The sequence below is a fragment of the Cucumis sativus genome, chromosome 4 (assembly GCF_000004075.3).
Source record: "Cucumis sativus cultivar 9930 chromosome 4, Cucumber_9930_V3, whole genome shotgun sequence".
NCBI classification, from domain to species: domain Eukaryota; kingdom Viridiplantae; phylum Streptophyta; class Magnoliopsida; order Cucurbitales; family Cucurbitaceae; genus Cucumis; species Cucumis sativus.
The window spans coordinates 13,947,413-14,218,917 of record NC_026658.2 but is presented as its reverse complement, the minus strand read 5'-3'; the positions used below and the strand labels follow the sequence as shown (position 1 = coordinate 14,218,917).

The following is a 271,505-nucleotide window of genomic DNA, read 5'->3' as shown; positions in this document are numbered from 1 at the left end:
TACATGATTTAACGGAACTTTTATTGAATTTCTAAAATGTTATATATTAGTAAATTGTTATATTTTAAAAAATCATTTATTGTTCTTGTTATTATTAGGTGAGTACATAATTGTGATATTTGTCGACTTCCATACTTATAAATCGATAATTACCATCAATCTTTCTATATTTCGATAATTATATTTTCATTATTAAAATTTTAACTTAGTTCTATTTTGTCAAGACAATAATTGATTAAGATCGTTAGGTTTCTAAAAATATAGAATTGAAAATTGAAAATAGATGTTCGATCATTAATTGACTTAAATTATAATTAATTTTGTTTAAAAGAGACTTAAATTATAATAATTTAGGTTTAGACTTTGGTTAGATATTTTTGAAGTTTCTACATCAAAATTTAACGATCATAATTGATTTTGACTAAAATAAAATTATATTATTTTTAGAAAAAATTAAAATTTAGTTGGACCAAAAAAATAGAGAACGGAATATTTAAGATTTGATTTTCTAACCAATAAGTTGTTTTAGTATACAAGTCATAAGAGTGTAATAAATAATTAATATGCGAATAGTGGCACATTATTCTAGTAAATATATAACAAAATAATGTTATTAGATACAATATATATAAAAAAAAAACAAATATATTTTTTTTGCTTGCAAGTATATGATTAAATGTTTGAAAAAATGACAAAAATGATTAATTGGTTTTTTTTTGTTAAGAAATATAAATAGTTTGTATTTTACTATTTTTAAACAAAACCTCTACAAGATTTCTTAATTTTTTTTTTTAATTTAGCGTTTTGCTTAGTAGAACTTAGTAAAGTTCATTTTCATGTCCAATTATTATTGTACTTAAAATTAGCATTTTTTTTTCTTTTTTTTTTTTTTACTTTTTAACTTTAGTGTGTTAATTTATGACAAGATTTTAAAATAATGTAAATTAGTGAAAGACAGTTTTGTGAGATTTGAAGAAGAGGTTGAATTTCCTTATAATTTTGCAAGGAAAAAAATATGAAATCTTGAAAGAGAAGAATAGGATTTTAGTAGTTGAGAAAATGTTATTAATGTCGTCATGTTATGGGTAATGTCCATTCATATACAAAGCATTTAATTTGAGCTTATCCAATTAATCATAGTTTTTCCTTTCATAATCATTGACAAAGTGATTTATGTTTTTTTCCTTTTAATTTGATAAAGAAACAAACGGTGGTAAAGTAATATGATTAGAATTTTGAAAATTAAATTGAAAATAATAATAATTTAGATATAACAAAGTATGTTAAAGTATATTAGTTATAGAAGCGGATGATATTAATATTATACATGTTGTAAATGTTGGTTCATGAAGAATAGGAAAGGAAGGCAAATGGCAGTTCCCAAATTGGCCGCCTCGTGACGGTTAATTATTGTCCCACACCACACCCACTCTCTTCCCAACCCCTTCCACGCGCTTTCCCTTCTCCTTTTCTTCTTTCTCTTTTATATATTAACATTTTGTTATATATATATATAATATGCATTTGAAGCTCGAATTGAATAAACAATATACAAACAATAAAACCGTATTTCATACAATACCTTCCTTAGCTACCTTATAATCGAAAATTTGAGTTAATTCATCTACTTCATTTGATGTAGTAATTACTAAAAAGAATAATGGGTAGGTTTGAATAATTAAAAGGCTTATAGTTACATAATTTAAGGAAATATTGGACATATATATATATATATAAAAGAGTTGGCATTGGCATGGCATTGGATGCCTTATTCTTCCCTATAATGTTTTGATATTATTAATTTGATCACACACCCACCAAACATGCATCCCATTAATCCACTACTTCCAATTTCAATGTTTTCTATTTAATGATCTTCAATGGATTCCTTCAGTTCCAATCTATTGGACAATGTGATTTTCTTTGTTTCTTTTACATACATCACTTATATTATTGTTTTGACATCACCCTCTTCATTATTTTTCCCTTATTTCATTCAATTTTTGATATAGACCATGACTATGCAAATTTTTTTAACAAAAGTTGTAATCAAATTAATTTGATTTCTATTCCTCCCTCCATGTGTCAAAATATTAAAATTTACTCTATTCAAATATATATATATATATATATCTTTCAAAATGTCGTATATAGTTAATCTTATAGATTAGTTGGTTTTATCCGGTAGTGTGATAAACTCTTTTTCCTTTTACATTTTAAAATATTATTTTTGAAATTTTTTTCGTTGGGTTGATTTTTTTTCTCTCTAAAAACTAAAGAAATGAAAACTAAAAAAGTTAGCCGTGTTTGTCCTTCTTGTATACGACTAATGCTTTGAAGCACTATCTAATATTAATTTACTAGCAAGATCGTTTACAGTCACATTTTAAGAACATTCAATAATATATCAAAAGTTCTTAAAAGTTTATCACCGCTACAAGATTGAAAAATAGTTTAACATCCTCATTTGGTGCAAGAGAGCAAAAAAGTGACAATCTCACTTATTTAAAACTAGCTCAAATTTTGTAACGTAATTGGTCGTTCAATTAATATATTTTAAAATCAAGTATTTTAAATCCACTTATTCATCAATCTAAGTTCATTCTACTTAATAGAACACAGAATTCTCAACAATAGTACATGGTTTGTAGGTTGGTAGGTGAAGGAAGCTAAGGTTCATTATATTTGATGTGCATATAATTTGGTTTGGAACATATCATAGTATGTTAGTATATATGTAGTGTGTTTATTAATTGACTCATAACCACCAATATAATTGAAGAGTTGTTGTTGTGTCATATATGTGATAATAATTAACAAGCAAATTATTATCTATAGGAAATAAAACCATATGATCAATTGGCCAAATAATTAAATTTGTAGTTGATAGATTTTATGTAATTGCGTGCATCTGCATGCTTTGCCTTCCAATAATTTATATATCCATAAAACAATTGTAATTATGATTCAATAAAGTTATATGTATGTATGAATACATTTGATTGAGTCTAATATACGAAAAAAAAAAAACAGAGTTTGAACAATAATTTTGAAAATAACTAACAATTAAAAAGACAGGTTAAATTTTCTATTTTGTATCTCTTCTTAAACTTTGATTAAATACTTTTGAATTTGAGAATTGCTTTTGTTGATTTTCTTTATTAATGAAAATGTATGGAGTATATCATGCCATATGTTTCTTGGTTGATTTTAGTGTGGTGTGATCTAATTGATGATTTTACTCTTTCATCAAATAGAGAGGTTGTCTTAACTTTTAAGTTTATAATGAATTAGTTCAATGCCTATAATAATCTTAATTGTTTTCTACAACTTCTTTAATTTCCAGAACTATTGTATTGTCTTTTTTAAATAAAAATCTCATACAAGCTTCGAGAAGCTTCTAGTTTTTATTTTTGTCAAATTTTCTCTTGAAATCAAAGAATTAGTTGATTTGATAAATTTTCTTTAGTTTAGTTGATGGTCCATGACGAAACTAAATAAGAAAAAAACATAACAAAACTTTTAATTATGTAAATATGTTCTTCCTGAGCTTTTCAAATGTATGATTAATGAATCTTTTTTTCATTACTTATTTAATTATGTCTTAGAAAATTTCAAAAGAAAGAGAAAAAAAAAAAGTCGAACAATTCTTCCCATATTTTCCAAAAACATATTGAAAACTTATACAACATAATAAATTGGACCAAGACGCCAGGGTTGATCGTGATGCATCAAATGGGTTGGGCCGAGGCCCAACATGGTTTGAAATAGTTTTCGTTTTACGGTAATTATAATGAAAATTTTAGAAATAATAATAAAGTATATATATAAGTAAATATAACAAATATTATTATATATATATATTTTTAAAATGTTGTTATATACTTAATTATTTTGAATCTAATTGTTATATATGCAATCATTTTTTATTTTATTTCGATGCAAATGCACGTTGAGATATGCTCATTCTGTTTATTGTCAGTAGAAATAATTAAAATAAAATATTATATTTAGTTGAATGTAAATTATCGCTAACTATATATATATAGATTAATTTAGCGATGATGTTGGCAATTTATAAACATGGTTTATGTCATATATTTTGTATAATTCTAATTTTATAGTATTGCACTCTCCCTATATTATTAATTAATTAATTACCTATATTTTTCATTTTTCATTAATGCTATTCTTGAAACCTTGACCTACAACAGATTCTTGAGAATTGAGATGAGCATCCCTCAATCATTTACTAACCATGGTTTAATTTATCGTCACAATTACTAAAATTAACCCAGAGGTGAGTGTCGGTAAGTTAGACTCAATTTTTCAATCAAACCAATATTGAACTTATGATGATCAGTAATGTTGTAACTGAAACTATCGTGAGTTAGTCTAATGATAACAAGAAAACATAGTTTCAATATCTAACTAAGAGGTTATGAGTTCAATATATGGTAGCTATATATGAGTTTTTTTGACATTCAAATGTTGTAGAGTCCAGTAATAATTAGTCGAGATGCATGTAAGTTGACTCAAACACTCATATATATATATATATAAGTTAGCATGTTAAAAGGATTTTAAATTTGTACTATAGTTTTATATTATATTAATTAGAATTTAGTAAATTAAATATTTTGATTTTCCACTTTGGTACATTAGGTAACTGATGAGATTTCTAATTATAATAATAATGTATAACCTAAATTAAAACATTTAATATTGATATAGATGGTGATTAGTGGGGAGAAATATATATATATATATTATTAGTTGTACTAACTAAGATTATAATTAGTAATTGGATGTAAGTGAAGATGGCATCATTTGAGTGGCTCAAAGTTTATTGGGGAGTTCAGATAAGCATGCATTGGTGTACTTAAATACCATGATTGGCTTAAACAATATCATGCTTAATTATTATATTCTGACTAATATAATCATAGGGCGAACTAACAATTTACTTTTTTTTTTATTCATTTGTTTACTTGTTTTTGTTATTAACTAAAAAAAATTGAATCTGGAAGATCGTGTCAAGCTACTATAAGATAAAGTTAAGATCATGTCAATATGCTATAAGGTTGTTCGATTGGTTATCTTAGATTCACTTCCCACAACCCATTACGTCCATTATTACCAGCCAAGTTATGAGCCACACAGTTAGCATATATGGAAAAATATATAGTTAATACGATCTATATATAATAAGCTTGCTTCAACGCCATGTCAGTGGAGGAGAACGAGAAGCTCAACGACGTATCGTTAATGGTGAGCACCAAACGTGAGAGCATCGCTTTCCGCTTCCACCTGAGTCACCCACCCCATAGTCCATCACCATTCTACTGGGCCGGCCCAATTGAAATGTAAGCTTTCAAGGGCTTTTATATGGCTCGGGCCCAATTTTTTTCTCTTCTTTTCTTATGGTTTTGACAGTTCATACTTTGATGCTACTAACCAGTTGTCTTTATTTTCTTTCTTTTTCTTAAAGGAAGAAACTTCCCTTAATTTGAATTTGCTTATAAAGGAAGAAAATTTGAGAGACAGAAAATAAAGAAATTTGAGTCAAAGAAAGGAAGATGATCAATCCATTAATTTTCACACTACTTTTCTTTTAAAGAAAGAAATGCATCACAGAAAGAAAAAAAATTAAAGATTACATTAATACCAATTTTGTCTTTTAACTATCTCAAGACAATACCACTCGTAAAAGGAAAATCTCTCCATCATACATAACAACAAGTCTAATTCAACACCCAACTAGCAATATATACAACCTTTTCAACGATCAAATTGCTTGATATGACAAAAGGTTTGAATTTTAATCCAGACAATTTGATCATATGATATCGTCTTAGCTATGGGTAAATTTTTTTCGTCCTACTTAAACCAATCTAATATCTCAATGACTATATGATTCAATGACCAATTGAAATTAAAGAGAAAAGCGTGAAGCAATCGATCTTAATTACCCCTCTTCAATCATTCACAACTCAAAACACGCAAAAGATTAAAAGTACCCATGAATATCACTTTACATTCAACCATATAGCAACATTAATTCCTCGTATAATCTATCAAAACTCAACCAAGACAACCGTTTCTCTCAACTCACCCAAGATACATCACAAAATAGGAGGAGAGAAAAGAGACTACTTCACAAACTAATTTGTTTAACCGATTAACATTACAAATAACGTAACATATCAAATACATTCATGCAGTAGCAAACTTAATCTTTTGGGTTTAGCAATCATTTAAACATCATTTTCCTAATAAACTAAAGCTTTTGAAGGATTCTGAACTATTTTACTTGGTAATACTAAAAAAAAGATTAAAATTTTGGATATAATAATGAGTTTAATTAAGTATATGGAAATGGGAGTGAGAAAGTGGGATTTATTGCAAGAGAAAAGGGAGAAGGGTAAAAATGATTAAGATGGTCAAAAGAAGGTGGGAAAAGCAAATAGAGAAATTATAAGGTATTATAATTTATAATAAGGGAATCCCATTGATTCATATTTCCATTTGTCATTCCATCAATATCCATCATAATCAAAAGTTTTGGGGAGCAAAGAGTTGGACTCTCCCATATTGCTTTGCTTTCTGCAAAAACTAAAGCCCCAAACAAAAGTTAACACAAAAAGCTGGCACAGATTTTTCTACACAAAACCCTAAAAGCTGCCCACTCATGTCTCTAACACACACACACATTTCACATAGGGCACGACGACTACTCTTATTATTCCATTCCTCCAATAACATTCAATCCAACTTAAATGACAGTTCATATATATTGACCATCACAGTATGACTCAACTTACAAAAGTGATGTCGGTTGTTTTTTCTATAAGTGCATGCAGTAGTTGATTATTTGAATTCCCACTGCTCTATGTGTCAACTATTTGAAGTATTAACACAACAAGGATCTGGAGTATTTCCGACCCCGTATTGCGTTAACCAAAATGAAAAAACACGTTGTCAAAAGTACTACATCAGAGAAAAGCTTTGTTTGACCCGCTAAAGGACAACATCGGAATTGCTTCATCCCGACGCAGTTCATGCCGACGTGTGGCTGAGTCGGCAATGGAATAATCTCGACATCACCTCCATGTGTCGGAGATAAGGAAGTCCAGACACGATATCAGGAAAACCCCTTATCCCAATGTCATGAAAAGGACGTCGGGAAAAACCCCTTATCCCAACCTAAGTTACGCGTCGGGATAAATTTTTTTATAATAAACAGTGATAAATGTACAATTATTTGAACTTCTAATGTTAAATGAGACGGTATTCTTATTAATTACCGTTAAGTTATACTCATTTGACATGTTCAAAAGTATTTTAGCTTATTTTTTATTTTTTTTGTCAATATTTATAAATCTATTAAGATTTATGTCTAAAATGATTAATAATAATTTTTCAATTAGTCACTGATATATTACACTGTAACGTGAAACTAAATATAACTCAACTAACAATTTATTCACTCGTAAATTAAATAATCAAATAATCAAAATAGAAAAGTACTCTTTAATTAAGGTTTGATTGCAATTATTGAGACTCAAGAAAAGAAAAGGAAGATCTTAAATTTCTTTTCCTAAAAATATCCCTTTGGAACATCCTTGGATTCTTCAAAAGTTCAAATATGATCATATAAATATATAAATATATATATATATATATATATATATATATATATATATATAATATATTATAAATTGATTAAGAAGATTAATATGAAACATTAAAGTATAAAGTACATATATAATTCCAATAATTTCCTCGGAATAAAACAAAAGAAAAACTATCAATTCATTCCACCAAATGTTTCATAAGATTCCCTCATATTGCTAAGTTATAGATTTTGTTTTCTATTTTTGGCCTCTTAAATTGTCGTGTTCATGTGCACAATATTTTCATTAAACACTAATAATTAAAAAAAGAAAAAAATTGAGTTTACAATAGGAATTTTGAGAGTTTTAAAGGCTAAAATAATGGAAAAATTCAAATTCCCCAAATAATTTTTTCTCTTCAAATTTAATATTGCAAGATAAGTAGTATTAAACTCAATCACTTTGATAACTAGTTGTATTACATAAATGAAAATATAAAATCAAGTTTTTAAAACTAATATATACATATCCATACATACATATATATATATTTTAATTTAAGAAACATTTTGTTCTTAGAATTTGAATAAATCAAGTGATTACAAAATGAAAGCCATAACAATAAGGGCAAGAGATTATATAGATATTTATTAGTAAATATATAGCATGTCATTATAAGAATTTCATAACTAATATTAGAACCAAATAAAATTTAATTAGTATGATAAAATCTATAAAACTAAAGTATCATAATATAAGAAGTATATATTAAGCTTATAATTAATTTATAAAACATTACACTAATATATATATATATATATATAATTATAATTATAAAACGTACGAGAAAATTAGCTTTTGAAAAAGATGGTATGATTAAAGAAAGAGTTTGGGATGGCCAACTACTCTCTAATCTCTAATTATAATGTCTCCATTATTGTTATTATTAATGAAAAATTTGCAAAAAGAGATGCATAGATTAAAGGCTCAAACTCACAATTAACTTAACTTAATTAATTAATTATTGTCCAATAATCTATATCTTATCCTTGCAATTAATATATATATATAATTAGACTTTGGTAGGTTAAATAGAAGGCATTTCCCAATGCAATCACATGTGCATATATTCTTAGGAGTTTTATGGATAAATAAAATAAGTTTGTTAATTAATGAGTAGTTAATTGATAATTAAGAATAATATTATTATTGTTTTGTATGGTTGGCCCCTAGGAAGCTGCTTAGATTATTCATTTAAATTAAGAAATTAATGTTTTTTCTTCTTTTATTATTTTAGACTTTTTTTTTATATATAAAAAAGACATTTGTATATATGTAGATTCACTTCACATGGTTGCAAAACAAATGTAACAAATGTATGAACTAAAAAAGGGACACTCCATATAATTATATTTTTGTTTCTTTGTTTAATATGGGTCATATATATATATATATATTGACTACTACCATTGTTCAAATTGTTATATATATATTCATTTTGACTTTGTATAACATGATTGATATGTATGTGAGGATGAAAGGACCAACATTTGACCTACCCTATTTTGGTTTGAAAATTTTCAATATTTTTACTTCTTTAAAACTATAATAAAAATAATAGACAATTACATTTTTAGTCCTTAATTTGAAGGAATAAGTGCGTTTGATTCCTAAGTTTTAAAAACGTAACTTTCTGGTCCTTAGATTCATAAGAACAGACTCATTAGATCTCCGAGTTTTCAAAATGTACTTTTTTAGTCTTGGTATTTGAAAAAATGTTTATAACGTCGCTCAGATAACTTTATACGACATTTTAATTTAGAAGGATTATATAAATTATAAAAAATAAACCCGTTTACTATCAATTTTGAGGTTGACTTTTGGTGGATCGCAACAAAGAAGAAAGATGATTAGGGTATGAGTTAATTTAATTTAAAGGAGCATTTTTATACACACCAAAATAAATTAAAATATTTACAAATTATAACACAATTTTGGATTCTATCAAGGATAGGAACTGAAATCTAAAATTTTTTATTTACATGGTATTTTTTATAATTTTTCTAATTTAAAATTACTTAATTAATTATTAAATGTGGAATTCCTTCATCAAACAAAAACTCTCCTTCTCTTTCACTCATTTTGTTTTTTTAATATTCCTTAAAGCTCCAACAGATTTGATATGTTCAAAGCCATTTCTCAACTCTATATGCTTTATTAATAACAACAACAATAATAATGATATCTCTTTGTATTCTATATAATGTGTTTGTGATTCTAAAAGATTGTGCCACAAACACATGTGGGGCTTCCATAGTTTCATCAGTTTATTGTTTAGTTTTGTTTTCTTTCTTTTTTTGAATGAATATGAAAACAAAAACAAAATTTGAAAAGAAAAAGAAATGATGAGATTCCATTTGGTAAAACGTTATTGTTATTATTATTATTATTATTGAGAGAGTTATTCTGAAGCCGCACGAGTTGGTTTCATTGGATTCTCTATGCATTCTTTTGTTTTCGGATGAGGTTTGTTTCTTCTCACAAACTTCATATCTAAATAATAATAATAATAAATCCTTTTTTTCTTTTGAAGAAGCAAAATTAAATTCATTATTACCATTCTCTCTTTCAATTATTATTCTAATTATTTTGATCATTCTCTAATAATTTCACTTAATTACTTCTAATCTAATCCTTAATCATTTATATGTTTTTAATTAGAAACAACTTGAAAATAACGTAGACTAACCATCTCACTAGATAAGGCCAAAGAAAATTACTTCCAAGATAAGGAGTAGAAAATGTTTAACGCACTGAATCCTCTAAAGCTTTATGTGCAACACGGTGCGTCAAACTGTTATGGCTGTAGTGAACATTATAAAATGAGGCAATGCCTAACTTTCTACCTCTATTCTTAATCTCCTCGGCAATAGAAATTAAAATAGACTTCAGAAAGATTGACAATGACATTATTTAGCAGATTAATGACCTTCAAACAATTAAATTCCACTGGAATATTTGAAACTGATGATTATGTGATTTGAAGCATGCTTGTAAACATATATGTAATTTCTTTGTTGTAGTTTGTCAAATTGTAATTAAAATATATGCCAAAATGTATATATTCAACTTTTTTGAATGAAAGTATTTTCTTTTTTTTTTTTTGAAGAAAAAAATGAATCTTTTTTTTCTCTCTAAGTTTGATGGTTAAAACTTAATTGAAAATTTGAATTTTTCCTAATACTTTTTTAGAAACTATATTCTTAAAGAGAGTTTTTATTAGGGGAAACTATATGTTTTGCTAAAAAGTAAAGGAATTTAATATATATTAAAGAAACCATTACTCATAAACATGGTTTATAATATTCGTCAAAAATCTTTCGTGGTGCTCGAAATTTTCGTAACGAAGGAAAATTTCAATTTTTCTCCTCTTAAACGAAAATTTTGTGAAATAACAGTTTTAGAGTACGTGACATAATTGAAATTGACACAATTTCAAAGCTCAAAATAATTTGTCTTGCTTCCTGAAAATTAAGATACTTGTCCTTTTGTTTACATTATCGTTCGTCAAAGTTACAAATTTTTTTAATTTTTTTTCTTCCTTTCTCGTTCTTGATTTTTTTTCCTTCTCTCTAACCATTCCACCCATTTCCTAATTTTCTTCTTTCCATTATTCTCGTCTTCAACCATTTACAAACATTGTAAAAATGTCGTCTCTAACCATTAGAACATTACACAAAACATAAATCAGATTCAGTGGGATAACAGAGAAGAACGCACGAGAGAGAGAAAATCACGAACAAGTGAAGGAGAAGCGACTGCAAAAAGTGTAAATGAGAGAACAAAAGCAAGAAGAAGAGACCCATCAACATGCCCACAATTTCGTTTAGGTTAGTTCACCATGTTAAAAAAAAAAACTTAAAATTTGTTGAAAAGTGCAACATTTTCTTTCATGTTTCTATCCCAATTATTACACATCAATATCTATACAATTTAGAGAAAAAAAAAGAATTATATATTTGTGTGGATGACATATACTTAAATTTCAAAATAATTATATCAACAAACAAACAAAAACCCAAAATTTTAATTTTTGTGAAAAAAGTTTTTAAATTAAAAAAGAAAAAGAAAGGAAAGGAAAGGCCACGTGGAAAATGTAAGAAAGTGTGTGAAGAAGTGGAAATGTATGGAGGAAAGGGAAACAGAGTTCTTGCTTCTTAAAACGACGGCGTTTCACTTTCTCCTCCTCCTCATCATCGTCTTCTTCATCTTCTTCTTGGAATCTGCTCCCACCAATGAACTGTCATAAAACCCTAAAGTCTGAAGCTTTCAAAACGAAAATAGCAGCCACCATTGACCCATTCCCATTACACTTCAAAATAAAGTAACCCATCAATTACCTTCAAAAATTATCACGAGGGAAACTTTCTGGGACGACGACAAATAAACTAACCCTACAATACAATACAATACAATACAATACGATACGATACACTGTTGAAATTCCCAAAATCAAAATTATATTATAATATTAATATTACACAGCAAACCTAATTTCAAAATCTCACACCAAAAGAAAATACAAACTTATTCAAACTAATATCTAACAAAAAAAAAAAGAAAAAAGATGAGAAAAATTAACAACTTGATGGTTGATTCATTCATATGTCCGTAAAAATTTGTATAAACACACGATTTTTTTTTTTTTTTTTGAGCTTCAGACTGAAATGTCCGGCACCGGCAAGGCAACAAAGAAGAAGAGTTCTAATTCTGGAGGGGCAAAAAAGGCAATGGGTGATCGTCGTAATGAGCAATCGGAAACAGCTCTTGGTTTCTTCGGCGCCGGTGGACACGTCAAAATCTCTGGGATTCTATGTCTCTCTGCTTTTGGAGTACTGCAACCACCGTCGGAACACTCGTCGCCAAATTCAACGATGTCGTTTTGCGTGACGGGAACTGGAATCTCTATCTTCTGCGGCGGTTGTTTCTTGTTCGTCGTTTTCTTGATTTTCTTCGTTAGCTTCAAGTTGGGTAAAGCTCTTCTTGTAGTTCTTGTAGCCATTCTTGCTCCTGAAGGCGCCATTTTTGAAGGAAAAACAGAGGAATTTCGAGTAAGAAGAAAAACAAAGGGGTTTACGCGAAAGATTTAAGCTTTAGAAAGGATTGGTTCTAAAAAGAAAAGGGTATCAAAGAATTTGGGAAGATAACCATTAAAGAGAAGGATTGAAGTTCAAAAACCCACAAAACCCTAGAGAGAGAGAAACAGAGAGAAGAGGGATTGGCATTTCCCTGCCCATCTTGAGCTGATTATAAGCAGGGGTAGGCTGCCCGCTGCCCGAGGTAGTAATCAGTGAGAGAGAGAAAGGAGGGAGATAGAGTTCAAATTTTTAGGCAACTCTTCTTGGGATTAATGCTTATTTTTCATGAGTTTAATTTAGGGCAGGTGGCTGCCCCCTGCCCCCTGCCCGTATGAGAATCAATTTCATAACTCACAAACTTTTTTTTTTTAATATTAATTATTTCTTGCTATGATCGAAGTAAATTAAGAAAGAAATTCAAATGTGTACTTTGTAGAATCTGTTTTTGATGATATTTTGGTTATGAGGATATATAGTTATGAATTTAATATAAATGTGGTGGAGTTTGTAATTGATGAGGTAGTACTACTAATTAGTTATTTATGAAGATTCCTTTCATTTGTTTCTTTAAAGTTTGGCATAATTATAGAAACTTCTCATAATTATATATATATATATATATATATAAGGAAATTCTCATGATCATACTATATATTATATGCTTATTATAATGTAGGCTATTCAATTAGTTCTCAAATGAGAAAAAAAAAAAAGGGTCTTATGATGAGAAAAGTTTTAGAAACTAAAAGATTGAATGAATCAATTTGGTATATATGATTGATTTGATTTGTTATACAAAATGTATGAATTGAGAATATTCTAGCCTTTCTTGTATCATGTATGTTTGTTCATTTTAATTAAAAGGCAGTTGATTTTTCCATTTTCCTTTCAATTCTTACGATGGGTATGTTTAAACGGAATGAAAATGGGTGTCTAAATACCCTCTTGAGAAAATTTGTAAATAGTTTTAATTTTTTTTTTTTGCTACGTTTAAAAACGGACCATAGTATAATAATTTTAATTTTATGTACCCCACCATAATGTATTTACAACAAACAGTCAAATTATTAATAATGAAAAATGATAACACAAAATATTATATTTGACATGAAGAGTTATTCTTTTAATACAACAATTTATTTAAAATTTATATTAATCCACGTTCCCATGTCCTTTTCCTTTACCAATTTCATCTTTTCAACTTTATCCTAAGAAAATCTGTCTAGGTTTCAGTTTTGAAAAAAAAAACATCTCAATTGTTGCCTACACATACAGTTTCCAATTTTCAATCTTTCTCCCTCACCTTTCAACTTTAATTTAAAGAAGGAAATGTCAGAGGTTATAAAACAAAACTGAAGTACAGCATTTACCTGAAATAAGGATCTAACTTGTAAATTTTGAAAATTTTGTGCGAGCAAATGCTGTAGTACACAAGGGTGGAGATATTTTAAGCATCAGCACAGAGAAACGGTTAATACATCATATAGAGAGAGGCCTACTAAACCAAATTCTTTTCACAAATTCATGCAGTCGAGTGCGAAACAACCTGCTCGACTGGCAAATAATGGTCCTGGAAAGTACAGAGAATGTATGGTTACCATAAGCACACAAAACAAACTTAGCTCTCCTATTCACTTCTAACTCCATAAATCTCATTGGCTCCAAAAGCAAAACAACATAGTAGTTGAAGAAGAACAGTGAATAGAATTATAGGTGGTGTCACCGTCCTCTAGAGATTGCTTCGTCCAATTCTTCATGTGATGATGGGAACAACTCAATGTAGCGGCTACCTAGTGTCATTCTATCCTTGGACATTGCTGCTTTTGAGTCTTGTTCGTTTGAGAATTCAACAAATGCTTCCCCACTTGGTCTCCCCTCTGAATTCAGTGTCAAATGAATTGAGTCTTCTGATAAGTTGAAACCTTTGAAGAAGTCCAGTATGTCATCTTTGCCTGCAGAATATGGCAGTCCTCTCAAGCGTAATACACCGGTGTGCTCAGCAGAGTCTTTCACCTCATCGTTTAACTTGGACCTTGGGGCACTTCTTCTCGGTGACCCACCCCGGGCATCAAAAACTTCATTAGCTACAGCCTTGTAGTATTCTTGACGATTACTCCTGAAAATCTCAACATATCTTCTGCCCATGTTTTGCCTATTCCTCTGAAGGGCAAAATCAACCTGGAGAGGATAACCCAAGACACAAAAACCTTCCCCTGTGAATTTGCCGTTCTTGTGGACGAAAAGAATGTCAACTATGTCCAGACCATGAAAGAACTCAACGACATCAGTTTCCATGCAATCGAAAGGCAAACCCCGTAGTCTGACAACAGGAAATGGTGGAGGCTGATTAACATACGCATACGGACTTGTATTATACATAAACCCAGAACCCGGAGAAGTCCCATAATAAGAAGATCCCTGATCGACTATCCTTTGACGCTTTGCACCCATTTCACGACCATCACCACCATCAGCGTATGAACTTTAGTCCAAACAGAAACAAGAAATCCACAAAAAACAGGAACCTTGTCAATATCCCATCCTGGGAGATAATAACATATTTTGAAATTCAAACAAAAGCATTTCTCAAATTAATTGCTCCAGTAACAAATAGATGGCTCCTATACACATCTAATGTTTTCTTGGCCACAAAAATATTAATCTGCAATTTCAAGTTTCCCATATTAAACGAATGTGGGAAACTTCACTGTTTCCCAAAACACAGAAGATATCTATGTGTGTATAAATATACATACATACATACATACATTTATATATATAAGGCAGACGCTTCTAAATCAACTGCAAATATGCATTGCCAAATACCAATACCCTCAGTTATTCCACAACCACCAACCCCGATAATGGACTACATTAAACTTCACCATGGTTATAGACAAGAGCAGATAAACTGACACAGATTATTTCATCCTCTTTTGTAGAGGCTAATCAAGAGAGTGAGGGTTTCTCCAGAGGTTAGATACATAATTGAAGCATAGGAAGAGATGACTCTGCATATTATTGGAGACTAAAAGAAGAGGGATGCAATCATGCGAGCAACTCCTTAAAGGTGTTTAGTACAACTCTCCTAAAAGGTATCAATCTTGCGAACATATTTGTCCAGACCCCAAATTTCTTCTTCCTAGCAGATTGGTCAGTGTCCTAAATGAGCTAGTTCCTGCAAGAGCTCTCGAATATTTGGGAGTTCCTCATCCTTGAGATGTCTTCAGTATTAAATTAGAAGTTTAACTCTCCAATCCTGATAGTCAGCTCTCTTACTACATTTGTTTTTCATAGTAAAATAGTATAGGGGTTATGGCCATATGAGATTAATCAGTGAGAAAGGTCTCATGAATGACCTAGCGATAGAGCAAATTTGTTCATTTGAGAATCTCTACGACCATTTAAAAACGAGGGCCGGAATCCAGATTATGATTGATTACATTGCCAATACTAACCCCTAGAGGAAGATCATGAATGTTACATGACACAAGGTGGCAGCCTGTTGACATGGAATCGTCATGGCAGTAGAAATAGGAATTTCAAAGAGAGGTGTATCTTCAAATTCTAGGTAAAACATATTGAATAAGAGTTAGTTTGGGTCCCTATGAGAGTTTGTTAGTCCTCTTGCTATTGTCCACCTGAGTGACCTCCTCAGGGTAGGGAATAGGACAAAATTTCAGTAAACTGAGAGTCTCGCCCCCTTGAAGCTTTAATTCTACCCTAAGATTTTGCGTTAAACAATAGAAAATTGCAGGCCAAAGTCCTTTTTCTCCAATAGCATATTGATTCAATAAATTTCAATCAACCATATCAAAGGCCTCCTCCAATTCCATTGTAAAGAGCCAATTGAAGTTTTATTCTTAGCAAACAATTGATACACTGTTCCTAACACTTTTCGTTCAGTGGTGACTTTCTTCCTCCAAATAATTTCTGTTTCTAGTATATAGTAGAGTTTCAATTTAAAGCTTCTTTGGTGGTTGAACTAATTCGGTCGTCTTGTCTGTTCCATATTTTTCAATCTATCGCAGACTCGCAAAGGGAATCAAGCGTCTTCTTCCCATTTAAAACATTATCGTGTACTATAAATACAGTCAACATTAAAACCCCAGAGTTACCAACATCAGTAGTTAATTGATGACAATCAATCCAATAAATCAATTTTCTAAATCATATAAACATGCCCACCAATCATCCTACAGGACTCACAAAAACAAACAAAAAACACTAAATTTTCAAGTTAAAACCTCGGTCTTATTCTAATTTCCTAGTTGAATCATACACCATATTTAAATTGTTTCTCCCCATCCTATTGTACAGAGCTTGCAGAAAGATATAAAAACCCAAAAAAAAAAACAAACTCCACCAGAACAACATTCACCCACACGATCACACCCACAAAAAATCCCAATCCGAGAAAAGAAAGCAGAAAATTCTTGAAGTGAAAGATGAGGAAACCGATAATTGTTCGCAATAATAATCAGTAAATAATAACAACTAAGAATTCCCAATTAGTCAATATATTACATGAAATATAGAGCAAAAAAAGAGAACCCAGAGCCCAAAACCGACGTAAAATTGTGAGAATTAACAGGGAACGAAACAGAGCAAGAAGAAAAAGATGAGAATAGAGATCGGGGAAAGTTACCCTCGGTAGAACATGTTCATGCTGATAGGGGATAACCCAGTTGGTTATTGTTGTTGAAGGGGTCGCAGCTTGAGTTGGATTGTGAAATCTGAATCGAAATTCCAAAATCCAAATACGGTGAAGGAAGGAAGGAAAGGAACTGAAAGAGACCTCCGGTTAAGCCTCAATGGATCCCTACCCTTCCGATTTCGTTCCGGGCTGGCCCATGAATTTTGAGGAAGAAGCTCAACAAATATCTAACAGGAAAAATTCACTTTGGCACTTTCAACAATTTATTAGGGTTTCCTTTCCATTGTTACTTCTAATTTTGCATAATTTTTTTCCCTTCAATTTTAACTTAAAATTGGTATCTAATAATAATTGATAAATAGTTCGTGTTAGCGGCAAGAGATTTAAGATATCAATTTACTTATATTGTACTAAATTTAAAAAATATAACGATCGTATAGTTTTCACAACGTTAAGCTACTATCTATTCTAATTGTTCGATTATATGTAAGAGTGTTAAAAGAACCTAATAACTCAAACAAGTAAGTTACATTTTTAGTTTAGATTGTATTGAGTTGCAAATTTTTAAAACAATATATATTTCGACCTGAATCTCGGATTATATGATTTAGTAACCAAATTAAATTAAACTGTTATTTATTTATTATTATTATCATTATCTATATCATTATCTATATACACATAGTTACTTTTGAATGCTTTTTATTTTCTATTTTGAATGATTTTGATTATATATTTAAATTTTACATGACCTCGAGTTTGATGTATTTGAAGATAAAAACTTTTACTTTATATATAATATTTGTTGTTTGTTTGATTATAAATTTTTTAAAAAAATTGATTTAACATATTTAGATCATTTACATAAATATGACATTTTTTCACTTCGAAAATTCAACTTTTAGTGAAGAAAAAGAATGAAAAATAGTCTAAAAACCGACGAAGCAATCCAAAAATTATGAATTGAGTTTGATTAGATTGACCCTCGAACATAGAAGCGACAAGAGTTCAATTTTTGGCCGTCCAAGGACTTTTAATTGATCCATAATTTGTCGTCAACCTAATCGAACACCACTTATATACTTCCCTATAACATATGGGTGAGAGATTAAAGGTGTTAACCTCTCGTTCTTAAGTGAATTAATAACTATGCACGGATACAAAAAATATAAGAACGTTGTTGTTCTAAAGCTTTGTTTGCAAAGGGAAATGAGAAATAGTATTAAAGCGACAACTACTTAATTAGCATGAATGAATGATACGTTGCCACGATTTTTAGCCAAAAATTTCATTTCAGCAACAAAAGAAAAAAAATAATTACTACCTAAAAAAAGTTTCCGATTACCAATTCATCCGATTTCAAAATAATATGGTGATTCAACAACGAAGTAAAACTTTACGAAAATGTATATTTTAACGAATGATTTTTTCAATCTCTCAAGCAAAATAACCGAATGCAACAAAAAAAATTAAAAAATAAAAACTATAGATTTAACAAAATTGAATCCAAGCTATAGATAAGTGTATCAACAATAATCTATCCCTAATAAAAGATTTATATATACACACATTATTATCAATTGGAATTGCCATAAACCAATAAACAAATAGAGTGTACAATAAAACGGGAAAATGGGCCAAAGGCCCATGGATCTAAGATGATAGGGTGAGTTCACTTGGGCCATACGGACGGAGTTGGGTCTGCCACGTGGAGATGATTGACGGTAAGATTTTTGGTTGTAGAAAACAAAATTCCTTCGTTAAAGCTATTCTCATCAGAGCATTCTCCAAATATAAAGCTTTAGTTAAAAAAGAAGAAAAATGAGAAGAAAAATTGGTGCTTAATGATGGGAGTGGGAGTGGGAGAGGGAGGGGAAGAAAGAAAGAAAAGTAAAAGATGCACAAAAACATTCACATTTGAAGGTTGGCTAGGAATCCGCCAGATTCCACGCTAACCGTCCACCTCGAATGCTCTAGATTTTCTATTTTCTACCATCACTTTTCTTTTGTTTCTCTCTCGTTATTTTCATCTATTCATTTTTCTCTTTCCAACAAAATCTAATCCTAACTTAACATGATTAGGAGAACATAGACAGGCATCTATCCTACATAATTATTCCATTAATTTGATGTTTGGTATGCAATTATTAAAGTAGAAGAAAAGTAATATTAAGCAGTAAGAATATTTAATTTAAATATGGAAAAAACAACCACAATTGGTTTTGAGAGTTGGGGAATGTTGCATGGATGATTTAAGACCTCAGAAAAATGTTTGGTTTACGTTGGCAGTTGACATGCATTTTCTTTTTGTACCAAAGAAAAAAGGAAATTAACGACAAACTTCCAACAATATGAAACCTTTCTTTCATCCTCTTTCTTGTACAATTCTAAATTGAATTCTCAAAGTTTGATCAGTTTCTTACGATAGCTGAATCTTTGACCCAATCTCCTATTCTCTCCCACTTTTCCTTTATATTCACTTCTTTCTCTTTCAATTCCTTTATTCCCACTTCATATATCCTCCTTCTCTCAACGGTTGGCTTGTGATCTTGGAATCTTTTTTTCCAAAATGGTGGGAGCTTTGTTTGTTGTTGGTGCACCTGTGGTCGACTCCCTGCCGCCGTGTTTGTCTTTCGACTCGTCGCCGGTTACCAATATGAGTCTTAGAAGTGGTGGGGATTTGGTTTTGCAAAGGAAATCCAAGGCTAAGAGTTATTTGACCGTGTCTAAATCGGTGGACTTGAGAAGTTCGTTTGTCAATCTTGGTGACGAGTGGCAGCTCTCGGCCGGTGGTGGCCGTCAGAGTAAGAGGAACCAACGAAGGAATCGGAGGCTTGTTGTTGTCAATGAATTTGCAGGGCAGTATGAGGATAGTTTTGATGATGTGAAAATGGTAGGGATATTATATCACTCTCTTCTTCAATGCAAAATGCTTTGATCTGTCTTCTAATTTTTGGTTTAATTTAAAAAAAAAATAAACGAAATGGTTACCAAACGGCATGAATTGTTATCAACTACTTGTCTCTTCTCCTGCTTCCTGAATGATCAATGTTCTTGGCACTTGGATTCTGCATTTAAAAAGGGAAGAAAAAACTGTTTTAAGCTTACCAGAGGCTTTCTATTTGCAGCAAATACAGAATTATTTCACATACAAAGCTGTGAAGACAGTTTTGAATCAGCTTTATGAGATGAACCCAACACAGTACAGATGGTTTTATAAGTAAGTGAAGCCTTTTGCTTTAGTTTTTAAGAACTCATTATGACTGCCAATGTAAATGCTTATTCTGTGGAAATCAAAATAGTGTTTTTAGAACATTATTTCATTTCCCCATCTAATCTTGCATTTCACCTTTTTCTACATCAACAGCTTTGTTGTAAATCACAAGCCTGGGGAAGGGAAGCGTTTCATTCGAACTCTTGTAAAGGTAATATACCAATCTCTAAAAGATTGTAAACCTAAACCTAAACCTAAACATAACTCACTTGATTAAGACACAGTATCATCAACCAGCACATTAGGGGTTCAAATCCCTATGCATTCACGTGTTGAACTCAAAAGGGAAGGAAAAAGAAGTCTAAAGAGTCTATTTGAATTACATGAACGATATGTAAATGATTGAGTACTGAAACAAATTGGATGATTACCAGGAGAAGCAAGATTTGGCTGAGAGGGTGATGATAACAAGGCTTCATCTCTATAACAAATGGGTTAAGGTAAGAACAAACTTGGTATTTTGAGGGGTTTTTTTTATTATTATTATTATATTGAATTGTGATTTGGTGTTGTTGGATAGAAATGTGATCATGCTGAAATATACAAAGGGATATCTGATGAGAACTTGGAGTTGATGCGAGAGAGGCTAATGGAGACTGTGATATGGCCTTCCGACGACTAGAGCTTTTAGGAGATTGGCAGACTAGGAGTTAGAAGATTTTTTTATCTTATTTATTTTCCTTTAGTGTCGACCAATCTGGTCCTGTTCCTAATTAGTTGTCATTCACATTCATATTATTTTCCCCCAACTAATAACAATTCTTACATCCACTACTACAAAAAAAATCAATGTAAATACTTTCAACATCTTATACCATGTTAAAAGTATCAATGTCATTGAATATGTTTCTATAAACAAAAGGCATTTTGGAGATTAGTCCAACCGTTTCATATCTGTTGTAATTGCAGTAATCAAACCTCACAGGATATCTCATTTTGTGCTAATCTAGGTACGATTCTATTGGTTTAGGCCTAAACCTTTGACTAAAAGGTCATAGGTTCGAAAATCACGAATCCCATATGTTGTTGAACTCAAAAACATATAATAATGTTTCACTTTCTGTGTCAACACCTTTCCAGTTGAAAGAGTAATAATTTCTCAATTTCTAAAGCGAAATCACGAAGGTGACATTTACTATCTTCAAGAGAAATTTATGCAGATCCACATCCACCACCATCATGAAGATGATAAAGGCGGTAATCTTTAGTAAAAGGTGTTGGTTCATGGTTGTGATTTACAGCTCTTTCAGTAAAATAACATGAGAAATACATATTTGAAATGCACGTCATATATCTAATCATAATTTGTACCAGCAAGTAGAATGGTTTGTTTATGCATGATAAACCAACGCACTCATACATTAGAAAGGATAATGAGAAAATCAGTACAAAGTATACGTACTGATTCGGTTCTCGGAGGAATCTAGATCAAGTTGGGGGAACCAGGCAATTGACCAAAAGACCGCTGCAGATCACAAAGAAGAATGCTGCAAGAAGTGGATCTCTTGTAAGATATATCGGACAAGAACAGAGAATATCGATCTGGGCTTCATCCCTTTCATTTTACAATTCTCTCACAAAGCACATCTCAATTCAGTTTTGAATAGCAGGATTGAATCATGAGCATAATGCAAGGAGTGAACAATGGCTTAATTTTTTTCAAGAAAAGCTCTTTTCATAACACGCACAAAATCACGTCTGGCTGGATGACAGAAAAATCCTTAATGTCAGCCCAAATCTCGGATCAATGATGTCAAAGAATTCAAATTTTCGTAAATTCTTTCTGATTGAGGGTGTAATACATCAGTAGCAGTGAAATGGTGAACCTGATTGCCAATTACAATCCAGCTAGTTCCTGGAGGCTTTCCTAGACCTCTTTCTCGAAGCCACTTTCTTATCTGTACAACTTCTGACCAAAGGCCTGCTGCTGCATAAATATTGGAAAGCAAAATAAAATTGCCTGGATTGCTTGGTTCTAATTCAACAAGCTTTCCAAAGATGGTCTCCAATAGCTTGTTATTGCTTTTAATCTGACATGAACTGAGCAAAGCTCTCCAAATTGATGCATCAGGTTCAATGGGCATTGAGTTGATGAAAGCTATAGCTTCAGAAAAATGGCCCCCACGACCAAGCAGATCAACCATACAACCATAGTGAGTAAGTTGAGGAGCAATACCAAAATCCCGCACCATGGAATGGAAAAGTTGCAAACCTGTCACGGTCAAACCAGAATGGCTGCAGGCAGATAAAACAGATGCAAAAGATACATTGTTAGGCTTGAAACCATCATCCAACATCTGTGCAAATGCTAGAGTGGCATCGCGTCCACGACCGTGCATGCCATATCCTGTTATCATGGCATTCCATGAGACAATACTTCTTGTCTGCAGGGTGCAAAAAATCTTTTCTGCATATTGCAATTTACCGCATCGTGCATACATAGTTATAAAAGCATTTGCCAGAGAAGCATCCATTTCAAGAGATACTTCCCTTCTGGTTGTGTAAGCATGCAAGCACTGTCCTAGTGGTAGATGAGCAAGCTGCGTACAAGATGTGAGGATATTTATGATTGTCACAGAGTTCGGCTCCAGCTCAGAAATCATATGGTTAAAAAGTAATAGAGCTTTTCCTGCATTGTCATTCTTTATATAACTTGAAATTAGGGAATTCCATGAGACTAAATCTCTTTGAGGACATCTAGTAAACATATTTGTAGCTGCTCTTTCATCACCACAATTGATGTACATTTCAGTTAGTGAAGTGTTCAAAGAAGTATTTATTTCGAGACCATTTTTTATTGCAAAACCATGGATCGATCTCCCAAACACTAAATCACTTCCATCTTTACAGAATGCGAGGAGAGATACTATCGTGTAAGAATTAAACTTGATTTCTGATTCACACATCATCAAAAAGAGTTCAAATGCTTTGGCTCGAAACATACTCTGAGCAAATGCTGATATCATTGTGTTCCAGGAGATGACATCCAAACCTCTCATCTTCTCAAAAACATACTGTGCAGCAGTTATTTGATTGTGCTTGACATACATGCTTAATAACGCATTGCCCAGATATGCATCTAGTTCTATTCCACTTTTCATGGCATGAGCATGTAAGCCTCTGCCCCATATTGAACCATCATTTAGATCATTGCATAAAGATAACATAATCGCAATGGTTCTAACATCTTCTTTTATGCGTTCTAAACGCATTTTAATAAACAAAGCTATAGCTTCTGCATGAAATCCAAAACCAATGTAAGAAGATATCATGGAATTCCATAAAGCAGCATCAGAGGTGGGAACAGCATTAAACAACGCCCATGATGATTCCAAACTTCCATTATCACTATACATATTCAATAGTGCATTTAATATAAACAAGTCATTAATCAAATTGAACTTGATAGCCAACTGGTGCAGTTGCATGCCTAATCGAAGACATCCATATTCTGCGCATGCTTGAATTACCACCAACATGGTAACAGCATCAAACTTTATACCTTCTATCAGCATACTACTATAAAGCTTCAAAGCTTTTGCGCAATCTCCAACATTAAGAAATCCGGTTATTATTGCATTCCAACTCACTATATTTCTCACCAACATCAAGCTAAAAACACGGTGTGAAAGTACTGCATCAAATCTCATATAAAATCCTACCAAAGCAGTACCAACATAAGCATCCATATCAAACAACCCATTTCTCAAACAATAACCATGAATCTCTTGTCCTAATCTCAACTCCAACATCTCACCACATGCCAAAAGTAGAGCCACAACAGTACGAGAATTGGGTGTGAGACCCGCCTTTTTCATCTCCACAAACAATAACACTGCTTCTTTATAGCACAAACACCCCACATATCCGGAAATCAAAGCATTCCACGACACCAAATCTCTTTCAGGCATTTCAACGAACACTTTGCTAGCCTCTGCAACAAGCCCACATTTACAATAGAAATCGACCAAAGCAGTCCCAACCCGAACATCATTGATCAAATCCAAACCCCTAATAAAAGAATGAATCCTTACCCCATTACCAATGGCGTTGAGCCTCCCACAAGCCTTTAGAACAAGAGGCATTGTAGCAGAATCGGGTGTAATGCCAAGAGATTCCATCTGGGTATATGTAGACAGAATGGCATGGTCATTCTTAAGCTTGGTATGATGCTTTATGATTGAGTTCCAATCCTTTGAGACATTGACCAAATGGGTTTGTTCAGGAGTTGAAGAGAGTCCGTGAAAGCTTAGATTGACTGCAATTTCCATTGACAAAGACCCAACATCATTTGGCGGGTGAAGGAGAAAGGAAGTTAAGGGATAGAGTAATGGATTAACCGATCGCAGCTTTTGAATTGAAGTTGACCCTTTAACCGTTAGAGATAGGAAATTATTTCATTCTTTAATTACAGCTTAAATTACAATTTCAATTACCTTTTAATTTGCATTATCAATAAGTTCTCAAATTTTAATTTAGAAATATAATATTTTATAATTTTGTATTTTATATAATAGGTCTATAATATATATAATATTTATTGCATTTAAACTTCTAAATTTTACGATTAACAAAATAATCGAGTATCTAATTATAATTTAGAGACTCATTCGAAGCAAACTTGTACTAAACTTACAATTTAATGAACGAAAAAACATTACAACCTAATTACAAGATTTCAATCTAGCTTGAATTTTTTCTTTAAAAATTAATTAATAATTTTTAAAATATAAGAAAATTGTAAAACACAAATATTTACTAAATTTTGTACGTTTATTTTCTTTTTAAACCCCTAAAATATTTTAAACCCCTAAAATATATCTGATGTCGGTCGGTTAGAAAACAAAAGGGGTCCGTCGAGATCGATTTCAAAAAGTTTCAAATAAGAATTTTTAAAAAAATATTTTTAAGTGTTAAATCAACCGATCCAACTCAACATCGGTTTGAACATTTATCAAAAACCGACCGACTATATCGGTTTTGTCAAAAAAAGATCAAGGTACTCGAACATCTTCCATTCCTCTTTGGTTGCCATCTATGTTAGATAGTTTAAAATACAGCATTTAATAATTATATAAGGAAACAGAATTTAGAACAATTTTTTTAAAAAAATCATTTGAATCTAATATAATTTAATTTTTATGATACGAGGGAACAAAAGCCTTTAATAAATATTATTATTCATTCAAGAATAATAAAATATAACATTTACAAACAGCTCCTCATGCTTACAAGACCCTTGAAATAATAATTTCAAAGTAAAAGGATTCAATATAACAATTTTAACATAAAATTGGAAACTATATTTATTGTTGTTACACTGATGATCTTATTCTCAACATTGTCATTTACAAGCTACAAAACACTCAATACATCTTCTATTTTCTTCTTGTATACATGCTGCCTTTCTTTACTGTACATACAATGATATGAAATGTACTTTCTTGGAGATTAATGGAGAATTTTGTAAAAGAAACATCACCAAACAGCTTATCGATGTATATGAACAACTCGAAAAACTCGAACCTAGATCCGAAGGAAATACCAAGGGCCTGTTCCAGTGCCTATCCTGTTGATGAATGCAGGTAGAATTAAAAAACGTTAGCCTTTCTAGTGACTGTCGTAAAAAGTGTGATATTGTCAAAGATGCTAATTAATTTTGGAGTGTTCATTATCAAATGTTGGATGGGACGAGATCTGTTAGATGAGAAAGGAAATTTTAAGTGTACCTCCCAAATCCAGCTAGTGTTCGTAGGCTCATGTAGATGGTTAAGGCGACCCAGATACCGATAAATCCTTGAGTTGAGGAAAGAATGAACAAACAGAAAATGCTGATAATTGCCACCAGAACCTGGAGAAAGAATATTGAGTTTGAAAGGTTGGATGATGAGAGCAGTTCATCATTTAGCTCATCTACAATTCTCTCTTTTGGCCCAAATAGTTTATATGTTTCACTAATTATATGTAATCTTGTTCATTTTTTGCCTGAGTTACTATTCATGTCGTCATTAGATTCCACCCCCGCCTAACAAATATTGAGGATGGAAATTCTTAAGAGAGCGAGGGGACTGTAGACTCACCATGGAGCAAGCTGAGTATGCAAAATCAGAGGCTCCAAAGTTGATGCCATCAAAAACAAATGCCAAGGCGTTGATTGGTTGAGTTGCAGCAACAAACTGCATCAAGTAAAAGAAAAGTTGGTTTCGGTTTCGGTTCAATATTGAAGTGAGCAGTTTTTTCTATAGTTTGCTTTAGCAGGTAGACAAGATGCCATACTGGTATTCCTATGCCAATAAGGCGGAGGACGTCGACGTCACTTGTAAATAACCTTGCTCCAAAAGTCATTCCGACTCCAAGGAAGACTGCAAGCATCAGTCCGAGAAACAAACCTAGCTGCAGTATAATTTACTAAGTAATATTAGAGAAAATGCCTTTATAGTAAGTGATTAGATATGTAGAAAAGATTATTAAGAACCTGTAATACTCGCGATGCTGCAGCTGTTGCCTTATCATGGTCGTTTTGAGCAAAGGCAGTGGCTAGTATCGCCTGAAGACCATTACAAACAGTAAACTTGAGAGCAAGTTTACTAAAATGAAGGGAACTTAGGAAGATGAAAAGCCTGTAATTCTGAATCCTTTGCTAGTAAGAACAAAATGCAAACCTGCCCAGCAACAGCCAGTCCATCAGCCAGCAAAGACGTTGTCAACCAAACCTGCAAACAGACCTGAAATGCAGCCATTGAAGTCGATCCCTGACGAGCAGACAATGATGCAGCAAGCGTCACACAGAACGTCACAGCAATGACTCTCATTAATAATAGAAAGCCTGTAGAAAAATGGACATTGTTTAGTACATATACCAGACTTTTAGATTGAAGATATCATGGTATAATTCTAAAAGTTAATGTCAGCTAATAAAGCGGAACCAATGGTATTTATCATAGTCCACCATTATTTGCCTTTGGCATTGGGACTCCCAGATAATTGTTAGTGGTGAATACAGAGAGGTAATGAAAAAGAATTCAGATTTTACATTTTGGACTAGTCAAGATTCTTTTTTTCCCTGTTAAGCATAGATGATAGATCTATACAGAGGTAATCTGATGGCACAATCTTTTGTGGCTAAGATATTGATTGAAGAAATAATTATTTACAAGCTGATTCACATTAGGCAAGAAACTTGCGATTTTTCAGTATGTGACATGAATCTCACTTACCATTTTTCAGAAACCGACTAAATTGCAGATGTTTGATACTAGGAGGTAAGAGATCAACTTGTCCCATTAATCTCCAAAAAAGTATCAGTGCAATTAGATATCTACAAAATAAAAGATAAATGTAAGAACAATATGAAGAAAAATCTCCAAATGTCATGTAACTTAATAAGCAAATAAATAGAACTTACTGCGATATAACATGTGCAATGGCCGCACCACTAACGCCTAAACGAAAAACGAATATGAATATTGGATCTAGAATAATGTTTGTTGCATCTCCTGCCACTGAAGCAGAACAAGAGGGAAAATGTGAACACAGGTAGTTCAAAGGCGTTTAGAAAACTCATTCACTTTTTGCCTCCGGTTAGGTAAACAGAAGCAGAAACTAGGATTCGTATTCGTGTATACCAGTTGCATATAGAGGTGTTTTAGTATCCTTAAATCCACGAAAGACCCCTTGGATGGCTAAGGAGAGAAGAACTGCCGGGGCACCGAGTGACCTCAGTGTCAAGTATTGCTGTGCAGGAGTCATCATCAGTGAATCCTACATTCATGTTATGCAGCTAAAATCATAAGAAAGTCTTAAGACATTAATTTAAACAGCAGAGAGACATTCTGATTGTTTTACAACAAGGAACACTTACAGACTTCACTCCCATAAAGTTTAATAGAGGTCTTGCCCCAGAAATCAAGAAGATGGCTTGTATGAGGCCAAGAACACCACCAATAACCAAAGCCGACGAGGCTGATGGGATATATCTTCTTCCATTCTCAACTTTACTATTTTCAAATTTCTTTTCTAATGGTTTTCTTGAATGATGTGCATCTTCACCTTTCCCTATCAATTATAACAAATGAAATCACATGAGGTCTAGGACTAAGAAGAAAATACTTTCATGAACTTTGATTTTCAAAATAGGGGAAGGTTGAATAGTGGATGAGGGAAAAGGAAAGCATACCATTCTGTGGGATCATCGAACTTTTTTCATCATTTGTAAAGAAACCTGACTCCATATCGTTATTATCCTCTGCTTCAATAGAAACACTTCCAATAGTATCTTCCTCAGCAACAAAAGATGTGGTGACACTTACAAGAGGAAAAATCGCAATTCTTGAAACTTGATTAAATAAAGCAATAGCAACCCCAACAGCGGCAAGCTCCACAGAACCTGAGACCATGATGTAGCAATATGAACATACTACAAAGTTAAAGAGAAAGCAATGGAGACACTATACAAAGGAAACTAAAACTGTACAAGGGAATAAGAGAAATTAGGAGACACCTTCCACCTAAAAGGTGTTCGTGGAAACTTTAAGAGAAAAGCAGAGTTACCTATCTGGCCAATGAATGCCGTGTCAACCAGAGAAGCTACAGGATCAGCCGCCAAAGCCAGTGCAGCAGGCAAAGCAATCTGCGCTATTTCCCGACCAAGTTCATCCAACTTAAAAACATGTCTGTCCACAAAAAAAAAAAAAAAAACCACGATTGAAAATAAGGGTCCTTATCAAAGCATTATGATCACAATCCAGGAACCTGGAAGCTAAGATACGGTCCCCCATTTGATATGCCGTTAGAAAGCCTAATGAACAATCCGGCAAAACAGGGGGGAAGAGAAAAAGAAAAGTTCAGCAGCTTCTTTACCTTGCATTCTTGAAGAAAATACGAATAGGTGTTTTTGTTTTATCCCAAGATGGGTAAGGATCATCTTCCTCAGACATGATCGAGAAGGCCATTCACTGAACTGTTTATAAAATAATCAAGTTGCTATGTTCTTAAATAGCCCAAATGAGGGTGAAAAGAAGTTCAAGGTCGATTCCCAGAACCTGCAGAATGAACACAAACGTCGATACTTTAATTGCTTCAAGACCCAACACAGGGAATTGAAGTGGAGAAGGAAAAACTCAAAAATTTGCTGGCTGAATGACCATATATATAATATTGAAACGAAGCCCATTTCATTTACCGTTCTGTCAAGAAAGTTGGACACAGGAAAAGTAACTCCAAGAAAAAGACGCTAAAATAACTTTTAACCCCAAAAAGCAACTCTAAGGAATTGGGCCAGGGATTCCACATACAAAAAGCCAAAACCATTCAAATCACAAGGCTAAAACTTCCTAATTTGTAGACTTCACGACCATAAACCGTTCACCAAGAATAAATTTCAAACCAAAGTCTAAACAGAAGAAATTTCCCAAAAGGTTCAAACAGTGCCACAAAGACATTTCGAGTCTCGGATACCTCAACTCCAACGGCGTGTAGAAAAAAAAACCCACTTCAAATTCAAAGGGTAGAAGAAAAAGGAGAAGAGGGTCTCATTCTTTGAACCAAAATTTCGAGTTGGAGAAGAATTACATACAGAAAACAGTGATGATCATGTCGTTTGAGATGCTGGAAAACTCGGAGAAATGGAGTTGATTAGAAGTCTCGGGTGCAGAGAAGAAGATTGTTGGCCAGATGATGAAGAGAAGCAATTGAAAGTGAGGCATCTTCTAGGGAAAAATTTACTAGGCCACTCATTCACATGCTTTGTGGACATTGCCATTGGCGGGCAAAAGCCGAGCGGCAAACAGAAGGGGCTTCGTTGTCTTTTCCTCTAAGGAAAGAAGGGCGGCCAGGGTCAATTACGTAATTTTACATTTTCTACTTTGGAATAATTTCCTCGCATTTAATAAATAAATAAATGGAATGTGAAATATATTGTTTGGAATTTGCCTAAAAAAGGATTCTTCTTTCTTTTTTCCTTTTTTAATAAAATAAAATTTTAGTAAAGTAAATTTATATTTATATTTAAATTTGGAAAATTGTAAAAAAAAAAATAGAGAATTTGGCAAAAATACTTAAACGAAAAAAAAGTAAAGAATTTTGTTTGAGTAACTTTATTCTATTAAATTTTATATTTAAAAAAATACTAGGTGGTTATGATATTTTAAACTTGGTTGAACTTTAAAATCTTGCTCTAATTTTAATAATTATTAGTTTAATGCTAGTCAAACTTTTGAAAATATATTAACTTCCTTACATTCAAATAATAATAATAATTTGATCGATTTAAGTAAAAATTAACTTTTACCTACCATATATTTAAGATCAATTAAGAGTATAAAAATTAACACTAAACAACCTTTAAATATTAGGAATAAAATGATATTTTAACGTTGGGTAATTAAGGTAAATTTGTAGATTTACATGTTTTATTAGTTTTTTTTACACGGAATAAATAGTTTTTTTTTTAAAGACCTCTATTTTTTTCCGTACAACAAATATATATGCATTATAATGATAATTAGAATCTTAAAAGACATTTAAGGTCATAGTTGATTTTTAATTTTACGTATCAAATTGAATAGCTAAGTTTAAGTTTGTATCAAGTTTTTATGTAAGAAACTAATCAAAATTGAACATATAACCAATACATAATGCAAATACAAAATTTCAAGGTGGTGGTCATCTATCTAATAATTAACTTTTTACAGATTTTATTGACACTCAGATATTGTAAATATTAATCAAGCCGATGGTATACTGTAGTACACAGTTCCATAACTATAAATAAAATTCATGAAAACTATGAAAACATCCCCATAAGAGCTCCTCCTACCTAAGCCTCCAAGAAAACTACGGAATCAAATTCCTCCATCTCCATCTTCTTTATACCATTTTATTCCATTCGAAGCACTTGTTTATGGTAGGTTTTTCTGTGTATAGTAATCCCCAAGTTTCTTCTTGTTATGTGACTTGTTTATGATCTTATTTTAATGTATATTTTTAGAAACAAAAGGCGCAAATATCAATTAAATTTGGGTCTTAAACTTTTAAAAAAATTAGGACGAGACACGTGTCAAATCAACTATGTTACTAGGGGACAAGTGGCAGCACCACATTCAAAGATCTATTATGCATTGAGAATTGGTTCGAAGTAGAAAGACTATAATACCCCTACAACCTACATTTTCAAAAATTTTGAAATTATTTTTTTATATTAGAGAAAATAAATAAATGCTTTTTTCAAAAAATAATTTACTTTCTTATTCCCATAGTAACTTTTTTTTCTCAATTTTTATTTTCATTACTATTTTGAGAATTCATGGATACTATTTTTAAGTGTAGATATAATAGTGGAAAAAAGGAATAATTCTAAATAGAGATTCGTCTTTTTTTTTTTCACGCAATAGGAAACTTATCAATCTAATATATATTCTCAAGCACTAATTTTCGAATAATAATATTACAAAGGATTATAAGCATTGAGTTTTTTTTTTTTTTTTTTTTTTTTTTTTTGCAAAAATAGCAGAAAAAAATGATAATAAAACTCATTTTACAATATTTTTTAAATTAGCTAAAATAGTAAATTTGAAAGTAATGACTGTCTGATAGCTCTCTGATAATATTATGATTACCGTTTGATATCACTAATTTGATCATATTCATGATATGCAAAAAAATTGATGTCAAGTGTTGTTTTTTGTTAAATATTTTTGTCGTTTATCTATAAGAAATTTAATATTAAAGTAGTTAGACTCAATATAGTAATATTTTATTTTAAATTTTAGAGAGTTTAATTTAACTTCTCACAAAATGTTTACAACAAGTTGTATATTTTTTAATAACAAAAACAAGACGAGAAAGAGGTGGAATAAGTATTTATAAACTTAATTTTTTAAAATTGGAAAAAGATATCATGATTATCAAATAGCTTTTTCCATTTAATTTTTAAATTTTGACTAGGTATTTTAATATATTGAAAAAGAATAAATGTCGAATGTAAAAAATTTAGAGGTATAAATGAGATAGAAATGATGTTTATAGGGTTAGTTTTTAAAAAAATATAAAAAGATTTACCTAACGACGCTAAATTTGAAAAAATAATTTATCACCGAGTAAGAATTGAATTAAAATTTCTATTTATGATCGATATTAAATTGATGGTTTTTTTTAATATTTTTATCAAATTGTTCAAGAAAATTTATAGTTAACCATAAATTTATTAATAATATTTATAAAATATAACAAAATTACAGATTGACAGTCATAAATACAAATAGACTTCTATCTCAATATTTATAAAAGAGCATAACTTTTTGCTGGGACATTTTTTAAAATTTCTAAATTAGATTAGAAAGATTGTAGAAGTTAGTAAAGAAGGTTGAGAATGGAAATGGCATTGGTGAAAGATAATGCTTTTTGAGTGGCCAATCAAACTCAAATCTCTAAAAGCAAATATGAATCATTAATATAATTATTATTGGCACACCAAAATCAATCTCTCATTATTATAATTATGCAATCAATAATATTTGCAACTTCAATTAAGTATTGTTTTATACCAATGTTTTTTTTTTTGTCACAATTATAAAACATTCACTTTCTTAATTGTATTTTAAATTACTTGTACCAAAAATAATTTAATGCAAATTCTTTCAATCTTTTAATATATATATCATCGTTAAAAAATGAAAATATGAATTAAGTTATATTCATGTTTGTCATAAATAACTTGGTTACTCTGACGTAAGTTTCATCAAACTCAATAAAGTTAAAGTGTGAGTTTCTATTTAGAATGTGTAATATATGAATGAAAGCAATGTATGTATAGCTTTTGAAAAATTTAAAAGATAGGATAGAAATTTGCATATGAGTGTGTTAAGACGAAAGATGTTAGTAACATGACTCAACTTTATTTTTCTTGACATAAAGTTTTAAATGTTTTTTTTTTCTTATCATGAAGTGTTCGGGTTAATTTACGCACACGTCGACTAATTTTCATGGGATAACTTATTTGATCCAACAAAATTTAGGTGTCAAGAAAACTGATAAGATATCAATTCTTAGATAAGTGGATATTATGAATTGGATTTGTGGTCTCTTTTTCTCGTTTATGATTAAGTTTTTCAACTTTTACTTTAAATTATTTGAATCAATAAAGTTTGCTTTACACATATTCTCAACTCTTTGTTAGAAATATAGAAAATGATTATTCAATTATGGTTATGAATGCATTTATTAGGTGATTTTCTACTATATCTTAAAAAGTGAAAGGGAGATCTTTGCACATATTGGATTGTTTTAAAATTGGGCAATTAAAGTTTGTGTTAATTATTATATGATTTCATACAAAATTAGCTCTTCATGACCACAAAACACAACTTCAAAATTCTCACCAAATACTCTTGACAAAATAAGAAATTAATTGCCATTATTTTCTTTTATGAGAAATTTTAGGCCAAGATTAAAATGTTGATATGGAGAGGGACCCTTATAAAACTAGCAAAAAAAAAAAAAGTTTTAGGATAATAAGATCTCTCTCACTGTATTTTCTAAATTGCAAAAGTAGCAAATTTAAAAGTTGATAGTCCACTGATAGCTCTATGATTAGTGTCTGATAGCACTAATTTTGCCCTATTCCTATTCGCAGTACGTAAAAAACAGGTGTCATGAACTGTTTTTTCTAAATATTTTTGTCATTTAATGTAATTTCTCATATCAAAATTTCAATTTCATAACTAAATTACGAATATTGTTATTAGTATTTATGTCCATATTGAGTTCAATAGAATAGGATTGAAATGAACATAACTCGTTGACATGGTGTTTGTACCATCAACATCAAGGTCAGAGATTTGATTCTTCCATCATACACATTAATCCAATACCTTTGCAAAATATTTTCAACTCTTGATTTTTCAAATATATATCGATATGTCGGTAGATGTTTTTATCCTCGGTTTTAGCCATCGTGATAGACATGCGATTTCTCAACTCTTTTAGGTAGCCTCCTTGTGTGGAAGTCTTTAACCATCACTTGTATTTTCAAGTTTTAGCCTACTTAGTTGATTCACGATGAAGCTTAATTATCTTCGTCTCTTCTCAAACAATTATTTAATTTTCATTGACGTGCCTTCTATTTTCAAGTTTCAACATATTTTTGTGAAAATGAAGCTTAATTATCTTCCTCTCTTAATTGACACTCAAACGTTGTAGAGTCAAATAAGTTGTCCTATAATATTAGTTGAGGTGTACGTAAACTGATCGAATACTCGCGGATATAAAAAACAAACTTCATCTTATAAAGCAATTATTTAATTTTCATTGAAAGAACTAAGTAGGAAAGAACTATAGATACCTCTCTAGTGGATCATCAATTTAATATTTCTAAAAAGTCTAAAGAAGTTAGCAAATGGTATTATTGCATTATATCTATACCATAATAATTCATTTGATTAAAAGCTTAAGAAGTACCATTCCCATATTTATACGTTGAAATTTGTTCAAATTTAGTTTATATATTTTTTATTTTAGTTCTATGTACTTTCAATATATTTTATATTTAATCCTTCAAATTTTAATTTTTAATAAAAGTAGTTAAATTGATTAAAAATACATAGACTAAAATGAGGCACGAGAATATAAGTAAGAAAAAAGGTGAAAGCATGAGAGCAAAAAGGTATGTTACCCTAAATTAAAAGGGAGGTACTCGAATATTTAAACGTTAATAATACATGGTAACCTACTTTATTCTTATAACTAAGTAAATGAGTGAACCAGAAAATAGTATGTAACATAAAATTGAAAAGGAAAACATTTAAAAGCTTTTAAAGAATTAATATAAACTCAAAGTGTATACGTTAACATTTAATTATTATTTATACAAAAGTTGAGAATGCACTAAGAAACCATAAAGAGTTTTGTCCACACATCATCTTTACATGATTCCAATTTGGAGGGTTATGTTATGGTCCACCTCATTTTCCAATTCCAAAACGCAACTTCTTCTTCTTTCATTTCTTTTTCTTTTTACGTGGCACAAAATACTTCCATTTAAAATCAACTATAAAATATATGTTGAGTTGTTCATATATAAAAGTTACCTTATCATCATTTAGTTAAAAAGACAATAAAAGAAGTTACACAGTTTAGAGAGTAAAATAAGATTCAAGTCGTGGAACTTCTTCTACCTAACATGCTTCTCTGTTTTGCTTGTTTATCTCAGTTATCTCTATCTTTCAAATGAAAGGTTGAGAAAGAAAGTCAGAAGATCTACCAAGTAGAACCATTCAATTCATGGACAAATATAGGGATGGGTAGCTACCAACATCAACCTCTATTGATATTCCTTCACAACAAGTTGAAATAAGCATCCTTCGCTCCGTCCGAGCAAGTTTCCGAAGCTTCTTACCCTTTAGATTATGGGTAGTGGGGAGGGGGAGGGGGAATGGGAATGAATAAGTAATCAAATATGTCAGAAATTGCAAGTAATGAATCAGGGAATCAAATTTTCTGGTACATGTAAACTCTTATCATGAGTAACATCTTACTGTTGTTTTCAGATTACAATCTCATTGATGTCACACTAATTGATTCATTTGTGATGTGAAAATAATAGATATAAGAACAAAAAAGAGAAACTACAACCAAATGCCTCAAAGGCCTAGGAAGAAAATTGCACCTTGAGGCATTAACAAATTCAAGTTGGTTTAATGTTGGTTTTTAGATTCAGTTGCTTCACCACAAACCAATGGCCTTCCACCAAATTCCTCCAATGCCGAGCCAGATAATGATGTTGACGACAGATACGAGGAATCCGTAGCCCCACCATTGAGCGAGAGGAACATAGTTGGCACCATAGAAAACAGGTGCTGAGCCGATGCCGTAGTGAGTTAGGCCACCCATCAGATTAGATAAGAAGGAAAGCACAATTGCTCCAAAGTAGGGGGGAGTCCCCAAAGCACTAGCAACAGATAAGAAGGCTGTAAACATCGCGCCTATATGAGCAGCTCCACTCGCAAAGAAGTAATGAGAGTAGAAATAGAGAAGAACTAAAATGCCGAATGAGAGCTGCCATGAAAGACCTAGGCCGCCAACAAACTGTCGAAAGAACACATTTTTGTGAGTTGTTAGGAGAGGAACTTATCCAAAGGAGCACAGTAATAATCATAGGTTGCCAATTGAGACGGCAGCATTCAGAATGCATAGAAAGATTTTAGTAATGTGTGCAAAGATTAGAATCCGAGACTCAAATGCAAGATCTGGCTAGTTTTATACAGTATTGATTAATACAGCCAATCTTGAAGGAGCCACCGAGCAGATGTTGGAGCTCAGCTATGAAAAGTTAGTTGATGATATTAGATTTCATTACCTCAGGGAGCTAGTTGTAGCATGTATAATGTCCTAGCAGATCCAAAAGTAAACAACTTATGCCCCCATTCAATAATCATTTAATTTTTAGTTTTTGGCTTTGAAAGGTTAAGCCTATAAATACTATGTCCACCTATAATTGTTATTTACTTTCTAAAAATGTTTTCAGAATCCAATCAACAAGCCAAAGGCCTTGAAAATGAACATAAAGATATCTTAGAGTAAGTTTGGGGTGAATTTTGATACTAGTACTTTTTTTTTTCTGGTACCTTGTAGAAAAATGCAAATTAATATTGGGCTCTTAGGTACTCCTAGAATGATGAAAGAAACCTTTGGTTGTCTAGATGGATCTAAGAAGCACATTTAATTACAATTATAAGCATTTTCCCTAGTCTAAGTGTCATGCTAAACGGGCATTCCTAATCATGCATCCACACAGTCGTATTCTCAGATTATCAATCTCCCGACCAAGGCACAGGGTATGTGAAAAAAGAGAATTTAAGACAAACCTTCACTACAGTTTGGCTGAACCAGGAGATGAGACCATATTTGTTGAGATACCCTGCCATTGCAATGAGTGCAGCAAACCATGTTAGAGTGTCCCAGGCAACAGCTTCTCCCAAGCACTCTTTCCATGTCACAACCCCAGTCACAAGAAGAACAGACAATCCCAAAATAGCAGCAGTAACAGCATCCACATTAAGAACCCCTCCAAAAACCCAAAGACCCACCTGATCCAAAGAATAAGGAAGGCCGCTGTTAGCATGTCCACTGTGCAACTTAGAGCAATATAACATTGAGAACTAGGCAACTCACATTGAGAGCTCCACAAAGAAATAAATTTTGTACACTAAACAAAAACTCACTAAAAGCTTCAGCACTAGAGTTTCCAACATCTCGACAATGTAACACAATTTGAACTAACTAATCAGCAATCCACATTAAGAGAACCACAAAGTAACAACGTCTATATTCTATAATACATGTTTCAGCAGAATTGATGGTGTTATAGACTTCAAGATGAGTAGTTTTCAGGTAGCTATTACGATGAAGCAAATGTAAAAGCAAATCATTAATTAGTCATAGTCTTAGAGTAGAACAAGAGCCAAATAGCTGCTTAAGGATTAGGAAATGAAATTCCTAGAATTCAATCAATTCAAAAGGCAAAAGGAAAAAGTTTCGAACTGATACGAGAAAAAAAAAGTAGGGACAGGGTCATATAGATGTTCATTACCGTGAGAAGCAGAGTTCCAGCCATTATAATCTCATTCTTGGTCATTGGCCCCATCTTTTCCAATTTCTCTCTTGCAAGCTTCGGTGCATCTGGGCTGCTCTTCACTGTGGGCGGATAAACGACATACAAAAGCAATGGCACCACAATCAAGGAGATCAATCCTGGAACAATGGCTGCTTTAGCCCAGTCAGTCCATCCAATCGTCTGCTTAATTGTGTTATACGTTAGAGTTGCACTCAGGGGATTAGCAGCCATGGCTGTCAAAAACATAGATGATGAAATCACCGAAGTTTGAAAGCAAGTGAGCATCAACCAAGCTCCCAACCTATTCTCCGTCCCATCACCAACATTGCTACCACAAGCAACACAGAGGGATTTTACCAGTGGAAGGAATATCCCTCCTGCTCTGGCCGATACCGAAGGAATTGCTGGCGCCAACAAGGCCTCACTAAATACTAAACTATACCCTAAACCTAACGACGAACTACCGAATAGAGAAACAAATTGATAAGCAATTCGATTACCAAGTCCGGTCTTAATGAACCCTCGAGCAAAGAAGAAGGCAAGAGCTATGAGCCATGGAATGGGATCACCAAACGCAGAGAATGCAGCAGAGAAAGTTAGGGTTTTAGTCAGAACAGAGGCGCCAAGTCCCAGCAAAGCAACAGCACCAAGAGGCAAGGGCTGAGTAATAATCCCAACGATAGTAGCAAGGAAAATCGCAAGCAATTGCCACGCGTTTCGAGAAACACCAGACGGCACCGGAACAAACCATAGAATGATACCCGTAGCAATCGATGCAATCAATGGCTTAATCGCCGCACCTTGCCATGGCTGAGGAGCTGGAGCCGGAACAGCAGCAGCAGCAGAAGAAGAAGAAGAAGACGCCCGGACAGTAAAACCACCAAGATTCCGACCAGAACTTCCGAAATTTAGACCTGGTTTAACGAATTTAGCTTCATTAGATAGAGAAGACGGAATGTGAAAGCTAGTTCTAACGCCACTACCGAAAATGGCAGATTTGGGAATACTGGAACGAAGAGATGAGCAACGAATTCGAGCATTAGATTCAGAGTTCGGAAGACGCGACCGAAGAGAAGGAAGATACAAGGAAGTAAGCGCCAGAGACGCCATTAACCGGTCCTGATCTAAAAAAGACGGCAACAACGGTGGAAAAAGAAGATTCCGATGACCGTCAAGATTAAAGAAAGCGAAAACCAACTAGTGGACAGAAATCCGACGGCGGATAATTCGATTGAAGAACAGCGATTCGACCGAAGATGAAAAGAAAAAAAGTGAAAAAATTAGCTTAGAAGGATCCGCCGGAGTTGGTTAATACGGCGGAGATTTCGAACAAGGGAGATGGAACCACGTGGTGAATCTAAATAGAATCAAATGGATGACGTGGACAAGAGTTCCAGCCAATGAGAGAGACGGAAGTCCACGTGGCAGCAGGTAAGTGGTGGATGCTTCTTTCAATGGGAAGCAGAGAAGGAATGAGGATCCGATCTGACATGTGAGGTCAGAAAGGGAAGTGATGCAAAATGACGGAGTTGCCCTTATGACAGTGAAATGTAGAGGCACGTGCACCACCCGTGGTAGAGGAAATGAGATTGAGACGGAGGAGAAACGGTGGAATTAAATTAAAGAAATGAAGTGGGTGAGTTGAGAAAAAAAAAAAAAGGAAAGTGGGTGTAATGACTCAAGGGAGTACCGAAGGGGCGTGAGGCGCGTGACTATTTTGTAAGGGTCTAGCTGTCACTTTCTGCCAGCTCAGCTAAGAACGTTAAGTCTAATTCTATATATAATATAACCTTATTGACATTAAATAACTTTCTAAACTTTACAAATTAAATTTAGTTTTTGTAATTTGATAAAAATCTTACTCTCTTATTCTTAAGAAAAGGTATTAATAATTAAGTATTAATAATTTATAGTTTACCGAATAATTGATAACATCAAAAAGTCGCTTTGGCCGAGTGGTTAAGGCGTGCGCCTGCTAAGTGCATGGGGTTTCCCCGCGAGAGTTCGAATCTCTCAGGCGACGTTATTTTTTTCCTCATTTCCAAATGTTCAATAAACGACTTCTCGGGTTTATTGGGCCGGAAACCACAGCCCAGTTACAGATGCTGCTATAATCCAACCAAAATGCAATTAAGCACGAGTTCGATAGATTCTTCAATAAATTTCTTCTTTTGGTTTGTCTTTATCATTTAATATAATTTATATTGTTCATAATCATTTTGTAAAGGTTTTAGCATAATTGAATTTTTAACAATGATTACATGTTGGTTTAACTTTTCAAGTGTTTTATAGTACTCGACAACTACTCAAATACGTATATAAGAACAATTAAGTATTTCTTTTAGATACGACTATTCAAATTAAAGTAGCATGTCCGGTACGTAGGTAGTCAAACATAGTCGACATTTAAAACATCATGACCTAGTGATGATAGAGACGTATTTGAATATACAATTAATCACGTTTCGTTTTCTATTAATATTCATATATATAACTTTTTTACAATGTGAAAAATGCACTAAGTGTTAGTTAGTGGATTGGTGATTTTAGGTTGGAGGATTCTTTTTACTTTTGAATTTAAAGGAAAACAATATATATACAAAACCCTAAGCAAAGAGAATAATGTAAAAGTTTGTTCTAATTTCTTCCCCCAATCACTCTATATATCCAACTAATCCAAGACATGATCAAGTGTGTACTTTGTTTGTTCTTCAAGTAATCAAAATCTTTAGGGTGGTTTTTGTATTTTTTTTCTAAATAAAATAATTCATAGGCACACATGTTAGTCATGGACTTAGGCCTCCAAAGTCCTAAAGAAAATGATTGGAGAAATAAAAAAGAGACATTCTCTTTTTATCATTCATCCTCAAGTGGAAAAACCAAAGGGTATGTGATCACTTTCTATGTCTATCCCTATGAAGGCTATTCTCTTTGTGTAAAATATTTCAATTGGGTCATTTTCTAAGCTTAGCTTTAATGAGAGAATTTGGGGGAAGAATGCAATCATCTCTCTCACATTTTCTCCCTATGTGTGTGTCTCACCCTATATATATATATTATACTTCGTTTTGTCTTTATGTTTATATATATATCATTTAATCCTTTTTAAGTTATTGTATTTTCTTTTATTCTTTTGCATTTACAATTATTTTTAATAACAATGGTTTCAAATATTTATAAATATAGTAAAATAATAGATATATTACTGTTCGTGTCATAATAGACACAAAGAGTCAAAGAGTCCATCATGATCCTTCACGTATAAAATGTGATATTTTCCTATATTTGTAAAAAAGAGTTCGTTCATTTTGCTATATTTGAGAACTTTTTTTAGAAATGGTAAAATATGTCAAAGTGAGCAACATATTTATACTTCACGATAAAACTAAGTGTATTGCGTTTTTTTTTTCATTTAGTGCGGTTTTTTCGATGAAGTGTAATTAGTTTGTTATTATTATTATTATTATTATTAAAAAAGTCTTTTATATATAACAAAATAAATTAAAATATTTATATGCTATAATAAAATTTTTGGATTCTATCAATAATAGTCGGTGATATTTTAATGACATTAATAGCCAGTGATAGAAGAAAATATCACTTACTATCAAATCTGAATCTGAAATTTTGCTATAACTTATAAATATTCGGTCAAATTTACTTGTTTAAGCATTATCATATGAAAAGTAGTTTTATAAATTAAATTTATCTCCTAATTTATATAGAAAGATTTGTTTGTCATACTAAACTTTTCTCCTTTTGAATATAGCAAAATGTCAAATTGCAGAGAATAACTCTCGATTTTGTAGACCACACGAGGGGAGCTAATGTCAAATTGCACTTTCAATATTCACGTACAAACCCGAAAATAAAAATTGTACTTTTAAAACCCTAAAAATGAATTAAATTGAATAAAATGACAATCTATACGTACATACACACATATATATATGTATATATATGTATTTCACAACACACACAATATATCCCAAAGTGTGATTACTTTTATATAAGGTAAAACTTAAAAGAAAGAGAGAGAGATAGTTAGTGTGTTACATAATGGGATTTAGAATTGAAACCAAGCATGTGCATAACTAATCTCTAATTGACATAATTAGTTATGAAAATATAATGGAAAAGTCACAAACAAAAGAGACCAAAAAGGTTATAGAGATTAAAAAAAAAAGAATGATAAAATATCTCTACTACTTTGTTTAATTCCCCTTAGTGGAAGAGAGGAATATATTCAACACCTCTCAACTTAGTTATCATTAAAACCCATTCATCCTAAGAAATAATCATATAACCTTTCTCTTATCCCAACCTCCATTTTTACCCTCCGGTTCAATCTAAACTCGTTACTTGTAAACATAATTCAACTAACGTAAATTAAGTTTTCATGCACCAATCTCTCAAATCTAAAAGATCAGAAGTTTTCGAATCCCCACTCAACGTATAACTATAATAATCCTAAACATCTCAAGTAGGTTGATATATACATCGATTAGAGATCAATCATCGTAAAATGGAAAACTTTATTCTTCGATATTTTAACCCAATTACTTTCACTCACTTACTCCACAATCTATCATTGTCATGTATGATCATATCATGAACAATAATATTAAGAAAGAAGAGAAAGAATAACAAACTTCCATTAATTTCACCTACTAACATATATTCATATATCCTTTTTTGTACATGCATGTTTACAAATAATAATAAACTACATATACACTGTATACAATAATATTGTTAATTTCTCTTTCCTTCTTTCTCTAGCTTAAAGCATAGCCCTCTCTAATGGAGTGCCTTCCAAGGGTCTTCAATGTTCATACCACAACCCTAGACTCTTTTTTTTTAATACTACTTCACATAATATATGAACAGCTTTTCAAAATTAAGAAAAAAAAAGTTTATATATATAAAGCAAAGAAAGTGAAGACATCTAGAAAAGATAGAAGATGTGAAGAATAATCTAGCCAAACCCTAAATATATCCTGTGAAAGTGTTAATATACATCTCGAAAAATTATTTAATGTTGACCGTCTCGATATACCTCATTTTTTTCTTCTCTATTTTCTTTGAGGATAAAATTATCCGTCGATATTATTGTGTTGGGATCTTTTCGAATAATTTCTCAATTTTAGTACTATTGGACTTGAAAATTGAGACATGGGAAAGAAGGAACATCTTTCATCAAATCCTCCAAGTCCCATTCCCCAATTGAGAATTCCTCATGAAGAAAATTTGCTCCAACCCCACCACCATTAATGTTGTTATCAGTAGTCTTTGGATTATTATTGTTGCTAAAATTATTATGATTAGCAAGGCAGTTGATGTTGTTAATTAAGTAATTACTATGGTTAGCTTCTTTAACTATGGTTTCACTTTTTAAGCTTCTCTCGACGACAGCGGTGGCAGTGACGGTGGTGGTGGTGTTAACACTCTGCAAAAGAGGAAGATTGCCAAAGAAACTCTCATGGTCTTCATGGAAAAAACTCGGTTCGACCCCGGTGGTGAAGGTCGGGGTGGTGGTGGAGAAGAATGGTCCACCGTGGGCGGAGACGAAAGGGAAGGGATCGAGACCGATAATAGGATCCGAAGCATAGATGGGGAACTCATCCATTAAGCCTTGTGATTGTTGTTGTTGGTCTTGACTTGATAAGAGACCACCAAAAAGGTTAGGTTTTGAGTCAGTAGAGGGGGAGCCAGTGGAGCTGGTGTTGGGCGATGGTGTAGAGGACAAATTCTTGAGCCTCTTTTTAATGGTTGAGTTCCAAAAATTCTTGATTTCGTTATCGGTTCTTCCCGGTAATCGTGCCGCAATTTGAGACCATCTGTATTCACATAGTCACATACAAGTATTAATACACATTCTACCCATTAGAGAAATAATGCAGTACTGACTTTTATAACAATCAATTAAAATACAATTTCAAGTTCAAATTATCAAAACCATTGTGTAACTTTTATAATTTTTAAATGGTTGTTAAATTTGTTGACATATTTCATATGTGTGTATATAATAAACTCATCTACTAGCTAGTTAATTACATTCTAATATATACATATATATAATTGACTTTTTTCAAACCTAATATATCATAATAATGCAACTCATTATAACTCATACTCTCTGTCTTGTTTCAATTGGTCTACAGTATTTAACTTAATAATAATGAAATAAATTATAATAGAAATTAAAGTATAGTGTAAAATGAAGTTGAAATATCTCTATAATTATAAATAAATATATAATGAGTAATGTGACATGGACATGGACATGATTAATCACTATCAAATGTAAACTGATTTTACACTCTAACTCTCATTTTCTTTTAATCAAACTCTCCTTTTTACCAACAGATTAAGTTTTAATTACCAAAAATAATTAGCTATTGCCAACTTAACTAACAATTTACCATTAATCATTTCGAATATAAAAAATATCTTTATGAATGAATGAAGAAAGAAAAAAAAACAAACAAACAAACAAACCTGTTTCCAAGAAGAGAATGCAAATGTATAATAAGGTGTTCTTCTTGGGGAGAGAAAGCGCCGCGTTTGAGATCGGGGCGTAAGTAATTGATCCAACGTAGACGACAGCTCTTACCGCAACGTTGAAGACCTGCATTACGAGCAACATCGCTCCAACAGCCTTGGCCATTGTTAAGCATATAGCTCATCAACTTATCGTCTTCTTCAGGAGACCAGAGTCCTTTTCGGAGCTTGGTTGTGGTGGACGTGCCACTGGCACCCGTTGCCTCTGGTTTCCTCATTATTGTTGAACGACTAAAGAAAGAGGTAGAGAAGGAAGAAGAAGAAGGATATTGTAGTGGGGGAAATATGTTGTTGTTGTTGGAACTGGGTTGATGTGGATCTGTGTGGAATTTATAAAGAAGGGGGTGAAAAAAAAGAAGAAAAGAAAAGGGAGATGGAGTATGAAAGATAAAATTATGATGATCGTGATGGTTGTGGGGTTTGCTTACAATATTGGGAAGAGAGAGAGAAAAAGAGAAGGTTGTTGATGGGTCTTTTGGTAGAAACGGTTTGGAGGGGGACCTTAATATTATATTTATTTCAATATATAATTAAATAAAGTTGGAGAAAGAGATAAACGGTGTCGTCTTGTCTTTGACTCTAGACTCTCTCTCTACCCCTTTCTTTATTTCATTTTTATTCTTTCTTATTTCCAAAATATTAAAAATAATATTACCTTCTACCATATTTTCTTTTATTTTACTCCCATCAATTTAAACTTTAAACTTAATTATCTTTGTAAAAAACTTTAAGGTTTGTGTTGATGCAAACCCTAATTAAAATTTCATAAATACATTTATTTAAATCTTATTCTGTTTTTTTACCATTTTTCTTGATTTAAACCATTAACTTTGATAAACATATCTAAATTAAACTAAACATAATGGAGAATAATTAAGGTATGTTATTAGAATTAATTTGGAGGGTTAAATTGAAAAATGATATTTCTTCACTCACAAGGTAATCATCATCCATGAAACTGAATGTGAGAAAGAGAGAGAGAGGGTTTGTTTTCCAACGAAGCCAAGATATTTGCTTCCATTTCACATAACCTATATTTCTCTCTCTTCTCCCACACGTGTAGTTTAAGATATATACTTCCCTTTTTCCTTTTTTCTTCTTTCTTTGTTTTTTTCTCTTCGTTATATTTATATATATAAATAAACCTTTAAATAATTCTATCAATTCTTTCCCCCCAACTCTTTCATTTTTAATCATCATTCACTTTATAATTAAATTACCCTAAATACCCACCTAATAACTTTCTATTAATTTAAATCCTAAACTTTCCTAACTATACTGATTTAAATCTTAAATTTTAATAAATGTGTCAAAGTCTATTACAGTTAAATTAATGATAAAATCCTATTATTTGTAATTTTGTTATATTTATAATTTTTTAAAAAAAATTGTAAAATTGTACATAGTTGGTTATAATTAGCCAATTTTCATCTATTGTTTAAGACTTTAAAAGTATACTAGTAATAATGTAGGTTTATGATGATATTTTATTTTCATGTTCTATGAATTCATAAATTTTTTTAAAAGAAAATATTGTTAAATAGATGAAACTTCTTTTATCTATTTTTTTTTTAGATTTTAAAGAGAAGTTTTTAAAAATATTAAAATAAATTAAAATATTTATAATTCTTTTATTACTGTTTATCAATGTCACTGATATAAGCATATCATAGCTATCAATGTTTATTATTGTTATAATCTGAAAATTTTAATATACGTTGTAAATTTTTTGTCAAATTTTATATTTTCGACAATTCTCCTTTTTAAAATATATATAGATATAAAAGTTTTAGTTTAAGAAGTTGATGAATATATTGAAAATTAATTATTAATTAGAGAGTTGAAAAAAAGGTTTAGAATTGAATTTGTTATTTAAGTCTTTTAGGAAAAAGAATAGATTGAAAATTAATGATGATTAGACGTAATGTGGTGAAATGCTTTGGTCTAATTTTTGTTTAATCCAACTCATTAAAATGAATCAATCTCCATTCTACAAATTCTCCCAACATCTCTTAGTTCTTTCCATTTGCAAATAATTCAACTTTCATCCTCTCAATCCCCGCTTGCCATCTGGGCACGTATACTCAATTTGAACGTTAAAATGAACATAACTCAATTGGTATATTAGAAATTTTTTATTCTTTTAATTTTTTTTCGACTGCGGTTAAAATTCAAGTATTTAAATTAAAGTTGGATTATCGCTCTTTAGATCTAAATGAAAATTTGTAAAAGTTTGTATTTTACTATTTTATTGTTAATCTTTTTCTCTTAAACATCAAGTCTTATTTGGGTAAAATTTTAAAAATTTAATATTCTCACTATTTTTTTGGAACGATGAGGTGGGTAAGTTTATGGTTAGAATAGGGTTGTTTTGAGGAGCATTTTTAAATATAACAAAATGAACAAAAATATTTACAAACAGTTATAGCATTTCGATAGAGTTTGAACTTTTGTTATATATTTTGTAAATAATTTCAACAGTTTTTCCTTTATAATAGTTCCTCATGTTTTCAATATTTGATTTTGTATGTTTAATTAATATTAATCTCGATACAAACAACAAATTAATCTCGATAAGAATAAAAAACGGCATTCGTCTAAATACTAACATTAGTTTAATTAATATCAATCTTGCAAGACGTTTTGGACTATTGAAGGAAACATAATTCATTAATTCTAGTTATATAGTGAGCTTAACTCAATAATAGTTGACATTATCTTTCTCTCTTGACGTTTGAGATTTCATCTCCCTAACATAGGATATACTAAAAAAAGTTGGTAACTAGAGATGTAAAATCCTTTATACACTAAAATATCTCACAAAAGTCATAGCATCTTATAAATTATTTCGTTTAATATTATATCACGAAGAAATCTTTACAAAAAAGTCATTATGCAGTGGCAAATTTTTAGTGGCGCAAGTCATTTTTTTCAGTAAAAGTTCGTACGTTTATAGCGACGTGAAAAAAAAAGTGTCACCAACTTACACTCTGGAGTCGATCGATATCTTCGTTAAATTATATAAAAATGATTTGCATGAAAAAAATATCCAACAAAATATCACTAGCTACTTGCACCTAAAGTTGAATAATAAAAAAATGTGAAATGTTTCATTAGTCAATCAAATTATTTTTAATTAAGTTTTTTATATTTATAGTGTGTATTATTCATAATTATTTATAGATATATATATTGACATTTTATCAATGTTTTCCATTACCATTTTTTTCAATCAAGGTCTCTCCTCTTAATCTACAAATTAAAACAACCTTATGTCATGTGTATATTTCTCCATTTGTCAATGTTTCATATATATTATATATATATATGTCATTTTTTCAAACAAAAAAATGATGTAAATGAAAAAACTAATTTTCATGTGTAATAATAGTATAATTCATATTAAATATATATCTATAGCAAAACATTATATTATATTCCACTATATAAAAAGTTAATATATTTTTAATCGTACCTAAAACCCTTTGCTATTTGTGAACTATTGTTTTTTTTTTTTTATAACATATATTACAAATATGGAAAATAATTAGTTAGGTATTTAATTAATTATAAGTTTTCTATATTTTTTTAAAGGCTAATTATATTATCAGCATGATGGGTTGATATGAATCACAATCAAGAATTAGGGATTTGAATATCAAATTAATTGTAATGTAATTAACAAAGACACTTATTTTGTTTATTTAAATTTAAAATTTTAATTTTGTAAAGAAAAAGACATATTTTTAGGAGTCCAAAAAGGCGTACGGAATATTTGAAAATTTTGAGATGAAAGAATGGAAAATTGTGTTTGAAGTTACTATTAAATTGTATATATATAAAAAAAGTTAATTATTATTTCTTTTGCCTTAGAAATTAGGTTTTCCTTTTAACGTATTTTATATGCAATCAACCTAAAAAGTCGAAAATGGGCTAAAACTAAACAAGAGAATGCTTCAGTAATCTTTCTTTTTTGTTTTTAAGCCTTAGTTTTCTAAATGGATGTTATTGGAAATGACAAAATTATTTAAAATATAACAAACGATGATGATAGATACTACTAATATCTGAACTCAACTGATCTTTTTAGTGGGACGCCATAGCCTGAAAAATCTTTTTGTGCGTTATTTAATTCATGTGTAGGAAGGAGTTTTTTTCTTCTGGAACTCCAATTTATACGGACACTTTCAAAAAAACTCAGTATGATTCCTACATGAAAATAATTTGGTTGAGCTTCCTATGATCGAACTTCTCTCCCTTCGTACACGACTTCAAATAAGAGTTATTAATACCTATTCATTCCCTATGGTCGTGTGATATACCATCTGATAAGAGTCCAAACGGAAGTACTTTTTCGATCTCGAGAAGCAGTCTCATTCATCAAGATCTTTTGGAGTTTAGCCAGATGTTTAAGAAGAAAAGAGAAAATCAAGAGTCATTCTAAGAATCAATCACACGGGTGTCTCATAGTCTTTCTTATGTGCCAATTAGGATAGAACATGCTCCGATAGATTTGAGATTTTGTTATATTTTTTTTTGTAAATTATTTGGTTCATTTTATTGTATTTGAATTTTTTTTTAATATAAAAAACTAGTACTAGTTGCTTTCTTTTAAAAAAAAAAATTCATTCTCGACACAAAGTAGAAAATAAAATAGAGTTTTGTTAATCCTTTAACGACAATGAAAATCTCTTCAAATAAAATTTGAAAAATTACAACTCATATCTTTTAAACTATATTGTCTTATATTGAATTAGACGTGACAATTTATGAATATGTAAGTATGGTATTATTAATTAATGTTGATATGAGATATAATATTTGTTGAAAATAGAGGTATTCACAAGTCCATATAGTACGTATATTTTTGTGTAAAGGTACAATCCAAGTACAACTAATTAAAACAGGTCGTCAACATTTTCTTAAGGATGCTTAAATTCATAGGTTTATGAAGAATATAGAAAATAGGAGTAAAGATGAGATAGCTCTCCAATTTAAAGAAATATAATATATGTCACGTACAACCATTTCCATAATATAATGACTCATTTTTCTTGCCATGTATAAATTGAATCAATATCAATTTTAGAAGTTAAGACTATCATAAAATTGTCTCTAAATTTATGGATCTGTCCCTCCTTTTAAGTTATCAATTTGATCTAACTTCGTATAGTATGTGTGCTATATAATTATTTGCTTTTACTTTAGTTTTTTCTTCAAAATGACGAAATTAAATCATTAATATTAATTTCAAACGGATAATATATTTCCAATAAAGTAGTAGAAAATAGAACCTTTGTGTTTAAGTGGTTTTGGTGAAGGGTAAATAATTTGTTAATTTTTTTCTATTTTTGAATTTTTTTTTTGTATATTATTAGTAAATTAGGAGAAAAAGATACAATATCAATTTCAAGTAGATTGGTGCAATAATTTTTGTGAATAATGAAAATTAAAGTACAAATGAGAATTTTTATCCATATTTATTCATGAAACTCTAATATATAAATAACCCTTTAATTATCACTTAATGTTGAAACCCAATTAAACAGATTTTTGTTTCTATAAAAAGAAAATCAATATATAATAATTAATGTACCTAACTTAATAATAATAATAATAATAATTTTTCCTTCTCTAAACCCAAACCCTTTGAGCTCTTGAATCTTAGCTTATGGGGGTTTTTGGAATTGGAAACTTGCTAAATTCTGCTTTAATTACCTATTATTAATCATCTAATTCAACTTTGTTAATTAGTGCATAATTGTATGAGAATCTTGAGATGGAAATGGAATATATGCTAAATTTAGATATGATTATATGAAGATTTGTGTATGAAAAAAAGTATATTAAAAAGGTTAAATATGCTTAATTAAATAAAAAGAGGATCGCCTTAACCATTAGCTTGTTATGATCCTCGAAATGAACAACAAACACATACTTTGATCATTTCCCAAAAAAGAACTTCTCCTAATTATAACTACGAAAAAGTACATAGTCCGGCCGAGAATCACTTTGGATAAAATGATCAAGAAATCACATTCCTTCAAAAGGAACACCAAACCCTAGTTTACTAATTAAATCCAGTCTCGAGTTTAATTTTTCATTCTTTGTCAACTGATTTTGATATGCAACTACACGTAAAATTTGAGAGCTAATACATATGAACAAGTAAATTATTTAAGGATGTCGATCGGCTACGATAACCCCGGTCATGGTTAGGATTATTGAAATATACCTAACGAGTTTTTTTCTTTAATTCTTAAAAAATCAAACTATTTACCTTCTCCATTTTATTTGTCTAGAAAGCGTAAATATTTTGTCATTTTTTTTATTTTTGACAATTTCTATAATTAACTAATTAACGTGAATATACTTATGAATAAAATGTAATTATAAAGAAAAAAATTATTAAAAAATATTTTTAAATATAACAAAAAAATTTAATTACATTTATTAGCTAGTGACATTAATTAAAAGAAAAATGGTAAAAAATATAACATTTCAAAAAATATTTACACTTGATAAAAAAAATCAATTATTAGAAAAATCTCCTAATAAAATCTAATTTAGTTTCGTTATATTTATAAATTTTTAAAAAAAACTTTCAAAAAAAAAAAAAAATTCAAAGTCAAAGCAGAAAAAAGAAATTAAAAGTGCCAAATTATGTGTATGATAGTATTTGCATTATTTGGCCTTGATATTTTTGACATTATCATTACCCAATATTTCAAATGCCCACATTTGCAATATCTCCAATGGGGCCAATGAATTATACATACAAGACAAAAGAAAACAAAAATCAATCCCAAATTTTTATTTTCCTTTTAAGAAAAAGAAATCCGTCGATGTGGCACGTCAAGATTCGTGGTCGAATATTATTGGCTTTCAAATGAAAAAGAAACAAATATATATAGTTCAAAACCCTAATGATGTAAATACCAATATGAGTCGTAGTGATTAATGTTGGAGAAATTATTTGGTTTATGACAATATTATCTTTGCTTATTGACTCAAAATTAATTATCATCATTAATTAACAGTAATCACTTGAAAAAAAAATGTTTAGCCCAATCTTTAATCAAATATGATATTTAGTGTCTAATTGGGCCATGTCGGCAGTATTAATTAAATGCATAATTTAATTTGTTTCAATATTTATCCTTAATTAATTACGTGTGTTGTTATACAAAAAAATGATATATTATAATTAATATGAACTTAATTAATTAATTAATTTCTATCTTATGAAAATCTTTGTTTCTTTTGGTCCAAAGTTAAATAGTGAGCATGTCGGCAGTTAGAGAAAAAATGATCATAATAATAATATTTCAAATCAATATGGAAATTTTTAAGGAAACTTAGGGTTAATCATTTCATTTCTGTCAACCACTTTTTGTGTTAGCAAAAATCTCCCCTCCTTATAGTTTGCTTAGAAATAAGGCTTTCTCTTTCTTCACCGGGCGTTGGGAGAATATATATCGTTCTAGAAATAATGTTAATGAGAAGTAGTGATAGATTTTACGCGTTCTAGATTTGGCCCACGTTATGACAATCTGTCTCTCATTAAATAATGTTTTTTATTTAAGATAATGTTAATTAATTATCGGGAAGAAAAATCTAATGACCGGACTTTGTAAGACCTAATCTCGAATTGTGATAGGGTATGGATTTGTATAAAATGGTTTTTAGGGTTCACGTTGATACAATTCAAAAAAATTATATATAGGAGACACTATATAACAAAAACTAATAATTGTAGTAGGCAAGGATCGAATCCAAAACTTTATGATTTTGCAAGAGCAAATCCATTATACGATAGACATAATTTAATAACAACAAAACCTTATTTAATATATATTGTAATCTAACTCTTCAAAATTAATATTTAAATACAAAATCCGAGAATGTGAGGGGAATACGTGTCCTCTAACCCTTTAATAAATCTGCTCCCGATAACATTCAAAAAGTATATATTTTGCTATTGTACTTGCTGTCCAACATCTTCTTCTTTAGTGGATGTAAAAGTATAAACATATGTGTGGACAAAATCAAGAATGTGATTTTTTTAAAAATAAAATATAAATAATCAAGAATGTGATTTTTCAATAAAAAAATTATAATAATAATTTCAATCAATAATACCATAATAAAATAATTGCATGTGTAACACAAAAAAATAGTAAAATACTAAAACAATATAGATATATAGTCGCTATTTTCAGTGTTTTATTATATTTTATTTAATAAATTAAAAGTTACCACTAATAGCAACTATTATTAATATATGTTATTAACTAGTTGTTACCGTTGATAATGAAGTATTATCAATAGTAACTTTTTACTTTTATCAATGGTATAAAGATATATATATATATTGCTTTTTTTTTTCTCATATGTTAGAACTTAAATTTCTATTCAATATGTATGTTTAAATTCAAGGGTAACTATAAAGAATAACGATGATAGGAATAACAGTAGTTTTAAAAAAGTTATAAATATAAGCAAAGCATTTATGAGTAATAATAAACTTCTAATATTGTTTATAAACTCTTATGATCTATCATTATTTTAATAAACAATTTTACTATATTTGTAATTTTTTTTTAAATGTTGCTATATATATATATGTTAATATTTTGAATCTAAATGCTATATTTGTATTTGGGATATGAACATCACCCATGTAGATTAGAACTAGAAAAAGTCTTAACATGTAGAATGTGTCGAATTCGAATTAAGGAAAACAAAACGTATACTTAGCCTTGTGAATAATATAATTACTTCCACATGAGCAAGATCACATTGGTTTGGTTACAATGTCAAACATAAGTACCATGATTGTAACTCAGTGAGACATATCACATAGCAAACGAGTCTTTAACGAGCGAAAATGATAAACTAAAGATATATAATTATAGTTATTGATGTCGAGACATAACTTAATTGGCATTGAACGTATACATTATTAATATCAACCTCAAGGTTTATGAAGTTGGAGGTCTAATGAGTAGATAACTATAAAAATCAATTTTATAATTTAACAAATATATATTTTAAGAAGCATAAATACGGAAAGAATCTATATTTCAAATTAAAATAAATTAAACTCATATTTTTAGTAATTGGTTGAGGACATTGAAAGTGATTCTTTATATATAAATTGAATTCCATGATTATGATTATAATTGTGACTTTCTGTTTGTCCCTAGAAATTATAATAATAAAGTGGCTCATAGTTTAATTCAAAATTTGCTTTCTTTCTGGTTCTCAAGTTTATAAGAACATATTTGTTTGATTCGAGTACGCCCAAAAATAGATCAACTCATGGGTCGACTCGATTATCAAAAGGTTGGTGATCCATATCAAATATAATGAAAAAATTGATTGGATTGGACTGGAGTGATCGAACTTAGAACCAAGCTCAAATTAGACTTGAGCCTGCATATTCTCGAGTAAGATCTACCTAGAATGATTGATGACCCAATTTTCAAGAGAAAAAGAAAAAAAAATCATCAAAATCAATATATCTCAAACCTTACTACCTAAATAATAAGAGCATGTGGGGTTGATTTGAACTCTAGTTCTTGGTATATATTGGTGTCAATTGAGCTATATTTGATAAACACTAAATAAAACTTCATATCATCAATATTTTTATCCAAAAAGTAATAAAAATATAAAATACATTAAATAAAAATAAAATAAAATAAAATTTAATAATGTTCCGTCATGAAAAGTTGAATATATACGTATATATTTAAGAGATAGTTGCAAAATTAACAATTAGATTCAAAATAGTTAATTAATTATATAGCAACATTTAAAAAAAATTGCAAATATATTAAAATAATTCAAAATCTATTAATGATAAGAATCTATCATAGATAGACAGGTAGCAAATATTAAACTTGGTTATGTTTACAATTTTTTTAAAATTATTACTACATACTTCATAATTATTCTAAAAACTACTCCTTATTATAATTACTCTATATATATTTAACTAATTAAGTAACTAACATTCAATGGATTAATCTAATAGGTCAACTAGAACTGAGTTTGATCGGTCCAATAGATTAAACCAATGGGTCAGCGAGAACCCAACTCAAGTTCCAACCAAACTTTGATCAAGAGTTGAGGCCAAAGAGTTGGGTCATAGGCTTAACTACAGAAGGTTGCTTGGCTCGATCCAAACCCAAATCATATCTAGGCTCTTTAGTTAAGCTTGAGTCAAACTTCTGGATTGATCAATTGAGTCAAAACCTATCACAACATACTAAAAACGACGTTGCATATTTTTGGATGACATAACACTTGATTGATATACCATATACATACTAGCAATCATACATAACTAAGTACAATAGTTGAATCTATAATAAATACTAGAGATTTGCAAACATCTTGAAGTTTTTTTTTTTCACTCACCCCAATTCCTCAACATGTAGTTGAGTGAAAAGGATTCAATAATAAAGCTAAATAACATAGTCATCCATGCAAAACCAACAAAAGAGAGGAGATCATCAAAGAAAATAAGTTTTTCTTTTTCTTCCTTTTGGGCCATGTCTCTAAAAGGCTAAAATTAACTATGAAGAGAAGGTTCTGTCATGGTCCAAGTTCTTGAGATTGTTCAACTCTGTAATCTTTTCCATATGGATTTGAAGACTCCAATATCATTTGTTCTGCCCAATTATTAGATGGAAGTGAATCAAGAAGATCATCTGTGTGAATGAAAATTTTTATAATTCTCAAGCAAATATTATTATTATTTCATACTATATATATACTCTTATTATTATTATTAATAAAATTCTAAGCTTATTGAGATGGAACCATGCATTATCCTAAAGCACTGCATGCTTAAACACACCAGACACTAAAAGCCATGCTTTTATGTAATGATCTTTATTATCATTTTTGCATCTTATTATCAGGGCTTCTCTCTTTGTCGCCTCTCTGTCCTTTGCCATTAGTTTTTGCTAGCTCTTGTGGTGATCTATGACTATGACTATGACTATGTAGTACCTATTGTTTTATCAAAGAAATGAGAGTGTGATATAAATAGGATGTCATGGTGTTACCCTAGATATAAGATATTCTGGTGTTACTACTGTACTTTCTAACCCACTATACATACCCCTGTCTTAAATTTTTTTTATTGTTTTGGAAGTTTGGCTAAGAACTCAACCCATTTACTCAAAAGAAATGTACAAATCATGGTAAAAAATCAAGAGGAAAGAGGAAAGAAGAAAGATAATTAAATATAACCATACGATCGAAGATAAAACGACATGAAGCTCAAACGATAAATTATAAAACCATAACAAAACACAACGAAAATTATTACAAGCTAAGTGAACAAGAGATCAGTGTAGTAAAAAGAAAAAAGAAAGAAGAGCAAAAGCCCACCCAGAAATTGGAAGGGGAGATGAGCTCCTGCCGCAACTTCGTCTCTTTAAGCCACGACGATCTTCAACCAGCTCCAGTAAAGATTCATCAGCAGCGCCTCGCTTTTTTGTACTGGAACTACTCGGATCCGTTGACACATCTCGACTTTTAGCAACGGAGATGATTCATGAATTAGGGTTTAGGTTGAACTCATAGTCCATAGCGTTAACTAAGAGAAAGTTTGAGAAAAAATTGTAGAGAAATTTCTGTGCTGTAGTGTTTGTGTTCATACTACTAACTTAATGGTGTCCCTTTTAATTAAGCCCTTCACTGTTCTAAGCAGTCAATGGAGATATTATGAAACCATGTGTATGTGTTTGTATTATAATAATTTTCACCATACCCTAAATCACTTTTTCATCAATCCAAGATATAGAAAACAGTCCCCCAAGCATATGTTTAATGATAAATTAAACATGAAAGTGTTCCTTTAGCTTTTCATTCAAAAAAATTTGTAAATATATTCTTGTACTACAATTGCTTTTTTTCATTTTCCTTGCAAGTTGGGTTAACTAAGATCTTTGATGGATAACAAATTTTGTTAATTGGTTTCTGAATTTGTAATACTCCTAATTCACGAATGCATATTTTATAGAGCAATGATTCAACGCTCCAACCACATCAAGGATAACATCGTGATAAAGACAATGTACTCAAAGGTTTAATAATCGATTTACAATAAACGGGTGAGTATCGCAAATAAATTGTATAGTAATTTTTTTTGGTTGGATGAGTTGTGAAGTAAATAAGTTGTTGGGGTGTGGTGACTTTCAATTGAACTTCTCCAATTAGAAACTAACAAAAGGGTTAGAAGAGTTTTACAAATTAAAATATAAATTTTCAGGTTTTTTATAATTATTTTGTTTTCTATTTATGATATTTTTAAACATCAAACCACTTTTTTTACAATCATCTGTATCTTTCTTGTCTATATTATAACATAAGTGGTACGAAGGTAGATTCCAAAAACGAAATATATTTTTAAACATCACGAGTTTGATAACTATTTGGTGTTTAATTTTGTTGTAAAAAGGTTTTTAAAATCAGAAGAACAAAAACGGTTGATTTCATGCCTTAAAAAATAATAATATTTAAAACTTTGTAAAACACAATTACTTAATTAAAGCACCCCACCAACATATTTCAATCGTAAAAATCTCAAAATTCAAATTTATTAATTTACCAATTCTTTTTCATCTTAAGATAAAAAAGTTCTTAAATTTCGACCGAGTAATTTATTAGTTAAATAATAATATTTGATGTCAAAATTTATCGGAAGATAACATATTTGATTTTCATGTGATACCAACAAATTTATAATATGAAAAATAGAAGAATTTCAAAATAATGAAAAATACTTGGATATAATGTTAGATCGTGAATTTGGTGGTTAGAGAAAATTTCATAAATATAATCGAGAAATAGTTGCAAATTTAACAATTAGATTCAAAATAATTAAGTATATAGTAACATTTTAAACTTTTTGCAAATATAGCAAAAATATTTGTCAAATTCTAGACCGATAGACCATGTTGTAAATATTGGTCTATTACTGATAGACCATAATGAGTTTATCAGCGATACAAGTCTATCATCGATAGTTTTGCTATATTTGTAATATTTTTAAATGTTGCTACATCCTTAATTATTATTCATCAAATCACTATCTATTACCATTACCCTATAATTCAATACCAAAATATTCATGGCCCATGTAATTACAAAATCAAAAAGTCCATGAAATCGATCAATTTTTTTATATTTTAGATTTGTCATTCATTTCGTCTTTATTCTGTAATTTTTCTTTTTCTTTCCATCGTATTTTTTATTTGTAATTCTTTTTTTCAAATTGTTATTGGGTGGTTCAAGACCATGTATCAAATATAAAAGATATATTTTTGTTATTTGGTTGTTCAAGTCTTCAAGATCGTGTATTTGGTACACGATTTTGAACGATATACAATCGTCTACAAAAAATGTTATCAAATCTAAATAATGATATAATCAAATAATCTAGCGAAACTCTAGAATTAAAAAACTCCAAAATATTACTTAGGTAAATAATTTTTTGATTTTGAAATTGTTACGTGTAAATATCTTGCACTTTTTCTTTTTTTTTTTTTTTTGTTGAAAAACCTCCCAAATATTACTTAGGCAAGTGAATGTTAAAAAGATTATTGTAAAAATGTGAAGGAAAGAGTAAAAATTTTATTACAATATTTTGAGAAAATGTGTAATGAAATTAAATTGGATAATATGTTTTTAGCTTATCGGGTTCGTCTTCCGTCCGGAGATGCGACGGCGGTGGATTGAATGATGCTGAGACTGAGAGTGAATCCCGCCGTTTGGTGCTCTGTTCCGATCTCCCATTTCACCTCTCTTCCCCTTACCCCTTCAATTCTCAGACCTCTTCTTCGCCGCCACAACCCTCGTCTCTTCCTCACCCGATTCTCCGCTTCCTCTGCCGTGCATAATACCTCCCTATCTTCTTCATCCAAACCCCTCTCCGATGCCGACTTCCTCCCTTTCCTCTCATGTTCGATGCCTACTTATCCTCTCAAAGTCGCCGTTCTTCTCAGCGGCGGCGTCGATAGTAGCGTCGCACTCCGCCTTCTCCACGCTGCTGGCCACTCCTGCACTGCCTTCTACCTCAAAATCTGGTTCCAGGTGTGTTATGTTATATGGTTCTTGTGTTTTCTTGCAAATTATGGTAGCTGATAGAGTGAATGCTGGCGCAATTGTGAGTAATCAAATGGACATTTCAGCTCGAAGGTAATAACCTTTTTGTGTGAACGCACTTTAATGGGTTCTGTTTTCGTAGGAAGACTTCGAGAATTTTTGGTCAGAATGTCCATGGGACGATGATTTGAAGTATGCTAAAGCTGTTTGTGATCAGGTTTGTTACTATTTTAGCCTCTAAGTCCATCTAGAGTTACAAAGGTTAATTTTTCCAACGAATATTCAAATGAAATAAAGGATTTGTTGGGAAAGTTGAATATAATTCAAGATACCCACCAGTAATGTCTTTCTTCTGTAGTTTGTGCTCAAGAGAGATCTTTGAGCTGAAAATGTTATGTAAATTGGTTTTCAGGTTGATGTACCGTTGGAAGTAGTTCATTTGACAGAGGAATATTGGAGGAATGTGGTAAGTGCATTTACAACTACAATTTTATCCTATAGCTTTGTTGGATATGTTAACTATATATTAATACATCCAATCAATTTACTTGTAGCTGTTCCGGCTGACCATCTTCCTCATTCATTCTTTTCTAGCATGACAAACTGGTATTGGGTTCTCATATATGTCTACTGAATATTGTTTATTTCATGCTTTTAGGTTTCTTATATAATTGAAGAATATCGATGTGGCCGTACTCCAAACCCTGATGTTCTTTGCAACACAAGAATAAAGTTTGGTATGTTCATTAGATTGACATGAAAATTTGGTTATATTGTCAAGCTTTCTATTTATGTTTATGATTTCGTTTGTATTAATCTGAAATATGGCAAGCCCTGCTTTTTCCAGGAGCATTCATGGATGCAATAAGCAATATGGAGTTTGATTATGTTGCTTCAGGGCATTATGCGAATGTTATTCACCCATCTGCTGATCAAATGGATAAACCTTCTGTTTTAGAACTGTCCAAGGACATGGTATCTGGAAACGATTGCATGGACCTTTCTTTTAATCTAACCTGTCCTATAGGGAGTATCGGTTATTCCTTGCTTAACTTCAATATTTTGTGGTAGGGAAAGGGATCGTAGTGAGGTTTGGTCTTTCATTAGATTTCATGTGTCTATTTGGGCTTCGATTTCAAAGTCCTTTTGTAATTATTCCATAGGTAATATCCTTCTAAGTTGGTCCCCCTTCCTTGAGTTGGGGTTGCTCTCTGTGGGCTGGTTTTTTTTGTATGCCCTTTAGGTAGGACACTATTTTGCTATTTTCATGACTTTTGTCTATATTCTACACTACTCATGGCAGTTAGTAATGCCTTTAATAATTTAACTTGAAGTTTCATGTATAAACTCAGTGGAATAGATATGACTAATATTGCATTATACGGCCAATATTTGTTGCAATCCTTCAGGAAACAACATCATTAATACGCTTTATGATTTATGTATCACTTACCTAGTTCAAGGTTTATCATCAAACCCATTTATCCCTTCCTTGTTCCTTCTTGCTCCAAAATAAAGATTTCTTATTTTACTTTGAATATTGTTGTTCTTAGGTCAAGGATCAAACGTATTTTTTATCACATCTCTCACAGAATCAACTTAAACGGCTTTTATTCCCTCTTGGTTGTATCCCAAAGGTTTGTTCAAGCTAAATTTGTAGTATTTGTTATCATGTATTTTTTTTTAGGTATCTCTTACGTTTCAGACTAGTGTAAATTTGTATGATTTGGTACTGGTCTTCTAAGCTTGTACAGACATAAACACCTAGTGGCTAACATTGGTTGCATTCAGTTGAGAAATTTGTGTATTTAATAAAAGTTAAAAATTGTATTAGAGACTTTGGCACGCCAGTTGATGTAGATAACATTTTAGTGATTTGTGGATGTTATATTGCAGTATTGCAGTTTGAACCTATTAAGTTTTTACTATTCTCGTGTGCAAAACTTATATAAGTGCCTCAATTTATTAGTTAATATCATGCTAACTCCTTTCCCAACTAGCTACATTCTTTCAACTTATGCTCTATCTTTTCTGAAGGAAAAAGGAATACTTGTGTGCTTGTTATGTTGTTAATATGTTTTCTAGGGTTGTGACTTCAGCAATATTTTTCTTCTCTCAGCCTTATATTCCCTCAACAATCATCTGCAGGATGAGGTTCGCAAGCTTGCTGCAAAATTCAACCTACCAAACAAAGACAGAAAGGATTCACAAGGAATATGTTTCCTTGGGAAGGTACTTTGGATGTGGTGATTCATACATTTCTTTTGTTTGTCTTTTTTTTTCGGGAGGCTAATGCCTTTCTCAAAATTCTTTGTTTCAATACTTATCTATTTCTAATATTTTGGTGTTGCTATTTTATATTTTAGAATATTCTTTACTACTTTTTAGAACTATTTATAGTAATAAAGGCTGGCCTAAAGGATTTAGTAAAAGATTTGCCAACACAAGTTGAAATTTTCTGATGGCTATACTTTCACTGAGCAAGTGTTTTATTTCCTTATTCTTCCTGACAGCAACTATTTTCATTTATCCTGTTTCTGAAGATGGGTCCTGTTTAAGTTATCTTGTGGTAGAATTCATGTAGAACCTGTTTCTTTGACGTGTAGATAAAATTTAGTGAATTTGTAGCAAGACATATTGGGGAGGATGAAGGTGTGATATTGGAGGCAGAGTCGGGAGATTTTCTTGGCAAACATCGAGGATTTTGGTTCTACACAATTGGCCAACGCCAAGGTCTAAGACTTCCTGGAGGACCTTGGTATGCCTTTTCAGTTTCTTTTCTTTAAGAACAAATTTGATGATCTCTAGCTGTTGTATGACCATTTTACCAAAACTTCAAGAACATCTTCAACCGAGAGATTTGAGCATTCCGTTGTGCCAGTTTAGGATTTAGTGACGTGATTACATTGAGATTATTTCCAATCTGGTGCTTCGCAAGCTCACATTCTTTACTTACGTCTCTTGCTGAGCTATATTACAATGACGATTTCAGCTTTTTTGCCTTCATCTAATGCAGGTATGTCGTGGAAAAAGATATAAAGAACAATGTAGTATTTGTGTCGAGAAACTATTTCTCATTTGACAAAAGGAGGAGGGTGTTTCGTGTTGGATCTCTAAAATGGCTTAGTGGTTTTCCTCCAGACCAATTTACTGAGCTTCAATGTAAGGTATAGTTTCAGCTTCCATCTCCCATATTTCTTGTTAGTTTCAGTACTTCAAGTTGGCCTGGCCGTAACAGTTTAACATAAAAGAAAATTTTCTTAACTTTTTTACAAACCTTTCCAGAGAACCCATCAGTTTATTCCTGCAAGCTTGTGTTGGAAGTTTGACAAGCATGCTTGGTAATATTGATAATCCGGAAATGTTGACTGTTACATGAAAAAAAGAAAAATTGTCTTCCATGATTATTTAATAGAACAAGCATCTCGACATAATCTGTTTTTCTTTCAAACAAAGGATTTAAGTTTAGAATTCAATTCTATCTGTTAGGGGACTGTGGCCTTTCTCTTTGAGAAGGGAAAATGTAGTAAGATTAAGTAGATGATCTAGAAATGTTATGGGGAGGCTATGCCCGTTATATTCCGCCCATTTGCTTTGAGATTGTGTTATTGGACTCTAGTTCTCATCATGTCATTTCGACTTCATTGTTTCATAATTTTATACAATTCAATTTCTAGGTCCGACATGGCCCGAGTTTCTATAGTTGCAATTTGACAATGGAACACAGTGAGGATGGACATGAAGACGTTGCAGTCGTCCACCTAAGCGAAGACGACCAAGGCCTCGCAGCAGGCCAGTTTGCAGCCTTTTACAAGGGAAGGAGCTGCATTGGGTCAGGTGTGATTTTAGAATCATGGGATGACCAAGGGTTTCCTGTATGTCAAAAGGCTATTGAAAATGCACAAATGGAAGATAAATCGAAACTTGGCAAACCAATAAAGATAAAAGTGAAACCAGAGAGTGGTATGAAAGAATCTAAAGCCAAAGACGATACAGAAATACACGACAAGTTAAGGAATGAAGAAGCCACTGTGGTTGAGCAAATAAGAGAAGTATCTCCAGATGAAGCAATGGCCACACCCTCAATGAAATGGCTTGGAAGTCTTAAGAAGAAGTTGCTGCAGATATTTTAGGAGAAGTTTCTTTTAAAATTAGAGTGTTATATTGAAATCATGATTCATGCAATGGTAATGAGATTTTATTGACGGATGTAACGTGTAAACAACAAATGAGGTTTGCTTTTTAGATTACCGTTGTATCAACTCTATACGTTTTTTAAATGACACAATTTAGCGTTTGATGTATTATGATAAGCTTTGTTGGCTTCCCCTGCTTTAAATATCAACGGGTCTAAAAAAATAAAGTTTCTAAAAAATGGTCCAATTTTCCAAACATAAAATTAAAGAGGTTCATTTTTGCTAATTTCTCGATAATTTTACGTTACCTATCAAAATTCGGAGTGTCCTAAAAAACTAATTAATTGAAAATGAATCTAAAATTCCAAAGTAAAACTAAGGTCAAGTTTTAAAATTGCACTAAAACCCATTGCTACGGCCAGCGGATAAAGATAAACCTTTCAGTTTTGCTATAAACCACCAAAAGTTCTTCTTCCCAACTTCGTCTTCCCGGCGCCAATCCGGAGCTCCGGCCATGGCAGCTTTGAAGCTCTGGTACACTTCAACTCTCTTCTCTTTCACTCCATCTAAATCTCTCTCTAGGCCTTCTTCATATGCTTCTACTCCTTCAATTTCTTCCTTTTTCCCTCTTCCATCTTCTTCACTTTCCTCGTCGAACTTATTCGGTTGCTACAAATCTTCCTCGCTCTCATTTCGAACGCTTTGTGAATGCACTGCGGTTACTGGCGATGCTGGATTCCCTGAAAATTATGTAGATGCTGAAGGAGAGGATCCGGGAGAGTTCGATGACGAATTTGACGATGAGGATTACACCATTGATGTCGAGGCTTTCGAAGAAGAAGCTAAAGACGTTCTTCGAGAGTATTCTAGCTCTTTATCTCGCGAACTAATAATTGGTGGGTGTTCAAGTATTCTCACTGTCGTTTTTTTCTCTCTCTTGCATGAGTTACATGTCTGTAATCGTAAACGAGAAATTTGCTAATTCATTTGTAAGGCAGACTGTCAATTCGGTATAGGTTATGGTCGGATTACCTAAATTCCGTAATTATAGTGTGGAAGTATCTCCTCCTAGGTCCATAGCTTTTCCAGTTGTTCTATTGATCATGTTTGAATATGTTGCATGTGATATATGTGATTATTGCTAACTCCGTTCATTTTTCTGGTCTTCTTAGATGATGAATTAAGTGATCAATCAGAAACTGGTCGGAAGAAAAAGAAGCGTAAGACTACACCTAGAAATGTTGTAAGTTTCTAGTTGTTAATATCGATCTTCAGTTCATTGGGGGCTATGTTATGCTGATATCATTGTATGTTTATGCGTGAAATAGTTTCAATTATAGAACTACTTTAACTAACTGACTAATAATTAAAAAAAAAATGACATCCATTTGTTTTTTTTTGTTAAAAAGGAAATTGTGCTTATTTTCTCACAATTTCTTTAGAATCGGGCTCTATCTTTTTTGAGGAAATGTTTTAATTATTAGTCAAATTTCAATCACAAAAAAAAAAGCGATTATTTTAGAAGTTTTGATAACATAGGAAAAAAACTCATAGGCGGAAGTAGTCTTTATAAGCAAGTTTCAAAATTCAAAAAATCAAACATGGCCTAAGTTACCTTATAGCAAAATTCTCAAGTAAATTTCAGTTAAAATATGATTCTAATTTGAAGGGGAAAAACCATAGTTCGATTGAGGATTTGGAGAATCATTTGTGATTGTAATTGAGACGTGTTTATAATAAATTTAAATGCTAAAATTCATTGAATGGTTGTAACCTGTTAGTTGCCAATTTCATTACCTTATCAGTGACCATGCCCTTTGCTTGTATTAGGACATTCTGGAAATTTATTAAGTATGCGATTCTATTTATTTTTTGTATTTTGTATTCTTGTAACAATCCTTGTGCAAATTTATTGGGAGGTTCTGTTATTGCAAAACACGGGAGAATGGAACTAACTTATTCAATGGTGGTCTTATTTCCTATGCCACTATGTACATGTTCTTTCTCCTATTCATATAATCTTATTTTCAGATCCCAGACCATCTTCTTCCAAGAGTGGCAATCGTTGGAAGGCCAAATGTTGGTAAATCTGCAATGTTTAATAGACTTGTTGGGGTAATAATCTTGTTTCTTGATAGTCCAATTGCCTTTTGTACTATTTAGTTCCCTGGAAATGCGATTTAAAGCTTCCGGTACTACTATTACCCAGACAATGTTGTTCCTTCTAAATTAGCCTTTCTATTGATACCCTAGGGGAACAGGGCTATTGTTGTGGATGAACCTGGCGTTACTAGGGATCGGTTATATGGTAGATCCTTTTGGGGGGACAATGAATTTATGGTTGTGGATACAGGAGGGGTTCTTTCTGTCTCAAAAACACAAAATGATGTTATAGAGGAATTGGCTATCTCGACAACCATAGGCATGGATGGCATTCCCCTTGCTTCCAGGGAAGCAGCTGTTGCAAGGATGCCGTCAATGATCGAGAGGCAAGCCACAGCAGCTGTGGAAGAAGCATCTGTTGTCATATTTCTTGTGGATGGTCAGGTAGTCCCAATTTATGATTATCCAAGTGTACCTCCTTTATATTTATTCTCCAAGCTTTATTATTCAATGCGTTGGAGCATAAGATATTTTGTCAAAATTCAATTAGAAATTGTTTTGGACAAAGGATACTTGCATATAATCTTTTTTTTTTTTTTTTTTTTTTGCTCTCTAATAAAAGTGGCATTGTCTCTTCTATAGCAATATTGGATACATATCGAGTTAAAATATGAAGTTTTTGTTTTATGTCATCAATGATGTGTATGTGTTCAAATCTGAAAAGAAGATACGGATAGATTTACTTCCTCTTCATTTCCATTATATGATTTCATTTTCTGTTGCTAAATACTACTAGCAGTCTGATTAAGAACAAAGATACTCCTACCAGGCAGGTCTAACTGCAGCTGATGAAGAGATTGCTGATTGGCTCCGTAGAAACTACTCAGATAAATTTACAATTCTTGCAGTTAACAAATGTGAGTCTCCACGTAAAGGAATGATGCAGGCATCGGAGTTTTGGTCTTTGGGGTATGTTGTTATTGGTGATTTTCCTTTTAATTTAATTTTTATTTGCATTATGTAGTTCAAAAGTTAACAATGTCCATATTCCTTCGGCTTCAACTCATACTCTTGCCATTTAGTAACATATATCATTGAGAATATTATTGAATTAAAAGTCTGCTTAAGTTAGAATTTTTAGGAGTGTGAGGACATGGTTGAACTTGAAAGTTTTCTGGTAGGAACTACTTGTCATGTTTACACTTTGCACTCCCGGACCCCACAAAGTCCAATATAATTGGCTTTGATCATTTGACCACTAACAGGTTTACACCTCTTCCCGTATCTGCACTATCTGGAACTGGGACTGGAGAGCTTCTTGATCTTTTATGTTCCAGGCTACAAAAAGTTGAGGTGAGGTTTGAATGCTTAAACTTGTGTCTTTACAAGTAGATATGGACGTAGTCTAATCAACCTTACCTTTTGGTTGATCAAGTTCCTGCTTATTTGGCGTTCCCACTTGTTTAAGTATCTACAGTTGCCAACTTTGATACACTATCTTTTGGTCTTCTATTTATTTATTTAAAATATACCTTTTGGTCTTTTATCTCACTAGAATGTCATCCAGATTGGAACTATCTTAAACACTTGTCATTTTTTGTCCCTGTTAAAACGCTTTAGACACTGACGGACCATAAGAAGTATATGTCCAGGTTATCAAAATCGGAAAGGTTCTATGTCCATATTTATTGTATCAAACAAAATTTCCTACCAAAGTGAGCTTAACTCAACAATAATTGGGATGTACTCCCTCCATTGAGGTCATGTGTGTTATCTATCATTTCGGTAATTGTTGTACTAAAAGAGATAACAAAAGAACAAAATTTTCTTGATCAGAATATCAATCAACATCGATAGATCCATGCATTTGCATCTCTGTTTCTTACCATTTTCCTGTTCTGTTGAATTGACATTAATACATGGTGTTGCTATCAGAGTTCCGAGGATCTTCATGAAGAAGAAGATTACATTCCAGCTGTAGCAATTGTTGGTCGACCTAATGTTGGTAAAAGTAGTATTTTGAATGCTTTGGTCGGAGAGGACAGAACGATCGTCAGCCCAATCAGTGGAACTACTCGTGATGCTATTGATACTGAATTTACAGGACAAGATGGTCAGGTTTGAGATGCTGCAACTTTTCTCTTCTCCTTATAAGCAGGCATAAGATGTGATCTCAAGAACTTAAAAGTATGCTTTTTGGTTTTTTTTTTAAACAGAGACAAACTTCTTTATTAATAATAGAAACTCAAAGTACAAGAGATATATACAATGAGCGTAATAAAGAAGCCTAAAGAGCAAAAAGTAGGTGGGATTAGGAGGTGCACCCGGGCTGGGAAGCTTTAATTTTAGTGCCCGTTCTTAACTTCTTAGTTCTGAGAAGTTTCAATTTTAGTGCCTGTTCTTTCATGAATCTAATCTTGATTGGTTCTTATTAAACCACTGATTCATCCAAAAGCTTAAGCTAGTGGTTAAAGACAAATTTAATTATATATCACCAACACTCCCCGTCACTTGTGGGCTTGAAATATTTGAAAGGTCCAACAAGTGGAAATTGATTTTAATTGGGGAGGAAACGACAATGCAAGGGTTTGAACACAGGACCTCCCTGGACCACCTGCTTTGATACCATATTAAACCACCGATTCATCCAAAAGCTTAAGCTAGTGATTAAAAGCAAATTTAATTATATATCACCAACAATTCTAATGCTAAATTGTGATCTTTCTTACAGAAATTTCGATTAATTGACACTGCTGGAATTAGAAGAAGGGCTGCTGTAGCATCATCTGGTAGCATGACTGAGTCTCTCTCTGTCAATCGAGCATTTCGCGCTATTCGTCGTTCTGATGTAGTGGCTCTTGTCATTGAAGCCCTGGCTTGTATCACTGAACAGGTAGTTCTTGGGGCTCTTTATTGAAACATATTTTGTGATAGTATGATCAATACCCAGTGAGTATTCTTACATTTCATTCTTTTAAGCTTCTGTATGATAACTTCAATTCAAATGAAACCACGGTGGGGCATTGCATTATTTTGTTTTCTTGCGTTCAAGCTAAATGGTATCGGTGGTTAAATTTTAATTTCACCTCAAATTTAAGCTTGAAATTATTGCAAGGAATGTGATATTAAAATGCTTAGAAATAATAATAATATATTAGGGAGGTACTGAATTGGATTCAGGCTCTGTTAATCACATTCTGATTTCCTCCTCTTTGTTTTACTTATTTAAGGAGACCTAGTAAGAGGGTAAAAAGGGAATGCAAGGACCTTTAGAAGAGTGAGTTGGTAAGGACTGAACTGGATCATCAGAGAACTTCTAAACCACCAATTTGCTTTTGTACTTAAGCTAGGAAGAAGAAAGATAAGGATAGCAAGGACGGGTGAATTTTGTTGTAAGAGGGTTGCTATACACTAATGCAGAGGTAGGAGAGTCATATATGATACATTGTCAAACGGAAGGTTATTAGGATTTGTTAGCTTTAAGACAGAAAACAGGAGGGGAGAGCGAGGCTGGTGTCTAGATTGTATGTCTAGTAATTTGTATATTATCCGGAGTTAATAAGCTGTTCTTGAACAAAATGTTAATAGCCAGCCTTGTTAAGCATCATTTTGTTTTCCCGAAGAGGTCCATAGGGGCTCTGTTAATTCTACGTTCAAAAGCAATGATTCACTTCTAGTTTTTGCTGGATATTGTATATTTATTAACTTCTTTATCATTTTTGCCTTTTCCTTCGATTCTGCTTTAACTTTTTACTAATTATACAATCATCATATTACACCTGAATGGCGTAGGATTGCAAAATAGCCGAAAGAATTGAGAAAGAAGGAAAAGGTTGCCTGATAGTTGTCAACAAGTGGGATACTATCCCAAATAAAAACCAGCAGACGGCAATGTATTATGAGCAAGATGTTAGGGAGAAGCTACGTTGTCTTGATTGGGCACCTATTGTATACTCTACGGCGATAGCAGGTCACAGTGTCGACAAGTATGTTCGAACACAACTCTCATGTTATTCATACTTGTGACTTTTTCCAAATTGTGCCTACATGCTCATAAGACACTGAAAGGAAATATAATTTATATAAGCGATATTTCTCTTGCATCATGCTTATGGTCATTCTTATCATGTTGGGTTCAGGATTATAACTGCTGCTAGTGCAGTTGAAAAGGAAAGATCTAGAAGGCTTACTACTTCCATACTAAATCAAGTAGTACAGGAAGCCTTAGCTTTTAAGGCACCTCCAAGGACCAGGGGTGGCAAAAGAGGACGTGTTTACTACTGCACACAGGTATTCATTACGAAAGCCAATCCCTTTATTGGGTTGTCGATCTACAAACTTTGGTTTAGGATGAAGCTTGAAATTTTGTTTTGTTTGTTTTACAAATGGCAATACTTTCTTCCATTTTAAAGGCAGCACGTTTTTGGTTGAACTTTAAGGCACTTAAATTCATCAAGTAATCTCGTTAATTTGATTGTCTTATATTACTTCGTCCTCTGCAGGCTGCAATAAGGCCACCCACGTTTATTTTCTTTGTAAATGATGCAAAGCTTTTCCCTGAGACATATCGGCGGTATATGGAGAAGCAACTGCGTGCCAATGCAGGTTTTCCTGGAACACCAATTCGACTTCTTTGGCGAAGTAGAAGAAAAATGGAGAAGGGTGAAGGTAAAAATTACTTGATGGGGTAAAATAATCCTAAATACCTGAGTAACTAAAATTATTTTTTCCTATTGGTTACAGCTAAAGGTCCAACAAAGACACAAGTTAAGCTAACACAACAAGATAGAGAAGTTTCTTTAGCTGTGTGAGTAGATGGGTAAAGATATAAGCTCCTTGTTCCTCCTTGCAAGAGTAACTTCAGAGTTGGAGACAACTTTTAGGAGTGATTTTGAAGTGTCTAAATTCACTTTTCTTTACGTTTAAAACCACTCCAAACACAAAATCAATTTAAATGTTTAATTCCACCAATTTTAAAATGATTTAAAGCATGTGTTTGAAGCGGTTTTAAAAATGATAAAAGTGATTTAAACCATTTTAGAATCACTCTCACTTATGCGCTCTTATTTAAATGGTTCGTTGGAAAGATAAGAAAGGAAATCCAGAAGAAATAATTCAGATGGCTGAAAAGTCGCTGTCTAGGCTGTGTAAACCTGAAGCAGGAAGGACAAACAATTCAATCGTGGTCGTTGAGGAGCAAATATGTAAAGTCCACCAACCAACTATGGTAATTTTTCTTCCCATTACTTTTAAAAGCTTTAATTTTATCAATTTGGATATATGGATGTAAATTGCCTTGTAGTAGTAATTGCACGGTAGTTATTTCAAGTTTTAGCCATTGGAAAAGCTGCTCAAGTAGCAAATGAATGAACTATAAATGCATCAATGGAAGTGAAACTATGTGTCGGATGTAGGCCCTCTATTGGGATAAACATGGGAGAAATAACTCCTTATCTTACAAAGATTGTGAAGTTTCCTTCTATTTGAAAAAAGTTTTAGACCAAATGTCAACTTTTGGCTTGGGCCACGTAGATTGTTACTAATGTAATTGTAAGGGATAGTTATTAGATTTAAAATAATTAGGTATATATCGACATTTAATTTTTTTATAAATATAGTAAAATTTATCAAATTATATCAACGATAGAAGTCTTCACTGATAGACCATGTTGTAAATATTGGTCTATCACTGATAGACCATACGAGTCTATCAACGATAGTTTGGTCATATTTGCAATTTTTTAAAGAATGTTATATTCTTAATTATTATTTTTAAAATGACTCAATTACAATTGCCTTAATTGGTAATGTATGGTAACATTTTTAAAGCTGATAAAATAGTGTAGGGTAACATTTTTAGATAATTGTAAATATAACAAAGGAACATTTTTTTAAAATAGCAAAAAAAAAAAAAAATGTTTACAAACTATACCAAAATTTTGGATTTTATCAATTTAACTTATATTACTATCTATCAATGTCACTATTTAGAAGCATATCAGTGTATCAATTGACCTCTTGTATACCAGTTTGTGAAATTTGTTATTTTTTTATCGTTTTTCTATAACAAAATATATTAGTGATAAACTAGCTTGTGTATATACTCAAGGGAAAATCTGGTATACGAGGTCAATTCTATCATTGATATCGTTCGATTATCAATATAGTATATCACTCTCAGAAAGTTTGTTTTGAATTTTGTTATATTTACAAAATACTTTTGCATTGCATTACATACATTAATATTTTTATTTTCATTCTTATATTTGGAACAACCCTTGTACTAAATTATTTAGTTAAATTTGTGGTTTCACTTTCATTTCAAAATCAATCGGAAACGGTTAGCTCTTCTTATATTTTGAACGTGGAATTCATTGGTAGGTCATATGTATATATTTTGGCTTAATATCTTTTTTGAACTTGATAAACTTTGATATCATACGGTTACGAGGCTTCATTCAAATCAATTGCCAACTCATGTATCCTACTTCGATTAAAAAGCTATGTTTTATTTTCTCAACGTGGAATCTCAATGGTCTCAACGAGGCAAACGTGACGAAATTAGTAGGTGGTTGTTTGTTACACTCAATTCATTTTGTTAATATTTGTCATATGCTTACAACTTGCAACTTAGTTTCCTGTTCAAATAATCTGTGGTCCTCTTCACTCTTCTTTTCAATTTCATTGAATGACCCATTTTTATAGATGCAAGTGATTGGTTTATCACTTTATATCCCATTTAATCTTTAATTGAAGAAAAATAACTCAACAATTGACTATAGAGAAAGTTGGAAAAGCATCTCAGATAGCTCGTGAATCGAAGTCTATGATTTTACTATCTTCGTATCATTTATAATGAAGTCAATGGTTTTACTTATATTCCCTCAAAATATAAATAACACCCAATTTTTGTGTTCAATAATATAATAATTATATCGTCTATTTTCAAACATAAGAAAATAAACTTAAATATTATACTCTCAAAAATATGTTTTATGTTTTTGTTATATTTGTAAATAATTTAAAAAAATTTATCATTTAAAATAATTTCAAGTTTGTTCGTTCCCTATTCAAATCGATAATAAGAAATATATATATATATATGCAATAATGGATTACTTATGGATTAGGATAGATTACAAGAAATTAATCATATTCTTAATCTATGGTCTTACAAATAATTTAATTTATACTACCATTTACTTGAAAGAATATTTTTTTTTGTTGTAAATTAATACTTAATGACAATTTCTTTTTGATTAATAGAGAATTTTATGATATTTTTTTATGAATTTAACTGATATTTGTAAAACAGTAATATTAGAACAAATATATATTTTAGAATTTTCTTTTTTAAATAAAAAGTGATTGGTAGATAAATAGCAAATCTTTTTGAAGGAAACTTTTAATTGACGTTTAATTATTGAGAAACCAATCACACTGTTATAGCAATAAATTCGAACCATCCTCCTTAAAAACAATAATAATAAAAAAATTGAATAAATGTGAACCATTTAATTTAATTACCACGTGGGATTAACAAATATTTAAAGCCTTACATCTTAATATACAATTCCTCTTTAATATAAAAATTTTAAAGTTTAGAAAAGTTGAATGGTGGAAGTGTAAATGAATTGGGTTGGATTGAGTTGGAGAGATTTTTCGGACCGAATCGAATTTCCAGATTGGTTAAATTGACAGCTCAAATAAGATCTTCAACTCAACCTAATCGTTAAAATTCAGGTTCAGTTGAGTTGAGTTGTCGGTTGTTTGTTTATACATTGCATTTTAATAACTAAAATTTCATAAAACTCAAACAAAATTCAAACGTTAAATATAAAAAATCAATATATCTATGAAAATGAGTTATTTTTTAAAATATCTTATTAGAATATTTATTAGTTGTAATATATATTTTAATAATATCATAAATTTGGGTTGGGTAGGATTGGGTCAATCCAGTTTCTAAAAAATGTAGTCGAAACTCAATCCACTTTGAAATAAACATTAAAAAATTTAACACAATCCAACTCAATTCAAATTAAAAATTAATTGAATGGTAATTAGTATGACCTTTCGTTATAGAAGCAGAAGGTTTAAGTCTCTCAATCTTTGATTTTCGTTCTAAAAAAATACTTTACAATTTGTTTAGTTTTAGTTTTAAATGTCTAACTTTCGTCTCTATATCTTTTTAAAAAAAAACGTTTGGTTGTCTATTACATTTTGATATTATATTTTTTTTTGTATGAAAATTATGATTATTATTTATCTAACTTCGAAAATTTTTATCTAATAATGTAAATATAAAGATAATATTCGACGTTTGAAAATATAATGATATTTTGAGAGGAGTGAGCAAACGACTATTTTATAACCTAAATTAAACCTAGTAAATACTATGTCAAAACCACTCTTTTCTAAAATTATTTACTATTTGTTGTTGTATTTATTATTTTCATTACTTGTCTCTTTTTCCTTTGTTACTATGCTTTCAATTTTTTACTTCATTTTTTTCATAATAACTAACTCAACGTTCCGTAAATTTTAAAATATATGACTAAATCCGTGTACGAACCTAAAAGTAACAATAGATAAAACGTTAAAGATTTAGAGGACATACTTTAGAATAGTAACAACTATTGTAAATTATTGAAGGCCCTGTTCTTCTTCTTTTTCGTACTTGGACTCTTATCTCTCATTGAATTTTTGAGTCCCAAATGAAATTTGTTCCAACTTAAAAAAAATAAATTAATTTGGTTCTTTTATATATTTATTTATTTGAGGTGCTTGAAAAATAACAAATTTTCTTTTATGATGATAGAGTTCATGTCGCAAATTTAAAAGTCGATAACCTTTTGATAGTTTTTTATACGATATCACTAATTATTTGTCATATTTACAATATGCAAAAAAAAGATGTCATGAGCTATTTTTTTTCTAAATGTTTTTGTCATCTAATGCAATTTTCCTATATATTAATAAATATTTAACCATATGATGAGACCATCGTATGTGCTTCTTAGGGTTTGTTACGACAAACTTAGACTATATGATGAGACTAGCATAATATATATTAAACTATACGATATCACTAATTGTATGTATGTATGGTTAAGTTGTCGAAACAACTCTGAGAAGCACATACGGTGTTCTCAATGCTCAATACTCACTTTTGACTCCCGTCCTTCTCCTATACACTACTATAATTAAGCGTATTGATTGATGCGTTGCTGTGGTTACAACCTCCAAAATTTCGAGGTATTAATGAGTATCTTTTTTAAAAGAAAAAAAAAAGCCCTAAATAAGTGAGAAGAAACAATGCATTAATGTTATGTATTGAATAACATCTATTATTCCCAACTTGGTATTGTTGGGATTTGTCTTTCCAATAATGCAACTACCATTAAAAGGAGAGGTGCATATTGCAATGTTATACCAATTTGTCCATTTTATTGTTTGCCCTAATATTAAAAACTTTATGCCCCATCATCTTTCTCTCTTTGTACAATACAACTTAATTTCATCTACATCAAATTATTATATGATTTAACCCATGATTTTCCCTTTTCTAAATGCAAACTTATATAGCCACACAATTGTGGTTGATAAAGGAGTTATATGATTGGAATAACGGGTAGGGTAGCAATTTTAGAGATAATAATTCAGTTTAATATTTTTAAAAATTCGTAAATATAAGAAAACTTTTATGGTTTATTAATGATATACCGTGGCAAATTTTGTTATTTGTAATTTTTTTGGATCTAATTTCTATATTTGCAACTATTAGTAAAGAAATACTATTTGTTAGAATTTTGTAAATTATAACGATCTAGTTTTTGTTGTGAAAAATATTATTAAGATTTAATGAAAATTTTCACCTAAATAAGTTGAGGAGTAATTATAATTGGTGGCAATTTTATGAATAATAATTAAGTATATATCAACATTTAAAAAAAATTACAAATATAACAAAATATATCTGTGATAAACTTCTACTTACTATAAACTCTTATGATCTATAATTGATAACCAATATTTACAACATAGTTTATCGGTAATAGACTTTGACGGATTTTCCTATATTTGCAAATTTTTTAAAATGTTCTTGCAAAAATAGCAAAAAAAAAGAAAAATGATAATATGGCTCGTGTCATTACATTTTCTAAATTGCAAAAGTGGCAAATTTAAAAGTCGATAGCCCTACGATGACCCTGATAGTCGTCTGATATCACTGATTACTTGCCATATTTATCATATTCGCGATATAAAAAAAAGTGTCATGAACTGTTTTTTTTTCTAAATGTTTTTGTCACATTTGATGCAATTTTTCATATACTTAATTATTTGGGATAGTTGCAAATTTAGCAATTAAATTCAAATTAATTAAGTATATAGCACAATTAATTTTTTTTTTGCAAATATAGCAAAATTTGTCAAATTCTATCAATGATATAAGTTTATCACTGATAGACCATGTTGCAAATATCGGTCTATCACTAATATACTATATGAAGTCTATCAGTGATAGTTTTGCTATATTTGCAATTTTTTAAAAATGTTGTTATATCCTTAATTATTATTGCTAAAATAGTCATCAATTCCAATTTCCCTAATTATTTTGAATATAATTATTATATTTGCAACTATCCCTAAATTGAGATCAATTTATCAAAAATAATTTTTTTTGTACATTATAAAAAAGCTAAGTTAATAAATGGAGCTTTTGCAAAAATAGCAAAAAAAATTATGATAACAGAGCTTATGTCACAAAATTTTCTAAGTTTTCGGTATGATAGCAATCAAAATAATTAAAAGTAGTAAATTTAAAAGCGATGAACTCTGATAGTTCCATGATTATCGTTTAATAGCGGTAGCAATAATTTTACCATATTGGCAGTAAAAATTAACACTCAATTTGATTCTAATAGAATGAAGTTCCATTTAAAAAAACTTTATGAAATTTAACCAACTTTTAAAAAATATTATAATATATATACACTTATATTTAAATTAAGTAGTTCATTTGAGTGGAAATTTGAGTTAGTTGGGATGTAATTGAGCATTTAATCTGCCCTACGGACTAGAAAACTCTTCAATTATAAACATCAAAACTAAAACATAACAAACAATTTAATACATATAACCTAACTCAATTTTATAAATTAAAGTTCATTCAACTATATGAGTGTTCAATACAACTACAAATTAATCAAACAGTCAAATCATATTTATTAACAACCAAAACAAAAGTGAGTATGCAATTTGGGAGTTTTATGAGTATAAATAGAGAATCGAAACAAAAAGTTTGATGCAAACAGAAAGAAGATTGAAAGTTTCTTAGAAGCATATATACAATAATAACATCAAAGCTAAGGTTGCTGTGATATATGGAGAATTTGGAGGTGAAGTTAGAGGAAACAAGAGAGTATTTCAAAAGTGGAAAAACAAAGGAAGCATCATGGAGATTTTCTCAACTTAAAGGTTTACACAAATTTCTTAACCAAAATCAGCAACAAATTTACAATGCCCTTTTCCAAGATTTGGGGAAACACCATGTTGAAGCTTTTAGAGATGAGGTGATTTCGTTTTCCTTTTAATATATAGCTTTTTTCTTTCCCTCTTCTTCTTCTTCTCTCTAATTTAATGCCTCAATTGCTTTTGAGTTTTTTTTTTTTTTTTTTTTTTTTGGTTAGATTGGTAATCTACAAATGTCCCTCAACTTTGCTTTGGAAAATTTGAAACACTGGATGTCCCCCAGAAAGGTAAGTAATGTTGTTTTTATGAAACGATTATCAGTTTAGTTATGAACATCATGTAATTAAACTTGTGGGTCTCGATTTTGTTTAGGCAAAGTTGCCGGCGATTGCTGTGTTGAATTCAGCAGAAGTGGTTCCGGAGCCTTTGGGGGTTGTTCTTGTGATCTCATCTTGGAACTTTCCGTTTGGTGAGTGGGAGTTTGATTGATTTTGATTTTCTCATCTTGAGAAGTTAGTGTTATGATGAGGAATTAACTGTGATGTGTGGGTGGGTGGGGGGGGGAGAAGGGTTGTCGTTGGAGCCATTGATAGGGGCAATAGCAGCTGGGAATTGTGTGTTTTTGAAGACGTCGGAGTTTGCTCCGGCGAGTTCAGCTTTTTTGGCGAAAGTGATCGGAGATTACGTTGATGATAAAGCAGTGAGAGTGGTTGAAGGAGGGGCGGCGACCGGAGAGCGGCTGCTGCAGCTGCGGTGGCAGAAGATTTTCTTTACAGGTGAGGAGTAATTAATGGTTTTTGTTATGTGTTGGTTGGTGGATTCTTATTTATTTATTATGGTGGGCTTTTTCTTTTCCTTTTCCTTTTTCTCTCAAAGATTCATAATTTGTTGAGATAAATTTTGATTTTGATTTTGGATTTGGGAATGTAAAAAACAAACAATCAAATGAAGGAAGTGAAAGAGTGGGGAGGATTGTTATGGCGGCCGCCGTGAAACACCTAACGCCGGTGACTTTGGAGCTCGGAGGTAAATGCCCCGCCATTGTTGACTCACTTTCATGTTCATGGGATATCGAGGTTTGTTTCCCTTTCCATATTCCCTTTGTATTGATGAATACTAACTACTAAGATAAAGACAAGTCTTCAGATTTCATAATTTTCTTTTTAACATATAATAAAAAAAAAAATATCAAATTCATGTCCGAGAAGATTCGGCAGATTTTATTGTACTGTCAATTCGATCAGTAAAATTGTCGGTGATAAGTAAATGTCGATGGATGGGTATCGAAATGTTGTTGTACTTGTAAATAATTTGGCTCATTTTGATATATTAAAAACAACCATTTTTCTTTTTTTAAATTATACACTTTTTATATATTATTTTTAGAGTTGGTAGTACACATGTTACGACACCCAAAAAGTTTGATTTGTAAAGATGTTTTAAGAATTTAATTATTAGCCAAGAGTTCAATGCAAAAAAGATATCCAAAATTAAATTAAAGTTTTGAACAAGATTTGGAGTTTAATTTAAATAAATGAAAGGAACATTTTTAAACATAGTAAAATAAAGTAAAATATTTACCAACTATAACAAGTTTATTTTTAATAGAAATTGATAAACTTCTATCGATGTATATCGATGTCACTAATAGAAGGATATCAATATCTATCAATTATATAATTTGAAATTTTGTTATATGTTGTAAATATTTTGTTCAAATTTAGTGTGTTTGAGGATGTTTTTAAAATTAAAATGTGTGAGTATTTTTTTTTTTTTTTGAATGAGAATTGATAATATTTGATATGGCACATGGAGAAGAGCAATAAATTGAAGAAGGGTAGAAAGAAAGAGAAGGAATAGAGAATAGAGAGGTAAAATGTGTGGATGTGGTTGAGGTGTGTTAGGAACTACTTTGGTCTCTCACATCGCCATTCCCTTAAATCTTAATTATGAACTTCAAACAACCTAAGTTTAGATATTAATCACTCAAATACTATATTTTATAACTAAATTAAAAAATTACTTACTCTCCCGGTGTCGATTTTTATTACCAACTAAGCGTACCGAAAGTCGATCACATCACCGTTCAATTATTATCAAATTAGTGTGTTAATCTCGACGTTAGAAGTTCAAATCATCCATTTCTTTCAGCTTTCTAAAAAACAAAGGATTTTGTTGACGTAGATAGTTTGTAATTTTTTTTTTAAATGTCTTTTTCTTTTACGTTAATTTTGAGTTTAATTTATTTTCAAAATTAAAAAAATGGCTAAAAGTTGCATTGGAAATAATTTGATTTTGACTTGCAAGTCTACTGCTCAACGGATCGTTATCGGAAAATTTGGAGCCTGCGCCGGTCAAGCTTGCGTAGCTATCGATTATGTCCTTGTTGAACACAAATTTATATCCACCTTGGTACCATTTCTCTGATTAATAGCTCCCATCTTTCCCTTATAATTTTCATGAATCATGTGTATTGTGTTGGAGATGGCATAATGATGATTCTAATTTATAGGTCGAATTGCTGAAGAAGTACATCAAGAAATTCTTCGATAAAGGTTCGAACCAAGCGAAAACCATGGCGAGAATCGTAAACAAACAAAATTTATTGAGATTGAAGAATATGGTGGATGAACCTGCTGTCCAAGCTACAATCATCTATGGAGGATCCATGGACGAGGAAAAATTGTAAGTGATTAAACGGAAATGTGACGTACATATTGTTTAATTCCATCCTTTTCCTTACTCTGGAGTCGAGTTAATCAATTTTTTTTCTGGGGAACAGTAAATTAACTTGTTGTAGTTTAGCAAAACGAAGATGATATAGTTCTTATAGCTGGGGATTACCTATTTTTTGAAAATTGAAATTTTACACAAGATTCTTATATCTTTTTTCGCAGTTTATTCTTTAAAATTACAAAATTGAAAGTTTGTATTTGGAACTTTTGGTTTTCTGACGTTTGAGATATAATTTATGAACTACAAAGATGGAAAGTTTTGTTGTTTTAGAGTTTTACTTCTTGAAAACAACTTCAAAGTCCCATCTGATCATAATTTTTTAAAAATCTTTTTTAGAAATATCTTTTTCATATGGATTAAGATGAAATAAATGGTGGGAAAATGCAGTGATTTTTTAAGCTCCATCTAATAACCATTTTGTTCTTTTTTCTCCCAATTTCTTTACCATTGTTTTTTTACTTTATTTGAAGAAACATGTAGATTCTTATTAAAAATATAAAAACGAAAACCAGCCCCAAAAACTACTTTTTTTAGACAACATAGAATAGAAATTTGGGATGAACCTAGAGTAATAAAGTTTGGAGAATTAATTTTCATAAAACCAAAGTCAAAAAGTTATGTGTACCAAATGGGCCAAATGTATAAACTTTATTCTGAAAATAAAAATCAGAAACATAAGTTATTTATTTTAACTAAATTTACATAACTAGTAAACTGCTTATAGTTTAGAAGTTGAAAATGAGCATATAGACATTTTGGAATGAATAATGTCACCCCCTCCAAAAGAAAAAGGAAAAAAAAAAAAACTATATTGAACGTCAATCTTTATGCAGGTTTGTTGAGCCGACTATTCTGTTGAACCCACCAATTGATGCAGAAATTATGAGAGAAGAAATATTTGGACCAATCCTTCCCATAATTGGAGTGAGTTTTACCTTCCTCATTTATAGCTACATACTTATGTGCCTTCATTTTAGTCGATTACAAAAAGTGGATGGATCATGTACTCATTCTTCACTTTCTTTCTTGGTAGATGGACAAGATTGAAGACAGTATAGATTTCATCAATTCAAGGCCTAAGCCTCTTGCCATTTATGCCTTCACAAAAGACAAAGCTTTCCAAAGAAGACTCGTCTCAGAAACTACGTCCGGCAGCTTGACATTTAATGATGCAATTATTCAGGTTCGTACTTCATCACTTTCCCTTTAATTTTTTCAAATCCCATTTCCATTGTAACACAACTTAGTCAAGTCTGAGCTTAAATGGTAATTTGAATCTGAAGTAATATGGTCTCTATCTAGATTATGTAGCATCATTACCCTTTTAAAAAACTTGCATTTACCTCGATATGTGTATTTGGTTTGCAAAAGTATGTATTCCGTAAGATGCTTACATTTTTTACAAGCAGGTAGGATTAGGTGTAGAAAACTAATGGATTAAAATTAACAAAATCAATAGGAAAATTTTAAGGTTGACCTCATAACTTGAGGCCATAGTCTCATTTGGAGAAAATGACTTACATTTTAAGCTGCTGCTAGCCTACTGCTGCTGCTGCTTCAAAAAGGCTTATTGTCATGTTTGTTGTCAATTCAGTATGCAGTGGATACACTCCCGTTTGGAGGGGTTGGTGAAAGTGGGATTGGCAGATACCATGGAAAATTCTCATTCGACACCTTTAGTCATGAAAAGGCAATTGTGAAAAGGAGCTTATTGATCGACTTCTGGTTCAGATATCCGCCCTGGAACAATCACAAGCTTCAGCTGCTTAGACATGCTTATAATTTTAACTATTTTCAGTTAGTCCTCACTGTTTTGGGTCTGAAAAGGTCTTAATCACTAGAAGATTCCTCCCTTAGCTTCTTTTCAGATCCTCGTTCTCGTTCTACTCTTACAAATAAACAATCTCTACTTTTGTAGTGACAAAAATGTATCAAATTTCAACGAGGTCAATCCCATCTTAATTTTTGTCATTTATCATTACTCTCTTAAATGTTACATGGGGCAGGGCACCAGTTTAACTCCAGCCAGTATGATTCCAACTGTAAAATATCAATCCTCTTTGTCATCTTTGTTTATTTATTTCAAGGACCTCCTATTAGATGAACAAAGGATTAATGATTTTTAGTTCAGGATGTCAATCTATCCGTCTGCAGATGCTATATCGAACCAAATATGAACATTAGGTCCAATCTTTGATCATTATGTATTAGACGTTACCAATTCAAAACAAAACTCCTTTGAGAAGTTTTATAAGCAGGGGTAATTATTGGTTTCTCCACGGTCTAACTTCAAGAAATTATTAGTTTTATCTTAGACATTCGAACATCTGATCATGCCAATTTCCGCTGAACTAAGCTTGCTTTGGCTAATTTTAACTTTCAATCTTCTTTCAAATTAAAATTCCAAAAAAAAAAAAAGAAAATTCATTACATCATCAAGCCCTTCTGATCTCTGGTTAGAAAAATACTCTTAGCCTATGATATAAATCTTCCAAATAACACAGCACGTGACTTTGTTGTACTAGTGAACAATTTATTTCAGAGTAAATGGCACTGACATTAGGAACCTGAAAAAGTACAAAGCTATTAAGACATATTTGAAGATTCATAATCTTCTCCTATTATTTTTTCATTTATTGTAAATTATTTCTATTATAATTTCTTACATATTCATTTATTTGTAATTCGTATAAAGGTTGATTATTATCAAATGAGAAAAGCAAGCAATACACAATTATTTCAAACCTGTTCAAAAGCCAAATGTTCCAAGGCCAAAGTTGTATCTTAACTTTATATATATAAGTTCAAACTTTCTATTAAAATACATTTGTTTTTAAGTAGTAGATTATCAGAATGGCCAAAAGAATTTTATCGAGAATTTTGAGATAATTTTTTAAAACAAGTTTCCACTTGAAAAATTGCATTCATGACGTTATCTTATTGAGTGACATCACTGTATAATAGATAATGGATAAACATATATACAATTTAAAAGAATCCTTAATCATGTATGATGATTTGAACGTTAGAATGAAAATATCATAGAACTATTAGATTGTTTAAGTGGATAGGTTAGGACTTAAACATCTCAATAACTAAGGTATGATGAAGATAATTGGAAATTGTTGGAAATGGGGGACTGGTTGAGTGTTTCAAGTCCGAGGGAATTTTCGTAATTTATTGTACCCTAGTTTTAGTTTTATTTCCTTATTTGTCAGGGTTTATTGTAACCTTTATATATATTCTTCCCATTGTATTCTTTTGATTTTTAGAAAATGATATCATGCTTTTTTCTTTGTAGACTAGAATTTTTCACATACTTTGTGTTGTCTTCTTCTTTTTTTCAATAGAAATTATATTGTAAAAGTTTTATAACGAGTCTTCCATCAAGATACCATGAAACTCAAAAGAATAGGTTTATAATATATTCAATTTTTATCAACATTTTTCTTGACTGTATATAAATATAAAGTTGTTTCTCCTTCTTTCAAATGTAGTTTTTTAAAAAACAAATAATTTTCTTTATTTCGCACACTTTTGTTGAACTGAATTTGCTTCAAACTCACCCGCAAAACCAACGGTAAGTTTAGCCTTTGGATTTGGATTGATGAGAGAAAGCGTACAAATCTATTTCATAACTTGAACAGTAAATGCATCATTTTTGTAAATTTTACAACAATCAATAGAAATTAAATCAAATCTTTAGCATCCAGATCTTGGATGCCAAAAGATAATACAACTCTTTCGGAAAGATTTGCTCAAAAGGGATCTAGCGACAATCAAATCATTAAATAACTTGATCAACTCGAACTTCACCTTATGCATGGGAAGTTGGCTAATGTTATTCGTGTAATTCAATATAATTTAAATGCCATCACTTAGTGGACTTGGGGATGAACTAGTATGGGTTACGCTTGTACGGTGGAGGGGGTGATTTGTAGTAATAAGTAGGTGGTGGAGATTTCAAGGGAGGAGGAGGGGACTTGTAAAAGTAAGGAGGTGGCGGTGATGGGGAGGGGGGTGGAGGTGACTTATAATAATAAGGTGGAGGAGGTGATGGGGATGGTGGAGGTGGAGATTTGTAAATATACGGCGGAGGTGGTGATGGAGATGGTGGAGGTGGCGATTTATAGATATAAGGAGGAGGAGGAGACGGGGATGGTGGTGGTGGTGATTTATAGACATAGGGAGGTGGTGGAGAGGGGGATGGTGGAGGAGGTGATTTGTAGATATATGGTGGCGGTGGAGAGGGAGATGGTGGTGGAGGAGACTTGTAGACGTAAGGTGGAGGTGGTGATGGTGATGGAGGTGGTGGTGATTTATAGACATATGGAGGTGGTGGAGAGGGAGATGGTGGTGGAGGTGATTTGTAAACATAAGGAGGTGGTGGTGATGGAGATGGTGGCGGAGGAGACTTGTAAACATAAGGTGGAGGAGGTGACGGTGACGGAGGTGGTGGTGATTTATAGACATAGGGGGGTGGTGGAGATGGAGATGGGGGTGGGGGAGACTTGTACACGTAAGGTGGCGGTGGAGAGGGAGATGGTGGTGGAGGTGACTTATAGACATAAGGAGGAGGTGGTGAAGGAGATGGTGGTGGGGGAGACTTGTACACGTAAGGTGGTGGTGGAGGTGACTTATAGACATAAGGAGGAGGTGGTGATGGTGATGGAGGTGGTGGTGATTTATAGACATAGGGAGGTGGTGGAGAGGGGGATGGTGGAGGAGGTGATTTGTAAACATAGGGAGGTGGTGGTGATGGAGATGGTGGTGGAGGAGACTTGTAAACATAAGGTGGAGGAGGTGATGGTGAAGGAGGTGGTGGAGACTTATAAATGTAAGGAGGTGGTGGAGATGGAGATGGAGGTGGGGGAGACTTGTAGATGTAAGGAGGTGGTGGTGATGGAGATGGTGGTGGAGGTGACTTATAGACATAAGGAGGAGGTGGTGAAGGAGATGGTGGTGGGGGAGACTTGTACACATAAGGTGGTGGTGGAGAGGGAGATGGTGGTGGAGGTGACTTATAGACATAAGGAGGAGGTGGTGATGGTGATGGAGGAGGTGGTGATTTATAGACATAGGGAGGTGGTGGAGATGGGGATGGTGGAGGAGGAGATTTGTAAACATAAGGAGGTGGTGGTGATCGAGATGGTGGCGGAGGAGACTTGTAAACATAAGGTGGAGGTGGTGATGGTGAAGGAGGTGGTGGAGACTTATAAATGTAGGGGGGTGGTGGTGATGGAGATGGTGGTGGTGGAGACTTATAAATGTAAGGGGGTGGTGGAGATGGAGATGGAGGTGGGGGAGACTTGTAAATGTAAGGAGGTGGTGGTGATGGAGATGGTGGCGGAGGAGACTTGTACACGTAAGGTGGTGGTGGAGGTGACTTATAGATATAAGGTGGAGGTGGTGATGGTGATGGAGGTGGTGGTGATTTATAGACATAAGGAGGTGGTGGAGAGGGAGACGGTGGAGGAGGTGATTTGTAAACATATGGAGGTGGTGGTGATGGAGATGGTGGTGGGGGTGACTTGTAGACGTAAGGAGGTGGTGGAGATGGAGACGGCGGTGGAGGAGATTTATAGACATAAGGTGGGGGTGGTGATGGAGATGGTGGTGGGGGAGACTTGTAGACATAAGGTGGTGGAGGTGAAGGGGATGGTGGTGGAGGAGAGCTATAGACATATGGAGGAGGTGGCGAAGGAGATGGTGGTGGTGGAGAGCTATAGACGTAAGGAGGGGGTGGGGAAGGAGATGGTGGTGGAGGAGAGCTATAGACATATGGAGGAGGTGGCGAAGGAGATGGTGGTGGTGGAGAGCTATAGACGTAAGGAGGGGGTGGGGAAGGAGATGGTGGTGGAGGAGAGCTATAGACGTAAGGAGGGGGTGGGAAGGAGATGGTGGTGGAGGAGAGCTATAGACGTAAGGAGGGGGTGGGGAAGGAGATGGTGGTGGAGGAGAGCTATAGACGTAAGGAGGGGGTGGAGATGGAGATGGTGGTGGTGGAGAGCTATAGACATAAGGAGGCGGTGGCGATGGAGATGGTGGTGGAGGAGAGCTATAGACATATGGAGGTGGTGGGGATGGAGATGGCGGTGGAGGAGAGCTATAAACGTATGGAGGGGGTGGTGATGGAGATGGTGGTGGGGGAGAGCTATAGACATAAGGAGGCGGTGGAGAGGGAGATGGTGGTGGAGGAGAGCTATAGACGTAGGGAGGGGGTGGTGATGGAAATGGTGGTGGTGGGGACTTGTAGACGTAAGGAGGTGGTGGTGGGGACTTGTAGACGTAAGGAGGTGGTGGCGGCGACTTGTAGACGTAAGGAGGTGGTGGCGGCGACTTGTAGACGTAAGGAGGTGGTGGGGGCGACTTGTAGACGTAAGGAGGTGGCGGCGGCGACTTGTAGACGTAAGGAGGTGGTGGGGGCGACTTGTAGACGTAAGGAGGTGGTGGTGGGGACTTGTAGACGTAAGGAGGTGGTGGCGGCGACTTGTAGACGTAAGGAGGTGGTGGGGGCGACTTGTAGACGTAAGGAGGTGGTGGTGGCGACTTGTAGACGTAAGGAGGTGGTGGCGGCGACTTGTAGACGTAAGGAGGTGGTGGCGGCGACTTGTAGACGTAAGGAGGTGGTGGCGGCGACTTGTAGACGTAAGGAGGTGGTGGTGGCGATTTATAAATGTAAGGAGAAGGTGGTGGTGGAGACTTATAAACATATGATGGCGGAGATTTGTGATGCTTGTATTTTGGTGGAGGTGGCTTGTGGTGGTGATATTTTACCGGCGGGGGAGGTGTGTGGCGGTGATGATACTTTGGAGGAAATTTTGAGTGATGTTGATGCTTCGGTAAATCAAAACCGAGTTCAGGTTTTTTGATAGGTAGCAAAGCATCGTTGAATTGAGCAGCAACGACGGAGGCAGTAATGAGGCACATTGCCACCGCTGAGAGCAACTGAGGCCAATGCCTCAAAGGTTTCATAGTCCCCATCTTCCGGCGATGGGCACTTCTTGCCGGATAGCTATTTTCTTCTAACACACAACACTAAATTGTTGTTGAGTTTGCATTGCATTACAAGGTATGCTTTCAATCCTTTATATATTACTCACCAACGCCTTCTTGATTGACAAACATTATGATTATTTATTCCACGTAGAGAAGAGTATCACATCTGACTCCTTCAATTCAATATCTTTATATTTCTTTTTTGTTTTAAACTTTTTTCTTCACTCCTATTTAATTTAAATGTTCAACTTAATTTTATCAATGCCGATACCTTTATAAGCTTTTATACTTTGAAATCAAGATCTTCATCCAAAATTATAAGAGATTTCATGATTAAGTTTCCATTTTATATCAAAATTTATATGTTGTATTGATTAAGTAGAAGTTTTTTAATTATTACATAATAATTCTAGAAAAATTGTGCATTTAAATCAATACTTAGATATCCAAACGTAAAAACTTTTTGAGACAAATTATCAATTGCATTTGATCAAGTCATCAACAAATATAGCAAACACGTACCAAAATATAACAAAACATTGGTAAATATATAGATGTTTTGCTTTTTCACTTGAATATTTTACTCTTTGTATCCGTTTGATCAGTTACAAATATAACAATCAAACTTAAAATATTAGTCAATATAACACAATGCAAAACATATCGTTAACTATTTTGCTCATACGAATCTACCGGTCCATAAAGTTGATTGATAAATTTTGTCGAATCGTACACAGAAGAGTTTTTAATTCATTGCTGCATAAACAAAGATATGACTTTTTGCAAAACTTAATTGAATATTGAATTTGAAACTTTATGGTAACCATTACCAACCACTAAGTTTATAGATTGAGATGCAATGGGGTGAGGCTTAATTAATTCATAAGAGAGAAGAAGTAATGCACGTTCGTACCTTATCTTTGTTCTCTAAATAGAATGAACCAAAAGGTCATTCGGTTCAAAATTAATTACATAAAATCACAAATATAATTTATGCTTTAATTCTTTTTTTCCCATGTCGGTGATATATATATATATATATATAATATATATATATAAGTTATGATTTCTGTTTTAAATTGTGTTTCTTCTTGACTTTTCGTACTTTCTTTTTAATTACGTTTTATTTAGATTACAATTTCTTTTCTTTTCTTTTCTTTTTTTTAATTTTGTTGACTTTTTTTATAAAAAAAATTGGATTTTTTAAAATTATTTTTATATTTAGTTTGTTATACATTTAAAGTCTTATATGGATAATTAATTAAAGGTGAAATATTTATAACCTATATTTATACGTGATAGTCATTAATAATTTTATTTTACTATTTTTTAAAAATACTCCATTAATTAACTATAACATTTCTTAAATTATATTAACTCAAAGAGCTGATTAACTATTTTCTCTATAATTCATTAAAAAAAATTTATAAAAAATAGAACAATTGACACAATATTTATCTGAAAAGTCAAGAATAACTAATTCTGTGTGAATTTTTTCTATTTTTGAAAATACATTTTTTTCCTCAAATACTTGTTTAGAATTATAATGAAAGAGTGGTAAAAGATTATGGAAACATAGTTCATATGGATATTTGTTGCATGAACTCATGGTGGTCACCAATGCTTTTAATACATACATACACATATTAGTAGTAATAATGTTACTCATTTTAATTTGACAAGTAAGATTAATAATTTCTTCTTTTTTTTTAATAAAATAAAATAAAATTCAGCAACCCAATTTTTGAAAATTGGATTCAGATAGGTATACAAATTTTTAATTCAAAGGTATATACATATATAGATCATGAATTATGTTGTGGATGTTTAATAGTAACATGGGTTTCTCTATAGTATATTTGTATGAAAATAGTTGACCTAAAAATTAGTAACATGATGGCCTTACTGCTCATTATTGAACTTAGCTCGTCTTTTACTTTGTATTTTTTTTTTTCCTTTTTTGTATTTTTTCAAAAGCAAAACAAAAACTCCAAAGAATATTTCTCTTTCATATTTTATTCCATTTGAGTTCAAAAAACAAAACAAAATTGGAGTCAAACTATTATTAAAATATCTCATTTCTCAATATTATGCTTAATACACTGTTCTGAAAGTAAAAGCATTCCCATTTACAGATTCCAAATTATATAAATGGAGAACAGACAATTTAACAAAAAAAAAAAGTATGAACAAATTTCCACTAAATTATTATAAAATTTACAATGTGATTTTGGAGGTTTTATTTTATATTTGTCAGTCAAAACTTGTTCGTCCTCTACAAGAATAATGGTTTGGTTATATCTAAACGAGCAACGAAAAACGTATATAGTAAAGTAACATTATGAAAGGTTTCCATAAGCAAACATGTTGATTTGTTGAATATTAATTCCTTTTTTTGATCATTTTGAATTTGATAGTGTTTTCATATTGTGTGGGAGTCTACGGCGGGACAAATGTACGTCTCGAATTGAAAAAGTTTAAGAAAGTGATGAACTACAACACTATTCTAAAGTTTTGGTTCGAATTATCTCGATTATGTGAATGGTCTAATGCTTTGAAAAAGTTTTTCTTTGTAATTAGAGTTGTGGAAAGAGTTTTTATCGATTGTAATAAATTGTATCGTCTATGAAAGTTAGATATTCGATCTCTTCTTAATACAAATCAAGAACATATGTAATGCATGTAAAATTTGGTACTTCTAATTATTGGTTTAAACCGTCAGAGTCATTTTTACCATATAATAATTAATATTCGAGAATAGATTTCTATCGTATTTTAATAGATTTTGCTATATTTACAATTTTTTAAAAATATTTTTATATATTTAATTATTTTGAATCTAATTGATATATTTATAAATTTGTAACTATCTCTTATTATTACTATTATGTCAAACATATCTACAGGATTTTTGTATCAAAATTTATAAATCTCAACGTTGCATTGTAATTTTAAAATGTTGGATATATATTGTATTTTAATTGCCTTTTTTCAATCGATCACATCATTTCTCAAATTATAAAAACTATATCATATTATATAAAAACTATATCATATTATTGGTTTGTAATTTTAAATTTCGAAAAATAAAGTCAATTGACTCCAAAGAGTACTGACAAATCACACGTTAGGTTCTTCATTGGACGCACATAAAATTAAAAATTCCAAACAAATTTCACTCTACATTTGAGAAGACTAATATCCAACATCTATCCATTACATATTTTTATAATATCTACATTGTTATTTTCAAATATACCACGAAATCGTGTAAACATATAGTAGTCCAATATATCACGAACTATCACAAATAGATGGCGATATTTTGCTATATTTTTTTTAAGTTTGTAATTTAAAATAATTTTTCAAAAAAATGTCACAATTCCAAAACAAAACAAAAAAAACTTGGTTATTTGTTGTAGTGAAATTGATTTCAAATCTATGGTTAGTTTTTGTGAAATAAACATAGATTCATATCAATAGTAGTGTTTCTAGAAGATCGTTTTAAAAATTAAGAATCCAGCTAAGTAGCAAAAAGATTAGTTCAATCTCTCTCTCTCTCAAACATATATGCTGTTTCCTACGATTTTCTTAGAAGATAATTCCAAGGTGTGAAATGGTGATTTTCTATATAATTAAAAGCTATGGTGTATAACTCAACTTGCTTATATAAAATGGAAAAAAAAAAAAAACAAAGAAGAAAAAAGAAGAAGAAGAAGAAGACTATTTCCCCCATAGCTTCAACTAGGAAGCACGTTGAGGCAAAAAAATGAACTGGATTTGAGTTTTGAGTTTGACCATTTTTGTCCATCAAATTCTGCCCCCTCCAGGCTCCAACTAATAAGAAATATTTATAATCGGTAGAGCCAAAAACCAAGTCGTCGTGGTTCAATATGAGCCAAGTTGAAAAAATAACAAAAACAAACAAAAACAAAACCAAACAAACAAACAAATTGATTTCTGATTTTGATATCAATCAAATTCTACTATCTGGCTCTATCATCCTCTGTATTGAAATCAAAGATTTCTCCTAATCTTTAACATCAAACGACGATTGTGTAAAGTTGTAAATGAGAAAGGAAACGAAATAAGTATACTCCAAACCTTTTTAAGGGTTCCCTTTCTCATGACAATTAATCAAAGCCTTTTTTTTCTTTTCCTTCTTTTCTTTATCGTTTAGAAGTGTCACCAAAAACCTCAGTGTAGCAAATGGGACATGCCTGGAGGAGAGAGATTATGCAATATTGAGTAAAATTGCTGATTGTATGTTTTACTAAAAGAGGGATAAAAGATATCAGAAAGTCACCTTCTTGATACTAAGCCACTTGGTCCCGCAACTTGTATGGTACTTGTGTTTGCATGGTAGAGTAATTATTTTATCCCCACGTTTGTATTCCATTTGGCATATCACACACCTGTATACAAATCAAGATGTGTCTTCATATATATAATGTTAAAAAAATTAATGCAAGAAATATATCATTGTCAATCGGTAATTCCTCAAAAAAGTTAATGAGGAAGGCTTGTGCACCAATTTGAATCTATTGATCGTTTTCCTTCTTCCCCATTGAATAAAGGGTGGCGTTGCAAGTAGCAGGCAGGCTAGTCGGCCAAACCACTTGTTTTCTCTCTTTATTGAGATGATTTTGAGTAAATGAGATAATATTGAGAAAGATCATTCATCGTAACTGTATATTGTTCTTAACAATAATAATGAAAATGAAAATATGAGGTACACAAGTCAAAATAAACATAGCTTGGCAATAATTATTATGTGTTGCTTATCAAACCCCCCGATACCCCACTTGTTATAGGCGTTACTAAGTATAAGGGCATTGGTGAGAATTACTACATCTTGATAGCTGGAACAATTCTAAAAAACAACCGAAAAATAATACAAAGTTTAAAATATTTCGAGATAAGATGATCAATCAATCTAGTGTTACCTTTCATTTCGTGATTTCTTCCTTGAGAAAAATCCCCATCTGTACCTCGATACTGGAAGCAATGCAATTAGTTCTTGTGTAAGGCCTCTACTTTGAGTTCCTACTGTCTCACCTAAATCTACTAATTCCTGAAATAAGTTTCTTTAAACCGTCACTTTATTGAAGAGAGTAATCGACATAATTCAGGAGGCATATAGTTGACTTTACATATAACAGTTAGCCAGACAAATTTTACGTTTATTAAACATGGAACTTGATTTCAGAATGTATTGAGTGGGTTTACAGCTGATTACTTATGCAGCTATGCTCCTATCTAATCAATTTTAGCTTCTTAAAAAGCAGCGTCAACAGGCAGAGCGCTCCAAAGAAGCAAGCTTTCTTTGGTATATATGTAAGGCCCTCCAAGAAACCAAGTTCAAGGATAGAAAATTACGTCGAAGTGTACCAACAACCAAAACGCAGAATAAACAATTAGGTTAACTTCTGCCATCATTTCTATCCTTTCTACCTTAACAAGAAAGCGTCCAACACCTAGCCTATTAGCTGTAATGGCTACTGGTTTTGCTACACAGCAGCAAGACTTCTTACTGACTGGCCGTAATATAACATTTCAATTAGCAATATCCATCATAATAAATAGCCATTGAAGTAAATATAGCTTCAATAAGAACATATAAAGTTACAGGAGAAAACATTTTGTTCAGTAATATACAAAAGTAAATAGGAAAGAAAATCAGCTGCTCTAACCTCATAAGTCATGTTATCAGGATCAACAATCTCTTGCCAAATAGTCTGCACATTTCAAGATGGAACAGATTAGGAATCATGCATTTATAGTTGTCTTCTGAAGCATTGGAACTGTAAATTCCAGGTATATTTGGCGCGGAATAGAAAATCTGGAATAATAGATGTTAAGGGAGTTGAACCCCCACCAAGTTTGTCACCACTGGATTAGAAATGAATTTGTATTCTAATATCCTCTATCTTTTCCTTTATTCTGTGATTTCAGATAAGCCAGTTTTATATCTTACAGGAATAATTTTATTTTATGTATTAACACAAGCATATGACTGGTTGCCAGCATGAACCACAGAATACAGGACACTAACCAAAAATGTACTCCACCGAAAACAACCTTAACACTACAACTGAAACTTAGTGGCATAACATGTTTATGAATCGATAAGCTGCAGACCTGATACTCATGATAATTTGAATGCCTCCGAGGGCCTGAAAAAGTAATAAAGAAAAACGGAGTTTAGGAACTGGTATTTAAATTTCCATAAACATTATAATTGAATCAGAAAGAAGAAAAGGAGCAAACAATCATGAGTAATAAAATGATATAAAATAGGATTTTTCTGTATTATGATTTTGCTGTTAGATTTTGTGCATATCTTTGGTACTATACCTAGCAGGATAGTTAATACTACAACAGAACAGTACTTGGTAAAATGAGATGCACCAAGTAATTACAAGTTAAGGTTGAAATATGATAGAAGATATGTGTATAAATGGATGGTGCGATTGTATCTCATTTACAGGATACTCATTAAATCACCCCAAATTCAATTGTTGCATCAAATAAGCTTCCCACTTTACAGCATGACTACTACGTCTAAAGCCATTTTCCTATGTGTAGCATAAGAAAACAAATGAACATATTTTACATTATCGTTTATGAACTGAGAAAGATTGTATCTCATCTACAAGATACTCGTTAAGTCACCCTAAATTTGATTTCGTGCATTGAATAAGTTACCCATCTTACAACATGACTAATATGGCACAAGCCAATTTTTCTACATGTAGCATAAGAAAACCCTCAGAACCATATTGCACTATCATTTATGAACTGAGAGAAATAATAAACAGCCTAAAAATGAAGTTTGTCGATTGACCAGAAATGGATGACATCAACTGCTTTCTCTTACAAATGCCTCCATTCATGAACTGAGAAAAATAATCTAAATAAAGAGTCAATAAGTATCTCTTCTTTGCAGCGTGTGATTTTATAGAACCGTAACATTCAATATCTGAATGTTTGTTCCATTACCTTAACTTGACAACTTCTGTTTAACAAACAATCATACTATTTGAAAACTTCTGTTTAACAAACAATCATACTATAGTGTTCATTCAAAAGCTTGGAACAAAACAGGCATTAACCCTTACATTCCATGCTGTTACCGGACATATTAGGATTGGCATTTTCTTCCCACACGCTATTTCCTGAACTCTGTTCATTCTGGACTGTCGAGAGCGGCCTCCTGTGTTCATCAATAGTGGATTCATGATCTTGAACCTCAAACGATTGAGCATCGAAGTATGATGCGCTCCATAAATCAGAATGCCCAAACTTGTAACTTGAGTTAGTTGATGGACAAACAGTCTCCTGAATGAAATTAAAATATTATACTTCCATGTCGGGAAAATAAGTTTATTAATTTGGAATCATGAAAATCAGATATAAAGACCCTTTGATCTTGAGACTAAATGTCAAATCAAGCATGCATCAGGAAGTTAAAGCAAAATGAAAAGGCCATAGTTGAGAAGCCAAAAGTAGTTAGAAGATGAAATGTCACATGATTTCCCCTTTTTTACTTGAGACAATTGTCAAAAAATCTACAGAACAGAGAAGCAAGTCTATAAGGTAGAGATAAAGCAGCATTTAAATGCCACAAGTTCTATAAGTCTAGCTTCCAGACAAGACATTCATGGAGAGCATCTAAAATAAAAAAGATTTATAGTACCTGAGAATGTGAGGCACCCGAAAAAATGAAATTCACATGATCATACGTAAGACCTTCAAAGTATTCCATAAAAGAAGCAGTACTATAAGGATAACCGTTATTCATGCAATGAACCTCGATGTTTGAGTTCCAGCTCATTTTAGACAATTCTGTTTCAATAAGTATTTGCTTCAGGCACAAGTAACGTAGCAAAAATAAAAATCAGAGCCCAAAGGGGAAATACACTAGCAGTAACAAACCTAAGCGTCCTGAAAGTTCTCCAAACCTATTCTTGACATAACTTCAAGCAGTTAATTTATTCCTAATTATCCTCAATAAAGTAGCTGAACGTCCTTGAGCCACTCCTGCAAACATGAACAAGAAAGATAAAGCAATTGAAATGGTAATTAAATCACAGGACTACGGAGTATTATATGTTATATCATATTCCATAGAAACAAGTGGATACGGAAACGAAACAAGCAAGAGGAGATACACTTGTAATTTAATTCCCGCAGCACCAATCTATTAAACAAAAAGAGCCATTTTCTACAGGGTCATATTGTCATCGAATGTCGACATTTCATAAACAGCATCAGAAATCTCAAGGAGAAAGAGAAAATCGAATGTTCTACACTACAACTCATCGCCTCCAAGTAGAAATCCGCAGAAAACATGAATGTAGATAAATCGACATCAGATTAAACAAATTGAGCCTATATATTCCTACTCCAGCAGACTACTTGACACAAAACTAAACAATTCGTTCCTATACTCCACATTCCATCTACAAATTTAAGCTCGATCGAGAAATCAACAGTACAAAAAAGAACTATTCCATTGTAGTACCTAGTTTTTCTCACCGGCAAGGCGGAGATCACAGAGTTTGGGCAATCTCAAAGCCAAATTTACAGTGAGAAGATCACTGATCAAAAAAGAGAATTAAGAAAAGAGATATAGATATAGAATGAATGAATGCATGGAAAGTGTGAAGAGATTAATTAGTGAAGAAACTGACAATGGCGGGTTGAGCAGTTCTAGTTTCGTCTTTGTGGTTTGGGATTGTGTGTGATGAGTGAAAATGGAAACCGATTAGGAAGAAGGTTTGGATGCTTATTAGTTATAACTGAAAACGTTGTTCTCGTCTCTTCTCTTTCTCTCTCTTTTTACAAGCTGTCTGTCATTGAAACCTTTAACCAAAGCATGTGCAATGACGTGGCTCAAAAGGTAACGTTGGAGTTTGGTACTTTTTAGATCAACCACATTACCCTCCACATTACTACAGAACCTCATTTTTTACATTTTTAAATACGATTGATTTTCATCCATTAAAAATATATATTTTTAAACGTATGAAAATAAATTAAATTATTTACAAATTATAGTAAGGTTTTTTAATTCTATTAATGATAGTTACGGATGTCCTAGTAGTTAGCTATCAAAAGTTTATTGTTGATAGAATCTAAAATTTTGCTTGTAAATATTTAAAAAATTTACAAAAATAGCAAAAAAGAAAAATTATGATAATAGAGTCCATGTTACTTATATTTTCAAAATTGTAAAAATGACAAATTTTAAAGTTGATTATCGTCTCACTATAGTCATATTTGTCAAATTTGCAATTTGAAAAAGAAAATGTGTTATGGACTATTATTTTAGTTTTTTTGTCATCTAATACAATTTTTCCTAAATATTTTGTCAATTTGCTATTTTTGACAATTTTTATTATAAAATCCCTTTTTAAGTGTAGTTAGCTATTAGTGATAGAAATTGAATTTTTGTTATGTTTTTTTGTAAATATTTTTCACCAATTTTGTTATTTACAACAATTTTTTCATTTCTTTTACAATAAGAATGGAAGATTAAATTTTTAAATAATGTCATGTTAAATATTAAAAAAGAAAATTTTTAAAAAAATAGAGCCTAACCTGTTTATAATTTGAATTTAGTATCCGTGATTTATTGTAATCTTTAAAAAAATTCTAATGATAAAGATTATTAGGAATATTAGGAACATTTATCAAACCAAACTAAATTATAAGTTATAAAGCGTCAAATGACTAAATTAACTAAATCTAAGTTTCTTCCAACCAATTTATAATTTAAATAAAAATCTTCTATATTTTCTCAATATTACTCGTTGAACTAAAAAAATAAATAAGAAGAATAAATAAGTTTTTATTTTTATTTTTTATGTTTATGCAAGATCAAAATAAAATAAAATCATTATTGGGGAAAAAGGGCAAACAAATCTCTCAAGGAATTTGGTTGTTTTAGCTACCAAAACCACTCTTACATCTGAAAAGAAAGTGGGTGTGGGAGTGTCAATGGGGACTGACATGGCTTGGATCTTTTCGGCAGAGCATCAAAGTTTGTATCTTTCGTATAAAATATTAAAAAATCATAATTCACCTAAAAAATTGAAGAAAGAAACCAAAATTCAGCTCATCAGTATGTTTCTCAGAATGGCATAATATTGGAAAATTCGGGTCAAAAGTTAATAATAATAAAACTTAAAAGTTCATAATCTGAGAGCTTTATTCTGATAACATAGCAGATGAGCATCCAAGAAAGACAGGAAAATTTTCTAGCATTAGTATGAAAATACTACCTCTATTCATTATTTGCCACAAAGATAATATTTAAGAACTGTATGGGGTCCATGAAATACAGTTAACTGAAGGAGAGGCAGAACTAGATGTTTTTCTCAGCAAAACCGGTACCACTGAAAGAAGAGTGGAGAGTTTATCCATAGCCATGATTTTGTCGTCCAAGCACTTTTCAAAGGGAGTCTTCTCTTGTAGATAGCTTTAATAAGGTCTGTGATCTGTCCACAAAATGGCCAAAAGTAAAAAAACATGAGTGAGAGATCATAGAACTAGAAAACATGGCGTGCAAGGAAAGAAACTATGAATCATATTCTCCATTCGTCTTATCTGTCTACAAAAGTTACAACAGCAAACACCATGTTCAGCCATTATAGCCTACCCAATTCTCTGCAGTATATAGTAAATGTTTCTATAATAACACTTTTACTTTTAATTCAGTGCTTGCATCTTTAGCAAATCTTCTACACTACACCCTACCGGGATAGCATGAGTCAATCTAAATTATTTTCAAATTTTCCAAGTACAAGTAGCCTAGAATGTAATAAGATTGACGGCTACACTTTTTGTCGTTCCATTTTTTTTCTTTTGTGGTTCTTGTGCTCGATTTTATAAGTCTTAATCAAACAAACTCAGTCAGTCAGGACCAAAAAATGGATCAGTTCTAAGTTGTGGTCATCCCATACAACAGGACAATGTAAATATGTGGCAAACTATCATCAAGTCAATAAGAAATCAAACAAATTAGTCAAGAAATATTTCTTGAGTATCTGCATTGAATACAAGACTTCAAAAGTACGGGGAAGTTACACATGGAGTTGGACATTCAATCACTAAAAAATAGGTGGGTGCATACTCATGAGAGTGACTCTGGCAATGAAAAGAAGGAACAGAGTAGAAACCATACTTCTAGTTCTAAGCAATTCCGGGCATACTCCACCAAAGAGAGAAACGAATGGGAAATACAAGTACCATTAGAGGTGATGAAATTCTAAAGATGATGACAAAGATGTGCCCGATCAACAAGAGACGAAAACAATAGTGAAGAAAATCAAATGCAGGCAGCCCTCATATCCTCTTTCACAAATACAATTATCATAAAACCCAAGTTGAGCATTTAATTAATGTCTAAACCTTGAGGAATTGAATTAATGCGGTTCTGCAGCACGCACAGGAAGCAGGGATTTGATCCTCTTGAAACATTTTCTTTGTCATGGATTATATGGGATGATCAAGATAGAGATATGAGAAATGTTCACATTCTCAAATCTCAAAAGCAAAAACGTGGAGAGCCAAAATGCAGAATGTCAAGAAAACAACACATTTGAACTAACATTTATCATTGATTACCTCCGAAACTGAGAATCTAGGATATCCATGAAGGGTGAAGAGATTTGATGTTGTTCTCAGAACAAGCAGTTCACCAGACTCGCATGTTAACATAAATCCATATAGTCACACAAATTTATATCCTTGAAAAAGAAAAGGACAAATTTCTAGAAAATGGAAACCAAGGCATTTAAACATTAATCATTGAGCTTTACAGCAGAAAGTTCCAAGGGCCAACAAGAAGGGTCAGCCTAAAGTGAAAGCAAGTATACACATGCTTACAAGCTTAGCATGATAACATGCATTTGGCTTAAAGGATTTGTTCCACAATGATCGGCAAAATCTCGTGCAAACCAACAGCTCTGAAATATAGATGGTTTTCTCAGTTCTTCGTGTGCTGTCAATGCATACCCAAATCAAGTTGCTCTCTCCCTTGAATTCTATCAATGGCAAGGAGTGGGCCAACGGCTAAATCAGACCTTTTTAATTCTAGTTCCATTTCCTTCCGCTTCAGTTGCAGTACTCTCTGCTCATTATCTAGTTTCATCCTCTCATTTTCAAGCCTCGCTCTTTCCAAATCCCTATTTTTCTTACTGCAATATCTTAACCATTTGAAACGTTGTTTCTCAAGTTCAACAGATTGAGCCTGGAAGCTGTTGCATTGCTCCTGAAGTTGTAGCATCTGTTTTTTAATCCACACTTTGCGCTCCCAATGGGACTTGGTTGGATCTGAAAGAAAGACATCAATTTGACCTTCAAATTCATTTTTTCCAACAGAGTTTGACCAAAGAGGACCATCATCTGCACTCACTTTATCCCTGCCACGAGATTCAGACGACCATAATCTATTTTCCACCGGAGAGTGATCATCTTCGTTATCTGATTCACCACTGTCACTGTCACTGTCACTATCCTCCGACTCATTATTACCTTTGGAGAAATTTGCAACAGGCAAAATTTTACCTTGGAAATCAACATCCTGGCAACCAGGAATTGTTTGTCCATTATGGTAAGCACACATTTCCTTATAAAACAAGTGTTTTGAGCTCAATATTTTTCTTACATCATCCTTGGCTTTACTTGAGAGGTGAGGCATTGAGTCCATGAGTGCAGGGTTCTCCACAACCCTACAACTGGTTCCCTTCCCAAGGATATCGTTCAATCTCTTGTATCTTTTGTTTAAGTCATTGAACTTGTCCTCACACTGCTGAGGAGAAACATGACACCCCTTACTTTGCATAATCTTTGACACTGTTTTCCATTTTCCCTTCTTATGCAAAATCCCAGATTTTCTCTTCGATCCCATTCCAGCCTCGCCATCGTCACCTACACAAGCAACCACTGCTATGAGAAGCCTCACAATCTCATCTGTCCACTTCATTCTCTGCCATGGAGAGCCCTTTTTGCCCTTTAAAAACTCAGAGCACTCACCATCCTCAGTATAACTTGGCTCATCTTCTTCACTTGTGTAATTGTTTGTAATGCAACCAGAGGCAATAGCTTTCCCTCTATTAAACGCCATCAATAAATCCTTCTGTCCCAGGCTTTTCGAGTCCAAAATCCCAATGGACTGGTGATCACCTTCAAAATTATTCATCATGTTCAATTGATGGCGTTGTGTCAACGAGGGATTAACCAATTGGGTTTTTTGAGGTCGTCGTATAGGAGACTCCAAATCTAATAACCCCCCATTTCCTGACAGAAACCCACCTCCCAAACCTGAACTATCCATTTTCGTGCCTCTAAACCCTAGAAACCCTCAAGTTTGCTGTAGCAGCTAAAAGAAAACCGAGATTCAACTCGGACTCACGAGAATGAATAAGAACTCTGCTTCATTAAGCTTGATCAAATCGTTCTAAATAGTAATAGTTACAGATTTGGCATCAGCAACGACCATTGAACCAGTTTAAACGAAAACCCAATTTCCATTTTCCATCATTGTACTTCACTTTCTTATTCCACACATAAAGTGCATCATCAGAATCTCCAAAATGCTGATTTAACTGACCGGAACCAAATAGAAAAAAACAAAAACTACACAGCCTTTGCGTCGAATATAGGAAAAAAATATCCTTGTAACTAAGTTAGACCTTTAAAAATCGCTGTAATAAATTATACTTGCAACTTGGCCCATGCTAATGAACAAAAAATTCAAGAAAGAAAACCTATGCAGACGAAAATTAGCTCCCCCATGACCTACCTCTCAATGACCTTCAATAAAAATCGGTACAGGAAGAATTCCCCACCTTTTGCTCTTGAGAGAGGTACACACAAGACCAATTGACTAACAAGTGGAAGGGGTCGGCCTATGCAATGAAGGCTTCTTCTTTCCCTTCCTTTTCCTTGATCATATTGACAGATTTAGCCTTAAGCTTTGGATGGAGTGTTGAGTTACTAATTATTAACCGAGGATGTTGGTGTGAATGATGAGGTAAAAAAATGCGAATAATAAAGTAACAAGCCTGATCGATAGAGGCCAACCGTTCTTTCTAGTATGGTGTTTGGACAATAGATTGAACCACATGCTCAGCTTCGATTCTTTCACTCGAGTATCAGACTAATAATAAATAAGTAAAAAATGTAAAATATTAACATTTTGTATACCTCCAAAAATATAACAAGATTTTATTTTCGAGAATAATATTGCTGTTAACTTTTCCAATTGAATTTAAAGCATTATCTATTTTCAAGGTAAGTAGTATGTAACTACCGCTGAATCAATTTCACAATTGATATCTAGTTGATCGAGTCGTGCAATCCATAAGTAATAGCACCTCATCAATGTTCAAAAAAGTTTAACTTGATAACTGTAACCATTTAAATTTACACTATGGTTGTTGAATTTGTTTTTTCTAAAAAAAAACATAGAATATGTTATTACATATTTTAGTATTATTAAGTTGCCAAAGACTGGATTGGGTTAGTTTATAATGTCGTTTTTATTTCAGAAAATCTAAACTAAACAATGGTCGCATTTCATGTAGTTAATTTATAATTAAAATACAATTAGTCAATTTTGTTTGTTTTATATTAAATAATATTAAGAATAAGTTTGAGAAATGGATAAAGAATTTCATTTGTTCAGTATCTTTGAAATTAAAATTTTACAATTACTATGATCTTCGAGATACTTTTTTGTACAAAACTTCTCGTTAGCTTTTTAGGTTCGTTGGATTAGTAACATGCAAGTTTTAAAAGTTTCAATTTTATGGAACAGTCCATTTGAATGTTTAATATTTAGTTAAAAAGAAAACTCATACGATCTTAAATCTAAGGTGTATGGTCACCATGGATTGAACTAATAATTTATTAGTTGTTTATCAAGGTCATTCTTCTTATTTATTACTAACTAAGATTTAAGGTTGGAGATGAAACGCATAAATCTAAGGTATATGGTCACCATAGATTGAAGTCATAATTTCTTTGTTTATCAAAGTCATTCTTCTTATTTATTACTAACTAACTGTCAAAATTGATGATTAAACTTATCGTTATAACGAGACAACACAAAACTTAAGAAGTCCGACCTTTAGTAGAGTACTAATATTTTGATAGAAAGATATAGAAGTGGCTATTGAATCTTTTAAATTCACGTTGTGATGTTTAATGTTTATCCAAATTATCTTTGGTGTTTTTATTTACTATACATATATATATATGTACATATGTATGTGTCGATCTTCATATATAGATATGATTTATATTTAGAATACTTTCAACATCATAATTCAATTGTTTGAACGTGGTTTAGGTCATGTTAAGGTTGATTTTATGTTGAAAGTGGATGTTTAGAAGGCGTATGACTATGTGTTCATTGCAATCTAATTTTAGGGTCCTTTCTTACTATTGTCACATTTTGTAAATTTGTAGGCTATGTTAAGACATGCATATCACCACTCCTATGTACTTGGTTTCAATTGACGAGATTCTTGAAGAGTTTTTCATGGAAGTACAATCCTTCAACAAGGGGATCCTCTTACTATAACTTTTCGTGATTGTAATAGAAATATTTTCTTGTTTGTTGAATTTTTCGTCTCTTTATTTTCAATTTCATTATCCTTGTTTGTTGATGATTTGACCATCTTTAGTTCCAGGGATCGTGAATCTTTGACCTTTTGTGAATAATGTTTTAAGGAGGTTTTATGCGATGTTTGGCCTTTTGGCTAATGATGGTTGTTTACCTTAGTGGAAAGTGTCATTACTCTTGTGAAAACATCAAAGTTTTCGTTTTGGTGTGTTAGTGGCCATCATTTGTAGTAGGGATAGTTTGAGCCTCGTTATTCTATTTTCTACTTGAGAAATCATTTTTCATTTGGTTTGACCTTTAGCTGGAGATGGACCTATATAGTCTATTATTCTAAACACTATAAAGATTTTGGAGTCAAATAGTTTCCTTCATGCACTTTGATGAGTTTGTGACTGACCTTCTAATTCTAAAGAACTTGTTGGTATTATATTTGACCGCGTAACCTAGCTTCCTTATCTTTTTATGTGTTTTTGATCGCTTGCTCAAGTAGTTCCTAGATCATATCCATTATGTGGTGTCTTGGGCTAGTCTCACTTAGCTTGAAGTTAATATTCTCATACATTCATTTGTTTTTTCTTGGTTTACTCTTCGTAAAAGAACACAACACAAGATAATTGTCTTTGCAAAATGTGGATTTGAGTACATATATCATTTATTGTTTGGGTATCCTTTTAGTAAGCCTTTGTTTAGAAATATGTTTTTTTAGGGAATGTGTCCTCATAAAATCTTACGTTGCGAAATAAAGCTCAATTGAACTTGTCACTTTAAACAAATAATCGATTAAGGCGTGAATACGATCTAAAAGCAATATATGTTTTTTTAGGGAATGTGTCCTCATAAAATCTTACATTGCGAAATAAAGCTCAATTGAACTTGTCACTTTAAACAAATAATCGATTAAGGCGTGAATACGATCTAAAAAATTGCTTGTGTATCGTTATTTTTTATATTTGGTGCATGCTTAATAAACGTATCCACAATGCTACTTTTAGCTTCCTCTGGATATTAGTTTGGTTGTTTAACATAAGATTCTTTTTATTATTCTAAGTGGGTCGATGAGGGATGTAACCTTCTACTAGGGTTAGGGTTTATATTTTCAACTAATTACATTGTGGACGGAGAGTTAGGGTACTTTCGTCATTTCGATTTGTCAGGGGTATTAGTGCGATTTCCAAGAAAACGGTGTTATTATCCCAATTTTCCTTTCTTCTTTCTTTTATCCCAAATTGGCGGGGTTTTTTCTTTCAGGGTTTATGCTGCTGTCTCCCTCTTCTTCCAAAACCCTATTCAATTCTACAAATTCACTACGATTTGACACAAGGAGCTTCCATTGTGCGAAATTCAGACCTTGTTTCTCGTCCTTCGTCCACCAACATGCCACCCAACGATGACATTGTTTTTACTTCCCGTTCTACGCTTAGAATTCCACACTTCCCTCCCTCTAGCTCGCATTCTAGTTTCAGATTTTGCTTCAGAAATTTGGCTTCACAGTTTGATCAATCCTGTAAGTCAATATCCCATTTCATTGATTCGGTAAAGAGAGGGTCGAAATTGAGTCATTTCAACCACAGTTTTCCCCATTTGTGGCCACCAACTCTCCCCTTTTGTTCTTCAAAGAAGGTAACTCAGCAAGAGAGTTCGATCAGTCGACGAGCGAGCTGGAATTGGGGGTCAGTTTTTGTTGAGAAATATCCTCTAATTTGTTCGGCGTCAATGTCGCTTATTCAGTCAGACATGTCGAGTAAGTCTGAGTCTGAGGATTCAGGAAAGCGACAGGGGATGGAGGACATGAGTACGGGATTGGTTGGAAAATCATCTCTTCTTTGTTCAGCCTCATTGGCTTTGACGCGTTCTGACGAGTCGAATCAGTCCGGTGGTTCGGAGAGTAAGGAATTGCCTCAAAAGGGGTATTCAGCAGCTCGGGTGGATGAGGAGAGGGTTCTAATCAGTGAGGTTCTCGTGAGAAATAAGGACGGTGAGGAGCTAGAGAGGAAGGACCTCGAGCTGGAGGTTTTCACCGCCTTGAAGGCGAGTCGACCTAACTCTGCGCTTACTGTACGCGAGGTTCAAGAAGATGTGCACAGGATCATCAATAGTGGATATTTCTACTCGTGCATACCTGTTGCAGTTGATACCAGAGATGGAATAAGATTAATATTTCAGGTATAATTGTTGAATCAGTTCTCTGTGTGTGTATGGGTGTGTGTATAAGGAAAGATTTTACGTCTGGAATGGTTTGTGTTAAGTGTAAGGGGAGCTTGCTTGAAATTTCAAACAACTTATAAGTTGTAATGCAAGTTGCGATGACAAATTATGTACATATGAGAATGAAAAATAAATAATCTCTTGAGAACCTTCTTTTGAAGCTTCAGAGAGAGAGAATTTAAGTCCCGTTTGGTGAGAATTTTCCTTTGCATTTTTTTGGTTTTAAAATTTATGTTTGTTTTCTCAAACTATGGTTCTCAAATTTATTGAAGAAACACTTGAATTATTTGTCAAATTCTTAAAACAAAAACTAGTTTTTAAAAACTACTTTATTTTCAAAAACGAAATGGTTATCAAATGGGCCTAAGTGATTAGCGCTCTTTTCATGGGGAAAATCATAATTATGAACAAGTTTCTTTTTACATTTTAAAAGAATATTTATCAATGTTTTTTTTTCCTATGGCACAAGGTAGAACCAAATCAAGAGTTTCAGGGATTGGTCTGTGAAGGCGCTAATGTCCTTCCAGCGAAGTTTCTGGAGGAAGCTTTTCGTGATGGCTATGGTTGGATTTCCTACATAATTGTAGATTATTGCAATCCATGAACCAATATAAAATATGCTCACAGATGACCGTTATTTTGGTTTCTTTGGCGTCAAGCTGTGCAGGAAAAGTTGTCAATCTCAGGCATTTAGATGAAGTAATATCGTCCATCAATGGCTGGTATGGGGAACGTGGCCTTTTTGGCAGGGTTAGTTGTTTATCTTTATTCTTTTACAATTCCATCTGTTAGTTAAGTTGAAAGTTAGATGGTTGTTTCCTTGTAGGGATTAACACACTGCAGACTTTAGGTGTGCTTGTTTTATAATCACTATTGTTCTCATATATTGATCCTTTGACTATATAACACAGGTATCAGCTGTAGATATTCTATCGGGGGGCATTCTTAGTTTACAAGTTTCTGAAGCCGAAGTAAATAACATTTCCATCCGATTTCTTGACAAAAAGACGTAAGAATATGTCTTTTATATGATTTAATTTTAAATTTGCATGCTAACAGCCATGATGCGCTAATGCGTACGGCAGCAGAACCACATATATGCCATGTGGCATGGGCTTTATATCTTTTGGAAGTTTGGATATCATAGATTTCTGACCGGTGGTTATATTCAGTGGCGAGCCAATTCCAGGAAACACCAGACCTGAGACAATACTCCGGCAGCTTACTACCAAGAAAGGACAGGTATTTGGTGCATGCTTAACGTGTCTTAACTTTTATTGATCTATTTCTTCACCTTTTAAATTGGTGAAAGCCATATCATGATGGTAGGTGTTGGGAAATAGTCAAGTTTTTGTGGGCAAAAATTAAATTTTCTCTTAGTTTAGCATTTCGGTTAGCTTGGTGTGTCTGTTGTCTGCCTCGGTTGTTCTTCTTTAGTCCCCCACCCACCCACCCACACACAAGAGAGAGAGAGATAAATGGAGGCACATGTATGTGTGTACTCTTTAGCTTTCAGATGTTTATTTTTTATATTATCATAATGACACATTAATGGATTATTCATTTGGCAATCTCCAAGCTCAAATGAGCTGGTTTCTCAATCATGTGTAGTCTTCAGGTGGAGATATTTAATACGGATTCAAAGTTCACACTAGGAGTTATTCACTGCAGGTCTACAGTATGCTTCAAGGAAAAAGAGATGCAGAGACTGTCTTAACCATGGGGATCATGGAAGACGTCAGCATTATTCCCCAACCTGCAGCTGGTGACAAAATCTTTTTCATTTTTATATGAACGATTGATATATATTGTTTCTTTATTTCATAAGTTGGCCCTCAGAGTTCCTGGCTGATTGTTAACTTTTTCTTGGTTTTGGATTAGATTGGCCCAACTTAAAGTTCTAATTTCATGGGAAATATTTATGCATAAGGTCCAGTGCATAAAATCAACTTAAACTTTTATGGGAAAACTCTTTTATATTGTAGTACCTATTTGCTCGATTGCAGTATCCTTTTGCTTTTTGTGGGCTTTTTTTTTTTTTTTTGGTACATCCATGTATTCTTTTATTTTTCTTTTCAATGAAAGTGGAATTCTTTTACCGGAAATAAGAATGCAATTGAAGTTGACAATCACTGATTCATATGTAAATTTCATTTTTATTGGACTTCGATTATTTGTTGTGGTTTAGGTGGCATCGTGTTTGAAGTTGATTATGGAGAAAATATTTACTTGTGGAATTAATATCAAAATAAAGAAAGACAAAGTGGTCACCCCGGTTACTACTTGGGTTGTTCCTCAAATGATTTAACCAACCATCATGTATTTGTTGGGCATACTGTTGGAGGCAATCTGATATGAGTTTAGGGTTTTGTACTTTAGTTGTTTTCATAAAAAGGTAAAAAATAAAAATCTTATTTGAGTTGCATTTTGGATAAAGTTGACAAAGGGTTATTGAGGATATTGGAGAAATGGAAGAACCAAACTCTTTCAAAACTCAAGGAGAGGATGCTTGACATTAGCACAAGAGTAAGAGGGGGGGAATCTAAGGTCGTGGATTTCGGTTGTCAGATTCAAAGTTGTGTCTTTATGATCTATTGTGCGGTGCGGACTTATTCATATTTTCACAACATATATCCTATTCTCCTAATTCTTCTCTTATTTGGAATTGTCTAGATGCTGGAAAGGTTGACATACTGATGAATGTGGTTGAGCGTCCAGGTGGAGGTTTTTCTGCTGGTGGTGGTCTATCATGTGGGTAAGAATCAAATGAACAATTTTTCATCTTTGCTGACAGTTTCTCACAGTTAGCTGTATTCAGTATTTTCCATTATCTTTATTTAATGTTGACCTTTGTTACGCTTTTAAAATACAGGAGTACTGGTGGTGCTGGCCTTCTTTCTACCCTTATTGGAAGGTAAGTTCAAAGCTAAATATCCTGTTTTGGAACCCCCAACTTAAATCCATGCATATAAACTCTTTTCTGGAGAGACTATAATCGACATGTTTCTCTTTTCTTCATGTACCTCTGTTTTATCTCTCTATCATAGGTCACAACTACTTAGTTTTCTTTTGTCATGAATGCAGTAAGCTCTACTGCTTTCAAGTGCTTAGCATTTAAGCTTGGTAACAATATTATATTCTTGTTGCAGTTTGGCATATTCCCACAGAAATCTTTTTGGGAGGAACCAGAAGCTCCATGTCTCCTTGGAGAAGGGACAAGTTGATTCCACTTTTCGCATAAATTACACAGACCCATGGATTGAAGGAGATGATAAGAGGACATCACGAACAATGATGGTTCAGGTAATCTTTGATTTGGTGTGTAGGTCTATTAATGATATTTTCCAGTGAGAACCTGATCAAGATTCTTTGGTTTTTTTCTTCAGAACTCAAGGACTCCAGGTACACTCGTCCATGGTGGTAGCAACCTGACTATTGTTCGGGTTACAGCTGGTTTGGAATTCAACCGCCCTATCAGGCCAACGTGGAGTGGTACAGCAGGACTTTATTTCCAGGTACTTTAGTAGAACTGTATCATGCTTTTGGATATTTTCGCTTATGCACTGCAGGAAAGTGATTACCCCCCTAAAATCTTCCAATCACTTCCTTATGATCACAACCTATGACTATAATTACTCACTCCTTGCCCAAACACCCCCTTAAAAGCTTAAAATGGTGCTTATATTTGCATCAGTACAAAGTAGTAGACATAACCAAGTCCATAAATAACTCGAAACTAGGTCATCCCATGGTGGTTAATATACCCTTACCCATAATGCTCTAATAACTCCAAGACCATTTCTATCACTTTCTAGTTAAGAAGTACTAGGCTTCTTATGCCCAATGTTTTAAAGGCCCTCCTAAGCGCTAGGTGTGCCCAACCCAATGTTTTAAAGGCTTCAAGCGAGGCACACAAAAGAAGGCACATTAGCGCATGTCTCTTGTGAAGTTCTAAGCCTAGGGTCTTGGGGCTTTTTCATATCTAAAAAGATCACAATTATCAAGGTATTTACTAACCTTGAATGCAAAATGCAAAATTCCTTGTATTTAGGGTTATTTTTCTTTTTTTTCCATTCCCACCTCAACTATGCTTTCTCTTCTTTACGTAGTACTTTTATATAGTGTGCATCCCAAGGAAATGTCCACGTTTATGGGGATTGAGAGGGTGAGTGGGTACTTGTGGGCTCATGTCTGTCATGTCTCTTATTGGGCTTCAATTTCTAAGGCTTTTTTAGCTACCCTATAAACTTGATTTTGTACAGTTGGAGTCCCTTGTAGTGGGATTCATTATTTCTCACCGTCTTCATGTTTATTTCCACCTTGCCAAGACTATTGTACTTTTTACGGGCATATCAAAAGAATTGCTTTAACTTTGCAAAATTAGCCTAGATATTTGTGGTTTCCGCCATTCTTTTCCTCTATTTTAATATTTTAGGAAGATTTCACATATTTTTGTCTATTCATATGCTAATACAGCGTGCTGGTGCTCAAGATGAAAAAGGAGAACCTATCTTAAAGGATAACATCAAATGTCCTCTCACTGCAAGGTCTGTTCCTTTGCAATTTACAATTACACATCATTTTTAAAGAATTTGATGCCCGGTGCAAGTTGATTGTGTTAAACATTGTCTCTTATTGATGTTAGTGGCAATGCTGTCGACAATATGTTACTGGCTAAACTTGAGGGTGTCTACACTGGTTCTGGGGACCATGGATCTTCCATGGTTAGTTACTTTCACCATCTCAACTTATTATCCAGCTATGATAATCCCTCATAACTTTTCTCTATGCAGTTTGTTCTTAGTATGGAACAAGGGCTTCCCTTTTTGCCTGAATGGCTATGTTTTAATAGAGTGAATGCTCGTGCCAGAACTGGCATGGAAATTGGTTTCTCTCAGCTTCTTTTGAGGTATGGTGCCTAGTTATGAAAGATATTGGCAAGATTGCTTTGAATGCTGCCCTTAATTCTTTTCTTCTTTTTGGTTTGAAATGAATTATGGGATATGATCGTGCTGGAAATATTTTGGATTGGTTTTTTTAGACTTTTATTGGGCATTAAGGTGATAGTAAAATGCTCTGACTTGCCTTTAACCGCTCCTTCTTTGGTCAGTTTGGTGTGAAAGCAATGGATGAATCTTTTCATGATAGACACTTAATATTTGATGATTGTAGGCATAAGGTTATTTTTAGTGCTGTCTTGGTGTAAATGCTCATACCTTTTTAACGATTATATTCTTTTCTTCAATTTATAATTGGGAAATTTTTTTCTTGTCAACCATCATTTAGTGGTTATTTCATTTATCAATGAAATTCTAGTTTCTTTATAAATAAATAAATAATAGAGAAGAAAAGGGGAAATTATCGGATTGATTACGATAATAGGGCCCATGTCACTACATTTTCTAAATTGCAAAAGTAGCAAATTTTAAACTGGATAGCGCTCTGATGTATCTAATTACTTGTCAAATTTGTCATATTTGCACTATGCAAAAAAGAGGTATTATAGGCTGTTTTTTTCTAATTTTTTTGTCATACAATGCAATTTCCCTTGATTTTATTTTCCTGATGTTTTTTGGTCCTTTTTTCTAGTTTGTCTGGAGGTCATGTAGTTGGGAACTTCTGCCCACATGAAGCATTTGCCATTGGGGGAACAAACAGCGTTAGAGGATATGAAGAAGGCGCTGTAGGCTCTGGTCGATCTTATGCTGTTGGATGTGGAGAGCTCTCTTTCCCCTTGGTATGCAGGGAAATTGCACTTGGTTACACTGTTTTTTACTGGATATTTGTTATGGTCTTTCCATTTAGTTCATTTTAAATGACACGTTTGATGCTATAAATGTCTGATACATGACAGCTGCATTACATTGTGAAGGATCCTGTATGTGTTATGGGGCCAGTTAAGCTATTTAAATTGGATAATATCAAAACTGAATGGTGACTACAAATCATAGAAGCTTTAATCTATCTCGCTTTCATGCTCTTTCGAAGGAGAAAATTTGGATGGATTTTTTAATTAGGAATTTATATGAAAAAATTAGTATTTGAACGGAGAAATTCAAAGTGGATGATTGATTTGAACAATCCAAGTTGGGTTGATGATAATTACTAATTCCATTTTTGCGCTTTACCTTAAGATCAAAGTTATGCATTTAGTTGTCCGGAAAACCCTCCTGCTTTGTAAGATAGTCGAGCAATGAAGATAGATCCATGGTATAAAAGAAATGTACCTGATTGGGCAGAAAGTGAGACCACACCATGCTATAATTAACCCTTATAGATTGGTTCAGTAGTTATGATTTCTTTAGGCTTTAGTTTCAGGGTCTAATATCGAATCTTTCAATCCTTGTAGAATCAAGGGACGCTGGATTGAAGGGGTATAAAGCCCTTGATGTAAGATTTGAGAATGTTTGAAAGAGTAAAGTTAATGAAATGAAATTTCTTTTTTAGTAAGAACTTTATGAAAGAAGGCTTGAAAAGTTAGTCAGCTTCTTGGTTTTCTTGCTGATCAAATACCTAAAATTTTCTTGCTAATCTCCGCTCCTGAATTATGATTGTGGATTTATGTCTTGAGCATACATGTTGAAGTCGGTGGGCATGGGTAATTATTTTAATCCTTTTATTTACCCTCGTTTTCTTTTCCCCATTTGCAGTTTGGCCCTGTGGAAGGAGTCTTTTTTGCTGACTATGGAACTGATCTTGGATCGGGCGCATCTGTTCTAGGTTGGTCTGCTAAACTTCTTCCGCTATGTTGGATTTTTTCTATGTTTTATTCATTTTCTTTGGTAACATTATAGGCTCCAAGTCACCATATTTTATACGTGTAGGAAAGATACATATAAGAAATGAGTGGGGAGTTGGGGGACGTTTTATATAAGCAGTGAGCATGTAATTGCTGTAATATTTTGGGCATGCGGTGCTGTGATTTGTGGACTCAATTACAGTCGTCTTAGAGTTTTTTTGTGCTTAACTGCTGCTTGGGAGGTTCTTAAGAGTGTTTACGATGGGTAGGGGAAGTATGTTTTTGGGTATCCATTGTAAACTCGTATTTTCAGTGATTTGGGAGACAGGAGCTCTCTCGAATATCACTGAGCTGTTGCCATAATCGGTCATAAATAAATTGAGATTTACCATAATACTGGAATTGATTGCCTTAAGGAACTAGAGCTTCGTGCCCAGGCACAACAGCAAATATGCATGTGGTGTATTCATGTTGTTATCGTAGGAAAAATTACCTTGAATTGAATATTTAGCAGTTCAGACTTGATGTTCTTGATGCGCTGGCTTATTAGTTGAACTGTTATTGATGGAGCAATGCATGTAGCTTTGGTGCTGTCAGCAGCCTATTCTCTTGATGGAAGTAGAATGTCTATGCAGTAGCTTGAATGAAAAGTTTGTGTTTTCCTTGATCAGGTGATCCCGCGGGGGCTAGGATGAAAACCGGAAGTGGATTTGGGTATGGGTTTGGCATCCGTCTGGAATCCCCTTTGGGTCCTCTTCGTCTTGAATATGCATTCAACGACAAAAGTGAAAAAAGGTTTCATTTTGGCGTTGGCCACCGGAATTAATTCCCTTTTTCCTACAACTAGACATTGGATCGTTTCTGTAGTAATCTCTTCTTTTTTCTTTTTCTTTTTCTTTTTTTTTTTTTTGGGGGGGGGAGGTGTACATGAATCTTGTTGGCAACTTAAAATCGATTAATTTTTAACGTATGTTTCTGGGAAGTAAGATCTTTTTTATTATCCTGTTTTTATTACCTCGAACTTTGATTAGTAGTGTTGAAGCCCCCTTTTTCCGGCTTTGAGGACCTTCCTTCTATGGAAAAAGAGCGAACTTGTCTCTGTATGGAAATCACTAAAAAAAGAGGGTTAACCATTGGTGTTCATTGGATTCCGACCCTGATGGATCCAGTGCATGATCCGTAGGGGGTCTTGATTATCAACAAAATTTATTTATTTATTTTCTTCTTTAATATACTTTAAGATGGAGTTAAAGGTATTTGGACTGTTAAGTAGACTCAACCCGAAACCATATTCAGTGGTATGTTTGATTCTATTTGGAACGATAAATTTTCTTTGAGAGAAGGCAATAACTTTTCTCGATTTCATTGATCTAGGTAGATTAGGAATGTTTCTCTTTTAGATCTTGTCTCCGTCCTTTTGGCTTTTTTCTTTTGTATCATATACTATTACTCTCTTTTTCTTTCTAATTTCAATATACTTAATTAAACAGTATAGATAGATGTTTACTGATACAACAGTAGGACAATTCTTTATCTATATTTTTGTTTAAACCCTATATTTATGTTTCAAATTTTCTAACAGTTGATTATTTTATATGTACATACAAGATCAAATAGGGAGCAATCTTTTTGAGGAATTTGTTTCTGTCTGTAGTATGACATTTATATTCATGACCACTAGCTTGACTTTAGATGGGGAGTAGGACAGGACAAGAGCAAGAATAAAAAATGGTATTAAAACCTAGTTGTTTTAAATAAGTTGAAATTGTAAACTGCATTTGAATCTTAGTGGCATTGCATGAAGAAGAAACATAGCGTATTTCACAGGTGACACTCTACAATTCAGTGTAAAAGCTGCCGACTGCAGCTTCGAACTAGGGATACATTTTCATTGAATGAAAGCTGAGGATGTCATCATTTTAAGGTACAATCCTTCCTATGCTTACAGTTTGTTGTCTCAGGTAAATACCCTTGTTCTAAAATTTGCATATTAATTGAATTATTAAATTTATCAAAGTCCTAAGCTAAGCTCTTTTTTTTTTAAGAAAAAATTCTTTGGTTTCTTTTACATAAACCTTATTCTTATCCTCTCTCTCTTGCCTTTTATAGTAGTGGGGTTGGGCTAGATTTTTGGCCATGGTGGAAAGTATGAATAAGAGAAGTCGGGAGTTTCAGTTACTTTGTTGTTTGATATGAAGCTGGACAAAGTGAATATACAATATATTGCTATGGAGAAAAAGTATTGAGGTTGTAATATTGGAAAAAGGATCTTATCTCATTGTTATGATTATCTAGGACCCAAATAAAATAATGGAGCATCTTGAAAGAAGAAAAGCACTTTTTCTTATTTTTTGGCTTTTTAACTTTGCTAATTATTTTAGGAAAATATGAGTCAGCCAACCCCATTTCCCTAAATCTTTTTTTTTTTTTTTTTTTTTTTATACACAAGTAATTTCTGTAAGAGGATTTTAATTATAGCATTTCTTTTCTCTATAAAAAAAAGGAAAAGTATTTTCGTCAATCATTGACTGAATTCATAATGCTATAAGTTGCTTTACATGATGATTAATTTGAATAACGATCTAAAAATTATGATTCTCTAATTATTTTACATTTTATAATTAACTGCTTTGAATGTATAAGTAATAGACTAGATTTTTTTAACCTTTTTCCATCACATTTTATTTACTGATGTTACTAATTGAATATATTTTGATCCTCATACAATTCAGTAAGACCAAAAATGGGTGATTAGAAACCAAAATATTTCCAATTAAGTTGTGGAAAACAGTTCAATTTAAACTATGGAAATAGACTCCACAAATAATAGTTATAGGCTAACAAGAGATCTTTTAAGAATTTGAAAAAGTAAGAATTTAACTTATTGCCTAAAGTCTTATCAAACCTTATCTTAAAACTTGTGTACGGAATAACATAAATCATTTCACTTTGGTTGGAAAGCTGATATTAAAATTGGGTATCTATGTTTATTTTTATTATTGCTAATACTATTATTATTGTTATTGGTTGGACCTAAATTACAAAAAACACCCTTGAATTAATAGGATATTTTAAAATAATTGGTGAACTTGAGAAGGGTTCATTATTATTTTTTAAAAAATTTATTACCAGGAAAAACCACACATTTGTGTCCAATTTCTAGTGTATATAATTTAAAATTTGGGAAAATATTGATATATACTTCGAAATAAATGTTTTATCAATTTAAACTAATTATGTGTATCAATGTACACCATTCCATTACGTTTTATTTGAAAAATTTGTGCGTAAAATTTATAATAATTTAACAAACTTTCTTAAATAAATCAATTTCAACTAAACTTTGTTAAATAAATTAATTTCAACTTTTAATTATAATGGTAAGAATGATCAATCTATTTATCTTCGACATATGTTTTGTATAATTGACTTTCGAACAAGTCTACACATGTATCAAAGAGAAGTGACAACATGAATCATAATTGGTGATCTAAAATTAATTGTCTTATGAAAATTTGTGATCTAAAATTAATTGAGTTAGGAAAATTTATTAGTTTAATTAGTTCAAATCATAAATTTCATGTGAAGAAATGTATAAATTGCTAAAAAGATAGTTAAAATTAATTGTCTTATGAAAATTTGTGATCTAAAATTAATTGAGTTAGGAAAATTTATTAGTTTAATTAGTTCAAATCATAAATTTCATGTGAAGAAATGTATAAATTGCTAAAAAGATAGTCAATGATATTGGGTGTCATTTCAACTTTATTATTGTTATTAAGATTGAGATGTTGGTATCTACGAAACATGACATTGAGGAGTTAGGTAGAAATTTAAATGAAGAATTAAGGATGGAGGCAGCAATTAGAAAAGAAAGAATGAAAATAGAGAAACAAAGAGAAGAAATAGAGCAATTAGTTTTCACATTAAAACTGAACAGTATCAATAAACAATCACTTATTTTCTTTTACATAGACTTTGATTAATTTCACAAAACAATTTAGATGACCAATTTTTTTAACACCCATAAGTATTTTGGTCAACTTGCATACACTTTATTGTATCTAATTGTACAACATTTAGACGCAGAGCTTAATAGAATAGAATATATATACAGTATGTTCGTGTGTGGAATTGTGTGTATTATGGAGGAGTAGGGACAATGGTGAGTGTTGGCAAATTAAAAAAACAAAAAAGAAAAGAAGAGAGAGTAGTGGAATTAGGCGACAAGGAAACCAAGACGTGACCACCAAAGCAAATGTTGGCCTTTCCACACTTTTCATTTGATCATTTCCAAAGAACTATCAAAATTAGTTTTCTTATCTTCTCTTTTGGCAAATTTGGCAAATACCTACGGAATTACCATTACGGTCTCCTAATACATTCTCCAATGTTAATCACTTCCTTTGCCCATTTCTCTTCCCCTTTTTCTCAACACCTCTCTTCTTCTCTCTTTCACACTTCCACACAGCTTACTTCTACTTTGTTCTCATCTCCTTGTGCACGTGAATTTCAATCTAACAAATGTGTTGGGACTCGGAAGTTAAACCGAACTAGTGTATCATTTAGTGAATAAAACGTTTTAAAGTTTGGATTTGCATCAACATGCGTAGACTACTTGAAAAAGTTTTAAGAATGATAAGTCAAACTTCATTAGAACAAAGTTAATCGCATTCTATTAGGATAAACATCTTTCCAACATGGAAGAACTCAGGAGTAAAAGAAATTAACAGTACACAACCACATGAAAAAAAAAAAGTTACAAAATTACAATCAGAACAGTAGATGAATTTGTTTTTATCTACGTGGGAAGAGGGTTATGGTGTTTTTTTTTTTATTATATATAGTCTTCTTCTTCACACTATTCAATGAGTCATTTGTTCTTTCAAATCCCAAAAACTGTGATGTCTCTCTCACCACACACACACCCTTTGTTTCCCTCTCTCTTTTCTTTCCCCTTCTCATTCTTTAGTCATTATAGCAAGTGATCTTATTCTAGGCCTTGTCCTTTATTTTAGGAGTTTCTCTTTAACTATTTTATTATTTGTTTTTATTTCTCCAATCTCTCTCTATTTCTCCCTATATTATAAGGGTGTTGTAAACAGTCCTCCCCCATCAAAAGAAAAAAAAAGATGGGTGATCTTAATTTCTCCATCAATAATAATAACAATAATACTTGTTTTAGTTTATCCCCTTTTCAACATTACTCTTCTTCTTCTTCTTCTTCTTCTTATAACTCTCATTATCATCATGATCATCTCTTCTCACTTTCTTACTCCAATGATAACAACAGCAATACCCTAAAAAACATGACTACTTCTCATTATAATCCTTCTTCTTCTTCTTCTTCTTCTTCTCAAGTTCTTCTTCCTCTTTTGAGTTTAAGCCCTGCAAGAGTTGAACAAGATCATCATCATCCTCATAATAATATTATTGATCATGATCATAATGTTATTGATTATGATCAAAGTGATGTTACTGTTGCTTTGCATTTAGGGCTTCCAACTCCTTCTTCTTCTTCTAATAACTCTGATTTGATTTTGAGGCTTTCTTCAACTGAGATCTCAGATCAAGAAGATCACACCCATCAATTGCAAGAACTTTCATCTAATAATTCTATTACTAGTAATAGTAATGGAGTTAATAAGGGTCAATATTGGATTCCAACTCCTACTCAGATTCTCATTGGTCCAACTCAATTCTCTTGCCCTCTTTGTTTCAAGACTTTCAATAGATACAACAACATGCAGGTACTTTTTTTTTTCTTTTTTTTTTTTCAATTTTAATGTGTTTATTTTTTTCACTTTTTTACTCTTTTTCTTTTCTTTCATGATATAATTTTGCTGAAAAAGTGGAAAAAAAATTTCACGATAATTTTGGTTAATTTATTTTTTTAGTACCGTAGATTTGAACCACTGATTTCATAGTCATTGACACATACAAATGTGATTTGAGCTATATATACTCTCTTTTGTTATTTTAGGTTTTTGGTTGTTCTTTATACGTATATATGGTCATCAACACGTACAAATGTCAATGTCAATGTCTTTTTTTTTCATGATGATATTATATATTTTTGGTGCATGGATTAAAATTATTGTAGTTTTGGGGATTTTCAAAAGATCAGAACAAATCTTCATCCCTGGTGTGTGTATTTCAGAATGTAAAATCCCTTTCTTTATGTGATTGAACAACACACAGCAGCCAGTTTGCTGTATATTTGACACATTTTGAACTTCGTGTGTTATTTAATAGTCTTTGGCATTCGTGTGAAACGAAATCTAAATCTAACTTTAATTAACTCAAACACATATATACATATATATTTAAAAAAAGATACATAACCAGTCAGTAGCTGCACCTGATGAAATTTCATTATATATTATTTCTGTTAATTACATATTCATGTGTATTTCTATCAAGTCAATTTAATGCAATTTTGGGGATTTATATTCTTGGTATATTTGTACTTCAACACTAAAAGGAATCCCAAGTTTTTGAGAACAACAAAAGCTTTTTTTTTTTTTTTTTTGTGAACCCTTTGCTTTTGACCACCATAATAATTATTGACTCAGGAGGGTTTGATATCATTTATTAAGTTGAAAACTCCTGAATCTTTTGCCTAAAAAGAACTGATGTAGAAATGTGATGATATATCTACAAGAAAATTTTGAAACAAAGTAACTCAACTTCATCAGAATTTCCCCCTCATATTGTTAAAAACTTTATTATAATATAATATGCTTAATTTCAAACCCTTCACTAATTCATACAAATGTTTAAATTAATTAGGATCATTATATAGTATTATGGATCTGTATGAAAAACCAAGAATGTGGTTGATAGTGATTGCACACCACCGTTTAGGGTGGTTTCTTTTTTAAGCGTACTTGTAATTTTGTCGTTCACTTCCTGGTGTATGTTGCTGTAGATTCTTTTAATCCATAGGTTCACTTTCTGGTGCATATCTAAGACTAACTCTCATGTGTCATTAAAAAATACTTAAGGATATGAGGGTTAGTTGTGTTGCCTATTGGAAGGTTGATTATACCCTTGTTGGATATCCCTTGGTCTTATGGAGGATTGCATTGTGTTGTTGTTTCAAAAGATGCTTTTCATTATTATAAATATTCAAAATTCAATTGAAAATCGAACTTTTAACTTGGAGTGAAAAGTTTTAATTGTATTTAAAAAAATATTTAAGAACATGCATGAGGGTTAGTCATCTGAAAATTTCAACTAAATGGACATATTGTTCATTGGTATACTCTCATCATTCTTCAACACTAGATTAGAATGTTGACCTATATTCGTGTTAGCATGTGTTCAACATTGCCCACATGAACACATTAAAATGGTAGTCTAAGTTTTTTTATTGTTACGGTTTTATTAATTTCATAATTAATTAACTGTTGAGTTATATTTATGCTGACGTGTTCGGCATTCGGAACAACAGATGCATATGTGGGGACATGGATCACAATACAGGAAAGGGCCACAATCACTAAGAGGAACACAACCAACAGCAATGTTGAGGCTGCCATGTTACTGTTGTGCAATAGGATGCAGAAACAACATAGACCATCCAAGATCAAAGCCATTAAAAGACTTTAGAACACTTCAGACACATTACAAAAGAAAACATGGGATGAAGCCATTTACATGTAGAAAATGTGGGAAAGCTTTTGCTGTTAAAGGAGATTGGAGAACACATGAGAAGAATTGTGGGAAACTTTGGCATTGCACATGTGGCTCTGATTTTAAGCATAAAAGGTCTCTTAAAGATCATATCAAAGCCTTTGGACTTGGCCATGCTGCTTATGGGATTGATGATCATCATAATCATCATCATTCTTTTGATAATGAAGATGATGACCCAGCTTCTGATATTGAAACATGACTATCATAATATATAATATAATTAAATGTTCTTTTTTCTTTCTTTTTTTTAAAACAAATTTCATACTTTATTTTAGCTGTTTGTACTGTTAAATTGGAGTTGTTTTCAATCATTACTGTTCTTTTTTTTTTAACGACTCCACTTATTATAGCGAATTTAATATTACGCTATATACTCAAATTAAAATTGACATTCATTGTACATCCACGCTTAGATTTATTTGATAGGATCAGTTCTATATTGACGTTTTTTTGTCTATCAACAAAGGTCTTTATTGACGTTTTTTGTGTTAACAAAGATGTAAACCACAATCATGGTTGTGATGAAGTTGGAATATGACGAGAGTGTTAAAATTACGTCAACTTCATTGGAATATGTTTAGCGATGAAGTTGGAATATGACGAGTTCATTATCAACTTTCTAAACATTGAATTGCATTAGGGTATGAATAATTTTCCATTCAAACCCATAATTTTGAATCTCTTCTCTACCATGGGCGAGGAATGTAGTTTATTATTTCCATATAACTAATTACAAAATTCCAATACAATTATATAGTTTAATTATAGTAGCCTATATGTATCATTAAGGAATAAGAAATACAATTCAGATGCATGTGTAATATAATTCCAATTGGTTATAGCTAAAACGTAGCTTAATTACAAGATTATTTGATTTGAAATCAAACTATTTGGTTGAATGATAATTTGGAAAGTGTTTTGTTAAGATATATCATAAAAAAAATGGTGTCCAACTTAAAATAAAAAGGCAAAGCTTAAGCTTAATTAACGTACAACTGAAACGATTTTACACAATAACACACAACCCCTCCATCTTAAATTCTATACTTGTTGAGATGTCCCATCATGAGCCTCATCATGATTCAAAACTACAGCCAAAATGCTTATATTCTTGTACTTGTATCAATTAATAAACAAATAACATACATATATAATATAAATATATAATCCATATCAAAATGTCTAACTCATTCCAACCCTCATTTATGGAAGGCTAGGAGAGATACACCAAAAAAAAAAAAAAAAAACATCATCTATCATACCCAAGATTTCAAAAGCGAATATGTATTCATATCAAATGATAAAAAGTCATGTACAAATTAAACACAGCAACAAAGAAGCTCAAAAAGACCAAAAGAAAGTGATAAAAGGAGCAACAAGGAGGAGTTCTCAATCTCATGATTGAACATATACTAATAGGAAAATTAGGGTTTTTTAATTTACCACAACTCCTATATATTAATACAAAAATGAAAAAGGATGAATGGGATGATTGAATATATTAACTAGAAGAGAGGGTTTGAAATGAGATGTGTAAAAGAAGGGTGTAGGGATTTTTACTGAGATGTCATCTCAAAGGAAGGGGTTTTTAGGTCCAGAAAGAGGACTGTTACAATAGAAAAAAAGGAACAGTTATAGTAGTTATTAGGGGGAAGAAAAGGTATTTTTGAAAAGAAGGTACTCCAAATGAATGGCTTTGATTTAACACAACACTAAAAATAACCAATAAATAAATAATGCAATTATTTTCTTTTGTTGTTAAATCTGTAATATATATAACTCTTACAGTTTCCAGTGTTCTGTCTTGCAGCACTAATAACAATCTGTCTGCCATTCAGACATGATGGATCCATGTAATTTCACCTCTTTTTCTTTTTCTTCTTTTTCTTCTTTCCCTTTTCTTTTCTTTTATTTTCAAGGTTTGATATATATTTATATATATATATTTGGAAATGATGCAATTGGGAAATGTAGTAGTTCTGTTGTAGTTGTTCTATATTATCGAATATCCAAAACCCTTCTACAACATTGTTTCATATTCCTACACCAATTTGTAACCCTATTTCACTACATAAATTGTTTATTTCAATCTTATATAATCCATGAATAACTGACTTAGTTGTATATATATAACTTTTATTGGATTAGATTGTGTAGGTTTGTGATTTATTTGTCTCTATAAACTGATGTTTTTTGTATAGATCAGACAAACTATATCATCTATATAAACATTTATTGTTTATTTATTGGAGAAAGTAAGTTTGGATGTTCATTTCCCCTTGTCTTTATATGGATTATTCTATCTATATATATAGATAGAATTATACTAGATAGACCCTAGTACTCCTTCACTGGGTTAAAAACTTAAAAAGATTTCTAAGACTGTAGTCCAATATAATTTTGGGTTGATTATAATTTTCCATGAAATTATAAGTCAAGTAGTAAAATTCCACCTAAATATATACCTATTATTTTCACCTATGAAATAATTGGTTTAAGTGAAAAAATCTCATTTGTATCAGTATTTTTTGAACTAATTCTTATAAACAGTACTAAGTAATGATTATGTGTAACCAAAAACTTAATTCAAAAATGTATTTAATTAACTAAAAACAAGCACTTTTGACTGTTCTAAAAGTTGGAATGTTTCATCCAAATTTCACCTTTATCCCATTTGATCCATGTTGGGTTGATGTCCTTTGGATGGAACTTAATGGATTTAGTTCCCCACATTGATTTTCATTCCTCACTACTCCATTATTCTAAGCTTACCTTTTGCTTTCCCTTCTTTGATTCACTCTTTTTCTTCTTTAAGGGATGAGGGGCAGAATTTTGCTCTAAAGAACAACATAACCCTTTTACATTGTCCTAAGAGAGGGAAAAGAGAAATTTTCTAGGAAGTATACTTGTTGAAGTTGTAATTTAATTTAATAAAAAAAAGACTTATCTTTTCCTTGAGCGTTTTGAGTCCGATCGTCAATCTAACCCTATTTTTTATTAATCTCATCATGTTTTCGATCTCCTTTTCAATAATCTTGATTACATTGTATCTCTTCAAACATTTCTTAGATTCAATCCAAATGATATTCATCAAATTTTATTATTGTTCACATAGTGTATATATATATATATATAAAGCTTATAAGGAAATAAAAATTTAAAAATTTAAGCATGCCCACTTCATGTATGTTGAATAATTTTGTTAAATGTTTGGAAAGTCTTACATTGGTTAAAAGAGAAAAATACAAAAGTATATATATATATATATATATATATATATATATATATATATATATATATATTTTGTTAAGCATTATACATCAACTTTTTGATTAAGGAAAAAGATAACCTTTTTTCCAAAGCAGATTTTGATGGCTTTAAAAGTTTTTAAGATACATTATTGGAAAGAATCTATATATAATTATTAATTCCTATTCAACTACTCTCTTTTTCTCCTAAATTGAAATCATTCATCAACCATGTATATAGATGGATATGAAATTTTATATATTTTGATTCACTTTTGCTATATTTAAAAATATCCTTCATAAACACAAAAAAGTTCCAACATTAAAAATTTAATAAACATTATGTAGAGTTAAATAACATATTAAACGTAAAAGTAAAAGTTCGAAATGAGATATAGACACAAACATAAAAGTTTGTGAACTAAACTTTGAAATGTTTTCAAAGTTGAAACATTGACTACAAACATGCAAGTTTCCAACATGGGTCAAGATGAACTCAATAACTAAGTGGTAATTAGTGTATGGGGTTTTAATTTGGTTTGAATATCTGTTAATAGTTGGGTCCTATGAATTGAAATCAGTCCACACTGTTGAAACATTGTTGAATCTAAAAAGTTTTCTTTTCTTTTCTTATCTTTTCTTTCTTTCTTTTTTTCTCTTCCCAATAAAGTTTTGGTTTTACAAGAAAAAAAAAAGGATTGGGTTTTGGTTTTGCTTTCAATATCTTTTTTTGGATGAGAAAACACTGTCTCTCTCTTTCTTAGGTTATGATTTTATTATAAGTTACTTTAGTTTCTTTATTCCCAACTTTAAACAAAATACAATCAAATGAACCACAAGAAAGTTATATGGGGAATAGACAGCTTCAATATCCCATGAATCTCTTCATACTTCCCTTTATTATATGATTTACTTTGTTTCCAAGGAGATGTAAAAACCATCAACAAAAAAAATTCATCAGAATCAAAACCAATGTTGGATATTTTAGTGTTCGAGAATCTAGGTGTATGTTGATTTTCATTTTGTATAATATAAGTTTTTTGTGTTGTAGTTACGTAGAATTCATCATATTTCATTAGCTATTTTAGAATATAGATGACTTTTATCCATTGTAGAATTTTGTTATTTATGTAAATATTTTTAACCACTTTTCGTTTTAAACAATTATTCTATTTTATCTATAATTTTGCAGTCTAAAATCAATAAAATTTTATGTTGAACAATAATTTTAAAATTGTTAATGACAATCACTTTTATCATGTTCAAACTGTTATGTATAAATAAAGTCTTGCATTTGCTAAAAAATGAAGGAATCTATTTTATATAAGCAAAAACACAACCTCCCTTGTATGAAATTTCTTTCATGGTTCCAACAAAAACAAAGTTTTGAAGGGTAAAAGAAAAAAACTTCATGAAAGATTAAGTAGTTTTTTCTTTCCAAGAATTGCCTTTATTTCACTCAATGGGGGAAAAAAAGGATAAAATAAAATAAAGTTGACAAGAGAGGAATCCCTTCATAAGGTTTGCAGTTTGCACATCTTTCAATTTGCACTTACTTTCCTTTGTAATGCAAAGTACAGAGGCCATCTCAGCTCAAACTAGGAAGGCCCTTCACAGAAGGAATTTTAAAGAAATTGATCATCTCTTCTTCATAAACAAACATATCAAAATGTAAAAAAATAAATGATGGGGCCATCAAATCAAACCATAGATATGAGAATGAACCAATAATTGAGACCATTGATTCATTTAAATGAGGTCAATAGTTCGAATGTGTATTATACACAGAATTAGAATTAGATTGTTGAGGCAAATGTCAGGTGACATAGAAATGGTAATGCTTTATTCCCCTATATGTTCTTCTTTCCCAGGAAATTTACAGCATAGAAATGGCAAGGAACAGAAGAGACAGGTACACTATAAGCTCAAATCCTCCGGCAAGCTGATTTCCAGAAAATAAAGACTGCAAAAACCAATGGGTGATTGTGACATTAGATGGAAACATATCATATACAAAGAGATGCGCAAATTGTTGAAAGAACTAAATTCATGTCAAACCATCTATTTCTCATTCATTTTCATGTTATCTGTTAATGACTGAACGAGATTCAAGATCCCAACAAATGGAAGCTCGTAATTACTTTAAGTACGTTTTGTCATAAAACTATTAACTTCAGACAATACCTTAGGTGATCTGATATCCATTGGTAAAAAGCTCTTTCGTTTTTTTATACTTTACTTCCATTTTCCTTTTTCCCCGGAGGAAGGATGCTAAAAAAGTTAGGACACTGAATTTGGCATGTCACAGCGTGTCCGAGCAAATCCGTTTCCAACAAATGTCCGACACCCATACGTCTTAGATTGAAGGTGTTGGGAGAAGTAATGAAGTTGAAATTAATTCACCTTCATTTCAGCAAGGGGGATAATGTTAAGTTGTTTTCATCGTATAAAATTTTAATGCGTTGATTATTTCTTTTCTTGTATTATATTTTATTGAATCCCTTGATTATTTCTTTTCTTGTATATTTTCTTGTATTGGTTGTGTATTATATTTGCCAATTTTATTCTCTCATTCTTTGTAATGGGTTTTCTTCTATTTAAGAAAACTCTTCTCTCTTTGTAGATATACACAAAATTACATTTTTTGGCATGGTATCAAAGAAGGTTTGTGAAAGCCTACAAAACCCTAATATTTTAGAACCTAAGAAAGTGTAAAACTCTTACAGCCCATGTGCTCCGCCCTCTCGAGGTTTCGGTCGTTCTATTTCGACCGATCACCGCCATCAGTAGTGATTTTTGGCTGTAAGTTGGTTTTTTTTTCTTTTGGTCTTTTGTGATTGTTCGTCGTGGTTCGTCGGTCACCCTTTTCTAAGTCTTCCACTGGCCGATTCCACCATTGTCTGCTGTCGGTGGCGAGTTTGGTTTGTGTTTTCAGATCTGGTCTCTCGGTTCTTTTACCTTTGTTGCTTCAGCCATGTCAAATACTAAGTTACCTATGGCTAAAGTTGACAATCTTATCCATTCCAATAGCCCCAACATCCAAATTACTACGATTCGATTTACTCGAGACAACTTTCTTTGTTGGTTAAAGTGTTAGACTGTATATTCGTGGACAATGAAAAATTGGCTCCATTATCGGAGAGAAAACTGCCCCAAAACCAAACGACCCTTTGTTTGCTGCATGGGGCGCTAAAAACTCCATGGTTAAGACTAGGCTTGTAAACTCCATGGTTGAAGACATCAATTGTTTTTGGTGATATATAATTAAATTTGTGCCTTCAACCACTAGCTTAAGCTTTTGGATTAATTGGTGGTTTAATAGTTGTAATCACATGTGTTACTCTACTGCCAAGGAATTGTGGGACAGTGTGACACAGATGTACTCTGATTTAGGCAATCAATCATAGGTATTTGAGTTAAATCTCAAATTAGGAGATATACGCCAAGGAGTAACTCGGTGGCGCAATGCTTTCACTCCCTAAAAAAGATTCGGCAAGACCTGGATGATCTCTTTGATTCATACAAGTGGAAGTCTATAGAAGACAATCGTGTTTACAAGTTTTCCTTGTTGGCCTCAATGTTGAATTTGATGAGATTAGAGGTCAAATATGGAAGTTAAAGAGATCATTATACGGTCTCAAACAGTCTCCTAGAGCCTGGTTTGAATGCTTTGAAAAAACAGTCATGAGCTATAAATTCAGTCAAAGTCAAGTTGATCATATGATTATGACTTTAGTAGTTTATGTTGATATCATTCTTATAGGCAATGAATAGACAGAGCTGGCTTTCGTGAGGTAAAAGTTAGATCATGATTTCCAAATCAAAAGACCTAGGAACCTTAAAGTACTTCCGCATGGAGTTTCTCAGGTCCAAAAGCGGCATTATTCTTGATCTACTAAAGGAGACAGGTTTACTTGGTAGCAAGGTTGCAGAAACTACCATTGAGCATGCACTCAAATTGGAAGATGCAATAAAAAAATGATATAAAGAAAAGAGAAGAGTACCAGAGACTTGTGCGGAGACTTGTATATCTTTCTCATACACGTCTTCACATCGTTTTGCAGTTAGAACAACAAGTCAATTCTTACATGCTCCTAGACCAACTCACTTTGATGCAATTTATAGGATACTATGATATTTGAAAGGTACTTCAGGAAAAGGCATATTGTTTAAAAGGCATGATCATCCCAATCATCTCACAAAAGCTAATTGGGCAGGTGTGACAGAAGATCCACTTTTGGTTACTACTCCTTTGCTGGAGGAAATTTTGTTACTTAGCAAAGTAAAAAACAGAGGGTGATTGCAAGAAGTAGTGCAAAAGCATACTTTAGAGCTTTAGCTCATGTTATTTGTGAGGGTATATGGATAAGAAGACTATTGGAAGAATTGAGATTAACTCAAACAATGCAGTCCTTCATTGCAAAGGAAAAGGCAGCAATTTACTGTGATAACAAGGCAGCAATTTCCATTGCTCATAATCCAGTCCTTCATGACAGGACGAAACATATTGAAGTTGATAAACACTTTGTAAAGGAAAAGATCAAAGCAAGAGTAATATGCATATCCTACCTTCCAACAACAGAACAAATTGCAGATGTGTTAAATAAAGGCCTTCCAAAGTGGCATTCAACAACAGCTTAGGAGGGAATGTTGATTATTTCCTTTTGGTATTATATTTTATTGTATTGGTTGTATTATATTATATTTACCAAACTTATTTTTTCTTTATTTGTAATGGGTAGTTCTTCTAGTTAAGAAAACCAATCTCTCTTTCTGAAATATACAATACATTCTTTGGCAGATACCATAGCAGGTCTCGAATATAAACTACATAAAAATCTGTGAGTTTTGATGGAAAATTCAGTTTAAGATGCAGCAAAAGAAAGAGGGTAACGCATCAAAAGATAGTTGGCTTATTTTTTCCATGTTTTTTCTTACCTTGCCGACATACAAGCCATTCCTAAGAAGACTACCTTCACAGCTTGCTTCTGTCCAGCATAATCAAAAGCCAAAGGCAGCATTTCATGCAGAGTTAGAAACGCCATTACTCCACCAACTGAAACGTCAAATGCAAAGAATAAAACAATGTCTAAAAGAATTAAAAATGTGTTCCTTCAATTTCTAATTCAAGTTTTCTATTTTTCCATACCAGATCCTAGTAGACCTTCAAGAATCTCAGGACTCAAGCTGCTTGGAAATAAGTAGGCTGCAGACAAAATGCATTTAAATATCAACTGTTTACACGTCTGCAAAGGATTGGTTAAACACTTATAAGCCTCTAATTAAACTCTCCATATCACAAACCCATCTTTTTTGTGATGGCTAAAATGGCAGTTAATCCCACAAATCTGCCAGTATTATCAATGCATTTGGTTGTAATATTACATACTTTAAGGCAGAAATGATACTGCTATCTAAAACTGATTGAATATGGCAATACATGAATAACACTTAGAAAATCCAGCGTGTATTTCAGATCAAGAACATCTAGATTCAGTGTTCGTTTAATGTAGTTAGACTTACGCTTACCTACGATTACAACACCAAGGGGCTCAGCAAAGCCAGAGAGCGTAGCCAACTTGAATGCCTGCCATTTGCTAAGCACAAAAAGAAAAAAAGAACAATAAATTTACCATATTCAATCCTTTAAATTGGATAAGATGAAAATCTGAAAGATGTGAAAACAATAAAGCTTGAGCTAAAAATATTTGGAGCAAAAATTTCATAGAACCAACAAGAAAACTTGAACCCATCATCTAATAAGTGTCTAAAACTATAGTTTGACCGAGGGGAATTAATTGGAAAACTAGTCAGTCGACAACACATTTCATACGAGAGAGAATGATTAACTAAAGCATCATACACTGACTTTACCCCATTTCATAACATAAACTGAAATGATCCACTAACCTCTGTGTAGCAAAATAAACAGGAAGTGCAACAGCTACACCCTGCATAATAATACAAGAGTCAAGATCTAACATCGATAAGTTACATGTAGTATTTCCCATGGTTGTTCATTTTTATTCCACTGGCATCAAGTAGTCTGCTGTTGATTTCCTATTAACATAACTCATCAACTTAAGCTTTTAGGTTGACTGGTAACTTAACATGGTATTAAGTAAAGTCATTTCCTCCCAATCTAAAATGGAATTTTACTTATTGAGCCTTCAATAAATTTTCAAACCAACAAGTGAGAGGAACGTTAGATTCTTGATTTCTCATTACCATAAGATAATATTTATAATTATGACACCTAAAACAAACATTTCTACACACCTATCGAGCTCTTATTTGTTTAAGGGGATAGAAGGTCCAAAACTGAGAACGAAAGATTTGGAACAAAAGAGAAAAAGGTAGAAGTACAACATTTGCTGTTAAGACCAATAAATTTCATATTAATCGTCACAAATATGCTAGGGAACAATCACCAACCAGTGATGCAATATTCAAAGTTAAGGAAAAATAAAAATAAATAGATATATAAATAAAATAACAAACTTTTAGGTTTGGTTTTAAAATTTATTGACGTCTTTACAGAGTTTTACATCTCTCTCTCTAGCCCTTTCCCTTTCCCCTCTCCAAGAGCAAGTGCAACCTGACTTCACACTTTTGGAACCAGATAATCTTAGATCTACATCTACTCCACTCCATGTATGCCATATCATTTATTCAAAGACTATCTGGTTACATACCATTGCTTTATCAATCCATACAATCCAATGAAGAAAAATGCTAAATATGACAAGGACACCAACTTCCAGAGAAAAGGATAAACGTTGACTACATAACAAGAGAATAAATACCTCTGGTATGTTGTGCAAGGCAATGGCTAGGGCTAAGTTCAGACCAACACGAAGACCCTATACAACATTAAAAAGAAACTTGATTGGTGTCAGCAAATATAGGCAATATGGCTCAGAAGAACCAAAATTTAAAGATTGCCAATGATTTCCCAGTGGTTCTTCCTTCTCAAATTTCCAAATCAATGAAGAATGGAAGTTGTAAAAATAATAAACATCGATAACTAAGTTTACCATAATTTCATTGGCTATTAAATAAATGATTGAAAATATTGCTTTCAACAACACTGTTTGGATGAAAAGTGAAAATTAATATATATTGATAACTATGGATTAATGTTGTCAAGGTCCTGCTTTCTGAGATTTGGATGTTAAGAAGTCGTTGCATTTTTCAGCATTCTACTCAAACTTTGTATTCCCATATTGACTTGGCTCCGCTTCTTATTAAAAAAAGACTTGACTCAGCTCAAGTCTTCTTCAAAGTGTTCTCTCCAAAAAGTTTGAAAGGGCCTGCTTTAATTACACCTTTATAATTTTATATCTTTAAGTTTCTTCTTTTTCTTCATCACTGTTGTGATTTGGTTTATGTATTTAGTTGTATAAGAGCATTAGAGTCTCTTCTCATTTCCTTAATAAAAAGTCATGTATCCTTTTCTAGGGGAAAAAAGAGAGGAGAAAGTAACAGTATTTTTTGGAGTGTTTGTAGGAAAATGATAGGGGATAGGGATAGTATGAATATATTAGAAGCATATATATATAGTAGGAGTTGGTTAGTGAAGGCTTATTAATAGGATGATTTAGATGGTTTGGGGATCGGTAGAATTTGTGAGCGTTGTTTTGAGAGAGTCCAGGTCTCTCCGAATGCTTGGGTATTGAAACCTCACAGATAAGAATATAGGCTCCTTGTCCATGTCATATGCTTCTGATACAAATGAATAAGCAACACTCCAACATTAAAACATTTATAGTTTTCTGAAGCAGGAAATAATACCTTTTCTGGAGTTTATTATTTGAGTATCTTTAAACTGGATATCAAACTACATAATCCAATAAGAATTAATGAAGGGATATGCTGAGGTATACCTTAACTGATCCAAGAAAAACAGCCATCCCTTCTGGAAAGTTATGTAAGCTTATTCCTGCATTTCATTAGACTAAATTAACGATGTTCTTAATTTTCAGGATGTGTGGTTCAATGGTGAAAGTAAATTATTCAACATTAGTGTTTCTCTAAGCATTCATGACTCAACTAGCTTGACCATCGGGTTTAAAGAAACCTATGCATATCTTGGACAAATTGATAGAGAACATAAAGTAATACCATTTGAACACGACAGTTGTATGCGTACCTATTGCTGTTATTATCCCACTGTACAGAACCTGACGACGATGCTTTTTCATAATATCCTTGCCACCTTCGTCCTTGTCCTATTATCCAATATAGAGTTAAACTCTAGAGATAAAATTAATGTTACTCATTTTTAGAAAGCCTTATCAGAAAGTGATTTTAGATTAGAATGAATACCAACCTTCCTACGTTTGGTATCTGAAACAGGACCAAGTGAGGGTTCTGGAATAAAGTGAGCAATAAAGGCAAAGAAGATTACACCAGCAAAAAACTGCAGCACGGATAACAAGACACTTCATAAATATAATAGTTGAAATCATTCAATAAGGGCTAATAACACATATCAGATGAAATGCTGAATAATTATTTACCCAAAGATTTCCTTTTAAGAATCCAATTGAGTTAATAGCATTATGAGCTAAATCCAGGAACGAAATGCTCAACATTAAACCTGCAGCAAATCCCTGCATATCAGACTTGGTAATTTAGACTAATCCATGGAGTATAACCAACTTTAACAATAAGTTAATGGCTACATGGTAAGAAACTATTGTATTTAACAGCACTCCTTATTGCAGGAATTATGGCTATTTTAAAGTTAAAAAGATAATACTATACTGTAGTAACCCATAATATAAACTTTAGCTACTTAAATTCATGCTAAATTACTACAATTAGAAAGAGTTGGACTGTTGGAGTTTAAGTTGGATTCAATCCTGGACATTATTCCATTCCTTCAAAGATGGATAAAAGGAACAGGAAAGAAGAAGAAAAAGCACAGCTTCCACCTTTTTTAAAAGATAAGGTAGTCCCTTTCATCTTCTTCTTCCTTTTTTAAGTTTAGTTCTATGCTTTCTTTCTTTCCTTTCTCTCTTATCTTTTTCTTTTTTTTCAATTTTAGCATTTTCTAAAGATATTGAGGAAGAATCCACATGATCCTCACATAAGCAAAGCAAGGTGTAAGGCATGACAAAACTGTATAGTAACCATAAGAATGAAATTTGTTTTCAATTTTCATTGATCACAAAGTAGAAATGACAGAAAACGATTAGCCTTTTATGGCCACTAATGAACAATATTCTTTTTTGGATAAGAACCAATGAACAATATTCTAGCATTGAATTTATGCTACAAAGCCCCCCCTCTCCAAAAGAACCAAAAAAGAAAACCTCCAAGCATCACCTGTAAAAGACCAAGCATCTTCAAATTTGGAGCCCCGCTGAGAACCACAAAAAGTGCACCTGTTCCAAATGTTATGAACAGAAATGAGTCTAATGCATTAAAATTTTTATGGAGCATCAGTGATAAGCAGGTGCCAAAGCTCAATAGCTGTGCCACTAAAAATTGAAAATAACCAAGTTCCAAACCCCACCCCAGAGAGAGAGGATAGGAGACCATCCTGATTCTTCTTTGTCAAAATTAAGCATGGATGATGGAAAGTTAAAGTAGAATGGTTTGTGTACAATAGGACTCATAAAACTTGTTTCACAGAATGAAACGAGGGAAGTTCTGGAGAAAAAAAATGGGACCAGTGAAATAATAAAAACACGTGAAGTCATATGACTTTAAAGTGTTCTCCACGTGAATGAGCACAGTAGCCAAACGGGGGAACTCAGTTATCGGCAATTGAGAAAATGGTTTTCAAGAAGTCAAAACAAGAAAATTATCGTCAAGAAAAGCATCGGCAGTAACAATTTCCCATGATTCTCACAAGCTGATCCACTTCAAAGCCTCGTGACCAGATAGATACATCCTAACAATATAGCATCCACAATTTTGAGACTGAAAATACTAGATGAAGCACAATCATAACTAATTTGCCAAACATCAATTTACTTCTTGACATATGATTAAAGAAACATTTCACTACCCAGTTAACAAATACTTCAAAACATAATCAAAGATGATCAAGAATGAAGAACAAACGGTAGAAACAAAAAAGAAATGAAAAAAGAAACCAAGCAAATACCCAACGAACTCTACAAAGAATCCCATTACGTATTACTGAAATGAAAGCAGACCCACATAACAAATTACACGAATAAACTTGACAAACCTAGAGAAGTACTGAATCCACCCACAAGCGAAAGTGCCAAAGCTACCAACACCTGAGAAGCCATGTAAGTTTAGTAGAGTTGTATCCTGGATTCAAAGGCGTCTGTAATCACAGCAATAAAAACCCCCGAAACGATTCGAGGGCTTTTAAACCTTAGAAATTCAGAAACAAATGTTGAAGGAGCTGACTATATTCTGCAAGCAGCGAGAAACTTGCCGCTGCTATTGAACCAAATATAAAAATATTTTCTTCTACTTTAGAGGAAAGTGGATTAAAGGGGTTTCGGAGAGAATCTTTATGGCGAAAGAAAGAGATGGTTTAGCAAAGTAGTCCAAGAAAGTCGGGCACTTTTTGCTTTGGTTTTGGTTACCTTCTTCTTGTTGTATCCATCATTCCTGTTTATCTTACACACTGGTTTATCCTTTACTTAATTCTTCCCATTTCTTCTCTCTTCACTCCTTCCTTAAAACTTCAATTTTTTTTGTTTTTTATATCTTCTTATTTACCCTTTAAACTTACCAATTCCCTCTTTCTTTATTGAATTGCTTTTTACATCAGTAAAAATTTAGAGTTCAGTGAATGAATGAAACATTTTATGGACTTGATAATAAGTCGATGACTTGAGGAAGGTTCAAAGTGTACATAGACATAAGCTTGAACAAGCCCTAAAGTGATATATAGTGCATCGTATTCTTCGTAAGTGTTGTAGTCTCAAAATTAATGTATAGAATGTACTAAATTGAAGAGTAAACCAAGTCTCATATTATTTTAATTTGTTTGTTTGTTTTTGTAAAGAGAAAAAATGGTTACTACGTAAAATATTTGATACAAGAAATGAAGCAGATTATTGAATTAAGAATTATAAAAGGGAAGGGAAGAAGACAAAGGAACGAATAGAAAGATGGCACGTGTAAAGAGGGGTTCACTTCAAGGGATAATCTTCTTTTTATTTACTTTCTCCATCCTAAGCCTAAAGGAGCAGAGCAGAGAGAAGAAACCCTCTCTCCTTTTTCTCTCTCTCCTCACTCATTCAAAAAGGAACTCTTCAGGTTAGGTTTCTTTTTTTTAATATATATATATATATGTTTGTGTGTATATATATGAATTCTTGCTATTTTTGCGCCAATTTATTTGGATTAAATCTTTATTTGATTGTTTAAGCGATCATGTATGAGTAATTCCATTTCCTCCCTGATTTTCTGTTTGTTATAATTGTTTACATTTTGAAGCTGGGGTTTTACTTTTCCATGGGATTCTGAGTTCTTCCATCCACATCCAGAAGCAAGATTCCTCTCTCGGAGATATCTTTCCTCAGGTTAGGGCTTATGTTCTTCCCTTCTCTCAACACTTTTTCCCCTGTTCAAATTTTTTTAACCTCTGTTCTTCTGTTGTTAGCGTATGAATTAAAAGAGTGGGGGTTCTGGGTAATGCTTGCAAGCTTCTATATTGGGGTTTTTTTATATATATAATCGTTTCTGTTATTTGATCCACGGAGGCACATGGGGTTTTTTTTTGTTTTTTTTGTTTTTTCTATCTGCCAATGAAACGTATTGAAATTTCATTTGATTCTATATGGTGATTGAATTACAGTTCTTTTTTACAATTGGGTTGCTAGAAGTGTAGAGAAAATGAGAGTGGTTCTGAAATTAAGCTCAAAATATTAGACTGGGTTACTACCTTTGTTCTTAAAAATGAATTGCGTATTCTCTTCGATGAGATATACCAACGAGGAGATCCATCAGTCTCGGCCTTAGCATCTTGTGCATAAGTTTTGTTATGCTCTTACCTTAGATGATGCGAGGTACTGTTTTTGTAGCTAACACCTTTGTTTTGTGCTAGAACTAGTCTATTAAGTTACTATTGGAAGTGAAGAGAGAAAACTACTTTAAGATTGAGGTTGAGACCTTATGGCATTAAGTTAACTTTCGTCAACAAACTTCCTGTGGGAGACAAAGAGACGTTTAAGAGGGGAATTTGAAGAGGATGGAACTTGGGCTTGCTGAATTCCTTTTTTTTTTTTCATCCTACTTGCTGGTCTCACCCCCACCCTATATTCACTGACTCAAGTGCTTAAAAGTTCAATGGCTGAAAGTGAATGTGGTATTACAGTTAGAGGATTGAACAATTTAAACTGGCAAATGTTTGTCCAGTGATTTGTTGTTTTGGCCATGTACTCGATCTCCAAACTAGTCAAATTTCATTGATCTAACTATTTTATTTTCAAGTCTAGCTATTAATTTGATAATGAGGCATTGACGTGATTAATTTTTCATTGTCAGCATAGAGTTACTGTATGAATATTTAGTTTCTTGTCAAACTTTGATTTTGGAATAGTAGTGACTAGTGAGTTTAGAGGACCAGAGTGATGTATATACCAAAGTTTATGGACGAAAATATGTAATTAGCATTTGGAGGCAATTACAATTTTCAGAATTTTAGATGGCAGATCTGGATATATTGCATCCCACTACTTTCAACTATAATTATTGTGTGTGGATGTTGTATATGTGGCCATTTATTTAGATGCTTACATGTATGTGGACGAATGTAGTTGTCTGGTAATGCGCTGTGACATTCTCATAGATCTATGAGAAAAAAAAATTAACTTAACTGTAGAGGTATCACCCACCCCACCCCATCCGGTAAGCTTACTTCTGGCTACCTGAAAAAATATCTCAATCTTTCTCATGTATCGTTGTCACACATTCAGGAGTGGTACGTAGAACCAGATTCCTGAGTCTAGAATGTTTGCAGGGTAGGAACCACATGAGATATTTCATATTCCAAGTTATTGGCCTATGTGATTTTTTGAGCCATACCTTAAGCTTTATGCCCCACTCTTGGAGTTAGGTCATTCTCGTGTTAAATTATATCTTTTCTTTTTGAGTATTTTTTAAGTGATTTTAATGCAGTATACTCTAAAAGATGGATCCCCATGATGAGGCTGGATGCCAAGCTCCCCCGGAAGGGCCCTTCCTCTGCATCAACAACTGTGGCTTCTTTGGTAGTGCAGCCACTATGAACATGTGCTCCAAGTGTCATAAAGATATGATGCTGAAACAAGATCAGGCTAAACTTGCTGCTTCATCTATTGAAAATTTTGTCAATGGATCATCTAGTGGCAGTGTGGAAGTACCTGAAAGTGTTACCGATGGTGCCATTTCTGTGGAACCGAAGACTGTTCAATCACATGCACTGCCTGCAATGGGATCTGTGGAGGGTGAGAAACCAAGTGAGGGTCCAAAACGTTGCAACTCTTGCAAAAAGCGTGTTGGTTTAACAGGCTTCAATTGTCGGTGTGGTAATGTATTTTGTGCAGTTCATCGTTACTCTGACAAACATGACTGCCCCTTTGATTATCACATGGCTGCGCAAAACGCCATATCCAAAGCCAATCCTGTTGTCAAGGCTCAGAAGCTGGATAAGATCTAGATTTCTCTTGACATGTATGTGTCCTAAATTGATGTTCATATCCAGGTGTGAGATGGGATTATGATATGCTGCAAATCTATGTATTTTTGCTTTATGTTCATATATATGTTGAAGAGATTGCAGTTACAATATATCTGAATTCTGAAAGTTCTATTTGCTTTGTGATTCTTTGTTTGTGCTTGTCTTAATGGACATCATCGTTATTGGCCTTCTAATGCTTCCTCTGTGTTTTGTAGCCATTCTCTTGACTGAGTGACCTTGCTGTTTATTATTTTCCTATGCCCTTATGTTTGATCTTCCAAGCTGTACTTATTATCTTAATTTGCATCAACTTGTCAAGGGGTTTCCTTGTTCTAGATGTTCAACCTCACTTGAAATCCAAAACAGCAGTATCTGTTTTTCAGCTGCTACATTTTATTCCAGATTTTCACTGGCAATCATAGTGAATGGGCATAGTGGTTCAGTTGCCGTGTGTTTTTTAACATGGAAGTGTCTTTTTCTAATCCATGTATTTTGGTAGTATCTTACCAGAAGTCTCTTTTGTGAACATCAAACTCTAGCCTGTTTTAGCTATATTCTATCTGAATTGGTATAAACTTATTTGTACCTCAATAGCATTAGTTATTTGAATCGTATTAATTTGTTAAATGGTATATATTGCCGTTTCAATTTAACCATACTGTGTGTACTTTAGTGAGTAGAAGCTTAAAGGTGAACGGTTGATCTCTCTTTAAGCATAGTATGTTTATTTACATTAAAATTTGAGTGATTCTGAATGTCAGATAGTGTTTTGTGAAAAAGTAGTTTTGTAGTAGAAAAGAAAGATTCTATTTTTGGTTTCTATGTTTGAAAGAAACTGGCACTGATATTTGAGAGAGGAAAGTAGACAAAAAGGAAAAGGGTTAAAGCTTTTGGGTTGCAATGGAATCTGAGGTCAGTGGACCACTTCTCCAATAGAAGAAGCCAAAAATAGGACTGTTGATGGATTCCATTCGTATTCATAAAATATCACCATCGCCAATTGCTTAAACAGTGACTGCCTTTTTAGCTGCTATTGAATTGGACTCAATTAATGACTTACATTTTGCATAGTTACAGCCTTCCAGGTTTCTTTGTAGCCCAATATATGGCCATTGATCAATCTATGAATGGTGAAGTTGTTCGGACTACTTAGTCACTAACCCATACGGTATGTTAGTTGATCCAAAATTTGGATCGACCGAAATTTTTAGTACACAAGTTTGTATTTTTCTAAGACATTTACGAAGAGTTTCATCATCTAACATTTAAAAAGGTACTCATGCTTTATTCATTGATTTATACATGCAAGTTGGTAAAGTTAACGACCTACGTTCATTATGTACTTTTGTGATTATGTCAATTTCTCTGGACAATTTTATACGATGACTTCACTCAAATTTTGGTTTTATTATCGGAGATATAGGAAGGATTTGAATCTTCAACCTTCAATCGATGAAGTATTAATCGATTATTTTTTTAGTTAAACTTACTTTTCCTCCTAATATAAAATTTAAATTTGGATGAAGAAATAATAATGTCTTTAATCAGTAATATAAAATTTAATTATTTATAGGTTTTATAAATAAAACTCCACAAGTCATATACTTCATTAGTAGATTTAAGTTGGTTTAGGTTCAAAGTACATATATAATGCAATGAACTATTATATATTTGATGCATTAATATAAGTATATAACTCAATCAATTAGAAATTCACTCTCAAGATATCTAAGTTAAGTTGGAATCATTGTATATCTCTTCAAACAATTAAGCAACATGGCTAAGCCATTTTGGATTTCGACCCCTAATAATGTAAGGATGAGAGATTTGAACTCCACGTCCCAAGGAGACAAAATCAAATTATTTACTGTAAACATTGCATATACTATTAGGCAGTAAAAGCTAGTTAATTATATTTGAGTGGTCCTCCAGATTCATATGAAAATGTAGAAAATAATCCTGGGAAAATTAAAGATATATATATATATTTATATATATAATGATAGGATTTGAAGGGTTTGTGAGATTATATATATTTAAATATAGAAACATAATTAGAGAATGGGTTGAATTTTAGTGATTAATTTTTATGGGATTGCATAGAACAAGACAATGCCATGCACATGCCATTTGAAGATGCATGTTTCGTGGGAATTAACAATTTTGAACTCATCATCCAATTTTGTCTCACTTAATTTATAATTATAAGTATAATTATACATAATATATATATATATATATATATTATAATTTCATATATTCTTTTCTTTTCTATTTTGTCTTTTGTTTTTGGTGGGACTGTCGAGGGAACGCCATGCAACTTGATCACTCTATCAACTTTAAATAATCAATTGGGAAGAAACATATCTAAAAATATCCTCCATTAATTTATACTAATTCTAATAGATTGTATCAATAATTCAACATTTGATAATTAATAACTGTATCATTATCTTGATAATAATACTTGTAGTTTTATATTAATTGAATCAATTTAAACTGTGTTTTGAGTAAACTTGGAAAAGTTAATAGTTTGAATTAATTAGTTAAAACCTTTGTAATTTGATTTTAATTTTATGGGAATTAGAAAAGATAAAAATGTCGATATATCCATGGAAGAAAGAGTACAATAATATAATTTAATAATTATGTGCTAAGTTTGATTATTTGTTTAACGGTGGTCGAGAGCCGAATATAACTCGAGATTTGCTGCAATTTCGATTTGTTAATTGATATCTAATTGGTGTTTAACTAAAAGAAATAAAATGTGAACTTTGATGCACAAAATATATACTTCAAATTTAAAGTGTGATCATTGTGTCTACAAAGATGTGAGATCTCAATTTTGTTGATAACAAATATATATTAAAAACTTTTTAATGTATTCATAATTAAGCTTTTCACATTTATTTCAAACAAATCATTTTTATTTATGAAATATTGAAAATGTCAATTCATTATTTAATACTTGAGATAATCTAAAAGTATCGATAAAAATGTTTGACGTGTAATTAAAATTTTTAATACTTGACATATATATTGCCAACAATTTATTGTTCTTCTTTTAAATAATTAGATTATTAATATTCATATATATTTTGGAATTTGTTATATTTTAGTGTTTGTATTTTGAATATCTAAATTTCAAATTTGGTGTTAGTACAGTTTTAGAAATAGTTTATAGAGTTAAGCCTATTGTTAATTGTTTTAATTTAAAAAAGTTTATTAGTTTTAATTTGGTATATTTTTAAATCATATTCATGTTATTATGTGTTTTCTTTCATTGATCAAATTGTTTTTTTAAAAAAACTAATTTGATAATTAAAAAATTAACTTTAAGGTTTATTTAAAGAAAATTGACTAAATTTAGACCTTTAATTTTTAAAATGAAACTCAAATAATATATACTAGAATTATATTCTAACAAAATAATAATAATAATTACTCAAAAGAAAATTTAAAGAATGAATAGTAATAATCAATGTATAATAGGTCAAACTTTTCTTTTCACGTATAAAGTAACGGAGTTGTGTTATTTTTAATAAGTTACGTAGAAATTAATAGATGTGTCAAAAACTCTCAACTAGATTAATACTTCTTAGTACTCTCATTAAATTTCGGAGCAAGAAAGTATACAAACCAAACTGAAGGAAAGTACTAATATGGGTGGCAATTTTTTTTTTCTTACGTTACGATCCCACAGAGTGTAGTGTGAAGATCATATAATGTAAATTACACTAATATTAATATTTACGAACATAATTTTTTTGTGTAATAAAAAAAGAAAATATATTCTTTCCGTAATACTTAATTTTTAAAAAAAATATCAATTTTAGAAGTGTAAATTCAATTTACGAATAAATAAAATCTTTTAACTATAGAGCTATATCAATCAATTGAACTATGTTTAATTATTAATACAACATTGTTGCATGAAAGGTCATCCTAATAAGCATTGAGTTAAGTTTACTTTGACCTTATTGTGTTGTATTCATAATGTCTTATTGGATAAATCCTCCTTAATTTACTCATTAACTGGCCAAATTTAAATGGGAGAAAATGTAATTAGCAATTAAAAAGCCTAATTGATGGGGAGTAATTTAGCCAACTTCTAAGAAACAATACTAAGATTGCCCTAATTAATGAGGCCATTATAAATGATCCCAATAACACTTCTTTTTTTTTTTTTTTTTGAGTATATCCCAAGATAAATGATTTCACTAAAATAATTTCTTTTAAAGAATAAAAACAACTGGATGAATTTGTTTGACCTAGATTATAGTTTTAACTAACTCATTAATTAGCTCAATTTACAAAGTAATTTGAACAATTAAGAGTTCAAACCCAATAAAATCAAAAGCTGAATGACCAACATAAGAAAAACGATTCATAAAATTAAGAGAAATCAAATACAACCAATTTGGGTTTGTTTATTGGAAAACAATTCAGATCCCAAAAAAAAGAAGAAAAAGAAAAATGCATACATTCTCATATTGGATGGATGACAGTGAAACAAGGCATGCAGCTGTTAAAACCCTAACCCTAACCCTAGAAAAAAGAAAAATAGAACAGAAGAAATATTATGCAAAGGGGGAATTAATTAATTGGTTAATTAGATGGAGGGTTTTTAGAGTTTGTTTGGATTCGAGGCGACACGAGCACTTTCCCGGCGATTCCTCCCATTAAGTTTATTGGAAAATTCAATTGAATTTAACAAAATTCTTTTCTCTCTTTTTTTTAAAAAACTTTTTTTTTTCTATTCTCTATATGGATTATCGTGTGATTTTTCCTCCTCCATAAAAACCCTCTTCTCCTCTTCGTATTTACCTTTTCTGTCCCTTTTTTTAAAACTTTTATATACTTATTCAATTTAAACAACGTTCCCATGCATTCCCTAATTCTAAATTACTTTCTAGAGCGACTTTTAGCTTGAAGCAATTTATACACGATCATGACGATGGTGGTAGTAATGTTTTTGAAAAATATGTTGATTGGAACAAAGTATATATAAAAACGATCATGGACTTATTAGGGCTTAAGATTTGAGTTAGGTTTACAATTGTATGTAGCTAATTGTGTTTGGGAAAAAGTTAACAAATTGTATGAGTTTTAAAATCGATTGAAATTTTGTGTTTAAAAGAATAGACGATTTTAAATTTTAACGTAAATATATATCAACAAAATGTCGAGATCGGTGGATATTTCTAAAATAATCGGTTTGTAGTAGTAGGAAGGCTATCTTATATTCTTTTAAGAAAATATGAAAAACATGTTTTGAGGTTGTAGAATAGGATTAGTGATATTTGATCTATATATATATATAGATTTGGCCAATTTTACCATTTTTAAAAAGATGTTGCTACATACATCGTTATTGTTCAAAAAATATAATGAAAAAAATAATTTGTTTAATAATATAATATTGATTTCCGCTTCATATGAAATAACTCGAGTTATCCACGAATAATTGTAATAATTTTGGAGGTTAAGGAGAAAAGAAGGATTTTTGTGTTTAGTTGGATAGTAAAATATGGTGGGAGATTAGTTGTAAAGTTGAAATATATAAAGAGATATTTGGGGCATTGGTGTGTTTGTGGTCAAAGCCACGTTGTTTGTTCGTCGTCTTACGTGGTTATTAGTGCAAAAGGTAACAAAAAGGAAAGCGACACGTGTCGGTCACATTCCTCCGAATCTGAAAGGCCCTCTGTTTCTCATTGGCCGTCTTCACCGCAATTTGACGGTGCCCTAATCTAATCCCATATATTAAACCCTTATTTTCAATTCCCATACAAACATCAGTTTCCATCGCCTTTTACTTCTTTTCTTGAACATCTAAACCCCATTTACTTTCTTCCATAATCTCTTTTACTTTTTTTAATTCACCCTTTCAACACATACAAAACATTAGTCAAGCCCTCAACAAACTTTCTTCATTTCACACACTTCTTCCTTTCAAAACCCTTCCTCATCTCTTCTTCATCTTTTCTTATTCTACTGGTTTTACCTGAAAAGTTCCAGTTGATCTGCTGTCCTAACTCATCAATTTATACACATAACTTATGGAGTTGTATATATTAGTTAAAATCATAAACTATATAATCATATTAACTAAACCATTATATCCATGCATTGATTTTTCAAAAACTTTAGATCTTATACTATCTGATAAATGCATGACAAAAGTGATATATATTATCTCATACATTCTATTTCAATCCATTTGTAATAGACACAAGCGTAAATAGACTGTTGTATAGCAAATTAATAATTATTGCAATGTTTTAATACAAATGAATTGGGAAGAGAGGTGGGATTTTCCACTTTTTTTTCTGGTGCAAATTTCAGTCAACGGAAACTTATAAGAACAATTCTTTACCCCATTGTCAGGTTTGTTCAACTCTTTTTTTTCTTTTTTACATCTTCTTTTTAATTCTTTTTGTGCTTCTATTCTTGAACTTCCCAACTTTTTAGTCTTTTAACTCTGACACCTTAAGTTTTGTCAGGACCATGTGTATATTTATTTAATCTGACAGTAAATATTTTCAACTTTTGTCTACTTATTATTATTATTATTAAAAAGAAAACAGCATATCTACACATGGATTTCGTTTCCTGATTGGGATCGAATTTTTTGAATCTATATTATATATCAGGAAGAAAATAGTGTAAGGGCTCATGGGAAATCAAATTATTATTCATATGAATATATAAATTAAGAGAAAAGCATATTGCATCATATGCTGCTGCATGCAACTGAAATAATAGTTTTTGTATGTAAATTAAATTTATAACATATATATCATTTGCTTGGAACATTCTTCATCCAATCTTTAGGGTTTCCCATACAGTTTGGATTGCCCCTCTCAATCTGATTATACTATTTTTTTTTTTTTTTTTGTGTGTGTGTGTGTGTTCTACTTCTATTTTTTAATTAGTCGTTTTTTAAATATATTATGATCCTATATAAAAATACACGATTGTGTGTTGTGTTTTTCATTTTCTGGGTAAAAATAAGATTCATCTTTTCTTCACAGCATTTGGCTAATGGACTACCTAGAGTTTAATTTCAAATGTCTATTCTGTAAATTACAAGTTAAAAAATATATACCTAAAATAAAGTATCGTTTTCTTTTGTACATAATTAGTTTTGCTTAGTATGCTTAGTACAGTATGATCGTATTATCGAGAATTTCTCAATCTGATGCATTAGTACAGTATGATTAATTCGTATTTTATCGTATTTGAAATAATTTACATATCAAAGATTAACTATTTGAAATATATATTGTTTTTACCGCAACCAATCTTTGGTTTTCCAAATTGTTATTACTCATTATATTGCAAATTACAATTCTAACTACTCTGTTAAATTATGATTATCATATATTCCAATAAGCATAATGTTTTGTAGTTTGAATCGAAGAGGCAGTGATAATAATTGAAGTGGGATTAATTGGATCCTATTTAACATATTGATACTTGATTAATTAATTAATTAACATTTTAATTATTAATTTGGTAATTTCAGTAGATGGACTCTCTGAAATTGATGGTTAAAATGTTAAATATATAGATTTGGCAAATGAGGCATAATTATAAAAACATTTGTACACACATATTATTATTAATTATTAATTATATGATATGTATAATGAAAATGTAATTAAAAACTATACATTATTATTATTATTATTACTAACATGTTAGAATGTGATTGTTGTTGGGGTGAGTTTGACGGGTGCGAAAACCAATTAAATGGTCAAACATAATTTTAAACTTAGGGAGTCACGCTTAATGTTTTCATTTTAATTAACTGCTTTTCCTAAACCCTTCCTTTTAATATTACTAATTACAATATATATATATATATATATATATATATATATATATATATATATATATATATATATATGTTTTCTTTTTAGTGAAGTACTTTCGAAATTTAATACCTTCCTTCCATTTCTCATTTTTCTTTATAATAATCTTTGTCCGTACATATATGCACATGAATTTCTTTCCCCTAAAGTTTTATTGGCTTCTTTATGTATTTATTTCTATGAGATTGGTTGTGTGTGGTTTAATTATTAATTAGTTGTAGCGTTTTAATTTAAATATCTAGGGTGTTATGGTTTTGTTGTTTTGGTAATAAGTGGATATCTCCACTAAGTAGCACCTTCATTATCCCTACTTCATTAAAACAATACAAGAAGGCAGGAAAGAAAATCGAAGGGTAGAGAAAAGTCCATGAGAGATCTGAAGTCAAGCATTAAACAAAAGCATAAGTATTAAGAGCAATAGAGCTGCTAATATAATCTTTAAAAAGAGGTAATCTACTCATCTATGGTCCGTAAACGCTTCAATATCTTTCCAAATCTCTGTGAAGAGTTTTTCCTTCTATGAACATTATTGGTATATATATGTGTGTTTCGTTGTTTGATTGGATTTTTAGAGTGTTATCAAAATCAAAATCTAACTTTTCGAAAATCAAAAGAAGTATAGCTAAATTTTTAAATACTTGCTTTTGTTTTGTAAAATTGACTTAGAGTTAGAAATGTTTGTATTTGAAGATTTTGTACAATTTTTCTTTATTTGCAATGATGTTTCTAATATCTTACTAAATTCAAAGGTTTTCTCTGGAGCTCATCTCCAAATCTCTTCTTTGTATATATATTCCATGCAATGCCAATACAACTCGCTTTTGATGTTCATGGTATAATGAGGCAATTAGAAGATATTTCAATACACTTAATTACTTGAATTATGAACCACTTCAACTTTAAATTTGATGTGTTGATCCATAACATAAAAAAAAAAAAAATCAATAATAAAACACGTGATAGTATTATATATAAATCAAAATGCCCTTATTTGACACAAAATTGATTTTATAGTTTAAAGAGTAGTGAAAATATTATGAATAATTCACAACATTGTGATAAATATAGAAGTAAAACAAAAGAAATTATGTAAAAAAAACATGAAGCAAAGGACAAAATTTTAATGGCATGTGGACTGATTTTGTTTTGTTTTTGAAGGGAAGAGAAAGTTTATAGGTAATAATATATTTATAATATTAAGAGTGAGATATGATTTGCAGAGTGTGGTAATGTTGGGCTTTGAGGAGTCATAATTTATGATATCAAGAAACGGGAGTTCCAATATTCCAACTTGGTAACATTTTTTATACATTGGATTTTTCCAGTTGGAGTTGAGGATTTGTCTTAGTATATCAATCTCATCAACTTTATAATATATTTTTATAATAAGCTTTTTAGGATGTCACACACGTACATACACACTCGTGTTATATATATCAAATCTCTCTTCAACTATATGTTAATATAATATGGTTTTCATTGCTTTGGAAAGGGTAAGTTTAGACCATACTAGAAGGGGTGGTGACGAGGTACACTAATTTCTTTTCTCTTTCTTTTTTTTTTTCTTTTTTCTTTTTTCTTTGTTTAAATTAAATATATATATATGTTTGTTATATATTAATTAATTAAATACTTTGTATCTTTCCAAAACTTTTCTTTTTAGTCTCTTCATCTTCCTTATTAACTTTTAACTCTGTCTCCTGAAATACATGCTTCTCTTCTGAACTTCTACACAAAACTTCTTCTTCTTCTTATTCTTTTTCTTTTTTTTAAGGAAAAAACCCTAATTTTCTCTTTTAAGGGTATACCCCTAGTCCTCTGTTATCTTATGTCCGTCATCTTTGGTTTATATTTAATGAATTTTGTTTCTTCCTATTTTTCAGGATTGAAGAAGAAGAAGGAAGAAGAAGAAAGAAGAAGAAGAGGATTATGGGATCCATGAACTCAAACAATTGGCTTTCATTTCCACTTTCACCCACCAATCCTTCTTTGCCACCACATCTTCAAACCACAACTCATCATTCCCATCATTTCTCTTTGGGAAATTTGGAGAATGATCATAATATGGATATTCCATTTCAAACCCATGGTAAATAATACCTTTTTTTTCTTCTCTAATTAATTCAATTCAATTCCCATCTTTTAATTTTTGTTTTTGTTGTTTTATTAGAGTGGAATCTGATAAGTAATCAAAGTGGTGGTGAAGTTCCAAAAATAGCAGATTTTTTAGGAGTAAGCAAAGCAGAAAATGAAACAGATCTCATTGGGTTTAATGAAATTCATCATCAAAGTAATGATACAGATTATTTGTTCCCAATCACAAGATTAGTTCCTCTTCATCAACAACAACAACAACAACAACAACAAACACTCACTCCTCCTCCTCCTCCTTCTAATATAAATCTTGACTCTTCTTCTTCTTCTAACTTTGACCTTCAAGATAATTCCAACTGTTTACAATCTTTGACTCTCTCGATGGGTAGTGGTAAACCCTCTACTTGTGAAACAACGTCCACCCCTGATAATAATACCACATCCAACAACAGTAACAACAACAGCAATACCACTCTCGACGTCACCCCTCGAAGAACTTTGGACACTTTTGGTCAAAGAACTTCCATTTATCGTGGTGTAACCAGGTATTTATATATATACTTTTTTTATTATCAACTCTGGTACCATGTTAGAAATATTCATCGTTTGTGTTATTGTGTGTAGGCATAGATGGACCGGAAGGTATGAAGCGCATTTGTGGGATAACAGTTGTAGAAGGGAAGGGCAGTCAAGGAAGGGCAGGCAAGGTGTGTGTAATATAACCATTTTTAATTTTCATATTCATTTTGATTTTTTCTAGGGTTATCGTTAGGGTTTTTTTTGTTTAATTTAATTTGTTAATTGATTTGAATAATTTAAGATTTAAAGCTGCAAAGTAATTGACTTTGTTTGACTTTTTATTACATGTTGGAATGATCTTTGTCTCTCTGCCATGATCTCTCGAGCAGTCTATTTGGGTGAGTATTACTTTTCTTAATACTCGATCATCATCCTGATCCTTATCAATGTCTTTATATATAAATATTAAGTTCTTCTTTTAAAATAATTCTTTCTTTTTGTTTGTTTGTAATGAGGAATACTAATTAAATTATTTTTTGTTTGTAAATGATGGAACAGGTGGGTATGATAAAGAAGAGAAAGCTGCTAGGGCTTATGATCTTGCTGCATTGAAATACTGGGGAACATCCACCACCACAAATTTTCCTGTAATTTTACCAAATTTGAATTCGCATATACAAATTTTATTATAAGATCGTAAACTTATATATATACATAAATTCAAATTTGATGAAGTTATGTATTATTTTTTGCAGATCAGTAACTATGAGAAGGAAGTGGAGGAAATGAAGCACATGACCAGACAAGAATTTGTGGCTGCCATTAGAAGGTTAATTATTTCATTCATAGACATTAACTATATAACAGCTAGAAATTAAACAATAATCAATTCTTTTTCCTTTTCTAAATTGGGTCTGGTTTAATTTTCTTACAAGTGCCCTATATTTTGATTTCAGGAAAAGCAGTGGATTCTCAAGGGGGGCATCAATGTATCGTGGAGTTACAAGGTTTTTCATTCTTTAAATATTTTTCATGAGAGTATATATATTATATTATATATATATATATAAATGTGTGTGTGTGTGTGTGGGGTAAAATAAAAATAGGCACCACCAACATGGAAGATGGCAGGCTAGGATTGGAAGAGTAGCAGGAAACAAAGATCTTTATTTGGGAACTTTCAGTAAGTGTGCTTTGTTGACTTTAAATTTATTGCCCATGTTTTGCTCCTTGTTTTTCTCTCTAATGTTCTCCCATTTTCTCAATCTGATATTTTGTTTTTCTTTTTTAAAATTAAGTTTATTCCTTGATTTTATAAGAAAAAAAGTTTTATAGAACTAAGGAGATAAATGAGTGTAGTTCAACTACCTAAGTGTGTGATATGAGAGTATAATTGTAGTTATGATTGATGGGTGATATCTATGATATGGGGTTTGTAGGTACGGAAGAGGAAGCAGCAGAAGCATATGATATAGCGGCTATAAAATTCAGAGGGCTAAATGCAGTAACAAACTTCGATATGAGTCGTTACGATGTGAAAAGCATATTAGAGAGCAACACGCTTCCAATCGGTGGTGGTGCTGCAAAGCGACTAAAGGAAGCTCAAGCCGTGGAATCGTCTCGAAAGCGAGATGAAATGATTGCATTAGGTTCCTCTTCATCCTCCTCTTCTTGCTTCCAATATGGAACCTCTTCCTCTTCCACAACTAACTCTTCTCATTATCCTAATTTACTCCAACAACCAAATCTCAATATAGACCATCACCATCTTCAAACCCAACCTTTGCTCTCTCTTCAAAACCACCATGACATTTCTCATTACAGTACTCACCATCCTTCCTCGTTCCACAACCCTTCTTCTTCTTACATCCACCATTCATCTGATCATTCCTCTTACCCTAACAACAACAACAATCATCCGTTTTACGGTGCTGGGTATCTTCATAATCATCCCGCTTTGCTTCACGGCATGATTAACATGAGCGGCGGAGGTGGTGGCGCCGGCGCCGGCGGAGGAGGAGGAGGTGGAGGAGCTTCTAGTTTGGACACTAATAATAATACTAATGCATTGAGTCATTTTGAGAGTAATAGTCATGGAGGGGGAGGTTATCTTGGGAATGCATTTGGGATTGGTTCTGCATCCGGCAGCACAGCGGAGGAATATGCCCTCGTTAAGGTTGACTATGACATGCCTAATTCCGGTGGCTACGGCGGTTGGACCGGGGATTCTGTCCAAGGTTCTAACGCTGGGGTTTTCTCCATGTGGAATGATTGATACACACATGTGATTCAAAAGTTAACTAATTATGGGGAAATTTGATGGGTTTTTTCTTTCTTTCTTTCTTTCTTTCTTTCTTTTTTGGTTGGATTAGGAATGTGGGATTGCCATTTACGATTTGATTTTGGAAATGTAAACTTGGATTAGGGTGAAGTTTAATGGAGAAGAACGTAAACACAGCAACAACGGCAACTAACGACGGAGAATATTTGAGAATCAAAGAACAAAGTTGTTTGTAATGACTGTACTGTACCCATCGCTCTCATATATTATATTATTTTAACCTTTCTTATTAATTTTCATCACTCTCCATTTTATTTCAACTCTTTCCTTCTCTTCCTAACAGTAAATTTTCATTACTTATTGTTCTGTCTTAATAGTGAAGGATTCAGATGACACACCCTCTTCAAAATCAGACACACCTTCTGTTCAAGTTTGGTTTAGGGTTTTTACGTCCACCACACTTATAAATACATTGTCCTAACTCAAAGAGAAGTAAGTGTTTGTGCTTGAAATTTGGCACCGACACTTTAAAGTGTCTAATAGTTTATTTAACAAGATATAACTTGAGGGAGAAGGGATCGAGTTGTCGCACTAGAACACTTCAACTAGGTTAACATATCTTTAGCATGCATCTTTGACATATTTAGATCCACACGTTGATGATATGTTCTCGAGTACTAGGAAAGGGGTTTGATCTTTGCATGCATTTTGGAGAATTACTATTGTAACATGCAAACCATAGAGATTTTCAAGTGATTTCCTTTTTTGTTACACACTCGATTCACTAACATCATGAATATCCAAACATAAATATTAATTATATAAGACATTTAAAGACCAAACATTAATTTAAATCTTAGATATTTAATGTTCGTGCTACAAAACAATATATATATACTATTCGATCCAAAAGGATTTTACAAATGAAAGCATATAAATTAGAATGATCTGCTTTTAGCCAAGTTATGTTTCTCCATACTCAAACCCAAGAAAATGTTTTTAAAAAAAGTGTGTCGAAAGTATAAAATGTGTAGATTTTGTAATATTTAACAAAAGTTTAGATCAACTTAACCATATAATTCGACCTAAATTGACATGCATTTATGCTTTTGAAGTTGAATAATCAATTTTTTTATGCCACTCCCAACTTAATATTTTAAAAGAAAAAAAATGTCTTTTAACATGTGAATATTCTTCCATAGTTAATGTTTGTATTTACAAAATTGTAAGAATAAATTTAGGAATATCAACGCGAACCTGACTAAATAGTTATAAAGGAAGAAATTATCAGTTAAGAAATATTCGAGATTTAAATATTCCAATACATATTAAATAGAAGAAGAAAAAAAATAGTTACAAATATAGAAAGTAGATTTAAAATATAAAAATATATAACAAGTTAACAACAGTTTAAACAATTGCAAATATAAACTTTTCTTATATTTGTAACTTTTTTTTAAATGTTATTCGTACACTTTCTTGTTATTACGATGGAAATTTTCCGTCGAGTACGGAACGACCCTCTTTATTGGACTGGGCCACTGCTTTCTCTTGGCCCAAAACTAATAATGTGGGCTTCAATATAATCCATCGTAAATTCTTAATTACTTTTAATTAATTAATAATTTAATAGTTAATTAATTACTTAATTTTAAGAATAGTAATTAAGTACGTAATAATATTTTAAAATACATCAACAAATATTTACAGTATGATTTATTAGTGATAGACCTTATCGAATTTTGTTATATTTGTAAAAAATTTAAGATAGAGTTATATACTTAATTATTTTAAATTTAATTGCTATATTTGCTACTATTTAATTTAATTAATTAAATTTTAACTTTATTTTTTAAAAATAAATAATAAATCAACACATTTAGAGGTGAGAACAGTGCTAATAGGATTCATTTCCAAAACAAAAAAAACGAAATTGTTAAAAGAAATCTTAATTATGTAGTTAAATATATTTAGTTTGAATTATTTTTTCACGATAATAAAATAGAACTTCTAACTTTGAAAATAGGGTCATATGAATTTCTAGTCTCATTTTAACAAAACAAAAAAATCTTTATAAATATTGTTCATGTTATATATAAAAAAATATTCATTCACAAAATAAACGTTGAATCAAAATTAAACTACAAATACGTGAGATATTTTTCGATACAAATGTATTTTTATTTTTTTATAATAATAAATTTGGTTAATTATCAACCATGCATCTTCTAAACTTCTCGTAAGTTGTCATATACTTTTCCGAACTACCTCTAAATTCTATCCACACTCCTCTTCACAAGTTCTTTGATTAAATCACATCATACGAATTCTTATGAAGTTTCTAAACTCTTCTTATATATTTATATATTGAAATCTACACGTAACCACCTATACAAATATACTGAAAGGATAGTGTTAAAACTTAGTTTTCAGAAGCATTCTTCAAATAAGTTGACAAGTTTCTTTTTCTATACTTCATTGTCATTATTATTATTGGTGAGATGAGAGATTATTTGACCAACCTTAATCTTTCTTCAAAGCAAATTCAAATACATGTTTTCTCTTTAAGAAAAAAAATAATACAAACTCTATGCACCTATTTCTATCCCTCTATATCTAATATCTAATATCTAAAATAGACAAGTTTAATAAAAGTGAAATTATGATATGAAAATGAAATAATCAAAGAATTGAGAACATAATTGGGTGATTAAAATGCAAATAATAATGAATGAATTATTAATGTATAAAATATGAAATGAGTAAATAACATAATGTGTAGTGTTGGTGTAATGATGAGTCTGTTTATTTGAAATACTAAAGATTCAAAAACTATCATCCTACCCTTGAATTCAATTGGTGTCATCAATGTTAAAGATTCATAATAATTACAATTTTTCACAAAAAGTAAAAAGAAAAAGAAAAAATTTATAATTACATCCTCCTGCTTTTAAAAATAACAATTAATTTAATTTTCTCTCATATTTTATATCTCTAATTCAATTGATTGATTCGATTGATTTGTATGAAAATACAATAACATAAAAATGAGAAATTTTAATATTAAATAATAATAATTTTGATTACAATTGTACTAATTAAACGTATAATTACGACTACCATTATACTTTAAATATGGTTTTTGAAATTTATGTATAAAAGAAGGTTTCTAGATCATTTGATTTGGGGCAATGTAGGGAGTACATGATTGTGACAATTACTACACAGTTGCATATATATATATATATTATATAGTCAAACAAGTGGATGGTAGTCATGATAGTGCCCGTGTGACACCATAAAGAAAGCATATTATGTACCATATATTATAACAATAATTTGATATATAAATTCGAATCATATCCTATAATCTCGGTACAACCATGATTTAATTTGCACCAAAAATTCGAACAAGAAAATGAAATGTCGGATCATATATATGTTTGTATTTTAATTTAATGATTACAAAGTGTACACAATATTTGAAGTTGATATAGTCAATCAAATATATATATATATAGGAAATATTATTGTGGAGGTTGGCCTTTGTGCTTCCCACTTATAACCCATTATCCAATGACTTTCATTTTTTCTTATAGTATAAGATATTATAAACTATATTCCATTTGTTTTCCATCTTTCTCTCTCTATATATATATGATTTGTTATTAAATTAATGTTGTAAGTAATCTTATAGATTTTGGTAGGTTGAACTTTTACTTGGTTTATAAGTTTGAAACTATTAAAATTTTAATATCAACTTTTGAGTTTTTGTTTGAATTTGATCCCCAGGGATTAATTACCCAAAATTGTTAAATTAAATACACTTTTAAATTAAAAAATAAGTGTACATATAAAACATATAGTTTATGGACCAAACATGTAATTCAAAAAAATGTTGATAAGAAAATTTGTTTTAATTTTCCTGGGAAATTAAAATTTAAAATTTTAGACATAAAAATTAATTTAAAATCAATTTAGTTCGTATAACACAATAAAAAAAATCCATGTCAAACAACTAAAGACAAAAGTCTTTCATCTCAGGACATCTCAAAGCAACGTATAGTCGAGATTGAATAAAATAAAAATAAAATTTTTTTATTACAAGTTATTTAAGTGCTACTAAGGTCTAAGACCCAATAACTAAAAGAATGATTACTTCATCTTGGAGTACCGATTTATTGTATGTTGACTAGGATAATTTTAGTATTTTACCACATGAGCGTGTAGACTTGAGCAAAAAAAAAAGAAAAGAAAAGAAAAAGGTGAATTAAAATTGGGTTTAGGGTTTATAAGAAAATAGTAATTTTCCACTAATATAATTAGAAAACACAATTAATCATAATGAATATGGCCGACAAGTGCATATATATTTAACTTTTATCTTTAAAGTACATTTGTTTCAAACTTTGACATTTGGTTTAGTGGAAACATTATTATTATTACTTCTTTTCTTTTCTTCTCTTCTTCTTCTTTTTTCTTTTTCTTTTCTAAACTAAAATAAAATTAAAATTACAAAAACAAAAAAGAAGAAAAGAATATAAAATTTATAAAGTTCCCTTTAATTTAAACTTTTGTGTGATATATATTTTATTTAATGATACATAGGTTATATATATATTTTTGATAATGTGATGATGCCCCGACAGGAATGCATTTTATGAGACTTCAAGAAAAGTTAATTCAATTTAGCTTTACTAAAGTATAATTAATGTGGGGTTTTTGTGTCCCCAAAATTGAATTACTTCCTTAACATCTTGTAACCTAAATTTCCAATCCGTGGGGTTTCCATCTTCCCTTACTATTAAATTTAATTTCATCTTTTTCCTAAGTTTTTATCTATATATACATATGTCTCTTTCTAATTCTCTCTCTATATAAACACACACACGAAGTTTTACGTATCTTATAGGTCGAGAAAATATCATGTGAATTTTGGGTTTAGTGTCTCTATTTAGTTTATAGGTTTTATAGAATGTTACACATTTAATTTTTGAGTTTGATTTCAATTTAGATTTTAAGTTTTTAAAGCGTTCTCGTACGTTTGAATTATGTTTTAATTTGATCTCTAAATTTTGGTATTTATATTTTTAATCTTAATCTTTTACTAAATGTTTATTTTTTGTTTTCAAATTTAATCGTAGATTAATAAATTTAGAATAATTAAAGAAATTAATATTAGTTATGTTTTACTAATTTTCATTCTATAAAAAAAAGTTGAAACTAAAATCAAAACTTAAGAACTAAATGTAGTTTTTGTTTCCAAATTTTATATTGTCTATTTGTGACGATTAGATTTGAATTCGAAATCTTATGTGTACAAGTACTTACACGTATCGTGTTATTTTTTAGAGTATATATATATATTATTTACTCCTTCATATTTTATATATATTTAATATTTTAAATAAGAAAAAAAATACACATTTCACAAACGATATACAAGAGAAGTAAATAATATGGGGTCAAATCAAATCATGTTTATAGTGATATAAATGAATATTTTGTAAATTTTCCATTAAACTAATCATGGAGGCACCTAGACTAATTAAAATTATTGCACTTAATGACAACCTAATTAGAAATTGTGTATGTAATTAAAAAGCCAATTTGGTTGTCTTAAACTTTGATGTAGCTCATTTATTTAATTCAATGCTGCTTTAACTTATCGTCTAATACATGGTGGTAAGGGTGCACTTTAATTTATTATGTGTTAGGTTTTAGTTATGTTTAATAGAAAATTAAATTAAAATTTTAAGTTTAAAAGTAATTGATGTTTTTAATAATATAATGTTAGTTGTTAATTTCATCAACTAATTAACCAACCACTTCACCATATTAAGAAATTAGGATTTATTATTAGTTGTATCATGCTTATTTATTTAGTAGACATTTTAATTTACGATTTAGGTTATGTGGAACTATATCAAATTTATGACTATGATAATATCATAAAGTATTGTGATATAACTAAGATTGTTATAATATATAGTGTTAGTTTTGATAGATATACCAAACTTAATAAACATTCAATAATTTTGTACTAATAAATTATTGACATTTCTTTTTAATATAATTATGGAATATTTGTACAAAACTAAAAGAAATTTATTGGACCTTATGCAATTAATTAAGTTATTCAGTTATTACACATATCTCATCAATTATTGATTATATACATAATTTTGCTTGTGTTGTGAAGTTAGCATAAATATAATTAAATTCATGTGATGTGTGATGTAATAATAGTTTGACACAATTGAACTATTATATGAACTATTATATGGTTGTTAATTGTTGACATATGTTTTCGAATTAATTTTTGGGTACAATAATAATTTAACGTATAGAAGATTTAAACCTTTTACGTAAATTAAAAAATATATATACATGGATTGTTGTTCAACTATACTTATTTTGATAAGTTAAACTAAGGTTCTTTCAAAAAAACATAACAAACCGACAAAATATTTACACTGTATAGTACAATTTCGAAAATGAATATATTTGATACACGATATTGTACCAAAATCGTTTAGATTTGAAGGAAAGAAAGAAGATGGAAAAGAATGGCAAACCTGAAATATTAAAAAAATGACCGATTTTATAGACTTTTTGATTTTGTTATATAAATATTTTGATGTTTTGTTATATTTATGAAAATTAACCTTAAACGAATTTACAAATTAATAAGTATTCTAACAAAAATATTAAATTGAAAAGATAAATTAGAACGTTATTTATTTTTATTAGAACGAGATGTTTAACTTTTTTAAGAGAAGAAATACATATATATTTGTATTTCTATAAGATTGTCATTTCTTGAATTAGTTATGTGGTGCTACGAACAACTAAGTGCGGCTCTTCATTTATCGTATATTCAATAACCTAGGTATATTTATGGTTATTTACGTTTTTACCCTAGAATTTAGAGAGAAACCATATATAAAATTTATAATATTGTTCTTCCTCTATCTTATGGGCATAATTAAGATATTGTTAGTAAACGTTGTATATCTGTTTCTATGTCGTAGTTGTTGATTTTGTAAACCTTTTTTAAACTATGAAAAAATGAATACATTACACACTTGTGTAATAATGCGGTACACGCTTTGCACGTGTTGGGCGAATTTTGTTGTGTTGTTTTTTTAAAAAAAAAAAAAATATTGAAGATTTGTTGTATAATTATGTTTAGAACAATATAAGGTTTAAAAATGATAGATTAGGAATCATAGCCAAAAGAAGAACCTAAAAAGATTAACAATAAAGTAAAGCAATACCTACGCACCACATGCATCCACTCTATTATATATCTATCCCCAACATTTTTAATTTTACATTTTTTACTCTTTACCTTTAATTATGGGGGGTTTTAAAAAGAATAATATTAATAAAAAAATATTTATACTTTGTAGAAAGAAAAAAAAAACTAAAAACGAAATAAATTGATTAATTCCTATGTTTATTTTCTTTAAATAAATAAGAGATGGTCACTTTTCTTTCTTCACATATTTAAAATGATTTTGAGAATCTGAGGTTGGAAAAACTAGTATGACCGGTGGATCACTCTTTCTATTATCAGTTAGTTTTGAGATAGGAACCACGTATTATCAAACATGAATTAGTTGAATATTAGATTATTATACTTGAGTTATAATAGTTTGTGTTTGAGGTACAAATTACTTTGGTTTACGTTATAACAATATGTGTTTTTAGTGTGTGAACTATTTTAGTTTGATAAAAGAATAGCAAAACACTCAAACAAAAACTAAAAATAGAAAAGGATGAATGTAAAATAGTAACAATGTAGCAAATGAGAGAGATTTAAAACAGTATTTACTGTAATTAAATGAAGACTTTTGAATAGTATTTATACTAACAAAAAGTGGTTATTATAGTCTTATGTATATAGTCATTGACCCAAATGGCTCCTTAGTCTATCTCTAAAGTTAATTAGTTTTTTACACACATCCATGGTTTAGAATGTCGGTCTTAATTTTATATAGACGACGATGGAAACATCGATAAAATATAATACGGTAAGATATTTTTAGAAAAATAATTACGAGAACAAATTAACATTATAGATAAAAATTTTGTGAGATTTTCAAATAGGCTAATTAACCTATTATATTATTTTATATTATTAGTAAAACTTGTTCATCAGTATGTTTCAAATAATAATTTTACAATAGGATAAAAATGTCAATTTACAAATCATTTCGATATCAAATTTATAGAAAATGTAAAAATATCGCTAATTTACGAAAATTTAACGTCGTGATGGAAATGTATAAGAAAAATTAGACATACCAACTTTTACGTTACACTTGTTTTCATGCATCCATTTTAAATTTCAACCAGAAGGAAGAAGAAAGTGTATATATTATTAAAAATATGAGTTATATATATATAGCATTTGAGCAAAGTGGTTTTATGTGTAATAAAGAAAATGGGAAGGGGATGGGAGGATGGGGTTGGAAAGAATGATTGGAAGTGAGGTGGGGAGTGGGTAATGCAAGGGAGCAATGGAGCAGCAAAAGCTGCTACGTAGGACCGAAATGCCAAAGCATGTTGAAATGAAATCTCATCCCCCCCATCCTCTCTCTCTATTGCCCTTCGGATCCTCAACCATTCTCTTTCTCTTTTCCACACAAATTCCAAAAACTTGTTTCTATCACACACAAACCTAGCAATAATCCACATCAATTCAGAAAAAAAATAACTAAATTTAGGCCCGAGAGTTGGGTCGTGTTAAATTAAAGCTCAATGTGTTAATTAGGGTTGATATATATGCATGCTCGACTTTAGCCTCGACCGTGAGGTCAACTCTTGTAAAATAGGTAACGTTTTGGAACATGTTCAATGTATGCTCCGGCCAAAGCATTATTAATTTTAGGACCAAATGAACCTAGAAAAAAACAATAGGCATTGACCTTTGGCCAAACACGAAACTAGACACGCCCCTTGCATCCTAATAGGTTTTATGATTGTCGTAAAACGACTTCAAAACCCTATTGGAAATCAACCTAGGTTAATGGCCTTTATATGTTTTCTCTCTTTTGCATAAGTTACATTCTTTATTTAATTTCCTCTATTAGAATTTTGGCTTATCTCAAATTTACATCTAATAACGTTATCAACTAACATATAGCTAATATAATGTACACATTTAATGATTATTATATAAATAAGACAAACACGTTGTAGTATAACAAGTAGAGCCTTATTAAATAATCTATTTTTCTCCCTAAACCCTCCTAATTCCCCTCCATCTCTCAAGTTTACATTTTAATTTCATGATTAAGCTAAAGATTAGTTTTTGATTTGTGGTCAGTGGATGATTAAGGTCGATCCCTACTCCTTAATGACGCAATTTAGTTTTTGTATTTAGTGCTAAATCACATGCTAGGCTAGCTTTAATTAATTATTGAGCCCCAAAATAAATGGATCTCACAATAAATTCTTTATATATATATTATTTCATTTAAATGATGAATAAGCTTCAAATAAATCATAAAAACCAAAGTAAGTTCCAGCAAAAAATCCTTCATGCCACGTTCCCATCTCCCCTTGGATCATGGGTGTCTCCATGTGAGAATCGTACGACGCAGTTTCTTTCTCTCTTTCTTTAAATAAAATTATTTTATAGATCATATAATGAATTTTCATAAGATACAAATATTTATATATATATATATATATATATATATATATACCTTTCTTTTTTCCTTTTCCTTTTTTGTTTTTTTCCTTGTTTTATGGTCTACACGTGTGCCCCAGCATTTCTTTGATTCTCTTTAACAATTGAAAATCCTTCACTTTAACCAGCTCATGACACTCATCACATCTATACGCCTTCGTTGGCTGCAGCCTCCCTCCCTTTTCTCTTACTAATTAATAATTCAATCCAAATGCCTTCCATTCGTTAATATAACACTAGGAATAATGAAGTACAAATGTCTCGTTGTTCGATCAACGAGTTGAGGTTAAGTTACGATGCATGTTGGTGTGGGGTTTGAGAGCTCTCTAACCTACTGGTGTTTATGTTTATGAGCGTACATGTACTATGCACTAGGATTGGAACTCAAAATTATAATAATTATTTCTATTAAGATGATACCCAAGTGGCCCTTCTTTTTTAATTTGTATTACGAATCTGCATCTACTTCGATATCCTGCCATTTCTTGGCATTATTATGTCACTAAATATAAATAAAACTGATGTAATCTCTTAATTAAAACAAGCTTAATTATATGGTAGTTTAATTAGCCAAAGTACTAGTTCTTGATCTTTTGATTTGTTTTTTTACTTTTGGTTTGTAACAAAATTCGTTAAAGAGTGTTGTATAGGAATCACTTTTATGAAAAGCAACTGATTAACAACTTACAAGAGAGAATCGAGTAGTAACTGTTGGGGGAGAAAAAGAAGGCCTAAAAGGATTGTTAAAAAAGGCGCAAAATACGCTTCTAATACCAACAAGTCCAAATTCTTTCCTATAAATTCCAAAAGACAACAACTCTCTTTCTTCAACCTTCGTTCTTCCTTCATCTTCTTCTTTCTTTTGAAGCTTTTAGATATGGATTCGTCTCATCCATCGTCGTCTCCACCGGAGCTTGATCTTCACACTCTCAGACCCATCAAGGTACTTGGAAAGGGAGCCATGGGGACTGTATTTCTCGTCCATGATCGAATTTCTGATGAGTCTGCTCATTTCCCCTTTGCTCTTAAGGTCGTTGAGAAATCCTCTTTTGCTTCCAAAGTCGACGCCGAGCGGCGAGCTCGTTGGGAGATTCAGGTTCTTTCTCGTTTGTCTTTCCCTAAACCACCTCACCCTTTTCTTCCCGACATTGTTGGTTCTTTTGAATCCGATGAGTTTTTGGGTTGGGCTGTTCCGTACTGTCCCGGGGGCGATCTTAACGTCTTGCGTTACCGTCAATTGGACCGGGTTTTCTCTCCAGCTGTCATTCGTTTTTATTTGGCGGAGATCGTTTGTGCGCTCGACCACCTTCATAGTATGGGTATCGTCTACCGAGATTTGAAGCCGGAGAATGTGTTGATTCAACAATCGGGTCACGTCACTCTCACCGACTTTGATCTGTCGCGTACTTTAACACGTAGAACAGTAAAAGACGTTGTCTCTCTTGAAAACACCGGTCACGAGAAGCCACCGATCGCCGTCAGACGAAAACCGGGGAGAAACTTGACACGGTGGATCATGGCGACATCCAACGTTAAAAACGGCTTAAAAAAGGCTAAATCCGCTCGGGTTAGTCCGGTGAGTCGTCGGAAGTCGAGTTTCACCAATGGCGAACGGTCGAATTCATTCGTCGGAACGGAGGAGTATGTCTCACCGGAAGTTGTTAAAGGAGACGGACATGAATTCGCCGTAGATTGGTGGGCTCTAGGGATCCTCACGTACGAGATGCTCTACGGGACAACGCCGTTCAAGGGGAAGAACCGGAAAGAGACGTTTCGAAACGTTTTGGTCAAAGCTCCGGAGTTGATCGGAAAGCGATCGGATTTAACGGATTTGATCGAAAGGTTGCTTGTGAAGGACCCCACAAAGCGGTTGGGGTACGCAGGAGGCGCGTGCGAGATCAAAGAGCATGCGTTTTTTAACGGTGTTAAGTGGGACCTGTTAACGGAAGTAACGCGACCGCCATTTTTACCTCAACGTGAAGAAACGGAATGGACGGGGAATGTACAGCTGGGTTGTGTGAGTATAACGGAATACTTTCATAAAGAGAGATCACCGCCTTCGTTTCCAGCGTCGCCGTCGTCAACAACACCGTCGACGTCATTCAGTTGGGAGAATAATAAGATGTCATTGACAGAGTTCTAACACACGTGCGGGGGGGTTGCACGTGTAAGAGTTGTAATTTGAATGTACATAAAATGGAATAATTCCCACCCAGCAGTAGGTAATTGAGAAATTGACAAAGATTAATGTGTTGTTAAGGTAATAATAGGTAGGATTAGTGACTATAAAGTCGGGATTAACTGGTGATAATTAAAATGATTAATGTTTGTTTTGTAGTTGAATTGAATATGAAGCAGCGCTTGGGGAGGCGCGTGTTTTTACACTTTATGCCTTTTTTTACTTATAAAAAGGACGAGGGAATCAAATTCCTTGACGTTTCTTTTAATTCATCCAATCAAAAAATTCTTCTTCTTTTCTTCCATTTTAATTTGTAACAATAACTTTTTTTAAATCCACATCAATGGATGGGTTTTACTTCTTTTCTTCTTTTAAATTTATATTCTTTTTAGAAATAAATGGGAAAAATTAAAAATAATTAATAAAACAAAAATCTATTACACTTCATCAATCAACTGTTGGTAATAAAAAAACAAAACCCTGTAAAAATATTTCATATTTGTCCTTACATCATTCTTTTTCTTCTCCCTGCTTCTTTGCTCTCCTAGATTTCTTCATCTCTTTTTTCAAAATTTCTTTCATCTATTTTAGATTTAAATCTCTTATTTCCTCTTTATCGGATAATCAACGTTCTTTCAAACTATTTTAAAATTGTTTCAATATTCTTCCTTATATTAGAAAATATTAAGATAAATTTAAACGATCAACATAATAGTAAAACATGATCAACATAATCGTTTTCATTTCAATTTGAAGTTTTTTTTTTTCATTGTTTAAAATAAATTATATGATTGTTGACATGATTTAAACGATCGCGTACCATGGTTAACATGATCGTTTAGCATGGTCAACACTATTATAATACACTATATAACACTATATTCGAGTTAAACGATGGTAGATCATTCGTTTAGACTATAGTGCACTCTCATTTAGAAGAAGATTACTCAATAATGTATTAACTGGAGTATTTTTTTATTAATCATATGTTAACTATGCTATTTTTTATTTCACAGAAAGAAATATTTTACCCATTTATTATATTTTCGAAAAATCTCAATTATTAACTCGAATTCCCTGGTTGAAATTGTGATTAAAAAAAATACAAAACGAATTATTGTAATTGTTATTAAAAGAAGAGAACAGAGAAGGGCTAAGGAAAAGTTAAGAAGAAGGGAAACAGGGATTATTATTAGGGGTATGAGTAGGTTTTTAATCAAAGTTTCAATAATCAAATTAATCCCCAATTTAATTTGAAACATTACTTTAAATTGGGCGGCCACATTAATTTAAGTGCTTTTTTTGATGTATAGAAAATAGAGCTCTATCCTTATCATTGCGAGACAAAATTTTCTAAAATTGGGGGATTTTAATTGTTTTTATTATTCAATGCAATATTTAATATAATCTAATTATATAAATCTATAGGCCTGAAAATGTGGAATACATATTATAAAAAGGAGTTTACAAAAATAGTATGGATATAATAATGTCTACACTATCAAGAAAATGAAGTGCTTTCTAATATGGAAAAAAGAAGAAGAAGAAGAGAAGAAGAGGAAATTATTGAATTTAGTTGGGCATTGTTGTAATTTGGTAGGAGGAGAATCACGTGAATAATATATAGATTGAGATACAATTCAAAAAGTTGTTAAGCATAGTTTATAAAAATGGAAAAACATTGCCCTCTTTTGTAATTGTGGAATCAATACACCCCCCTTCATAAAATATCAAACCTTCTTTTAGATTACTACTATACTATTTTCTTTTCTTTTTCCTTTTAGTTAATTTGACGATTAATGCATGTTTTTCTGTAAGGGTGTAAATCCAACCCAAATAACCAGACAACAGAGATTACTACGGGTTGAATCGAGAATTTTGGTTTTTTTATGTTAGATTGGACTGAAAAATTCGGTTCAACCCAACTCAATCCAACTCGAATGAATAATATATATAGTTATATTATTTATATAATAAAAGTAAAGTTATGAGTATTTTGTTAAAAGATCGCGTAAGAAGTCAAACGATTGGATGAAAAGTTAACCGATCGTTTGGAGGTTGAAAGCTAAACAATCACGTAAGGTAGAAAACGATTGTTGACTTGGAAATGAGAAAAAAACAATGTAACCTGACAACCCAACCAACCTAAAAATATTGTTTTTCGTTAGAATTTTTTTTAAGAAAAAAATATATAAAATTAGATTGACAGTGGAAAAGTGAGTGCGAACATATAAAAGGACGATAATTGTGTGTGAATTATCCTAAAATGTACCTATTTGTATGCATCTCTTATCATCGGTCACATTAAATTATGATTGAATTATCTAGTGTCGTAAGATATATATCTAATTATTTTTGTATTTGAAATAGAAAAATTTGATTAGACGAATGAAAAGAAGCGAATCTAAAAGATAAAGAAGAAAAGAGAATGGATAGTGAAATTAAGTATTCTATTTGTCGGGTCAATGGAGGGTAGTGTCGGAGGGCTAATTAATAGTGTGAAGGTCCACCTAGTTTCTTTATTCATTTTTGTTGAAGAACAGTAGTTTATTATATAGTTATGGAGCCCCTAATGTGAGTGACCCTATGAGTGATGGGGGGCTCCATAAGAGAGAAAAAAATGGATGAAATTAGGGGCAGTACTTCCCTTCCATTTTTAGGGCAAATACCCAAAAGGTAGACTTTATCTTTGGTTCATCTGTTTGGATGTTCCAAGCTTTAGGGCTGTGCTCACTGTTTACAATAATAATTCAGCCTCTTCCCCCATTTGTCTTTACCTCTCAATATCTTCCGGACAGATTCATCTTCTTCTCTACTGTCTTTTTCTTCCATTGTCAATCACCCCTATTTTATCCTAAACAAGCAAACAAATTCAACTTCTGTGTATTGTCTAACCATCGACAGTTTGTTTAGTAAGGAGTTTAGATGAATACCGACGGTAGAGAGTAATAAATACATAGTGGATTTGGTGTTGTGTAATGATCGACATCTAGCTTTTCACGATGATGTCTCGTTAATCGATTGAGTTGTTGAGTTGCTACTGTTTGACTTGTTGGATTGTTAGCTAACATCTAATAATTTGCTCAACTTAAACTCTCTTTCATGGAAATGTATATCATAATTATTTTGTATTGCTTGCCGTTAGACTTTTATACTAAACTTTTCCATGAGTTGCCTAACTCACTCAAGATTCTCTCTCGTTGACGATCTCTTTTGAGCTACCTCTATTTATGCATGGAGCTTCTATCTTTCTAAGTTCTTGCTAAAGTATAAAAACAACGGTGAAGAAATCACTTGAAGAAGTTGACGTTAAAATGAATGATATGGTGTGGATGTATGTGTATGACTTTCGACTTTATTAAAACAAAATCAAGCATTGGAATGCACGTGAAATTGATGCATACTTTCTCTCTTTTCTAAAACTCATATGCAACAAAAATTAACATTTTGATCCAACAACTTAATGGCAAGGTTAGTTTTAATCGGTGTGTTTATATATATGAACAATCGAGTTATTTTATATAGCTTAGACTATCAACCTCGACGTTAGATCTTTGATTCTCCAACCTGTTGTTCTAATTACAATAGCTTTGTAAACAAAAAGAAAAGAAAAAACAAAGAAAAAAGTTATCTACAATGAATTTAACTTACCAGTTATGAGTCTCAATCAAGCAGTTAATAATTTTTGTCGATGAATGTTTGATTTAAAGTTACAAACATTACGCTACTACAAATTTATAAATGAGATTTATTGTTATTTTCTTTACCCATAAAGGAAAATTATAAAATATAATTTGGAGTGTAAAGATTGTTGATTGCAATTTAAGTATAAAAATGTAAGAAATTGAGTAAGCTCTATGTGTTGCTTTTTTTTGTTGGGAAACAATATCCCAACATCATGATGAGAAGAAGTGGGATTCATATTGGTGGGGGAAAGGAAAGGCCAGTGTGTGTCTTTCCTACCCACCCATTTCTAAATCTATTTCTCCAATTTTGTTTAACACTTTATAAAATATTTTTAGTCAAAGTAACACTTCATTATTATTATTATTATAGAAAGAAAAAGAAAATTTAGATTGGTTTTTAAATTTTGAATTTGATGCAATACATTGTTACGTTTTCATTTACTAAATTTTGAGTTTGATTTCAATTTAGTCTTTCAATTGTAAAAGGTTACAATCTTACTTTTTAAGTTCTAGTTTTGTCTCAATTTTGTCCAAATTTATTTAAGATTGACACTTTTATCAATGGACTTTACTTAATTTAGAGTAAAAAATTCACAAGTTATAATGAATTAGAATTAAGTTTTCGTATATGTTCATGTCTATTAAAATTAGTTAATTATCTCACTTCACAATTATTTTCCAAACTGATTTTAAAAAAATTAAAATTTTAAACTCAATTCAATACAAATTTTAAATTAATTCAACCCAATGACTAATTTTAAATTAACTAAACTGAGTCGGGTAGTCCGGGCTAACTACCAAACGAAGAGGAATATTTGGGTTGGTCTGAAAATTGAGTTAACCGAGCCCACGAGGCTGAATTTGAGTTTCGAAAAGCCCATTTGTTGGTGTTGGGCTTGAAGAACTCTGAAGACCCGAGGGGTATTTTTCTCTTGAAAGTGCACAAGATCTGCTGACCCTTATTCCCTCCCTTTCTTCCTTTTTATCTCGTTCCTCTCTCCTGCTTCTCGCATTTCTCTTCCGGCCACCGCACGCTGCCCCTCCGATCCACCTTCCTTCGACGCCGCCCTCCTCAATATCACTTCACTGGAGAAGTCTCGCGGTGATTTTGCGCGGTCTGCTACCTCAACGCCGCGTTAAAACCACCGTTTCGACGCTGCTAATTTAAGCGAGTTTTTGGGGCGATCTTGTTCAGGTAACTCTGTTAGTTCATTGTTACAATTGCTTTTCAAGTAAGTGGCATTACTTATCGAAAGCCTTTGGCTTGGTTGGACACTTTTTTTTCTTCTTTTGGTATGTGTTCTGTGTTATGTGCCGTGAACATTGAATTTGTTTAATATGTGTATTTTGAATTTTGATTAATGGGGTGGTTGTGTTAATTATTTTACTTGGATGTAAAGAACGAGTGTTCTATGTGCTATGCGTTTTGAATTTGTTGATATGTGATCTGATTATGTGGCGTGGATGTCTGAATTACATTACTTGTTTGTGGTTTGAGCATCTTACGTTACATGCATGTAGATGATACCTTTTTTTTAGTTTTAAGTACATGGAAACCGGCGGCGGCGGCGGCTACTAAAACTTGGCATAGCAGGAGGTAAGAGTAAGAAGACCAAGAGGACTGCATCCAAATCTGATGATATCTACCTTAAGTTACTCGTCCAGCTTTACCGCTTCCTTGTCCGTCAGACTGGAAGCAATTTCGATGCTGTGATTCTCTAGCGCCTGTTATTAAGCAAGGTTAACAAGCCTCCACTTTCGCTCTCTATGCTATCCAGTCCATGGAAGGAAAGGAAAGTAAGGTTTCTATTGTTGGGAAAATTGCCGATGAAATTCGCATCTGTGAAGTTCCAGCATTGAAAGCTCTGAGGCTTACTCAGACAGCAAGGTCAAGGATCGAAAAGGCTGGCTGGGAATGTTTGTCATTTGACCAGCTTGCTTTGAGGGCTCATCTGGGTCAGAACACGTTCCTCTTAGAGGTCCTAAGAACTCCCAAAAGGCATGAAAGCATTTTGGTCCAGCACCTGGTGTGTTACACAGCCATTCCTAGCCATATGTGAGGTTTAAGGGAAGGAATTTTGAGAGGGCTAGAGGAAAGAGAAATAGCAAGGGATATGGAGTTTGATTTGATCTTTTACTTTTCCGAGCCTAATTCAATGCCAGTGTGTTATCTTGAACTTCAATAACCAAAATTTGCTAGATTTTAGTTGCATGCCAGCTGTTCCATCTCTTACGGTTTTGCCATAATATCGTTGATTAAGAATTTGATCGAATGATATTCAGCAGGACTTCATAGAGTTTATTTTGCTTAAAAAAAGTAGATGGAAAATGCCCCGAGTTACGAGAACTCATGTTTAGTTATGGTTAAAGTATGTTTAATAGAAGTGGCAAAATAACCATTTGAGATCACATAAATGTAAGATCGAGTAGGAGAGTGAGCTGGAATTGGCTTCAAAAGAGTTCTACTAGAGTTCACTCATGCACCACCAGAGAGCTAGTAACTAAATGTTTACTGTGACTGAAGTGCCTTTGCTAGAGGGTTGGCTCCCCTTTTGGCTAACCGGGTGCCAACTACCATTAGTTGGAGTAAAGTGTCCTAGAGTTTTTTACCAACAAATTTGCACAGTGCTTCTTAAGATGGTTTAATTGTCCCCTCTGTCTAAATAAATATTTTGACTGAAATGTTTTAGGTCCACATAGTTACGTTGCTAGGTGCATGTTAATTGTTATGCTTGTATGAGCCTTTAGTAGAGTTACTGAGTATTATGAATACACACAACCTTTCCAAACATGTTTGTTTTTAGGTAACGATAGAAACGTAGGAGGCACGTAGCAGGTGGTTGCTACGTGTGCGATGGAGGTTGTCTGCATAGTATTTTGTGCTTTTGATAAAACTTTCTCTATTTTGTTGGTTAGTTTTTTTTTTTTCTTGACATTGCTATGTTTGCAATTTTTTTTAATGAAACAAAACCTAATTGTTACATTTTAATTATTGTTTGCCCTTGGGTTGGGCGGTTGTAATTTAGTATAGTTTATTTTAATGATTTGAGAATTTGTTGAGTTTAGTTTTAATTTGGTAAGATGGTCTTTCATCATACGTTATAATACAAGCTTGTTGTTGATTAGAAGTCTTTATGCAAAGTTTTAGATTGTACTGTTTATCAGGATTTATGATAAGGGTAGTTAGGTAGCAACGTAGTATACTCCATGTTTTTGGATAAATTTGGAGGGCCTTACATATTATCTACTTCTGCTTTGTTGATATGCATCTTCCCTAGAAATCTTACTAAAGACCCCTCCTGCTAATCAGTGCTTTTTTTTTGTCTGATGGATAGATTTTAGGTGGTGGTGAAAAGAAATTTGTGCTTTCAAGCCATTTAGATTTTCCTACAGAGTCGTCAGATGGATAGGAAGTATAGCCGAGAGTCGTCAGATGAGGATGAAGTGAAAGGGAACAGGAGAACAAGCAGAGACAATGACAGGCAAGATAGAGACAAAAGACATCAGGACAAAAATTTGCACAGAGAAGTAGAGAGAGGAGACAAGAAAAAATCGTATGAAAGTTTTGATGAAGGTGAACAGAGAACTGAGAGAAACAAAAGTAGACATGATAGAGACAGAAGACATCATGATGAAAAACGCCATAGTAGAGGACAAGAGAGAGAAAACCGAAAAGAATCATATCAAAGTTCTGATGAAGATGAGAGGAAGAATAGGAGGCATGACCGTAGACAGCGTGAAACTGAGAATGAAAATAAAAATTATGATCGCCGTTTGGATCATGATTCAAAAGATGAGCGTGACAAGGAGTTGCTTAGAAAATCAGATCATCGGAGGAACCGGACTGACAGTGATAGGGAGAGAAGACATTCAAAACATGATTACAAGCATAACAATTTTCAAGATCAACGAGATAAGGAGGCAAGTGGACGGAGAGAGGATAGAAGAAACATTGGGGAGAAAGAAAAGGTGGGTACAGGGACTATTGACCATCTACAGCCTCATAGACAGGAAAAACAGACTGAAAACAATTTGAATCCTGATTCTTCAAATTTGGGAAAGAGTGGGGGTGTTTACATCCCACCATTTAAGTTGGCTAGAATGATGAAGGAGGTCCAAGATAAGAGCAGCATTGAGTATCAACGTTTGACATGGGATGCACTCCGAAAAAGTATTAATGGGCTTGTGAACAAGGTGAATGCTACTAATATAAAGAATATCATTCCAGAGTTATTTGCAGAGAACTTGATCAGGGGTAGGGGTCTATTTTGCCGTTCATGTATGAAGTCACAAATGGCATCTCCAGGGTTTACCGATGTATTTGCTGCACTTGTTGCTGTTGTCAATACTAAGTTTCCAGAAGTGGGTGATCTTCTATTGAGAAGAATTGTTTTGCAGCTGAAAAGAGCATATAAACGGAATGACAAGGTAATATTCACAATGATTGTAATTTTTATAATTTTTTCTATTTAGATGTCAAACCTTCCATGTTAAATTCTTTTGCTGATTCTCATTTATTTTATTTATCTTTGACAGCCTCAACTACTTGCTGCTGTGAAATTTATAGCACATTTGGTTAATCAGCAAGTGGCTCATGAAATAATTGCATTAGAATTACTCACTGTGTTGCTGGAGAATCCTACAGATGACAGCGTGGAGGTGGCCGTCGGTTTTGTAACTGAATGTGGATCAATACTCAAGGATCTTTCTCCTAAGGGGCTTCATGGTGCGTATGGAATTGCCATAAATTGTGCAAATTTATTTATTGTTTCTGCATTTTGCTGTGCTCGATCATTTTAATTCACCATGTTGACTGCTTTTTGTTTGCTTGGATCTGTTCCATGAAATTATAATTGTCTAGTCATGCTCATTCTGTTTGCCTTTCTGGAAAAGCTTCTGCCATCTGCACCATATTTTCATCTTTGAAGTTTCCCATATAGAGAATGAGATCATTGAATATTTTTCTTTTGGTATTTCCTATCATTTGAAAAATAATTTTATTTTAGTCTTTAGAACTCAAGGACATTTTTCACCCTATGGAACAGATTTTGTTCGATCAAGTTTTATTTATTTATTTTAGTTTTGTTGTTTTAAAAGATAAATTTCCTCATGATCCCCACCTATTTAACCTCAAGCTTGTATATTCATGTTTCTGTCATTTCTTGTTCATTGATTGTAGGAATATTTGAGCGTTTTCGTGGAATTCTTCATGAAGGAGAAATAGACAAAAGGGTTCAGTTTCTGATTGAAGGCCTATTTGCGATAAGGAAAGCAAAGTTTGAGGTATAGTCTATAATTCTCACAATGGGATGAACCCTTAAATAATTAATCGTTTCAGAAATGAATCATTTGCCTTTTAGTACACAGCAGTTGCCTTTTCAGTTGGTTTCTACATGTATGTTTATAAAATCTACTTCAGTTTTCTAGTTCACCCTTTTCAATGTACCTGAAAATGTTGAGTCTGAAGAATTTCTTATTGTTTGTTTCCAAGCACACATATTTCCTTGCATAGCATTAGCAGCAACAGTGTTGTATTTTTAATTTTTCTCTTTTTCCTTTTGGATTTAATTCAGGGCTATCCAGCTGTTCGTCCAGAACTCGACCTCGTAGAGCAAGAAGATCAGTTAACTCATGAAATCTCCTTGCAAGAAGAGATAGATCCCGAGATTACTCTTGGTATTTTTTCCCCCTTAAATAATAAATAAAATAAAAACTTGTGCATGGCTTATTAGTTAATCAGAGTAGGTCTTCTCATGATGTATGCTTTGTTTTAATGTAATTTTTCATTCTTATATTTTTCCTATCTTGCTTCCAGATATCTTCAAGTCTGATCCAAATTTCCTCGAAAACGAGAAGCGTTATGAGGATTTAAAGAAAAATATACTTGGTGAGGAATCCGAGGATGAAGAAGACAGATCTGATGCTGGATCAGATGAATCGGAAGATGAGGACGAAGAAGATGAATCAGAAGAAGAAGATGAAGAGCAGATGCAAATAAATGACGAAACTGAAACCAACCTTGTGAACCTAAGAAGGACAATTTATCTGACAATTATGTCCAGTGTAGATTTTGAAGAGGCAGGGCATAAGCTTCTAAAAATTAAACTCGAGCCTGGTCAAGAAGTAAGTTCTTTTAGTTCTTTCTGTTGGTCATAACTTCCTTTTAATTAATTTCATAGGCTGCCTGCACTTTTTCTGAAATCAAAGTTTGTTTCCTGTTTATAATAGTGACCTGTAATATTGATGTTTGTCTTGCATGATTGTCTATTGCAATCGATATATTATACAAGTGGTACACGTGTAAGTGTGTTCATTCGTTTTTGTGGTCTTTGCAGATTGAGTTATGCGTCATGTTATTGGAATGTTGCAGTCAGGAGAGAACTTATCTTCGATATTATGGTCTGTTGGGGCAAAGATTTTGCAAGATCAACAAAGTGTATCAGGAGAATTTTGATAAATGCTTTGTCCAGCAGTATTCGATGATTCATAGGCTTGAAACCAATAAGTTAAGAAACGTGGCCAAATTTTTCGCCCACTTACTCGGCACTGATGCTCTCCCATGGCATGTTTTGTCATACATCCGCCTGACTGAAGAAGACACCACATCTTCATCAAGGATTTTTATTAAAATCCTCTTCCAGGTATTTCTCATCTATCCTAATCGTGATCTATATGATTGTTTTCCTTTGCTAATGTTTCTTTAGAGTACTTGTTAATTTTGCTTCTACTTAAGATAGAGTAGTTTGATGTAAAACTTATCGGTCGTCAAATTAACACCGCATTCTACACTTTACCATTGTCACTCGTGCCAGTTATCATCTATTTCTCGTCAATAACTAATCTATTTCTTGTCAATAACTAATCTATTTCTTGTCAATAACTAATGCTGTTTCTTTAAAAGAATGATGGTAGCTGTAAAGTTTGCAATTAGGCATTGAAATTAAGAAAGTTGTGTTTTTCACTATTTTGGTAGATGTTAATTTTTGTATCTTGGTCTTAATTGTGTAGGAATTATCAGAACATTTGGGAATTCGACTGTTAAATGAACGTCTCACCGACCCGACAATGCAAGATTCGTTTGAATCTATATTCCCAAGGGATAACCCGAAGAACACAAGATTTTCCATCAACTTCTTCACCTCTATTGGGCTCGGTGGTCTAACTGAGAATTTGCGAGAATATTTAAAAAATATGCCACGGCTAATCATGCAACAGCAAAAACCGGTATCGGATTCCGATGAGGAATCTCAAAGCTCAGATTCTTCGGATTCAGACTCTAGTTCTTCAGAGTCAAAATCAGATTCAGAAGATAGTGAAATCGAAGATAGAAGACGTGAAAAAAAGAGAAGAAAAACTCGAAGGTGATATCAGTATGTTTGTATATTTTCTCTATTCACTCCAAGATGATTTATCTTCCTGCTTCTCCTAGGCATCGTGTTGTGTTGTGTAATAACTTTGTTTGATTGTTTATATGGAAATTTTGGCCCTTTTCATCCCCTAAAATGATTAGATTAATCTGAAGATGTTTGGATTATTTTTACTTCCCAAATTTGAATACAATCAATGATAAGAAAAGATGAGATTCCCATTGTTTAACTTCAGGCCCAATGGAGAAAATGAATTATAAACTGTGGTTCATCATTATTATTACATAATTTAATTTTACAATACGTTTGAATTTTCCAACTCCATTAACTAATGTTTGAGGTTGTGATGTGTATTTTCATATCTTGAGGAGCTTAAAATAAAATATCTTTGCTTGAAAGCAAAAAAGTCATGATTTTGATTTGTGTGTTCTACCTACTATGTACTAACTATATTAAAACCCCTTAATAAAACACAATCAGCTTCGTGTACTCTATCATTTGTGCATAAATCTTCGTGCACTCCATTGTTTGTATATAAATACTCCATCGTTTGTGTATACATCTTCTTTTAGTAAAATTCATGTGACTAAATTTTATGTCAAGTTTTTATTTTCTATTTTTAATAATTAGTTTTATTTTCTAATTTTAATAACTAGTTACACGTTGATGCATTTTTCTTTTTCCTTAATTGTATGCATACTTTTTATATGAGATATTTGTATCTTCGTATACGTAGGGGACTTTTTTGTTGTTGTTAAAGTCGTCATCATATTGGTTTGCTTGAAAAAAAATACAATCATAAACCAAAATAATGAGTGTTTAAATGCTATAGAAATAATGCAAGTTGGCTATGTATAGTAGTGTCACATATTGCAAATGGATGATGCAAATTAAATACCACCACCCAACACAAAATATTAATAGTCACATGCCAACGTTGTTGTCCACCTCACTCTTTCGATCTACTACCATTATATGATATAGATATTTCTAAGTATGAATTATTATTTGTCACATATTTTGGAACTTTTAGAATTTGTATTATATTTCATGCTTTTCTGTTTAAGCTTTGTATTTAGTTTACTTTTGAAAGATTACTTCAACATTGACATAAATTTATGAGCAAATTTATCTCTTGCTTACATCTAATTAATATTTTATTTGTTATGGATAGTTTGAGACCAAATGATATAATTGAGATCAAGCAAATGGACGTGAGATGCACTCTAGACAAGAAAAAAAAAAGTGCTAAAGGTACATCCGATCCCGAAACTCGAATGGACGTGAGAAAGAGGTTTATAGGCATAAAACGACGTGTTTGGTCGAGACCAAACTCTTGATCTATCCTATCTTTTCACCAAATGGCATACCCTAACGTGAGAAATTTAAAGGTTTGATTGGCAATAGTTACAAAGCGACAAGTTTGAATTAATGTTATCTATATAGTTACATCATTATGATCGAAAAAAGTAGATCAAATTTTCATCATAAAACTCTATAACTTATTTATAAGATTGTATGTGGTAACCATACCAACATGCAAACACATTTTTCTCTAAGCAAAGTGACACATTGGGTTAATAATACGTAGTTCTTTTAGTACAATAGTAAAGTATTTACGTTATTAACTTATTATTAAATTGAAATTAGTTGAGATATCATTCTTTTTAACTTTTTAAAAAATCAACCTCTATATTCTTACTTTTATTAATGGAAACAATTATACAAATATGAATTAGGAAGCAACCAATGTAAGAAAAGGATTAATTTATTTGAATTCAAAAATGTCACAAAGACAAACTGTCGGGTGATTGAAAATATTGTAACACTCAATTCTCAAAATTATAATATATAGTTACTATATATCTTACCATTTTTTCTTATCCTCTTTATTCTTTTCTTCTAACCTCCAACTACATTAACAAATATTCCTCTCCAACAAAAAAAGAAAAATACAAACTAATTAATTAAGAAAAAGCTGTTTTAGAATTGATAAATTCTCACAAAAACTCAAATTCATGATCCAATTATAAATAAAAATTCTGTTTTGTTTTCGTTTTTGTATGAATGGTAAAAAATTATCCGTCTGATAGTATTTAGATTAAAATATCGTTTTTGTCCATATACTTTGAATTGTCTAATTTTTTTTTTTGTATTTTTAAGGAATTTTAAATGAGAAATACAAAATGTGAATCTATTTTAAACATTTATAGGATAAATTCTAATAAATATCATAATTTTTTTTAAAAAAATGAACTCTAATTAATAGATATTTAAGATTTATTTAAATTATAAGAACTAAAATTAGATAAACTCTAAATTAAATATGAAAATGATTAGTGTATCTAATAATAATTATGATTATGATTATTAAAAATAAAGTTATGATTTAAGAGTGATTGTTTCATAATTTTTTTAAAAAAACGGTTATTTTCTTTACTGTTTTTGGAAAAGAGAAAAAAAGGAAATGAAGGTAAGGAAGGTAAAGAAGGTAAAGAAGATGAAGATGGCGCCAAGAAGATTGAGGAGTTTGATGGGAATTCTCATTTCCCAAATCCCAAATTGCGAAATGGATGAAATTTTGATTTCCAATTCCACTTTGTCTTTGGTTGTTTCTGTGAATGCGATTTACTCTCCAATGGCTTCAGAACCCATCTCCTGTATGTTGGATTCCATGCGAATGAGTCAAACCCTAGCAGAAAATGGCACCACATCCGTGATTCTAACTTGTCTTCATATATACCCTCTTCTTCTCTCATCCACATTTATCGAAAAATATTATCTTTTAGAATTTTGGTTTTTGTTCACTATACTTTTAGTTTTAGTATACTTCGATCTACAAAAAGTAAGTAATTTGCCTTTTCTTTTCTTTTTCACTTCACCATTCTTGCCTTTCACGAGATGGCCTGAATTATAGCTTCATTTGTGGGGCTCTCTCTGTTCTATCATTCTATCTATATATATAACTCCTCACATGTGCTTCCTCTTATTTACTCCTCCTCCCAGCTTTTCCTTTTCATTATTCATTTGTTGGATTACATGCTTCTGAATGTGATCTTGGGTTATGCTCTTTCTGAAATTAGGCGTCTTGCATTCTGGGTTTAGTAGTTACTATCAAGTGCTTTTGATTCTTTTCACTGGGTTGTTCTTCACCTACTAGTTTCATTGTGTCTTGATTGTTTCCTCTCGCTGAATTCAAATTTACCTTCTATTTCATATTAATTCCGCTCTGATTTGATTCTTTCTTCTCCTGTCCTCTATTTAGTTGCTATGAAAATTTGTCAGTTTCTCAAAATGTGGGTGGTTTTGGTGGTCTTATTGGCATTCCTCCTCTGTAATTGTGATTCTCTAAAGGAGTGTACAAACACTCCTACTCAACTTGGATCACATACTTTTAGATATGAGCTCTTATCATCAGGTAATGTAACTTGGAAAAAAGAATTGTTTTCCCATTACCACTTGACACCAACTGATGACTTTGCTTGGTCTAATTTGCTACCAAGAAAAATGTTGAAGGAAGAAAATGAATATAATTGGGAAATGATGTATAGACAAATGAAAAATAAAGATGGGCTGCGAATTCCTGGTGGTATGCTCAAGGAAATTTCTTTGCACGATGTACGGTTGGATCCAAACTCGTTACATGGGACGGCTCAGACAACAAATTTGAAGTATCTATTGATGTTGGATGTGGATAGGTTGCTTTGGAGCTTTAGGAAGACAGCTGGTTTGCCTACACCTGGAGAACCGTATGTTGGGTGGGAAAAATCAGACTGTGAGCTTCGTGGTCATTTTGTAGGTTAGTCATATCTTTTAATCGTGCTTTTATTTGTCCTTATGGTTTTTGTTGTTATGTTCATCTTTTCTGGCATGCTTCTGTCTTTTGAGAATATACCAGTAGACGAGTCATTGGCATTGCACAGAGGTCCCATAATAGCTTTGGAAAAGACATTTACCTTTTAAGTATTAAATATGAATTCATTTTGTTCATGTCAAGTTCGTCAACAGTATCTATCAAGTTCAACTCCATTCTGGTCATTTTTTGATCCATTCTTTCTCCCCAACCTGAATTCTTATTTTAAAGGGTTGGAGGGCAAGAAGGTTTAGTTTAAATAAAAAAATTAAGTGACATTTTTGTTACTAATTTGTTCTTTTTCAATATTAACCATCCAAGAAATTTTAAGACCTATACATTGGTAGTGCTCAATGCCCCTGCTTTAGCTAAGAGTCTAACTGAATTCAGAAGATGTCACTTGTCATTTGACTCATTTCTCATGCTAACTTGGTTTATACTTCCAATCTCAGAACTTAATCTCAAACTGTACTTCTAAGTTTGGCCACCGGTGGATTCAGAAATCTAAATCTCTTTTTCTTTTTTTCCCAAACACACACAAGCGCAATCATTGTTCTTGGTTGTTTTCTATTTGATTAAACTATAATTTTGGCTGTTTTCTCCCAAACACCAACATGCACAATCAAGTTTAATAGCTTTAAAGAGGTGTCTAATTAATCATCAAGCTTTTGATCTTGTATCTAATAAGAGTTTTATGTCTAATAGGTCCTTGACTATTTGGCATTTTTATTCACGGAACTAATGGATAGTAGATATGAGATCAAAATTAGTGTTCTATTAAATAAAAAATTCAATGTTATCTTTAATAGATTAGCTAATGTTAAAAAAATGTTGAATATATGAACTTGTTAGACACAAAATTAGAAGCTGAGCTATTCATTATCTAGTTTTTGCCAAGGCAATTATTTTCTTCTGACTAACTTACTGCGGAATATGGAGGCCTTCTTGTTCTCGGACACACGTCCACAAATCTATTAAATGCAATTATGTTTTTATGACTGACAATATAGGTTATGTTTTGTAGCTTTAGCCTATGTAATCAACTATTGATAGCTTGTTCTCTCAAACTGAAGGTCACTACCTAAGTGCGTCAGCCCAAATGTGGGCAAGCACTGGCAACTCTGTTCTTAAAGAGAAGATGTCTGCACTAGTTTCTGGTTTGGCTACTTGTCAGGACAAAATGGGCACAGGATATCTTTCTGCTTTTCCCTCTGAGGAGTTTGATCGTTTTGAAGCTGTTCAACCTGTTTGGGCGCCATATTACACCATCCACAAGGTAAAGTTTCTCATAGACTTGGACACAAAATGCCCTAAGAAGTTATCACATCATTTGATTTTTGTATATTGTGACAGATATTGGCAGGATTGTTGGATCAATATACTTTTGCTGGTAATTCTCAAGCCTTAAAAATGGTTACATGGATGGTTGAGTACTTCTACAACCGGGTTCAAAATGTCATATTGAAGTACACTGTAGAGAGACACTATCGGTCCCTTAATGAAGAAACTGGTGGCATGAATGATGTGCTCTACCGGTTGTACAGGATAACAGTATGTGATTCTTCTATTCTTACTCTCATTGGTTTAATGTGATCTATAATTTGAGGGTAATATCCATCAAATTGGATCTCCATTTAATATGATTTTTCATACATGTCTCTGGACAAAAGGAGGAGACCATTCAAACAATATGGTGTTTGGGGATTAACCAAGATTATATTAACTACCTCTTGCTACTGTAAATTCTATTTTGTACTCTCAATTAGTTACTTAGTTACAGTCAACACCTTTTCAAAATCCTACTTGCCATAGTATTTACTATTTGCTACAATTTTTACTATTTTACATTCATCATTTTTTTTATTATTTGTTATGGTGTTTACTATTTCCTTCTCCAACTAGAATAGTTTACACTTGAACATATACTATTATAGCCTAAACTAAAATAATCACCTCAAACGCAAACTATTAGAACCCAACTATAATAACTTAGGACTATAATAACCAACTTTTTGCCTCAAACATCCCCTACGTGATTCCTTCCAAAACAAAGAAGTCTAATTCAATCCAAGAAACATACTATTGAGAATCTGCCACATAGTCCTGTTGGCTTGAACCTAAAATTGTTTGGATGCCTTACCTGACATCAACATGGCACCTCTTTGGATAATTAACTTGCCTTTGATAGTTGATTTTAGCTTTCCATCTATTTAGATGTATTTGCCTATTTATTAACGAGTTTCTATGTTTTGAAGTACAAACTAAAAATGTTGGCATCTGTGCATAAGAGACTTATGAAGTGTGCTTTGTAAAACACATGCAGGGAAATACAAAGCACTTATTACTGGCACACCTTTTTGACAAACCGTGCTTTCTAGGCCTTCTTGCCGTACAGGTAACTGTTTCTTGCTCAATCCGGAGTTGTACAGTAGAATTAGTGTTTTATTGAACATTCACTGCCAAATATGAGGGAAAGAATGAAGTGTTGTGCAATCACTCTTTTATCATTTTATTAGAAATGACAATTTTTTATACTCCTTACATTTGAGAACGAGAGCTTTAAAACAAGATGGAAACCGTTGGAATTAAGTTTGCTTGTTTATAAAACTAAACAAAAACTTTATATCACAAGTTTGATTTTGCTGGGATAGTAATATCTCGAGGATTCTCTCCTTTGGTTATAGGCAGAAGACATTTCAGGTTTCCATGTTAATACACATATCCCAATTGTTGTTGGATCTCAAATGCGGTATGAAGTCACCGGTGATCCACTGTATAAGGTAAATCTCTTCGCATTTGTCTGAATTTTTTTAATAATAACAATAATAAATTTTAACAATTAATTAATTCATTAAAATTTTTAATGTTCAAACACTTCTCTATATTCTTGCTTGCTTAGCATAGAGTTTCTAATGATGTAATCAGAGATTTCTTCATTCATTCATCCTTCGTGAGAAGGGATGCCTCTTATGGATTGTTGGGGTGTGTGTTGTTCTTTAGGTTATGAGGGGGACAGAATAATAGAGATTGTTTACGGGTTCTTAGTGGGGATCTTTTGAGGTTTGGTGTGTTGTTACATATCATGTTTCCATTTGGGCTTTGGTTTTGAAGACTTTTTCTGACCACTCTTTATGCGCTATTTTGTATAGTTGTGGTCTCTTCTTTTAGAGGGAAATCCTTTCTTTTTTTAGTGGCTTTTGGTTTTTGCCTCCGTATTTTTTAATTATTATCTCAATGAAAGTTGTTTCTATAAAAATAAATATTAGTTATGAAGACAATGCAGTATTAGTTATGAACAATATATTTTTTGATTTCTTCCTAAGTTTGCTTGAAGCTTTCTTTTCTTTCTTTTTCCCTAAACCTTTCATTGAGTCTGTCAATGTTTAGTTGAATTCTAATTTCTAATCTGGTTTGTGATTGAATGACAGGTTCGACTTAGAAAGCTATTTTTATTGAGCTATTTGAAATTCTTTATTCCAGGAAATATCCACATATTTTATGGACATTGTTAACTCCTCCCACAGCTATGCAACAGGAGGGACATCAGTGCATGAGTTCTGGTATGGACACTGGAGTCTTCTATTTAAAATTATGTGCGCTATGTATTGTAGGACTTCATGTACATCCTTATGTATAGTACTCAGTCTCATTTTCTGTTTCTTTATTTGATTGTTTTTATATATATTAATGCAGACATATAATCCATGTATATACAGCCTTTGTGCCCGTTTTTCGAAAATGCTTGTCTTGTGTTTGAAATCTTCCATCCTCCTTAACCATGGTGTTATACAATTAAAAAGTGAGCATTAGGCTCCAATTAGTTAGTTACTTATTTTGTGCTTCATCTTGTATGAAAATTATATGACTTTGTATTTTATTGCTGTTTCTATTCTGACATTTCCTTCTTCAAAGTTGGCTTCTGCATCTTTTTAATTTCCATACACTTTTTAACATCACAGTCTTTCCTCCTTTGACCTATGAGCAGGAGAGATCCCAAGAGATTGGCAGATGCTCTAGGAACGGAAACTGAAGAGTCATGTACAACTTACAACATGCTTAAGGTATTACACTTTCCTTTGGCTATAATTTTTGCAGATTATTTGAATTCTCAGCTAGCCTCCTTTGGAAATAAAGGACCCCTATTATTTTGCTTTCTTCTGGGAAAAAAAAAAGATATACTTTGAACTAGTAATTTAATAGAAGCCAACTTTTGATATATATAAAAAATAAAAGGAATTACAATTTACTCCCCAAGTATAATGGGGTGCTTTGATCCTCCCCTCTTGAGATATCTCTCAACCCCTAATTCACTATCATAATGCCTACCCTCATCATTTCCCACCCCCAAAATTTATAACCAAATACCATTACACACTCCCCATCTGTTTCATATTAAAATAACACACTCCCTATCTAAGTACTTATATACCCTAACACTTTAATAATATTTCTAATAGTAATTCTACAAGTAATTGTGTAATATGCTGAAAATCTTTCCGCCATCTCTTCTTCCTTTTGCACTTTGTCAACAGTTTATGTAGAATTTGATGCATCGTCCTGATGGGGTGAGGGTTATATTATACACTTCATGTTGATTCTGTATAAGCATTTTTAGATGAACACACTTTTCTCGCAATATTTTTACTCTAGTTGATGATATTATAGGTCTCTCGCAACTTGTTCAAATGGACCAAGGAAATAGCATACGCCGATTACTATGAGCGGGCTCTTACAAATGGGGTGCTGAGCATCCAAAGAGGAACTGACCCTGGGGTAATGATTTACATGCTTCCATTAGGTAGTGGAAGTTCTAAAGCCATAAGCTACCATGGATGGGGGACCCCATTTGAATCTTTTTGGTGTTGCTATGGCACAGGTTTGACTTCATTATGCTCAGACATTCCTTTTGTTTTAGTCTCTGCGATTACTTAAAAATTATCAGTTATATTCGCATAATCTTGTCTGTATATGAATGAAGATGTTGTCCGTAGAGGTTTCTGTCGCTTGTTCTCATTCAATTGTTTCATTTCTTGCTCTTAATTTAGGAATTGAATCATTCTCCAAGTTGGGAGATTCCATATACTTTGAGGAGGAACTACAAACCCCCACGCTTTATGTTATCCAGTATATATCAAGTTCTCTTGATTGGAAATCAGGAAATGTTTTGCTAAATCAGACAGTTGATCCTATTCATTCAGAGGATCCAAAACTCAGGATGACATTGACATTTTCTCCCAAGGTGGTATACTTTTTACATTTCTCATGACGCAAATACTTTTATGGCTTTCTGATATAAAGTTTTGTCCATGCACATCATCAGATTATCTTATTATGACTTCAAACTTTCAAAGAGACAAACCATTGAATAGTATGTGCACTTATTTACATATGTGAGTGTCCTGGCCAATTTATGCATTTGATCAACTATATTTTCACAACGTAGGTATCCATCTCTCTAAGCCCTTTATTTTTTTCATGGTTCTTATTCAGCCGGGGGTTTACACATGGTGGTTTTACATAATATAGTGTTATATATGGCATTGGGTTATAAAAGATTTAACAAAACTTCTACGAAGCTAGGAGTGAATTTAACGTGGAAACAACCAGATGCGTTAAGTAACACTGAAACTAGCCATTTCCTGATATTTCTAGTCGTATTTCACTGAAGAGGAGAATCAAATCAATGGGCTCAGGCTTAGCCAAGATAGACCGGTGGACCTTGGATTGTATATGATTAGAATAGCTAGGAGAAGTTGTTCATAAGTAGAAAAGATTGGTGTAAAGTTGCATTATTGTTCAACGTATTTGCACGGTTCAGATGCAGGATTAAAATTTTACCCTGTGAAGATGAAACTGACTAGAAATCTTGAAAATTCTAAAATGAAGATTCAGTGAGTTCGTGGACAGGGATAAAAGATTTAGATTTCCATCTTTGCTTGATCCCAAGCTGAGCAGTGAAAACACAATTGTTTTAAAATCTTTGGTTACTAACTCTGCAAGTCATCTGTTTGTATTATGTAAAATGCCAGAGATTGTCTGAATCTTTCGAGGAAACTTTCAAACCCAATATGTTTTCGATTTCTCTGCCTGTTGAGTAGTGGTTTCGTTTCCATGGGGAACTAACTAATTTCCGTTTGACCTGAATTATGCAGGGATCAGTACATTCGTCTACCATTAATTTGCGAATTCCAAGTTGGACAAGTGCGAGTGGCGCAAAAGTTGTACTAAATGGTCAGAGTTTGGGAAACAACATTAATGGTATATACCGCCATAACCCTCTGCTGGTTTCTCTTTATAGTAGAGCAGGAGAAAGCACTATTTGACTCGAGTTTCAAGTTCGTCTGAATACATCTTGCATCTTATTCTGGCTCTTATATATTCTTGAACTACAGTACCTCCTGTTCAGTCTAGTTTCCATTGGACTTTCACCAGACGCTTTTACATGGCATCATTCCGGTGAAATTTTATGTTTCTTACTCCTGTTTTCTTATGTTGCAGGTAACTTCAAATCGGTTACTAACTCATGGAGCTCAGGGAACAAGTTAAGCCTTGAGCTACCCATTAACCTAAGAACTGAAGCTATTGATGGTATATTATCTATCCAATCTGATATAGATGTTTCATTACAATGTTTAGATAATCAATCACTCTTGCGTGAATATACTCAGATGATCGATCTGAATATGCTTCCGTCAAAGCAATCCTGTTTGGCCCCTATCTGCTGGCAGCCTATAGTAATGGTGACTGGGAAATCAAAACCCAACAGGCCGATTCTTTATCAGACTGGATAACTCATGTTCCTTCCGCGTACAATACTTTTCTTGTTACTTTTTCCCAAGCATCTGGGAAGACATCTTTTGCCTTAACAAACTCAAACCAGTCAATAACAATGGAAAAATATCCTGGACAAGGGACGGATTCTGCTGTCCATGCTACATTCAGGCTCATCATAGATGACCCATCTGCCAAAGTCACAGAATTGCAAGATGTTATTGGCAAACGGGTCATGCTAGAACCATTTAGTTTTCCAGGGATGGTTCTAGGAAATAAAGGAAAAGACGAGAGACTTGAAATTGCTGATGCAAACTCGGAGGGGCACTCCTCTGATTTCTATCTAGTTGAGGGATTAGATGGAAAGAATGGAACGGTATCGTTGGCATCCATAGATAATGAAGGCTGCTTTGTTTACAGTGGAGTGAACTATGAATCTGGTGCACAGTTAAAGCTAAGCTGCAAGTCAAAGCTGTCATTAGATGATGGATTCGATGAAGCGTCCAGTTTTTTGCTGGAAAGTGGAGCAAGTCAGTATCATCCAATAAGCTTTGTTACAAAAGGAATGACAAGGAACTTTCTTCTGGCACCATTGCTGAGTTTCGTAGATGAATCTTATACAGTTTACTTCAACTTTAATGCTTAGCCATGTAGGTTGAAAGATTGAAATAGTCATCAGCAGAGTTATCATTAGCTTTTTACGTTTACAATTAGTGGTAGGGTAAGTAATAACTACAAATAACACAATATAGATGATTCAGTGATCCTCTTTTCCTTTTTCATCAGTTTCTCATTCGCTTTCAAAGCAATGCACGTAAGTCGATCCAGATACTCACCGGTTAAGAAAAAGAAAGATGTTTATAGCTTGAATTGTATTATTAGTGCTTGATGCAATGTACCCAAGTTGTTGTGACTGTATTAGATACTCATTTCATTAATATATATAGCAGTGTAATGAATAAAAGTCTTTAGCATGGGGACAGCAGCAATGAAAGAGAGTTAAAAAAAATGGTGGATGACAATATTCTATTCCTTTGAATGCAAAAGCAAGAAATGATTTAGAGTCATTTTCTGAAAATAAAGGCTGTTCACGTGAGCTCTGTCTTCCTTTATTTCTTTTGTGAATTTCACTTAAACTGATTGAAGGATATCCGTCCAAATCGACAACCTTCCGAACAGTAGCTTTGCTTCCTTCTATTCACCAACCTCATTTGATATCATTTTGTACTAAACTCTACTTTTTCTTCATTTTTACATTGTAGACATAAAAGAAAACTATTTCAAGACTATAATAAACATTATTTTGCCTAAATTTTTTACTTACTATTATTTTTATCAAACTAAATTAGTTTCTACTTAAAACATATTTTATTATAATTTAAACTAAAATAATCTACACTATCCGACTGTAACAATCAACTTTTTACTCTAAACATCTGGAGTAAAAACTTTGAATCGTGGTTATCAATCAACTTTTTACTCCAAACATCCTCGAATGATATGGAGTAAAAACTTTGAATCGTGGTTATCGTATCTTAGGCTTAGTCTTGTCTTTTTTTCACCAATAATTAATGAATAGACAGCTACTATCCTGTCCCACCTCCCCACATGGTTTTGTTTTGTGTTATCCCTTTCAAATTCTATCTTACTTTTTCTTTTCCTTTTTAATGCAAAGCCTCCTCTCAACACCGCTATACTATAAACTATAATAATACATAACACTTCCATTGCAGATCCATACATCAATGATCAATCAATATGGTAAACATTCATCGTCCTCTTTAGGCGTTTCTATTTAAACCTTTATTCTTCCTTACATTTCCCCTATTAAATTTCCTTCTTCCTCTCTATTCTAAATTTGAAAGCTAATCTAATCTAATCTAATCCTAGAGAGGAATTTAACAGTTTGAATCAAATGCCCATTTTGTGCCCTCTACTGACAAAAGCTATAGTATTTGCCATTGCAGCCCGTGAAGATATGTTATGTTCTAAACCCGTGAGATTGGTCATTGGGATTCGTGAAACTTTATTTCATTTTTCAAATAATATGATTAAAAGAATTGTAATCTCAAAGAAAGAGAAGCAATTATTAACTCTGAAAAATGTATAACTATTGAGAAATTATATTCTCAAACAACTCAATAATACACACAGCTATGAACCTTTAATCATTGGATTCAAAGGTTTATATGAAGATTATGTATAATACAAGTAAAATAAAAACTACAAAGTATGACCAACTAAGACCCATTTTCCATCATATTTCACTATCAAATATAATGCATATTAATGCAATGATACTAGACTTCTTTTTTTCTTTTTTTTTTCCCCTAATCAATATTGGATTTCATAGATTATTATCAGTTAAAGATTAAAGAAAAAAGGCTTTGAAAAAGTAAAAGTTTTTGAACATCTTTTTGTTTTACATAATAATACAAACATGAATAATAATAATAACAATTATAAGCTTTGATGGAACCAAATTTAAATTTGTCTAACAAGCTTTGAGGGGCTTTCCACAAAGACAGTCATTGAAAACAAACGATGCTGCTTCTAAATGATCGAACGGTGCTCCGTTTGGTATCGGACCACAAAGATGGTTGTGGCTCAAATCCAAGTGTCCGATGTATGAAGCTTCCGATACTGATTTTGGGATGGGCCCTTTTAAGTTGTTGTACGATAAATCAAGAACTGTGAAGTAAGATTGTGACTTGAAAACATCTGGTAAGTTTCCGGTTAGATAGTTTCGGCTTAGATTCAAATCGCTTATTCCCGAAACTAAAATACTCGGCGGAATGCTTCCGGAGAATTTGTTGCCGTCCAGATTCAATGTAGCTAAAACCGCCATTCTTCCGATCCAACTCGGGATTACACCGGATAGTTGGTTTTGAGAAAGATCCAAGTCTGCGAGTCGGTAGATCTTCGAAATGGAATCAGGAAGTGAACCGGAGAGTTGGTTCCGGCTAAGTAAAGCTCTGCTCAACATCCTCAAATTCCCGAAATTTCGGGGTAACTGACCGGAGAATTTATTGTTTCGGAGGTCCAGATGCATCAAATTCGTAAGCGCCGTAAGCGACGCCGGAATGGAACCGGAAATCAAATTATCCGCAACGTTCAAAACCGTGAGTCGACGAAGTCGACCAATATCCGCCGGAAGGTCACCAGAAAGACGGTTACCAATAAGGTCTAGAATCCTGAGAAACGGCAAAGAAGTTATACACCTCGGAATCTCACCGGTGATCCCCTTCCAATCAGCAATAATAACGCTAGAAAGACGCGTAAGCTTGCAGATCTCAGGAGAAATAGAACCAGTCATATAACCAGTACGATGAGCCCTTTCGAAAATGGGGTCCTCGGCTTCTCCCCGAAGACTAATATCAGCAACCCGGTGAGTGACCTGGTCACAGCTAATACCATGCCATCGGTTACAACAGTCATCTCCGGTCCAAGAGTTGAAGATCCCTAAATAAGGCTCATGAAGAGCAGCTCTGAAAGCCAAAAGAGCTGCTCGTTCGGAGGGTGGGCAGGCATGAACGACCGAGGAAACGGCCAGAATGAGTAAAAGCGAAAAGCACCGAAGGGCGGTGCGCATCTTGAGGTGCGATCCGTTGAGAAATAAATGAAAAGGTGGGGGGTGGGATCAGAGTGGAAACTGAAGCACTGCCATTGAAGTGAACGTTGTGAATATATAGAGTCATTGAAGAGAGTGAAGATGGAAGAGAATGACGAAAGTACCCCTAACATGGGTATAGGAAATCAGAGAGATACTTTAAATATGCTAATGTCCTTTTTCGAATTTTCCATCGCGTATTGTCCACGTCATCAGTAGGCACATGTGGAATGTAAAAGTGTGCCATGTGTATGATAATGATGTGTGTGTTTGTGTAATGTTGATTATTAGTTTTAATATTAGAATTTTATATAATCTTTTAACAAAAATCAAAATATTAATTATAAAATTGTCTTCCCTCTCCTATTTGGAGATTCCAATCACAAAATTTAGTAATCACTACCACTCACTTGAATTCATGCTAAACAATATCAATCTTATATTTTTCAAACATAATAAATCTTATTGAGTTTGATTTCTTTTTTTTTTTTAGTTTACCAAACTTTATAATAATATTTTTAACAAATTATAAATATGATAAAATCTAAATCTACTCAAAATATTTACAAAATATACCCAAATTTTAAAATTCTATCACTAATAGACACCAGTATACGATCATATACATTTCTATCAATATTTTATCAATGCATTGATAGACCTTTATTATTATTAAAATCTAAAATGTCCATTTTTTAAATTAAAATGTTACAAAGGAAAAGTATGCAACGACTAAATGTTTTTTTTCCCCGCAAAGTTATGGTATTAAAGCGTGTTTACGAGAGAACCTAACTCCAAGCCTCAAAATTTATAATTTACAAGTATTGTGTCAATTGAACTATATTTATGTTGAAATAAGAACTAGACGTTAGAAGCTAAAGTTAAGATACTATATATATCCTTAAAAAATATATAAAATGATTTGAACTTGTCTCAAGGTCATTCAAAGTGACTTAACATAGTATTACAAGAATTAATACAGTCGTACGATAAGATTGCTACTGACTTGTTAGTGTGAAAGGTAATATTCTTCTTTTGATAGGACCTATCTTTCTCGTATTAACACTTCAAGGTATGATTTATTTTCTAATTGATATTTGATATAATCTATAGAATAATGACATTTTATCAACCTTGAAATGAAAGTTTATAGGACACATGAGAAGTGGGGATGCAAGTAGAAGAGTAGGGTATATATAGTGATTTAGTTATTAGGTCTATTTGCCCCATTAATGGTGGTTGATGCTATTGTGTGTCAGCAAACTAAAGAAAGAAGAAGGGGGAGAGAATGTAAATCACATCTCGACTTCATCATTTTTATGCCTAACAATACAACAAAAATAAGTGTAATCCAAGATGCATCAATCGTTCCATAACTTATAACCACATGTTTGAGTTATAGCAATAATGTATAGCTTTAAATTCGTTGATTCCAAATAACACCCAATATAAGAAAGCTTCATGCGTTGTTTATTATTATAATATGAAGTAAGGAGAATTTAATAAAATTGGCGAAAAAGTAGCTATATGATTGATGATTAATCATTGTAATTAATGAAAAAATATGTGTATGATTAGTGGGAAAATTGAATTAAATTTGGGAAGGTAAGGCATAAGTAGCCGAATTTGTGTCTCCCATTAAGGAATCATAGGTTTTGGAAATAAGTGAGAGTTTTAATTAATTTGAAGAGTTAAAATGAATTAAAAGTGGGTCATAAGGTATGATTGAACAGAAAAGGATTTGTCGTTTGCATTAAATTGGAATGGGGGATGGGGGGTTTGAATTTAGGGTTATCATGAAGCTGTACACAAGAGTGGGGATTGCTTGTTTGGGTTTTAATTAATTTTCATGAACTTGAAGATCACCACGTTTTCCAATGGGACCATTGTTCATATTTTTGGCCCCATCAATCCCATATTCATCATTGCAATGGAAGATAGATATATACAACTTAATTTCCATATTTTAATTCGCTTTTTTACGTGCCCAATTTCCCAACCGACATGAGTTTTTTCTTCTTTATCATGTATTCACATGTGAATATATGGATTGGCCATGAAAAAGGCTTCCACTGATCTTACTCTTACATTCTACCAACAAAAATTACACATTGTTTAGTGAAGTCTTTCATTAACTAATAGTTGAGGGAAGATAGAACACAATTATATCTTCCTGCCAGCGTATGATGGTGGTCACATGGTGCATTTCTAGGTCTGTCGATCTCATTTGGTGCGAAGGGTAGATACATTTGTGATTATTGGAGAATGTGTGTATCTTTCTTAAACATAGTTTCTCGTAGACACGAAAATGTTAAGATATGGTTTCTCTTGTGAGGATAATATATTTATAATGGGTTTTAGGGGGGAGAAGGGGGTTAGTGGTCTCGAGCTTGTTTGTCTCTTGTTTAGGTTCAATTATATATATATATATATATATATAATCTTAAATGAAGTATTAGTTAATATAAATAAATAGAGTGTAGACTCAAATATCCAAGGATAATATACTAACTTAGACAATAACATAAAATTTTGAGAAATTATATCAAATGACAAAAATATTTAAAAAAAAAAAAACTCATAACACCTTTTTTTTTTTTTACATATTGTGAATATGATAAAATTAGTGATATCAGACATCTATCAGACGGTAATTATAAGGTTATTGGAGGGCTATCAGACGGTAATCATTGGGTTATCGCTTTTTTAAATTTGCTAATTTTGTAATTTAGAAAATTTAGTGATATGTGGTCCGTTATCATAATTTTTCTTTTGATATTTTTGGAAAAGTTACTAAAAATTTTCTATACTAAGTTAGAGTATGAAAAAAATTAATGCCATCCGTACTTATTGTATGTTATATTAATATATTTTTACAAATAGTGTAACATTCACTAACAAATAATATATATGAAACCTACCAATAATTGTTGTTTATAATGTGAAAAAGGAAAATATGGTATGGATAGGCATTAATGACTTTTTGGATGGACTGAGAGGTTTTATTAGTTCAAGTAATTAACAAACTTAATTAAATGTTTAGGGGTTAAATGAAACTAATATACCAAAGCCTTAGTGACATTAATTATATACGTGTCTCTAAACGAAATCCATTAATTAAATAAAGAATCCTAAAAAGTATAAGGCATTAATTAAATAAAGAATCTGTAGAGTAAGAAATAAAAAGATGAATTAAGTTGAAAGATATTAATGGTTTATTATCAGTTTTATTAATATTGAGGAGTGTTGTGGATAATTATGATTAACTTAATTAATTTGTTCCCAAATGAAGGGGGAAGAAGCCACGTAGGCTGTATCCATCCACATTATGAATTAATTTATTTGGCTCTCAAACTATATAAAATTTTAATTAAGTGTTACAAAACCACATTTATTCTTTTACCTATCCCTACGTTTTATTTAATTTCATTGGAATCAAACCTACAAACTAATATTATTTCATTTTCTTTTTCTATTTCTTTCATTCGAGTTTAACGATTTGAATAACACAATAACATATAGATCTTTATATTTTTTTTAAAGGTTTAATTTACATACATTGAACTACAAATTATCATAAATAAATTCATGTTTGTAGCCAACATATATATACGATATGATTTTGTAACTTTAAGAAGTAATTTACAAGATATATTGAACCGTTTTTGTCCTAGAGTATCTAACAGATATATTCAACGATTTCCAAGATGAATAAATCCATAACACAGATCATTGCATTTGTTTGTGTCCAATATAATATTAAACTTTGAACTGTAAATCAACAATATATATAGTATATCCCACATAGGAGTTGAAGAGAACAACAAGGTGTGCTTTATATTTTCTTGGGTGTATGATATAGTAAATTAAGATTAATGTAGTGGGTGTGTTTGATTAAGTTATTATATATATATATATATATGCATGTGGAAGTGCATGTGAAGAGATCTGTCAAAAACAAAACACATTGACCCAATTGGGACAGCAAATGTAAGAGATCCATGTTTTTGGATTATATCCAACTTTTTTCTCTCTCTTATCATACATTTATTTAATCACACATTTGTTTTCTTTTAATTTCTTCCTCTACCATATAATTCACTAATAATCAATGTGTTTAATCATTGCAATTTCTACCCAATTGCACTACAAATTACCTGGATAATTACAATGTCTTTCATTCAAGCGATAATACAAATAGGGAAATAGATAGAGAAGATGAGGAGGAGGGAAAAGGAAGGTGCATGTGAGGAGGAAGAAATTAGGTGTTTACTGGGGGAGTCAACCACAAATCCTGGGTGGTCAACCATATTGATTTTATGTGAAATGTAAGCATTTAATTCAATCCCAAAATCACGCTAATTCAGGAAATTAATTCTGTATATAACTTTATATTATAATAACATCTCTACAATAATGCAACAACGATACATCCCACAATTCGTTACCCCATGCTTCAATCATTCATTCATACACTCATAAATACATACATACATACAGCCCCTTCTCTTGCTAACCAACCCTCTCATCATCCCACCTCCAAACCTCCAACCATATATGTTCTAACCATGTCTTAACCTTAAGTAACACACTTCTTGGCTTATTTGGTTATCTAATTATTCTAATGCAACTCAAGAAACCTTATACCAAGTAGTTTTGCTTTGGAGTAAAAGTGGGAGAGAATTGAGGGATTTTGTGGACTGTTTTCAACCGTAGAGTATAGAAGAAGAAATAGAATTTGGAAGGAATGGATGGATGGATGGATCAATAAAAGCCCATTTAAAAGTAGAGAATTTCTTGAGGTCCATCAATTGGAAGCCCATGGGCCACAGCCCAGATTGTTACTTAGGGTTTGGAAGTGAATATGTGAGGAAATACAAACAAATGTATTAAATGCATATATTACTATTGAATATTGATAGTTACATTAGGTTACAATAACACAATCAAAAACTCCATTTATAACTTCAACATCATTTAAAATATTCTTTCTTTACAATTTCAACAAATCTTAACATGTATGTATTTAACAGTCGTTTCGTAGAATTTCAGTTATATGTTATATTTCGTTTTAGTTTTCAACCATCTCTTAGGTTGATGTTCAAACAAGAACCTCGACAATACTAGCCATATTGTTATTATTTTTCACGGTTGACAAGTTTCAAAAAAGATTCCAAAAGAAGAATTTGTTTAATCTAATTCACCAAGAATAGTTGTCATTTAAATATGAACTACTAATTTGAATTCGTTTGATTTAAAGTTATAAGATAGATTTTGTATTTTTCTAACAACAAATATACTTTTTTAGTGAATATATAGTGGTAAATTTGATATTTAAGATGACAAAATTTTCAATTCATCGTTTTTGGTTTTCCTAATATGATCATTAAAGGAGCACAAGTTTAGGTTAATGTTATATATAGCTAATCCATCGTTAAGGAAAAGATATGGCAAATACCATTTAAGCCCAATGTATAATCAATTTTTATTACATTTGATTTTATTTAAGGTATACTAATCTTAAAATCTTAAAAGAAATAATTAAAAAAAAACATATACTAATTAAAAGGTAAAATTATTTTTTTAAAGGATGAGTTCCATATTCTTAAATCATTCCAATATAGATAGCACAAAAATGGTTAAAAGACTATAAAAAACTATGTCCAGCTATCATTTCAAAGGTTTTTGTTTTTTCATATTAAAGTAATTAATTATATCAAAGAGTTAGAAATTGAAGTGATACGAACTCTATTACTATGAATTGCTATTATTTTTTAAATTGTGCTATTTATTTTTTTTAGTAGGTTGTAATTGAAAGTGGATCGTAAATGAAGTGTATCCTCAGCCAAGTAATGACTTCTTTTCTAATAATATTTTCATTACACCATATGTGTATTAAAATTACAAAGTGTATAATGCAAAATTTAAACTTTGATATAGAGAAAGAGAGAAGTAAAAATATATATGGAAGAACCCAACGTTCACTTTCCATATATTTTCAAAATTTCCCTCTCAAAACTATGATTTTGAATATTCTTCATTTCAATTTCCAATAATTCCCCACCACATTTTGCAATTCCTTTTTTTCTCATTTGCTTCCGCCATGGACGACGATCACCATAACCAAGAAAACTTTTTTCAATCCTTCCCTAATCTCGTCTCTTTCGCATCCCCTCTTCATACACCTTCCCACCGCCGTCTTTCCAGTAACTTCACTCAACCCAGACCCCCGATCCCCGCTCCTAGACGCCTCTCTTGGGTTTCTCTTCAGGGGAGGCTCGTTAACGCCCAACAAGCTAGCTCGGTCCCATCTATTGGAGGCGGCTTTGGCCCTGACGAAGCCATTGCTTGGCAGTTGTTCAGCCCCATTGAACGGTTTCTTATAGTTGCCGTCATTGGCGTTGCTGTTTCTGAGTCCAAGAGCAACCATCAGATCGGCCAGCTTAAACGAGCTGTTGAACTTAGGGTATTGCTTCTATTTCTTTGAATTATTTAGGCCTTTTTTCTCTTTGCTTCTTTAATTTCATTCCATGAAAATGTAATTTGCAATCTATAAAATGGTATTTATGAACTAGTAATGGTTTTTTTTTTTTTTTTCTTTTGTTGAATCTTTTGAAATTACTTTGGGTAATCAATGGATTTTATTCTTTATTTATTCTGTCATCAAATGTTTTAAAGTTCGCTCGCTTTCTTGCTACTTTGCAAGTATGCTTTTACAATTTCATACCACTATAGCTACTTTGCAAGTATGCTTCTACAATTTCATACCACTAGTCTTGTTTGTCCTAAGACGAATTCCTCTGGCCCCATTCGTCTTTCCAAGCATATCTAAAGATTTATTATTAAGAATCTTTTGGTGAGTTTGGACTGTTTAACTATTCGCTCACTTTATGGGAACTCAAAGTATAATACTAAAAAGACATTTTTGCTCCATGGTGATTCTGACTTCAAATTTAAAGCTTAAATTGCTGATTTCTTGCAGTTGTTATTTTAGGGTAACTGTGTTTGTTTTTGAAATTACCAGGATCAAGTGCTTCTAAGTATGCAACAGAAGCTTGATGATCTATGTAATCAAGTCAATCCTGTTAAGGATCAATCTGGAACTGAAAATGACATGGCTTTGAAAAAGAATGCTGACTTGGAAGATTCTGGGGCCTTTGGGAATGATAAGATTAAGTTCGATGATTGTGGGTGTTGGCTTTGTGATGAGCATCTGGATTTACTCAGTCGTTTGGAGGTAGAAACACTCAATTCTCTATCGTCTCTTTGAAATTTGAAATTTGAAATTTACGAACTCACAATCACAAACCCCATTTTTGTTTCTCCTCAGCAGGGTAACGCCGCTACAAAACACTCTTGCGGGGCAGAAATGTTGCAATACAAAATGCCACTAATTAACCAAGCAGAGCAAGAGGAGCGAAGAATGTCTGATTTGTCTGATTGGGCTTCCAGTGTCACTTCTGTTGCTGATATACAGGTCAGTCCAATCTGAAATTTCCAGAATATTATAAGGTTTTAGCAATGGACCATTCTTCTGAGAGTTTTTTGAATATTAAAGTTTGTTCCCATGTGGATTGCAGTACTTAGTATAAAGAATAAATATAAGGGCTAAAGATATATAAAGTGTTTCATGTTATTGTAATCCTTTTGTTTCATTCTTTACAGATGAATACCTTATCCATTGAACAAGATATGTTATTTCTGAAGAAAGATTGCGAGGAGAAAGACGCAAGCATCAAGGAATTAACTAATTTACTCCATTCGTCTGAGGTTTATGGTTCACAGGTAATAATATTAGTACTCCTCTGTTCTTCAATCTCTCCCTCCTTTTCAAGGATTCCCCTCTAATGGACGTTTCTTGTGTTTTCCATCTCCACAGAGAATTTCAGAGTTGGAAGACATCATTCGTCGGAAGAACATGATTATTACAAAGCTGAAAAAGGACATGGTTGTTCTTGAACAGAAGGTACCAAAAAGAAAACACAAATTTTAGTTTTTTACAAGTTGGAATCTCATCTTTTGTGTGTGTTTTTAATTCAAGGTTATTCAACTGACGAGGCTTCGAAGGCCCTCTTCGTGCACATCGAACTCGGAAATGCAGCCGATCCCTTACATGACAGATAACCTTCTTTACGACATGGAAAGTAGTACGAGTCCTTCATCTTCAGACTCAGACTGCTCCCATTCAGAAAGCTCACAACCTCCCCCCACAAGAAAGCAGGATAATATCGTCCATCATATTCAAAAGAAAGAGCCTTGTTTGACAAGAACATCCCTGAAATCAGGTACTAAAAAGAGACCTCCAACTTCAGATTCTCGCTCAAAGCCTCAAATGGCAACCCCTCTTAAAGAAATTACATCGTCAACGCCATCGTCCAGGCAAAGAGGAGGGGGAGAGGTAGTAGTAGTCCGTGGCAATGGGAATGTGGATTCGACAAATATGAGAAGACGCTTACAAACTGTGGGTAAGGACACACCTCAACGAAAGAGACATATTTAGTAAAACAGATAAAGATTTGGAAAACTATGATTAGTTAGAACGAACATAATTGAGAAGATGGGTTTAAGGTTAGGTGGGAAAATGATTTTGGTGGAAGATAGTTGATGTATTTATGCATTCACACATTGAAATCTATGAATTTGAAGAATATGATGCACAAAACTGTGAGACATGATGGCATGTAATGTCAATGTTAGTTAATACAATTAAAATGTGTATTATTTAAGAACATAGTCTCCTCAAAGTCCTAATTTGGTTGCTGCATTGTTTTCTAGAATGTCTTTAAAAAGGAAGTAAGAAAAGCAAGTCTTCATTTAAGTTGAAATTTGTGTACATTTTACACAGCTAATTGGTATATAATCATCTATATTTTACTGTTAAATATTTTTGAACAAAATTAGTAGTTAATAAATCAATTTCATTAAAGTAAAAACATTCCAAACAGGTTTTAAGATCATCAATTACAATAAAAGACATATGTATATATATATATATCATAATACTCCCCCTCAAGCTGGAGCAAATATGTCGATCATGTCCAGCTTGTTGCACAGATAACTTATCCTTGTTCCATTTAAAGCTTTAGTTAGAATATCTCCCAATTGTTCTCCGGTCTTCACATATCCTGTGGACACCAACCCATCTTGGATTTTCTCACGAATGAAGTGACAATCCACCTCAATATGTTTAGTTCGTTCATGAAATACTGGATTAGATGCAATATGAAGTGCAACTTGATTATCACACCATAATTTAGCTGGCACGTGAATACTGAAGCCTATCTCAGATAATAGTTGGTGAATCCATACTATTTCACACATAGATTGTGCCATAGCTCTATATTCTGACTCAGCACTCGAACGAGAAACAACATTTTGTTTCTTACTCTTCCATGAAACTAAGTTTCCACCTACAAAAACACAATATCCAGAAGTTGATCTCCTATCCTCACGAGACCCCGCCCAATCAGCATTAGAAAAACATTCAATTCTCGTATGTCCATGATCTCTATATAGGATCCCACGTCGAGGAGCAACTTTTAGATAACACAAAATCTGCTCTACTGCAGCCCAATGATCCACTGTAGGGGAAGACATGAATTGGCTTACAACACTTACAGAATATGCAATGTCGGGTCAAGTCACTGTTAAGTAGTTCAACTTCCAACTAATCTCCTATATCTCTCAGGATCTTTACATAATTCTTCTTCTTTAACAAGTTGCTGATTTGACATCATTGGAGTGCCACTTGGTTTGGTGCCTAATTTTCCTGTTTCAGACAAGAAATCAAGTATATATTTTCGTTGAGACAAATAAATACCTTTCTTGTATAAAACTGACTCTGAAGGAAAGTTTTGAGACACGAAATACTCAATGCATCATTTCCAGTAATAACAATATCATCAACATATACAACTAGTAGAGCTATGCCCTTATCAGATTGGCGATAGAAAACTGAATGATCAGATGTACTCTTCTTCATACCAAAGCATACAAGGGCTTGACTAAACTTACCAAACCACGCACGAGGACTTTGTTTCAAACCATACAGAGATTTTCGAAGGCGACATACTTTATCACTCTCCCCCTGAGCAACAAACCCTGGTGGTTGTTCCATATAAACTTCCTCTTGAAGATCACCGTGAAGAAAAACATTCTTAATGTCAAGTTGATGCAACGACCATTTATTGGTAGCAGCCATGAAAAGAAATAGGCGAATGGAAGTTAACTTGGCAACCAGAGAGTATGTATATGAATAATCAGTTCCATAGATTTGAGCATAACCTTTGGCAACAAGGCGAGCCTTTAATCGAGCCATTGTTCCATCAGGATTCATCTTGACAGCAAACACCCATTTACAACCAGTGGCCTTCTTTCCTGCAGGATGATATACCAAATCCCAAGTACCATTATCATCTAAAGCAGTCATCTCCTCAATCATTGCATTTTGCCAGCCAGGATGAGAAAAAGCTTCATGAACAGAGTTAGGAATAGATGTGGACTCAAAGACGTAATAAACGCATATGTGGAGGGAGATAACTGGTGATAGGAAATAAAGGAAGAAACGGGGTAAGTACACTTGCGTTTACCTTTACGAAGAGCAATGGGAAGATCATCACTTGGCTCTGGATCACATGATGAAGGAAGCATTGATGGAGGACATGAGTCTGAAGGTTGCGGTGGAGGTCGTCGGGAGTAGACTTGAGAAATCAACGGGCGGGAAGGAGGCACATCAGTAGACAAGGATGGTGTGAGAGAGGTAACCTCATATATAAAAAGATTGTCATCCTCCCCCTGACACGAACTCGATGGTAATGAAGTAAATGGTGTATCCTAAAAAAACAACATTAGGCGAAACCAGATACCTTTTAAGGGTAGGACAATAACAACGATAACCCTTTTAAACACGTGAATAACCCAAGAAGATACACTTCAAGGATTTGAGATCTAACTTAGTATGATGAGGACGAACGTCACGAACAAAACAGACACAACCAAATATCTTAGGAGCAATAGGAAACAAATGCTTGGTAGGAAAAAGAACACGATAGGGAATCTCACCATTAAGAACAGAGGAAGGCATTCTATTAATCAAAAAACAAGCTGTAGAGACAAGCATCAACTCAAAAGATTTTTGAAACATGCATTTGAAACGATAAAGCACGGGCAGTTTCAAGTAAATGCCTATTTTTCGCTCTGCAACACCATTTTGAGATGGAGTGTCAGCACAGGAAGATTGATGAATAATGCCATTTTCACACAAGTAAGAGCCAAGAGAATGAGAAAAATATTCACCCGCATTATCAGTACGCAAAGTTTTGATAGAGACATTAAATTGGTTTTTTATTTCAGTATGAAAGGCACAAAAATGAGATAATAACTCAGAACGATTTTTCATTAAATATAACCAAGTTAGACGAGAATGATCGTCAACAAAAGTAACAAAATAACGAAAGCCTGTTTGAGATACAACTGGACACGGACCCCAAATATCAGAATGAACTAACTCAAATGGAGCAATTGCTCGTTTATCGACTCGAGGACTCGAACTAAGACGATGAAATTTCGCAAATTGACACGAATCACAATTTAAAGAGGACAAAGACCTAAATTCTGGATAAAGTTTCTTCAACACGAACAAAGATGGATGACCTAAACGACAATGGACTTCAAAAGGAGAGGGAACGACAGGACACGCCACAGCTTGCGATACTTGATGATCAAAGAGATAAAGGCCTCCTGACTCATATCCTCTACCAATAATCTTCTTCGTCACACGATCCTGAAACAAGCAATAACCAGAAAAGAACATGACAACACAATTTAGGTCATGAGTAAGTTGACTAGTAGAAATTAAATTAAAGGATAAGTTAGGCAAATGTAACACAGAAGAGAGAGAAAAGGATGGGGTAAGGTGAATAGTGCCAGAGCCAAGAACAGAAGATGTGGAGCCATCGGCCAATGTAACCGATGGAAAAGGGGCAGGGGACAACGGTCTAGAAAATAGGTGAGAATTACCTGTCATATGAGCTGTGGCACCAGAGTCTATGACCCATTTGGTAGATGATGTAAGAAGACACTTTATATTACCTGGGGCAACAGTGGATGCAATCGGAGTAGAGGAAGATGACGCTTGTAATGACTCTTGGTAATTCTGAAACTTAGCAAACTCATCTGCAGAAATAGTAACTGACGCCTCTGGTATATCACATGTGGAGGCTATCTGAGCATGTTGAGATCGTTGACTATTCTTATATAGCAATTTCCGACAATCACGTTTCATATGGCCTGGCTTACGACAGTAGTTACAAACAATCTCTACAGACTCTGGTTTTCGATGATCAGTACTATTCCTCTGAGGTGCCCGAGGGTTATTGTTCTTGCTAAAGAGAGCACTACTGGGTTGAGGAATAGACACACTAGTCGGAGAGCTTTCAATGCGAAGGACTCGAGTGAAGGCATCATCTAATGATGGAATCTTGGAGTCAGAGAGAATCTGTGTCTTTGTCATTCCAAATTCAGGTAAGAGTCCATTCAGAAAAATAATAACAACCATCTTCTCTCATTGAACTTGTTGAACTTTAACATCAAGACTAAAAGGTAATAACAAGCCAAGCTCGACAGTGATCTTCTTAAGCCGCATAAAGTAGCTGGTGACAGACTCAGCTTTCTCAGCTTTCTGTTTCGCATGAAAAAATTGCATACAAACTTCAAACATTCTATGCACTTGCTCTTTACCTGAATATAGAAAATCCAAAAATTCCAGAAGTTCTTTAACAGACTCACAGTGATCAACCAATCCAATTATCTCACTCTCAATTGAATTCTTGATCTGAAGATATAAACGGGCATCATCACGAAGCCAATCCTTCTTCTGCTTTGCATCTTTTGGGGGATCTTCAGTCATATGATCATCCATATCAGTACTTCTCAAATAAAATAAAATTGTCCGACGCCAATCGTAATAATTAGATCCATTTAACTTATGTTCTGTGAGCTTAGAGGCCAAGGGAATAACGTTGGAGACTACCAAATTTTTTATGTCGGCCATATTGAAGTCACATGTTGATTGTAGTCCACACGAACAAAGAGAAAATCAATCCAAACAGCTGCAAAATTAGAAAAAGACCCAAAACCAATCGTGTAACCTTCAGTTTTCATCAAACCCGAATGTTATTTGATAGACCCAATGGTATAGACTGACAGGAAACAATGGTTCGAGACAAGCCTAGAAGACGGAAGACAAATCGAACTTCTCACGCGCCGTCGCGTGGGTGAAGGCGACGATGATTCTGGCGGCGTGTGACGGTCACGCGCGGTGTTTTCCAGCGATCGGCGAAGACATACTTGGGCGGACTGAGGTGGTGCTTCTTATTGTATGGGCGGTGTCGACAAATGGTCAGCGAAAGGTAACCTAAACTCAAACCTAATGGAGGAGGAAGCTAATGGCCATTCAAAACCCTAATGACTCTAATACCATGTAATCTAGAATTCAAAGAAGTGACTGTCTTATTATCTTTTGAGTCAAAGCAATATTACATATTTATATAGAGAATAAACTAAACCTTAAAGACTACATAAAATTACAATAAAGGACATATTACGTATATCACAACATTAAGATCATCATAGATTAGTAGTTAATTAATTTTAAATTTTGTTTACATCATCCTACTTGGAATATTTGTGATCCCAACCCAATTGTTTGGAAAAGGAATAAAAATGGATTTTATTTTTTATTTTTGGTTGGAAATAATAAAATTGCATATTTGTTTATTAATAATTTTGGATGACGTGTATGAATGAAAAAGAAGACGTGAAGTGACGTCGTAATGTAGAGGGCGGCCAATCGTATTGGAACTCTCTCACCCTTTCACTCTTTCTTTCTTTCATTCCTTTCCCACTTTTCTTACCTTTTTCCTTTTCCATTTTTATATCATCATTATATTCTTTCAAATTTTTCTAAATTTCCAATTTTCTCTCATTAAATCATACTAACTTTTATTTTTATAAATATAACAAATCGTTGAAATATTTATAATATAAATAACAAAACGAGAGACTATCAACCACGGGTCTTTTTTAAATATTTCAAGTTCAAATCAACTTTTTTTCTAATATAAACGATTAATGATTTTTTTCAATTAATTTGAGAAACAAATTTCATTAGAAGATTCCAAAGCAATGTTTTATTTGTTTTACTTTTATAAAATTAAGATTTTCTTATCTTGAATCCTATGATATTGATATTTGTATATATATGTATATATTAGAAGAATAGTTTATGTATTACATATATGAATAATCAATTTGTCAACCATTAGTCTTTTTTAATTAAATGATTTTGGCTATTAATTATAAACAGTAATCTTCATAAGAATTAAGAAAGATTTTGAGGAGTTTTATTAGTTGTCCAATTGATTTGTCAATATGTGTTGAATGAAAAGTACTTTTGTATTATTTTCTTCCTTTTTATCATATTGTAACAATTTTAACATTAAACTTACAAACAATTTTTATTTTCTAATAATTTTAAATAGTTTTGCAAGTATGCTTTTAATAATAGCCCGTTGTTCTCAAATATTATAAAATGAACCAAAATATATATAATTGTTTATAACAAAGCTTCACTGTTGAATGTGATACATTTTGTTATATTTATAAATATTTTCAATATTTTTTATTGATTTAAATTACATGTGATCGTTAGTTGAATAAATATTCAATATCGAGTCTTCAAATAATTTTTTTTAACCTTTGTTGTATGAAGCATTATATTTATAATTTATAAGCTATAGCAAAAATTTTGAATTCTATAAATGATAAAAACTGATAGACTTATGTCACTAACTATCAATATCACTGATTGATAGAAGAATATCAATGTCTACCAAATGTTTATTATTGATAGAATCTGAAAGTTTACTATAACTTGTAAATATTTTGTCAAATTTGTTATTTTTGACAATATTGCTTATTATATTTTCTAAGTTACAAATAGTTGATCCCTTTGTAGGGCTTGTAGCATCATCTAAGTTGGTTTGAGCTAGTTGGTTGCGCTTATTTCCTTTGTCTATCGTGTGTAACGTCGCATAGCATATAGCACATAGGTAGAGGTTAGAGGGACATACTACCTACTACCTACTTAACCCTTAGTGTAATTCTTAATAAATAGGTAGGAAATTAATCACAAAAATAAACGATATTTTTGTAAATTTCATAAATTGGGTTATCATATAATTTGTATATTTATAATTCTTTACAAAGGAAGAAAAAAATCGTTATCAAATGGAATATGAAGAAAGGATTTAGCAAATTGTGTGGATTTTAATTCAACCATTTGGAAGAAATTGGTTGGAATTTTAATTTGGTTACAAAAAGTTCAAAATATTGACTTTCCGAAACTCTCAAAAACCAAAGGATCGGTTTCTGTTTCTCATATTTCTCTACACATCGAAGCTTTTTCGTTTCATTTCTCCATTCTCATCTCACCAATTTTGTATTTCTCTTCTTCTTAAGATGCCCATGGACCGAATTCAGCCCACCTCCGAATCCCCAAGCACCAGGCTCATGGTTCTCTCCATCGAATGTATCAAAGGAAGCTCACGCGCCGACGAGTGGACCGGCGACATGCTTCAGACTGGCGACATAGTTGAGGAGCTAACCATCGGTTCCTCTCTTTGTGTTAGATCCCCTTTCAAGCATGGCCGCTCCGGAATTCAGAAAATTCTGCACAATTCCTTCAAGGACAAACAGACTTCCATCCTGGTTCGAGTCCGCCGTGGCCGAGACGACTTTTCCGAGCTCCAGGCCTGTATTGTCCCCAACGATTCCGCCGGAAGAAAGCAGTACGTTCTCCGGTCCATCAGTGACCCGAATTACGTTGTTGGGTTCATGGATCGCACCGAGTCGGAATGCTTCGACCTTCAAGGTTCGCTTCCCGCCGTGATTTTTGACTTTTCTTTTCATACCTTCACACGTGTCAAGCAAAACTTCATCTTCCTTTATATGTTTCTTTTTCTGTTTTTGTTTTGTTCAATAAAGGAATTTCATTTTTGTTCTTTTCAACCAAAAGATTCCGCTTTTTACAGAATTTCTCTAACTTCTGTCTTCTTAATCATTTATGGATAGTTAGTAGGTTAGTTGTTGAATGAATAATAGAATATAGGGTTTTAGAGAGATTATTATTTTGGTTTAGGGACTAAATCAGAGGGTTATTTTTCTAACAAATTGGTTTTTTTAATATGAAAAATTGCAGCATCTAGGAGTGACAGAATGGTGAGTGCATTAGAAAGAACAAGGCTTCAAGATGGATATGTAACATACCAATGGGAAAGAAGAATGCATGAATCGTTATCTGTCCCATATTCAAGCTCTTTTCTTTCCATTCTTCTTCTTCCAAAAGCTGCTAATGAAGTTGCCACTCGCTACAATGATTTGGAAGACACCCTTGCAAGAGCCAATGCTTGGCTCAATTCAGCTCAAGCCACTGGTGTTCCCGTTGTCTTTATGAATATCCAAACTGAGTCTCTCTTAACTAAGGTGTGTATCTCTCTATTTTGTGAAGAACGTATTTTTTCAATAACAAATTAACATCCACCCTTTGTTTTTGCTTAACTTCTAGATATCTGGAGATACAGCTTCTTCTACTGTCAGTGCTGGGTCCTTGTCTGATTTGTCCAACCTCGCCAATGCCAGTCTCTATGGGTTTGAAGATTACCATGGGGTTGATATTGGCGTCGTTCGATCTGTTCGTCTATGGTATGCTCCACTCGGAGGAGAGCTTCCTATTGAGATCAAGCTTAAAGAAGGTGATTCTAAACTGGGGTTTTCCATTGGTCGCACGGAAGAGGTAATTCAACTCAATGACTTATCATCAAGTTGAATGATTTGAATCACAAGTGCCTTTTCTAAATTGGTTGTAAAATGCGTGGCAGGGATTTATCTATGTTTCAGCGGTGGATGAAGATGACAATGCGCCATCTTCAAGGTCAGGGCTGAACCATCTATACAAGGAAGCTGAAAATGCATCCAAGTTGTTAATAATCTCTAGAGTTTCGAATCAAAAGGTTCTCCCATGGATTGTATCTTCAACAGGCGCAATTCGATGCTTCGACACGGTTTCACTTAGCCAAAAGCTGTCGTTGCATAGGCACGCCAAGGTTCCAATCTTCTTACACGTCTTTCTGTGGGACAGAGAATTGTTAGCTTCCCTAATCAGCGCTACACCAATTAGGCAAAGATCGACAGCGTCGCAACCAGCTGCTCCAGCACGACTGGCTTTGCCTCCAGAATTTCAATTAGCTCGCCAACCAAATGATAACCAAATACAGCCATTGCCGGCCGATGCATTCAGCGAGAGTCTAAGCGTGAGTACAGATGAGTCGTCGTCAATCAGAACAGAACGAGACACCGCTGGTGAACTTTCCTTCAGATTTCACGAATTTTCTCTATCAAGCAACTGAAAAGATTTTTGGGTTGTTCTACCTATTGTTTCATATCTGATTAGAGAAATTAAATGTTATAAAGTCTTCTACAAAGAACAAATTCTTAGGTATTGTTGAGTATAGAATTTTTCCTTCCTGTATCTTATAGCGCTTGTGTATCCATCCATACAGAAAATTATAAAAAGGATTGTGTTTGCTTTAATTTAAAACAAAGAACTGAAATCTCAAATATTGTTTCGTCAATTAACCATTAAACTTAAGGAATTTTACAGAGTTGATTTCATCAAACAGGTAGCAAACAAGATCAATAACACGATCTTAAACTAGAATCGTGCAGTAATATATAAAACACTAAAACTAGATGCAAATACCATCACAACCTCTAAATCTAAGCCCTCTCACCCCTGATTCTTCTAGCGAGCTGGATATCCTTAGGCATAATAGTAACCCTCTTGGCATGAATGGCACAAAGATTGGTATCTTCAAAGAGCCCAACGAGATAAGCCTCAGCCGCCTCTTGAAGAGCCGCAACAGCGCTGCTCTGAAAACGAAGGTCAGTCTTGAAATCTTGAGCAATTTCTCTTACCAATCTCTGGAATGGAAGTTTCCTGATAAGAAGCTCTGTACTCTTCTGGTACTTTCGGATCTCTCTCAATGCCACAGTCCCTGGCCTGAACCTATGGGGCTTCTTGACTCCACCGGTCGCCGGAGCTGATTTCCTGGCGGCCTTGGTGGCCAATTGCTTCCTCGGAGCCTTTCCTCCGGTTGATTTCCTGGCGGTTTGCTTAGTTCGTGCCATTAAAGACGAAGATAACAAGGATTTTAGTGGGAAGAGGGAATTTGATTTGGGTTATTCTTGAGAAACTCGAAAACGATGATGATGAAATCGGTTTGGGGGATTGTTATATAGAGACCAAATTGTGAAAGGCGGGAACTTGAAATCCGTAAGTTTTGTTGTGAAAAGAAAAGGCCGCACCTTTCAAACTTTTTCGAGGCTCTATTTGGACCGTTCATGTGAATATTAGAACAATCGAACAGATGAGATTCGTTGAAGGTTGGATTGCGATCCGTGGCACTACTAATTGACCAATAGGATGCTAGATCGGCCTGGCGTTTGCATTAAATGTTTTCTTTTTGGTTTATTTTAAAGATTTTTTTTTTCTTTTTTTGAGAGAATATCAGTTTAAATAATTATTTCATTATTACATTTATTTGTATCATTTAAGATATCCAATTAGTAACTAAGTAATTTAAATTTAAATTAGCATAAGTGAATTATTCAAGCACTCAAATAAAATTTTGTTTGAAATATTATAGGTTTGATGTTGGATGAGATTTTAGAATAAATAAATCGGTTAAATTGACTTTTGATCGTTATCTAGCATGCACGTTGATCAACATGAATTAGTTTTTTAATTTATTGATTCATGCGAGTTATTAATTTGTTGATTTATGCTTAGATAAACTCGCTTTAAAGAGTATTGATTTTTTAAAAAAAAAAATCTTATGAATGTCTTTAGATCTTAAGGATAGCAACAATTGATCTTTGGAGTTGTAATCTTTTAGAGTTTTTTTTAAGTATAAACGAGTTTTGTTCTTTAATCTTTCGATCTTTAATTAGTTTTTTTAGCTTTAATATTTTGAGGCCATGAAGTTCAAGAGCTTTCATCTTTGGATTTCGAACACCTTAGCTTCAAAGCTTTCACTTTCACTTATACCAACTCTCACACAAAACATAGGATAAGATCTCTATTTATAAAGAATTTTTATGAGGTAATTATAATTAGTAGCAATTTTCTTCTTATTTTTCGAAGGTTGTATGCCATTTTCAAATCCTATTTTTTAAAAAAATCGTGCACAATTTCTAACACCTAACCAAGATTTAAAAGGTAAATGTTACGATTGATCCAATTATGAAAATATCGATAAAAGGTCAATGGGATGTATATATAGTATCACAAACTATTAAAAAATAATAACAATAATTTAAAGTAATAAATAAAGAATTTATGTCTTTTTTAAAGTTAACCTATTCTATCATTATTTATACATATTTTTGTACTAAAAGCATTTTCTTATTTATTAAAATACTGAATATATTTTTTGTATGATACTATACGATATGGAAAATGACAATTCACCTCTCGTGTTAATATCAAACTTATAGAATTATCAATAGAAAGGTTGACACGTATATGAAAATTTAATATTGTGCCTCAAAGCATGAATGAGGCTCTGGGAATTAAAATAGACTTTCAATCCTAATTGTAAGTTTTTCTTTTTAAAACAAAAGTGTTATGTAACAAGATGTTGGATCGGGTAGGTTTTAATATCTAACTTAATGTTCGATGACATATACTTAAATCACTTTAAAATTTAATCAAATTTTAGAAATGTAAGTGATTGTTGTCATTGAGCTTTCAATTACATACGGTACAATTGAGAGCATATTTAAAACGAGTATGAAATTGTTGTTGTTAGAGTGCTTAAAAAGAGTTTTTAAGGGATGAATAAGTAAAAATAACAAACTCGGCTCGACCGATATTTAAATTATTTAAGGTAGAATTACAATGAATGCTAAAGAAGATGATGAAAGGACAAAATTAGTTAAGAGTGCAACTACTAATAATGATTATTATTGGGGTAATAACAGTTTTGGGTAATGAAAACCAAAAGCTTGCTATAGTATACACTCCAAATTTGGACATAAAAATCTATAGTCTCAAACCTTAGGTTAAGAACAAGCTAATAAGCTAAGGGTTTGGCCCAATTTTGTATAATTTAGGGTTTGGTGATACATTGAGGTGGCCCATTCACATCCCCATTATGTTTTCTCTTTAGAAATATTACATTGATTAATAATTAGAAACTCCCTAAAATAGCAAATGTGACCATTCATTTGAAGAACATGCATGTTGGAGGCCAAAAGAAAATTAATAATAAAAACCAATGGTAAATTGACTTTTTTCGTTTGGTGAATGAAGCATACTACAATCTAATTGAGTTTTGAGAAGAGGCTGGTTCGGGTCAAAAACCTAAATTAAACCAATCTTTCATTGTCCTCAACTTCAACCAATGATGAGGGTAGAGACCGACCTTCTCTATGTGATGAATGGAGAGTACTTTGACCTATTTTGGCTCTTCAGAAGAAAATGGTTTGAGAGTCAAAAGCTCACACCAACTTTATTGGCCAATAATGATAAGGTCATGGTCGTGCCTCAAAATTTGAAGAACAACAACTTGTGAAATACATGTGTTGACTCATTAAGCCTTAAGAGATAACCTAGCTTATGTGTGAAATACAAATTCTCTCTAATATGTTCATACTTATAAACCCACCAAATGTCACTATTTATAGGTAATTAGACAAGCATGAAGTGAGTTACATAACCACTAAGCGTGAGTCTCTTATAGACACATGACATCAATGTTGGAGGATTGAATGAGAAGACCTAACCACACTAATGAACATTTACATTATTATATTAACATTTATAATACAAATTACACATTTTTTTCTTTAACAATGATTATTATGTTAAGAAAAATAGGATTAATGGAATTTTTGGTTTGATTATGGATAGGGAGAAGTAAAATACAAAAGAAAAGAATAGAGTGTTAGAGTAATTGGAAGTGTCCAAACAAAAGTAAAGACATATCAACACTATTTGCCGAAACCACACATCACTAATTTTCATACCTTACCATATAAATTATAATTCATTACAAAATGTAATTACCATATAACTTTATCCTATTGTTTTTATACACTTAATTATTATCTTAAAAATTGATACCCGTTATAATTACATGCATTATATTATATACTTAACTAAGAATCATATTGAATTCATTTTGTAACGTAGTAAAAACAATCATTTTTAAAAAAATACAAGTATGAATTTAGAACAAGAATACATAAACTTTTTGGTTAAAACTTATTTTTAGTCTATAAATTTTAATGATTTAGTTCCATTGTTTTCAATAAACTTTATTAGGTAATAATTTAGTCATTATATTTTAAAGCTCGTAACAAAAAACGTGATATTACTTAGGTTTGAAGATAAGGTAATTAGAATATAATTATAAGAAAAAATGAGGATTATTCACTACTATAAAAACATACTCTCTTGAAGTTTTTAAACTGTCAAGAATTGTTATTCTTTACGATTTCAAAACAATCGTCATTGAAGCCAACCTCAAGAAAATCGAAGTTCTTGACGGATGATAAAAACATCAAGAATAATGAACTTTGACGTTTTATAAACGTCAAGTATACAAATTTTCATACAGTTAAAAACTGTCAAGAATATAAATGTTCACGACAGTTTAAAACCGTCAAGAGTATGAGTATTCATCACATTTAAAAGCCATAAAAAAATATAAGTGTCTATGAAATTTAAAAACCAACTGTCAACAAATTTTGGCTTTGAGTAAAATTTGATAAAATAGTTAATCACTTATGATCCCAGGGAAATTAATCAATTTAAGAGAAATTAGATATATAACAATATGGGAGCAAACTATGAATACATCAAAATATGAATACATACATATATATATATACACAAATACATACATACACACACACACATATATATATTGTTAATATTGTGAAAGCAAATGAGAATAATTCTCTGGCAGAACCTCCCAAAATGTAAGAAGACAAACCCATTAAAAAATTACATAGTTAAGCTACTAAAAAGAAAAAGGCTACTTTCTACTTTCTACTTTCTACTTTCTACTTTATAGTTTCAAAAACTATAATATAAAATCATAATAAATATAAGTGTCAAAATATTCCTATGTATTCAAAATTAATTGCAAAAGCTATATGTTATGCTATGTTATGTGTGTATGATGCTGACTTTGCATTGACAATGTTACAATGTGTTAGAGAGACCACATTTTTTATATGCAATCATTCCCTCCCCAATGCCCAAACCCTAAACTCTCTCTCTCTCTTTACACCATATGATCAAAATACTTATATATATATATAGTGATTCCCATGTGCTTCTTCTTCTTCTATGATCATATTTATTTGTTAATTAAAAACATTTCACTAAAGTGTTTCTTATTTTAATTCATGTACATAAAGTTTTGAGGTGTTTGTGTTGTACTACTCTTAATTACTTACCTTTAACTCCAATTTTCCACCTTAGCTTAGGGCACTATGAATTATTGATCCATAAATTACTTTTCTTTCAATAATTATAACTTTTTTAGTGATATTTTTTTTTAAAGAAAGGGATCATAATGATTTGTTTATGTAATAAAAATCATATACATTGACTTGGATGCCTTTTCTTTTGGAGTCCCCTTTACTTTGGTGGGGTGCATCATTAGAAAGTTACATACACATACATGTGTAGATCATAAGAAATAAGGTAAAATTATTATTCTCGTTTCTAAATGTTTTCATGTCAAATACTTTGAATATGTTATAGGATTGTTTTAAACGATCATGCACAATAGAGTCCAACGATGACATGCCTTAGTGGAGGCTTGAGGACAACCTCTCACGAAAACCTAAGTTTGGGGGAGTGCGCACTATATAATTTCTTTAAGCTTTAGAAGCATCTCTATTCTATAATAATACATTATTATCTCTAATAACGTAACGTTGTACATTGTTCTCTTTATGGTTACATTTTTTTTTTTTTTGGTTATAAGTAAAATATATATTGAAAAAAATAGATAGGGTCAGGAAAGTTAGAAATTGATCAAAAGGAGAGGAGAATTTTAAAGAGAAGAAGAAGAATGAAACCTACCACATTCACCTAACCATATTGATATATTCACATTGATAATTACTTTATAAAAGTCAATAAAAAGCATATGGGGAAAAAACTCAGCTTTGAGTTTTCTTCTTTCATTATGTTTGATAGGAAACAAAGGGATATGTGTCATATTGGCCCCATTTTAACATCATCTCCTTACTTAACACATTAACATTAATCAATTAACAAAATGATAATGCATTATTTGAACTATCCTTAATCTCTCTTCACAACAAAACAGATATTAGTGTTTCACTAATTATTAAACTTTGTTGCTCTTTTTGAGAAAGAGATGTTACTTTAATTTTATTTCTTAACCTAAAGTTTTGCATCAAACCCTTTCTAACTTGCTTTAATTTGCAAATATATTGGGGAAAGATAAGATGGTGGGAGTGGGGATGAGGGTGAGGCTTTTGGAAGGTTTTGGATGCTTTTGTTGGTAGTTGCTATGTCCCTTCCTTTTCTTTCTTTCTTTTTCTCTTATTACCAACAAACCTCTTATTATCATACAAACATATATTCAATTTTAACTCTTTTCTTTTCATTTCAATTCAATTCAATCAATCATCCCCATTTTACATCATTTGTCTCTTCTCTATTTTGCTTTAGGATATATATGCTTTCTTTTTAATATTCCTATACAAACCCAAACCCAAACCCATCTTTATATTATATGCTTCTTCATTCTAGTGTAAAAAACACACACACACACACGCACAAAAAGTCAATGGAAAATGATTTTCTTCCCCTCCCCTCCCCTTCCCTCCCCTCCCCTCACCCCTAAGTGCTTTATGAAATTAGGGGATTTTAGAAAGTTTTACATGTGATCAAAAGGTATCATCATGAAACATGAGACATGCTATCATTTACATGTCTTGTAAAGTGGTTTTTAAGGTATGTATATACAAACTCCATTCTCTTCTTTCTTTTTCGTTTAAAATGAATTTAGATTTAGTATAGGTTGGAGGATAAGCGTTGATGGATTAGAATATTGTGAGAGAAATGGGGATTAAAGGGGCAATTTGGTGAATGGTGTTGAAAAGTGATGAGATGATTGTGGGAGGGAGAGGGAGAGGAGAGGAGAGAAGAGGAGAGGAGAGGAGAGGGCCATATTACATATACGGTTAAAATTGGAACTACTCTGAGCCTCTTTTCTTCAGAAATGTTACCCATTTTTCCACACCCACATTCTTCTTCTTCTCTCTCCTTCACATGCTATCATTCCATTCATTCCCTCTTTGGATTTTCAGCCATGGCTCTCTCTCAATTCAACCCATCTTTTTCTTCTCAATGCCTCTCTCTCTCTCTCTTCTTTTCACTCTCTAGCTAGAAATTGAAAGTTTGTATCTTTCTCTTCAATTCTCTTCTGGGTCTATGCTAAGCTCTGTTTCTTATGGCTGCAACCAGTGCTACCAAAATGTTTCACAACGCTGGTGATGTTAGTCGTCAAGAAATTCAAGCTGCCATTGCTAAAGCTGTCGAGTTGAGAGCTCTTCACGCTGCTCTTATGCAAGGAAGTAGTCCTTCTAACCTGCGATTCCCTTCACCTTCTCCTGTCTCTCAATTCTCTGCTCAAGATTACCCTGTTTTCACCCCTGTGAGTTCAACTTCTACCTTTCTTTCTTTTTTTTTTTAAAGAAAAAATAAATTTAAAACTATGAATTGTATATGATTGTTTGATTATGATTAACGGATCTTATCTGCATTACTCACATGGATGGGAATTTATGGGTAGCATTTAATGGGTTTCTTCTCCTCTTGAGTTTAGGAGGACATTTTAGGATCCACCGTCTTTCTCTTTCTGTCATTTTCTCTTGGTTGGTTTAATTGATAATTTTGAAATTTTGGGTATGTTTTGGTGGCTGTGTACGAAAAGATTTAGACTAACAATTTACATTTATGAGGGGTTAACTGTCAGTCAAAGGTTGAGACAATTTGTTTGGTGAGTAATTAAAAACATGGGTTTTGGCGAAGTTTATTTGAATTTTGGAAATCTCTTTAACAGAGTTATGAAGATGAGCCAACGAATGGATACCATCAAGTTCCTATGAGAATTGGGACTTTTTCAGAAAGCTGGGATGAGTATGGATTAGGAGGTGGTGGAGGAGGAGGAAATGATGATGAAACGGTTTTATCCGATTATAAGAAGGAGATTTCAAAAGGCCTGGTTTCTGACTTTACCAATTTAGAACCTCACATTTGTCCTGCTGAGGATCATAAGCCTCTCACTGGATTTTCTTTTCAAACATCACCTGCAAATGATTACTTCAAATCATCAAGGAGGAATAGTTTGGGGGACTCGAAATCGGTTTCTTCATGCAACCGATGCAGGCCTGCGATTATTACAAAGGAGACCGACAATACAGCAAAGAATAGCAGGCTTTCAAACACCATAGTGCCATTGACAGATTCTCACTTGTCTACTCAATCGCAACCGAAAAGTAGGGGAGTGATTTCGAGGTTGTTTCCACGGTTAAAAAAGAAGAATAAGTATGAGAATTCCCCAAACAGGACGGAGTCAGAGGATGTCTCTCAGATATTTAAGGATTTGGGGATAGTGTCAATTGAAACATTGAAGAAAGAATTGATCAATGCTAACGAGACACGTGATGCTGCGTTGATGGAAGTTAGCGAGATGAAGACGTCTTTAGGTGAGTTGAGGCAGAAGCTGGAGGGCTTAGAGAATTACTGTGAGGAATTGAAGAGAGCTTTGAAGCAAGCAACAAATGCAAGAGATCTCCAAACTGCTACTAATTTGCATAAGAGAATAACATCAACCTCGGGGATGAACGAAGAGAATCGAATGCCGGTGAGCGAGGAAGTGATGGTGGAAGGCTTCTTGCAAATAGTATCAGAAGCAAGGCTATCAGTAAAACAATTCTGCAAAACACTTGTAAGCCAGATTGAAGAAACTGACAATACCCTAATGGAGAATTTGAACTTAATTCTACAACCTTACAAGTTATCCCTAAACTCCAAGTACTCAAGAGCAGTGCTGTACCATTTGGAAGCTATTATCAATCAGGCACTCTACCAAGATTTTGAGAACTGTGTGTTTCAAAAGAATGGCTCCCCCAAGCTGCTAGACCCTCACCAAGATCGCCAAGCACAATTCTCATCGTTTGTGGCCCTGCGAAATCTCAGCTGGAATGAAGTGTTAAGGAAGGGAACAAAATACTACAGTGAAGAGTTCAGCAAGTTCTGTGATCAGAAAATGAGTTGCATAATCACAACTCTGAATTGGACCAGACCATGGCCAGAGCAACTGCTTCAAGCATTCTTCGTAGCAGGCAAATGCATTTGGCTGCTTCACTTGCTCGCCTTCTCGTTCGATCCACCACTTAAAATCCTGAGAGTAGAAGAGAACAGAAGCTTCGATTCGAGTTACATGGACGACGTGTTCGCAGAGAGGCAGAAAAATGGACCGAGCCGGGTTAAGATCATGGTGATGCCAGGGTTTTATGTACAAGATAAAATTTTAAGGTGTAAAGTAGTTTGCAGGTATAAGTCACTTGCTTAATTAAAATGTTCGAGGATTGTTCTTTAATGCCCTTTTTGTTGAGATTTCCTCAAAAGTTATTTAACATCTCAACTCAATTAGATGTTCATATGTTGGTGTTTAATTGTTAAGGTGATCATCTTATATACTTCTTCATATTCATGCCATCAAGGTCGTTGCATTTTTGCAGGCAGAATTGTTAAGCTGTCATATATAGATAAGAAAAGAGGTAGAAAATCAATCAAGTTAAGTGAAAGATTAAGGTTAATGCATGTATATCCAACTTGGGTGTTGATGTTGAGGTTGTGCTAAAGTTGGAAGAACCATCTCATATGGTAACTATGGAACCTTATCTTATAAGGTTACATCCAATCCAATGATTCACTGCTAAAACAAGAATCTCAATTTGGAGGGTTGCTTGAATTATCTAAAACCTTCCATATTGAAGAAGAAAAAGAAAACCTAAACCTTAGGTGGTTCTCTTCACATAGCTATCCAATAACACACTGCCACATGACCACATGACCACATGATAGAAAAAACAATTATTTATATTAGAGAAAGAGGAAGTGAGGAATTAGGTGTATAGCAATCGCCCATTGAAGAATGCCCAATTTGAATTAGGTGCAATAGTGGCCCATTGAAGAGTACCTAATTTGGTAGTGTGATGTTGCAAAAATCCCCCAACAAATTTTCATGAGAGAAGTGTGGATTATACATACGGTTGCATGTATAGCAAATTAAGTTCCTTTGTTTCTATTTGAAATAAGAGATTGACCGGAGGTTGTGTGTGGAGTCATTTTGTTTTTCAATTATACGTTCATATGTATGCTCTAATACTTTTAGTCGGATCTTCCAATGTTAATAGTGTGTACTAGAGAGTTTAGCAAATCTCCTTATACTGTAAGATTATAAACTCAAATAACACGAAAATGACAAATACCTAAATGATTTATGTTTCGAGGACAAGGTCAAGTTGAGATCCAAGAGGGTTAAAGGAGAAAAACCCAAGTTTTGAGTTGATCAATTATGTCCAATTTTTTTGGTTTACTCTTCTAAAAGCCACTGCTCAAGTGAGGAGAGAACTTGACCTTTTTTTCTTTAGAACTACAAGTAAAATTGTACTTCATGGCTGGAGTGAATGAATAATCAATTCCATTATATTTAGGCTAAGTTTGAAAATTCATTTTGAAAACCGTTACAATCTATCAAAATATTGTTGTTCATTGCAGAGAGATTGCAAGCAACTACTATCTGCATACATGGTGTAGCAAAGATTATACTTAATTTAAGAGTTTATTTCTAGTCGTTAGTAATTTTAAAGATCAAACTAATTGTGGTAACGTTTCTTAGTTTGCTTTGACTTTTGTAGAAGGATTGTTGATTTGAAGCTCTAAAGTGAGTTTCCTTTGCATTGCAATGCAAGCCGCCCTTTGCTCCAAGCAATACTTTTCAATTTGTCATTCCATTGATAGTTATTTAGATTAAACTTTTCTTCAAAATTATTTTCTAATTATTTTGAACATATTATTTTGAGAATCATTTATGTCGAGCATATAAGACCTTACTTTTTGGTCTTTGATGGGGTCCCTGACCTACCTCTTCTCTTATCTTGGAGACTCCAAGTAATGCTCATATCTGATAAACACTTACTTCACATTTTTTTAATGACGTATTTGAGTAAGGATGATAATGAAAAAGTTGGCACTTTCAGTTTTAGTGGTATTTTTTCATATATGTTCGTGGTGTGTTTTGATTGTAATGTCGATTTTATGGTTGTTTGGTTGTATGCTTAATGGTTGGGCTACAAGATGTGTGGATATATGCATTTAAAAAGAAAATAGAATCACTGGCAAAGAACAAAAATTCTACTATATAATAATAATAATAATAATAATAAACAATCTACAATTCTACCTAAACTCATAAACTTTAAAATGAGATTCAAAGTATACAATTCAAATTCAAATAGAACTTAACCCAACACATTAATAGTAAAATTTGAAAATTTAATTTATGAAGGGTTTAAATTTTTAATCATAAACACATATACTCTTTTACTTAAAATTTAATGTAATACTTCCACATATTTACACATTTGATGAAACTATAGTTACTATAAGAATGGATGATATTGGGAAAGTTAAAAGTGATTTTAATTGACATGATATTACCAAAGTTTGTTGTTGTTATTGTCGCCGTAGAAATAACAATAATGTTGGTATTCGCAAATTGAAGAAGGATGTTTTAAGAGAATAGGCTTAGAAAGAAGTCTCTACAAATTTGGTAACAAGAATTGGAGTACGGAACGAAAAGAAGACTTACCCACGTGAAAAGACTCTATTTATATATCATATGGTCACATGGAAAGAGTTCAACCAATTCCCATCTTCTTCTTCTTCTTCTACCTAGCATCCTTCTGTATCAACAATGGAGGATGATGAAAAACAAAGCATTGTGCTATTCCCGTTCATGGGTCAAGGCCATATCATTCCATTTCTAGCTTTAGCTCTCCAGATTGAACAACTAAACACCAATTACGCTATTTACTTTGTAAACACTCCTTTGAACCTTAAGAAACTCCGAGCCTCTCTTCCTTCATCTTCTTCTATTCGTTTTCTTGAAATCCCTTTCTCAAGCTCCTCCTATGGCCTTCCACCGGCTTCTGAAAACTCCGATACCCTTCCTTATCACCTCATCCTTCGTCTTTTTCAAGCTTCCGCTTCTCTCCAGTTCAAATCCTCTTTCAAAGAAGCCATTCAAGCTCTCACAGCTCGCTGCCATGGCCGTCCTCCACTCTGTATCATCTCCGATATCTTTCTTGGTTGGACTGCTAATGTGGCCAAACAACTCGGCGTCTACCACGCAATATTTAGCGGTGCTGGTGGTTTTGGCCTCGCTTGCTACGTCTCTCTTTGGCTCAACCTTCCTCATCGGAAAGTCGTCGCCCACCACTTCTCTCTGCCGGATTTTAAAGAAGGTACCGTTAAGCTTCATAAGACCCAGTTGCCGACGAACATCGCAGAAGCTGACGGTGAAGACGGTTGGTCGATTTTCCAGAGGGAAAATTTATCGGCGTGGGTGGACTCACAGAGCTTGCTTTTCAACACAGTCGAGGAGTTTGATCAAATTGGGTTGTCGTATTTCAGGCGTAAGTTCCCGGGGCTTCGTGTTCGTCCAATCGGCCCACTTGTATTGGGATTAAAGAGCCGGGATCGTATTGGGAATACAAGAGGAGTAATTACAAGAGAAACCATTCTAAAATGGCTGGATTCGAAGCCATCGAGCTCTGTTTTGTACGTTTCGTTTGGGTCGATGAACACGATTTCATCGTCGCAAATGATGCAATTGGGGAAAGCGCTAGAAGGCAGCCAGAAGAACTTCATCTGGGTAGTACGACCACCGATGGAGGTGGACATAAACGCAGAATTCAAGGGGGAGGAATGGCTGCCGGAAGGGTTCGAAGAGCGAAACAGAGCAACAGGAAGGGGTTTAGTGGTACAGAACTGGGCACCCCAAGTGGAAATTCTATCGCACAGAGCAGTATCGGCATTTCTATCACACTGTGGATGGAACTCGGTGATAGAATCACTAGGGAACGGAGTGCCGGTGATGGGGTGGCCACTGGCGGCAGAGCAGTTCTTCAACGCGAAATATTTAGAGGAGGAAATGGGGGTATGTGTGGAGGTGGGGAGAGGAAAGAAAAGCGAAGTGAAGAGTGAAGATATAGTGAAGAAGATAGAAGAGGTGATGGGAGAGAAGAAGGAGATGATGAGGAGAACTGCAAGGAAAGTTAAAGAGACAATGGAGAAGGCATGGAAACAAAGGGAAGGCTTCAATGGATCTTCTGCTAAATCATTCCATGATTTCTTGAGTGATGCAAAACAGCACAGGGAGATGAAAGATATGATTTTATTTTCAAATATAGCAAATTAAGGTAGTTAATAGGTAAAGTAAGTGAAAACTATTGCATATCAAATTTGGTGCAAGTGTAATAACTTATTTGATTGCAATTCCTAAGAAAATTTAAAGTTTAAAAGTAATAATATTTGACTTAGTCTAAATAAAAACAACTTTTAACAAAAGAAAAGTATAAATATAGTAAAATTAAATTGAAGGGGAAAAATAGGGAGCTATATAGACTTTAAATTTACTTATTCATCAATTTGCTATATAATTTCCATCCATTCAAAATTTCTTTAACATAAAAAATTGTTGGAGACAGGTTAAAAATCAGCTTCTCTTTTTTTACTCATTGGGAAGGACAAACGGAGTATGAAAGAGAAAGAAAAGAGTTTAAAAATACTGAAAAATCTTCCAAATGAAAATGGTGATGAAATAAGGTAGAAGCACCCAAGTAAATTCATATTCTAAACATTATAAATGAAAACTCAAATCACGCCCTCAAACCAACCAACCAACCCCTACAGTAGTATATGCTTTTCTTTTTAGGTCTATTTCCCAACTATTTTTCATTTTGAATACAACACATAAACTTTAGTTGAATTTGTAATTTAGAGAAGAAGTTAAATAGATGAATTTTCTAATTCAAACTATGATGTAAACCTCTTATTTATTCCATTTTTGGGTTGCGTATGAAGTGTAAAACGATAGCATTCGGATCTCTTTATTGTTGTTGTTGAAATTGTGAAAATTGAATAGTATATAGTTCTATTTTACAAAGGGAGGGTGGTGTGGGGTTGCAAAGAGGATGATGGATGAAAAAGAGGCCAAATATTTATGGGAAGCAAATCTCACACAAAATTAAAAATTTTAAAGAATGAAATGACAACAAATTCTTCTTTCTAAAACTCAAATATACACAAGAAAAGGCTACAAACGAAACAAACAACCAAAATAAAATAAAATTAGGATTGAAAAAATTAAAAGAGAGAGAAAGAGAGAAAGAGAGAAAGAGAGAAAAGGGCTTTTGGATTTATTTATTGATTTACTTATTCAATTTTATTTTATTTTTTTGAATTGAATTCGCCATAAACCCTAAATTCGAATGCCAATGATGACGTGAGAGTGGCTTCAAACATGGTTAAGCAACGCGAAACCAACGCCAAACGATGGGGCACGTTGGAGGAGCTTTTGTTAGCCTCCGCCGTGAACCGCCATGGAACCGCCAGTTGGGAATCAGTCGCCATGGAAATACACAATAGATGCTCTCATCAATCCTCTTCTTCTCTAACTCCCCAAGATTGTAGGAACAAGTTTTATGACCTCAAGCGTCGATTCCTCTCTCAAAACGTCCTCGATTCTGATTCTGATCCCACCACTCTCATGCCTATGCTCGACGAGTTGAGAAAGATTCGAGTCCAGGAACTCCGCCGTGATGTTGAACGACGGGATGTATTGATCGTGTAAAATTCTTTGCTCTTCCACTCAGAGATCTGACTCCAACTCATTATAACTCAGTTCAGAGATCTAAACATCTATCTTTCCCTCCTTTTTTCTTTTTTCTTTTTTCTTTTTTGTTTCTGCCAACAGGTCATTGGAAATGAAGGTGAAGCGATTGGAGGAGGAGAGAGACCGGAGTTCCAACCAATCCCCTGAGGGATCTGATCTGGACACCGACAAAGCCAAAACAAATCTCCACCTACAAAATCCCGCCGCCTCTGGAGACGACTCCGACGATCGCGAGAACCGATCCCTCAACGAATCCAATTCTACAAGTAAAAAAGACGATGTTCGACAGAACGGCGTCGTTGAGGACAACCCGATTATCGAATCAGTCAATATGTCAAAGATGGAAGAAACCGGGCCTCCCAAAACCGGAGATGAACCGGGGAGAGAGTGGTCATTCGAGAGCGCAGGACAAGAGCCGGAGCCGGAGCCAGACCCAGAAGCAAAGCCAGAAAGAGAAAAGAAGTCGAGCGGAGGATATAAACGGAGAGAGAAAGAAAGAAATTGGGGGAATTTGAAAGCGGCGGTGGTTGATTCGAACGAAGCGTGGGAATCGGTGAGCGAGTCGAAGCAAGATGGGAAAGAAGGAGCGGTGTCGAAGCAGCAAAGCAGCGACGTGCAAAGCTCAGGCAGCTTGTCTCAAAGGAAACGGTGTCGTAATAGTAGCGGCGAAGAGCCCGAGGTTTCTCCCGCCAAGCCCAAGCCGAAGGCCTTAGCCGTCAAAACCGAACCCTTGCTCAAACTTCTTGACATCATTCGCTCCCATCAGCTTGGCTCTACCTTCGAGCGCCGCCTACGGAGCCAGGTGCGTTTCCCTCCATTAATTCTCTCTCTCTCTCTCTCAACACTGGATAAGAAAAAGTAACGTGTAAAGAAAGTAGGAATCACATTATCATTATGAACGGCCTTGATGATTCGTCCTCAGGTCGTCCAGGTGGATGTTAAATCTACGGCTATGTACTTGCCACCTTGGATACGTTAAAAGGACTTTCTTGTCATTCACACCTACATATAGAGGGTATTTTGGTCCTTACAATAGGACAGTTAGGTGACATGCTCTGGGCGTACGTGGAATTCGAGCCTTGTCATCGCAAAACGGTGGAGTACCGCCGTATATCCTTCCGTTAGTGAAACTGCGTCGTTTCAATCGCTAAATCAAATCTAGTCCGGTTCAACCCGAGTCGGTAGTAGTTGAAAGTGATGGTTTAGTAGTGGGGGGGCAGAGGAACTGGTGGTGGGTCTGACATTCTCACTTACAATTTTCCGATGTTTTAATTTGGCTGCAGGAATCTGATCGATACAAAAATTTGATACGCCAACATATTGATCTGAGAACGATTCGTTGTCGAGTGGTTAAAGGTGCGTATGCGGATTCAATTCACCGGTTCTTCCGAGATCTCCTCCTCCTTTTCAACAATGCCATCATTTTCTTCCACAGATCTTCCCCTGAAAATGGTGCAGCACTTAAGCTTCGAGCTCTCGTATTGAAAGATATGAAAGACCATATAGATAAACCCCAACCCATTGTCCTTAAATCAAAACCCAAGCAAGAAACGGATCTTTCTCTTCCATCGTCAAAGCCTACTACCAAACCATCTACTACTACCATAGTGGGGTGTCGAAAACGCGACTCTGTTGCGACGGATTGCAAAAAAGTCGATAAGAACTCAAGAGATATTGAAGTGAAACCCAAGGTGTCTGATTCTTCTGAGATTAAAATATACGAGAAGGGTACATGGAAGAAGGGGTTGAATTCAAAAGAGAGACTAAGACCTACATCCACTCCGACACCGGCTAATTCAGGGCAGAGAAGCTCAAGAACATCATCGACGAGTAAAAACAATGGGGAAGTGAAACACGAATACGGAGGAAACGAATTGAGCTCTCACGATGGGATGGAGGTTAGAATGGAAAAGAAAGAGAGAGTGACGAAGAAAAAGCAAGGGGCTGTAAGCTTCTTGAAGAGAATGAAGCAGAATTCTCCAAATGAAGCTGCAGAAGAAGATGGTGATGCTTCAGAGAATGAGTGTATAAAAGAAGAGGAGGAAGAGGAAGAGGAAGAGGAAGGGAAGAGAAAAGTGAAGAGGCAGAAGGAAGGGAAAAGAGAAAGGGTACGACGGAGTGGCGGAGGAGGAGGTGGAGGAGGGAGAGGGAAGAAAGCAGTGGGGAGGCCGCCGAAGAAAACAGAAACAGTGACAGTAAAGAGGCAGCAAAGGGAGGAAGTGAGCAATAGTAAACCACAGAAGCGTTCAAGGAGATAGATTAGTTAGTTAATTATGATTCATTCTTATTGTATAATGTAAATTATGTAGTTGTCTTGTAACTGTTTTCCATTTTCTTTACCTTACATTACAGCCATACAGCTTACAAAACAGGGGAAACAGGGAAAGGGATGAAGGAAAGAACTTTTTTTGTGGTTGGCTGATTCAACAATATACATGTCCAGATTAATGAAATTGGAAGTTTTATTTTTTGTTTTTGTTTTTTGTTGTGTTGAAGTAATGGGAACAAATTGAGTAGTGCAAAGACAGAAGAGAGTTCAAGTTTAACCAAAGCTAATGGCATTAAGCCATGACAGCCTGGGCCGACCCAGATTAAGAGGAAAATATCTTCTCACCTCACATGCACCTTTGTCCTCATTTATGGAATCCTTAAAAGCCGAGTTCAACTTTTTCATGGGTTTTAGTGGAGAAATTGAGATGCATTTCATTTCAAGATTTAACAAATAATTTGATGTGAACATAAGAATCTTAATCATGTCATATGAATCTCAAGAATGAGCCCTACACAACTGATAATGATATCATAATTTGCAAGAATTACAACTCTTAAAGATGATATTTTGTGACCTATATAATTTGTTAAAAAGAAATATAGTAAAGAGAGCACTTGAGCACATGACTAACCAAGGAAAGTTATGGGATAAAGTATTAATAAGCTCACTACATTCAAACTCAACAAAAATTGGGAGAGAAAAGAGCAAAGTTGTCAATTAGAAGCAATTAGACCTCTCACCGTAACAAGGGCTTCAAGGATCTTGATGGGCCAACAGAATTGCACCCTCTCACAATCAGTAAGAATGAGAGATTTCGAGGAGTCATGAACTACCCAGCTAGTCATTTCACATTCACACTACAAATCTAACCTCTCTTTTAGTCTTCAGCTAATGTTTCTTTGCAATCTTACTATTAATTTGGGATTGTTAGGTCCAAAATGGTTGAGTATTACTTATCATAATTGCATCCTAAGCCAAAGTGAATGTACTAAGTTAGGCCAAACTTGGGCCGTATAAGCTCACATGACCCATGTGACAAAAGAAAGAAAAGAAAAAACACACCACAATGTTAACTACACGTTTGTTTTCCAATGACAAAACAAACAAACAAACACACTTGCCTGCATTTTCTGCATTCCAACCCACCAAACACAAAACCCTCAACTTCCCCAAATGCTCATTTTTTACTCCAAATCAGATCTGTAAACTCTCACTCATTATGAAAATTCCTCGGACGATTGGAGCTCTTGTCTGTCTCATTGCCTTGGTTCTCATCTCTATATTCATCTGTTTCCCCATCAGAATCCACCATCACAGATCTACCCATCTTGTTCCCACTGCAGCTCTAATTGAATCAAGAAGATTGCTCCTTTCTTCACTCTCCTCATTCTCCATTAATGGGAACAAGATGAACAGTAGTAGATCTACAGAGGCAAGTCTAAGAGTGGCGCCACCCAGCAAATCAAATCCCACGCAGAACAAGTAATGGATTACTAAATTTGTTTAATTTTTGTATACCCCCTTTTTCTTTTGTACAAACATCTTAGAGTGCCAGTGAAAGAGAAAAGATTGAACCAACCAAAACCAATCTCTCTTTTCTCTTTCCAAATTTTTGCAGTTTCTTTCTTTGTTTTTGATTATAGATTACTGATAACTAAGTTAGATGGGGAGGTTTTAGAACTATTGGATTCCTATGTTTCTTGCATTCACTTCTTTTTATTTCACTGACATGATGAGTTAGGAATTGCAAGAAGTCCAGATTTGATGTTATTGAACAGTACTTTGGATTTATAAGAAATTATACAGCTTCTTAGCTTCTGTTTTGTCACACATTAGATTCTCATTCTTAGTATTTCTACATCGGAAATAAATATTAGACATAGGAGTACCAACCCATTTAAGAGGCTCAACTCAACTTTATATGATACATAGGCATAAAACTGAAATTAGTTTCATTTTTTTTTTATTATTCATAATTATTCGTATGATCGTAATTGAGAGTCATTTTAGTAATAATAATAAACTACATAACAGCATTTTACAAAGTGTGTACGACAAAGTCTATTAGTGGTAGAATAATAAACTTCTATCGTTGATAAACCAATATTTGTAAACTTTGTTGTATTTACAATTTTTTAAAAAATGTTGTTATATATACTAATATTTTGAATCAAATTGTTAGATTTGCGACTCTTCCATTCATTCATATGATAAAATTTTCTCAAATGTTTTCATATACAAGTTTATTGAGTTTGGTCTACACTAGTTTGGTGTAAGCTAATTCTTTTAAATCTTAATAATATAATTAGTTGGAGAAAGATGGATATATACAACTACTCAATACAATTTGAAAATGAAAGAATGATTTCAAATTTGAATTTAAAGCACTATGACCTACCCATGTTCACTCAGGGTGGGCATTGGGCAACATGGTCTCTAAGGAAGATAGTTGTTATTGGAGATAAGAGATAGGTAGAGCTCCTCGATGTCAAATTGTCAATACAAGATTTAGTAAATAATGCAATCTAAACCGTACATATCTTTGTACATTTCTTCCATAGGAAAAGAAAATTAAAAGATCCATAAAGAAAATATCTTTTTTCTTGAATGAAGACTACCCATTACCCTAAGCATGCGGGTAGAAAACTAGAAATTAAAATTTCAAATAGTATTCTCTTGGAATAGTATAATGGAATAAATTGGTAAATTGAAATTGGTTGTCCACACCAAGCATACGAGTAGATATTGAAATTTCAAATAGTGTATTTTTAAGAATAAATTTGAAGGCAAAGTTATTCTTTTGTCATTATAAATATATCGATTAGATTTAAAGTGTTTTACATATAAAAAAGGAAAGGTTACTTGAATTAAAATATTTGAAAGCTAAAACAAGCTTCTAATTAATTTTTAATTAGATATTAAATCATTCAAACCAAATTGGATTTTTTATCATAATTTTAATCAAAATAATAATCAAGTATTATAGTTAATTACATAAACTAATTAATCTTCAGTTATAATAAAATGAAACAAAAATTTCAATCCAATAAAAGAATTCAAAGTCAACCAGACTGACTTCCCCTGTTTCGTCTTCTTCTTCAAACTTCAAACATTTCACCATAACTTTCTTCTCAAAACCTCCAATCAATCTGCCCTGCCATTCCCTCCTCAATTCTCTCTCCCTATTTTCTTAATAACCCACTTCCATTTCCTTATGTAATTTCCTATTCTTGCTTCCATGGCTTCCCTCTGCTTTCCATTCCCATCTCTTCTTCTTCTTTTACTTCTTAGGCCTTTTTTTACCGTTGCTCAGACAACAAGCCCAAATATAACTTTGGGAAAATCTCTCACTGCTCATTCCGGCGATTCCTTCTGGTCCTCTGCTTCTGGTGATTTTGCTTTCGGTTTTCGTCAAGCTGTAGGGGGAGACTATTTATTAGCAATTTGGTTCAACAAAATTGATGAAAAAACCGTCGTTTGGTCTGCTAATCGGGATAAATTGGCGCCGGGGGGTTCCACCGTTCTACTTAAGACAAGTGGTCAACTCGTCCTCAACGACCCTGCCGGCAAGCAAATCTGGTCTTCAACTTTTACGGCTACTAATCAATCTGTTTCCTTTGCAGTCCTTCTTGATAATGGAAATTTCATTCTCGCTGCTAACGATTCTGAAATTGTTTGGCAAAGCTTCGATGACCCAACCGATACGATTTTACCGTCACAGATTCTTAAGAAGGGAAACAAACTGGTTGCTTCTTATTCAGAAACGAATTACTCAAGTGGGAGATTTGAATTTTATATGCAAACTGATGGGAATCTCGTGCTTTACACAAGAAATTTTCCTTCTGATGCAATAAGTAACCATTATTGGTCTACTGACACTGTGAACGTCGGCTTTCAAGTCGTCTTCAACCTCTCTGGTTCTATTGTTCTCATCGCAGAGAATAAAACCATTCTCGACACTCTCTCATCAAATAATCCCACGGCTCAAACTTTCTACCAGCGAGCAATTTTGGATCATGATGGGGTTTTCAGACATTATATTTACCCAAGGGGAGGCACTGGAAGAAATTCATCTTGGCCTAAAGCTTGGTCCGTGTCGAAGTCCATTCCTTCCAACATCTGTTTGGCAATTAGTCAAGGTTCGGACAGTGGAGCTTGTGGGTTTAATAGCTACTGCAAGCTTGGGGACGATCAAAAGCCATTTTGCACTTGTCCTGAAGGGTATGTCTTGTTTGATCCAAATGATGTAACACAAAGTTGTAAACCCAATTTTGTTCCTCAAAGCTGTGCGTTTCCTGAAATTGATGACTTTGATTTTGTTTCTATGGACAATACGGATTGGCCTCAAGCTGATTACGGCCATTACCTACCAGTCGATGAAGATTGGTGCAGAAACGAATGTTTGAACGATTGTTTGTGTTCGGCAGCCATTTTTAGAGATGGGAATTGTTGGAAGAAGAAGTTCCCACTTTCATTTGGGAGAATGGATTACAGCGTGGGAGGAAAAGCTCTTATCAAAGTCAGGAGAGGCAATTCAACTCTGCAATCTCAAAACCTTGACAGGAATTGCAAAAACAAAACTAAGATAATCATTGGATCAGTTTTGTTAGGAATCTCTTTATTTCTTAATATTCTCTTATTTCTACTCACTTTATTGATCGGGTATCGATTCAGCAAAAGGAAATTATTAAAGTTTAATGGAGGAGACCCTTTCATTTTAGGTGTGAATCTAAGAGCTTTTAGCTATGAAGAGCTGAACAAAGCCACTAAGGGATTTAAAGAGCAACTAGGAAGTGGTGCATTTGCTACTGTTTATAAAGGGACGACTCTTGGTTCTGTTGATGACAACAACTTGGTGGCAGTTAAAAAGTTGGAGAATATAGTGAAGGAAGGATCAGGAGAGAATGAATTTAAAGCTGAAGTAAGTGCTATTGCTCGAACAAACCATAAGAATTTGGTTAAGTTAGTTGGTTTTTGTAACGAAGGAGAACACAGGATGTTGGTTTACGAGTTCATGGAAAACGGGTCTCTTGCAGATTTTATTTTTAAGCCTTCAAAACCAACTTGGTATACAAGAATTCAACTTGTTTTAGGAATTGCAAGAGGGTTAAGTTACTTACATGAAGAATGCAGTACTCAGATCATTCATTGTGATATCAAGCCGCAAAACATTCTTCTTGATGATAGTTATGGTGCAAAAATTGCAGATTTTGGATTGGCTAAACTTCTAAAGAAAGACCAAACTCGAACCATGACAGCAATTAGAGGAACGAGAGGGTATGTGGCTCCTGAATGGTTTAGAAGCTTGCCCATTACTGTGAAGGTTGATGTTTATAGCTTTGGGATTCTGTTACTGGAAATGATCTGTTGTAGAAAGAATTTTGAAATGGAAACCGAAAACGAAGATGAAATGATACTGAGTGATTGGGTTTATGATTGCATGAATGAAAGGAAAATGGAGACGTTGATGAGAGAAGATGAAGAAGGAAGGAGTGATATGAAGAGAGTGGAGAGATTTGTTAAGATTGGAATTTGGTGTATTCAGGAGGAGCCATCGCTAAGGCCATCCATGAAGAAAGTGGTACAGATGCTTGAAGGTGCAGTTGATGTTTCGACTCCTCCTGACCCATCTTCATTTATTAGTGCAATTAAGGAATAGCACTGTCTCTTTCTTTTCTTCCATTTTGTATGCATAATCCAGTGGCTCAATAATATATATATTCGTATATCTATGTAATTTCTAATTGATATTAATTAGTTTGTGATCTCTGTCTAAATGTTATTTGTTGCTGTTAAATTTGAAAGATGAACTTAAGCACGTGCAGGATAAAAGAAATTAAGGCACTAACTCATTTCAACAAAAGTTATTTCTTAACCTCAACTTGCCCGAGACATGCAATCGAAAAGAAAGTGTAAAGAAGGGAATGATGCGAAGCTCTTGTTGAGCATCATATCTGATTTCTAGGTCTAAAAAGAAAACATCTATAAAGATCATTACGGAAACTTTCAGCAGAAGAACACAACAAAATTACAGTGGTTCAACTTATTAAACCCTACGTCCACTTTGAAACAACCATGCAACTTTTATTAATCTTTTTCCTGAATCAAGCAGAATATTGAGTATTCACATATGAGCCTTCTTCCTCTATTTCTTCCTCATTTTTCCTCCTACTGAGTTCTCATAGAGAGTTCATTATTTATTTCTACTTTATAGAGTTTGTTACAAGAAGGGTGAAGATAACAAATTCTAACAAACTAATCATCGGTTAATAATGTGTTTTATTTCATTTCCGGACCATAGAGCTATCAGGGACACCGAGCACCCACGAGAAGTAAGTGCTTCTTCATTGAGAAGACCGAAAACAGAGCACCCGGGTGCAAAAACCTAATTTTATTGAAAGAAAAGAATTTACCCAAATTTTTACATTGCATTTTAGGTTTAAAAAAAGGTAAATTGAATCAAATGCTTAAAACACTTATTTAAGTATGGTATAATTGAATAAAATAAAAGTCTATAGTGTGATTCGTCACAAGTTTGACAAATTTAGAGACTATCCGAGTTTAGTTTAGTTAACATCTATATGTACCGGGAACTAAAATATACTAATTCAAATCTTTTATTTTCGATTGTACTAAAAAATAAATATATAAGACAATAATGAGTCGCATCACATTTAATTTGAAGAACCTAAGTTTGACTAAAAATTTCAAGTCTTTCAACTCTACTGCCATTTCTTTCCCACTAAAACCATCAACCTTCCTTTCAATTTACGTTTATCATTTAAAGCACCACTCCACGGTTTGAAATTTGAAATATCAATATTAGATGAAAACTTCAAAAAAAAAAAAAAATTATGAAAATGGATAGAAATTGTGTGTAATTAGTTAATGAAACTTTGATGGTAACCTAGGTAGACTATAATTAACTATTTTACTTGGGAAGTTGACGTGAATAACAATATGAGAAATAATGTGAATTTTCTTTACGAGGAATATGAGTTGATGCGAATAAGAATGTATTAAATGCTTTTAATTATTTGTGAACATGGTGGGTTAATTTTTTTTAATCACCTAACTCAACTTTTCTTAATTATCCAAGTTATCAAACAACTCCTAATTGCTTAAGTCATTAAAATTATAATATTCGGTTAGAGTAAAGTTATTAATATTTTAGAGACACTTGCAAAAAAAAGATAAAACAAGTTATAATAATTAAGTTCATAACACACCCATTTATTTTTTTGCAAAAAAATGGCAAAAACAAATGCCCTGATACATATTTTATTCATCTAATATCATTTGATACACTTAATAATACTCTTTGACATACATTTGATACTTCTTGATAACCTTTGGACCATGATACTCTTTGATACACCTGAAACACCTTAATACACTTTACACTTGATTCTTTTTAATATACTTGCTACACTTAATGCTTCACTAACAAGTTTAATACAATTGATGCCTTGCTAATAAACTTGTTATGCTTCATTGGTATACTCAACAAATTTGATACGCTTGATACACGTGATATGTTTGATAGACTTGATGTACCGTAGATACAGTTAGAATTCTCCATCGATACACTTGATTGATTCAATACACTTGATATGCTTGAAGTCCTACTTATACACTTGACACACTATTAATCTACCACTTGTAAACTTTATTGATATACTTGATAACAATTCACTTTACTAATATGCTGATATATTGTAATAATATATTGTTGATATACTTTGTAATAATACACTGAGTTATATCGTTTATATACTTATTTAATCAATAAATTATAATAAACTACATAAAATTTGAAAAAAATAAAAATGATGTAGTAAGTATATCAACCAGCAAATACATATAATATAAGTACATCACAACAATGTTATACAAAATCGATACAAAAGTAAAATAAAAATAAAACCAATGTGAAAAAATAAAACAAAATTATTTGAAATCAGATTTAAATTAAAATACAGGTAGAAAAAAATGGAAAAAGTAAGAAGATAGAGTAAAATGGAAAAAGTAAGAAGATAAATTACTCCTATTAACAACAATTATATTTGTTATGAGAAGTAATGAGTTGGAATAAATGTATAGATTGCCCTTTGAAGAGTCTAAACGAAAAATGAGCTCTAACTTAACAACACACACTCAGTCACCAAACAAACCCATTCTTCTTTCCATTTTTTCCTTACTTCTTTTGCATTCCCATCTCATGTCCTTTTCTTCTTCTTCCTTCTCCAAATATTTCATTATGTAATTTTATTTTCTCGCTTCCATGGCCTCACTCTGCTTTCCATCCCCATCTCTTCTTCTACTTCTTCTACTTCTTCTTACCCCAGCTTTTACTGTTGCTCAGACAACAAACCCAAATATAACTTTAGGACAATCTCTCACTGCCCATTCCGCCAATTCCTTCTGGTCCTCTGCTTCTGGTGATTTTGCTTTCGGTTTCCGTCAATCTGGAGGGGGTGACTATTTGTTAGCAATTTGGTTCAACAAAATTTATGATAAAACAGTTGTTTGGTCTGCCAATCGGAACAAACTGGCGCCGGAGGGTTCCACCGTTCTACTTACAACAACTGGTCAACTCCTTCTCAACGACCCTGCCGGCAACCTAATCTGGGCTTCACCTACTAATCAATCTGTTTCCTTTGCTGCTCTTCTCGATAATGGAAATTTCATTCTCGCTGCAAACAATTCTGAAATTGTGTGGCAAAGCTTCGACTACCCAACCGATACTATTTTACCGTCACAGATTCTTAACCAGGGCGACAGTCTGGTTGCGTCTTATTCAGAAACCAATTACTCAAGTGGGAGATTTGAATTTTCTGTGCAACCTGATGGGAATGTCATGCTTTACACCAGAAACTTCCCTTCCGAATTAATAAGTCAAGCTTATTGGTCAACTGGCACTGTGAGCTTCGGCTTTCAGGTCGTCTTCAACCTCTCTGGTTCTATTGTTCTCATCGCAGAGAATAAAACCATTCTCAACACTCTCTCATCAAATAATCCCACGGCTCAAACTTTCTACCAGCGAGCAATTTTGGATCATGATGGGGTTTTCAGACATTATATTTATCCAAAGGGAGACACTGGAAGCACTTCATCTTGGCCTAAAGCTTGGTCGTTGTCGAAATCTATTCCTTCCAACATTTGTTTGGCAATTAGTCAAGGTTCGGACAGTGGAGCTTGTGGGTTCAATAGCTACTGCAGGCTTGGGGATGATCAAAAGCCATTTTGCAGTTGTCCAGAAGGGTATGCCTTGTTTGATCCAAATGATGTAACACGAAGTTGTAAACCCAATTTTGTTCCTCAAAGCTGTGATAAATCGTTTCCTGAAACTGATGACTTCTATTTCGTTTCTATGGACAATACGGATTGGCTTCTAGGCGATTACGGCCATTACCTACCAGTCAATGAAGATTGGTGCAGAAACGAGTGTTTAAATGATTGTTTTTGTGCGGCAGCCATTTTTAGAGATGGGAGTTGTTGGAAGAAGAAGTTCCCACTTTCATTTGGGAGAATGGATTACAGCGTGGGAGGAAAAGCTCTTATCAAAGTCAGGAGAGGCAATTCAACTCTACAATCTCAAAACCTTGACAGGAATTGCAATAACAAAACTAAGATAATCATTGGATCAGTTTTGTTAGGAAGCTCTTTATTTCTTAATATCCTCTTATTTCTACTTACTTTATTGATCAGTTATCGATTTAGCAAAAGGAAATTATTAAAGTTTAATGGAGGAGACCCTTTCATTTTAGGTGTGAATCTAAGAGCTTTTAGCTATGAAGAGCTGAACAAAGCCACTAAGGGATTCAAAGAGCAACTGGGAAGTGGTGCATTTGCTACTGTTTATAAAGGGACTCTTGGTTTTGTTGATGACAACAACTTGGTGGCAGTTAAAAAGTTGGAGAATATAGTGAATGAAGGATCAGGAGAGAATGAATTTAAAGCTGAAGTAAGTGCTATTGCTCGAACAAACCATAAGAATTTGGTTAAGTTAGTTGGTTTTTGTAACGAAGGAGAACACAGAATGTTGGTTTATGAGTTCATGGAAAATGGGTCTCTTGCTGATTTTCTCTTTAAGCCTTCAAGACCAACTTGGTATAGAAGAATTCAACTTGTTTTAGGAATTGCACGAGGGTTAAGCTACTTACATGAAGAGTGCAGTACGCAGGTCATTCATTGTGATATCAAGCCACAAAACATCCTTCTTGATGAGAGATATGGTGCAAAAATTTCAGATTTTGGATTGGCTAAACTTCTGAAGAAAGATCAAACACGAACGACGACTGCAATTAGAGGAACAAAAGGGTATGTGGCTCCTGAATGGTTTAGAAGCTTGCCAATTACGGTGAAGGTTGATGTTTATAGCTTTGGGATAATGTTATTGGAGATGATCTGTTGTAGAAAGAATTTTGAAATTGAAACAGAAGATGAAGATGAAAGGATACTGAGTGATTGGGCTTATGATTGTATGAATGAAGGGAAAATGGAGAAGTTGATAAGAGAAGATGAAGAAGCAAGGAGTGATATGAAGAGAGTGGAGAGGTTTGTTAAGATTGGAATATGGTGTATTCAGGAGGATCCATCGCTAAGGCCATCCATGAAGAAAGTGATACAATTGCTTGAAGGTGCAGTTGAAGTTTCGACTCCTCCTGATCCATCTTCATTTATTAATACAATTAAGCAATAGTATTGTTTCTTTCTCTTCTTCCACATTGTGTTTGCATAATCCAGTGGCTCATCTGTAGAATAATATAGTTGTACACAGAAATAGAAATTATCAAGCTCTTGTTCTTTACTGTTTTTTTTTCACAAAGCATAGTAGTTTTTTTTTTTTTTTAATTTTTTTTTTAATTTTTATAATTATTATCTTTAAAAAAAGCCACTTATTTCTATGTAATTTTAATTGATATGAATTAATTTCTGATATTTATCTGATTGTTATGATCATTAGTGCTTTTGTTCAGTCCAATATATTATCATTTTCATTCCTTAGGAGATAAAGAGACATGGTGTATGTGGATCAGTTCTTGTTTCAAAACTTAAAGAGGCCAGAGATGGAACTTAGAGGGCTGAAGGATCAAACTTATGTCCATCAATTTTCACATATTGGTGAACACAAGTATGGTGGAAACTTGATTATATATAGCCCAGATTCAAATGGAAGAATCATGGGACATTGGTAAGAAAATATAGTTCACCGCAGATGAGATATATATTGTCCTCCTTAGTAGTTTATAGGAATAGTTGCAAATTTAGTAATTAAATTCAAAATAATTAAGTATATAAAATATTTTAAAAAAATTGCAAATAAAGCAATATTTGTCAAATTCTATCAATGATAGAGTCTATCACTGATAGATCATGTTGTAAAAACTTATCTATCACCGATAGATCATACTAGTTTATCAGTGATACAAGTCTATCAACGATAGTTTTACTATATTTGCAATTCTCTTTTAATGTTGCTATATCCTTAATTATTATTCCTCAAATGACAATCAATTACAATTATCCTAGTTTTATAATCAGTTTGACCCATGCAGTTTATAATCATCAATTCATGAGCAACATCATTCTTGTTTTTGTTTGATTTCATTTAAGTGTTTATTTCAGAGTTAAATCATTTTCAACGACAATTGATAAATTACCGCCAGATTTTTTTATCGAGTAGTTATAATCCATAACAAATTTTAGGAATAATAATAAAGTGTATAGTAACATTTTAATAAGAAATATTGCATATACAAAAAAGTTGATAGACTCTTATGGTATGACAAATTAATTAATTTTTATCGTTGATAGACTCAAACAAATTTTGTTATATTTACAATTTTTGAGAAGCTATCAGGCCATCATTTCAAATCTCCCATGAGTATCAATGATATAGTCGATTAACTACAACTAATTTTTTTTAATGCATATGTTCACAGTTATCACATTGTTGAAATTTATCGGTTGAAAACCATTTGGGATGAGTGTTCATCAATGGAGTGAGATACATATTTTTCACTTTTCAAGTACCATCATGAGGATCAGTAGTAGGACGAGCACCTTGCTAGGATTTTGAAACACTTTGCTGAGTCTAGGAGCACTATATCAAGAGAAGTATATACTTTGAAAATTTTATTATGTTGGTATTATAATTGGCTAAATTGACAGCTTTTAAATGTCGAGGTAGATCATTTTTTTTCTCTATAATATACTAACTCATTCAAACCAAATTGGACTAATCTTTTATCATACTTTTAATAAAAAATATTTATCTTTTGATTTCAGAAGTCCTCCAATATTGACCGAGTAAATGAATTAATTAATGAGGCCTTTTATAAAATAGAACAAAAGCGACCTATTTACACTTATAGAATAAAGGAAGATCACACCCACAATAGAAAATACACAAAATGCTTGCTATTAATTGACATCCCCTAATATATTTTCACATTTTGTTAGATTTAAGAAAATACGATTAATTAATTGGTAAGGTGATTAATTTTTTTTAATGATATAGTTAATTAGATAAACTAATTAATTTTTGAGAAATTGCAATTAATGACTATTTTAGCAATAATAATTAAGGATATAACAACATTTTAAAAAAATTTCAAATATAGCAAAACTATTTTTAACATGGTCTATGAGTGATAGACTTATATGATTGATAGAATTTGACAAACTTTACTATATTTGTAAATTTTTTAAAATTGTGTTATATACTTAATTAATTTAAATTTAATTCGTAAATTTGAAAGTAATCTTTAATTTTTAGTTAGAGTAAAAGGAAAATAAAGTTTTCAATCCAATAAAGGAATTCAAAGTCAATCAAACTGCTTACCAACTGACTTCCCCTGTTTCGTCTTCTTCAAACTTCAAGCATTTCACCATAACTTTCTTCTCAAAACCTCCAATCAATCTGCCCTGCCATTTCCTCCTCAATTCTCTCTTCCTCTGATTTTAATAACCCACTTCCATTTCCTTATGTAATTTCGTATTCTCGCCTCCATGGCTTCCCACTGCTTTCCATTCCCATCTCTTCTTCTTCTTCTTCTTTTTCTTCTTACCCCTTCTTTTACCGTTGCTCAGGCAACAAGCCCAAATATAACTTTACGCAAATCTCTCACTGCTCGTTCTAGCGATTCCTTCTGGTCCTCTGCTTCTGGTGATTTTGCTTTCGGTTTTCGTCAAGCTGTAGGGGGAGACTATTTGTTAGCAATTTGGTTCAACAAAATTGATGAAAAAACCGTCGTTTGGTCTGCTAATCGGGATAAATTGGCGCCGGGGGGTTCCACCGTTGTACTTACAACAAGTGGTCAACTCATCCTCAACAACCCTGCCGGCAAGCAAATCTGGTCTTCAACTTCTACGGCTCCTAATAAGTCTGTTTCCTCTGCGGTCCTTCTTGATAATGGAAATTTCATTCTCGCTGCTAACGATTCTGAAATTGTTTGGCAAAGCTTCGATGACCCAACCGATACGATTTTACCGTCACAGATTCTTAAGAAGGGAAACAAACTGGTTGCTTCTTATTCAGAAACGAATTACTCAAGTGGGAGATTTGAATTTTATATGCAAACTGATGGGAATCTTTTGCTTTATATAAGAAATTTTCCTTACGATGCAATAAGTAACTATTACTGGTCAACTGACACTGTGAACTTCGGCTTTCAAGTCGTCTTCAACCTCTCTGGTTCTATTGTTCTCATCGATGAGAATAAAGCCATTCTCAACACTCTCTCATCAAATAATCCCACAGCTCAAAGTTTCTACCAGCGAGCAATTTTGGAACATGATGGGGTTTTCAGACATTATATTTACCCAAGGGGTGGCACTGGAAGAAATTCATCTTGGCCTAAAGCTTGGTCGATATCGAAATCCATTCCTTCCAACATCTGTATGACAATTGGTCAAAGTTCGGACGGTGGAGTTTGTGGGTTCAATAGCTACTGCAAGCTTGGGGATGATCAAAAGCCATTTTGCAGTTGTCCAGAAGGGTATGTCTTGTTTGATCCAAATGATGTAACACAAAGTTGTAAACCCAATTTTGTTCCTCAAAGCTGTGCGTTTCCTGAACTTGATGACTTTGATTTTGTTTCTTTGGACAATTCGGATTGGCCGCAATCTGATTACGGTGATTACGGCCATAACATACCAGTCAATGAAGATTGGTGCAGAAACGAATGTTTAAACGATTGTTTTTGTGTAGCAGCCACTTTTAGAGATGGGAATTGTTGGAAGAAGAAGTTCCCACTTTCATTTGGGAGAATGGATTATAGCGTGGGAGGAAAAGCTCTTATCAAAGTCAGGAGACGCAATTCAACTCTGCAATCTCGAAATCTTGACAAGAATTGCAATAACGAAACTAAGATAATCATTGGATCAATTTTGTTAGGAAGCTTATTCCTTAATATCCTCTTATTGCTACTCACTTTATTGATCGGCTGTCGATTCAGCAAAAGGAAATTAAAGTTTAATGGAGGAGACCCTTTCATTTTAGGTGTGAATCTAAGAGCTTTTAGCTATGAAGAGCTGAACAAAGCCACTAAGGAATTCAGAGATCAACTGGGAAGTGGTGCATTTGCTACTGTTTATAAAGGGACTCTTGGTTCTGTTGATGACAACAACTTGGTGGCAGTTAAAAAGTTGGAGAATATAGTGAGTGAAGGATCAGGAGAGAATGAATTTAAAGCCGAAGTACGTAAGTGCTATTGCTCGAACAAACCATAAGAATTTGGTTAAGTTAGTAGGTTTTTGTAACGAAGGAGAACACAGAATGTTGGTTTATGAGTTCATGGAAAACGGGTCTCTTGCAAATTTTGTTTTTAAGCCTTCAAAACCTACCTGGTATACAAGAATTCAGCTTGTTTTAGGAATTGCAAGAGGGTTAAGTTACTTACATGAAGAGTGCAGTACTCAGATCATTCATTGTGATATCAAGCCACAAAACATCCTTCTTGATGATAGATATGGTGCAAAAATTTCAGATTTTGGATTGGCTAAACTTCTGAAGAAAGATCAAACACGAACGACGACTGCAATTAGAGGAACAAAAGGGTATGTGGCTCCTGAATGGTTTAGAAGCTTGCCAATTACAGTGAAGGTTGATGTTTATAGCTTTGGGATAATGTTATTGGAGATGATCTGTTGTAGAAAGAATTTTGAAATGGAAACAGAAGATGAAGATGAAAGGATACTGAGTGATTGGGCTTATGATTGTATGAATGAAGGGAAAATGGAGAAGTTGATAAGAGAAGATGAAGAAGGAAGGAGTGATATGAAGAGAGTGGAGAGATTTGTTAAGATTGGAATATGGTGTATTCAGGAGGATCCATCGCTAAGGCCATCCATGAAGAAAGTGATACAAATGCTTGAAGGTGTAGTTGAAGTTTCAACTCCTCCCGATCCATCTTCATTTATCAGTGCTATTAATTAAGGAATAGCATTGTCTCTTTCCCTTCTTCCATTGTTATGTATAATCCAATGTCTCAGCTGCATCATCATATAGTCACATACATCTTACTATCTGGCATTAGGTAAAATTTGCAATTGCCAAATTATTTCTATGTAATTTTAAATTGAGATTAACTAATTTGTGATCTTTATCTAATTGTTGGATTGTATTTAAAAAAAAGTTAAGGAGGTTGGCTAGAAGTAAATGGAAGAGTTTATTGAAAAGTTGAGCTAACTCATCTCATGTCTCCTTACAATTTATTATTCTTATTTGACTGTATCTCATAACATTTAATTGAAGAACCCAAGTTGACTACAAATTTCAAGTCTTTCAACTGTCCCATTTTTCTCCCATTAATAATTCCTTCATCATTCCTTTAAATTTACATTTAGCATTTAGATTAGACCACCCCACACTTGGACAAGACTAGAGTTTGAAATATTGACGACGATGAAAGTATCAAGGTCACGAATTTATGAAAATAATCACATAGATGAAAAGTTCGATAAAAAATTATGAAAATTGTTATAATTTGTTAATGAAACTTAGACGGTAATTTAGTTAGACTATAGTGAACGTTTTTAATAATTTTAATCTAAGTAAGATTATTTATATATTTACCATCAAAGAAAATTGGGTGTACTTTTATCACAATTTTTTTTTGCTATTTTTGTATTTTTTTAAAAAACAGTTGTAAGACGTAGTAAAAGTCTCAAAAGTGACGTTGGAAAGAGAAAGTTAAGTAAATCTCACCACATTGCCAACCTGAGATTTCATTGAGAAATCCATCTTTGTTATAAATGGAATCATCATCTTGCATTGCAGAAAGCTATAGGATATCAGCTTCTTTGTCTTGTTATGGCTTTCCCCTCTTTCTTTCTTCTTCTTCTTCTTCCTTTGTTTTCTTTACCCTCCTTTTCATTTTCCCAGCCATACAAAAATATAACTCTAGGCTCATCTCTCATTGCATCTCCACGCAACCACACCAATCATTCTTACTGGTCCTCCCCTTCTGGCGACTTCGCTTTCGGTTTCTTAGACACTGGAACTAATGGCTTTCTACTTGCTATTTGGTTCAACAAAATCCCTGAAAACACCATCGTCTGGTCCGCTAATCCCAACCATTTAGTCCCCTCTGGATCCATTCTCCAACTCACCACTCATGGTCAGCTGGTGCTTAATGACTCAGCAGCCAACCAAATATGGGCCGCAAATTTCCAAACTGAAAACACAACGGTTTCCCATGCTGCCATGCTTGACACCGGCAACTTCATCCTTGCCGCTGCTAACAACAATTCCCAAGTAGTTCTATGGCAGTCCTTTGATGAACCCACTGATACTATTTTACCATCACAGGTTATGAAACCGGACACCATTCTCATTGCTCGCTTTTCAAAAACAAATTACTCAGACGGAAGATTTCATTTGAGGATGGAATCTGATGGGAATCTCGTGCTGTATACAAGAATTGTTCCTCTGGGTTCTCAAGGGAATCCTTATTGGTCAAGTAACACCGTGGGTTCTGGGTTTAACCTTGTTTTTGATTTGTCTGGCTCCATTTATGTCTCTGCAAAAAATGGAACTGCTTTAACCTATTTAACCTCAAAAAATCCTTCCTCAAATCAACACAATTTCTACCATCGAGCCATTTTTGAGTACGATGGTGTTTTCAGGCAATACATTTACTCCAAGAGTGATGAGGCTTGGAAGAGTGTTTCAGATTTCATTCCTTTGAATATTTGTGCGAGTATAAATAATGGGTTAGGAAGTGGAGTTTGTGGGTATAATAGTTATTGTGTAACAGGGGAAGATCAGAGACCAATTTGCAAATGCCCACAAGGGTATTACATGGTTGATCCAAATGATGAGATGCAAGGTTGCAGACCAAGTTTTATTCCTCAAATATGCTCACTTGCTGAAGCAAATTCATTCGATTTTTTTTCTATTGAGAGATCAGATTGGACTGATTCTGATTATGAAGGTTACTCAGGAACAAATGAGGATTGGTGCAGAAGGGCTTGTTTGGATGATTGTTTCTGTGCTGCGGTCGTTTTCGAAACCGGAAATTGTTGGAAGAAGAAGTTTCCTCTTTCATTTGGTAGAGTTAATCCTGATTTTAGAGGTAAAGCTTTGATCAAAATTAGAAGGGATAACTCTACTTTGATAGATGATAATCTTGTTAAGAGAGGAAAGGACAAAACTTTGTTAATAATTGGATTAGTCCTGTTGGGTAGTTCTGGATTTCTAATCTTCATTTCATTGCTGGCTGTTCTAATTGTTTACCGTATAAAGAAAAAGAGATCCGAAGGTGTTATGGGAAAGGTAGCAGCCTCCATAGGTGTGAATGTAAGAGCTTTCAGCTATGAAGAACTAAACAAAGCCACAAATGGATTTACAGAGAAGTTGGGCAGTGGTGCTTTTGCCACTGTTTATAAAGGGATTCTTGATGATGATGATTGTCTGGACAAGGACAACAAATTGGTAGCTGTTAAGAAGTTGGAGATTGAAGTGAAAGAAGGAGAGCAAGAATTTAAAGCCGAGGTGAGCGCGATTGCTCGAACAAACCACAAGAATTTGGTTCGACTGCTCGGTTTCTGCAACGAACATCTACACAGACTGATAGTGTATGAGTTTATGCCTAATGGGTGTCTTGCAGATTTTCTTTTTGGGCCATCCCAATTAAATTGGTACGAGAGAATTCAACTAGCTAGAGAAACAGCTAGAGGGCTTTGTTATTTACATGAAGAATGCAAAACTCAGATTATTCATTGTGATATTAAGCCTCAAAACATCCTTTTAGATGAGTCATTGAGGGCAAGAATATCAGACTTCGGTTTGGCGAAACTTTTGAAGGAAAATCAAACTCGAACCACGACTGCAATAAGAGGAACTAAAGGGTATGTGGCTCCAGAATGGTTTAGATCAAACCTTCCCATTACAGTGAAAGTTGATGTTTATAGCTTTGGGATCGTGTTGTTGGAGATTATAAGTTGTAGAAGAAGTTTTGAGTTGGAAGTTGAGGATGAAAATGAGATGGTGTTGGCTGATTGGGCTTATGATTGCTTCAAAGAGAGGAGAGTTGATATGTTAGTAAGAAAAGATGATGATGAAGCAAAGGGTGATATGAAAACAGTGGAGAAATTGGTTATGATTGCAATTTGGTGCATTCAAGAGGAACCATCTTTGAGGCCTTCCATGAAGAAAGTTCTACAAATGCTTGAGGGAGTTGTTGAAGTTTCAATCCCTCCTGATCCATCTTCATTTATCAGCACAATTCAGTAACACATCCGAATTTTCTTACATGAATAAATTTTAGTAATATGAATCACTCTCCATAAGTGTAATTTTTAGTTTTGTTGGTGTATTTGTATTTGTATTTGTATGAACAGCTAAAGTTTTGAGATGTATTTTATTTATGCAATCACAATCATTATAAATAATTTCAATAATTCAATTCCATCACTTAATGTATTTCCTCAAGTGATATATGAAGTTGTTTTATTAGGTGAGGTGGCCACAATACTCGAGAGTAGTATTTTTTTTTTTTACGATATAATGGAATTATAATCAATTGTGCCATATTAGATATTGAATCTAATATTTTCATATTCTAAAGGTTTAAGATCAAAAACCCACAATCGGACTATTGTTGTTAAAAATAATAATGGGTGTCTTATGTAAGCTTAGATGTACAACTATCTCTAAAGTTTGAAAGTGTCTAATGGAACATTAAATTTATAGATAAATGAATGTATGAATTGACTCCAAATTTCAAGTCTTTCAATCAAATACTCTAAACTTTTCAAAGTCTCTCATTTCTTCATTTTTTTTCTTTCTAGGCAATTAATTTTCAACCAGAGGGATCAACCCTTGTCCTTTGAATTTATTTCCACTCACAATTCAATGAACAACGACAACTTTCTCCACTTTTATTCATGAGCTAATACGTGTGAGTAATTCTAAGGTAGTTTTTGAACAATTTCACTAGAAATATCACAGAAATAACCAAATGTAATTTTTTATATATGCACAGTATGACCAAGTCAAAACAAAAGTGTCAAAGAAAAATGGTTAGAAAAGAATTAATGCTTTCCTTTTTCATATTGCATACAAATACCATACTTGGACTTTCATCCCACCACTCTCTTATCCTTATGGCTTCTCATCAGAATGCATTCTCCTTCTTCTTCCTTTTTCTTTTTCTCTTTTTACCATCCTTTTCAGTTTCTGCTCAGCCATATAAAAATGTAACTCTAGGCTCAACTCTCACTGCACTCAACAACAACAATGACTCCTATTGGTCCTCCCTTTCTGGTGACTTTGCTTTTGGGTTCCTACAATTTGAAAGCAAAGGCTTTTTGTTAGCCATTTGGTTCAACAAAATACCTCAACAAACCATTGTTTGGTCAGCCAAACCAAGTGCTTTGGTACCTGCAGGATCCACAGTTCAACTTACCAACACTCAACTTGTTCTCAAAGACCCTGCAGGCAAACAGATATGGAGTAGTAATGATAATAATAATGTGGGACTTGGATCAGTTTCTTATGCTGCCATACTTGATACTGGCAATTTCATTCTTACTGCCACCGATTCCCAAGTTTTGTGGCAAAGCTTTGATCATCCTACTGATACAATTTTACCATCACAGACTTTGAATTCAAATCTTGTTTCTTCTTATTCAAAAACCAACTACACTGAAGGAAGATTTCTTTTCTCAATGGGAACTGATGGAAATCTTGTTTCATCTTACCCCAGAATCGTCCCTATGCGTTGGTCTCCCTTAATTTATTGGGAAAGTGAAACATCAGGCTCTGGCTTCAATCTTGTTTTCAATCTCTCTGGCTCCATTTATATCTCTGCACCAAATGGAAGCGTAGTTAAAAATTTGTCCTCCAATACACCTTCAACTGACGATTTCTACCATCGAGCTATTTTGGAATACGATGGAGTTTTCAGGCAATACGTGTATCCAAAGACTGCTAAGATTACAGGCAATGCCACTCCTTCTCCTTGGCCCAAGGATTGGAGTCAGGTCTCAGATTCCATTCCTCCAAATATGTGTTTGCCAATAACCAATGGCTTAGGAAGTGGAGCATGTGGGTACAATAGCTATTGTAGAATTGGGGATGATCAAAGACCAACTTGCCATTGTCCTCAAGGCTATGATTTACTTGATCCAAATGATGAAATTCAAGGTTGTAAACCAATTTTCACTCCTCAAAGCTGTGATGATGAAGAAACTGATGCCTTTGAATTCTTTTCAATTGAAAATTCAGATTGGCCTGATGCTGATTATGAGGCTTTCTATGGTGTAAATGAGGATTGGTGTAGAAGAGTTTGTTTGGATGATTGTTATTGTTCTGCGGTTGTTTTTAGAGGGACGCATTGTTGGAAGAAGAAATTTCCTCTCTCATTTGGAAGAATTGATCTGGAGTTTAAAGGTAAAGCTTTGATTAAAGTTAGGAAACAGAACTCAACCTCCATAATTGTTAATCAAGCCTACAAGAAAGTGAAGGACAAGACTTTGGTCCTTGTTGGGTCAATTTTCTTAGGGACTTGTGGATTTCTGATTGCTACTCTTCTGATTGCTTACCAATTCAATATAAAGAGAACAGAGCTACTCATTGAGAAAAACTTGCCAGTACTCCAAGGTATGAACTTGAGAATTTTCAGCTATGAAGAGCTTCACAAAGCCACAAGTGGATTCACAGAAAAATTGGGAAGTGGTGCTTTTGCTACAGTTTATAAAGGGGTTATTGATGATTGTATGGACAAGGAGATTAAAAACTTGGTAGCTGTTAAAAAATTGGAGAATATGGTGAAAGAAGGAGACCAAGAATTCAAAGCTGAAGTGAGTGCTATTGCTCGAACAAACCACAAGAATTTGGTTCAATTACTTGGTTTTTGTAACGAAGAACCACACAGAATGTTGGTGTATGAATACATGAACAAGGGTTCATTAGCGGATTATCTTTTTGGATGTACAAAAAAACCAAATTGGTATGAGAGAATTGAAGTGATTTTAGGAACAGCAAGAGGGCTATGCTATCTACACGAAGAATGTGAGATACAGATCATTCATTGTGATATTAAGCCTCAAAACATCCTATTAGATGACTCTTTGGTTGCAAGAATATCAGACTTTGGATTGGCCAAACTTCTGAAGGAAAACCAAACTAGAACCATGACTGGAATCAGAGGAACCAAAGGGTATGTGGCTCCAGAGTGGTTCAGAAATCTTGCCATAACAACAAAGGTAGATGTTTATAGTTTTGGGATTGTGTTGTTGGAGATTATCAGTTGCAGAAAGAGTTTGGAGGTAGAGGGAGAAGATGAGTTAGTGGTGTTGGCAGATTTGGCTTATGATTGGTTCCAAGAGAGGAAATTAGAGATGTTGGTGAGGAATGATGAGGAAGCGAAAGAAGACATGAAAAGAGTGGAGAAGTTTGTTAAGATTGCAATTTGGTGCGTTCAAGAAGAGCCATCATTTAGACCATCCATGAAGAAAGTGGTGCAAATGCTTGAAGGTGCTGTTGAAGTTTCCACTCCACCCCACCCATATTCATTTATCACTGCAATTCATTAACATAATTGTTAGGAATTTCCATGGATGTGTCGAGTCTGGGGCCACCAACTACGGAGATGTTGCTATTTCTGTTGCAATATCGCACCTTGAAAAATCAAGACTCACTTGTCAAGTTGTATCCATATGTATTGCAATTTTAACCATAAACTTTACAACATGTTGAAAACTTATAATAGTTCTTGTTCCAAATATCATAAAGAAAAAGAAGCATTTTTATGCCTTCAAGGAATTACCAAATATACATTCAACATAGAATTAGCAAAATTATAGTTGGTTGGAATCCATGAAACTACTCTGAAAATTTACAAAGATTTCTACCATTTTCCCCATAAAAAAGTGAGGATTAAATTAAGGAAAATCGCTACACTTATTGAAGTTTAAGATCTAATTTGTTGAAAAGAAAATTTTAGTCAAATTTAATCCAAATTTGTTAAGTTTTTAGAGATGAAAGTTAATTTTTTTCCAACTACATTTAATAAATTTTTATTCAAATTTAAGATAAGTGGATGAGGAACCGAATTTATATAGTCGTTAAAAATAATAATGGGTGTCTTATTCAAGCTGATACTGACAAATATCTTCAAAGTTTAAAAGTGTCAAATGGTACATTTAATCTATAGATAAACGAATGCATCAATTGACTCCAACTTCTGAACGTCTCATTTCTTCCTTTTCTTTCTTCTTTCTGGGCAATTAAGTCTTAAGTTGACTAGAAATTTCTAGTTTTTAAACTCGGCTACTTTTCTTCTCCAAAATCATCTTTCCTCTCAATTAAATGTTATTGATACATAAGTAATAAATTTATATGATTTTGATATGTATGACGTCCCAACAAAAACCAACTTGGAAAGTGAAAAGAAATTTATATACCAACTGTTATCTCAGTATCAACGCCATTCATCTTCACAAAAGCCTTACCTTTCTTCAGCTTATGGCTTTTAAAATCACACCATCTTACTTCCTCTTTCCCCCATTTCTTCATTCTCTTCTTCTTCTTCTTCTTCTTTTACCAACTTGTTCCTTTTCTCAGCTTTATAAAAATGTAACTCTGGGCTCATCTCTCACAGCAACTCAACTAAATGATCACCACAACTATTGGGTCTCCCAATCTGGTGATTTTGCTTTTGGGTTTCTACCCTTGGGAAGTCAAGGTTTCTTGTTGGCCATTTGGTTCTACAAAATTGATGAAAAAACTGTGGTTTGGTCAGCTAATCGTGATAAATTGGTTTCTAAAGGGTCCACAGTTCAATTTACTAGTGCCGGCCAACTTGTGCTTAATGATCCTGGAGGCAACCAAATATGGACGGCCACTGCAAGTTCCTCTGGAAATACTAATAGATCCGTTTCTTATGCTGCGATGCTTGACAGTGGAAACTTTGTTTTGGCTGCGACTGATTCTGAAATTTTGTGGCAAAGCTTTGATGTGCCTACTGATACAATTTTACCATCACAAACTTTGAATATGGGTGGAGCTCTTGTTGCTCGTTATTCAGAAACTAATTGTAAGAGTGGAAGGTTTCAACTTTTGATGCAAACTGATGGGGATCTTGTGCTTTTCCCCCATCCTCTTGAAAAAACAAACATATCTTACTGGGCAAGTAACACTACTCGCTCTGGCTTTCAGCTTGTGTTCAGCCTTGCTGGTTCCATTTATGTGATTGCAAAGAATAATACCATTCTCACAACTGTGGTACCCAATACCCTTTCACCACAAAATTATTACCTCCGGGCGATTCTTGAGCACGATGCTGTTTTTAGATTGTATGTTTATCCGAAAGTGACAAGTAATTCAACAATGCCTAAAGCTTGGACTCAAGTATCAGACCCTGTAAACATCTGTATTATGGTCAGTAATGGTACAGGAAGTGGAGTTTGTGGATTTAATAGCTATTGTAAGCTTGGAGATGATCGAAGGCCATTTTGCTCTTGTCCACAAGGCTACGTCTTAATTGATCCAAATGATGAGATCAAGGGTTGTAAACCCAACTTTGTTGCTCAGAGTTGCGATCAATCCTTTCTTGAAACTGATGACTTCGAATTTGTTGCTATGGAAAATACGAATTGGCCTCACGGGGATTACGCCAATTTCAACCCAGTAAGTGAGGACTGGTGTAAAAACGAATGTTTGAATGATTGTTTTTGTGCGCTTGCTACTTTCAGAAATGGTGAGTGTTGGAAGAAGAGATATCCTTTAGTTTATGGACGCGTGGATCCTGCTGTTGCTGGCGAAAATTCTCTTCTCAAAGTCAGGAAACTAAACTCTACTTCCAAACTTAACGATCAAGTTCAGAATCAAAGGAACAAAACAACAATCATTGTATCAGTTCTAGTAGGAAGCTCTATTTTCCTAAACTTTCTCTTATTCCTTCTCACTTTATTCATTTGTTACCATTTCAGGAAAAGGAAATCGGATGTGGTTGAAAAAGACCCTTCCATTTTAGGTGTACTGAATATCAGGATCTTTAGCTACGAAGAGCTCAACAATGCCACAGGTGGATTCATCCAACACTTGGGGCGTGGCTCTTTTGCTACTGTTTATAAAGGGATTATTGACTCTGACAACAACAATAACTTGGTAGCTATTAAAAAGTTCGATAATGTGGTTCCAGATGGAGAACAAGAATTTAAGGCTGAAGTGATTGCTATTGCTCGAACAAACCACAAGAACTTAGTTCGATTGCTTGGCTTTTGCAACGAAGGAGAACACAGAATGATGGTGTATGAGTTCATGCCTAATGGGTCTCTTGCAGATTTCCTTTTTGGGACTTCGAAACCAAATTGGCATAGCAGAATTCGAATTATTTTAGAGACGGCCAGAGGACTATGTTATCTACACGAAGGGTGTAGTACTCAAACCATTCATTGTGATATTAAGCCTCAGAACATCCTTCTGGACGAGTCGTTTTCCGCAAGGATTGCAGACTTGGGGTTGGCCAAACTTTTGAAAAAAGATGGAGCTCGGACCACCCCAATGACAATGACAATGACAAATGGAGAAAGCAAAGGATATGTAGCTCCAGAGTGGTTCAGAGGCCTCCCCATCACAGTAAAGGTGGATGTTTATAGTTTTGGGGTAGTGTTGTTGGAGACTATATGTTGTAGAAGGAGTTTGGAGGAGAAAGAAGAGAATGAAAAACAAAAGGTGTTGAGAGATTGGGGTTATGAGTGCTTGAAAGAGATGAAAGTGGAGATGTTGGTAGAGAAAGATGAAGAAGCAAAGATGGAGTTGAAAAAAGTGAAGAAGTTTGTGATGATAGCAATATGGTGCATTCAAGAGGAACCATCTCTAAGGCCAAGCATGAAGAAAGTGTTACAGATGATGGAGGGTGGCATTGAAGTTTCCTTTCCTCCTCATCCATCTTCCTTCATTAGTTCAATTTCTTAGAACTTCCTTTTCAGTTGTTTACTCTTTTTATTCTCTTCTTGAAAATCAAAATGATAAAAAACTAGGATTGTTTAGATTTTATAGTGTGATCCAATGAAACTAATTTGAAAGTAGAGGAGATGTTTGTCCCATACAATTAATTATGAACATGAAGTGTGTGAGTCTAACTAATAAAAAGCATTAAATGTTAGTCTTATTATAAGCTCTCTGCGACGTAAGTCTTAACATCCTATATTATCCTAGAAATTGTTTAAAATGCTTGTCACATCATCTCACCTTGTTAATTTTCAGTATTAAATTGAAATATAAAATTTTATCTAAAAGGTGAAGATCTGAAGAGAAATTGAAGTGATAGACTAGGTAATTTATACCACAAATTTAAAAGGTTGTATCAACTGACCTGTAGTTGTATTCTCTCCTTTGAAAGTTGATGTTATGGCCTACGACCTACCTTTCATATTGTAAAAATAAAATAAAAAAATTAAATTAATGAACTAACAATTTCATGGGGAATTGACAAAAATGGGATAGATAAAGACTTCTATGATTGATTGTAAAAAAGGTGACATATAGGACAAATTGGAGGTGAAATGACGAAAATACCCTCATTTAATTTCAATTCACATTTGCTCTTCTCTTCTTTTCCAACCTCTCTCTCTCTTCAATGTCATTCATCTGAAGGAAAAAAACAGAATTTCGAAGACAACCTTCTTCTCCTCTCCTCGTAGATTACGTAAAGGGGAAAAAAAAAATCCTTCTGTTGCAGTCTCATAGATTACGTAAAGAAAAAAGAAAAACTCATTTGTTGCATTTCTCCTTCTCATAGATTATGTAAAGGAAAAAGAAAAAAGAAAAACCCATTTGCAATTCTTCTCCTCTCTCAAAAGTTTGTCAACTTTCCGCTTTACTTCGATGTCGTTCATCATCTACTCCGGCGAACATCTCACGCATTGTGGTTTGTTTTAATTTTTTTAAATCCGAATATGAATTGTGTTGTGTTATATGTATATATATTTGCATCTTAAATGTATAAATCAAATATTATTTTTTATTGTTTCAAGTTGATTTAGGGTTGATTTAAGGTTGTTTTAGAGATGTTTCAAAGGATGTTAGCAATTTGTTATTATTATTATTATATCTCGCAAACATCAGGTAGACATCTCGCAAACATCTCGCAGACATCTTGCAGGTTCTTAAATTGAAATCGAAATGGATGGAAGTGGAGAAGCGTTCACCGGAGTTGAAGTCAAAACTAAAACAGAGACCCGTGTAGAAGAAATGGAGATGTTCGGTGAAAAAGTTGAAATCAGAAAATATAGTGGAGAGTCGTGGAGAAGAAATGGATGGAAGTGGAGAAGAAATGGACGGAAGAGAAAAACGTTCACCGGAGGCGGGAGAGAGTTGAAGGGGGTAACTGCAGAGGCGGGAGAGTTCAAATGCGGGAGGTTTACGTTTTTTTTTTTTTTTGAACGGCCTTCTCTGTCTTTGGGTTGAAGAAAAGAGGAAGGAAATTAAATGAGGGTATTTTCGTCATTTCACCTTCAATTTGTCCTAAATGTCAACTTTTTTACAATCAATCCTAAAAGTCTTTATCTACCCCAATTTCATCTATTTAAATCTTTGAAAAGTGAATGACTTAATTTATTTCATACATTACCGGGTTATTTGAAGAAAAATAGGTGTTCTAAAAAAAAAATTGAAAAAAATGGATGTTTTCAAAACTATTCCAATAAAAGTGGGATGTATTTGTGATTTTGATGTTTTTTATTTTTATTTTTTTATCTTTATAACTTTTGATATTGTATAGATTCAATTTCTAACTTTGTAATTTTTAATATTATATAGATTCAATTTTCAAATGTTTCATTTTGTTACAAATTTTTTTTAGTAATTTTAAATTCATGAAAATTTAAAATTATTTATTATTAAAAATAAAGGTAATAGGAGATGAAATGATAAATTTAAGTATACGGTGTAAATCAATAATAAACGAATGATATGTATATGTGTGTGATTGAAGAATAAAAAGTAAATAATTTTATTTAATTTTATGAAAATAATTTTACAAAAAAATTATTTGTGCGTGGATTTTGTTATTTTAAACTTTTAATATTGTAAGCTTAGAACAAAGGCCGTAACATTGTACCATTTTATAACTTCAAAATGCCTTTGTAACATTATACCATTTTACAACTTCAAAATTTTGCTTATAAAGTATACAAAATCGAATTTAAAAACATCTATATATATATATTGATAGATACATAGGTACTACAATAAAAAAAATAGTAATAATAATAAATTCGATATTTTGATATATGTTAAAAAAATTCTTATTTCTAAATTTTCATAATTGGATTAATCTCAACTTTCAATTACGATATTTCTAGTTTTTTTTATCCTACTCAATGTCCTGATTTGCTTCAAGATTTCAATTAAAACAAATGATGGAAAGTCGAGAGGAGATGTGAGAGATTTCAAGTTCTCAAGAAAAAGAAAAAGATCAATTTTAAATTTGAGTTTATTTGATTCAAGTATTTTAATTATATTTTTATGTTGACATCCTGGATTGATGGAATAAATTAGTTAATTGATTTTTGGTTATTTATCAATTTAATCAATACTATAAATCTAGGGTCTAATAATCTAAATATCAAAAGTCACGTGGTTCAAAAGTTAGCGAAATTCTAACCACATGGACAAAAATAATTTTTTTTCAAAGTTTAAGAACCGAAACAGACAATTTTAAAAGTTTAAGGACCAAAATAGTATTTTTAACTCAAAAGTTAATGATTAAATTGATACATTTTGGAGGTGTTTAGTTAGCAATAAAAACACATAGTTTAGTTGGTAATAATTATAGAGAAATAATTCGAAAGTTGACACGAATAAACAGGCAAAAAATGTGAATTAACGTGAATAATGAGATAATAAACTTCTTAGATTATAAGGTTTTTTATCCACCCAACCCGACTCTCCAAAATTATTCGAGTTTCCAAATAGCTCCCTAGTGTGTTAGTAGTAATATTGGATAGAGTAGATGGATAAAAAGATGCATATAGTGTATAAGTGAAAACAACAATGTTGAATATAAATATAAAGTCTTTGGTGTGAAACAAATTTAAGTATTTCTTATTTTGTCAAACTCAACATTTAAAGGAACTGTTGGCTATACATATTCCAAGTCATTGTTATTCAATAGAAAGAAAAATGAATTTCCAACACATCTCTTTTGGGCTTCATCTTTCTTTCTCAAACCTCTACTCAACAACTACTCTTTATAAAACTGCACAATTTTTCTAATATTATTGCGTGAGAAATAAGTCGGAAAGATACTATGTATTTGGACTCTTTACCACACCTATCTGTAGCTTATGGCTTTTGAAATCGCATCATCTTGTTTTACCAACTTGTTCATTTTCTCAGCTTTATAAATTTGTAACTCTGGGTTCATCTGTCACAGCAACTCATGAGTTTGGGCCTCCCAGTCTGGTGATTTTGCTTTTATGTCTTTCTGCCCTTAGGAACTAATGGTTTTTTGTTGGCCATTTGGTTGCACAAAATTTATAAGAAAAATATGTTGAGGAAATGAGCCATCTTATAAATAACTCAACACTTGTAAAGATGCTAAAGTAATTTCTCATGCGCGTAGACATATTCATTATTCTCACGTTAACCGATCCAAGTTGACCATAAATTTCAAGTCCTTAAAGTCGGCTACTTGTCTTTTCCAAAATCATCTTTCCTCTCAATTTAATATGTTTGATAAATAAATAATAAGTTTATATTATTTTGATATTTAAAACCCATTTAAAACTAACTTGGAAACAACTTTTATATCAGTTATCATGCCATTCATCTTCAAAAAGGCCTTCCCTTTCTTAGCTTATGGCTTCTAAAATCACATCATCTTACTTCCTCTTTCCCCCATATCTTCAATCTCTTCTTCTTCTTCTTCTTCTTGTTTTACCAACTTGTTCCTTTTCTCAGCTGTATAAAAATGTAACCCTGGGTTCATCTCTCACAGCTACTCAACTAAATGATCACCACCACTGTTGGGTCTCCCAATCTGGTGATTTTGCTTTTGGGTTTCTACCCTTGGGAACTAATACTTTTTTGTTGGCCATTTGGTTCGACAAAATTGATGACAAAACTGTGCTTTGGTCAGCTAATCGTGATAATTTGGCACCTAAAGGTTCCACATTTCAATTTACTAGTGGCGGTCAACTTGTGCTTAATGATCCTGGAGGCAATCAAATATGGACGGCAACTGCAAGTTCCTCTGGAAATACTAATCGATCTGTTTCCTATGCTGCGATGCTTGATAGTGGAAACTTTGTGTTGGCTGCGACTGATTCTGAAATTTTGTGGCAAAGCTTTGATGTGCCTACTGATACAATTTTACCATCACAAACTTTGAATATTGGTGGAGCCCTTGTTGCTCGATATTCAGAAACCAATTACAAGAGTGGAAGGTTTCAACTTTTGATGCAAACTGATGGGAATCTTGTGCTTTCTCCCAATGCATTCCCTTTTGAAACAACAAACATAGCTTACTGGGAAAGTAACACTACGGGCTCTGGCTTCCAGCTTCTGTTCAACCTTACTGGTTCCATTTCTGTGATTGCAGAGAATAATACCATTCTCACAACTGTGGTACCCAATACCCTTTCACCAAAAAATTATTACCTCCGGGCAATTCTTGAGCACGATGCTGTTTTTAGATTGTATGTTTATCCGAAAGCCACAAGTAATTCAACAATGCCTAAAGCTTGGACTCAAGTATCAGACCCTGTAAACATCTGTATTATGGTCAGTGATGGTACAGGAAGTGGAGTTTGTGGATTTAACAGCTATTGTCAGCTTGGTGATGATCGAAGGCCATTTTGCTCTTGTCCACAAGGCTACGTCTTAATTGATCCAAATGATGAGATCAAGGGTTGTAAACCCAACTTTGTTGCTCAGAGTTGCAATCCCTTTCTTGAAACTGATGACTTCGAATTTGTTGCAATGGATGAAACGAATTGGCCTCAAGGTTCTTACGCCAGTTTCAGCCCAGTAAGTGGGGAATGGTGTAGAAACGAATGTTTGAATGATTGTTTTTGTACGCTTGCCGCTTTCAGAAATGGCGAGTGTTTTAAGAAGAGATATCCTTTAGTTTTTGGACGCATGGATCCTGAGGCTGCTGGCATAACATCTTATCTCAAAGTCAGGAAACTAAATTCTACTGCCAAACTTAATGATCTAATTCAGAATCGAAGGAACAAAACTACAATCATTGTATCAGTTCTATTAGGAAGCTCTGTTTTTCTAAACTTCATCTTATTCCTTCTCACTTTATTCATTTGTTACCATTTCAGGAAAAGGAAATCGGATGTGGTTGAGGAAGACCCTTTCATTTTAGGTGTGAATCTCAGGATCTTTAGCTACGAAGAGCTCAACAATGCCACAGGTGGATTCATCCAACACTTGGGGCGTGGCTCTTTTGCTACTGTTTATAAAGGGATTATTGACTCTGACAACAACAATAACTTGGTAGCTATTAAAAAGTTCGATAATGTGGTTCCAGATGGAGAACAAGAATTTAAGGCTGAAGTGATTGCTATTGCTCGAACAAACCACAAGAACTTAGTTCGATTGCTTGGCTTTTGCAACGAAGGAGAACACAGAATGATGGTGTATGAGTTCATGCCTAATGGGTCTCTTGCAGATTTCCTTTTTGGGACTTCGAAACCAAATTGGCACAGCAGAATTCAAATTATTTTAGAGACGGCCAGAGGACTATGTTATCTACACGAAGGGTGTAGTACTCAAACCATTCATTGTGATATTAAGCCTCAGAACATCCTTCTGGACGAGTCGTTTTCCGCAAGGATTGCAGACTTGGGGTTGGCCAAACTTTTGAAAAATGATGGAGCTCGGACCACCCCAATGACAATGACAATGACAAATGGAGAAAGCAAAGGATATGTAGCTCCAGAGTGGTTCAGAGGCCTCCCCATCACAGTAAAGGTGGATGTTTATAGTTTTGGGGTAGTGTTGTTGGAGACGATATGTTGTAGAAGGAGTTTGGAGGAAAAAGAAGAGGATGAAAAACAAAAGGTGTTGAGAGATTGGGGTTATGAGTGCTTGAAAGAGATGAAAGTGGAGATGTTGGTAGAGAAAGATGAAGAAGCAAAGATGGAGTTGAAAAGAGTGAAGAAGTTTGTGATGATAGCAATATGGTGCATTCAAGAGGAACCATCTCTAAGGCCAAGCATGAAGAAAGTGTTACAGATGATGGAAGGTGCCATTGAAGTTTCCTTTCCTCCTCATCCATCTTCCTTCATTAGTTCAATCTCTTAGTACTTCCTTTTCAGTTGTTTACTTCTATTATTTTCTTCTTCAAAATCAAAATGATCAAAACTAGGATTCTTTTTAGTTTTGTAGTGTGATCCAATGAAATTAATTTGAAAGTTTAGAACATGTTCGAAATTAGTTTATATCAATTTGTACCACAAATTTCAAAGGTTGTATGAGCTAATATTTATTTTTATTAATGACCTTTGAAACTTGATCGATGTTATGGCGTACGACCGAAAAAGAAAAATATTATTAACTAAAAATTTCGTCGATTTAAATTTTGATAAGTGAATGCCTTAATTTATATCTTCCATTATTTTTTGTCAATAATAACATTGTGAGAGTTAAAAAATTTCTACTCAAATTTGCAAAACGAGAATCCTTATGAATAACAAAAGATGGAAAGTGTTTACAAAATTTAACAAACACAATTGAAATTGACTAAAAGAAATTCCATGAATTTTATTATAGTTTATAATTAGTTTAAAAATATTCGGTCTAATAGTCCATTTCGTTAATATGACTATCGAAGAAGTCTTTCAAATGGTTTAAATTAATTAACGGATGACAATTATAAAAGTTAAGGTTTAAATATTATTTCAATTCTTAAATTTTTAAAAATAACATATTTTGGTTCATGTCTTAAGACTCCATTGACTCATTGCTTTTTTTTTTTTTCGTTGTGAGAATATTTGTTAACAATTTTGTAGAGTTTATTTTATACCCGTGGTACTTATTTTATTTATATAAGTTCTATTTCTTTTAAAAATCTACTTAATGTGGTTCTTATAATTTGATTCAAGTTGTTAAGATTTATAAAATAAATTAGTAAGATTTAGAAAGAGTGTATAAAGAGTGGGAGGCGTTAAAAAGTTAACAAAACTGTAAAAGCAGAAACAAAAGTAAATTTGTTTCAAAGTTGGAGAAACAAAACAGATGTTAAACACTTAATAATCATAGCGATAGAAATAAGATGAGTAGAGTATAAGTGAAAACAAGGATGTTCAATAATATATAAAATCTTTGGTGTGAAAGGAAGTTAAGAAGTTTTTGATTTTGTCAAACTGAACGTTTAAAGCACCACAGTATTGACTTCATTGTACATATTCCAAGTCATTAGTATTCAATAGAAAGAAAAATGAATTTCCAAGTCTCTCTTTTGGGCTTCATTTTTCTCAAACCTGTTCAACTCTACACCTACTCTTTATAATATATGTATATATACTCTTTATCACACCATTCATACAAAAGGCCTTACATTTCTGTGGCTTTTGAAATCACATCATCTTACTTCCTCTTTCCACCATTTCTTCATTTTCTTCTTGTTTTTGTTCTTCTTCTTGTTTTACCGACTTGTTCATTTTCTCAACTTCATAAAAGTTGTAACTCTGGCTTCATCTTCCACAGCAACTCAGCTAAATTGGGTCTCCCAATCGGGTGATTTTGCTTTTGGGTTTCTACCCTTGGGAAGTAAAGGTTTTTTGTTGGCCATTTGGTTCCACAAAATTTATGAGAAAAGTGTGTTGAGGAAATGAATCATCTTCATAGCAAGGAATCATCTCACCTATCGCACAATCTCACGCAATACCTGTGAAGTTGCTAAGTATTTTCTAATGCATACACATAATTACTTCTCTCACGTTACCGACCCAAGTTGACTTGAAATTTCTAGTCTTTAAAGTCGGCTACTTGTCCTTTCGAAAATCATCTTTCCTCTCAATTTAATATGTTTGATATATAAACAGTAAGTTTATAAAATTTTGATATGTATGACCCATTAGAAACTAACTTGGAAAATGAAAAGAAAGATATCAGTATCATGCCATTCATCTTCACAAAGGCCTTACTTTCTTTTAGCTTATGGCTTTGAAAATCACATCATCTTACTTTCTCTTTCCCCCATTTCTTCATTCTCTTCTTCTTCTTTTTATTCTTCTTGTTCTACCAACTTGTTCCTTTTCTCAGCTTTTTAAAAATGTAACTCTGGGTTCATCTCTCACAGCAACTCAACTAAATGATCACCACAACTATTGGGTCTCCCAATCTGGTGATTTTGCTTTTGGGTTTCTACCCTTGGGAACTAATACTTTTTTGTTGGCCATTTGGTTCGACAGAATTGATGAAAAAACTGTGCTTTGGTCAGCTAATCGTGATAATTTGGTACCTAAAGGTTCCACATTTCAATTTACTAATGGCGGTCAACTTGTGCTTAATGATCCTGGAGGCAATCAAATATGGACGGCAACTGTAAGTTCCTCTGGAAATTCTAATCGATCTGTTTCCTATGCTGCGATGCTTGATAGTGGAAACTTTGTGTTGGCTGCGGCTGATTCTGAAATTTTGTGGCAAAGCTTTGATGTGCCTACTGATACAATTTTACCATCACAAACTTTGAATATGGGTGGAACTCTTGTTGCTCGTTATTCAGAATCCACTTATAAGAGTGGAAGGTTTCAACTTGTGATGCAAACTGATGGGAATCTTGTGATTTACCCAAGAGCATTCCCTTTGGATAAAGCAAGTAACGCTTACTGGGCAAGTAACACTATGGGCTCTGGCTTCCAACTTGTGTTCAACCTCTCTGGTTCCGTTGATGTCATTGCAAACAATAATACCGTTCTCTCAACTGTGCTATCAACCACCCTTTCGCCACGAAATTTTTACCTACGGGCGATTCTCGAGCATAATGGGATTTTTGGACTGTATGCTTACCCGAAGCCCACACATAGTTCGTCTATGCCGAGAGCTTGGTCTCAAGTGTCAGACTCTATAAACATTTGTATCTTGGTGCAGACTGGTTGGGGATCTGGAGTGTGTGGATTTAATAGTTACTGTAGGCTTGGTGATGATCAGAGGCCATTTTGTTCTTGTCCTCCTGGCTATATCTTGCTTGATCCAAATGATGAGATCAAGGGTTGTATACCTAACTTTGTTGCTCAGAGTTGCGATCAATCCTTTCATGAGACTGATAACTTTGAATTTGTTGCTATGGAAAATACTAATTGGCCTAGTGCTAATTATGGCTATTTCAAAGTAGTAAGTGAGGAATGGTGCAGAAACGAATGTTTGAACGATTGTTTTTGTGCGGTTGCCTTCTTTAGAAATGGTGAATGTTGGAAGAAGCGGTTCCCTCTAGGTGATGGACGAATGGATCCTAGTGTTGGTGGAAGAGCACTTCTCAAAGTTAGGAAACAAAACTCTTCTTTCCAACCAAATGATCTTGTCCATAAACCTACAATAGTTGTCGTTGGATCAGTTCTATTAGGAAGCTCTGTATTTCTCAACTTCTTCTTATTCCTTCTCACTTTATTCATTGGCTACCGACTCAAGAAAAGGAAATCAAAGCCTGTTCAACGAGATCCATCCATTTTAGATGTGAATTTGAGGATCTTTAGCTATGAAGAGCTCAACAAGGCCACAAGTGGATTCATCCACCAGTTGGGGCGTGGCTCTTTTGCTACTGTTTATAAAGGGACTATTGACTCTGAGGACAACAATAACTTGGTTGCTGTTAAAAAGTTGGACAATTTAGTGCAAGAGGGAGACCAGGAATTTAAAGCTGAAGTGAGTGCTATTGTTGGAACAAACCACAAGAACTTAGTTCGATTGCTTGGATTTTGCAACGAAGGAGAGCACAGAATGTTGGTGTATGAATTCATGCATAATGGGTCTCTTGCAGATTTCCTTTTTGGGACTTCGAAACCAAATTGGTACACTAGAATTCAACTTATTCTTGGGATAGCTAGAGGACTATGTTATCTACACGAAGAGTGCAGCACTCAGACCATTCATTGTGATATTAAGCCTCATAACATCCTTTTGGATGATTCTTTTACCGCACGGATTGCAGACTTTGGTTTGGCCAAACTTTTGAAAAAAGATCAAACTAGAACTCTGACAGCGATTAGAGGAACCAAAGGATATGTGGCTCCAGAGTGGTTTAGAAGTCTTCCCATTACAGTGAAGGTGGATGTTTACAGTTTTGGGATAATAATGTTGGAGATTATATGTTGTAGAAGGAGTTATGAGAAGAAAGTAGAGGATGAAGAACAAATGGTGCTCACAGATTGGGCTTATGACTGCTTCAAAGACATGAAAGTGGAGATGTTGGTAGAAAACGATGAGGAGGCAAAGATGGACTTGAAGAGGGTGAAGAAGTTTGTGATGATAGCAATTTGGTGCATTCAAGAAGAACCATCCCTAAGGCCTACCATGAAGAAAGTTCTACAGATGCTGGAAGGTGCTATTGAAGTCTCTTTTCCACCTGATCCATGTTCCTTTACGAGTTCTAGTACAATTATCTGATACTTTCTTTTCTGTAATGTCGATGGTATATATTATTCTAAGAATAAACTGATGTAGAAGTATGTCTATTTAGCCGCCATAGATGTTTAGATTCTCTGTGAGAAATGAGAAATGTTTATATATATGTAATTTGCCATTTATACTGAACTTTGTCAAATAGTATTTTTTAATTTTCTATATCATTAACATTTTCAATCGATGTTTAATGTTTCAAGTGGTTTGGACACATTCAACATTCTTGGAACCCTTTCCTTCAAATGGCCTTCTCTTTATTTAAGTGAGATTGTTATTGAACCCACTTCAAAACAAATATGCCATGGGTTCTAAATAGAAATACTGTAAGGAACTCCTTGTCCTGTCACTCCAGGCTCTGATTCAGACTTCAAAAGTCTATAAGGCGCAACCCCAGCTCCATGTCTGTTCTTTAGATTTTTGTTAGCATTCCTTTCATCAATTATACCTTCTAGTTCCTTCAATTTTCCTCTGAACTTCTCAAATGCTCCCTTTATAAAAAGGTCATCAGCCCATGCTGCTTCAATATCTTTTCCCATATACTCTTCATCTGGAGAATGACTTGACAATACGTTCAAAACTGCCGTGACTTTCGTCGCTTGAAGCTGTGTAGGAAATGTCTCCAAAAGGACATTCTCTGGCTTATTGATAAAGTATTCCCACTTCTCTTCATTTACATCTTCCAGGGGAACATTGATTCTAGCAATACTAGGTCGATTTGGGAAATATCCAGCGAAAGAGTATTGGCCAAAGTTCACTGCTGCATGATGCCCTGAAGGTACCCACATGATGGTGGTGACAATATTGATAAGGTCTTCAGGAGTATTGAGAACTGGCCACCATGGTTCATCCTTCTTATCTGCATGACCTTCAGTTCGAACCTCAGTCCACCATGCTTGAAGTTCCTCATCTGCCTTAACAAGACTTGGATCTGGATAATAGTAATTGACATATTCTGTGGCCCATTCTTTGATGGCATCCCAAAGGATCAGGCCATCGTTGGCAAAAGGGTAGTCTTCAATAGCAAGCTTCAGTCCATGTGGTGCATTTGGGTCCTCAACGGCCAACCCCCTTCCCATAACAACAATGGACACAAGATGGTAAGGAAATTTAGTAAAGCAGTTTAAAGCCAAGTTAAGATGAACAAGAGTTAAAGATAATAATCACCTGTTAATTAAGTCAGCAGGCAAAGCTTCTAAGTTGAACTGCCATTGAGCTTTGTAAGCAACAGAACTAAATTCTATTGAGTATTTTCCAGGGGAAAAACAAGTCTCAATGATCCCATCTGCATTGATGAGAGCTTGACGAGCAAGTGCATTGATCTCCATGGTGTATCGAAAATGAGGATGCAAAAGTCTATAGATTGGATGCATTGCACTAAGTTGTCTGTTTGCTGCAATGATGTAAGGTTCTACACAACAATGAGTTCTAAGCCTGCATAGAAAACCAAAAACACATCATTTTAGAAGCGAAGTATCAAAGTAGTGAAACTAAAACTTGACCATAGATTGTTGAGATTTGAAAGGAAATGACTCACCAATGACTAACAAGTTGGTGATAACCAGAGTCATGGGCTAAAACATGGGCTTTAGCAACCCTCCAAAGCCAGACACGAGTGGCATCCCAAAAGGGTGTGAAAACTTCTTTCCATTGTGGTTTGCCATCAATGGGTGGCCTAGTGAGCTCAATAGCCAACGGTCTTAGAGTGCTATCTTTGTGTAAGAAGAACAATGTCCTTGAACCATACAATGTGGTGCCTTTAAGTTTTCGTACTTTGGCTACATATGGTAGGAAGAGGTCATGGTAATCTAGTATAAATAGCTTCTTGTTTTTCAAAGCCTGCACCCCCCAGAAAACATGTCATAAAAAACACGTGATTGAAGAATCCAATCTTTAAGTCAAAATGTGAACAATCTCCAAGGGCATACCTCATCCAGAGTCATGAAACCTTTGATTTGTTGCTCCACTATTTCAGTAGTGATTTTTGATGTAGGATCACCATAAACAGCGGGGTCAAGCTTACTCTTCAATGGCCATTCCTGCATTAATCAAACTCCTCATCAGGTTAGCGTTAATGGTGTTTAGTACATTATACAAGGAAAATGGTTATCCCATTGCATTTGGAAGTTACAGGAGAGCCACTAGCTTTTTCTCAGATAATTTTGAACAATTTTTTGTTTTTTGTCCCTAGATAGTTTACGTTGCTATTATATATAGCATGATGACTACACTAAGAAAATTATTAATTTTTCACCATTAGTTAATAATTACCATTGACTCTAAAAGGGTAACGATAAAAAGATACTGATACTAGACAAGCACAAAGAAAATAGCCTAAATCGTAATCAATGTCAGAACGCTCAAGTAAACGTGATAAAAAAAACAATCCAACTACATTTGCAATTAAGACATCAAAAGAAACTCATACAGTTATACCAATTTTGACTACCGATTAGAAAACATGCCATGGTTGAAACACAATGTCATACCGTAACAAGCCTTATGCTGTACGGGTTGAGACCTGCAAGTGTCTGTCTAGCAAATTCCTCATCTCTAAACCAAAAGAATTTGTCCTCTGAATAATAAGAAGGAACAAAAACAATGTCATGAATGATAAAACACCATATATATATTTGGGTTATAGTTAGTTTAGTTTCTTACTATAAAATGTTTCAGGAGGAACGAAACGCAAGATATCCTCAGCCCTATCAGCAACAGTGTCAATAAGCCTTGGAAGGACAGTAGCCAACTGCCTTAAACCGTCTTTGGCAGCAGGCAATGGAACTCCATTATCATAAAGATCATCTATTGCAGGGAAATGTGGGAAACGTATATCAGTGTCAGTAGAAACTGACTCCAAAGCCGGTATTAGCCCCTTTAGCACTGAGGTCAGTGTCCTCACACTAAAAGTTGCTTGTTTCACTGGTGAGAATGCTTCATCTCGAGGCACATAATTGTCTGAACTTCTTGATTCAGATAAAGCATCTACAATAGTATACATCATATAATTAGATTTATAATATAGAAAAAAAGAAAGAAAAAAAAAAAAAGCAGACACCTCTTTTAGAACGTGGGCGTCCGGTTCTACATCGACGAGGATAAGGGAATTGTTTTCCACCAAGCACAGGTCTTTTGAGAGCGAGATCTCTATCGGGATCGCCTAGATCATTGTAGACATCATAATCATATATCCTTTCGTGGTTCTCACGCTTGCCAACGCCATCCCCTTGCAAAACTTTGAGCTCTTCTTCTCTAAGTCTCTTTAGGCCCTCAGGAGTGTTGGATGGCAAATATGACTAACCAACATGGAATAGTTTAGAATTAGACAAAAAGAGGAGTTATTTTTTCTTTTCTTGTACTGGTATCTGAGCAATAAAATGAGGAGTTACCTTAGTGGTGAAGAAGATTCTCCTGCTGTCGTCATAATCCTTCTCATTAATCCAAGAAGAGCAGACGAAATTGAGAGGGCCAGAGGGGAGGCCTTCAATGACAACATCCTTGAGAAAAATCTCTTTGTGATGTTCATTCTCAACGAAAATGGCTCCAATTGGACCAAAATCAGGAGGAATTTCAAAGTCTGCTTCGTATATAATCTCATCACGTTCCGTATCCTCTTTATGAGCATATTTCTTTATCGTTCCCTTCTCCAATCCCGTTACTATAACAATCATACATTCATACTTTTTCTTTAGTTATATTCATTCATTACATATTTCATTCTAAGAAAAGAAGGGTTACGTAGAGTTCGTTTTGTTAAGCTACTTTCAAATATATGAAAATATAAAACGAACCAACTTGCTTACAACATTTTTTGCAATTTTTAAAAGTATATTAAGTAGTTGTCATCTAACACAATTATCTTGTTTATATATGTTTGTGTATACATATATAAATATAAAAGACAAGATGCTAATAAATATCTAAGCTTGTCAATATTCTTTTTTAAAAAATATTTTTGAATATAGCAAAACTACTAAAAATATTTACAAAATATAAGAAAGTATCCAATTTTATCATGGTCTATTAAATGCATCGATAAACGCCGATGTGATAGAAGCGGATACAATTGGCTATATTTGTAAATATTTTGGTTTAGTACATTATAAGTAAAAATGCCCTTAAAATTAGTTAGCTTTAAAATTATTTGTATCTCTTAAATTTGTTAGAGTTTAAGATAATATGTAAAAAAAATATTTTAAATGGCAAAATTATTGAAAATATTTACTAATATAACAATATTTTTACTTTCTACCAGTGATACGTATTTATCAACATTTTATATACGTACATACCTTCATCATCTAGCTAGAGAGTTACAAAATATCCCTTAATTAATTTATCATTCTTTCTTTTTTCATTTTTTTCTCATCCTTTTCTTCTTCTTCACCATTTTCCTTCCTCCATTTGTGTTGCTCATAGTAATATTCCTCTAAACTATTAGATGCAGTAGAAAGAGAGAGAGTGTGTGTGTGTGTGAATAGATCAAGAGAAAGATGGTGATAACGGGGAGAGTAAGAAAGAGGAGGCCGGGACAACATGAGAGAGAGATGAGACCAAGATAGAGAGATCGGAATGAGAGCAAGACAAGTACACTAGAGAAAGAAAAGGAGAGAGAGAGAGGCGTGAGCGTGAGCCTGAGAGACGAGTTGGAGAGAGTGAAGAGAGCGAGATAGGAAAAGAGAAGAGAGCTGCAAGCAAGAATCCATCCACGTGAGTGAGGTTTTGTTTTGATAAATTTCACTCAAATATAATATAGTATGAGAAAGAAAGAAAAAAAAACTTCAAATTTACTTTTCCCCCTCATCTTCATGCATTTACCTTCAATCAAATAATAAAAAAGTAATGGGACAGCTTTTTCTATTTTGGTTTAGCATACAGGAGAGTGAATGTACTTACGATTCATGGTATGGTCACTTTTAAGAGATTTCATTAGAATGCCAAAATGGGAAAAGAAAGCACATGATTAAGTTTAAGTTAAATTAATTGAGAAAAGAACGCACTAACCAGGATCAACCTCAGCACTGATAAGCTCCAAAAGAAGCGATTTACCAAAAAGATCAGCAAGGTCATCAAGCCCTCGTTCCAAATACAACCCAGTCCCCAGAACTCGTTTTACAGTCACAAAAACTTTAACCGCAACCGCCTTCTCCGTCGAACTGGCGACGGTACTGGCTTTGATAACGGTGGAAGGCCGCCCAGCCAAACGTAGACGATGAGACTTTGCATTTTGTCTCCCACCGTCCCATCTTATTGGAAGCAAAGTCGTCTTTGCATTACTCAAAAGAAATGGCTTTGGGTTTACAAACGCTGCAGCCTCTAAACTCGAATGGGAAGACACATGATGAGATTTCAGCATTTTTCTTTAGTTTAACTTAAAACGATACTTAATTCCTTTCCTCCACGGAGAACTCCCTTGCCTTTGTATGTCTATTTATACTTGAAAATTTGGTTTCGTTTTACACCCCAAATAGTAATGAATGAATTTGTCTCATACAATGCAAATTCACTCTTTTATGTTGTAAATACGAGTTCCGCTATAAGTTTAGTTGACGAATTTTTATTACACAACTTTCTCAAATGAGATTGTTTCAGATTGAAGCGGCCCCAGAGTTAAGTTTTGTTTGGTAATTAAAATTGTACCGAAAGGGGAAATAGAAAGAAATGGGATTATAATTGATTAGGAATCTCTTCTATATGTTCAAACAATGAATGCAAAAAAAAAAAAAAAAAACAAAAGGGAATGGTTATTTCACTGAAGTTAAACAGCGAACCTGAAAAGTCAGTACAGAAGAGATATGGACCATGGGAGCCATCTGCCGTGTTCCCATTCGTATCTCAAATTGCACAGATTTTTTGTAGTCAGCTAGAGGCCAATCCAAAGTTAATATGATGTCTCAAATTTTATCATGAAAAGTATGGATGAAAATATATATATATATATAATAGAATTTAAAAATTTGTTATATTTTGTAAATATTTTGATTTATTTTGTTGTATTTGAAAATGTTAAAAAAATAGAAAAGAAATATATGAAGGTTAATAAATATAACATAATTACAACTTCCTTACTAAGATGGTATGGCGAATTTTTCAAAGTACTGACCTTTGTCCCTCTTTCTACCATGTTTAACCAAACAAACTAGAAGGGTGTTAAATCTCATCTTTTTTCCTTTTCAAAGGTTGAGAATTTTCAAGACAATAATGTTACACCCATGTGGAATAATTAACTCTTCCCTGTTTAATTTATGTATATAATTTGAGTTACGTTTGTGTGATAATTTATTGTTGATTGTTGTTAATTTTGCTACGTTATTCAAAACATAGTCTATTCGAACTAGTTAGATATAGGTTAGGATAATATGTTACATATGAGAAAAGGACATTTTTATTTAGAGACTTCAAACACGTATCTTCTTCCCACACACATTTGAACTATACACAGAGAAAGAAAAAAAAGAGATATACTGAGTTTGTTAAATAGAGTTATAGAAGAAGCAACTAAAATTAATTATTATACCAACATTATTAACTATATAATATGTGAACACATACATTTTTAAAAAAAATATATATGCCTTTGGATCACTAGGTATACTCCAACATCGAAAAATTTCTTGTTATTATTATTTTAAAATGTAAGTGGAGACCTACCTTTTAAATACAATGAGACAAATTTCTCATTATTATTACTAAAAAATAAATCAACTTTGAACATATATATCACCTAATACCAATTAAAGTTTTTTCATCCCATACTCATTATATTTTTAAATTCCAAATTCCAAAAGTAGTAGAATTATAGAATAATGTAAAATATAGAGTTAATGAGAAGTTGGCAATTTTTATTTTTCTCTTTTGGTTTAATTTGAATAGGATTTCTTTGTCCCTATTCACAAGATATTTTTCTTTACAATCTTTCTCATTTTTCAAATATCCATCCACTACCATGAATTTAATTTCATTTTTTGAACTTTGAATACCCTTTTTTTCTTTTAAATTAAAAAAATATATATGCACTCATAAAAATAAATGATTTTCCATAATAATAATTATAAAAAAAACATAATAGCGATGTTAATCTGTATAATATCATATACCCATCATTCAATTTCAAAATTGGATAGAAATTAAAAAAGAATTTAGAGCCCAAAAATTAAACGTTATTAAAATATAATTCAAAGTTTAGATATTATTTTGTGTAATTAAGCAAATAAAATACCATTCATGCTATGTTTTTGCCTTGTTTATAATAAAATATGTTCCAAAGTTAATTAATTAATAATGTATAATTCAATAACATTAGTTTTATCCTTGTACTAGTTTTTAAAACTAACTGAAGGTATTGTTATGATAAACATGTGGTGTATACTGTATATATTATTTGATCAAAGTCTATTGTTGGTGTAACTCTACCAAGTTTAAAACTGCAGTGCATCAGATCCTATCGAAATTTTACAGTTAAGCGTAAGAATACGTAGAATGGGTATGATATTTGTGTATATATATATATTGTATGGGATAAGAAAAGGGAAGCACGAGAAAATCGTTTGGAATTGGATTGTGGAAGAAATAATAGTAAGGCCAAATGTGTAGGAAATATCTAGTGGAGTTTGGGATCAGATATGGATTTCAACCACACCACTGTGTATCTAAATAATATCGTACAGCCAATGTGTCACCTTCATATAGATGGACTAACTGAAAAATACAAATATATATATAGTATGTGTGTGTGTCTGTGTGTGTATGTATATGTATATGAAAAAATCTCCATCATAGAAAGACGACTTAGATAATTTTGTTCACCTCTCATATTTGTTTTTCTTTTTGTTCATCAAGGTCTTGGAACTATTTAATTTAACCTTTTCATTTTAAAATTAATCATCTATTTTTCTTCTAAATGCCTTTTTTTTATTTATTTATTTAATGTATAAGATGTACGATACTCTTCTTTTAGGAGAAATTGTCAAAAATAGCAAAATGAACAAACTATTTATTAAAATTAAACTTAATGAGTTTTTGTTTTTTAGTGGGTTTTTTTATAGAGGGTAAATAGTTTGTATTTCTTTTTATTATTCTAAAAAAGAATATATCTCCTTTTTATTATTATTAATGTTGTATTTGTGTAAACGTTGATGTCCTATGGTAATCTAAAAAAGTAGATTCTATTTTATTAAGTTTGTTGTTGTTTATTTGTCTTCTATGATCTTAATGAAATGTGAGGTCCACTTTGAATTTGTTAAGATTATCGGTATAGATATTGTTATTATTATTGTTATGGTATTTGAATTATAAAAGGTCATATTTATGGTTATTGTTTTTTCTTTTTTTTTGTTGGGTCAGTAGGTGCACATCAACATCTTCACCTAGGTGAACACCCTCGTAGCATCATCATTATTTTCGATTCATTAAAGATATAAGATAAGTATAACAAAGCAAGGGAACAACAATAGAGGGCTAGCCCCTATAATGAAAAGTTATACAAAAACATGTAAATTTAAATCAATAATGGTACTCGGACTATAGTTGACAAAGAGGACAGATCTACTTGTCCAGTATCTAGAGAGGGTGCAAATATCTTCCCAGATGTTTTTGTTCTTTGAAGATTCTATTATTTCTTTTCAGTCGTGTGTAACCAAAGAAAAGAGGAGATCAACAATATTTGTGGATGATAGTGTCTTTTATACTCATTTGGTTGATGGAGCAAAGTTCATTAGAGAGAGAAGCACTATTCAAATGATTACTTTGTCATCTTAATAGACCGTACTCTCCAAAAATGATTACTTTCATCTCAATGGACCGTACTCTCCAGAAGTCGATATATATTTATGGTTAGACCGTACTTTCAAGAGGTCGATATATATTTATGGTTAATGTTACTATTATCCTTTTCATTATTGCTAGAGTCTAGTTGTAACAATAAAGTAACAGTAACTATAAATATTAATTATAGAACAATAAAAAATTATAGAACAATAACAATCATTGTGACAACTTCATAATACTTAAAAGCATGTGATAAAAAAAATAATTCCAATTACGTTTGAGATTTATATTCATTTTATAAATGAAATTTCGTTAGTATAGACTTAGTACAATTAATATCTATTGGTAATTGGTTTAAATGCTACTTCAATGTTTATATGCTTTTTAACTTTGGTTTTATAGTCTCAAAATGTTCATTTTGATGATTAATTTTAGTTAATTTTTGTCATTTTAACTTTCGAAAAGTGACGATTTTGATTGTTTAGAAAGTCAACTCAAATGCACCCTAAAATGGATTTGAAAATTCTACAGACATAGTGCATGCCATTTTGAGAGATAAGTGAATATGAATACTTGTTTGAAATGAACGATATAGTACAATTTTATGTGGTTGCAAATTTAAGTCAGTCCTTAGAGTGTTAGCTAGGCCAGCCTTGAAGCTGAAGCTTTAACGCTTGCAATTGAATGTGAGTTAGACAAGAAATAGTGTGTCAATTGAGAGACCAAAGAGTCTGACGCTTTGAAGATTGTGTCTTCATAATAGGAAGGCGTTTTTATCATATTCCTTGAGAGAGATCAAAGATAAATTTGTTCATGCAATAAAAGCTTTCAGATCCAGCTCTCAACCCTCTTTCCTCTTTTTCATCTCTAAAGATACTTTTCCACAATGCATTCTCTGCCAAGTACAAAAATCTACCCTTAATTAAAATTAACCAGAATTTATATATGTAAATCCAAAAGTATAAAGGTTCATATATATATATATATATATATATATATAAAGAATAGTTATGTTGAATAATGAGATTTGAAAGTGAAAGAAAAGAGAATTTAATATATATAAAAAAAAGTCCTCAATAAATGAAAGTAGGACCTTGTGAGTAATAGGGAGGCAGCAAGAGGAATTATTATTTGAGATTAGGATCATGTGGAAGTTGGAAGTAGTGGCTCAATAATTTGTGTAAGGAAGCAAGAAGATATTGCTTTTTTATCCATAGCTAGGGTTTGAAAGGATGATGATAATAATAATAATAGTATAATATGAAAAATGGTATTTTGAGATAATATACAACATTATTATAACAAAAGGAAAATGACGAAAATATCCTTTTAATCCCAAATTTAAAACACATGTCTATAAAAATGGTCCACAATTTGAGAGTGAGTAATGGTATTTGTCTTCTTTGCTTTACGTGCTTCATTTCTTTATCATTAATGTAATGAGAATGACGAGAGTGCTATAAAAGTGTTCACTTAGCATAAATGTTTAGATTAAGTGTTCACTTAATGGAAATGTTTCGATGTATCTGCTCTAAAAAACTACATGATCTAATTGCTATTGCTGATAAAGCTCTCTCTCATTTTCAATTTCATTTTTTTTGAAAGCAGGAAGTTTTTATTTTTTTTTATTATTTATTTATGTAATTAGTTATAAGTTGTAATTACACTTTTTAATTTGTTGTTTTCCTTTTTATCATGTCACATACCAACATAACACATTATATGTTGAAACATTTTCATTCCACTTTGATCAATTAATATATTAGTTTTATGATTTTATTACACGATCATTTTCAAATTTTAAATTCTAACAATGAAAATATTGAAGTATAGAAGTCTATTGGTGGTTATTAATGTCTATTATTGATCGAATCTGAAATTTTGTTATATATTTGTAAATATTTTTAACAATTTTGTTATTTATAATAATTTTTTATTCTACCATGTTTATTTTGATTTTTTTGTGGTCGCAAGTATCTAAGCTAGCTAACACGCAATTCAACTAATTAAATGATAATAGTTAATTAATGTATTCTACTAATAGATAGTGATATTTTAATATATTTGTAAATATATTTTGTTTAGTTATATTTGTAAACAACTCATTATAGTCTTTAATGTTACAAGTGTAATTGAAAAAAAAAAAAAAAAGACTAATCTATACTATTTAAAAAAATTCGTCCTAGGTTGACCTAGTGGTAAAAATGTCAATAATTAATTAAGAGATCATGAGTTCGATCTATAGTGGTCACCTACTTATAAATTAATTTATTACGGCTTTCTTATAAAAAAAACGTATACTATTTGAAAAGGTACGAGTTATTGACCTATAAAATTTCTCCTTACAAATTAGAAACAAAAAAAACCATCACATTTTCTTCAATTATTTAGTCTCACAAGTAAAATTTAATTTTTTTTTTCAATAATTGATTTCAATATATTCTCACATTTTCTTCAATTATTTAGTCTCACAAGTAAAATTTAATTTTTTTTTTCAATAATTGATTTCAATATATTCTCACATTTTCTTCAATTATTTAGTCTCACAAGTAAAATTTTTTTTTTTCAATAATTGATTTCAATATATTCTCATTTTCTTCAACTATTTAGTCTCACAAGTAAAATTTAATTTTTTTTTCAATAATTGATTTCAATATATTCACACAAGGAACAATTTTTTTTTTTTTAATAATAGATTTTTCGCGGGAACAAATTGATTAAAAAATTAAAAAAATTGTCAAAAATAGCAAATGTAACAAAATATTTACAAACTATAGCAAAATTTTATATTCTATCAATAACAAACATTTGATAGCCAGTGATAGAAGTCTATCAATAACTATCATCGATAGAATCCAAAATTTGTGTTATATCTTGTGAATATTTTAATTTATTTTGCTGTTTTTAAAAATGTCTAAAAATTAATAATTTTGGTATATATTCACTAAAAATGAACAATATTTAAAAAAAAAGGTTTAATATTCACACACGGACCAATTTCTTAAAAAAATATATAATAGTTTTTGTAGGGAGAATAATTTTTTTAAAAAAACTTAAATAGATTTTTAGGTATTCCTAGTTTATCTTTTATCTATTTATACGTGCATCTATTTAAAAAGAGCTTTAATGGGAGGTTTTTCTAAACTTTTTTCCAACACATATATATGAGTGAAGAAATATGAACTTCATACCTCTCGTTCTCGAGAACATATAAATGTCTGTTGAAAAATGTGTTATATGGAAGATAAACTCTAAAATGGTTTTCAATCAAAAACCCTACAAAATATAAATCTTCTAAATCTAAATCTAAAATGTAGAATGAGCTCAAGCTCACGTTGATTTTTTTTTTTTTTTATATAGAAGTTTTTGTTTCTTTATTTTTGTTTAACATATCTACTCGCTTTATGTAATTGTTACTTTTTATCTCTATAAATAGATAACTGAACTACGAATTTCATAATTTTTTTTCCATTTTTCTTTTTAATGTCTATTTTTTTCTGATCTTGCTAGAAGTGTGTAGGAGATCAATGTTACTTTATTAATTCCGTTGTCATTATGAAGCACTGAATATTTATTTTTGAGAAATTAGGGTAATTTAGAATAAATAGTTGAAGAAATTGGACAAAATAGCAAAAATTAAATACGATGCGAGAATATTTGAAAAATGGTAGAATTTCGATCTAATTGTCTACCAGATGTGGATAACCCAAAATAATCGATAGGTCGAACAATATTAAAATTTTAGGAAAACCTTGGTGTCATCTAAAAAAATGTGTTATTTTTGCCAATTTTCAAAAATAGTGACTAAATTATGATATTTTGAAAGAAAATAATAACATAGTGAAAAGATGAGTACAAATAGGTTATTTGTTAGTGGTTTTAAAAATATATATAACAAACCCATAAAATATTTACATTATGTAGAACAATTTCGAAAAAGAAAGAAGCTCATAGGCTCACAATGAAAATACCAAAAATATCACAGTCAACACGTAATTAGTCGGTCATACACGCGCATGTAATTCTTCTTCTAAATCATCATGATATTCGATCATGTAGGTAGTATCAACACGATCGTATAGTTCTTTTTAATGATGGAAAAAATGGTACAAATCTAAACAATAATCGTGTTGATTAGGTAAGTGATCATTAAAACACATCCACATGACCGTGTAGTTTTTTTAAACGATAGAAAAATGGCTTAAGGTGTAAATGGTTGTGTTGACTAGATAAATGATTGTTTAAATCATATCCACACGATCGTGTAATTTTTTTTAAACGATGAAAAAATGGATTCAAATATAGATGATCGTGTTGACCAGGTTAAACGATTATTTAAATTATATCAAAGTGATATTTAAACGATCTTAATATTCTAGAAGAGTTGTAAGAAAAAAATAGAAGATGAAAAAATAAAGAAAGAAAAAGGAGAAAAGAGGTGCTATGGGGTGTCCACTTAGTTGAAATGTCTGGACGCACCCAATTGACCCATCATACCCTTCTCGAAAAAAAGAGAATAAAAATGGAAGAAAGAAAATTTGAAAAAAGAGCCGAAGAGAATATATATAAATCACAACAAAGAAGAAGGAAGATAAGTGGCGAATTGTCCACAATATTAAGGATAGATCTAAAATTTATGGAAAAAAATTACATGTTTCATGGACTTTTTTATTTTGTTGCGAGAACCATAAATATTTTTTATGTTTAATTATATTTATGAAAATTAATCCAATTAGTTAGAACACGTCTCTACACTTTAGTTTATCTAATTAATTTTCTCTTTTTGTGTCACATTCTTTTAAATCATTAACTTATTTTTTATTTTCACAACACGATCAGATAATAATTCCAAGGAAGATGAAATCAATTACTTGTAAAGATGCAATAATTGAAAATTGTGAAACTTCAAATATTGAATAGATCTTAGGAAACCTTTAAGTCAAATCAGCTATTATTTATAACTTATAGTTGTAATTTCCATACACATAAAACAAGATATGTTATTGTTTTCTTTCAAAAGTAATTTTTAGTAATCAATATTTTATGAAATGTATATTATTTCTTACAAGCAATTATTATCTTTGAATATGGCAGTGACTTTTAAAAAAAGCTTGATTGTGTGAATGAATTACTGTATGTACGGTAAAACAAGACAGAATGGTAGATATAATATCATTTCAAATCATTCATATACACAATATTGTTTTCTTCTCAACTAATATTAACTTTTATTTACATGACTTTTTACTATTCGATTTTGTAAGAAAATATTCAAATGGAAACACTATTAGGAACCCCTCTAGCTGTAACACCAGGCTCTGAAAATGGCTTCAAAAGTTGATAAGGCCCAATTCCAGCTGCTCCATGTCTATTTCTCAAATTAGGATTAGCATTTCTTTCATCAATAATCACTTCCAAATTTTGCAGTTTTGCTCTAAACTTATAAAATGCTTCCTTTATAACATCCTCATCTTCCCATGCTGCTTCCATATCCCCTCCTAAATACTCCTCATCTGGAGAATGACATGACAATATCTTCAAAATCGACAAAAGTAACGTCGCTTGAAAATGCGTAGGAAAAGTTTCTAAAAACACGTTTTCTGGATTTTCAAGAAAGCAATCCCAAAGCTGTGAGTTAGGTTGTTCTGTAGGGATGTTGAGCCGTGTAAGACTAGGTCGAGCCGGATAATAACTAGCTGCGAAAGAATATTGTCCGAAGTTAACGGCAGCATGGTGCCCAGAAGTGACCCAGATGATGGTTGTGACAATGTCAATGAGGTCTTTAGGAGTGTTGAGAATTGGCCACCATGGTTCATCCTTTTTATCTGCATGGCCTACAGTTCGAATTTCTGTCCACCATGCTTGAAGTTCATCATCTGAATTCACAACATTTGGGTTGGGATAGTAATGATCTACATATTCTGTAACCCATTCTTTGATGGCATCCCAAAGAATTAGCCCATCATTGGCAAAAGGGTAGTCTTCAATACTCAACTTTAGACCATGAGCTGCATTTGGATCTTCAACAGCTAATCCCCTTTTAAAGAACAAGCACAGAACATATATGATCATTTGTTAACGATTGGTAATTTGTACTCACGGGCCTCTAGAGTAGTAGAGCTAATTTTATAGGCGAGTTCTATTGTATTAAACTTTTGTAGGCTAGGTTCTATTGCATTAATCATTCATGCTTTTGTAATAACTATTATTTGGGTTTGTTGGGCTATACTCTCTAGTCCTTTTCTTTGGACATTCCTTGGTTCATGTCCTTATTTTTTGATATTAATGAAACAAAAATAAGGATGGTGCTATGTCTACCTGGCAAAGATGTTCGAATGCATCTATTAACTTATATATTCTTTTAAAAAAATGCACTCTACTAAATATGGTTAATTTAGTTCTTAAAATATTATTTCTGCTCTTTGAAAACATTGGTAAAGAGAATAAAAAAACAAATAAAAATTTAGTAGAGTGAAAATAAAAAATGCATTAGTATTTTAAGTCTTCTTGAATATCTTAAAACAATTATCCTTGTTTTAATTGATATTTGTATGAGATTAAGGCATGAAAATATATTTATCGAGTTAGGTTACTTTGCATTAGTTTTTTCAGTCTTAAAGATAAAATTACCTGTGAATTAAGTCAGCAGGTAAAGCTTCTAAGTTG

The 271,505-nt window shown here is 32.8% G+C and overlaps 37 protein-coding genes, 1 long non-coding RNA gene, 1 other non-coding gene and 2 pseudogenes across 52 annotated transcripts in view; 26 read left to right on the top strand and 15 right to left on the bottom strand.

Moving 5' to 3' along the window:
• Positions 1 to 12,086: 12,086 nt before the first annotated feature.
• Positions 12,087 to 13,001, bottom strand: LOC105435238 (cyclin-dependent protein kinase inhibitor SMR13). The gene has a single exon (XM_011655292.2). The coding sequence runs from the start codon at positions 12,697 to 12,699 to the stop codon at positions 12,334 to 12,336; it is 366 nt and encodes a 121-aa protein (XP_011653594.1). The 5' UTR covers positions 12,700 to 13,001; the 3' UTR covers positions 12,087 to 12,333.
• Positions 13,002 to 14,119: 1,118 nt separating this feature from the next.
• On the bottom strand, positions 14,120 to 17,665 carry LOC101203642 (heterogeneous nuclear ribonucleoprotein F). Its single transcript, XM_004142064.3, has 2 exons — positions 17,403 to 17,665; positions 14,120 to 15,236 (listed from the first exon to the last, which is right to left on the bottom strand). Exons 1-2 carry the CDS (start codon positions 17,420 to 17,422, stop codon positions 14,474 to 14,476), a joined length of 783 nt encoding a protein of 260 aa, XP_004142112.1. The 5' UTR covers positions 17,423 to 17,665; the 3' UTR covers positions 14,120 to 14,473.
• Positions 17,666 to 19,626: 1,961 nt separating this feature from the next.
• On the top strand, positions 19,627 to 21,754 carry LOC101203881 (chaperonin-like RbcX protein 2, chloroplastic). The gene is made up of 5 exons (XM_004142065.3): positions 19,627 to 20,304; positions 20,540 to 20,631; positions 20,779 to 20,836; positions 21,060 to 21,125; positions 21,206 to 21,754. Exons 1-5 carry the CDS (start codon positions 19,981 to 19,983, stop codon positions 21,305 to 21,307), a joined length of 642 nt encoding a protein of 213 aa, XP_004142113.1. The 5' UTR covers positions 19,627 to 19,980; the 3' UTR covers positions 21,308 to 21,754.
• LOC101211258 (pentatricopeptide repeat-containing protein At3g57430, chloroplastic) lies at positions 20,369 to 25,071 on the bottom strand. Of its 2 annotated transcripts, XM_031884829.1 has the most exons (3): positions 24,720 to 24,857; positions 22,088 to 24,619; positions 20,369 to 20,479 (listed from the first exon to the last, which is right to left on the bottom strand). In XM_031884829.1, exon 2 carries the CDS (start codon positions 24,594 to 24,596, stop codon positions 22,413 to 22,415), a length of 2,184 nt encoding a protein of 727 aa, XP_031740689.1. In that variant the 5' UTR covers positions 24,597 to 24,619; positions 24,720 to 24,857; the 3' UTR covers positions 20,369 to 20,479; positions 22,088 to 22,412. The 2 variants fall into 2 exon arrangements, with proteins under 2 accessions (XP_031740689.1, XP_004142223.1); XM_004142175.3 differs by having other exon boundaries at positions 22,088 to 25,071.
• Positions 25,072 to 25,848: 777 nt separating this feature from the next.
• LOC101204126 (protein DETOXIFICATION 42) lies at positions 25,849 to 30,428 on the bottom strand. Its single transcript, XM_011655291.2, has 14 exons — positions 30,260 to 30,428; positions 29,545 to 29,726; positions 29,236 to 29,357; positions 28,862 to 29,071; positions 28,547 to 28,740; positions 28,311 to 28,446; positions 28,091 to 28,187; positions 27,903 to 28,003; positions 27,348 to 27,511; positions 27,161 to 27,232; positions 26,962 to 27,078; positions 26,766 to 26,861; positions 26,415 to 26,536; positions 25,849 to 26,254 (listed from the first exon to the last, which is right to left on the bottom strand). The coding sequence occupies exons 2-14, from the start codon at positions 29,634 to 29,636 to the stop codon at positions 26,212 to 26,214; spliced, it is 1,566 nt and encodes a 521-aa protein (XP_011653593.1). The 5' UTR covers positions 29,637 to 29,726; positions 30,260 to 30,428; the 3' UTR covers positions 25,849 to 26,211.
• Positions 30,429 to 36,137: 5,709 nt separating this feature from the next.
• Positions 36,138 to 39,627, bottom strand: LOC101204366 (dicarboxylate transporter 1, chloroplastic). Its single transcript, XM_004142067.3, has 3 exons — positions 38,270 to 39,627; positions 37,545 to 37,766; positions 36,138 to 36,765 (listed from the first exon to the last, which is right to left on the bottom strand). Exons 1-3 carry the CDS (start codon positions 39,401 to 39,403, stop codon positions 36,403 to 36,405), a joined length of 1,719 nt encoding a protein of 572 aa, XP_004142115.1. The 5' UTR covers positions 39,404 to 39,627; the 3' UTR covers positions 36,138 to 36,402.
• Positions 39,628 to 40,234: 607 nt separating this feature from the next.
• Positions 40,235 to 40,316, top strand: TRNAS-GCU. The gene has a single exon. It is a non-coding gene; the product is annotated as a tRNA-Ser (tRNA).
• A 2,568-nt stretch (positions 40,317 to 42,884) lies between these two features.
• On the bottom strand, positions 42,885 to 45,165 carry LOC101211508 (transcription factor MYB82). Its single transcript, XM_004142176.3, has 2 exons — positions 44,795 to 45,165; positions 42,885 to 44,133 (listed from the first exon to the last, which is right to left on the bottom strand). The coding sequence occupies exons 1-2, from the start codon at positions 45,073 to 45,075 to the stop codon at positions 43,446 to 43,448; spliced, it is 969 nt and encodes a 322-aa protein (XP_004142224.1). The 5' UTR covers positions 45,076 to 45,165; the 3' UTR covers positions 42,885 to 43,445.
• A 9,969-nt stretch (positions 45,166 to 55,134) lies between these two features.
• Positions 55,135 to 56,576, bottom strand: LOC101204610. Its single transcript, XR_180806.3, has 2 exons — positions 56,267 to 56,576; positions 55,135 to 55,539 (listed from the first exon to the last, which is right to left on the bottom strand). It is a non-coding gene; the product is annotated as an uncharacterized LOC101204610 (long non-coding RNA).
• A 1,955-nt stretch (positions 56,577 to 58,531) lies between these two features.
• On the top strand, positions 58,532 to 63,297 carry LOC101204779 (tRNA-specific 2-thiouridylase MnmA). 2 transcript variants are annotated; one of them, XM_031884029.1, is made up of 10 exons: positions 58,532 to 58,972; positions 59,127 to 59,201; positions 59,397 to 59,450; positions 59,643 to 59,721; positions 59,832 to 59,959; positions 60,538 to 60,621; positions 61,133 to 61,216; positions 61,591 to 61,742; positions 62,001 to 62,146; positions 62,662 to 62,835. In XM_031884029.1, exons 1-10 carry the CDS (start codon positions 58,619 to 58,621, stop codon positions 62,685 to 62,687), a joined length of 1,182 nt encoding a protein of 393 aa, XP_031739889.1. In that variant the 5' UTR covers positions 58,532 to 58,618; the 3' UTR covers positions 62,688 to 62,835. The 2 variants fall into 2 exon arrangements, with proteins under 2 accessions (XP_031739889.1, XP_004142116.1); XM_004142068.3 differs by having other exon boundaries at positions 58,534 to 58,972; positions 62,001 to 62,151; positions 62,662 to 63,297.
• Positions 63,298 to 63,551: 254 nt separating this feature from the next.
• On the top strand, positions 63,552 to 70,750 carry LOC101205027 (GTPase Der). The gene is made up of 12 exons (XM_004142069.3): positions 63,552 to 64,016; positions 64,293 to 64,363; positions 65,152 to 65,235; positions 65,374 to 65,667; positions 66,053 to 66,192; positions 66,489 to 66,576; positions 67,159 to 67,341; positions 67,955 to 68,116; positions 69,016 to 69,209; positions 69,363 to 69,513; positions 69,726 to 69,891; positions 69,967 to 70,750. The coding sequence occupies exons 1-12, from the start codon at positions 63,635 to 63,637 to the stop codon at positions 70,032 to 70,034; spliced, it is 1,983 nt and encodes a 660-aa protein (XP_004142117.1). The 5' UTR covers positions 63,552 to 63,634; the 3' UTR covers positions 70,035 to 70,750.
• A 5,767-nt stretch (positions 70,751 to 76,517) lies between these two features.
• Positions 76,518 to 81,564, top strand: LOC101205263 (aldehyde dehydrogenase family 3 member F1). Its single transcript, XM_004142070.3, has 10 exons — positions 76,518 to 76,799; positions 76,917 to 76,985; positions 77,071 to 77,167; positions 77,268 to 77,474; positions 77,650 to 77,774; positions 79,006 to 79,110; positions 79,211 to 79,383; positions 80,268 to 80,358; positions 80,468 to 80,617; positions 81,029 to 81,564. Exons 1-10 carry the CDS (start codon positions 76,611 to 76,613, stop codon positions 81,266 to 81,268), a joined length of 1,446 nt encoding a protein of 481 aa, XP_004142118.2. The 5' UTR covers positions 76,518 to 76,610; the 3' UTR covers positions 81,269 to 81,564.
• Positions 81,565 to 82,931: 1,367 nt separating this feature from the next.
• Positions 82,932 to 86,551, bottom strand: LOC105435367 (extensin-2). The gene is given in 2 exon segments (XM_031884358.1): positions 82,932 to 85,326; positions 85,329 to 86,551. Coding segments are annotated over 2 exon segments (3,084 nt in total). The 5' UTR covers positions 86,419 to 86,551; the 3' UTR covers positions 82,932 to 83,332.
• Positions 86,552 to 90,159: 3,608 nt separating this feature from the next.
• On the bottom strand, positions 90,160 to 95,280 carry LOC101211753 (E3 ubiquitin-protein ligase BIG BROTHER). Of its 6 annotated transcripts, none has more exons than XM_004142177.3 (10): positions 95,130 to 95,280; positions 94,961 to 95,036; positions 94,372 to 94,476; positions 94,133 to 94,281; positions 93,555 to 93,774; positions 92,575 to 92,609; positions 92,127 to 92,171; positions 91,380 to 91,507; positions 90,740 to 90,848; positions 90,160 to 90,653 (listed from the first exon to the last, which is right to left on the bottom strand). In XM_004142177.3, exons 4-10 carry the CDS (start codon positions 94,268 to 94,270, stop codon positions 90,603 to 90,605), a joined length of 726 nt encoding a protein of 241 aa, XP_004142225.1. In that variant the 5' UTR covers positions 94,271 to 94,281; positions 94,372 to 94,476; positions 94,961 to 95,036; positions 95,130 to 95,280; the 3' UTR covers positions 90,160 to 90,602. The 6 variants fall into 6 exon arrangements, with proteins under 6 accessions (XP_004142225.1, XP_031739644.1, XP_031739643.1 ...); XM_031883784.1 differs by having other exon boundaries at positions 93,570 to 93,774; XM_031883783.1 differs by having other exon boundaries at positions 93,555 to 93,771.
• A 1,328-nt stretch (positions 95,281 to 96,608) lies between these two features.
• LOC101205501 lies at positions 96,609 to 100,442 on the bottom strand. Its single transcript, XM_004142071.3, has 2 exons — positions 98,068 to 100,442; positions 96,609 to 96,938 (listed from the first exon to the last, which is right to left on the bottom strand). The coding sequence occupies exon 1, from the start codon at positions 99,776 to 99,778 to the stop codon at positions 98,447 to 98,449; it is 1,332 nt and encodes a 443-aa protein (XP_004142119.1). The 5' UTR covers positions 99,779 to 100,442; the 3' UTR covers positions 96,609 to 96,938; positions 98,068 to 98,446.
• Positions 100,443 to 103,297: 2,855 nt separating this feature from the next.
• LOC101205737 (outer envelope protein 80, chloroplastic) lies at positions 103,298 to 112,160 on the top strand. The gene is made up of 16 exons (XM_004142072.3): positions 103,298 to 104,236; positions 104,748 to 104,841; positions 104,946 to 105,028; positions 105,190 to 105,287; positions 105,451 to 105,520; positions 105,950 to 106,043; positions 106,952 to 107,033; positions 107,151 to 107,192; positions 107,428 to 107,581; positions 107,665 to 107,793; positions 108,755 to 108,825; positions 108,924 to 109,002; positions 109,072 to 109,187; positions 109,868 to 110,015; positions 110,929 to 110,998; positions 111,689 to 112,160. The coding sequence occupies exons 1-16, from the start codon at positions 103,448 to 103,450 to the stop codon at positions 111,841 to 111,843; spliced, it is 2,274 nt and encodes a 757-aa protein (XP_004142120.1). The 5' UTR covers positions 103,298 to 103,447; the 3' UTR covers positions 111,844 to 112,160.
• A 3,728-nt stretch (positions 112,161 to 115,888) lies between these two features.
• On the top strand, positions 115,889 to 119,118 carry LOC101212231 (zinc finger protein WIP2). Its single transcript, XM_004142178.3, has 2 exons — positions 115,889 to 116,767; positions 118,474 to 119,118. Exons 1-2 carry the CDS (start codon positions 116,150 to 116,152, stop codon positions 118,915 to 118,917), a joined length of 1,062 nt encoding a protein of 353 aa, XP_004142226.2. The 5' UTR covers positions 115,889 to 116,149; the 3' UTR covers positions 118,918 to 119,118.
• Positions 119,119 to 123,678: 4,560 nt separating this feature from the next.
• Positions 123,679 to 132,635, bottom strand: LOC101205967 (zinc transporter ZTP29). 3 transcript variants are annotated; one of them, XM_004142073.3, is made up of 12 exons: positions 132,174 to 132,635; positions 131,300 to 131,358; positions 130,489 to 130,581; positions 130,299 to 130,388; positions 130,119 to 130,197; positions 129,853 to 129,908; positions 128,773 to 128,829; positions 127,877 to 127,917; positions 127,496 to 127,563; positions 127,116 to 127,172; positions 126,905 to 127,022; positions 123,679 to 123,929 (listed from the first exon to the last, which is right to left on the bottom strand). In XM_004142073.3, the coding sequence occupies exons 1-12, from the start codon at positions 132,235 to 132,237 to the stop codon at positions 123,884 to 123,886; spliced, it is 828 nt and encodes a 275-aa protein (XP_004142121.1). In that variant the 5' UTR covers positions 132,238 to 132,635; the 3' UTR covers positions 123,679 to 123,883. The 3 variants fall into 3 exon arrangements, with proteins under 3 accessions (XP_004142121.1, XP_031739631.1, XP_031739630.1); XM_031883771.1 differs by having other exon boundaries at positions 130,489 to 130,568; positions 132,174 to 132,192; XM_031883770.1 differs by lacking the exon at positions 132,174 to 132,635 and adding an exon at positions 131,490 to 131,507 and having other exon boundaries at positions 130,489 to 130,568.
• A 424-nt stretch (positions 132,636 to 133,059) lies between these two features.
• Positions 133,060 to 135,822, top strand: LOC101206212 (zinc finger A20 and AN1 domain-containing stress-associated protein 8). Of its 2 annotated transcripts, none has more exons than XM_031883772.1 (3): positions 133,060 to 133,222; positions 133,403 to 133,488; positions 135,099 to 135,822. In XM_031883772.1, the coding sequence occupies exons 1-3, from the start codon at positions 133,075 to 133,077 to the stop codon at positions 135,603 to 135,605; spliced, it is 741 nt and encodes a 246-aa protein (XP_031739632.1). In that variant the 5' UTR covers positions 133,060 to 133,074; the 3' UTR covers positions 135,606 to 135,822. The 2 variants fall into 2 exon arrangements, with proteins under 2 accessions (XP_031739632.1, XP_011653588.1); XM_011655286.2 differs by having other exon boundaries at positions 133,131 to 133,222; positions 135,086 to 135,822.
• A 9,381-nt stretch (positions 135,823 to 145,203) lies between these two features.
• Positions 145,204 to 148,699, top strand: LOC101207097 (AP2-like ethylene-responsive transcription factor PLT2). 2 transcript variants are annotated; one of them, XM_031883892.1, is made up of 10 exons: positions 145,204 to 145,305; positions 145,387 to 145,592; positions 145,674 to 146,142; positions 146,222 to 146,304; positions 146,506 to 146,514; positions 146,675 to 146,763; positions 146,872 to 146,945; positions 147,073 to 147,123; positions 147,223 to 147,299; positions 147,556 to 148,699. In XM_031883892.1, exons 2-10 carry the CDS (start codon positions 145,433 to 145,435, stop codon positions 148,389 to 148,391), a joined length of 1,848 nt encoding a protein of 615 aa, XP_031739752.1. In that variant the 5' UTR covers positions 145,204 to 145,305; positions 145,387 to 145,432; the 3' UTR covers positions 148,392 to 148,699. The 2 variants fall into 2 exon arrangements, with proteins under 2 accessions (XP_031739752.1, XP_011653587.1); XM_011655285.2 differs by lacking the exon at positions 145,204 to 145,305 and having other exon boundaries at positions 145,343 to 145,592.
• A 10,145-nt stretch (positions 148,700 to 158,844) lies between these two features.
• LOC101207338 (serine/threonine-protein kinase UCNL) lies at positions 158,845 to 160,574 on the top strand. Its single transcript, XM_004142080.3, has one exon. The coding sequence runs from the start codon at positions 158,978 to 158,980 to the stop codon at positions 160,241 to 160,243; it is 1,266 nt and encodes a 421-aa protein (XP_004142128.1). The 5' UTR covers positions 158,845 to 158,977; the 3' UTR covers positions 160,244 to 160,574.
• A 4,327-nt stretch (positions 160,575 to 164,901) lies between these two features.
• Positions 164,902 to 171,561, top strand: LOC101207588 (pre-mRNA-splicing factor CWC22 homolog). The gene is made up of 8 exons (XM_004142081.3): positions 164,902 to 165,160; positions 167,301 to 168,393; positions 168,502 to 168,691; positions 169,145 to 169,248; positions 169,539 to 169,641; positions 169,781 to 170,088; positions 170,301 to 170,606; positions 170,974 to 171,561. The coding sequence occupies exons 2-8, from the start codon at positions 167,368 to 167,370 to the stop codon at positions 171,328 to 171,330; spliced, it is 2,394 nt and encodes a 797-aa protein (XP_004142129.1). The 5' UTR covers positions 164,902 to 165,160; positions 167,301 to 167,367; the 3' UTR covers positions 171,331 to 171,561.
• LOC105435366 lies at positions 165,511 to 167,294 on the top strand (annotated as a pseudogene).
• Positions 171,562 to 173,855: 2,294 nt separating the features above from the next.
• Positions 173,856 to 182,945, top strand: LOC101207833. The gene is made up of 12 exons (XM_011655283.2): positions 173,856 to 175,131; positions 176,259 to 176,461; positions 176,539 to 176,736; positions 177,509 to 177,580; positions 177,870 to 177,965; positions 178,666 to 178,745; positions 179,171 to 179,246; positions 179,851 to 180,061; positions 180,231 to 180,424; positions 181,338 to 181,443; positions 181,684 to 181,773; positions 181,854 to 182,945. Exons 1-12 carry the CDS (start codon positions 174,603 to 174,605, stop codon positions 182,600 to 182,602), a joined length of 2,604 nt encoding a protein of 867 aa, XP_011653585.1. The 5' UTR covers positions 173,856 to 174,602; the 3' UTR covers positions 182,603 to 182,945.
• A 1,097-nt stretch (positions 182,946 to 184,042) lies between these two features.
• Positions 184,043 to 185,629, bottom strand: LOC101208074 (DNA damage-repair/toleration protein DRT100). Its single transcript, XM_004142083.3, has one exon. The coding sequence runs from the start codon at positions 185,546 to 185,548 to the stop codon at positions 184,451 to 184,453; it is 1,098 nt and encodes a 365-aa protein (XP_004142131.1). The 5' UTR covers positions 185,549 to 185,629; the 3' UTR covers positions 184,043 to 184,450.
• Positions 185,630 to 191,554: 5,925 nt separating this feature from the next.
• Positions 191,555 to 194,297, top strand: LOC101212475. Of its 2 annotated transcripts, none has more exons than XM_011655282.2 (6): positions 191,555 to 192,032; positions 192,591 to 192,803; positions 192,900 to 193,043; positions 193,232 to 193,351; positions 193,446 to 193,532; positions 193,608 to 194,297. In XM_011655282.2, the coding sequence occupies exons 1-6, from the start codon at positions 191,670 to 191,672 to the stop codon at positions 194,064 to 194,066; spliced, it is 1,386 nt and encodes a 461-aa protein (XP_011653584.1). In that variant the 5' UTR covers positions 191,555 to 191,669; the 3' UTR covers positions 194,067 to 194,297. The 2 variants fall into 2 exon arrangements, with proteins under 2 accessions (XP_011653584.1, XP_011653583.1); XM_011655281.2 differs by having other exon boundaries at positions 192,897 to 193,043.
• Positions 194,298 to 200,883: 6,586 nt separating this feature from the next.
• On the top strand, positions 200,884 to 203,222 carry LOC101208319. The gene is made up of 4 exons (XM_004142084.3): positions 200,884 to 201,497; positions 201,825 to 202,108; positions 202,191 to 202,418; positions 202,504 to 203,222. The coding sequence occupies exons 1-4, from the start codon at positions 201,086 to 201,088 to the stop codon at positions 203,029 to 203,031; spliced, it is 1,452 nt and encodes a 483-aa protein (XP_004142132.1). The 5' UTR covers positions 200,884 to 201,085; the 3' UTR covers positions 203,032 to 203,222.
• Positions 203,223 to 203,230: 8 nt separating this feature from the next.
• On the bottom strand, positions 203,231 to 203,906 carry LOC101208557 (histone H3.2). The gene has a single exon (XM_004142085.3). The coding sequence runs from the start codon at positions 203,810 to 203,812 to the stop codon at positions 203,402 to 203,404; it is 411 nt and encodes a 136-aa protein (XP_004142133.1). The 5' UTR covers positions 203,813 to 203,906; the 3' UTR covers positions 203,231 to 203,401.
• A 5,632-nt stretch (positions 203,907 to 209,538) lies between these two features.
• Positions 209,539 to 212,462, top strand: LOC101208797 (IRK-interacting protein). Its single transcript, XM_004142086.3, has 3 exons — positions 209,539 to 209,690; positions 210,204 to 210,393; positions 210,802 to 212,462. The coding sequence occupies exons 1-3, from the start codon at positions 209,653 to 209,655 to the stop codon at positions 212,314 to 212,316; spliced, it is 1,743 nt and encodes a 580-aa protein (XP_004142134.2). The 5' UTR covers positions 209,539 to 209,652; the 3' UTR covers positions 212,317 to 212,462.
• Positions 212,463 to 214,582: 2,120 nt separating this feature from the next.
• On the top strand, positions 214,583 to 216,376 carry LOC101212958 (UDP-glycosyltransferase 92A1). The gene has a single exon (XM_004142180.3). It carries the CDS (start codon positions 214,726 to 214,728, stop codon positions 216,229 to 216,231), a length of 1,506 nt encoding a protein of 501 aa, XP_004142228.1. The 5' UTR covers positions 214,583 to 214,725; the 3' UTR covers positions 216,232 to 216,376.
• Positions 216,377 to 216,969: 593 nt separating this feature from the next.
• LOC101213195 (hypothetical protein) lies at positions 216,970 to 220,183 on the top strand. The gene is made up of 3 exons (XM_004142181.3): positions 216,970 to 217,661; positions 217,789 to 218,509; positions 218,991 to 220,183. The coding sequence occupies exons 1-3, from the start codon at positions 217,336 to 217,338 to the stop codon at positions 219,963 to 219,965; spliced, it is 2,022 nt and encodes a 673-aa protein (XP_004142229.1). The 5' UTR covers positions 216,970 to 217,335; the 3' UTR covers positions 219,966 to 220,183.
• A 2,780-nt stretch (positions 220,184 to 222,963) lies between these two features.
• Positions 222,964 to 225,756, top strand: LOC105435237 (G-type lectin S-receptor-like serine/threonine-protein kinase LECRK3). Its single transcript, XM_011655279.2, has one exon. The coding sequence runs from the start codon at positions 223,218 to 223,220 to the stop codon at positions 225,636 to 225,638; it is 2,421 nt and encodes an 806-aa protein (XP_011653581.2). The 5' UTR covers positions 222,964 to 223,217; the 3' UTR covers positions 225,639 to 225,756.
• Positions 225,757 to 228,102: 2,346 nt separating this feature from the next.
• On the top strand, positions 228,103 to 230,806 carry LOC101213439 (G-type lectin S-receptor-like serine/threonine-protein kinase LECRK3). The gene has a single exon (XM_031884929.1). It carries the CDS (start codon positions 228,264 to 228,266, stop codon positions 230,682 to 230,684), a length of 2,421 nt encoding a protein of 806 aa, XP_031740789.1. The 5' UTR covers positions 228,103 to 228,263; the 3' UTR covers positions 230,685 to 230,806.
• A 1,906-nt stretch (positions 230,807 to 232,712) lies between these two features.
• Positions 232,713 to 235,761, top strand: LOC116403213 (annotated as a pseudogene).
• Positions 235,762 to 236,227: 466 nt separating this feature from the next.
• Positions 236,228 to 238,962, top strand: LOC116403200 (G-type lectin S-receptor-like serine/threonine-protein kinase LECRK3). Its single transcript, XM_031883777.1, has one exon. The coding sequence runs from the start codon at positions 236,301 to 236,303 to the stop codon at positions 238,722 to 238,724; it is 2,424 nt and encodes an 807-aa protein (XP_031739637.1). The 5' UTR covers positions 236,228 to 236,300; the 3' UTR covers positions 238,725 to 238,962.
• A 439-nt stretch (positions 238,963 to 239,401) lies between these two features.
• Positions 239,402 to 242,254, top strand: LOC101213918 (G-type lectin S-receptor-like serine/threonine-protein kinase LECRK3). The gene has a single exon (XM_031883761.1). It carries the CDS (start codon positions 239,468 to 239,470, stop codon positions 242,027 to 242,029), a length of 2,562 nt encoding a protein of 853 aa, XP_031739621.1. The 5' UTR covers positions 239,402 to 239,467; the 3' UTR covers positions 242,030 to 242,254.
• Positions 242,255 to 242,942: 688 nt separating this feature from the next.
• Positions 242,943 to 245,613, top strand: LOC105435365 (G-type lectin S-receptor-like serine/threonine-protein kinase LECRK3). The gene has a single exon (XM_031883818.1). It carries the CDS (start codon positions 242,961 to 242,963, stop codon positions 245,412 to 245,414), a length of 2,454 nt encoding a protein of 817 aa, XP_031739678.1. The 5' UTR covers positions 242,943 to 242,960; the 3' UTR covers positions 245,415 to 245,613.
• Positions 245,614 to 249,225: 3,612 nt separating this feature from the next.
• On the top strand, positions 249,226 to 251,974 carry LOC105435236 (G-type lectin S-receptor-like serine/threonine-protein kinase LECRK3). Its single transcript, XM_031883656.1, has one exon. It carries the CDS (start codon positions 249,303 to 249,305, stop codon positions 251,757 to 251,759), a length of 2,457 nt encoding a protein of 818 aa, XP_031739516.1. The 5' UTR covers positions 249,226 to 249,302; the 3' UTR covers positions 251,760 to 251,974.
• Positions 251,975 to 252,968: 994 nt separating this feature from the next.
• Positions 252,969 to 256,260, top strand: LOC101214400 (G-type lectin S-receptor-like serine/threonine-protein kinase LECRK3). The gene has a single exon (XM_011655278.2). The coding sequence runs from the start codon at positions 253,617 to 253,619 to the stop codon at positions 256,059 to 256,061; it is 2,445 nt and encodes an 814-aa protein (XP_011653580.1). The 5' UTR covers positions 252,969 to 253,616; the 3' UTR covers positions 256,062 to 256,260.
• Positions 256,261 to 256,296: 36 nt separating this feature from the next.
• LOC101209041 (linoleate 13S-lipoxygenase 2-1, chloroplastic) lies at positions 256,297 to 261,711 on the bottom strand. Its single transcript, XM_004142087.3, has 9 exons — positions 261,078 to 261,711; positions 259,463 to 259,731; positions 259,132 to 259,369; positions 258,735 to 259,058; positions 258,563 to 258,648; positions 258,002 to 258,112; positions 257,611 to 257,912; positions 257,241 to 257,507; positions 256,297 to 257,144 (listed from the first exon to the last, which is right to left on the bottom strand). The coding sequence occupies exons 1-9, from the start codon at positions 261,427 to 261,429 to the stop codon at positions 256,385 to 256,387; spliced, it is 2,709 nt and encodes a 902-aa protein (XP_004142135.2). The 5' UTR covers positions 261,430 to 261,711; the 3' UTR covers positions 256,297 to 256,384.
• Positions 261,712 to 269,977: 8,266 nt separating this feature from the next.
• Positions 269,978 to 271,505, bottom strand: part of LOC101214639 (linoleate 13S-lipoxygenase 2-1, chloroplastic) — a 5,671-nt gene continuing 4,143 nt past the window's right edge. For both annotated transcript variants that reach the window (XM_031883719.1, XM_004142187.3), the window contains exons 8-9: positions 271,470 to 271,505; positions 269,978 to 270,876 (exon numbers count right to left, since the gene is read on the bottom strand). The exon at positions 271,470 to 271,505 is cut by the window's right edge and continues 231 nt beyond it. In XM_031883719.1, coding sequence (XP_031739579.1) covers positions 270,111 to 270,876; positions 271,470 to 271,505 — 802 coding nt within the window. In that variant the 3' untranslated portion in view covers positions 269,978 to 270,110. The remainder of the gene's footprint in view (positions 270,877 to 271,469) is intronic.

Excerpts from the sequence above, each read along its gene's own strand:
- LOC105435238 (XM_011655292.2), bottom strand. The coding sequence starts at position 12,699 with ATGGCGCCTTCAGGAGCAAGAATGGCTACAAGAACTACAAGAAGAGCT.
- LOC101203642 (XM_004142064.3), bottom strand. The coding sequence starts at position 17,422 with ATGAACATGTTCTACCGAGG. Across the intron at positions 15,237-17,402 it reads ATGAACATGTTCTACCGAGG|TTCATACGCTGATGGTGGTG; the intron begins GTAACTTTCCCC and ends TTTGGACTAAAG.
- LOC101203881 (XM_004142065.3), top strand. The coding sequence starts at position 19,981 with ATGGTGGGAGCTTTGTTTGTTGTTGGTGCACCTGTGGTCGACTCCCTG. Across the intron at positions 20,632-20,778 it reads CAGTACAGATGGTTTTATAA|CTTTGTTGTAAATCACAAGC; the intron begins GTAAGTGAAGCC and ends CTACATCAACAG. Across the intron at positions 20,837-21,059 it reads TCATTCGAACTCTTGTAAAG|GAGAAGCAAGATTTGGCTGA; the intron begins GTAATATACCAA and ends GATGATTACCAG.
- LOC101211258 (XM_004142175.3), bottom strand. The coding sequence starts at position 24,956 with ATGGAAATTGCAGTCAATCTAAGCTTTCACGGACTCTCTTCAACTCCT.
- LOC101204126 (XM_011655291.2), bottom strand. The coding sequence starts at position 29,636 with ATGGCCTTCTCGATCATGTCTGAGGAAGATGATCCTTACCCATCTTGG. Across the intron at positions 29,072-29,235 it reads GGCATTCATTGGCCAGATAG|GTTCTGTGGAGCTTGCCGCT; the intron begins GTAACTCTGCTT and ends TCATGGTCTCAG. Across the intron at positions 26,862-26,961 it reads TTATTGGCATAGGAATACCA|TTTGTTGCTGCAACTCAACC; the intron begins GTATGGCATCTT and ends TACTTGATGCAG.
- LOC101204366 (XM_004142067.3), bottom strand. The coding sequence starts at position 39,403 with ATGGCGTCTCTGGCGCTTACTTCCTTGTATCTTCCTTCTCTTCGGTCG. Across the intron at positions 37,767-38,269 it reads CTGGAACTCTGCTTCTCACG|GTGGGTCTTTGGGTTTTTGG; the intron begins GTAATGAACATC and ends TCTTTGGATCAG. Across the intron at positions 36,766-37,544 it reads TCAGCCAAACTGTAGTGAAG|TTTGTTGGCGGCCTAGGTCT; the intron begins GTTTGTCTTAAA and ends TTCTTTCGACAG.
- LOC101211508 (XM_004142176.3), bottom strand. The coding sequence starts at position 45,075 with ATGAGGAAACCAGAGGCAACGGGTGCCAGTGGCACGTCCACCACAACC. Across the intron at positions 44,134-44,794 it reads CATTCTCTTCTTGGAAACAG|ATGGTCTCAAATTGCGGCAC; the intron begins GTTTGTTTGTTT and ends ATGTGAATACAG.
- LOC101204779 (XM_004142068.3), top strand. The coding sequence starts at position 58,619 with ATGATGCTGAGACTGAGAGTGAATCCCGCCGTTTGGTGCTCTGTTCCG. Across the intron at positions 59,451-59,642 it reads AGGAATATTGGAGGAATGTG|GTTTCTTATATAATTGAAGA; the intron begins GTAAGTGCATTT and ends TCATGCTTTTAG. Across the intron at positions 62,152-62,661 it reads TTACTGAGCTTCAATGTAAG|GTCCGACATGGCCCGAGTTT; the intron begins GTATAGTTTCAG and ends TTCAATTTCTAG.
- LOC101205027 (XM_004142069.3), top strand. The coding sequence starts at position 63,635 with ATGGCAGCTTTGAAGCTCTGGTACACTTCAACTCTCTTCTCTTTCACT. Across the intron at positions 64,017-64,292 it reads ATCTCGCGAACTAATAATTG|ATGATGAATTAAGTGATCAA; the intron begins GTGGGTGTTCAA and ends TGGTCTTCTTAG. Across the intron at positions 68,117-69,015 it reads TGGCTTGTATCACTGAACAG|GATTGCAAAATAGCCGAAAG; the intron begins GTAGTTCTTGGG and ends TGAATGGCGTAG.
- LOC101205263 (XM_004142070.3), top strand. The coding sequence starts at position 76,611 with ATGGAGAATTTGGAGGTGAAGTTAGAGGAAACAAGAGAGTATTTCAAA. Across the intron at positions 79,111-79,210 it reads ACAAATTTATATCCACCTTG|GTCGAATTGCTGAAGAAGTA; the intron begins GTACCATTTCTC and ends TCTAATTTATAG. Across the intron at positions 79,384-80,267 it reads TCCATGGACGAGGAAAAATT|GTTTGTTGAGCCGACTATTC; the intron begins GTAAGTGATTAA and ends ATCTTTATGCAG.
- LOC101211753 (XM_004142177.3), bottom strand. The coding sequence starts at position 94,270 with ATGAGCTGGAACTCAAACATCGAGGTTCATTGCATGAATAACGGTTAT. Across the intron at positions 92,610-93,554 it reads GTCCGGTAACAGCATGGAAT|GCCCTCGGAGGCATTCAAAT; the intron begins GTAAGGGTTAAT and ends TTACTTTTTCAG. Across the intron at positions 90,849-91,379 it reads AAGAAATCACGAAATGAAAG|GTGTGTGATATGCCAAATGG; the intron begins GTAACACTAGAT and ends ATTTGTATACAG.
- LOC101205501 (XM_004142071.3), bottom strand. The coding sequence starts at position 99,778 with ATGGATAGTTCAGGTTTGGGAGGTGGGTTTCTGTCAGGAAATGGGGGG.
- LOC101205737 (XM_004142072.3), top strand. The coding sequence starts at position 103,448 with ATGCCACCCAACGATGACATTGTTTTTACTTCCCGTTCTACGCTTAGA. Across the intron at positions 107,582-107,664 it reads CACGAACAATGATGGTTCAG|AACTCAAGGACTCCAGGTAC; the intron begins GTAATCTTTGAT and ends TTTTTTCTTCAG. Across the intron at positions 110,999-111,688 it reads ATCGGGCGCATCTGTTCTAG|GTGATCCCGCGGGGGCTAGG; the intron begins GTTGGTCTGCTA and ends TTCCTTGATCAG.
- LOC101212231 (XM_004142178.3), top strand. The coding sequence starts at position 116,150 with ATGGGTGATCTTAATTTCTCCATCAATAATAATAACAATAATACTTGT. Across the intron at positions 116,768-118,473 it reads ATAGATACAACAACATGCAG|ATGCATATGTGGGGACATGG; the intron begins GTACTTTTTTTT and ends TCGGAACAACAG.
- LOC101205967 (XM_004142073.3), bottom strand. The coding sequence starts at position 132,237 with ATGGCTTCTCAGGTGTTGGTAGCTTTGGCACTTTCGCTTGTGGGTGGA. Across the intron at positions 130,389-130,488 it reads TCTTAAAAGGAAATCTTTGG|TTTTTTGCTGGTGTAATCTT; the intron begins GTAAATAATTAT and ends TCCGTGCTGCAG. Across the intron at positions 130,198-130,298 it reads CAGATACCAAACGTAGGAAG|GACAAGGACGAAGGTGGCAA; the intron begins GTTGGTATTCAT and ends ATTGGATAATAG.
- LOC101206212 (XM_031883772.1), top strand. The coding sequence starts at position 133,075 with ATGGCACGTGTAAAGAGGGGTTCACTTCAAGGGATAATCTTCTTTTTA. Across the intron at positions 133,223-133,402 it reads TTCAAAAAGGAACTCTTCAG|CTGGGGTTTTACTTTTCCAT; the intron begins GTTAGGTTTCTT and ends TACATTTTGAAG. Across the intron at positions 133,489-135,098 it reads TCGGAGATATCTTTCCTCAG|ATGGATCCCCATGATGAGGC; the intron begins GTTAGGGCTTAT and ends ATACTCTAAAAG.
- LOC101207097 (XM_031883892.1), top strand. The coding sequence starts at position 145,433 with ATGGGATCCATGAACTCAAACAATTGGCTTTCATTTCCACTTTCACCC. Across the intron at positions 145,593-145,673 it reads TATTCCATTTCAAACCCATG|AGTGGAATCTGATAAGTAAT; the intron begins GTAAATAATACC and ends TTGTTTTATTAG. Across the intron at positions 147,124-147,222 it reads ATGTATCGTGGAGTTACAAG|GCACCACCAACATGGAAGAT; the intron begins GTTTTTCATTCT and ends AAATAAAAATAG.
- LOC101207338 (XM_004142080.3), top strand. The coding sequence starts at position 158,978 with ATGGATTCGTCTCATCCATCGTCGTCTCCACCGGAGCTTGATCTTCAC.
- LOC101207588 (XM_004142081.3), top strand. The coding sequence starts at position 167,368 with ATGGATAGGAAGTATAGCCGAGAGTCGTCAGATGAGGATGAAGTGAAA. Across the intron at positions 168,692-169,144 it reads TTCTCCTAAGGGGCTTCATG|GAATATTTGAGCGTTTTCGT; the intron begins GTGCGTATGGAA and ends CATTGATTGTAG. Across the intron at positions 169,249-169,538 it reads TAAGGAAAGCAAAGTTTGAG|GGCTATCCAGCTGTTCGTCC; the intron begins GTATAGTCTATA and ends GATTTAATTCAG.
- LOC101207833 (XM_011655283.2), top strand. The coding sequence starts at position 174,603 with ATGAAAATTTGTCAGTTTCTCAAAATGTGGGTGGTTTTGGTGGTCTTA. Across the intron at positions 175,132-176,258 it reads GCTTCGTGGTCATTTTGTAG|GTCACTACCTAAGTGCGTCA; the intron begins GTTAGTCATATC and ends CTCAAACTGAAG. Across the intron at positions 177,966-178,665 it reads CCGGTGATCCACTGTATAAG|GAAATATCCACATATTTTAT; the intron begins GTAAATCTCTTC and ends TCTTTATTCCAG.
- LOC101208074 (XM_004142083.3), bottom strand. The coding sequence starts at position 185,548 with ATGCGCACCGCCCTTCGGTGCTTTTCGCTTTTACTCATTCTGGCCGTT.
- LOC101212475 (XM_011655281.2), top strand. The coding sequence starts at position 191,670 with ATGGACGACGATCACCATAACCAAGAAAACTTTTTTCAATCCTTCCCT. Across the intron at positions 192,033-192,590 it reads AACGAGCTGTTGAACTTAGG|GATCAAGTGCTTCTAAGTAT; the intron begins GTATTGCTTCTA and ends TGAAATTACCAG. Across the intron at positions 193,533-193,607 it reads TGGTTGTTCTTGAACAGAAG|GTTATTCAACTGACGAGGCT; the intron begins GTACCAAAAAGA and ends TTTTAATTCAAG.
- LOC101208319 (XM_004142084.3), top strand. The coding sequence starts at position 201,086 with ATGCCCATGGACCGAATTCAGCCCACCTCCGAATCCCCAAGCACCAGG. Across the intron at positions 201,498-201,824 it reads GGAATGCTTCGACCTTCAAG|CATCTAGGAGTGACAGAATG; the intron begins GTTCGCTTCCCG and ends GAAAAATTGCAG. Across the intron at positions 202,419-202,503 it reads CCATTGGTCGCACGGAAGAG|GGATTTATCTATGTTTCAGC; the intron begins GTAATTCAACTC and ends AATGCGTGGCAG.
- LOC101208557 (XM_004142085.3), bottom strand. The coding sequence starts at position 203,812 with ATGGCACGAACTAAGCAAACCGCCAGGAAATCAACCGGAGGAAAGGCT.
- LOC101208797 (XM_004142086.3), top strand. The coding sequence starts at position 209,653 with ATGCTATCATTTACATGTCTTGTAAAGTGGTTTTTAAG. Across the intron at positions 209,691-210,203 it reads CTTGTAAAGTGGTTTTTAAG|TGCTACCAAAATGTTTCACA; the intron begins GTATGTATATAC and ends GGCTGCAACCAG. Across the intron at positions 210,394-210,801 it reads ATTACCCTGTTTTCACCCCT|AGTTATGAAGATGAGCCAAC; the intron begins GTGAGTTCAACT and ends TCTCTTTAACAG.
- LOC101212958 (XM_004142180.3), top strand. The coding sequence starts at position 214,726 with ATGGAGGATGATGAAAAACAAAGCATTGTGCTATTCCCGTTCATGGGT.
- LOC101213195 (XM_004142181.3), top strand. The coding sequence starts at position 217,336 with ATGGTTAAGCAACGCGAAACCAACGCCAAACGATGGGGCACGTTGGAG. Across the intron at positions 217,662-217,788 it reads CGACGGGATGTATTGATCGT|GTCATTGGAAATGAAGGTGA; the intron begins GTAAAATTCTTT and ends TTCTGCCAACAG. Across the intron at positions 218,510-218,990 it reads AGCGCCGCCTACGGAGCCAG|GAATCTGATCGATACAAAAA; the intron begins GTGCGTTTCCCT and ends ATTTGGCTGCAG.
- LOC105435237 (XM_011655279.2), top strand. The coding sequence starts at position 223,218 with ATGGCTTCCCTCTGCTTTCCATTCCCATCTCTTCTTCTTCTTTTACTT.
- LOC101213439 (XM_031884929.1), top strand. The coding sequence starts at position 228,264 with ATGGCCTCACTCTGCTTTCCATCCCCATCTCTTCTTCTACTTCTTCTA.
- LOC116403200 (XM_031883777.1), top strand. The coding sequence starts at position 236,301 with ATGGCTTTCCCCTCTTTCTTTCTTCTTCTTCTTCTTCCTTTGTTTTCT.
- LOC101213918 (XM_031883761.1), top strand. The coding sequence starts at position 239,468 with ATGCACAGTATGACCAAGTCAAAACAAAAGTGTCAAAGAAAAATGGTT.
- LOC105435365 (XM_031883818.1), top strand. The coding sequence starts at position 242,961 with ATGGCTTTTAAAATCACACCATCTTACTTCCTCTTTCCCCCATTTCTT.
- LOC105435236 (XM_031883656.1), top strand. The coding sequence starts at position 249,303 with ATGGCTTCTAAAATCACATCATCTTACTTCCTCTTTCCCCCATATCTT.
- LOC101214400 (XM_011655278.2), top strand. The coding sequence starts at position 253,617 with ATGGCTTTGAAAATCACATCATCTTACTTTCTCTTTCCCCCATTTCTT.
- LOC101209041 (XM_004142087.3), bottom strand. The coding sequence starts at position 261,429 with ATGCTGAAATCTCATCATGTGTCTTCCCATTCGAGTTTAGAGGCTGCA. Across the intron at positions 259,732-261,077 it reads CAGTGCTGAGGTTGATCCTG|TAACGGGATTGGAGAAGGGA; the intron begins GTTAGTGCGTTC and ends TGATTGTTATAG. Across the intron at positions 259,059-259,131 it reads ACGCCCACGTTCTAAAAGAG|ATGCTTTATCTGAATCAAGA; the intron begins GTGTCTGCTTTT and ends ATACTATTGTAG.